At 37.2% G+C, this 277,993-nt stretch overlaps 2 protein-coding genes across 6 annotated transcripts; both read right to left on the bottom strand.

Moving 5' to 3' along the window:
- Window positions 1–63,142: 63,142 nt before the first annotated feature.
- Window positions 63,143–145,886, bottom strand: FRZB (frizzled related protein). The gene is made up of 8 exons (XM_089916599.1): window positions 107,526–145,886; window positions 107,150–107,291; window positions 102,093–102,891; window positions 95,099–95,146; window positions 78,507–78,572; window positions 74,127–74,331; window positions 73,716–73,779; window positions 63,143–70,419 (listed from the first exon to the last, which is right to left on the bottom strand). The coding sequence occupies exons 3-8, from the start codon at window positions 102,568–102,570 to the stop codon at window positions 70,303–70,305; spliced, it is 978 nt and encodes a 325-aa protein (XP_089772725.1). The 5' UTR covers window positions 102,571–102,891; window positions 107,150–107,291; window positions 107,526–145,886; the 3' UTR covers window positions 63,143–70,302.
- An 11,079-nt stretch (window positions 145,887–156,965) lies between these two features.
- Window positions 156,966–257,807, bottom strand: NCKAP1 (NCK associated protein 1). 5 transcript variants are annotated; one of them, XM_089916594.1, is made up of 31 exons: window positions 257,564–257,807; window positions 241,581–241,691; window positions 222,512–222,604; window positions 222,255–222,311; window positions 221,384–221,526; window positions 221,206–221,296; window positions 218,494–218,631; window positions 217,625–217,673; window positions 213,445–213,601; window positions 210,749–210,805; window positions 208,201–208,297; window positions 207,715–207,821; window positions 206,833–206,965; window positions 204,328–204,409; window positions 202,305–202,363; window positions 195,868–196,013; window positions 193,662–193,794; window positions 189,115–189,234; window positions 188,329–188,468; window positions 187,327–187,458; window positions 184,796–185,014; window positions 184,475–184,605; window positions 184,145–184,242; window positions 176,411–176,504; window positions 168,317–168,399; window positions 167,783–167,863; window positions 165,466–165,559; window positions 162,875–162,991; window positions 162,172–162,311; window positions 160,998–161,087; window positions 156,966–157,485 (listed from the first exon to the last, which is right to left on the bottom strand). In XM_089916594.1, exons 1-31 carry the CDS (start codon window positions 257,669–257,671, stop codon window positions 157,381–157,383), a joined length of 3,405 nt encoding a protein of 1,134 aa, XP_089772720.1. In that variant the 5' UTR covers window positions 257,672–257,807; the 3' UTR covers window positions 156,966–157,380. The 5 variants fall into 5 exon arrangements, with proteins under 5 accessions (XP_089772720.1, XP_089772719.1, XP_022422910.1 ...); XM_089916593.1 differs by lacking the exon at window positions 156,966–157,485 and adding an exon at window positions 159,042–159,963; XM_022567202.3 differs by lacking the exon at window positions 156,966–157,485 and adding an exon at window positions 159,042–159,963 and having other exon boundaries at window positions 162,172–162,281; window positions 257,564–257,755.
- Between the last annotated feature and the right edge of the window lie 20,186 nt (window positions 257,808–277,993).

The raw sequence follows: 277,993 nt of genomic DNA, 5'->3' as shown, positions 1-277,993 counted from the left end.
GTAATTAAAATAGATCAGTAGAAAAGATAAGTCCAACAGAAGGGTCCCAGCATGTGGAGAAACTTGGTCCATCAAGGGCTCCTGAGACAAACCATACACTTAACAGTACCTGAGATTGGTCCTCATGACCAGACACAGTAGGAAAGAGGAAAACCCAGAAATGTGTTCTTCATCAGTCTGCCCTCTGGTCTAACAAGTGATAGACAATTCTTCATTAAACTACTGCTATTCCAAACATCTTGAGAAGGTAAAATATTTTTTAAAAAATAATCAATAGGTTCCAGTACAAGATGACTCCCAAACTCACCTCCTCCCATGGACAAATTGAATATACAGCTGTATACAGAACAATTCCCTCTGAAAGAAATCTAGAATCTAGCTGAGCAACTCTTACACATCAGGTGAATGAGAAAAAACCCACACTGGAGTGGGTAGGAGAGGCTGAGACACTATCTCACCATAAACCCCACCTGGCACAATGACATGACCAAGAGGGAACTCAGGACTACCAGTTTCTCCCTGAGGATCAAAATGTTCAGACCCCACAGCTGGTGCTCCAACTTTTAAGACTTGGACCCAAGAGATGGGCCCCCAAAGCATGTAGCTTTGAAAGCCAGCAGGGCATGCCTCCCTGAGACCCACAAGGCTAGTGCAATCTGAGAAGCAGTTCCTTACAGGATTGTATGGACTCACCATGGCTAATCCCCCAAGGCCTAGCACAGAGGGAACATACTGAAACTGCCCAGTCTTTACATGGAACAGGCCTATTTGCTTATCTTAAATGCTTTAGCCTGAACAGCAGTCTTCTACTTTAACACACTCCTAGGGACTCACTACATTACTACTCTACAGAGACCATGGAGGCTGGCAGGCACCATCTTTGTGTGCCTCACACCAGATCACCAGCACCTCCAGAGAAGGAGTTTGTGCAAACATCTGGCACCCCAGCTATTATGGCTGCCACCCAGGGGACATCCCTTGAACACCTGGTTCTGGTGGCCAGCAATGCTTGTGGATCCCATAGGACTGTAGCAAACAAGCAGTTCCCCACAAGCCTCAGTGCAAAGAGAGCAGACAGAAATGCCATCTCCCAGTCATCCTCAGGAGGTGTATTTGCATACTTTAAAAGCTGCTGCCTGAGAATAGTTTCCATTCAGCCTGCATCTAAGTGTGGGACTGAGATCCATCCCCTTTGGGACACTGACAGGTCTTGGTACACTCTCCACTACTGAGAGCCACTAAGAACAAAGAAGTCTGCTTGGAAGATCACAAAGATGTGATAGCCAAGAGCTAGGGCATGGTTAAATGATAAGGTTCATCTACACAAGACCTTCAAAACTGGGAGAGCTGGTTTTACCTAATGTATAGAAACCAACACAGAGTCAAGGAAAATGAAGAAACAGAGGACTATGTTCCAAACAACTAGATAAAACCTCAGAAAAAGACCTTAATGAAATGGAGGTAGTGATTTATCTAATAAAGTTTCAAAATATAGTCATAAAGATGCTCACTGAGGTCAGGAGAATGATGCATGAACAAAGTGAGAATTTCAATGCAGAAAATATAAGAATGTAGCAAGTAAAAATTACAGAGCTGAAGAATACAATAACAACTGAAAAATTCAGTAGAGGGGCCAACAGTACACTAAATGAAGTAGAAAAAGGATCAGTGAAGTCAAAAGACAAAACAGTGGAATTCATCCAATCAGAGCAGTGAAAAGTGAAAGAATGAAAAAGAGTAAAGATAGCTTATAGGACACCATCAAGCAACCCAGTATTTGCATTACAGGGGTCCCAGAAAGGGCAGAAAAATTTGAAGAAATAATGGTTATGAGCTTCCCTAACCTGGGAAAAGACACAGACACCCAGATCCAGGAAGCTCAGAGTTCTAAATATGATGATCTAAAGAGACCCACACTAAGACAAGTTATAACTAAATTGCAAAAGACAGAATCTTTTTTTTTTTTTTGCGGTACGCGGGTGTCTCACTGCTGTGGCCTCTCCCATTGCGGAGCACAGGCTCTGGACGCGCAGGCTCAGCAGCCATGGCTCACAGGCCCAACCACTCCGTGGCATGTGGGATCTGCCCGCGCCGGGGCACGAACCCGTGTCCCCTGCATCGGCAGGTGGACTCTCGACCACTGTGCTACCAGGGAAGCCCAAAAGACAGAATCTTTAAAGCAGCAAGAAAAAAAAAAAAAAAACTTGTTTCATACAAGGGAACCCCCATAAGACTATAAGCAGATTTTTTTAGCAGAAACTTTGCAGGCCAGGAGGGAGTAGCATGGTGTATTCAACATGCTGAAAGAAACAAAAAACTGCCAACTAAGAATAGTCTACCTGGTAAAGCTGTCCTTCAGAATTGAAGAAGAGTTTTCCAGAAAAGCAAAGGTGAAAGACTTCATCACCACTAGACATGGCTTACAACAAATGTTAAAGGGGATTCTTTAAGCTGAACTGAAATGACACTAGTTAGTAACAGGAAAACATACGAAAATATAAATCTCACTGGTAGAGGTAAATATATAATTAGATTCAGAATACTCTAATGCTGGTGAGTTAATCACTTACAAATCTAGTTTCAAAGGTTAAAACACAAGTAACAAAAATAATGAATTACAATAATTTCTTAATGGATACACAAGAAAAACATGTAAATTGTAACATCAAATATATAAGGGGGAAGTAAAAGGGTAGAGTTTTTGTAGGTTACTGAAGTTAAATTGTTATAGCATAAAACAGACTGTTATATATAAAAGATTATCTATGTAAGTCTCATAGTAACCACAAAGCAAAAACCTACAGTAGAGTCACAAGAGATAAAGAGAAGAGAATCAAAGCATATCATTACAGATCATCAATTCACAGATGAAGGCAACAGAAAAGAAGAACAAAGGAACTACAAAATAGCCAGAAGACAATTAAGAGATGGTATTAGTAAGGCCTCACCAACCTATAATCTAAATGTAAATGAATTTAATCTCCAATCAAAACACATAGAATGGCTGGATGGATAAAAAAATTAAAAAAAAAAAAAAACCCAAACTGTATGCTACTGACAAGAGACTCACTCCAGCTTTAAGGACACAGATAGTCTCAAAGTGAAGGGATAGGAAAAGATTTCATGCAGATGGAAACCGAAAGAAAGCTGGGATAGCCATACTCATACCAGAGAAAATAGACTTTAGCACAAAGCAAGTAACAGTGACAGAGAAGATCATTATATAATAATGGTGTCAGTCCAACAAGAAAATGTAACATTTGTAAATATTTATGCACCCAACATAGGAGTACCTAAATATATAGAGTAATTATTAACAGATTTAAAGGGAAAAATTGACAGCAATACAATAATAGTAAAGGACTTCAATATCCCACTTTTATCAATGGATAGATCTTCCAGACAGAAGATCAATAGGAATCATCGGACTTTTAAACAACACATTTGGCCAGATGGACTTAACAAAAATTTACAGAACATTTCATCCAAAAGCAGAAAAATACACATTCTTTTCAAATGTACATGGAACATTATTCAGGATAGATCATATGTTAGGCCACAAAACAAGTCTTAATTTAAGAAGTTTGAAATCATATCAAGCATATCCTCTGACCACAATGGTGTGAAACTAGAACACAATTATAAAAGGAAGACTGGAAGATTTTCAGATATGCAGAGATTAAACAATATGCTTCTGAACAGCAAATGGGTCAAAGAAGAAATCAAAAGGGAAATCAAAAAATAACTTGAGACAAATGAAAATGGAAGTACAAAATACCAAAAGATATGGGATGCTGCATTTCTAAGAAGCAAACAGCAATAAAAAGCCTACCTCAAGAAACAAGAAAAGTGTCAAATAAACAGCCTAACTTTACTCCTAGAGGAACTAGAAAAGCAAGAGCAAACAAAGTCCAATGGTAGCAGAAGGAAGGAAATAAATATCAGAGCAGAAATAAATGAAACAGAGACTAAAAAGTAAACAGAAAAGATCAATGAAACTAAGAGATGGTTTCTTGGAAAGATAAAATTGACAAAACTTTAAATTGGATAAATGAGAAGAAATGGATAATTCCTAGAACATACAACCTACCAAGACTGAATTATAAAGAAAAAGAAAATCTGAACAGCCCCATTACTAGTAAGGAGGTTGAATTAGTAATCAGAAACTTTCCAACAAACAAAAGTCTAAGACCAGATGGCAACCTTTCTCAAACTCTTCCAAAAAATAGAAGAGGGAAATTTCCAAACTCTTTTTAGGAGGCAAGCATTACCCCAATACCAAGACCAGTCAAGGAAACTATAAGAAAGGAAAATTACAGGCCAATATCCCTAATGAACAATGATGCAAAAATCCTCAACAAATTATCATCAAACCTAATTCAAAAATACAGTAAAAGGATGAAACCCCATGATCAAGTGGGATTTATTCCAGAGGTGCAAGATGGTTCAACATCTGCAAATCATCTACTAATCGCATTTTAAAAATGGAAGATAAAAGTCATATGGTCATCTCAATATATGCTGGAAAGTCATTTGACAAAATTCAACATCTATTCATAATAAAAACTCTCAAGAAGTAGGTATTGAAGGAATGGTACCTCAGCATAATAAAGGCTGTGTGTGACAAGCTAACAGCATACTCAATGGTGAAAAGCTGCAAGTTTTTTCTCTAAGATCAAGAACATGATAAGGATGTCCACCCTTGCCGCTTTTATTTAGCATAGTACTGGAAGCCCTAGCCAGAGCAATTAGGCAAGAAAAAGAAATAAATGGCATCCAAATCTGAAGGGAAGAAGTAAAACAGTTTCTACTTGCAGATGACATGATATTATATATAGAAAACCCTGAAGACTCTACCAGAAAACTGTTAGAACTAATAAATTAGTAAAGTTGCAGGATACAAAATGAATACACAAAAATCAGTTGCATTTCTATAAACTAATAAACTGTCAGAGAAGTTAAAACAATTCCATTTACAGTTGCATCAAAAAGGATATCTAGGAATAAATTTAACCAAGGAGGTCAAAGACCTGTACACTAAAAACTATAAGACATTGATGAAAGAAATTGAAAAGACTCACATGAATGGAAAGACATTCCGTACTCATGGATTGGAAGAATACTGTTAAGATGTCCATACTACACAAAGCAATCTGTAGGTTCAATGTAACATCTATCAAAATTCCAATGGGGGACTACCCTGGTGGCACAGTGGTTAAGAATCCACCTGCCAATGCAGGGGACACAGGTTCGATCCCTGGTCTGGGAAGATCCCACATGCCGTGGAGCAACTAAGCCCATGCGCCACTACTACTCAGCCTGCACTCTAGAGCCCACGTGCCACAACTACCGAAGCCCACACGCCTAGAGCCCGTGCTCTGCAACAAGAGAAGCCACCACAATGAGAAGCCCGCACACTGCAACAAAGAGTAGCCCCTGCTTGCTGCAACTAGAGAAAGCCCGTGCACAGCAACAAAGGCCCAACACAGCCAAAAATTAATTTTAAAAAAATTCCAATGGCATTTTTCACAAAACTACCACAAACGATCTTAAAATTTGTACAGAACCACAAAAGACCCCCAAATAGCCAAAGCAATCTTGAGAAAGATTATATTTCAAAGTTACAGTAATCAAAATAGTATTACTCTATTCTTGAGTAAATTTAAATTTAGACTTACCCTAACTAGTCACTAACCTTTCTTTTCTTAGTTCTGCATTTTGTTTCTTTTACTTTGTATGTTGCTAAACAAGTGAAAAAAAAATGTTTAATGATTTATAAAAGTGATATGTGTATTTATATAATAAACTTTTCAGGCTTAGAATAGCAATGTTTCTAAACTGGGGTTACTGTTAGATCAACTGCATTGTGATTTTTAAAACTACCTCAGCAATTCATTCTCTCCCAAAAACAAGTCACCAAAGAACACAAGACTCAATAATATGACATGTCAAAAGGCCTTAATCTAAATCACTATATAAGGGGTTAGGAAAGCTAGTTTAATCTGTATTAACTATAATGATAAATTCAAAATGCAAAAAACATACCTATTTTACTACAGAGATTGTTACTTTTAGAATTCATTTTGTTGATGTGTTTTGCATAAACTTAGAAAAAGCCTAAATGAGAAATTTTTCTACTTCCTCCAATATTTACAATTATCTTCTCTTAGGATCAAAGCCATGGCTTTCTTATGTTCTGCTCTGTTTTCAGAACCTAGCACATGTATGTATAATATATACTCTAATTAACAACCAGCAGTATCGTTCTATATTGTTAAATTTGTTAAAATTAATTTGCCAGTAATTCAACTGTGATAAGAATTGTTGGCTAGAAGTTATACTCATATTTTTTTCTTTTTTATATTCTTTTATTGTTATTATTTTGAGGTGTACAACGTAGTGATTCGACATTTGTATACATCGTGGAGTGATCACGGTAAATTTAGTTACCATTGAACACATGTTTAATTGACAGTGCAACCAAGGGCATTGAATCAACAAATATCAAACTTAGCATGTCCAAAACTGAACTTATATTTCTCTTTCAAATGTGTTCTTCCTTAGAATTTACACTTTGTTAAGGCAGTTATTCTAAGAGTCCAACTAAAACTTTGGAGTCATCATAATTCCCTCTTCATTGTCCCTAAGCCATCAATCAGTCATTTCATCTACATAGTCTACATCTTCTTTATATCTAGATTCTGTGCTCTTCACAGATCTCTACTATATTATTTCAGCCCTTTATCATTTCTGACCTATTTTACAGCAATCCTTCAGTCTCTTTGCTTACATTTCAATATAATTTTAATTTTACTCTCTAGAAGTTATACTCATTTTATGCCCCAAAATTTGTAGCAGATGATCTATAAGTTTAATTAGCAGATTTTATAATGCTTAGAGGGTATCATAATAGATATGGAAATTTTTAGAAGTTAGTAATTTTTATTGTACACTTAAGGTAGCTTTACTTACCAAGAAAGCACCTATTCCTTTGAAAGGAACTTTCTCAAAGAATTTTTATGACTTCATAATTTCTTTTTTCTCCATTCAGTCCCTATGACAGACTTCCCCCGAAAGATCTTAATCAGAAATAACACCAAGCACCAGTAGGTGGCAGTGAAAAATAAGCAGAGACGTAGAAGGTATTTCATTACTCAGAAAATGCCGTTTCTACTTCAGTAGTAAATGAGAATTCACACAGCCCAGTTTGCCTTTGTTTTTCACCAAAAATCCTGAATATCAGGCACATACATTTGACTATGAGAAACTGCAGAGAAACTAACACTGTACTTTGCATCCAAAAGTTTATAATCTAGTATAGCAACTAAGACAAAGAAATACTCAAGCATGTGAATGATGCGAAAGAATAAATTTAAGTCAGTCATATAGGCATATACTACTGTAGACAAGTAAACATATATACATATATTGAGGCTCAGTGATTCCCATTCATGACAAATGCTGCCTAGATAACAGTGTACATGGATTACTTTTAAGAAATTAAAACATTAAACTGTACTAATAATATTTTAATTTTTTTATTCAAAGGCTCCCCAGGATATTTGGTGTTTTAATACTGCTTTAATTCATGAAATAAGAGGTTCAGTGTTTGGGTAAAAAGAGCTGAGCCCTGGTTTAAGAAATGTGTTTCCTGGATTCTAGTTTTGGTTCAACTACTTATTAACTCCAAGTTTGGACAAACCGCTTTATCTCTCTGTACCCTGATCAACTCCTTTGCTCAGTGGTAAAACTATCTCTTCTTTCTACTTCATCAGGTAGTTATGTAGACAAAATGAGATAACGTGTTTAAAATATATATATATATATATGTATATATGCAGGCAACAGAAATCAAGAAAGTGAGAAATTTTGTAGGACACATGACACAGTTTCTTTAAAAATATATAGCAAGAAAAAAATACAGACGGAAGGGTAATCTATAGATTTAAAGAGATATTAGAGAGAGGGGCTTTTGAGTTATATTAGCTAAAGGCAACGTATGGACTTTATTTAGATTTTGATTTGAACAAACAGACTGCAAAAAATTTTATGAAACAGTTGGGGATATTTAGAACACTGAGTGTATATTTGATATTAAACAAGTATTCAATGAAGGGGAATTGTTTTCAGGTATGTTAATGGTATCTACCAAATGAAATGTCTGGGATTTGCTTGAAAGTAATTCAGTGACTAGGATGTGGGGGAAAATGAAATAAAACATAACCAAAACAAGGGAAAAAGTAATAATCTAGGGGCTGGAAGTGGTTGTTAATGAAATAAGACTGTGATATCTTATTAACTATTGGAGCTGAATAAAATGGACAAATTAGGGTTTGGTATAGTATTCAACTTTTTCTTTTCAATTTGAAAATTTCCATAATAAAGTCTTTAAATAAGTTTAATTTTTAAAAAGCAACATATTGACTTTATAACGAAGATATTACCAAACTTTTATGCAGAACACCAAATGACAAATTTATAATCATCTCTTTGCCAGATATAAATCCGTTTGCTGAATTAGGAAAGGTAGGAAAATTACTACAGTATAAAGATGGAATTGGTTGGCACTAAGTAGGACTATTTTGGAAGGGAATATGTGCAATTCATTTTCCTATCATTCCTCCCTCCCAGCTTGGAATCTGAGAACCATTTCACTGTTTAGAGCCTTGTGTAATTGGCCCACGCTGTCAGAATGCTTGAAAATTATGATGCTGTTTCCTCACTCAGGTCATAAGACTGAATTCTCAGACAGAAGGAATTGACTAGAGATTGTCTAGTCGAACCAGACTAATAAAACTAAAGACTGATGATACACAGAAGTCTCACCATCTTCTGCAAGGGTGACCTGAGGGGCAGGGTACATCATCTCCCTAAAGTGACCTTCTCTGCTGTTCCTAAGGGCCGTTTCCTTGCCTGGCAGCGCCTAGCCCATGCCCTTGATGGATACCACAGCTTTGAATTGCCAGCCATCAGTGCCTGCTCCTCTCAGGGGTGCTCTTTCCTGAACTGAATCTCTCTTTCCGGCCCTGGATCAATTGATCTCTTTCTCTCTCTGCAGCCCAAAAGTTCGCTGTTATTCTCTCAGTACTGCTTCTATACAAAAACTTGTGTTTATGAGAAACTAGACTTTTTCCCTATAAACAGCACTTTAAGAGAGCTTTGTGCGTTGTGCAGCATCTATTCTAATAAGACGATTTCTGAACACCTTTGAATAATATTATTCATTTAAGAAACATGGTATACAGTAAATTGTTATATAATTAATGTATGAAATGGACTCACATGGATTCTAGTCTGTGATATATTCAATACAACCCCCGTCCCCTCAACTCCTTCCTTCTGTGTTCTAAGGCAGAACACAGGCTTCCCCTTGGCTTCGGATGTGCTTCCATAGTCCTCGGAGTCACAGTTTTTCTTACCCTTCACCTGTCGTCTTGAGTAGCGCCCACCATTCCTTCCGATGTTACATGAATTTAGTTCTCGAGGGAACCTAGGAGCAACTCTCAAGATTCTTTGCATGTCCCAGCCATGAGGTACACATGCACACAAATTGGGCCCAGAAACATTCTTAGGTAAGCCATCATGTGCCAGGTTGGAGGCACAAATTCAGTCCTACTGAGTCTAGTAGCTTTTGAAAAGGAGATTCCCTTGGTTTGAGAGGAGAAAGTTGGGAAGGACTCAAGCACCTACAGTTTTGCTCTAATGTTATTTTCAGATTTCACAACAGTCTATGACTAATTATTTTTAAAGACTATGAAGAGAAAGTTCTGCTCACATCAGAAGGTGAAAACTCCAATGGAAATAGTGGGGATAAAGGGGTCAGAATGAGTAGGATCTCTGCAACAGAGACCAGTGGTTTGGAAGTCTGTTTGAAGGAATTAGTGATAATGGTAATTTGATAATGATCACCTGTTTCCTCTTGCAATACAAAAGATTAAACTGGGGTGGTACTTAATAGGTAATACTAACATAGTAAAGTTCAATTTGAAACAAAATTATCTCCAAAAATCTCTTATGCATTGAAAAAAAATATTGGCTGGGATCAGCTAAGGAACAGATTCACCTAAGCACAGTCTTAGTGTTTCCTACAACTGCAGTCCTATATCCAAATCAGTTGCAGCCCCACTGGTCACATGAACACCAGAGGGGATGATCCATAGTCACGGTGTTACCACTTTCCGTATTCAGTCCAGCTCCAGCAAGAGACACATCACCCACTAGTTTTGGGGGCTTCTGCTTCTTAAGGCTCTAGAAATTGGGGAAGGAAATATCTGCTTTATCTACTGTTGACCTGGTGTTTTGATTTCCCAATAGTTTACAAGTTCTGCTGTTCAAGAAGTTCAGGCAAACCTATGAACTACTACCAAACAGTCTGTGAGTTAGAATAAAAATGTGCCTGTCAAAGCAACAGACTCTAGATTTATGTCTTTCTATGCAAGACCACTACTGAAGGCCTACCTGCTTGGTCTTGCCAATTGAAAAGTCAAAGAAATCTAATTTAGTCTAAATGGGTATAGGAATGAAGGTAGTCATTTGAGATTTAATAGGCAAAGATTATCTTAGGAGTTAGATGCCTCTTAGCTGAACTAATGATTAGTAGAAAACTAAGACATACTCTTTCACTATAATCTCAGGTGTAAGTGTAACAAATATTTTAAAGGGCCACTATTTAGTGAACATGAGAGAAAGCTAGAGTAAAAATAAGAAAGGATAAATAAGTATTAAAAGTTGAAAATTACCTAGAAAGTAAGGGTGGAGAGTTGAAATATTATCTCAGAAGGAAAAATGTTAGCAATGGGTAGTAGTTCTAAGCTCTCCACCTTTTAGAGATTGTTTAATGCTGCTATGAATATCTCTGACACTCTGCTTTCAGGATATTTACCTAGAAGTGGAATTTCTGGATCATACGGTAATTCTATTTTTAATTTTTTGAGGAATCCCATAATGTTTTCCATAGTGGCTGCACCATTTTACATTCCCATCAACAGTTCACAAGGGTTCGAATTTCTCTAACTCCTCACCAACCCTTGCTATTTCCTCTTTGATGATAGCCATCCTAATGAATGTGAGGTGATACCTTTTGGTTTTGATTTGCGCTTTGAGTTTTTTAATTATTACATTTTCCATACAAAAATATTTTGTGGAAGTTGGCTTATATTTTCATACTTCATTTCATAGTATTTTCCCACCTGGATTCATCCTTCAAACTCTGTCTTCCTCTATGAAGCTTTTGCTGACTTCTTTACTCCACATTGATTTCTAAATTTCTAAAATTATCTCACTCCCTACCACATAATTTAGCATTTGTTTATAAGATAGCATAAGCTTTTATTCAGCACTTTACTATTCTCCAATTATTCTATATGTTGTCTTCCAAAGTAGATTGTTAGATCTTCAGGAGCAAAAGAAATTTGTTTTTTACTTATGACCCTCAAGAGTCACTAACGTATTTTAGGGGGCTAAATGCTTGGTATTCATTTAGTTTGTATGACTTTCTACATGTGAAATTTGAGAAGTTTGTAAAGTTAAGTATTTTCGCCTTATAGAACTGAACAATACTTAGATGTGTTTAAATCTGCTATATAAAATGTCAAATGTATAAACAACAAGGTCCTATTGTATAGCACAGGGAACTATATTCAATATCCTGTAATAAACCATAATGGAAAAGTATATGAAAAAGAATACACACACACACAAACACAAATATATATCTGAACCACTTTGCTCTACACCGGAAACTAACACAACATGTAAATCAACTATACTTAGTAAAAAATAAAATAAAATGTCAAATGTAAAAGCCATTATCTAATGAAGCATGTTTTTCCCTTTTTTAAAAAATAAATTACAACAGTATAATCATGCCTTCTAGCACCAAGAATCGAATAACTTTAGTTGCTCAATATATCAATTACATAGTAACCTTAGCTGCTTAATATATCAGTTATATTGCCTGCTATGCTGAGTTGTTTTTTTACATTGCCTTTGCTTTATTCTCTATCTTATTTCTTCCAAGTAACTGTATCCCTTCTCCCCTTCTGTCCAACTATCCTTAGTCTTTCTCTCTTGTTCACTATTTAAATTTTATGACTTATTTTCAAGTAAATATTTTTTAATATTCTTCATTTGGAATAAAATATGTAATATATAAATTCAGTGGATAAATACCCACACACAGATCTACGCTACATGAAATGTGTTCCCTCAGATATGGGCCAATTCATCCATTATGGGATCAAGCCATAAAAATTGAATCCAAGCAGTAATTCTCAATTTAAAAAAAGAAAGTCTAGAGCCTCATTTTCAGTCCTCCTTAATCATAACTAGTTGGCAACAAACGTTGGCATTTCTTGGTGTGAATAAGCCTTAACATAAAAACTTCTCACAGTCTCAAGAGTTAGAATTTAAGGGAGAAATGTATTCAGGTGGCCATTTATACACAGTATTTTTAAATACCATTTTGGCCAAATGAATATCAAGTGGGTTGCTGTCAAGTGAAATTTTAAAAGCACACAAACATCTTGAACTTTAAAAGTTCAGCCCGGGGACTTCCCTGGTGGTCCAGTGGTAAAGAATCAGCCTTACAATGCAGGGGACGTGGGTTCCATCCCTGATCGGGGAACTAGGATCCCACATGCCGCGGGGCAGCTAAGCCCGCACACCACAACTACTGAGCTCACGTACCTCAACTAGAGAGCCCACGTGCCGCAAACTACAGAGCCCACATGCCCTGTAGCCTGCGTGCCGCAACTAGAGAAGAGAAAACCTGCATGACACAGCTAGAGAGAAGCCCACGCTCCACAACAAAAGATCCCGCATGCCACAACTAAGACCAGATGCAGCCAAAAATAAATAAATTTTTTTAAAATGGTGTGATGAATTGAGAGATTGGGATTGACATGTATACACTGATGTGTATAAAATGGGTGACTAATAAGAACCTGCTGTATAAAAAAATAAATAAAATTCAAAAATTCAAAAAAATTTCAGCCTGGCTAGACGTCATTATGTGTTCTGACACTAGGCAGGGGAAAATAGATTTGTCCATGATGATTATATAGCTATTAACAGAATATTGGCCCAAACTGCTCCAATTCCATGTCTCATCTTGAAGATACTCTTCAAACTGGCCCCTTCTTTGAAATTTTCCTTGACATGTGAAACCTGGCTCCATTAATGACTACTATATTCTGCCTCTCACTTCTTTTCTGATTAATAAATCCAGCATCCAGGCATACATATTATACACAGTGTTTTGAGACACTCAAATATAATGTGGATAAGACACTTCAAAAACAGGAATATAGTCATTATAAGATGCAATAAGACTTCTAGTCAGAATTTATAGAATCATGTTTTAATTAATTGCAACATGGGTATAAAATAGATGTTTAAAAGTCAAAATTGCATCTCACATTTCAACAATGGATGTTTAAAGTGTTTGTAAATTATATTTTGCATTTGACTAAGTACTGAAAATGTGAATTTTAAATTAAATTCTAAACAGTATTCTAGAGAATCAGAAAATTGGATTCTAAAACTCACTGTAAGTTTAGGCCTGTCCACTTGTCTGTTTTCTTGATCTAGACTGCATGAACCTTGAAGGCTAGGACTGTATCAGCAGTCAACACGTTTTTGGAGAATAAATGAATGAAAGAAAAAATAGCTTTGCAAGTCCACTTATAAGCAATTCTCACAAATGTATATAAACCATCAATGAAAAATTGTTCTTTAAAATCTATGCTGTGATCTTTCAGTTTTCATTAGAATTAACTGCATCAGTTGAAGTATGTGTTTTATTGAATTAACTAAGTTTACACTACTGTAGTTGGTTATCTTCGTGAGAGGGGTTTGAGGGTGTGGGAACAGGATATTTTGAAGTCCAAAAATAATGTAAAAGACATATTCTTTTTTTCCCCAAAAGTTTTTCATTAAAGCTGTTACCAACCCTGGTAGAATTGCTTGGTTTCTTTTACAGCTTCATGTTTGGTCCCTCAAATTAATGTCCAAAAAAAGTTCCATCCATGGATTTGGTGTTTAACATATCCCTTTTTTTTTTTTTTTTTTTTGCAGTACGCGGGCCTCTCACTGTTGTGGCCTCTCCCGTTGCGGAGCACAGGCTCCGGACGCGCAGGCTCAGCAGCCATGGCTCACGGGCCCAGCCGCTCCGCGGCATGTGGGATCTTCCCGGACCGGGGCACGAACCCGTGTCCCCTACATCGGTAGGCGGACTCTCAACCACTGCGCCACCAGGGAAACCCATATCCCATGATTTGAAAGAACAACTCTTTGCACCCCACAAACTACAGAGCTATTGACTTATACCAGTCCATCTGAAATGCAAGCCAGTTTCTTTCTTGATAAATTACAAGACTGTAATCTCAAAGTGAGTACATCTTAGGTTCAACTCTTCCACTAATGGAACACTGTGATCCTCTTTGTCATCCTTCCTTTGGCCTGCCTGAATAGGAATCATTTATGAGCTAGCTATATGAGTTCAACATAACCAATATCATTCAACAAAAATTTATTGAGCACTTATAAAGTAAAGGCTTTGTTCTAGGCATTTAAGATAACAAAGTAAATTTCTTCATCTCATGAAGATTTGATTCTCTCAGTGAAAGATTGACAATAAACACTTAGCATAAGTAAATGTTATAGTATGTTACAAGTATGTTATAGAATAGAGAAAAAGGTAGAACAAGGTAAGAGGGATTGAGAGTACAGGGGCAGCAGCAGGAGGGTTGCAGTATTAAATAAGGTAGGCAGGAAGAGTCTGCCTTTGAAGGAGACTATCTGTGGGTGGAGCATATCAGTAGTGAGAATAGCTAAAGAGCAGGCTCCAACACATGCTAGGCAAGTTCAAGGAATGGTAGGGAGGCTACTGTGGCCGGAGAGGAGTAAGCTACTGGAGAGTAGTAAGGTTTGAGGAGAAACTGAGAATTGGGAGCCAGACCATAGAGGGCCTTGCAAGTCATTATAAGCATTTTAACTTTTACTCAGCGTGAAACTGTTAAATTCCAGAACCAAACAGAAGGCCCTTAAAACTTCCAGACAAGAAACACACATACACGTACACAAAAACACACACACTAAGTTACCTACAGAAGAACAAGAATTAGACTGTAATTGGAACTCTGGATATGTTGGAAAACTGTGAAGGAAAGACTTTCAAGTTCTGAGAGGAAAATATTTTTAACCTAGGCTTCTATACACACCTACCCAGACACAAATAGCAGGCAGGTAATAAAGATATTTTCTCGGGAATTCCTTGGTTAGGACTCCATGCTTCAGGGAGTTCGATCCCTGGTCAGGGAACTAAGATCCCGTGAGTCATGTGGCATGGCCAAAAAGAAAAAAAAAGTTTCCTTAAAAAAAAAATAAATATTTTTTTCTCTTAGACAGTTAGCTGATGGTATGCCTCCACTAAATGAAGGCATTAAAAAAAATGCGTGAGATCCAAGAAACAATGGCTCTGACCCAAGAGAGCAATGAAGCTAAATCACAAGACAACTACTGAACAAGAAGATTAAAGGTGACCAGGTCAGATTGGAGCCAGAAAGTGAGGCCCTGGGAAAGAAATCTCTGAGGAGGGAGGGGGAAGTATAAGGGCACACTCATGTCTGGGAAAAACTAGAATATATAGGAAGTAATTGGTGGGGTGTAGAAATGAAGAATGCACTCAGACTCTCTTCTTTGAGTAATCATAGCATTAAAACTAGAGTAAGGGGACTTCGCTGGTGGCCAGTGGTTAAGAATCCGCCTGCCAGTGCAGGGGACTCCGGTTTGATCCCTGGTCCGGGAAGATCCCACATGCCGCGGAGCACCTGAGCCCGTGCACCACAACTACTGAGCCTGTGCTCTAGAGCCTGTGAGCCATGACTACTGAGCCCACGTGCCACAACTACTGAAGCCTGGGTGCCTAGAGCCCGTGCTCCGCAACAAGAAAAGCCACTGCAATGAGAAGTCCACGCACTGCAATGAAAAGTACACGCACTGCAATGAAGAGTAGACGCTGCTCACTGCAACTAGAGAAAGGCTGCACACAGCAACAAAGACCCAATGCAGCCAAAAATAAATAAATTAATAAATTTCTTTAAAAGAAAAGAAAAAACTAGAGTAAGAAATATAAGTCTAGCCCACCACTTGGCTTTTCAGTGTTTTTTTTTTTTAATAAATTTATTTATTTATTTTTGGCTGTGTTGGGTCTTCATTGCCGCATGCAAGCTTTCTCTAGTTGTGGCGAGCAGGGGCTACTCTTCGTTGCAGTGTGCGGGCTTCTCATTGCAGTGGCTTCTCTTGTTGCGGAGCATGGGCTCTAGACACATGGGCTTCAGTAGTTGCGGCACACAGGCTCAGTAGTTGTGGCTTGCGGGCTCTAGAGCACAGGCTCAGTAGTCGTGGTGCATAGGTTTAGCTGCTCCATGGCATGTGGGATCATCCCAGACCAGGACTTGAACCCATGTCCCCTGCATTGGCAGGTGGTTTCTTAACTACTGCACCACCGGGGAAGTCCAGTGAGCTAATTTTTTTAATAAAACATAGAAATAAAATTAATTAGTCATGAAAATGCAAATACTGTCATTGATTTTCAGATTAACAACACAAAAATAAATATACACTGATCCAAATAAAGGGAAGGGTAGGAGCACTAATGTCCTTATCTCCCAGAGTGAAGATAGACTCTGTAGTTCAGGGGTTGCAAACTCACATAGCCCAGTAGGCAAAGTAAATGAGGGCAGTTAGAACATGCCCTATCTAAATGGGGCAGCAGCAGCTCCTTAGGTCCAAAGGATTGTTTACATGAAGAAACAGAGACCCAGAGATTCCAATGTACCAAGAAAAGTCTGGATTTTTATGAAACATCTTTTAATGTTGACAACTACTTTAAAACATTAATAGGGCCAAACAATGCCAGATCCAGCCTAGGATTTCCAGCTTATGACATTGCTATAGCAGATGGACAAGAAAATGAAGGAAGGTGTTTGAGGGTACAGAGTTAACCAATGGAGAAGCTGAGCTGGCGCAGCAGCTTTAAAACATGGGAGGTCACTCTTGCCATTTCTATTTAACACAGTGTTGGAAGTCCTAGCCATAGTAATCAGAAAAAAAGGAAAAGAAATTAAAAGACTTCAGATTGGAAGGGAAGAAGTAAAACTGCCACTATTTGCAGATGCCATGATACTACATATAGAAAATTATAAAGTCTCCACCAAAAAACTATTAGACTTAATAAATGAATTTAGTAAAGTTTCAGGATACAAGATTAATATACAGAAATCTGTTGCATCTCTATGCACTAAAAATTAACTATCAGAGAATTCAAGAAAAAAATCACATTTACAATTATATCAAAAAGAATAAAATATCTGGGAATAAACTTAACCAAGGAGGTAAAATACATATATGCTGAAAACTGTATAATACTGATAAAGGAAATCAAAGAGGACTCAAAGAAATAGAAAGATGTTCTGTGCTCTTGGATTGGAAGAATTAATACTATTAAAATGGTATACTACTCAAAACAATTTGCAGATTTAATGCAATCTCTATCAAAATATGCAGGACATTTTTCACAGAAATAGAACAAATAATCCTAAACTTTACATGGAACTGCAAAAGACCCTGAATAGCCAAAGCAATCTTGAGAAAAAAGAAAGAAGCCGGAGGTATCATTCCCCAAGACTTCAGACTATGCTACAAACCTACAATCATCAAAACAGTATAGTACCAACACAAAAACAGACACATAGGTCAATGCAAGAAAATAGTGAGCCCAGAAATAAACACATGCACTTATGGTCAATCTATGACAACAGAGGCAAGAAGATACAATGGAGAATGGACAGTCATTTCAATAAGTGGTACTGGGAAAACTTGACAGCTACATGTAAAAGAATAAGAACATTTTCTCCACAATTTACAAAAGTAAACTCAAAATGAATTAAAGACCTAAACGTAAGACTGGAAACCATACAACTCATAGATGGAGACATAGGCAGAACACTCTTTGACATAAACTGTAGTAATATTTTTTTGGATGTCTTTTTAGGCAAAAGGCACAAAAGCAAAAGTAAACAAATGGGACCTAATCAAACTTAAAAGCTTCTGTACAGCAAAGGAAACCACTGACAAAACAAAAAGACAGCCTACTGAATGGGAGAAAATATTTGCAAATGATATGACTGATAAGGAGTTAATATCAAAAAATACATAAACAGGAGCCAGGAACCAAGATGGCGGAGTAGGACATGCTCTCGCCCCCTCTTGCAAGAACACCAGAATCACAATTAGCTGCTGGACAATCATTGACAGGAAGACACTGGAACTCACCAAAAAAGATACCCCACATCCAAAGACAAAGGAGAAGCCACAGTGAGACGGTAGGAGGGGGCGCAATCACAGTAAAATCAAATCCCATAACTGCTGGGTGGGTGACTCACAGACTGGAGAAAACTTATACCACAGAAGTCCACCCACTGGAGTGAAGGTTCTGAACCCCACGTCAGGCTTCTGAACCTGGGGGTCTGGCAATGGGAGGAGGAATTCCTAGAGAATCAGAATTTGAAGGCTAGCGGGATTTGATTGCAGGACTTTGACAGGACTGGGGGAAACAGAGACTCCACTCTTGGAGGACACACACAAAGTAGTGTGTGCATCGGGACCCAGGGGAAGGAGCAGTGACCCCAGGGGAGACTGAACCAGACCTACCTGCTAGTGTTGGAGCATCTCCTGCAGAGGCTGGGGGTGGCTGTGGCTCACCGTGAGGACAAGGAAATTGGCAGCAGAGGCTCTGGGAAGTACCCCTTGGCGTGAGCCCTCCCAGAGTCTGCCATTAGCCCATCAAAGAGCCCAGGTAGACTCCACTGTTGGGTTGCCTCAGGCCAAACAACCAACAGGGAGGGAACCCAGCCCCACCCATCAGCAGGCAAGCAGATTAAAGTTTTACTGAGCTCTACCCACCAGAGCAACAGCCAGCTCTACCTACCACCAGTCCCTCCCATCAGGAAACTTGCACAAGCCTCTTAGATAGCCTCACCCAGCAGAGGGTAGACAGCAGAAGCAAGAAGAACTACAATCCTGCAGTCTGTGGAACAAAAACCACATTCACAGAAAGATAGACAAGATGAAAAGGCAGAGGGCTATGTACCAGATGAAGGAACAAGATAAAATCCCAGAAAAGCAACCAAATGAAGTGGAGATAGGCAACCTTCCAGAAAAAGAATTCAGAATAATGACAGTGAAGATGTTCCAGGACCTCGAAAAAAGAATGGAAGCAAAGATGGAGAAGATGCAGGAAATGTTTAACAAAGACCTAGAAGAATTAAAGAACAAACAAACAAACAGAGATGAACAATACAATAACTGAAATGAAAACTACATTAGAAGCAATCAATAGCAGAATAACTGAGGCAGAAGAATGGATAAGTTACCTTGAAGACAGAATGGAATTCAGTGCTGCGGAACAGTTAAAGAAAACTAGAATGAAAAGAAATGAAGGCAGACTAAGAGACCTCTGGGACAACATTAAACGCAACAACATTCGCATTATAGGGGTCCCAGAAGGAGAAGAGAGACAGATAGGACATGAGAAAATATTTGAAGAGATTATAGTCGAAAACTTCCCTAACATGGGAAAGGAAAGAGCCACCCAAGTCCAGGAAGTGCAGAGTCCCATACAGAATAAACCCAAGGAGAAACAAACTGAGACACATAGTAATCAAATTGGCAAAAGTTAAAGACAAAGAAAATTATTGAAAGCAGCAAGGGAAAAACAACAAATAACATACAAGGGAACTCCCATAAGGTTAACAGCTGATTTCTCAGCAGAAACGCTACAAGCCAGAAGGGAGTGGCATGATATACTTAAAGTGATGAAAGGGAAGAACCTACAACCAAGATTACTCTACCTGGCAAGGATCTCATTCAGATTCAACGGAGAAATCAAAAGCTTTACAGACAAGCAAAAACTAAGAGAATTCAGCACCACCAAACCAGCTCTACAACAAATGCTAAAGGAACTTCTCTAAGTGGGAAACACAAGAGAAGAAAAGGACCTACAAAAACAAACCCAAAACAATTAAGAAAATGGTCACAGGAACATACATATCTATAATTACCTCAAATGTGAATGGATTAAATGCTCCAACAAAAAGACACAGGTTCGCTGAATGGATACAAAAACAAGACCCATATATATGCTGTCTACAAGAGACCCAGTTCAGACCTAGGGACACATACAGACTGAAAGTGAAGGTATGGAAAAAGATATTCCATGCAAATGGAAATCAAAAGAAAGCTGGAGTAGCAATACTCATATCAGATAAAACAGACTTTAAAATAAAGAATGTTACAAGAGACAAGGAAGGACACTACATAATGATCAAGGGATCCATCCAAGAAGAAGATATAACAATTATAAATATATATGCACCCAACATAGGCGCAGCTCAGTACATAAGGCAACTGCTAACAGCTATAAAAGAGGAAATTGACAGTAACACAATAATAGTGGGAGACTTTAACACCTCACTTACACAAATGGACAGATCATCCAAAATGAAAATAAACAAGGAGAAAGAAGCTTTAAATGACACAATAGTCCAGATAGATTTAATTGATATTTACAGGACATTCCATCCAAACACAGCAGATTACACTTTCTTCTCAAGTGCACATGGAACATTCTCCAGGATAGATCACATCTTGGGTCACAAATCAAGCCTCAGTATATTTAAGAAAATTGAAATCATATCAAGCATCTTTTCTGACCACAACGCTATGAGATTAGAAATGAATTACAGAGAAAAAAACGTAAAACACAAACACATGGAGGCTAAACAATACGTTACTAAATAACCAAGAGATCGCTGAAGAAATCCAAGAGGAAATCAAAAAATACCTAGAGACAAATGACAATGAAAACACGATGATCCAAAACCTATAGGATGCAGCAAAAGCAGTTCTAAGAGGGAAGTTTATAGCTATACAAGCCTACCTCAAGAAACAAGAAAAATCGCAAATAAACAATCTAACCTTACACCTAAAGGGAGAGAAAGAAGAACAAACAAAACCCAAAGTTAGCAGAAGGAAAGAAATCATAAAGATCAGAACAGTGAAGTAAGTCAGAAAGAGAAAGACAAATACCGTATGCTAACACATATATATGGAATTTAAGAAAAAAAAAGGTCATGAAGAACCTAGAGGTAAGACAGGAATAAAGACACAGACCTACTGGAGAACGGACTTGAGGATATGGGGAGGGGGAAGGGTGAGCTGTGATAAAGCGAGAGAGAGGCATGGACATATATACATTACCAAACGTAAGATAGATAGCTAGTGGGAAGCAGCCACATAGCACAGGGATATCAGCTCGGTGCTTTGTGACTGCCTGGAGGGGTGGGATAGGGAGGGTGGGAGGGAGGGAGATTCAAGAGGGAAGAGATATGGGAACATATGTATATGTATAACTGATTCACTTTGTTATAAAGCAGAAACTAACACACCATTGTAAAGCAATTATACCCCAATAAAGATGTTAAAAAAAAAGAAAGAAATGAAATAGAAACAAAAAAGAAATAGCAAAGATCAATAAAACTAAAAGCTTGTTCTTTGAGAAGATAAACAAAATTGCTAAACCAATTAGCCAGACTCATCAAGAAAAAGAGGGAGAGCACTCAAATCAATAAAATTAGAAATGAAAAAGGAGAAGTTACAACAGATACTGCAGAAATAAAGAGCACCCTAAGAGACTACTACAAGCAGCTCTGTGCCAATAAAATGGACAACCTGGAAGAAATGGACAAATTCTTAGAAAGGTATAACCTTCCAAGACTGAACCAGGAAGAAACAGAAAATATGAACAGACCAATCACAAGTAATGAAATTGAAACTGATTAAAAATCTTCCAACAGGGCTTCTCTGGTGGCGCAGTGGTTAACAATCCACCTGCCAATGCAGGGGACATGGGTTCAAGCCCTGGTCCGGGAAGACCCCACATGCCGTGGAGCAACTAAGCCTGTGTGCCACAACTACTGAGCCTGCACTCTAGAGCCTGCGAGCTACAACTACTGAGCCTGCATGCCACAGCTACTCGGCCTGCATGCCACAGCTACTCAGCCCGTGTGCCTAGAGCCCGTGCTCCACAACAAGAGAAGCCACCGCAATGAGAAGCCCGTGCACCGCAACGAAGAGCAGCCCCTGCTCACCGCCACTAGAGAAAGCCCGCGTGCAGCAACGAAGACCCAACACAGCCAAAAATAAACCAATAAATAAATTTTAAAAAAAAATCTTCCAACAAACAAAAGTCCACGACCAGATGGCTTCACAGGTGAATTCTATCAAACATTTAGAGAAGTGCTAACACCTATCCTTCTCAAACTCTTCAAAAAAATTGCAGTGGAAGGAACACTCCCAAACTCATTCTATGAGGCCACCATCACCCTGATACCAAAACCAGACAAAGATACTACAAAAAAAGAAAATTACAGACCAATATCACTGAGGAATATAGATGCAAATATCCTCAACAAAATACTAATAAACAGAATCCAACAACACAGTAAAAGGATCATACACCATAATCAAGTGGGATTTATCCCAGTGATGCAAGGATTCTTCAATATACGCAAATCAATCAATGTGATACACCCACCATATTAAAATACTGAAGAATAAAAACTATATGATCATCTCAATAGATGCAGAAAAACCTTCTGACAAAATTCAACACCCATTTATGACAAAAAACTCTCCAGAAAGTGGGCATAGAGGGAACCTACCTCAACATAATCAAGGTCTTATGTGACAAACCCACAGCAAACATCATTCTCAATGGTGAAAAACTGAAAACATTTCCTCTAAGATCAGGAACAAGACAAGGATGTCCACTCTCACCACTATTATTCTACATAGCTTTGGAAGTCCTAGCCATGGCAATCAGAGAAGAAAAAGAAACAAAATGATTACAAATTGGAAAAGAAGAAGTAAAACTGTCACTGTTTGCAGATGACATGAAACATGCTGCCAGAAAACTATAAGAGCTAATCAATGAATTTGGTAAAGTTGCAGGATACAAAATTAATGCACAGAAATCTCTTCCATTTCTATACACTAATGATGAAAAATCTGAAAGAGAAATTAAGGAAACACCCCCATTTACCATCGCAACAAAAAGAATAAAATACCTAGGAATAAACCTATCTAGGGAGACAGAAGAGCTGTATGCAGAAAACTATAAGACACTGATGAAAGAAATTAAAGATGATACAAAGAGATGGAGAGATATTCCATGCTCTTGGATTGGAAGAATAAATATTGTGAAAATGACTATACTACCCAAAGCAATCTACAGATTCAATGCAATCCCTATCAAATGACCAGTGGCATTTTTTATGGAACTAGAAAAAAAAATCTTAAAATTTGTATGGAAACACAAAAGACCTCGAATAGCCAAAGCAGTCTTGAGGGGAAAAAAAGGAGCTGGAGGAATCAGACTCCCTGACTTCAGACTATACTATAAAGCTACAGTAATCAAGACAATATGGTACTGGCACAAAAATAGAAACATAGATTAATGGAACAAGATACAAAGCCCAGAGATAAACCCATGCACCTACAGGGAACTAATCTATGACAAAGGAAGCAAGGATATACAGTGGAGAAAAGACAGTCTCTTTGATAAGTGGTGCTGGGTAAACTGGACAGCTACATGTAAAAGAATGAAATTAGAACACTCCCTAACACCATACACAAAAATAAACTCAAAATGGATTATAGACCTAAATGTAAGACCAGACACAATAAAACTCTTAGAGGAAAACATAGGAAGAACACACTTTGACATAAATCACAGCAAAATCTTTTTTGATCCACCTCCTAGAGTAATGGAAATAAAAACAAAAGTAAACAAATGGGAGCTAATGAAACTTAAAAGCTTTTGCACAGCAAAGGAAACCATAAACAAGACGAAAAGACAACCCTCAGAATGGGAGAAAGTATTTGCAAATGAATCAATGGACAAAGGATTAATCTCCAAAATATATAAACAACTCATGCAGCTCAATATTAAAAAAACCAACAGTCCAGTCCAAAAATGGGCAGAAGACCTAAGTAGACATTTCTCCAAAGACATACAGATGGCCAAGAAGCACATGAAAAGCTGCTCAACATCACTAATCATTAGAGAAATGAAAATCAAAACTACAGTGAGGTATCACCTCACACCAGTCAGAATGGGCATCATCAGAAAATCTACAAACATCATATGCTGGAGAGAGTATGGAGAAAAGGGAACCCTCTTGAACTGTTGGTGGGAATGTAAATTGATACAGCTACTATGGAGAACAGTATGGAGGTTCCTTAAAAAACTAAAAATAGAATTACCATATGATCCAGCAACCCCACTGCTGGGCATATACCCAGAGAAAACCATAATTCAAAAAGAGTCATGTACCACAGTGTTCATTGCAGCTCTATTTACAGTAGTCAGGACATGGAAGCAACCTAAGTGTCCATCGACAGATGAATGGATAAAGAAGATGTGGCACATATATACAATGTAATATTACTCAGCCAAAAAAAGAAACGAAATTGAGTTATTTGTAGTGAGGTGGATGGACCTAGAGTCTGTCATACAGAGTGAAGTAAGTCAGAAAGAGAAAAACAAATACACATATGCTAACACATATATATGGAATCTAAAAAAAAAAAAAAAATGGTTCTGAAGAACCTAGGGGCAGGACAGGAATAAAGACGCAGACATAGAGAATGGATCTGAGGACACGGGGAGGGGGAAGGTTAAGTTGGGACGAAGTGAGAGAGTGGCATTGACATATATACACTACCAAATGTAAAACAGATAGCTAGTGGGAAGCAGCTGCATAGCACAGGGAGATCAGCTCGGTGCTTTGTGACCACTTAGAGGGGTGGGATAGGGAGGGTGGGAGGGAGATGCAAGAGGGAGGGGATATGGGGATATATGTATATGTATAGCTGATTCACTTTGTTATAAAGCAGAAACTGGCACATCATTGTAAAACAATTATACTCCAATAAAGATGTTAAAAAAAATTGAATTTACATGCAGCCACTTTTCCAAAAAAAAAAAAAGAAATTAATGCAATTGGAGACCTACAAGAGGTGTGGTAAATGGGGTAGAAGGGATAGAAGAGAGAGCAACACTTCTCTAAATAAACCTTTTTTTAATTTTGGAACCATGTAATGTTCTACATATTCAAAAAATAAAATTAAGCCAACAAAGATGAGAGTAAAAACCCAAAATTGGAGGCAAACAAATATAAATGAACCCAACTATACTTCAAATGAACAACATAACCAGACTGGAAGGGAATGGGGGTGACTAACCCAAGGAATTTTTAAACCTGATTTGACCATATGCCTGCAGTCTAGGGGAAATGCAAATAAATCTTTAACTCTTTTTAACTGTTTTGTTTTCAGTAGTGATATGGGTGTAGTAATTCTTAAACAATTATTTGTATATTATAGGAATGAACAAATGAGTTAACATGTTAGTGTTGTTGAGAGCTGGGATTGTCACTATAGAAGAAGGGAGGATAAAATATGAAATAAGTGACGTCAAGGAAGAAGTCTGAGGGGATGGATTGAATTAGAGGAATAGGTAAATAGGTAGGTGGAGAGATGGACAGATAGATAGATGAGCTAGCTAGATTAGCTAGGGTAGATGAGCTAGATTAGTTAGATTAGCTAGCTAATCCTATTGGCTCATGAGAGCTAACTATGCATTTCTTCCCAGAGATGCACTCAGTGACTTCATAATGATAGCTTGAAATCATCTATAGTGGGGGTACTTACACCATGGAAATTGGCAAATGCTAAAAATCAGGGTTTCCCACCCCTCCCAGCCTTGCCCGTACTAGCTAGTTGTTAAATTTTTACAGTTCCTACATAGCCAGCTAGCTAGCTAGCTAGGTAGATTTCCCTGGTCAAGCAACTAAGATCTCACAAGCCAAGCAGCACGGCCAGAAAAAGGCGGGGGAGGGAGGGAGAGAGAGGTCAAGTGGGCTCTCTCTTACAGTAGCATGTGAACTGATAAATATAGGAGTGCTTAAATTATAAAATCAATACGTTGCAACAATACTAGTAAAGATTGGTCAGGGGCTTCCCTGGTGGCGCAGTGGTTGAGAATCCGCCTGCCGATGCAGGGGACACGGGTTCGTGACCCGGTCCGGGAAGATCCCACATGCCGCAGATCGGCTAGGCCCGTGAGCCATGGCCGCTGGTCCTGCGCGTCTGGAGCCTGTGCTCCGCAACGGGAGGGGCCACAACAGTGAGAGGCCCGCATACCGCCAAAAAAAAAAAAAAAAGATTGGTTCAGGACGTCATCATCAAGTGATACTAAATCCAGGAAGAAATTTGATGAGGAACAGGAACGTTTCCACAGTCTCAAAATCTCTCTCCACAAATTGCTTATTAGTTGAAAGAGGGGGAAAAGTAACTATGGGGAAGGAAGGCTGGGCCACACATTGACCGGGGGATTATATTACCAACATGGAGCAGAGAGATAAAGTGTGTCTCCAGATAAAGTGCTCTGAGAAGGAAATATGTTTATGTTATTCCAGTTGGGTGTGCACAGCCTAAATCTAGTAACAGGGAAACATCAGGCAAACCCAAATTGAGAAACATTCAAAAGTCTCAATATCAAGGAAAAATTTTGAAAAGACACTTCACCAAAAAAGATATACATATGACAAACACACCAAACATGCTCAACATCATTAGTCGTTAGGGAAATGCTTAAAACCACAATGAGACACTTCTACACATTTAGTAGAATCACCAAAATTTAAAAGGCTGACATTCGAAGTGTTTGCTAGAAATTGGAGGATCTGAAACTCTCCTACACTGCTACAGGAATACAAAATAGTACAACCACTTGAAAAGTTTGTCAGTTTCTTAAGAAATCAAACATGGGCCTACCATATAATCCACATATTTCCTTATAGGTCTATCTAGAAGGTAAATATGTCCATACAAGATTTGTACATGAATGTTCATAGCTTCATACGTAATTGCCAAAAACTGTCAACGACCCAAATGTCCATCAACAGGTGAATGAGTAAACAATCCATAGTGTATCCATACAAAGGAATACTTCAACAATAAAAAAGAATGGAATATTGATGGATGCATCAACATGGATGAATCTCAAAATAATTATGCTGAAAACAAAAGTACACACTTTATCATTCCACTTACATGACTCTCAAAATATAAACTAATCTAGTAATAGAAAGCAAATCAGTGGTTGTATGGGGAATGGAGGGAGATGGGGTGGCTGGAGAAATTACAAAGGGACATGCGGAAACTCGTATACATACTTCAAAACCTATCAAATTGCACAATTTATATACAGTTTACTGTGTGGCAATTTTATCTCAAAGTTTTTAAAAATTAAAAATGTAAAAATAAGTGTTAATGTTGTAAAAGACAGAGAAAGCCCAAGGAATCATTTCAAAATAAAGGAGATTAAGAGGAGTGACAAATCAATACTTGATCCTGAACCAAATCTTGCACTTACAGAGAACAAATGCTCTAAAGGACATTATTGAGACAATTGAAGAAGCTGCAATATGAACTATAGATAAAATACTGAGCCAGTGTTACGCTTCCTGAATTTGAGAGTTGTACTGTGGTTTTTTTAAAGAATATACAATTTGTACTTAGGAAATACATACTTAAGTTTCTAAGGGTAAAGGGTCATGATGTATTCAAACTACTCTCAAATGGTCAAAAAAATTAATCATATATCTATCCATATCTATCTCTATATATGTATATAGAGTGAGAGGATGATAAAGTAAATGTGGCAGACTATTTTAAAAAATTATAAATCTGGGTAAAATGTAAAAACAACAACAGAAAATTTAAGTGGTAGCCTTTGGTGAGTGAAACAGGAAAGGAGAGGGCTGCTGTAGAGGATGATTGCTTTTTTGGTTAAGATTCTTTATACTATTTTATTTTTAAAATTATGTTTATATTTTTATTACTTTGGTTTTATTTTTAAGTTTAAAAATTTTAGGAGTCCATTACTGAGATTTTTTTTTTAATCACTGAGGTATGTATTTGGTTATACCTGCTTTAAGAAGTCCATACTGAAATTGTCTGTGGGGAACTTTTTGATCTCCACAGAGTCATTTTGGCTCCATATATTTTGGGGGTGGTCAAGGCCCCAGACTCTATCCCATTGAATGTGGTCCTATGTAGACTGGGTGGCCCTCTATTCAAAGAGTCTCCTTGCATTTCCTCAGCTTTTACAAGAAAATCTGTCCTTCACCCAACTCAGTCAGCTGCTAAAAAAGTTCTGTACTTAACTAATAGCACAGAAAAGCTGCACTCCAGGTACTGGTCAGGAAATAACCTCAAACTCGCTACCACTCAAAGTTTTACAAAAGCTCAACTGAGGAATAATAATTATGGACAGCGGCCTGTGGAATCTACAGTCCATTCTTCCCTCTAAATAGCTTAAAATGTTTTCCTAAATTAAGCCAGACCAGCAGAGATCCACAAACCTGACCACATCTTCAGAAATCACCACCCTTGCAGAACTGCCTTTTACTGAACTTGGCTTTGGTGTTGGTTATACATTATGACACAGTGAAGAATGTAAAAAACAGACCTATGAAAACCTGACAGCCTAACTGGAGAATACTGTCCACTTCATCACATAGTGACTTCTTTGTGAGAATTTACAAGAGAATTTTCTTCCTGGTCTCCCAACTAGAAATAATTATGCTACTCCTGAGCAACTAGCTTGTTTTTTATCTCGTAAACACTGTGAATCCTGTAACTGATCGTTTTTCCTTCTTGATTTTGTTTGCCAAAAATCTTAGAGGTAAACTTGTGGTCTGCCTCTAGCAGGATGGCGGGACCTTACAATTTCTACTCTGTGCATTAATCTTATTTCCAGCTTCATTGTTGAATCAGTAAAGCATGATGGAGCCAGAGTGCTGAGCTTTGAGCCCCAGAGCTCTACCACTTACTATTTGTATGGTCTCAATCACTTCTCCATGCCTCAGTTACCTCATCTGTAAAATGATGAGAATAACAGCACTAAACTTGTAGTGATGTTGTCAAGATAAAATGAGTTCTTATATGCAAAGTGCTTAGAGCAGTGCCTACCTCTCCCCAGCACATGGTATATGTTTAGGCATTATTATTCTTATCTCACCTTGCCTATTCTCACTTTTCCATTATATTGATTTCCTCTTCACCAATTTTTAATGTAATCTTTTTTCTTATTGTGTATGTGCGTGTGTATATGTGTGTGTATGTGTGTGCGTGTGTATTTGTAAGCCACTTTAAATGGTTCCTGGACCAAGACTGGGTGTAAAAAAATAAAGAAGCAAACGAGCACAAAAATATCAAAATGTATAAAGCAGTTGAGAATAAGAAATAACCAATGTGAAAATTTGATTACGTTTTACAAAAATAAACTTCCACGATAGCCACAATATGGATTATCATCTAGATAGACTTTAATCTGGCACTTGCACCTTTCAGAAGCCACCAGAAGTCTGATCATGCTCTGATTTGCTCCTAATTACAATTTGTCATGATAGTGGGTTTCCGTGAGAAAAGGCTCACCCTTCATACCACATAACTGTTCAAAGTTTGCCATTAGGAAGCTACACGAAGCTCTTAATCAATAGACAAGCCTGCAGGAGAAGGATTTCTCTGCCTTATCCTTGATTCAGTGAGGGTCTAGGTCTCTAAAGAGGCATCCCTCTGATTGCTCCCCTAACAAGGCAAGGCCTTCTTTCCGTGTGTGTGTGTGTGTGTGTGTGTGTGTGTGTAAAGCATTTCTTTAGATAAAATGAAAGTCAGATACCTGACATAAAGAAAGATGTAGGACAGAAAAAGATGTTGTTTAAACGCACTGAAAGTTTTCACTTCTGATATTTAATATATTTCAGTTAAAATAAAATCCTGTTTTATTTCTTCACAATTTAAACCTACTACTGATGCACAGAATACAAAGTCTGTTTCTCATCCACTTTTCTTTTCTCGCTCTCTGTCTCTGATGACCGCTGTTGGGAGGGTTGGCCTTGGACATAGGGTCAGAGATCATCAAAAAGGACCCCTTGCTGGGCAGAAATACTTTCTTCAAACTATTAGCTGCAATGAATTAGAGCTTTGTTCCTTTGGCTAATTCACAGTAAGGCTTCTCCTATTATAATGAAAGTAACCCCTAGGAGATACGTTAAGCCTTCTCAACCACCTTGAGATAACACTATTGAATTTTAACTAAAAGCAAGTTTTAATAAAGGAAAGGAGCTAGTCAACAATTATTTACTCAGTACCCACTTTGGGCTCAACAGGCACTGGAGGCACACTAATACAGTATTCCCTCATGGAGCATCTTAATAAAGGGAGACCAGGAATAAACAATGTGCCAGGTAATAAGGTCAAAAAGAAATCAAAGCTGGAGAAAGGCATTATATGACGGGGGTTGGGTGGGGGCAGATGGAGGGATACTATTTAGCGGTCCAGGTGGTCCAGGAAGGCCTCACAGATGAGAGAAGAGATATCACAAAAGGCTTATGGTGAGGGGATGGATTATGACTAAGATGAGAAAGGAAAACCACCCAGAGAAGGCAGCAAAGGGTCCTGGAGTTACTTTGCTGGTTGCTGAACAGCAGTCAAGTTCTGAGTCCTAATCTTGGCTCTGCTGACTCCCTGCCCTGCCTCACCTCATCTTTCAGATGAGGGTAATAATGTTTGCCCTGTCTGTACCTTGGAGCTACTGATGTTTGAGTTAATGTTTAGAGAATATTTTGAGCCACAGAGGCAAGAAACATTAGGAAAGTACAAGGTACAATTATGTTGTTTTCCCTGTATTTTTCTCCTATTTCTTTCAACTCTGGCTGGGGTTTTTTTTTTTTAATTAAGACAAACAAACAAATAAACAGAGCTGGTGGTCTATTCCTCCCTCTGTGTGAGCCAACGTCATACGTCAGTTTATAAATTCTTCATCTATCAAGGGCAGTCCTGAAATCATCCTGTACACTCTAGGGTCAAAGTCAACAAGAAACTGAAAAAGAAAGTGTTCTTCCCTTTAAAGTAAACAAACTCTCTCAGCCAATCACTGCTAGACACAGTGTATAGGGGTTAACCCTTACTAGGAAGGCTCCCTTAGAGAATTTATTCTCAGAAAAGCAGAAGAGCAAAGGATGTCACGGAGTCCTTGAGGTAAGAAGGAGAGCTGTGTAAATAAAATCCCTGGTAGCAGCTTGTTCGTTTAATGTGTTGATTGTTCTAGAGAGGTGGACAGAACCCTGCAAGACATAATTTACTTTTTTGGGGTCTGTAAAATTCAATTAAACTCTTCTCAAAGCCCTCAGATTGTATTGTAACTTCCTTCCATTTTCTTTTACCTACAACAGTAGAATGGGGTAAACCTGGAGGAAACAGGATGATAGAGGGAGGAAAAAAATTAGGCAAATTTTGAGTCAAGTACTAAAATTGGGAGCAGCAAACATTCATGAAAATATTTGGGATTAAAGTCTTTAAATACTTAGAATGGGATTTTAAAAACAACTTATTATGGAAACACCAAACATTTACAAAAATAGAGAAAATAGTTTAATGAGCAGCTAATTGCAGTTTCACCAATTTTCAACTCATCAGTGTGTTTCATCTATGTCCCAACCCAATTCCCTGTGCCTCTGTGAATTATTTTTAAGTAACCCCAGATCGCTCCATCACTTCATTGGTAAATACAGTCAATTCTCATTTTTCTGGGTATCTACGTTCTATAAATTTATCAAACACTGAGTTAGCAAATACTGAACCACTGCTCATAGGGGAAAAACAGGGTTAGGTTCCTGCAAGCCTCTGGTCACCTTGTGGACAACTGGTCAATACATAGCCTTGTCTTTATGTGTGTCTGTTTAAAGACACATGATATAATATATAATGTTGATTTATTAACTTTGAACTCACAGTCAGCAATACCATAACTCATAACGGAAAGAGGTTTACCTAATGCATGGTTTTTCTCTGTAATGTACATCATAGCCTTCTTATAGTTAGGAACAATACACAGCACTTCAACACGATGCTTGGAGGCCATTTTAAACAGCAAAATAACCCAGAGGAAGCACAAAAATGTGATCACTAAGTAGATCATGAAGTCACTTGTTTACAGTACAAGGACTAAAACAAGAAGGCTGAGAGCCACCTTGTTCAACCTCAGCTGGGAATGTGTGCACTGGGCCACTCTAATTTTGTGCTGCTCTGCACGTGTCTGCAAATGACCATGAAAACATCACAAGTGTTGATTTAGGGGTTACAGATACATTTCAGTGAGTAGGTAAGTTCACAAATCCACAAATAATGAGGATCAATTATATTTTGACATGTATCTCATGTAAAGATTTCTTTTTATTAACATAACCACAATACCATTTTTTAACTTCATATTAGCAATAAAAATGGGTATTTTAAAACATTTGTCATTCATTAGTGACATTCAATGATGCCACTCATTCAATCATGACAATTAATATCACTCATTAATTCAAGCATTTATTAAGTGCCTACTGCATGCTTAATATTGGATGAGACAAAGATAGAGCAATAATTACCTAGTGTCCCATCTCAAATATTATAGTAATTTCAAATACATCACATCAAGGGTTTCTTTTAAATTTTCTAATGTATTTTTTAGGGCAAGATTCCCTGCCATGATGAGGCTCCATCCACTATAGTAATATAATATTATTAGGAAAGCATACTTTAATTCTTCACATCCTTAGCAAACCAGCCACTATACTGTTCACTTTTATACTTCTGCCTTTTGTATTGCTATATAAAAACCACACTAATGAAACTTTTTAGTTGTTTAATGTCTGCTTAGTAAATGTCCATTTGTAATGTGACTGAGATCCTGACTTACAATGGCAATTATAGTTTTCAAAGGCGGCAAAATACAAGAGTTCCAGCAACATGATTTATCCAGGATAATTACTTAAGATATGGCAGTAAAGTACTTTAAAATGTGAGGAAGTGGGGGCAATGAACTGAGAGTTTGGGGTTAGCAGATGCAAACTATTACATATAGACTGTATAAACAACAAGGTCCTACTGTATAGCACAGGGAATTACATTCAATATCCTGAGATAAACCATAATAGGAAAGAATACTAAAAAGAATGTATGTATGTGTATAACTGAGTCACTTTTCTGTACAGTGGAAATTAACACGTAAATCAACTATACTTCAATTAAAAATAAATTAAAAAAAGAAAAAAGAAAATATGAGGAAAGAAAGTTTTCTACTGACAATCTTGATGGCACTCCTCTTAAAGCACCCTGGATCCAATTTTTAGGTTATCAGTATATGAATGGCTAGATCTACAGACAATGGGAAACATGTTAACTGGTACACACACCAAGACTGTTTCTTTTTTTTTTTTTCTATTTTCAAATAAATTTCCTTTAAGCTTATTATTGCCAGAAACACCTTAACAGTATCATGGAACAATCATCCTTTTTTTTTTTTTCAGTATGCGGGCCTCTCACTGCTGTGGCCTCTCCCGTTGCGGAGCACAGGCTCCAGATGTGCAGGCTCAGTGGCCATGGCTCACGGGTCCAGCCGCTCCGCGGCACGTGGGATCTTCCCGGACCGGGGCACGAACCCGTGTCCCCTGCATCGGCAGGCGGACTCTCAACCACTGCACCACCAGGGAAGCCCCAATCATCCTTTTTTGATGTTTCAAGTATTGGAAACCAAAAACATTCCTTTCTAAACAGTGAAAATTAAAGTCCTCAATCTAAACTCTCAATTTTAAATAACAATGACTATTATAATGAAAAATGCATAATTTCAAGTAATTGCATTTGGCCTATTATTCCTATTTCGTCATAGGAAAACTGCGCTGTGGGACTGCCATATTTGAGCATGCTAGTGTTTTTGTGTTCTAGACTCAAAAGTACTAGAGACTTGAAAATTGAGCAAGCCAGGAAATTCATGTTCAGATGTGAATAATTCAAAAATAAAACAATAGTTATGATATTGCTAATAAAAGTTTAAGGGCTTCCCTGGTGGCGCAGTGGTTGAGAGTCCACCTGCCGATGCAGGGGACATGGGTTCGTGCCCCCGTCCGGGAAGATCCCACATGCCGCGGAGCAGCTGGGCCCGTGAGCCATGGCCGCTGAGCCTGTGCGTCCGGAGCCTGTGCTACACAATGGGAGAGGCCACACAGTGAGAGGCCCGCGTAGCGCAAAAGAAAGTTTAATAATATTTCCCCAGTATGAACAGTGGATTTTTCCTTGTATTCTTAGCTGCAATACGTATTTCAGAAGAACCATTTCAATTGGCTTAGGATACAATAAAATCTTAAGCCCCAGACTCACTCAAAGCTCTTAAATAGAAAGTTCTTGCTTTTAACCTTTATTCTAAAAAATTAAATGAGGTTAAGTCGTTTCCAGTCTGGCATGTAAGAAGCTTAGAAGTCACTTCTTCATCCTAACAATAAAGAAAAAGCTGAATAAACTGAAAAATCAACAATTCAGGGTCAGAAGTTGGGAATGAATGGGTGGAGCACAGAAGATTTTTATGCAGTGAAAATACTCTGTATGATATTGTAATGATGGGATGGATACATGTCATTATACATTTGTCCAAATCCATAAATGTACAACACCAAGAGTGAACCCTAATGTAAACTATGGTCTTTGGAGAATTATGATTTGTCGATGCAGGTCACCATTTATAACAAATATATCAGTTTGGTGGGGAATGTTGACAATGGGGGGAGTCTATATATATATAGGGGCAGGGAGTATATGGGAAATCTCTATATCCTCCTCTCAATTTTGCTATGAACCTAAAACTTCTCTTTAAAAATTATCTTTAAAAAAATCAACAACTCAGGGAATTCCCTCGCAGTCCAGTGGTTAGGACTCTGTGCTTTCACTGCCAAGGGTGTGGGTTCAATCCCTGGTTGGGGAACTAAGATCCTGCAAGCCATGTGGTGTGGCCAAAAAAAAAAAATCAACTCTTCTTAGATCCATAATGGAAGTGAATTCACAGGGTCAACCACTGTTTCCCCACCTCCAAATTGGAGAGACCAACAGGTGAATGAAGAGAATCAACAACTTACCAGAGCATAAACCTATAAACAAAACCTCCATGGGAACCCATGCAGGAGTATAATGGATGAATTGCTAGAGGCTAACTACGGACAAGTCAGAAAGAAAAACTCCTAGGGGATTCAGTCATTAGGGGCCCTCACACTCCTGTGTTTTACCTGCTGAAACTCTACCAAATTCTCACAGTGACTATCAGAGAAAAATCTCTTCATGCTTCCAGCAGGGGGAGGAATAAAGAACCATTTTGAAATATAGTAGAGCATCCTGTTCTTAACAAGACCTGCCCTCAGGAGAAACAATATAACCAGAGCCTAACCTGCTGAAGTTTTGTCAGAACCTAACTGACTTGGAGGAAGGGAAATAGCCAACTCCAACCACAAAAGGCAGAAAAAGAGCAGGAGACAAAAATAAGAACAAAGAACAAGAGCAACAAATGGAAAACAATAACAGTAGATATCAACCAACTATAACAATAAAACTTTTTGCCTTTTTTGTTTTTTTTCCAATTTTATTAAGAAATAATTGACATATCACTGTATAAGTTTAAGGCATGCAGCATGATGATTTGATATACATATATTGTGAAATGATTACAACAATAGTTTCAGTTAACATTGATCTTCTCATATATATACAAGGGAAAAAAAGAAGAAAAAATTAAAAAAATTTTTCTCCTTGTGGTGAGAACTCTTAGGATTTACTCTCTCAACTTTTCTGTATAACATACAGCAGTGTTAGCTGTAGTCACTTTGATGTCAATGGTCTAAATTCAACAATTAAAAGATACAGATTGTCAGAGTGGATCAAAAATTAAGACCCAACCATATGTTGTCTACAAGAAATCAAGGGTTTTTTTTCTTTTTGAGATAGTGATTTTATTTCCTTTGGATATATACCCAGAAGTGGGATTTCTGGGTCATATGGTAGTTCTATTTTTAATTTTTGGAGGAACCTCCATACTGTTTTTCCATAGTGACCACACCAATTTACATTCCCACCAACAGAGTACAGGGCTCCCTTTTTCTCCACATCTCCACCAACATCTGTTATGTTTTGACTTTTTTCTTTCAGTTTTATTGAGATATAATTGACATACCACACTGCATAATCTTAAGGTGTACAGCGTAATGACTTATAAAAAACCCACTTTAAATATAAAGTCTACATAGATCGAAAGTAAAGGGATGAAGAAAAATATATCATTCTAATACCAATCAAAATAAATCAGGAGTAGCTATATTAATTTTGGACAAAGCAGACTTCAGAGTAAGGAAAGTTATCAGGGATAAAGAAGGGCATTGCATAATGTTAAAGGGGTCAATTCTCCAATAAAATATGACAATCTTTCACATATATGCACCTAACAATGGAGCATCAAAATACATATGGCAAAAAAAATGGTAAAACTGGAAAGGGAAATAAACACATAAGCTATTGTAGTTGGAGACTTCAACACTCCCCCTATCAGAAATGGACAGATCCAGCAGGCAGAACATCAGTAAGAACATAGTTGGACTTAATACCACACATCAGTCAACTAGATATAATGAACGTCTATAGACTATTTCATCCAATAACAGCAGAATACACATTCTTCTCTAGCTCACATGGAACATTCATCAAGATAGAACACATTCTGGGCCATGACACACACTGTAACAAATTTAAAACAATAGAAATCACACAGTGTATGCTCTCAGACCACAAAAGAATTATACTAGAAATCAGTAACAGAAAAATAACTGGAAGATCCTTAAATATGTGGAGATTAAACAACACACTTCTAAATAACACATGGGTCAAAAAAGAAATCAAGAAAAAAGTTTTAATATTTTGAACTAAATGAAAATACAAACACAAATCATAAAAATTTGTGGGGTACTGTGAAAGCAGTACTTTGAAGGAAGTTTATAGCATTGAATGTATACAGAGTTGGCCCTTGAACAACACTGGTCTGAACTGCACTTATATGCAGATTTTTAAATTAATTTTTATTGGAATATAGTTGCTTTCCAATGTTGTGTTAGCCTCCACTGCACAACAAAATGAATCAGCCATACACATACAGATATCCCCTCCCTTTTGGACTTCCTTCCCATTTAGGTTATCCCAGTGCATTAGGTAGAGTTCCCTGTACTATACACTATGTTCCCATCTGTTGTCTATTTTATACATAGTATTAATATATGCATATTTTTAAATACATACTATGGTACTAAATGATCCACAGTTGGTTGAATCCATAGATGCAGAACTGCATGTAAGGAAAAGAAGGCCAACTATAAAATTATACCAGATTTTCAACTGCTTGGAGGGTTGGCGCCTCTAATCCCCCCATTGTTCAAGGGTCAACTGTGTTAGAAAAGATTATCTAAAAATCAATCACCTAAGATTCTGCCTTAGAAAACTAGAAAAAGAGCAAATTAAATCCAAAGTAAGCAGATGAAAATAATAAAAATTACAGCAGAAATCACTGAAAAAAGGAAATAGAGGGGAAAAAAAAAACAAAAACGTGTTCTTTAAAACAATCAGTAAAATCCCTAAGGACCTAGCAAGGCTAACTAAGAAAAAAAGAGAAGACACAAATTAATAATATCAGAAATAAAAGAGGGGACATTACTACAGATCCTGCAGATGTAGAAAGGTTAATAAAAGAATACTGTGTACAATTCTATGCCCACAAATTTGGTAACCTATATGAAGTGAACCATTCCTTGAAAGACACAATTTGACAAAACTTACAAAGAGAAAAGAGACAACCTGAATAAGCCTATACCTATTAAAGAAATTAATTCAATAATTAATAACCTTATAAAATAGAAAGCACCAGGCCCAGAGAGGTTCACTGGCAAATTCTATCAAACATTTAAGGAAGAAATTATACGATTTCTATACAATCTCTCTCAGAAAATAGAAGAGGAGAAAATCAACTAACTCATTCTTTGAAGCCAGTGTTACCATAATACAAAAACCAGACAAAAGCATTATAAGAAAAATACAGACCAACATTTCTCATGAACATAAATATAAAAGTCCTCAATAAAATATTAGAAAATCAAATTCAACAATGTGTAAGAAGAATTATATATTATAACCAAGTGTGATTTATCCCAGGTAGGTTGGTTCAACATTTAAAATCAAATAAGTAAAGGTAAAAAGTATAAGAGTGAAGAGTACAAAGTAGAAGTAAGAATTAAAAGGTGAAAGTAAAAGTGTAAAATAAGGTGAAAATTAAAAGGTGAAAGCAAAAGTTAAAGTGGAAAGAGTAAAAATAAAAAGTAAGAGTGAAAGGTTAGAAGTAAAAATAAAAAGTAAAAGGTGAAAATAAAAAGCGAAAGTAGAAGCAAGGTGAAAAGAAAGAGCGAGACGTTAAAAATAAAAGTGAAAAGTAGAAGTAAAATGTGAAAGTGGACGTTTAAAGTGAAAAGTGAAAGTAAAAAGGTAAAGGAGAAAATACAAGTGAAAAGTGAAAAATAAACGTTGAAAGCAAATGTTAAAAGTAAATGTGGACTCCCCTGGTGGTCTGGTGGTTAAGACTCCACCCTTCCACTGTAGTGGGTGCGGGTTCCATCCCTGGTCAGGGAAGTTCCACATGCCGGGAGGTGCAACAACAACAACAAAAAAAAGTGAAAGCAAAAAGTAAGAGCTCCTTAGAAGTAAAAAGCTACCTAGAAGTAAGTTAGAAGTAAAAAATGTGATCCATCACCTCAATAGGCTAAAGAAAAATCACATGATCATGTCAATAGATGCTGAAAAATAATTTTTTATATCCACATCCATAATGATAAAAATTCTCAGTAAGCTAAGAATAGAGGTGAACTTCCTCAATTTGATATATACATATACACAAAAAACCCTATGGCTAACATTACATTTAATGATGAGACATGAAGCTTTCCCACTAAGATCAGGAGTAAGGCAAGGATGTTCCCTCTCACCACTGCTTTTCAACATTGTAGTGGAAGTCCTAGCTAATGCAGTAAGAAAAGGATATAGAAGGCATACAGACTGGGAAGGGAGAAATAAAACTGTTTTTGTTCATAGGTGACATGATCATCTGTGTGGAAAATTCTAAGGAATCAACAATAACAAAAAATCCTTATAAGAAAACGCCTATAAACAATTATCATAAGGTTGCAGGATACAAAGTTAATACACAAAAGTCAATCACTTTCCTACACAGGTACACCTCATTTCATTGCACTTTGCAGATATCATATTTTTAAATTGAAAGTTTGTGGTATTAAAATACTTTATTGCTAAAGAAATGGCAATTTCTTTAGAATATTGCATAAACTTAGTTGATAAAGCAGCAACAGGGTTTGAGAGGATTGACTCCAATTTTGAAAGTTCTACTGTGTGTAAAAAGCTAACAGCACTGCATGTTACAGAGAAACCATTCATGAAAAAGGAAGAGTCAATCGATGCAGCAAACCTTACTCTTGTTTTCTTTTAAGAAATTTTCACAGCCACCCCAACCTTTAGCAACCACCACTCTAGTCAATCAACAGCCATCAACTCTGAGGCAAGATCCCCCACCAGCAAAAGGCTTACAACTCACTGAAGAGCTCAGCTGAGGGTTAGAATTTTTTTAGCAATAAAATATTTTTAGCTAAGGTATATGTACATTTTTTAAGATATGATGCTATTACACACTTAATAGAGTATAAGTATACAGTATACTACAGTATAGTATAAACATAACCCTTATATGCACTTGGAAACCAAACAACTCATGTGACTCACTTTATTGCATATTTACTTTATTGCAGTGGTCTGCAATTGAACCTGTAATATCTCTGAGGTATGCCTGTGTACCAGTAATGAACAAGTGGAATGTGAAATTAAAAAACACAACACCACTTACATTAGCACCATTCCAAATAAAATACTTATGTAGAATCTAACAAAATATGTATAAGACCTATAAGAAGAAAATGACAAAACTGAAAAACTACGAAACTGTAAAACTCTACTCTTTTCTACCTGTCCTGTCTACCTGTCCAACTTTACTTTCACTCTTTTTGATCCTTTCCACCTTCATTCTCACCCACATACTATACACTCTGACCATATGCAACTAATGCAACTGAAAGGTTGTACCATTTTTTATGTCTCTATGCCTTTGCACACACTATTCTAATAAGCTCTCACCAATAGTGACTGTTATTACCTATTATAAAGGACTATAGAAATATTAATATGCCCACTTCATGAAGAATAAAAATACAGAAGCTTAATTAATACAAGAAGTAAAGTATGTCAGAGTGATCTGAAGCACTCACAAAGGCAGGACCCTCTTCATCCTGAAACTGCTCTTGTCAGGGTCATCGATGGACTCTATCCTAAGGTCCCTTTTCTGCCCTCTATTCGCTTGACCTCTCGGTAGCACTGATCACTGTCCAGCTTCAACGACACTACATTCTCCTGGTCTTCCCCTTCCTCACTAGTCTGCCTAACTAATCTGCTTGCTTCTCTCCTACTTGACCTCTAAACATTAATGTAACCCAGGACTCCATTCTCAGCCCTCTTGTCCTCTGCTTTTCTCCACCTATGTTCACTTGTTGGACAATCTTATGTGTTCCCATGGTTTCAGATACCATCTGTCAATGACTCCCACATTTGGGTCACCAGCTCCTTCTCTTCTAGGCTCCAGATTCATTTATCCAATTGCCTATTTGACATTTTCTTTTGGAGATATTAAAAGCATTTCAAACTTTACATAATCAGAACAAAGCTTTCTGTCTACCCGCGCCCCTGCAAAAAATTTCTGTTCCTTCCATATCTTTTCATCTCAGTAAAATGGCCCCACAGTTGCTTATACCAAAAACCTAGGAATAGTCTTTAATGCCTTTGTTTGCCTCCCCTTCTATATCCAATTCATCAGGAAGTCTTATTGATACTACTTCCAAAATATATCCTGACTTCTCCTCCTTCAGCTCCCCTGGTACTATCCTATTTCCAAATTTTAGCATCTCCTGCCTAGATAGCCAAACAGCCTCCTAGCTGGACGCCATGTCTGTACTCTTGTTCTTCCACAATTTGTTATTCATAGAGTAGTAGAAGTGATCTTTACAAAGTGTAAATTAAATGTCACTCTCTGGCTGAAGAATCCCTCAATCACACCCCATTTCACTTAGAATAAAATGAAACCCTTCCCATGATCTACAACAATCTTGGTGATGTAACCCCTGCCAATTTCTCAAGCTCATCTGGCACTGCTCTCCCTCTTGCCCCCTACCCTCCAGCCACACTGGTCTTCTTTCTGTTCTATGAACTCCTCAAAATCATTCTCCACCTTTAGGCCTTTGCACTTTCTGTTCCCTCTACCTAGAATATTGTCCCCCAGCTATCTGTGTGATTGGCTCCCTCTTGTCATTTAAATCTCAATTTGAACATCACCTATAAAAGCCAGTTCTTGAAAATCTTGCTGCTCTTATTTACAACAAGTCTCGTTTAAGTGATTGTGTGTATGGTGATTCTATAAAATAAAACAGGGAACACCTGAGGAGGACACAGTTTTGGAGAAAATGAGTTCAATTCAGAACCTGTTGAGTTTGAGATAGAATGCCACCAGGCATTTGAATGGAAGGGAAAGAGAGATGATTGAACATGTAGTTACCAGTGCAGAGGGGGCAGCAGAAGGCATGACAATAGGTAGGTTTGCCTCAGGAAATTAGAAAAGTTATAAAAGGACTGGTGGTAGAACACTATGAAATGATACCCATTCATTGATGAATATAGGAAATGGTTCCAAAAGGGCCTAGGGGATAAGAAGGAATAAGAAAACTAGTGAAGAATGCGTACACAAGGCAAAGGAGAAAGAGGTTCCCGAAGAATGAAGTGATAAACTCCTATAAGAAATTGAAAGCGTAAATAAAACAAAAAGCGTTCAATGTTTTTGGAAATGATTGATCATTGATGGCCTGGGCTAGAGCGTCAAGCTGAACTGCAATAGGTGAGAGAGAAAGAGTGTAGGTGATGATACTCGCCTGCTTCTTTTATCAAATGTCTCCTTCACCAGACTTTAAGCCCCATGAGGGTAGAGCCCAATCTTTCCAGTATAGTCATGTTTTCTGGAACTCACTACAGTGTGAGGCACCATAGGATACACCGCTACCCTCAAAAGCACTTACTCAGTGAATGAATGAAAGGGAGCAGCTGGTGGAGGAGCAGGGATAAGGAGAAGAAAGGAGAGAGAAATGGAGAAAGGAAGGGAAAAGAGGGAAAGAGAAAGCCAAACAAGGAAAGATGCAGCAGTGGGGAGATGGAATCTAATTGTTTTCAAGATTAGAACATATTGAGCATATTTATATGTGGAGGCAAAAATAACCCAATAGGGAGAGTTTTCGGACACAGGAACGAGAAAGACAAATAGAAAGAGAAACCTCAGTGAGAGGGTAGGAGATGGGCTCAGAAACCAGAGGAAGGATGAATTTTATATTGATAATACAATGAAAATTAAGTTTCAGTAAGACCAGCAGAATGCCATTGATAAGTAAAGGGTGACTTTTAATTATTTCATTATACTAGTTTCCTACTGATTTAGTCATGCAATTATGAGAAATATCTATTATTTATATCTGATTTTAAATTCCTGATGAAATTCTTAATAACCCAGTTATCATTTATACTTGTTCCATCAGAATTTTAATTTTTAGAAAAACTTCCTACTTTAGCCATAAAACATATAAGACCAAGAATAAAGAACAAATATGCTTAATTTTCACATAAAATAAATGGTTGAATCTCAAATTAAAAAAAAATAATTGTTCTGACTTGCCAGTTTCAGAACCAATAGAGGGAGACAGAAGAAACTGAGAAATAAGGTTCGTTGTTTGTTACAAAAAAGATTCCAGTCTAAGTCTCATCTATTTTAGTCCATGTCTTTTCAGGAATGTAAACTTCTCCCCACCTCCAGAAAAAAAAAAAAAGGAAGAAAAGAAACTGAACAGTTACTAAACTCTACTTCAGCATTGTTCTAATATAGCCAAATTTCTTGTTTACCGAAATTGAACTGTCCTAACATTTGTCCTGTATGTTCCTACTTAAAGCTCTACTGATTTCTTTGTGCGTTCTAAAACCTTATTTTGGCCTCACCCCTAACCCAAGGAAACAAACCTGAGTTTTACTTAATTTGAATCTTAGTTAAAGACAGGCAAGAAATACAAATTTATTTTATGCTTTAAAAACTTGGTGCCTGGGGCTTCCCTGGTGGTACAGTGGTTAAGAATCCACCTGCCAATGCAGGGGACATGGGTTTGAGCACTGGTCTGGGAAGATCCCACATGCTGTGGAGCAACTAAGCCCGTGTGCCACAACTACTGAGCCTGCACTCTAGAGCCCGTGAGCCACAACTACTGAAGCCCGTGTGCCATAACTACTGAAGCCTGTGTGCATAGAGCTCGTGCTCTGCAACGAGAGAAGCCACCACAATGAGAAGCCCACACACCGCAACAAAGAGTAGCCCCCGCTTGTGGCAACTAGAGAAAGCCCGCGCACAGCAACGAAGGCCCAATGCAGCCAAAAATAAATAAATAAATAAATAAATAATTTTTTTTAAAGATAAAATAAAAACGTGGTGCCTAACTAGGATCTAACATCAGATTCTTCATCTCTGTTTCATAGGGTATTTATCAGGGCTGACCTCAGAGTTCCCCCTTTTGTAAGAAGATAGTGAGGCTCAGGAAGTCAGTGACTTGATCACATGCCACTAGTTATCAACAAAATTAGGACTATCTCAGGTGTTCTGACTCCTCGCACCCTTCATTTCCCACTACCTGTGGGTGCCCTTTTAAAGTACTTGCAAATACATGTGGCTAAAAAATTGTGTTTCCAAGGAATAGTGTATCCCATCTGGTTCTTCTAAAATAAATTTTGAATTCCATTTTTCCTTCATCTCAATCGCACCTACTTTCACTCATTCAGAAGGTGGCATCCTGTTTGTTGATAATCAGAGCCCGTGTTCCCATTTTGCCTTCTGGGCACCTCTTCAATCCCACCCCCAACCCCCCAAACACACACATAAATGAAGTGCAGGGGCCTTCACACTCCAGGATCTCTTTTGACCAATGGGAGCCACTGGATGCATTTTTCCACCTTTTGCTCCACACCCATAATAGCCCTGAACACAGTCTCTCCTAGACTCAAGCAAATTTCTTTTTCCTTAAGCTCCAGGAATAGTCTCTTGCATCTTTGAAACCATCGTTCCTTCTAATTCTTGTTTCTTTACAGAGTTGAAGTTAGGTTGCTGTGGTTCTCCTAGAGAGGAGAATGAAGAAGGGAAAAAAAGCAGGGAATGTAATGCTTATAAAAGCCTGACACGCGAGAGATGGGGCAGTGACCAGCTGTGACACAACAAAAAAACATCCTTTACTTACATTTCTCATCACACTGAAGGAAAAATAGAGACTCTGACAACACTTCTTTAAAATTTCCTTTAAATCCTTTTACATCCATTAGAACTTTCCCTGGTCTTCTCTCCTCAAACTTCTTTGGTAAAACTTCTCCGCCCAGCCGGACTTCAAAAGTTCAAACCCTCCCCCTCTTCAATTTTGATAACACTCTCATCTTAACTTTTTTTCTTAAAGTCCCTTCCCTCCACTTCCTGCCCTTTTGGCACTAACTCTGTGCCCCTTCTCCAAATCTCCCCCGTAAACAACAATAACAATTTCAGAAGTTTTCTAGGAGTGAAAGTACCTTAGGATACACAGAACGAGTCAGGATTCGTATTAGCGCAGTGGTTCTCAAAGTGTTGTCCCTGCGGCAGCATCAACGAGCACTGGAACTTGACAGAGACAGAAATGCTCAGGTCCCAACCGAAACCTACTTAGAAATGCCGGGGGTAGGGCCCAGCGAGCTCTTTTCACAAGCCCTCCAGGTGTTTCTGATGTGAGCTAAATTTTGAGCATATAATAGTCATCATGGTCACCTGGTTCTCATTCAACAAACACAATGAGTATAGATCAGAACCCCCATGGAGCATTTAAGACCAAACCCCTAGAGACCAGTCTCAATTGCACTATGATGGGGCCCAGAGTTTCTAGGTGATTTTACTGTTTGGCCAAGGTGCTGAAACATTGCAGTATCCTCAAATAAGAACTAACTAGGGAAACAATTTTTTACAGTTGTGGAGGGTTTCAGGAGTGGGGGAGAAAAGGGATGGTGCTGGTTTCCTGGTTTAAGTTCAAAATATTTAGCTATCTTTATAACTTTAATTCTAAAGTAGTCATTAACATAAGTATGCAGCAAGACTGCGTGTCCCATTTTTTAAATCTTGCTTCAATAAAATATATAAACGATCATTAGAATTTCTGAGCACATGTGATAGAACTGCTTAAAGTAAGTAAAACTATTCCGAGCATTGTGGACACCTAGATTGGCAACAGAGCACTTGTGGTTCATTGATGGCTGGCTGGGTGCCCTCCACCTTAACAAATTTAGCAACCCTTCAGGTCGGTGCCCTGGCCAACTGGCCTTCTCACACCCTCCTCTCAGCCCCCAATCCTTTGGAACACAACTACAATTCTGCTAATGTCTTCAAACAAAGGCATCATTTTATTCAGCTTTTATTAATAGCAGCAAGTGTTAGAGACTTTGTAGACTGAACCCCGTGGGGAAAAAGTTAGAGACCAGGTGTGGATTTAAGCATTATGCCACCTCATCAGTCCATTTTTCCACTTTCTTTTCATAAGGACCAAAATAGACAATGTAAAAAATACCAATTGCAATATTCCAAATGGAAATAAGACACTGCTTTGGGAGTTCACTAGTGAAGTTTATGTTTAGATAAAATAACAAAGAACCACACAAATCTCTACCTTTTCTGGCTTAATCTGCCTCCATTACTGCCAGCTGATTTGATTTGGGGATTTTTTTTTTTCTTTCAATTTAAGTAATCACCTGGCATGTAGCTAGAAATAGTATAAACTTTTTGTTTCAAGAAACTTAAAAGTTGACCCATGTATTCAATTTTTAGTATTTTTATCTTGGTTGCATGAATTACCCTGATTAGAAAATCAATTGCAACACAATTAGCCAAAAATCCCGTGTGTTATCTGGTTACCCCATGAACAATGGCCAAGCTGCAGTTCAGGGAAAATTACCAAAAACATGTGGTATTTATAGGGAATTTGAGCACCAGCTTGTCTCTATGCCCAACGACAATAAAACACTTTTAATATCTATTCTGTGCTTGCAGTAGGTTAAATGAGCATGAAGGAAATACATAAGACGAGCACTGTGTCTATCCTCCAAGAGAAAGCACATCTGTTCTTTTGCTCACGATAAACAGTGCTGGGAGTGGATACTCACTGCAGAAAGCTACCTGCTGAGAATTCCATAAAATCTTGAACCTTGTCTTTGAAGTTATTTGCAAAACTCAGGGAAAACAGAAGTTGGGAGAAACACCGTAGAGAGATGGAACTTGAACTCTCCCCCTGCAAACTACTGATGTGCAGAGCATGAAAGTAGCTGGGCAAGACATGGGCAAATTTGCATGAGGCGATTCCAGCCCCCTTCTGAGCTTCCAAGTGATTGACAACTGTCAGAGAACCCAGAAGGCCTTAACCAAAGAAAGGCCCACTGGCAGGAAATAAAAACACACTGTGGTAGTAGAGAGACCAGCCAGGGAGCATGGCCGCTGCAACTAGTGGATCACCAGAGGGAGAGAGAGCTTCTAGGCCATGGTGGTGGCAGATCCCAGTCCTCAACCTGCCCAGGCGAGGCGCCCTCTTGGCTGAGGTGGCCCCAAGGCAGGGATCGCCATTAGACCCGTAAAATTAAAGCAGCAAAGTCCGCTCCAGCCACGTTTCTGAGGCTCAGCCAAAGGGCCTGCAAACCCTAAGATGATGCTTTTTGGTTTCTTAGAATAGACCAAATGTACACAGAAACCTCCAAGATCGAGTGATTCCTCCTCCCCTTTGAGTCATTATTACTAATAAAATTCTAATTCTAAGGAACTACAAAAGAGTAAAACTTGGAATTTAAAATATGACGGGCTTTTAAAGAACCTCTGCTGAAGGTAGATAACACCGTCAGCCCCGGAAGGCGAAACATGACTTCTTCCTTAACGCTTAGCTGTTTTCCAAGGAGTCTGCTGATTCGACAGCTATATTGAGCCAAAGTTAAAACTGGACTTTCTCTGCTTAAAATTACATGATTTTTGAATACAGAAAAGATGATTATCTAAATCTTGGTAGAATTTAAGGGCCAAAAGCAGGATACAGAGGAGGCAATGCTGAAGTGAATCTTGGAAGACGTGTGTAAACTAGTCACATTATCAAAGGGCAGGATTGCTGGACCCAGAGAGGCAGCAAAATGTAAAACCCTGAAACTTCAGCAGAGAAAAGTAAAAATATTTTGTGGCCACAAAAAGACCTTTAAGATGCTGATTATATATTGTATCATAAAAATAAAACCTACAGATTGTAGTTCACAATGTGAAAAATACAAATATAGACAATTAAAAACTCACAAAAATAGGCAACACTTACAAACTTCACCAGTAGTCAGATAGCACGTTCAGTGTTTTCCAGGCATCATCTCACTTGAACGTTTAGTAGTCCTGTAGGGTAGGTAATGGTATTACTCTCCCTTTAGAGATGAAAAAGCTGAAATCTGACAGAGCTCACCCTCCTGACCATGACATGATTATATGGCCTCATCGTTATAAACTCCTCCAAGGATAACCAGTGTACTAAGATTCCCAAAGATGTTTATCACCAAAGCACATGTAGTATGAGAATTAATTTCTCGGCACAAGTTGTAAAAGTGAATGCTTGGGCTCTCAGATCCCTCTATTTTTCACCACTTTTTTCTGGTACTTTACAATTTTTGATGATTTTTTTGTGTGTGTGTGGTACGCGGGCCTCTCACTGTTGTGGCCCCTCCCGTTGCGGAGCACAGGCTCCGGACGCGCAGGCTCAGCGGCCATGGCTCACGGGCCCAGCCACTCTGCGGCATGTAGGATCTTCCCGGACCGGGGCACGAACCCGTGCACCCTGCATCGGCAGGCGGACTCTTAACCACTCTGCCACCAGGGAAGCCCAATTTTTGATGATTTAATGCATTATTTTTTCCTCTGCATCTTTCTCAAATCATTTTCAGACTGCCAACTATACTTTTTGAATCAGTATATTTGGCTTGACAGAAATGGGAACCAGAAAAAAAGATGTTTTGATGTTCTAGAATTTTTTTAACATTTTTTTTTAAAGCAACTGTAATCATTATACGGTAACTTTGAGTCCTGCTTTATTCATTTAAATTATAACATAAGAATTTCTTGCATTATTAAACACTCTTACAAAAACATTTGAATAGTTGATAGTATTCTCACAATTAACTAAATCATAGGCCTTTTAACCAATTCTGTCATGTGACAGACATAAAGCTACATTTGAAGTATAAAATTTACCTTAGCTCTAGAGATCTAGAAACTAATCAGAGGGTACTGCTGTCAGAGTTGGTACCTAAAAGACTATTGCAATCAGTAAATTATATAGCCTGTCACACTTGATCAATTTTTACCATATTAACAGTGATTACATGTTTCTCCTGTTTCACTGGGAAATCAAATCATTGACTACAGCTGGCAATATTTTATTTTACATGGAACACGGCAGCTGGAGGAACGCCAGGCTAGCCTTGAAGAGGGCTTTAATTGATGCAAACATTTAGGGGCAATGTCTTGTGCTGGCTGAATTTCTTTCTTTGCTAACCTTCTACTTGGTGTCTGAATATTTTCAGAAGTACACATAAGAGTTACATACCCTTCACCGAGGCCCAAGGAGAACCCAGGAGCCCAACAAGCTTTACCCCAAGAATACAAAACAACCCTCTGACCATCCAGGATACGTCATAGGTACTTCTTAACAGCGGTGTTTGGAAACTCATTTGATCCCCTCAGGTTTTACAGCTGTTTCAAATCAATAAGTAAGGACAATAACTTCAGAGAACATACTTTGAATACCAGTAATTCTTGCTGCAGGATTTTTATAAGCAAGAATGAAATAAAAATGAGAAGAGAAAAAGAGAAATAAAAACATTTCCTACCACTTTGGTTTATAAACTCTTCCTGACATGCACCATGTTTTACCTGAATCAGTTGATTAAACAAAGAAAGGTTTATGTGTGAGTGAGAGAGATGCAGATTTATCAATATCATGTTTATTCATTCAGGAATATTAACATGTAGTTGCAATTGTTTTGTTATTAGAAAGAAATATCAAACCCATTCTACCCACATAATCCACAAAATTTGAATCAACATGTTGTATAATTTATAATTTTTCCTAAAGTTGATTCATTTTCATTGGGCACTGTAAGAAAACGAAAAAAAAAAAAGATCATAGGAAACATTCTCTAGGACATATCCTTGATTTACTAAAAATAGAGACAGACACAAAGAACCCAGTCTTACTACAGCTGCTTTTTACTGCACACGACAAAGAATGCTGCTGTCTACAGTAAAGGCACACTTGAAGAAACAAAAATAGCCTTTAAAAAATTAAGTTATTACGGGTTTCCCTGGTGGTGCAGTGGTTGAGTCCGCCTGCCGATTCAGGGGACACGGGTTCGTGCCCCGGTGCGGGAGGATCCCACATGCCGCGGAGCGGCTGGGCCTGTGAGCAATGGCCGCTGAGCCTGCACGTCCGGAGCCTGTGCTCCGCGACGGGAGAAGCCACAACAGTGAGAGGCCCGCATACAGCAAAAAAAAAAAAAAAAAAAGTTATTACAATATGTCAGACTTGAATCTTTAAAACACAATTGAGGATCAACTGGAATCAGCTGATGAAAATATTTTTATTCTAATAAATAGCCATATACATTTACACACACACATACATATACACTTCTCACAAGTCTAGCCTTCTATGTTAATTTTAAAACTTTGATGTCAGCATTTTAATGCTTGTATATATTTTCACTATGTGCATGTCAACATAAGAATGATTGGAGGGGAAACACTGTCGCTCTCTGGAAAGAAGCTGAGGGTGGTCAGGAAGGCCTCTTTGAAGAGGAGTCACTTGAACAAAGATCTCAATGAAGTGAGGAGGCCAACCATGAGGAAATCTATGGAAGAATATTCCAGACAGGCAAAGCCTTTGCAACTGACATCTTCATCCCCATTTTACAGAGGAGAAAATTAATACTCAGAGAAGTTGAGTAACTCATTAATAAATGGCAAAATTGGAACTCAAAGCCATATCTTGGAAGACTAAATTTTATGCTCTTTTTGTATGACCACAAAACATTCATATTTTAAAATTTTCACCTGATGGAAGAATAACCCAATACCTATATGTGGACTTCGAATTTAAACATGTACTTTATTGAGAGGAGCTTCAAGATGGCGGAAGAGTAAGACGCGGTGATCACCTTCCTCTCCACAAATACATCAGAAATACATCTACATGTGGAACAGCTCCTATAGAACACCCACTGAACACTGGCAGAAGACCTCAGACCTCCCAAAAGGCAAGAAACTCCAAACGTACCTGGGTAGGGCAAAAGGAAAAAGAATAAACAGAGACAAAAGAATAGGGACAGGACCTGCACCAGTGGGAGAGAGCTGTGAAGGAGGAAATGTTTCCACACACTAGGAAGCCCCTTCGCGGGCAGAGACTGCGGGTGGCTGAGGGGGGAAGCTTCGGAGCCGCAGAGGAGAGCGCAGCAACAGGGGTGCTGAGGGCAAAGCAGAGATTCCCGCACAGAGGATCGGTGCCGACCAGTACTCAGCAGCCTGAGAGGCTTGTCTGCTCACCCGCCGGGGTGGGCGGGGGCTGGGAGCTGAGGCTTGGGCTTCGGTCGGATCCCAGGGAGAGGACTGGGGTTGGCGGCGTGAACACAGCCTGAAGGGGGCTAGTGTGCCGCGGCTAGCCAGGAGGGAGTCCGGGGAAAAGTCTGGAGCTGCAGAAGGGGCAAGAGACTTTTTCTTACCTCTATGTTTCCTGGTGCGCGAGGAGATTAACAGCACCACTTAAAGGAGCTCCAGAGACAGGCGCGACCCACGGCTATCAGCGCAGACCCCAGAGAAGGGCATGGGACGCTAAGGCTGCTGCCGCCGTCACCAAGAAGCCTGTGTGTGAGCACAGGTCACTCTCCACACCTCCCCTCCCAGGAGCCTGTGCAGCCCGCCACTGCCAGGGTCCCGTGATCCAGGGACAACTTCCCCGGGAGAACGCACGGCGCGCCTTAGGCTGGTGCAACATCATGCCGACCTCTGCCGCCGCAGGCTCGCCCCGCATTCCGTACCCCTCCCTCCCCCTGGCCTGAGTGAGCCAGAGCCCCCGAATCAGCTGCTCCTTTAACCCCGTACTGTCTGAGCAAAGAACAGACGCCCTCAGGTGACCTACACGCAGAGGCGGGGCCAAATCCAAAGCTGAACCCCAGAAGCTGTGTGAACAAAGAAGAGAAAGGGAAATTTCTTCCAGCAGCCTCAGGAGCAGCAAATTAAATCTCCACAATCAATTTGATGTACCCTGCATCTGTGGAATACCTGAATAGACAACGAATCATCCCAAATGGAGGAGGTGGACTTGGGGAGCAAAGATATATATTTTTTTTCCCTTTTTCTCTTTTTGTGAGTATGTATGTGTATGCTTCTGTGTGTGATTTTGTCTGTACAGCTTTGCTTTTACCATTTGTCCTAGGGTTCTGTCCTTTTGTTTTTTACTTAAAAATGTTTTTTCTTAATTATTATTAATATTATTATTTATTTATTTATTTTGCGGTACGCGGGCCTCTCAATGCTGTGGTCTCTCCCATTGCGGAGTACAGGCTCCGGATGCGCAGGCTTAGCAGCCATGGCTAACGGGCCCAGCTGCTCTGCGGCATGTGGGATCCTCCTGGACCAGGGCACGAACCCGAGTCCCCTGCATCAGCAGGCGGACTCTCAACCACTGTGCCACCAGGGAAGCCCCCTTAATAATTATTTTTTACTTTTTATTTTAATAACTTTTTAAAATTTAATTTTATTTTATTTTATCTCCTTCCTTTCTTTCTTCCTTCCCTCCTTCCTTCCTTCCTCCCTCCCTCCCTCCCTCCCTCCCTTTCTTTCTTTCTTTCTTTCTATTTTTTCTCCCTTTTATTCTGTGCCATGTGGATGAAAGGCTCTTGGTGCTCCATCCAGGCATCAGGGTTGTGCCTCTGAGGTGGGAGAGCCAACTTCAGGACACTGGTCCACAAGAGACCTCCCAGCTCCACGTAATATCAAACGGCTAAAATCTCCCAGAGATCTCTATCTCAATGCCAAGACCCAGCTTCACTCAACAACCAACAAGCTACAGTGCTGGAAACCCTATGCCAAACAACTAGCAAGACAGGAACACAGGCCCACCCATTAGCACAGAGGCTGCCTAAAATCATAAGGCCACAGACACCCCACAACACACCACCAGACATGTACCTGCCCACCAGAAAGACAAGATCCAGCTTCATCCACCAGAACACAGGCACTAGTCCCCTCCACCTGGAAGCCTACACAACCCACTGAACCAACTTTAGCCACTGGGGACAGACACCAAAAATAACAGGAACTACGAACCTGCAGCCTGCAAAAAGGAGACCCCAAACGCAGTAAGTTAAGCAAAATGAGAGGACAGAGAAACACACAGCAGATGAAGGAGCAAGGCAAAAACCCACCAGACCTAACAAATGATGAGGAAATAGGCAGTCTACCTGAAAAAGAATTCAGAATAATGATAGTAAAGATGATCCAAAATCTTGGAAATAGAATGGAGAAAATACAAGAAACGTTTAACAAGGACCTAAAAGAAATAAAGAGCAAACAAACAGAGATGAACAACACAATAAATGAAATTAAAAATTCTCTAGAAGGGCTCAATAGCAGACTAACTGAGGCAGAAAAACGGATAAGTGACGTGGAAGATAAAATAGTAGAAATAACTACTGCAGAGCAGAACAAAGAAAAAAGAATGAAAAGAACTGAGGACAGTCTCAGAGACCTCTGGGACAACATTAAACGCACCAACATTCGAATTGTAGGGGTCACAGAAAAGAGAAAAAGAAAGGGACTGAGAAAATATTTGAAGAAATTATAGTTGAAAACTTCCCGAATATGGGAAAGGAAATAGTTAATCAAGTCCAGGAAGCACAGAGAGTCCCATACAGGATAAATCTAAGGAGAAACACACCAAGACACATATTAATCAAACTATCAAAAATTAAATACAGAGAAAAAATATTAAAAGCAGCAAGGGAAAAACAACAAATAAAACACAGGGGAATCCCCATAAGGTTAACAGCTGATCTTTCAGCAGAAACTCTGCAAGCCAGAAGGGGGTAGCAGGACATATTTAAAGTGATGAAGGAGAAAAACCTACAAGATTACTCTACCCAGCAAGGATCTCATTCAGATTTGATGGAGAAATTAAAACCTTTACAGACAAGCAAAAGCTGAGAGAGTTCAGCACCACCAAACCAGCTTTACAAAAAATGCTAAAGGAACTTCTCTAGGCAGGAAACACAAGAGAAGGAAAAAACCTACAATAACAAACCCAAAACAATTAAGAAAATGGGAATAGGAACATACATATCAATAATTACCTTAAATGTAAATGGATTAAATGCTCCAACCAAAAGACATAGACTGGCTGAATGGATACAAAGACAAGACCCGTATATGTGCTGTCTACAAGGGACCCACTTCAGACCTAGGGACACATACAGATTGAAAGTGAGGGGATGGAAAAAGATATTCCATGCAAATGGAAATCAAAAGAAAGCTGAAGTAGCAATTCTCATATCAGACAAAATAGACTTTAAAATAAAGACTATTACAAGAGACAAAGAAGGACACTACACAATGATCAAGGGACCAACCCAAGAAGAAGATATAACAATTGTAAATATTTATGCACCCAACATAGGAGCACCTCAATACATAAGGCAAATACTAACAGCCATAAAAGGGGAAATCGACAGTAACACAATCATAGTAGAGGACTTTAACACCCCACTTTCACCAATGGACAGATCATCCAAAATGAAAATAAATAAGGAAACACAAGCTTTAAATGATACATTAAACAGGATGGACTTAATTGATATTTATAGGACATTCCATCCAAAAACAACAGAATACACATTCTTCTCAAGGGCTCATGGAACATTCTCCAGGATAGATCATATCTTGGGTCACAAATCAAGCCTTGGTAAATTTAAGAAAATAGAAATCGTATCAAGTATCTTTTCCAACCACAATGCTATGAGACTAGATATCAATTACAGGAAAAAAATCTGTAAAATATACAAGCACATGGAGGCTAAACAATACACTACTTAATAACGAAGAGATCACTGAAGAAATCAAAGAGGAGATCAAAAAATACCTAGACACAAATGACAATGGAGACACAACGAACCAAAACCTATGGGATGCAGCAAAAGCAGTTCTATGAGGGAAGTTTATAGAAATACAATCCTACCTTAAGAAACAAGAAACATCTCAAATAAACAACCTACCCTTACACCTAAAGCAATTAGAGAAAGAAGAACAAAAAACCCTCAAAGGTAGCAGAAGGAAAGAAAACATAAAGATAAATGAAAAAAAAACCCATAAAGATAAATGAAAAAGAAATGAAGGAAACGATAGCAAAGATCAATAAAACTAAAAGCTGGTTCTTTGAGAAGATAAACAAAATTGCTAAACCATTAGCCAGACTCATCAAGAAAAAAAGGGAGAAAACTCAAATCAATAGATTTAGAAATGAAAAAGAAGTAACAACTGACACTGCAGAAATACAAAGGATCATGAGAGATTACTACAAGCAACTGTATGCCAATAAAATGGACAACCTGGAAGAAATGGACAAATTCTTAGAAATGCACAACCTTCCAAGACTGAACCAGGAAGATATAGAAAATATGAACAGACCAAACACAAGCACTGAAATTGAAACTGTGATTAAAAATCTTCCAACAAACAAAAGTACAGGACCAGATGGCTTCACAGGCGAATTCTATCAAACATTTAGAGAAGAGCTAACACCTATCCTTCTCAAACTCTTCCAAAATATAGCAGAGGGAGAAATACTCCCAAAGTCATTCTATGAGGCCACCATCACCATGATACCAAAACCAGACAAAGATGTCACAAAGAAAGAAAACTACAGGCCAATATCGCTGATGAACATAAATGCAAAAATCCTCAACAAAATACTAGCAAACAGAATCCAACAGCACATTAAAAGGATCATACACCATGATCAAGTGGGGTTTATCCCAGGAATGCAAGGATAATTCAATATACACAAATCAATCAATGTGATACACCATATTAACAAATTGAAGGAGAAAAACCATATGATCATCTCAATCGATGCAGGGAAAGCTTTTGACAAAATTCAACACCCATTTATGATAAAAACCCTGCAGAAAGTTAGGCATAGAGGGAACTTTCCTCAACATAATAAAGGCCATATATGACAAACCCACAGCCAACATCGTCCTCAATGGTGAAAAACTGAAAGCATTTCCACTAAGATCAGGAACAAGACAAGGTTGCCCACTGTCACCACTATTATTCAACATAGTTTTGGAAGTTTTAGCCACAGCAATCAGAGAAGAAAAGGAAATAAAAGGAATCCAAATCAGAAAAGAAGTAAAGCTGTCACTGTTTGCAGATGACATGATACTATACATAGAGAATCCTAAAGATGGTACCAGAAAACTACTAGAGCTAATCAGTGAATTTGGTAAAGTAACAGGATACAAAATTAATGCACAGAAATCTCTAGCATTCCTATACACTAGTGATGAAAAATCTGAGAGTGAAATTAAGAAAACACTCCCATTTACCATCGCCACAAAAAGAATAAAATATCTAGGAATAAACCTACCTAAGGAGACAAAAGACCTGTATGCAGAAAATTATAAGACACTGATGAAAGAAATTAAAGATGATACACATAGATGGAGAGATATACCATGTTCTTGGATTGGAAGAATCAACATTGTGGAAATGACTACTACCCAAAGCAATCTACAGATTCAATGCAATCCCTATCAAACTACCACTGGCATTTTTCACAGAACTAGAACAAAAAATTTCACAATTTGTATGGAAACACAAAAGACCCCGAATAGCCAAAGCAATCTTGAAAAAGAAAAACGGAGCTGGAGGAATCAGGTTCCCTGACTTCAGACTATACTACAAAGCTACAGTAATCAAGATAGTATGGTACTGGCACAAAAACAGAAATATAAATCAATAGAACAGGATAGAAAGCCCAGAGATAAACCCACGCACATATGGTCACCTTATCTTTGATAAAGAAGGCAAGAATATACAGTGGAGAAAAGATAGCCTCTTCAATAAGTGGTGCTGGGAAAACTGGACAGGTACATGTAAAAGTATGAAATCAGGACACTCCCTAACACTACACACAAAAATAAACTCAAAATGGATTAAGGAACTAAATGTAAGGCCAGACACTATCAAATTCTTAGAGGAAAGCATAGGCAGAACACCTTATGACATAAATCACAGCAAGATCCTTTTTGACCCACCTCCTAGAGCAATGGAAATAAAAACAAAAATAAACAAATGGGAGCTAAAGAAACTTAAAAGCTTTTGCACAGCAACGGAAACCATAAACAAGACCAAAAGACAACCCTCAGAATAGGAGAAAATATTTGCAAACAAAGCAACTGACAAAGGATTAATCTCCAAAATTTACAAGCAGCTCATGCAGCTCAATATCAAAAAAACAAACAGCCCAATCCAACAATGGGCAGAAGACCTAAATAGACATCTCCCCAAAGAAGATATACAGATTGCCAACAAACATATGAAAGAATGCTCAACATCATTAATCATTAGAGAAATGCAAATCAAAACTACAATTAGTATCATCTCACACCAGTGAGAATGGCCATCATCAAAAAATCTACACACAATAAATGCTGGAGAGGGTGTGGAGAAAAGGATACCCTCTTGTATTGTTGGTGGGAATGTAAATTGTTACAGCCACTATGGAAAACAATATGGAGGTTCCTTAAAAAACTAAAAATAGAACTACCATACGACCCAGCAATCCCACTACTGGGCATATACCCTGAGAAAACCATAATTCAAAAAGAGTCATGTACCACAATGTTCATTGCAGCTCTATTTACAATAGCCAGGACATGGAAGCAACCTAAGTGTCCATTGACAGATGAATGGATAAAGAAGATGTGGCACATATATACAATGGAATATTACTTAGCCATAAAAAGAAACGAAATTGAGTTATTTGTCATGAGGTGGATGGACCTAGAGTCTGTCATACAGAGTGAAGTAAGCCAGAAAGAGAAAAACAAATACCGTATGCTAGCACATATATATGGAATCTATGAAAAAAAAAAAGTCATGAAGAATCTAGGGGCAAGACGGGAATAAAGACACAGACCTACTAGAGAATGGACTTGAGGATATGGGGAGGGGGAAGGGTAAGCTGTGACAAAGTGAGAGAGAGGCATGGACATATATACACCACCAAACGTAAAATAGATAGCTAGTGGGAAGCAGCCGCGTAGCACAGGGAGATCAGCTCGGTGCTTTGTGACCACCTAGAGCAGTGAGATAGGGAGGGTGGGAGGGAGGGAGATGCAAGAGGGAAGAGATATGGGGACATATGTATATGTATAACTGATTCACTTTTTTATAAAGCAGAAACTAACACACCATTGTAAAGCAATTATACTCCAATAAAGATGTTAAATTAAAAAAAATGATTGTAAATTACTTACTTTCAATTTTAAATGTAGTGGCTAAAATGTCTTTTAATGAGGAACAAATTTTAAACTGTTCTATTTTTAGCAGCTTTCAAGGTTTTACTTTCAGTATTTTCAAAATCTTACCTTTAAGAAAATGTTGACTGGCATTTTAAAATATGCCTACAGGTCCTATGAGCCATTTTTCATGGTCTCTCCTGGGTTATCCAGGTTAATAGGTAACCCTTGCTGTTACACACACTACACCATCAGGGAACAGCTTTAGGGGTAAAATAAGTCTCATAGGAATTTTTTTCCGGGATTATTTCAATAACACCTCAAACAGACATGTCTTAGGAGTTTAGAACAGTTTATAAATAACTTTAAGTAATAAAATATATGCCAAATTGTAACCTATTAGTAACAAGAGAATGACTTCACACAATTTTAAAAACCGGTAACTTCAGTTTATGTTACCATGCCACACCTACTTGCCAGCAAATGCAAACTGTATTTTATTAATTTATTTTTTACCTCAGCCTATAAGCCTGCAGTTCTGGCTTCCACGGGTGTCAAATGGAGCTGTTGTGTTCGTACAGTGTCTTTTGTACCATCACGTGTGGGAATTTAGTAACCTTTTCACCACCACAATTAGAAATAACAAAGAGGCAAGTATTCATTCAGTATAAATTCTGAGCATTAGCAGCTGGCCCAGGACTGGTAAAGTTATTAGAGTGTCTCATATCTGGTTCACTGTGTTTCCCCCTTGGTGAACTATGCGTTGAGGTAGGGTTCTCATGCTTGAGGCTAGGCAGCAGTTTATAGGGCAAAAGGCAACAGCACAATTTAACTTTTAGTTAAGTGTTTTTCCATAAATTGGGCCACACATTCTTACAAGCACCATTGCACACGGTTTGGTTCTGAGAAGATTTGCAAGCGCTTTGTGTCTTTTGTTAGTGCTGACATACAGTTTATCCTTGATTTAGCAGACTACAGTTACACAAGACTTTTCTTAATTGCTTTTCATGCACAGTTGGGAGAAACAGCAGGCAGCCTCTACGTGAAGGTTTTGTGACCCCGAAATGGTAGCTTGAAGGGCCTCCTTTCCTGTGTTTATTATTGACAATTCAATTAGCATGCCAAAGCAGCTGTGGGCTGCAGAAGGCGGAGTCAATGGAGTCGCACAACAACTAATTTTATTAATATGCAAAGCAGAGGGGCAAAATTGGCTGCGATGTATTTATGTCCTGTACTTACTGAAGAACACAACAGACAGGGGAAAGTCTAGCCAGTTTTCCCAGATTTAGATTAATCTTATGAAAAGTCACAAATTTAAGCTTATTTTCCCCCCCATTAGTGGCTGATGAAAGTTATCCATTTTCTCACTCTTCAAGCTTTAACAAAAACCATACTTGGCGACACTGAGATAAAAGACCTCATACTCATTCAGGGTGTTCTTTTAATAAAAAGTGATTTTTTTTAACTAAAGGCAGGCCAACAAGATAAGTTTCATTTAAGGGTAATTCATGGACAATGCATTCGACAATGATATTCAGGTAGCCATAAGCATACTGAATTGTTTAGTTGCTCATAGTAGTTCCAGTATAACTGGTGAGACAACCCAAACAGTGCCAACAGCTACATGTAGGTAGGTAAGCTGAGGGGACTCCAGGGGCAGAATGGGGGAAGCTCCTGGCGTGGAATCTGTCTCTGTAAGTGGATCTGGGGGCAGTTTCCAGACAGATGCTCCACGTTCTGCTGGTGCAGCCACTCTCTGGAAGCCACGTGGCACTGGTTCCCTGGGGTGCCTGGTAGAGCTCGGAGGTGACGGCTGCATCTCCAGGAATTTGGTATTGAGATTGGCTACAGCAGCAGGGTTGACCATCAGATCCTTGGCATGTCACAGCCAGAAGGAGGGAAGGGTCACTTCTCAGAGTTCACACTTGGTGGCATTGGCGTCCCAGATGCTAACACTTATTTTATTTTTTTATAAGCTGACACTTTTTATCCTTTATTTTATTTTTTGGCCATAGCACGTAGCTTGCAGGATCTTAGTTCCCCGACCAAGGATCGAACCCATGCCCCCTGCAATGGAAGTGCGGAGTCCTAACCAGTGGACTGCCACGGTATTCTCGTTAACACTTACTTCTAATACCTTAGTTTGACTTTGGACATCACTCTTTTTTTTTGTTTTTGTTTTTGCGGTACGCGGGCCTCTCACTGTTGTGGCCTCTCCCGTTGCGGAGCACAGGCTCCGGACGCGCAGGCTCAGTGGCCATGGCTCACGGGCCCAGCCGCTCCGCGGCATGTGGGATCTTCCCGGACCGGGGCACGAACCCGTGTCCCCTGCATCGGCAGGTGGACTCTCAACCACTGCGCCACCAGGGAAGCCCTGGACATCACTCTTGGCTGATGGCTACAGAGAGTCTGAGCTGGAGAAAAAGACCTCACAAGGAAACAGCTTAGGGTGACTGTTCTTCCTGCTGTTTGATTTATATACCAAAAATTCTGCAATGGGCAGAATTTGAAACTGCATTACTTTTCTTTCCAGCACTATCAGCAAGGTCTCCTGAATCATTCCATTCTAATCCTGTCATAGTTTAGCCTCTTTTCCTACCTTTCTCTAAAATGTTTTTATCATGCCATTTCTTTGTACTTCTTTAGGCTTAACACCCTAATGTAAGAAATCCCAGAAGTATTAATTTCACCCCAAACGTTCTTACGTTGGCTTTCCTGTGGTGTTCGTCATCTTCTGCTACCTTCCCCATGCCTACTTTTTTTTCCCCTGAGATTAGACTTCTCATCAAATACTACTAGGCTTCAAAATAAGTATTTCACAAATTGTGTGTGTGTGAGGGTAGTAGAGGGCAGAAATCCCACAAAGATAAGATATAAAAACTCCTAGATCACCAACTCTCATCAAAAAACAGAGAAGAATCTGAAGAAAGGGGTTCTGAAATAAAATGGAAACTCATTCATATAAAATCCACTCTTGGAAGATTTCGTATAGAGTTGAATGCTGAGTTGACTGACATTCTTCACATTGCACAATTAGAGATGTCAGTCCCTAAGAACCTTACTTTGCAGCCTAATGATCTCCTTCTTGCATTCCATGTTTATTTCAGTGCCTGTGTATTTTCTAAAAGCCTAATGAATTAATGTAATTGTTTAAGAATAATATAACTTTTATTGCTTTTGCAACTACTGATTATGTTTACTGGTCTATATTCCCTAAGGAAAAGGTAAGAATTTCTTGTAAGACAAGCATAGCAGTTACTTTCTCCTCCAGTATCTTCACTTATAGTTCTTTGAAATTGTCTCTAATGCTACAGACACCATCACACACAAATATGGATTTGCCAGGATCCTAAACGCTCAGATTGTGTTTAATTATAGTTGACACTTTAGAACTTTCAGTTACACGTGGAAGAAATTAGAGAACCAGATTAGCCAATGCTTCTCTTCTCTGCTTATTTGCAAAAATGTGTCTTTAACTCTAGGAAAACATCTCCTAATTGAAACGTCCTAAAGTCAAGGTCTTAATCCACAGGCAAACACAATGTTGGCTACATTTCATGTATGCTTTCAAAGCCTGATCTGTTCATTGATTGGAATGATTCAGTGGCAGTCATATAATTGTTTCCCACAGGCTACTAAGAAATGTAAACTAACTCAGATAACAAGGTTAAAGTCTGATTTATGAAGATGGTACACATGCTTCACATACCTAATTCATTCCTGCACACTCAAGTGGGATTAAATAATGCAGAATCATGTCTAACTCCGTAATCCTGCTCTTACATCACCTTCAAAGAAATGTCAGCGTTGACATATTTACACATATAAAGCCCTATCCATTATATTAATAAATGCCTTCCTAGATATTCCTAATACAACTTGTTGTGATGATTGCAACCTTCTGGCAGTAATTCTTCCCACCTCCAATATCTTTTTATTAGGTCATCTTTGACTTTTTTTTTTTTTTTGGCTGCGTTGGGTCTTCGTTGCTGCGTGCAGGCTTTCTCTACTCGTGGCGAGCGGGGACTACTCTTCGCTGCGGTGCACAGGCTTCTCATTGTGGTGGCTTCTCTTGTTGCGGAGCACGGGCTCTAGAGCACAGGCTCAGTAGTTGTGGCGCACGGGCTTAGTGGCTCCGCGGCATGTGGGATCTTCCCGGACCAGGGCTCGAACCCGTGTCCCCTGCATTGGCAGGCAGATTCTTAACCACTGCACCACCAGGGAAGCCCCATCTTTGACTCTTTTCTCTTCCCAGCTCCCTATATCCAACTCATCAGCTAGGATTTCAAAATCTAACATGTATCTTAAATCTGTCCAGTTCCCTCCATAACCACTACAACCACTGCTCTAATCCCAGCACCATCTCTCACCTGGAATATTGCCACAGTCTCCTTTCTCTAATCATGCTCCCAACCTCATATCAATTCTTACCGTCTGAGCAATCTTAAAAAACATAAATCTGATCATGTCATTTGCCTGCTTAGAATACTCCAATGGTTTTCCATATCACTTTGACACAAACCAAACTCCTTCATATGGCCACCATGGCCCTCTATGTTTGCCCCTGCTACCTTCCGCAACGTTCCCTCCTACCCTCTCTCTCTATTCCCCATTCTACTCCCAAGTGGCTGGGCAATTTCCAGCTTTGGGATTTTCAAATGGCCCTTCAACCCAACTGGACTACTACCCCCGCATCAAGCATGGCAGGCTCCTTCCTATCCTATTGGAATCAACTAAAATGTCTCTTCTTCAGAGAAACCTTCCCTAACCACTAAGAATGAATTCAGACTTTGTGAGCCCTGAAGCTTACACAATTTGGGAGAAACTTTTTTTATGGGAAAATTTTAAATCTTAAATTTGTAAATCTTATAAAAACACACCATCATGGGACCCCTGTGACTGGGACAAGAGAAGGGCCCTAAAGCTTAGCATCATAACCCTCACAGAGACTCTCACTCCATGACTACCATTGTCAAGCAGGTCCTTGCCATCCCCACCCCCACATCCACCCCATGGCCTCTATCAGTGCATCCCCTTTACCCTTCTTAGCACTTCTCACAATTTGTCACTTGTCTCATCTGCCCCCTGCATCAGACCATACCTTCCAGCAGGGCAGGTACCATGCAAAAACACCCACCACCAAACATCACATCAAAGTGCCACTGAATGAGTGGGTGACAAAGTGTCCTTTGAGATGAACAATGCTAGATAAATGTAAAGAACTATTTTACGATTTAAATTTGCATGTCATTAAAGCAGGCTGGTTTTCTGTCCCTCTGTCCCATGAGAAGAACCTGGCAGTCCAGCGGTTAGGACTCCGCACTTCCACTGCAGGGGGCACAGGTTTGATCCCTGGTTGGGGAACTAAGATCCCACATGCTGTATGGTGTGGCCAAAAAAAAAGGAATCTTACAGTATGACATAATGCCTGGTATGGAGGAAACACTTGCTATGTCCTCTCTATCTACTCCAAGCCTCAGGAATTTTTAAGCCCACCTAATTTCCAGAGACAAAAAATCAGTTGTCCAAGAGGGTGGGCCTGGTTTGGGTCAGGATCACCATCCTCTTTGTTTTGGGGGTAGAGTTCTGCATCAACATGACTCTGGCTGTGGTGACACTAGTCAGGGGCCAGGTGCCAGCATCCTCTGGCATCCTCTTCCCAGGCTCAGGCCTCTCCTCTTTGGATATGTTTGTGTACCCGTTGCCTCGTTACATTCACATTTTTGCGTGTTGGCCTGTCCTCATCACCGCAAGACGTTTCCCCAGTCTCCAGCCTGTGGCTCTGAGAAGGGCATCATGGAAACGGGCTGGAGTTTGTCTCCAAGGAGAGCTAACACCTGAATCCAGGTGTAGTTGGAGCTCACACACTCCTTCCTGAATTTGAAGGAGAAAAGTAGAACTTGAAATTTTTCTGACTTACTAAGATGATAGTCAACAAGTCTGAAATACTTTCCAACTTGGCTATTTAGTGTAAAGTATTAAACAAGTACTTAAAAAAAAAAAAGCATAGTTTTTATAATTGTAGCTAAATATTTCATGTATCTTGACATTTTCTTGCACTAAAACCTGCAATGTAACCTGCCAATAGCAGGAATAATTATTAAACCTTAGAATTATCTACCAATAGAAATCATTAAATGACTTCCAGCATACTCTTTTTGAATGGGAGAGATATAAATAAATCACTTTCTTAAATGGTTTAAATTTGGTTTTACCTGGACTAGACAAGGGTGAGTGGGGTTGCTCTCAGGTTTAGAATGCTACAAAAATCTTGTCTGCCTTCCACCAAAAATCTCTCAAAGTCTTCAAAAAAGAATAAGCTGCACAAATCCAGAAATGACCTTGAGGTTCTTCTGTATTTATATGAACAACCTGCATTTCATTTGTTGAGTGACTCAGGATCTATGCTATTCATTTATTTGTGGCAGGTTAAACAGTCAGCTGGAGTGTATATTTTATGGTTAAATTAACCTGAACTAGGTTAATTATGGTGACAATTGAACCTCAGTCCTATACCTTGCAGATTGGACCTTGGTGAGACCATATTCCACTCTAAGCTACAGTGTATCAAACACAAACTTCTGATTGGAAGCAGTTTCAGAATCAATTTACATTCAAATAAAAAGGCACTCCAGTGAGAGGCACATCAAGATGTTTAAATTATGGGGCATGTGGGGTTCATCAACCAAGGAAAGCCGCTGTAAATCAAGCTTATGGTGAATGGGTTAAACATACAAGGGGGTTTTAGTGCATGAGCAACACTTCCTAGTATCTTTTTCTAGTTTTAGCAACTTAAATGGAAATCTTAAGGAAATAGCAAGGAGTAAGTAAGGTTTTTACAAATGACAACTACCAACCATATTTATAGTTTTCCACTGGTCCTGTCATGCCAGCTTTAAAACTAAGGAATAACTAGCAGTAGGAACACATTTCAATATATACCAAACTAGAATGAATAGGAGGGAGGGCAAGAGAGAAATGAGGCCAGCAGTGTGAAGGGCTTTTAAAAAGAATTACCCTTTGTTCTTGCTTCTTTTGTAGATTCTACCATTTTGTATTATATGTGGATTTTCCTTGCTGGATTATCCTATTCCACGTCTTACCTTCATTTCCTAGCCCTGAGCCTTGCAACAAAATAGGTGTTTGTTGAATGGGTGCGCAGTAACCAAAGTGGCACTCTCTGTCTGGATATCTAAGCACTCATTCATGCAGGACATTATTCCTAAAGAATGTGCCTTTGCAGGAACAACAACAACAAAAATATTATTTGGTGGTCAAATGGATCCTATGAATAATTGTTTAAAGCAGGGAGACAAAACACCTCCCTTTCATAGCTCTCCCCTTTCAATCCCCTTTTCTTTACTCTAGGCACTCTGTGCTCTCGTGCAGCTTCTAGGGCCTCTTTTGGTCCTAGCTACTTAATTAATACTAAAGAAATGCTGACTTGATATGTTTCCCAAGCACTTGCATTTTAAGCAGATTCCTAAAGAGAACAATGTTCAACCCATAAATTGAATTTCTAATGGTAAAATTTTAGGCAAAGTCCCTTTTAAGCACAAATCTAACTTTTCTTAGTAGTTAATTTCTCTATGCTACCAAAACCACCTATTTCATTAAGTCCAACAAATGATAAAACAATTCAAACTAGTCTAGCATTTGACTAGATCCACAAAGATAGGCAAACTACAACCCAAAGGCTAAATCCAGCCTACCTCCTGTTTTTGTAAATACAGTTTTATTAGAACACCACCATGCTCACTCATGTATGTATTGTCGAGTTTGCTTTTGAGCCTCAGTGGCAGAGCTTGCAACAGAGACTGTGTGACCCACAAAGCCTTAAGTATTTACTATGCAATCCCTGGGTTAGGTTGTTCCCTTCTTCAGCTGGCTCTTAGGTTATCTTCTATTTTTCCAGTATGTACTAGTCCAAGCCCTTGTGAGTTATTCTTATTTCCAAGTTTCAGTAAAAGCTGCCTCTGTTTTGAGAACCCTCAGTGTGTAGCCTGGAATGCAGAGCCTGCACTTTTGAAACATAAACACTTTGTCTCGATATAATTTTAGTACTTCTGGAACTCCCTAGGAAATGAAAAACACCAAGAAGCTCCTCCGACAAAATTCAGCTCATACTGAGAACATGTATCTTTGCAAGAGGTCTCTTCTTGCTCACCTAAACCAGGAGCAAAAACCTTTTTTGGAGAGCCAAACTTTTTCCAATAACATTAAGAGAAAATTGTTTGACCTGCTTTGCTCCTTGATGTGAAATAATTTATTACTTATAATAGATAACAGTAAAGTATAAAAGTCTAATTCCACTTAAAAGTTGAAAGATTAAGCGAATTAATATGGAAGTTGACATCTCCATCGAGATGAACAGCATAAAGATATGAAGCTTTCTATAGTTTTATCATCCTCTATATTTAAAAGTGATTGGAGAAGTATTCCGGTTGATTTCCAAAATAAATCACATTTGAAATAACTTTGTATCAGTGATGTAAGAATTTGTAGAATTGAGTACTATGCTGTTTTTACAAAATCTTATCTTTTTCAAAATTGAATAAGTATTCATCTAGTCTCCTGATCATGTTGCTTTCTAAGCACATCTGCCTGGCTGGAGGAGGTAAACGAAGACGATTTCAATCATCTTTAACTTGAGGATGAATTGGGGGACTTCTTTTGAGTCTGGCATCATAAAGATGGAGGAGAGAGACCAGGACAGCAGGTAGGATCACTTGGAAGCTGCTTTTCTTCTCCCGTTAAGCACTTGTGAGAGAACTGTTTGAGAGCTGAGCACCCATAAAAGTATTCAAGAGTAAAAGGTGGAATGATTCTGACACTTATTAAGCACCTCCCATGCTCTAGGCACTGCCCAACAGGCTCCACCCAGCTCAGCTCACCTGATCTTAAAACTTGGAGTGTAGACTAAACAGCCAGTAAGTTGCAAAGTGAGAATTTGAATCCAGGTGCCTTAACAAAGCTCTTTTCAAGATGTGATAAGGGGACCATTTTGAATGATTGAATGTCTCTAAGGAAAAAGGAGTGAGGGCAGCTGTAGTTCCAGGTTGATGGCACTGCTGGGTGTTTACGTCAGGAAGCACTTAACTTTTTATGAGTAATTTCAAAGGTGAAGAACATATAACTTGGGGAATAAGATGGTCTGAGGCCCAGCTCTGCTACTTACATAACTCTGAAGTTCTAAATTCTTGATTTCTTCATCTGTAAAATGGAAATAACAATTCCTCCTTCACGGACTTTCAAGGATTACATGAGGTAATACACATGCCAAATGTTTTGCAGAGCACTCGAGCCACTGTTAGACATTATTATCCCTAAGAGGTAAATTATCAAAGGCATAACTATACTGTTTTTGGTAATATTAGTACAGCTGGCAACCATATTTTAAAATTCTATCGGTTGGATTTCAATAACAGTATTAGAAATCTCCGCTTTACCTCACTTTCACCCATGTTCTTGAAAGCTTGTATTATTAAAATATTAAAATTCAGTCTAAATAAACATCACTCTTGAAATATTTAATTTTTCATTTTACTTGTTGAAAGATAATAGCAAATAATTTCTTGCAGAAGACAATAAGTAGTGCTATTTACTTCACAGTGATTACAATTTTTGTATTTGCCTTCTTAATCTGTAACAGATGTGGAATGACATGGCTTTGTCTCACCCCACCTCCAATGCTCAGTGCAACATATGGCACTGAATCAGATTACACTCTGGACGTGACACAGTAAAATACTCACGTATCCATGAGGAGAATCCAAGTTTGCTGTTATTGTACTTTTTGCTAGTTTATTCAGCATGCGTCTAACATTTTTGGTGTTGTTATTTGGCTAGGAAAATTAAAATCCTGAAAGTGAACAAAATTTTCCAAAGAAATGTTAAATTAATTTTGTAGATCTCAAGTTACTGACAGGGAGGCATATATATTAAATTTTCAGTGGCTTTGAAAGTTAATACTTGTCAGAAAAGCCTGTAGAGGGGCATTAATGAGATGTATTTGTATTACGGCAATTACAGAGTAGAAATAATTTTGCAGTCTGGTTAGAAACATGACCATTAAGATAAAAAAAATCATGTCATCCTCCAAAATAGGCCTATACATAATTTATTAATGGAGATATTGCAACTATCAAACTGAAAAAGCAAATGTACTTTATTCAGGGACCTTATACCATTAGAAATTGTAGCTGACAAAGGCTCATACTGATGAGCAAAATGCAAGGTGGAAAAAAACACAGCTGAATCTAAAACTCTGGTCCTCTTTTGCTTATAAATATCACAACTGTATATGTATTGAACATAAATTGTCTCAAACCTCTACACAAATATTATTGCCCTCTCCCCAAAAGAAGAAACCTGCAGGAGCTTCAAACAGCTGTGGCTTTCATTGTACCTCAAAAGATTTTGCTACTTAAAATTCCTCTTACTATGGTTTGGAAGAGTTGATGACATTTTGTGGATTCGAGAAACCAATTCCTTTAAATCTCCTGCAGTCAGTTCTTGCCCTTCTTTCCTCATTAACATGAAAAAGGCATGAGAGAAACAGGAAGAGGCAGAAGTGCTAGTTTCCAGTCCTCCGTCCTTGAAGCTCAGGTTGAGGTCAGGACGAGAGATACTGAGGTGAAGTTCATCCACTGTGGGACTTCACTACTACCCCGTGACACCCAAACTCCCCTTTGTGGGCTACAACAGCAGCATCTGGAAAGAAATGACCCTGTCTTAGCCATCTGAGAGTAAAGCCCAAAGGGCAGATGGTGAAAATACCTGAAAGCAACCATATGGCAGCTCAAAGACTATGTGGTCCTGATGTAGGCAAAGGTGAGAACTCCTTCTTCTGGGATTGTGGAAATTGTTGGGGTTTGGGGGTCAGTCAGGAGGCAGGGATGTTCTCTTACTTCCAAAAGAGGGAATTTAGATCAATTGTTATTTACCATTTTAGGAAACTTTTGTTCAGGAATGAATTTCATTCTTGCATGTTTGTCCTTGTAGAAGGAAACAGCACCATTTGCTTCATAAGTGTTTCCTTTTCAGCATACCACAGCTTAGAAATTTGGTTCTATTAATACTAATATCAAATATGTAAATTTAAGAGAATGAGACTGTCAAGTGATGGGCACAGGCTCTAAAGAACCCCTGCTGGAGGAAGAAGTGAGAGCATCATTTGTTCCCCATGGTCCCTGGGGGACCCCACTGCAGCTTGGGTAATGAGAATGAGCATTTGTTTCAAAAGTCAGAATCACCTCTCTCCTGACCACCATCATTCCTTTTATTAAGCATATTTTACTGAGCATTAAACAGCACAAATCCAAATGATAAAGTGCAGGCCACTGCACAGGCCTGTAATTCAGTTCAGCTTGGGTGTGAGTGTATGGACACACACCCCACGCTAACACACACAGACACACCCACACCCAGAATCTTGCACATTTTACCATCCTGCAACTACAGCATTTTAGAGAGCCCCATATCTTTAAAAAAATAACACCCTGGTGCATATGCGTACACACTTTCTTTTCCTGGTCAAATGCAGCAAGTGAGATTTATTTTAAAAGAAGAAGAAAAAAAAGACTTACACCAATGAGGTTATCTAAAAGGAAGCAAATTAAACAGAGCCATACTGATAACAGCTGATGTCTGGTTATAATTCACTTCCCTAATGCTGATTAATATATTCACAAACAAATCGAATGTGTTGCCAAAAGAGAAACACTGCTGTTAACACCCCAACAGCTACTGGTTTCAGTTGTGCTTCCCGATCAGGCAAAATGCTCTTTCCCCAGCTCCTAACACTGTTTATTTTGCTTCCTGCCAATCTTGCAAATAATTCGTCTTGCGTGTCGTTTCCTCATAAATGCTTCCTGGTGCTTGATCACTTTGCCTGTGTGGCATTTGATTGCAAACTGCCATTTTACCTTTATAAACATTTAGAACTTTCTAAGCGTGAGGAGAATGCCCAAAAGGCATGCAAAAATGAGGCTGTAATTAGATCAGCAAAGTATGCCTTACAGCCTATCTAGCTTTCTGTGTATACCAGAAATCTCTCTTTGCATCCAATATTGCATTCCCAATCTGGGTGCAGAACAGTAAATTAACATTTACTCCAGCAAAGAGGCCCTGGTATCAACATGTTTAATTTATTATTATTGCAAACGACAGTTTTCCCATGATTAGTGAAATAGAATACATATAATATATTTAAGGATCTGCACCCAGACCACAAAAAAGGGGGGTAGGGATGGAGGGTAGGAGAAAAGCAGAAAATAAAAGAAAAAATAGAAGTAATATCAGTTACCACCTGCTTTTTGTGGTTAAAAAATAGAATATGACGTGCAATAGTGCAATTTTCCTTTGCTAGTCCAGCGACGCAAGTCTTAATAGGAAGTCCACTGAGGATTTTCTGCATTTCAGGATTTAGTTGCGTGCTTGCCGGGGGTTAGAGTTCCTACCAGACTTCTGACTCTGAGTGGAATCACTATGGCTAGAATCACTTTTATTCAGTCCAAGATGACGGAGCTTCATATCCCAGCGCTGTGAAATTTAAAACAGAAAACAGTCACAAGCACATATTACCAGGGTCATCACTTCTATTATTCTAACAACTGAGTAAGACTGCAAAATCAGATCTCAAAAGCATTTTACTACTTTTCCAAAAGTATAAAAATCTATATCCCAGGGTAACAATGAGATGGATGCTATGTAAACATAATTCTTTTATTTGAAAAAGCACAAAATTGGCCACTTGTATCAGTAATGCTTTCATATCAAATCTTTAACTTAAAATATCCAATAAACGGTGACACAAATATACATTGATATCTGTGGGTATTTCCTGAGGTAACATACACAAGTCTAGTACTTCATGGGTGACCAACAAATGGAAGATTTACATAGAGAATTTGAAGAAAGGGCTACTTTTTATTTTCCTCTCTTATGACTTGTAAAAACACAGTCTTTTAAACCTGTGTGATTTGAGTGGTGAAAAAAATGAAAATGGGGGGAGGGGGTAGAGTCCCTTAAAAATATTTCCTAAATAATATCTACCAAGTGCAACAAAACAGAACAAAGTTCTGCCCTTATTCTACGTTTTACAAAGCAGACATCACCAATGTTTCTGATAACTACAATCAAGCTTATTAATATTTCATATAAACAATTTCAATAATGTTTACATTATTGAATATAATAATTTAAAAGGAAGTTATATTATGGTATTACAGGTAGTAAATAAGAATAAGGGCTATAGCAGTACTTCTTAAACTTCAATGAATATATAAATAACTTGGAGATCTTGTTAAAGTTGCAGATCCTCATTCAGTGGGTCTGGGATGGGGCCCAAGATTTTCATACCTAACAGGCTCCCAGGTGATGCCCGTGTTGCTGGTCCAGGGACCACACTTTGAGCAGCAAGGAGCTAATGTCAGATGGCCCAAGTTCAAATTCTAACTCCGTCAGTTACCATTCGAAGATTCTTGGACTTACTAGCCCTTATCATTTACATATTAGAATTAATTCTAGCATCTCCTTAGTGTTCTGAAGATTCACAGATGAAAAACATATAAAATTCTTAGTAGATAACAAATTCTCTATTTTCAATTACTGAAATTACTGAAAGTAATTCTTCATTTTAGCACACTTAACTCCTCAATCTTATTGGATTTTCATATAAAAAAAAAAAAGTCTGAATTTCAGCTCCCCAAGGCAGGTCAAATATCTTGATTTGAACAACCTGCTATTACAGAAACTTAGGTTTAAAAAAAAAATTTGCATTGCAAAACCATAAAAAAAGTCTTTATTTAATTCTTGATCTATCCCTGAGCGCAAAAAAAAAAATCAGCTGAAAAGGACAACTTTTATTTTAAAAAAACCCAGTATCCTCCATAAAACTCTTTTTTACATCTTCAGAACTGACTGGAAAACTACAGTAAGGATCTCAGTAATTCTAGCCAAAAGAGGTTTCCCATTCATGGTCTTTAACCCTGAGTTCTGTATATGAATTAAAAATTGTTCAAGTTATTTCTTCCCTTCAGCATGTTTAAATCCAGACTGAAAATATAAATGAGTTCACAATAATAACTGTGAGCTCCCTGTAGAAAGCAATGGAAAATATCTTTGCCTTACTAAGATAAAGGACAAACACGCCATGTGTCCTGGGTCTTTACACGATGGTAATTGTTTTGGTACCAAAAGAGAAGCAGCAAGCCGTGTTATATGCTTTGCAGCAATTCCAACTGGTACAGGAATTTAGGACAAATTCCTGTTCTGCATTAGCAAGCAGAAAACGGAATTAAAAGGACAGTAAGAGATTCCAATACACTGAAGAAGAGCTACTTTTTAACAGACACCAAACAAATTGAAAAGAGATACAAATAGAGAATTCTCATGAGTCTGAACTTGAAATACATCTCACTTTTGACAAAATACAGGAGCAGAGGTGGGGGTGGGGCGGGGAGGGAGGGATAGCTTTCTGGAGGGTATTTTCTCCCTGCAAAATAATGCCCTCTACGTTTCTTGTAGGTCACTTAAACTGAAATGTGTCTGCTGTGTCAAGTGCCAGGTGTATAAGATAAACTGCCTGGGGGTGTTTAACTTACACTTGTAAATGTTTCCCAAGCCTTCAGACTCAGAGGGAAGAGGATATATTATGTTTGGTACAATTCCCACTCTCCCCTCCCCCCCTTTTTGCCCACTACACACACACACACACACACAGACACACACACACACACGCGCGCACCGTTTTTGATTCTTTGCCCTTCTGTGCCTACTACCCACATTCCTTTTGTTGAAACAGATTTGCTTAGTAAGAGGAAATGGAACCTTCTATAATAAGGTGATTTACTGTGATTTTTTTTAAAGTGCGTCACTTACAGAATCTAAGAGTCATTGGCTTAAAAATAAAGCTATGGGGCTTCCCTGGTGGCACAGTAGTTGAGAGTCCGCCTGCCCATGCAGGGGATGCGGGTTCGTTCCCCGGTCCGGGAAGATCCCACACGCCGCGGAGCGGCTGGGCCCGTGAGCCATGGCCACTGAGCCTGCGCGTCCGGAGCCTGTGCTCCGCAACGGGAGAGGCCACAACAGTGAGAGGCCCGCGTACCGCCAAAAAAAAAACAATAAAGCTATGTTTCTGCTCTAAGGACCTAATTTGGTCAGATCTCTTATATACAGATGAATGTGGCTGCACCTTGTACATAGGAACTGGTGTCTATGCATTGGGACAATATTGGCAGTTTTGTACCCAAGCTTTATTCTCCCCTTCTTCTCTGACTCACAGAACTGCAATTGTTCAAGGAACCAACATATTCAGCTAAAAAAACTACATTTTCTAGTTCTCTTGCAGCTAGGGATGGACAGGAGACCTAGTCCTAAGTAAAATTGCTAGGTAGGATGCTTGGAATCTATTTTTACCTCCCTTTTCTTTCTCCCTGAAATGTAGGTGTGATGTGGAGGTAGGGCAGCCAACCTGTGACGTCCAGCTAACCTTGAATATGGAAGCAATATCTTTTAAAATGACCGATCCGTAAGCTAGAGGGAGCCTGGAGCCCTAATGATAATGTGGAGCCACCAGAGCAGGGCTGGCCTAACTACAGCTAGACTTCCCATGGTGGGAAGTTAGACAGCTGTAGTTAGATCTCTGATACACACACAGAGAATTTGCTCCTTAAATGAAACAGACATTACAGACAAACTCAGTTCTTGGAATATTAAATATATATGTATCAGGTTTTAATATTTCTCATGAAGTTGAGGGCAGCTATTTTGTTTAAATGACTGTCTTTCTACTTTTATTTTCTGTTTATCATTTTGAACATAAAATTTAGGCTTACCTTAACTTTTTTACCAAGTCGATCCTTCCATTTCTCAGCAATAGAACCTTCCACCAACAGTAATCTATATTTTTAAAGAAGCAACCATTTTTGAAACATTAAAATATATAACTGGAAAGTACAAGGGATCATTGTCAGAAAGACTTACTGTTTATACTAGACTAGGACAGCCAAGTTTTAGAACAGTAATTCTAACTAATTGGGAGTCATGGACCCCTCTAAGAACAAACGAAGCTATGATCCCACTCCCCAGAAAAATGCACACCCACAAATTTCCCACATATACTTTTGTATCCAATACATGAAATTGAAGGACCCAACTAAAACTGATCTTTAATCCCTCAGAAGGTAGACAGATCCCGAAGTAAGAACCCAGGAGTCATTATTCTGAATCCTTAAGGAGCGAATTACCTGGAGCGTTCCTCATCTTCATAGCCCATGATGAGATACTCTTCATTGACGTTAAGTGGAGGACACAGGCAACCAGAGCTGGTGTAAAGGTTAACAGTGTCCCTTGGAATGTTTACCAGAGAAGCCTTTAAAATCTCCTTCACCTCCACTACTGCAGTCACATCATGGCACTTGATCTTCACTTCTTTAACTTTAGCCCGAATGACTGGGTAAAAGACAATAAAGCTGATGTGGTAATATGATACACAATAGGCACCCCATTCAAAAAAGACACATAGGCTTCTTTCTAGTCAATTCATATCCACTTAATGCTCAAAGAATAGAGAGGAAAAGTCAACCATATATTTTCACCTTAGACAGTAGTGAGTGACACACTACACAACACACCTGCCCCCTTAATGTTCAGCCCTGATCCCCTTTGCATGTAAGTTTATATTTGTGTGTATTTGCATGTAAGTTTATATTTGTGTGTATATAAGCATACATGTGTGCATGTATTTCATGGTGAGAAACCATTTAGATAATCAAAGATTGAATCTGGATGTAATTTTCCTTCAAAATTTCATTTTGGATGTGTGTATATGTATATGTGCAGTTTCAATTGTGCCAAGAAGAATTTAAACTATATTAATTTCACTCTATGTAAAGACCTAGTACTTAAATATTCTTTGTTGCTTTGTCAGCATTCTTCTATAGGGTCTATTAACAGATTTTCTAAAGAGTTGGGGTTTTCTTTAGCGTCATAAAGTTGTTCTGTTCTACGGTGTCCCCAAGCTTGTTCTTCCATCTTTCCACCTTCCTCATCTTAGCTCACTGTTCAGACATCTGCTCCTTTCTTCCTTTGTTTCAGTATAGATTATCTTTCATACCCTCCTTTAGGTATACTGCATTTTCTTTTTGAATAAAAACTGTCGCCACTCATGTGCTATGGAATGTGGTCTAATATGTCAATTGCATTAATTTACCTCTTTCAAGGGATATTCTAGCACCCAATTTATAAGACTCGGTTTGACTTCTCAATATAAAGACAAACTGCCTTAAAAATAATTCAGTTGCAAAGTCAAAGTATTTGACTCAGAATCTAGAAAGTACAGTTCTCCTTCTTTTCTGTATTTCTCTCCTTTGGAAGAGCCAAATTCTTTAGATTCCTACTTCTGGTAAATGAGCTTTTTACTTTTTTTTTCCTAAAGGGGGAGTTTGAAAAAGCCTAAGAAGAAGCAAAAATGTCAATTAGTAAGAAGCCAGTGGCTTTTGACCAGGCAGCCTCATTGCTCTAGTTCAATATCCATGGATGTTATACAGAGGAAAACACAACATATCCAAATGAATGTACTTTTTGAAAGGCTCTTAGGCATATATCTGTAAACTACTTTCATCTGAGTCCCTTCCCACATATTTTAGGGGTTTTGAACTACAAAGAAAAAAGTAATCCGTGAAAATATAAAGCCAGCTAATAAGCCATTGCCTCCCATCAATGCCCCAATTTCATACAGAAACTTATTCAATAACATTCCACCAGTACAAGACACATACAATAAAAATTAAGCTACTAATTCTAAAAACTTTGGGACAAAACCTCATTTTTGCTTCACAGGTATTTCAATCTTCAGAGAACTAGTTGCCTCAAGTATGAGAGCTTATATTAAGCAAAATGTAACTGCCCAGCTGTCCCTGCTTGGTGTGATTTGTGAGTGAAGGAGTCCCTTTTTATTAGTGTTCTACTCTTATTTTAACAAAAGATAAGATTGCCCTTTTTGAAATGTCATTTGGGAGAATCAGATGATAGATTCACAACCCCAGCTAGCAGACATTTTTGTGCGTCCTGGCTTATGTGAATGTGCTTCATAGCATTCATCAACTATCATAGATTAGTGAACTGTGCAAACCTTCTCAAACTAATGATTTATTTACCCGGTGTGTCTACTATTTTCATTAGAAATTTTTAGCACATGTACCCACTCCAAAATAAATATCTCTCTACAAGACTTACTTTATTATTCAAGCAATTTTGTTAAAGCTCAAGAGCTTTTAACTGAATTAATCTGAATGAAGCAGAGGTTTTATCTGAATTATCAAATGCTCCCACCCCCACTTTGTTTTCTCAGTAGACACATGTAGATATTTAAGAAAGACAAAAATCAACATATTTTGGAATTTAAAATGTATTTTCTTTGCAGAGTTTTTCCTTCTATTTAATCATTTCAGTGCCTGCCTTCCCCAAAGAATCTCTGAGTAAGCCTCAGACAAGTGAAAATCCTTAAACTATGGGCAATCTAGTTATTGTTTGGCTATGAGAAAGAAATTATCTTTTTTCCATTAACTGTGCTCTGTATCCCATTTTCGGTTGTAATTTTCACTCAGCTACCTCGTTGCTGATTTTCTCTTCCCCTGACTTGTACCCAGTAGTATTTTATCTTTTAACAAAAATAGCAGCACTAACCACTGCAGCACTAAGAAGGTTGGGTGTAGTAAAAATTAATAAGTAAAATAAATATAAATTCAACTAAAATTCCCCAATATAAAATTTCTATCATGCTTTTGTTTTTAATATAACCATACTTAAAAGTTCATATAGCATTTTTCAGTCTTACAAAGCTAATCTCCTAAAAATTAAGACTTCCTTTTTCTTGTGATAGTTCATATCACTTTGTAGAGGAGAGGGTCCTCAGATGAGCAGCCAGGTAAACATTTCAACCTTGGAAAGTGTGTCTACCATTGGCTAAGAGAAACTATAGATTCCTCTAAAGATGTTAGTAAACAAAAAATAAAAATTGATTCCGTTGAAGAAGAACTTGAGAAACTAGGTATATTTATTTTAAAGAGATTTAACTACACTGAATTTTTTACTTGATACCTTTCAATACACAGTATTCTCAAAGATATCAAAGATTACTCTTACAGAGATTTACCCATTTCTCTCCATCCAATTCCCAAAATTATAAAAGCAGGATAAGTGTGCCGTGTATGTCCTATATTCTTTAAAGTAGGGCATGTAAACTCAATAATAAAGCCCTCATTTTAATAATGTAGGTGCATTTAAAAATCTATTTAATTGCCATGTTTATTCATTTACTCAGCACCGACAGAGACAGTAACATGAACTTTATTAATCTCATAAATGCCACAGGGGGAAAATCATAATAAAATGCCTATGGAACACAGCAAATACTGATTTGTTCCTTATTTTATCAACTGGAAAACTCTATTAATTGACCCTTTGAAATATAGCGGTAATTGATATTTGTGACTCTGAAGCATCCCAGTACCCAAAAGTAATTCTGAATAATCAAAGGAAAGACAACTTAGGTTCAATAATCATTGATAAAATAAGGATAATAGAACGTCTCATGGCGCAGTTGAGAAAATCACATAAGACAGTGTATAGACACCGCCTAACACAGTACTTGGCACAGAGGCAGCAGGCTTTTTCCTCCTCCAGTTAAATTTGTCAGCTACATTTAGATTGGTAGCTCTTCAATTAATATTTTGTTTATCAGAATACCACATGTCTAGGCCAGTCTAGATAACAAAACATTTCCTTAATTGAATACTAACAACTTTTGTGTTACTTTCCAACTCTGCCAATGTTTTCCATGAGTTAGACTGAAGAAACCCAGTTTGATTCTTTTAACCACTCATAACACATTGAAGTGCTCCTCTGTTTACCCCACTTACTGTTCACCCCCGTAAATCACAACTGATGACCCATTGCAGCTCCAGATCCTCCCTGGCCCGTCAGAAAGGGAAGAGTCCTTCCCATCTGTTTTGAAATGTATCTCTGTGTACTTAACTGCATGGTTCTAAGATGCCAGCAATGCTGCCTGATACGCTTCAAAAAAATCAAGAATTTGTTGAGAATGGTCCCCTTATGAGACCGTTTAGTTGTTTGGAACAGGGAGAGTTTGCTCTTAAAAGTTGTCCTTGTTGGGGCTACCCTGGTGGTGCGGTGGTTAAGAACCCACCTGCTAGTGCAGGGGACACGGGTTTGAGCCCTGGTCCGGGAAGATCCCACATGCCGCGGAGCAACTAAGCCGGTGCACCACAATTACTGAGCCTGCGCTCTAGAGCCTGTGAGACACAACTACTGAGCCCGTGTGCCACAACTACTGAAGCTCACGCGCCTAGAGCTTGTGCTCCACGACAAGAGAAGCCACGACAACAAGAAGCCTGCGCACCCCACGGAGCCCCCACTCGGGGCAACCAGAGAAAGCCCACACACAGCAATGAAGACCCAATGCAGCCAAAAAAAAAATCAATTAAATAAATCAATTTAAAAAAAAGTTGTCCTTGTTTGTTTTTAAGCCTCATTCTTATTTACACACACATACACATCATTTCGTAACTCAGCAGTTTATAAATCAATCATGAAGTTATCCTTACCATAGTTGTAATTGTTTCGGAAATAGGTCTTCTGTGTAGCTCTGATAGGTTTACATTTGCAGCGTTCTAAAAAATATAACATTTTATCTATTATAAGCAAAACTTCAACGTCAGCTTTCTTTTGTTTATGCACATTTTTTTGGTAATATTAGATCCAAGTTCGGTAGCAAGGAGGCTCTTAGTAATTCTACGTGTCTGGTCTCTTTCTCCTGGAACTACATTCACGTTTATTCTAGATACATAGCCTCTTATTCAGTGTCAAATGCTCATAAGTTCCCATTCTCCAACAAACCACCCAGATCCTGAGGAAACACTTCATCACCATGCGGGAGGAGAGCATGACTCCAGAGTCCTGAAAGAGACATGCTTAGTGCTTGTGGCAGAAGAATCAATGCCAACTGAGAGGCAATTTATGCTTATGCTCAGGTAACTGGTTTACCCCTGTGCAAGATCACTTGCATTCACGGACATTTTACAGGTTACACAGCACCCCTCCAAATATTAGTTTCCGGATCTAAAAGCAACTCAGTGAGATAAGCAGGTATTGTTATAACCCAGTGAACTTATTGAAGAGGCATGAGTTCCTTCTTTTTTATTTAATTTTTACTTTTTAAATTTTTAACTGAAGTATAAATGAGTTACAATATTATACTTGTTTCAGGTGTACACCATAGTGATTATCATGACTACCTTCTACAGGCAGAATAACTGCTATTAAACTCAATGGTATTTTTATGTTTATTGGCAGAAAATACTAGATACATATTTCAAAATGAGAAGTTCTGTGCTTTTTAAATATTTGGTGAGTGGTGACCAGAACACATATTCTATGTGACATAATACAGGTGTATGTAATAAACGTAATTATCTCAAAATGTTTCATGTATTGGATAAATCATTTAACATCTTGGAGAGTGGATTACTATATTGTTTATAGATTACTATATTGTTTATAGATTACTTAGCTAAGAAATATACAATATATATACATCATACATCATAATATATATACATCATAGTAAATTCTTAGTCATTAAAGTCAATATAAAAATAGGAAATAAAACACAATTACCTTAGAAAGCATTTTAGTTTATGTAAAGATTTCTTTAAAATAGTACCCCTGAGAAAGATTCATTGAAGATGAAATGGTATGTGTTTCTTCTATTTTCACACAGAAAAAGGAAAAATGAACACATGAACCACAGAAAAGAAGCCAACAAAAAATTTTTGTTTAAAAAGTGTTTTATGTTAGCATGGAGACTAATAAAAGGCAGAAGCTTTCCTTGACCATTTGACATTGTGTTTTCTAATCAAAATAAATGTTATTTCCAGTTGAACTCACAGATAACATGCTTTGAAGTAGTAGTCCCAAGGGATGTAACACCTCACTACCCGATTTTCAATTCTAGAAATAAGCGTCTCTACTGGGGACAGGTGCTGGTCTCCAAAGCAGCAGCAGCAGCACTGTTGTTCTCACCCAGGAGAGAAGTGAGGATGTCCTCAGGGCTACACACAGCAATTCTCTTGTTCTGCAGATAATTTTTAACACTGTTTTTGTGGAAGAACAATCTCAGCCCAATAAACCATACGTAACATCAGTGCTGGTTGCTATTTTGAAGAAGACTCTTCAAAAAATAACTTTCTTATTAGCAAAACATTTGTATTCCCGTTTAAAACAGAATAGAAAGTTATCTAGTTCTATTGTTTTATTTTGTACCAAAATATTACACATTTTTAAAAGAGAGATATTCTTGAGATTGACATTATTTCTGAAGAAATATATGTTATGGTCTTTGACTTACAAGTTATCCTCACCCATATATAGATATGGATTTATGCTTTTCTACCTCTTTATATTTTTTTAATTAAAATTTTTTTTTTATTGGGGTATAGTTGTTTTACAATGTTGTGTTACTTTCTACTATACAGTGAAGTGGAGTTCCCTGTGCCATACAGCAGGTTCTTATTAGTTATCTATTTTATACATATTAGTGTATATATGTCAATCCCAATCTCCTAATTCAGTTATGCTTTTCTATCTCTTTAAAAATAGATATTTATTTATTTATTAATGAATAGATATTTATTCATTAAAAATAATGAATGTAGATAAATTATCTACATATTTGTAATTCTTCAGAAAATTGCACATGTTCTAATAAAAAATTCTTGGCAAAAATACACCAGCTGTTACTGGATTGCATCTAATATGTTGTTGTTACCATATAGCTTTGCTTGAAGCATAAAAAATGGATTCTAAAACACTTTCCAGGCAGAGATTTTTCAAAAAAACTATATCATAAAACAATTTAGGAAGATTTCAAGTAGGTGTTTCCACAACCATATGTACAACTACAGGGCTTCCCTGGTGGCGCAGTGGTTGAGAGTCCACCTGCTGATGCAGGGGACACGGGTTCGTGCCCTGGTCTGGGAAGATCCCACATGCCGCAGAGCGGCTGGGCCCGTGAGCCATGGCCACTGAGCCTGCGCGTCCGGAGCCTGTGCTCCGCAATGGGAGAGGCCACAGCAGTGAGAGGCCTGAGTACAGAAAAAAAAAAAAAAGCTTGAAACTCATATGTACAACTACATGTATTAGCTAGTCTCTTTCCTAATAGCTAACGACCTAAGTAATTATTTTCTTGGGACTAAATTTTGTTCCTCCTCAATGCACTTGTTTCTGCTGCTGGCCTCAGAGGTGGCAATGCCATACTATATGTTTGAAAACTTTCCTATGCTCCAAACCTTAGCTCTTGCTATCAGCAAATATCTGTCTGGTTGAAGTAACTAGTAGCTCAAAAAATAACAGAGTAATAAGGAGGAGTGGAATTTTATATCTACAAGGCTCAAATACAGAAGAACTTTCACTTACTTATGCTAACTCAACTCAAACATTCATATCTGAAGGTTTTCATGAAAAGTGTATTTTAGATCAACATATCTGGAAGATTATCCCTTTTCTAAAGTATTTCTACCCACATCTACATATATGTCTCCAAAAGCCCAAGAACTGGGAAATGGCCAAAAAAAAAAATCATAGAGGAATACACTGCATGCATTATTTACTACAATTTTTTGTACCAGCCACCCTAAATCAGACTGCAACAGCTTCTTTTCATTTTACTACCAATAGTTGATTTCTCAGACTTTTTATTGGGCCAGTAGCATTATCATCATATCTACTTTAATTCACCAATAATTTTGCCACTAGTGTCCCTCCCCCAGCTTGCCAATGGCACAGGTCTATTATTTTACTGAGCTTTGCACAAAAGACCACTAGATATTGACTTGCTTGCATTCCACCGTTAAGAAGAAAAACATGTAAAGGAACTGCCTTGGTGCTCTTATCTAAGGAAAAAATACGGCAAAATTTAAAGGAGTTGGCTGTGACACAGTAAAGAAGTGACAAGGAGTTCTTCTAGTGTGGGGAAAGTTTTAATATTAGCAATTCATTCACCTCGAAGTCTAGAATTAAATATAACCTGAATCACAGGATAACATGCAATCCTATATCTCACAAGCATCTGTGGAGCACAACCAGGAAATTGTCTTGGGCAGCTTTCCCTCATATTCTCTAGTTAGATTCTCTCAGCTACTCTTCTACAATCCAAGATCTCCTCCTCTGCTAATGAAACTGAAAACTGTTTATTATCCTAGTATGAACATGAGTTTACCACCCTAGAACACATAGGAGTTTGTGAAATTAACATGCCCAGTGCTGCACAGAACCTGGTCTGCAATTCAGGGGAGCTGCCCTATGGTGCACTGCAGTGCCTGAGCCAGGAACAGCTTCACTGTCTCAACACTGGGGCTTCTGAGAAACAGTTCCGAGTGGGAAGTCATCACATCCTTCTTTATTCATTTTTTTACACATAAAAAAAGAATCAGCTCATTTATTGAAAATACATAAAGACAATAGTCTTTTTTAAAGGGTTCCATAATTTTACAAGTCTAAAAATTATAAGTACCTGACAATTATGAAATTTGATACTCACCAGACCTTAACTATTTAAGGCAACCTTGTTTGAGTTCAAGCTTAAGTGTGATATGACTTTCTAACTAACCCTGACCTTTGTTTGAAATTGACTTCTGTTGGGTCTTCTCCAGAGCTGTAAGACTATAATTAACTTTGGCAGATTCCAAACCCCCTATAACCTTTCATGTACCATGACTTTGGAATACTACCATCTGTTAGTGAGTACTTTTCTGTTTTTTTTTAGGAAAAGGCCTTAGATCTGTGCTCAAGATTTATTTTCAAAAAGAAAATACAATTCTATTTGCATTACAATTTCTATTATAACTCTTTCAAGACGGACTCTAATCAGATCAGAGTTTAAATAATTTTAATTTGTACCAAATGAACTATATGTTTTACATTTGACCCTGAAAGCCCACTTGTCCACCTTCGCTCCATTTTAAGACACATAGGAGCAGACCACAACAATTTTTAAAACAGATGTAAAAAATAAAATGTTATGATCCTTAACTATGACTTCTTTACTGAGATCCAGATCTATATTTTCAATTGCCTATAAATGGTGTCCATGAGCCAGGCTTGAGTAATTTTAAACATATGTCAATGTCCATCACACCATAAAATTGTCTTTCTTCTATAGAAATAGCGTTTTCTGACTCTACAACCCTGGGATAGCTATGCTTCTCTAAATATAAGATGGAAAAGGAAAAGAGAACTAACATTTGTTGAAGCCTTTGAGTCACTTACATATTAATTCATTCATTCTACAAATAGTTATTGGGTGTCTGTTACATGCCAAACTCTGTGCCAGGCATGTAGGACACCTGATGAGCAATACAGACAATTCAGAATAGGGTACAGACATTGAACAAATAATTACACACGAAATAATTTATTTTCATATGTAATACATCCTATGAAAGAAAAGTACAATGTGCAGTGAGAACATACAATTTGATGACCTAAACTAGTCTGGTCTTCAAAGTCCTCTGAGGAAATGACATTAAAGCTTGAAACCTGAAAGATCAGCTGTAGCTATCTAGGCAGGAACTACATCTTTATACATAAGATAGTGAAGAAGAAGACCATAAAGGAGACTGAGAAGGCACATCCAAAGATGGGGAAGAAATACAGGAGAGTATAGAGTCAAAAAGCTGAAAGAAGATGGTGTTTCAAGAGAAAAGGAGAGCTCTCTTTGAGGAGAGCACCCTCAAAGTTCAGATGACTTAAGAGGGGGTCCATTAAATTCAGTTGGCAAGGGGACTTCCCTGGCAGCCCAGTGGTTAAGACTCCGCGCTTCCACTGCAGGGGGCGTGGGTTTGATCTTGGGGAACTAAGATTACGCATGCCGGGGGGCCAAAAAAAATTTTTAGTTGGCAAGGAAAACATGGGTGAAAGCCAGAGGGACACTCTATCCACTGCACAAGAAGAAAAAGGAGAGAGGGGTACTGATGTTGACAGCTTCTAAATCTGTTGCTGGGATGATGAGAGTTCCCTCCGTTGGCTTTTACTTTCTCACTGAAGGATGAAGCCATCAGCTGCAGGGAATGAGAGGCTAAGAGAAGCAGGGTATGGAAGAGTAAGGAGAGAAGAGAAAGTATAAAAGAGTTATTTTGGGCTTCCCGGGTGGCGCAGTGGTTGAGAGTCCGCCTGCCGATGCAGGGGACACGGGTTCGTGCCCCGGTGCAGGAGGATCCCGCATACCGCGGAGCGGCTGGGCTCCTGAGCTCAAGGCCGCTGAGCCTGAGCGTCCGGAGCCTGTGCTCCGCAACGGGAGAGGCCACAGCAGTGAGGGGCCCGCGTACCACAAACAAACAAAAAACCCGGTTATTTTATTGAGTGGAAAGGCAAACTTTCCAGAGAAACAAGGTAGGGTTGCTAAGCAATGTTAATCATGTATTTGAATTTTGTCTTGAACTTAAAGTAAAACCAGTCACCCTAGCCAAGTAATCTTCTCCAGCATCAGGAGTTGAGAATTTGCCAGGTGACTAAGGCAGAAGAAAAGATAGGCAAGGGAATTGAGGGTATTTTCAAGGGAGTGATTATTACAATAGACTATGAAATCTCAGGTAGAAAAGGAGGTTAGGGTTGAACAATAATAGTAAGCAGTATATGATGAATAGGTAGTCCCAGTGGAGTAACATTTTAGCAGTGATGATACTAAAGCAAATCTGCTGGAATGAAGAGATTGTAGGCAAAGAAGTGGATACTTGAAATTAAGATTACAGAGCTGGCATCACTGCTAGATGGCAAGGTACAGAATGTGCCCATGGAAGTGGATGGCTGGGGTAGAACAAACAGGTTAGTGAAGTGAAGGAGTCAATGCACTAGACGGATGATCTACTTTATCATCAAAGTCATCAAAATGGCAACAGGGATGGGTGCCATTATGGAACATGTACAGATAGAGCTTAGTGCAGGGTGGGCAATGTATCATTTGGCCTTCTGGAAGTCAGTTTCACTACCCTTCTAGAAAAAAAGAGATGGTGAAACATCCCTAGATTCCACCCCTAGGACCACCTTCCCTCTTCCCAAAATTACAAGTCATGAAATGGACACTGTATTGAAAATCTAGAGGATATTATTATTCCTGGTGCAGTAAAAAAAAAAAAAACAAAAAACAAAACAGAACCCTAATGTCCTGATCTCAATAATGAAGGAAAAATTTTAAAAAGAACAACAATGCATCTGTTACAGAATCAGGAACCATGTTGATCTGTACCACTAAGAAGATCTATACCACTGAGGCAGAGTCCAGGAAACACCATGGTTAAAAGGATGGACTTTTATTGTGAGACACAGCTGGGTTTGAATGTAGGCTCCATCTCTTACTATTTTTATAACTTTTAATATCTAAAAGGTGGTATCTTGCAGAATAACTGAGAGAATTAAATGAGATAATACACATAAAATACCTTTCACAGTACCTAGCACACCACGGACCATAAATGTCAGATTTATTTTTGTGCAAGATTCACTGGGAATCTTAATCCCTCATTTGTAAAGACCATTTAATGAGTAAGATAAGCAATATTTTCCCAAGGCTCCTTGCCACCTACAGAACTGCGGTGCCTACCAAAAGTAAGCAAAGTGATCAGAATTTTTTCAGTAGTGCCTGACTCTGCTATTTTGATTCAGGTACACCAAGCTAATTTCTTTCCTGATGTAGGAAGTCCATTTGAACTATTATGTACACATCTAAAATTTGAAGGATCAAACTTAGTGAGCCAAAATGATCATGTACGTGGCCATTCTAATAAACATTAGTGCTAAAGAGTATGGCAAAATTAAGGGCACATGAGTTTAAATCCCATCTCTGTCCCTTCCTACTTATGTGGCCTTGGGCAAGTTACAAAACCCATTTCTACACTAATGCTGGCTACCTCAGAGGGTTATTGTAAGAATTTAAAGAGTAATTCACATAAAGAATTTGGCACAGAGCCTGGTACTTAATCACTCATTGGATGTTAGCTAGTAGTAGTAGTAATATATAAGCAAACCAAAAAGATTGGAAGGAAGATACTTACGCAAATTCAAGAGCAGTTTATGAAACAGAAGAGATAATTTTCTAACAAAAAAATGATCTATAAGTTTGAGGATAAAAATTTGCTAAATTTTCTCCTAGAGATAGAAACTTAATTTAGATGATTACATTTAGTTTGGGAGGAACTGTATAAAAAGAATAGAATTTAGAAATCATATTGGTATTATGATCACACACAGGCATACTATTTCACAATAAAATGATACACAGAACTAAATGGGTAAATCTCAAAAGCATTATACAAAACGAAAAGCAGCCAGTCACAAAAGAGTATGTACTGTATGATTCCATGTCCATGAAGCTGAAGAACAAACATTAATTTACGGTAATAAAAATCAGACCTATGCTCACCTCATGGTGGGGTAGGTGATTGACTCGGCACAAGGGAATTCTCAGGGGTGATAGATATGTTCTTTATCTGGATCTGGGTGATAGCTACATAGGTATATACATTTGTCAAAAGTCAATGTGCCATATACTTAAGAATTGTGCATTTTACTGTAAGTACTATTGACATAAAAATTCATACTTACATGAATTCCTTTCATTTTTCCATAAAGTGTCATGACTTAGCAGCTGTTCATTACATGTTTAAAATAATATTTATTTCCTAAACATATACATTGGGCAAAAATATCATATTAGATTCTATTTTGGATTAGAGCAGTATGTGGAAAATGCAATGAAGTTGATTGGTGAACTCAGGTAATATAATCAGGCTTTAAAAAGCAAAACTAACATTTGCTTAATTTAGCTCAAAAAACAAACCTCGAACATTGTAATAAAGGTCTCAATTCACAGTAATTTGCACTTTGTAAAAGGGAATTGCTTAAGATTGAGGGAACTAACACTATATTAATGTGAAAAGGAAATTTAGTTTTATTCCTTTAGGATTTATGTCACTGGAAATTTTAAAATAAACTGTCTTTCAGAAGGTTTCTGGATCCACAATCATTCAGGATATACAAAATGTAGAGAACCAATGTGATATGTCTGTTTTCTCCTGTGAGATCTGAAGTGTTAGTTTTGTGATATATAAAAGAGGTCAATTAAGAGGGAATTCCCTGGCAGTCCAGTGGTGAGGACATTGCCGAGGGCCCTGGTTCAATCCCTAGTCAGGGAAATAAGATCCCCGCAAGCCACTCAGTATGGCTAAAAAAATAAAAAGGTCAATTAAGAGAAAAGCAAAGTGGGTCTTTCAGAACATCATGCATCCACTCAATGTCAACCACACAGAAAAGAGGTGGGAGAAAAGCGTAGTGCAGTCAACTCTTCACTCCCTCCCTGTTCTTGGCACCAAGTATGCCTGGTACAAGGGGTGGTGAATGGTGGGTGGATGGACTAATAATAAGTTTATTGGTAGATGGACTATGAAGTTTCAGTACTGGGGATCTGGGAAAACAATGGTGCCACATGCTAAAACAAAAGTTGCAAGGAGTAAATTTTTAATGAAAAGAAAATTATTAAATAATGTAGTATTTGAAGTACAAATAAGCTGCCCAGGTGGAAGTGTTTACTGGAGGAGAAATGTGGAAATCTACCTGCGAGAGTGATCAGAACTGTCACAAGAGTGATAATTAAGCCTATTTGGCTGAATGACTTCCAACAGGAAGAACTCGTAAGGAGAAGCAGAGGTCAAGCACAGAAACTTGGGGAATGCCCATGGCTGGCGGACAGGAGGAAAAGAACTAGGACAATTTGGGTAATAGCTCAGGGAGAAGAACACTTAGGAATAAGTATTAATCAAAAGTGTCCAGGGACTTCCTTGGTGGTGCAGTGGTTGAGAATCTGCCTGCCAATGCATGGGACACAGGTTCGATCCCTGGTCCGGGAAGATCCCACATGCCATGGAGCAACTAAGCCCATACGCCACAACTACTGAGCCTGCGCTCTAGAGCCCGTGAGCCACAACTACTGAAGCCTGCGTGCCCTAGATCCTATGCACGGCAACTACTGAGCCCACGCGCCGCAACTGCTGAAGCCCACACCCTCTAGGGCCCATGTGCCACAACTACTGAGCCCACGTACTGCAACTACTGAAGCCCTTGTTACCTAGAGCCTGTGTTCCGCAACAAGAGAAGCCACCGCAATGAGAAGCCTGTGCACCGCAATGAAGAGTAGCCCCAGCGCAACTAGAGAAAGCCTACTTGTAGCAACAAAGACCCAACACAGCCAAAAAAGAGAAGTGTCCAATACTGGAAAGCAGTGAAAAAAGCATATATTTGTAAGCTACTATATAATTACAAAATACGATTTTTATCTATCCTAATTTTATTTTCAAATAAAGGGTAGAAGTTGCCACAAGTGAAGTCAGCCTCTATAGTCAGTATACATTTGCACCAAAGGAAAAAAAAATTGGACTCCTTCCCAAAATTAGTAGGAAGCCAAAGGGGAGGAAATAAATTTGGAGAAGGAAAGAGAGAGAATGGGTCTATACTACCCAAGCTAGGCATTGGTCATCCCAATAAAAGGGGGGGGGGGGGCGTTGCCACGGCAGGCCTGGCAGGTGCAGGCAATCAAGAATCACGTTACTCAGCTGCTCAGAGGAATTTCTCAGAAGCACCTTGGAAAAAGGGTCAGGAAGGTGTTAGTGAAAACTGGGAGAGTACCCAACTTAACATCAGCAGATATTACTCATGTTTCCCTAATTTGAAAATATATCAGATATGGGACTTCCCTGGCAGTCCAGTGGTTAAGACTTCGCCTTCCAATGCAGGCTGTGCAGGTTCGATCCCTGGTCGGGGAGCTGGGATCCTATGTACCTCCTGGCCAGAAAACCAAAACGTAAAACAGAAGCAATATTGTAACAAATTCAATAAAGACTTTAAAAATGGTCCACATCAAAAAAAAAAATCTTAAAAAAAAATTTTTTTTAAAGAAAATATATCAGAATTCAGCAGTCAATATGATCTGATTTTATATTAAAAAAACAGACCCAGAATAACAGGTTAAATAATTTGGTCATGCTTACACAGTTAATTAGTGTCAGAATTTACTAACTATATCACCTCTTTGGGGAAATTTGTGTTTTTCAAATACAAAAGCTCATAAATTGGTCACCATCACCAAGTAGAAAACTGGGGCGGGGGGGGTGGGATTCTTTTTCAGAATTGTTTTAATAAACAACATATCTTTTCATTACACCACTTGAATACCTGCCTTAATTTTCTGTGTTGATTTGACAGACGAAGTGACTCAGCAGACTAGAACTAAAATTGTTTTTCTCCATATTCCGTGATATGGAAACTAGAGAGAATGTACACCTTATTATGATAGTGGATTTACAACAGCAAAACACACTCACAAACTGGAAGCTGCTCAGACAGTCACTATCTCCCAAAAGAGAAGACTGTTAGCCTTTGAGACAAAGGATAAATTAACTGGAGAGAAAGAATTTCATTTCCAGATTCCAGACAGAAACAGCTTGACACTTTTGAAAGAGGGGTTATGAGGGTTACAATGTTTTTGTGTCTTCCTCATTTCCTGCTTTATCATAATCGACCTCAGCTGTCACATTACTCCAAAGCACAAAATTTTGTGTGTGAACAAATTTTCTTTTCTTTTGGAACATGTGACTATGTCAGCGTGTTTCTTCACAAGCAAATGAGCTTGGTTTTGCCTCCCTGTTAATTTGTTTTCATCACTCCCATTATACCAGGGGACAGGAAAACATTTATAAAAGAGAAACAGTAAACACTGAACCCTGGGACACTGTATTCATTCTAGGTAGTTTTACACATTGAACTATCTTTGTGTATGAATGTATAGTGTCATTAATGTCTTCTCTCTTTCACACACTGAAGTGCTATATTATTCCAACCATAAGTTCTAGACAAATTGATAGCACATGCATGCGCTTGGCCTGAAATTTTGACTCACTAATTGTACTACACACTAATGAGGTTTTCTGTTTGTTTTCAGCAAATGTGAATAGCAGGAGTGATCCTTAAAATAGCACCACTACTGGACACCAGTGATTTCCAGCTAATTTTATGACACTATAAGAACACTCAATTACATTAAAAAGGTAACAACATAATTCTAAATAAATCATTTTAATTCACTTCTGTTTTTTAAAAGATAAATGTTTGTTTGGTGCACACTGCCTCATGTCAAATACTTGTCACTCTGATAAGATTCAGTGGAAATCAACAGTGAAAACTCTTCCAATCTAATGAAAATTGATGTTTCAAATTTATTTACAACTTACTAAAGATTCCACTTCCACCTATAAGACACCTTACAAGGCAGTACATACAGACCCAAACCAGTGCACATTACTATTTCCAGAAAGTAAGAAAGAAGTATACAGTAACTAATTGTAGTTGTAAAGTTCCTGCAGAAACAAATGCAGCATTAGTCATAGTAAAAAAACAAAACAAAACTAGAAACAGTGCAAATGTCCAGGAACATTAGAATGAATAAATGAAGTGTGGTATACTCACATGATAGAAAACTATATAGCAATGAAAATTTAGAAGTTCTGCTATACACAGCATAATGAAGAACAAAGGAAGCCCCACACACGCACACATGCACACGCACTATATATATATTAGGATTCCATTCATAAAAGTTGAAAATCAGGCAAAATTAATCTATGCTGTTAGAATTTCTGCTAGTGGTTACCTCTGGGAAAAAAGGTGGAAGTAGTGGTTTGGAAGAGGCACAAGGAAGTGTTTCTGGAGTGCTGGTAATGGTATACATCTTGATCTGTGCAGTGGTTACATACGAGTGTTTATTTTGTGAAAAGGCACTGGGCTGCATGCTTATGATTTGTGCCTTTTCTGCACATATGCCATACTTCACTTAAAGGTTTATTTTATGGAAAGATGGAGTAAGTAGACTCCATCATGTCTCTCCCACTGAACACAGTTATCAAACAGAACGCAAGATGTTGCTACTTAAGGACTCTGAAAAGTAAACAGTAGCAGGAAGTTTGAGGAGAAGCTCAGTACCATCAGACTGACAGTGGGTTCATCATTCTTTCCACCTCTGGTACCTCCCAGCCTGGTTTCAACACAGCCAGGAAGTAGTATCATGCAGAGTCCTCCAGGAAAAGCCCCCTGGTTCTGACTCAGGAAGTCAGAAATGGTCTCCTAACACTCCATTCTCTTCTATCCCCATCTCTGAAGCAATCGTGGGACAGTGGTGGCAGCAACAGCTGCTGCAAGGGAGGTCCTTGGAAGCCTAAAATGCCGATGGAGGGGAACCTTCCTTTCTGATGTGGTGTCAAGAGACTGGGACAAACCCCCATTGCTTTGTCCTCCACCACTTGGCCCCTGATACAGAAGAAGTCACAGGAAGTATATCACAGAGTGGGATAAATAAAGCTCCAGCTTTCTGGCCAAAGGACAATAAGGGGGAGCCCCCAAGGAACAGAAAAGTACTAAGGCAATCACAGAGAAGGAGGAGCTTGGGAAATGATCCCATAAAAATACTTATGAACTGCTGGGCTCACCCCTGGGTATATGTGAATCTGACACTAAACAGTATACTATAGACTTTGAAAACTCGACTATGGTATAAATCACAGCCCTGATCTCACACTGGCCACTGAGTAGTGTACACATGGGATAGATCTGAAAGGCACTGCAAATGCCTTTGGAAGTGGAACTGATATTGAAATCACAACCCACAGAAGACTACTCAGAATTTGCAGCCTAACCCAGTTAGGTAGACTGCTGCTAGAACAAAAATATCACCATTTCCCATAAGATTTTAAGGACCCAAAGTCTTAGAACATAATATTCAAAATGTCCAGGATCTAATAAAAAATTACTCTGCCCATGAAGAACCAGGAAAATCGCAATCTGTATGGGAAAAGACAATCAGATGACACAAATGTTGAAATTATCCACCTATGATTTTAAGGCAGTTTTATAAAAATTCCCCAAAAAGTAATGGTGAATACCCTTGAAATGAAGGGAAAGATAGAAAGTCTCAACAATGAAATTCAGGATATAATAAAGAACCAAGAGGAAATGTTAATTTTGAAAATTACAATAACGGAAATTTAAAAGTTCATTGGATGGGCTCAACAGCAGAATGGAGAGGACTAAGGCAGGAGTCAGTAAACTTGAAGACAGGCCGATAGAAACTATCCAATATAAAGAACAGAGGAAGGCTGGGAGGGAATGAGCAGAGCCTCTGGGACCTGTGGGAAATATCAAAAGGTCTAAAATTCATATCATCATCAACTCACAAGTAGAAGAGAATGTGGTATAAAATATTTTTTGAAGAAATAATTGCTGAAAGCTTCCCAAATTTGAGAAAAGGTATAAACTTATAGATACAAGAAGCTCAATTAACCCTAAACAGGATAAACCCAAAGAAATCAATGTCCAGACATACTGTAATCAAACCGCTAAAAGGTAAAGACAAGGAAAACACTATTGAAAGCAACCGGAGAAATCTGATGCATTACTTACAGGAGAACAACGATCTGAATGACAACCAATTTCCCATGAGAAACACTGAGGACAGAAGTAAATGAACTAACATTTCTTAAGGACTGAATGAACTGCCAACCCAGAATTCTATATCCAATGAAAATATCCTTCAGGAATGAATATGAGATAAAGACATTTTTAGATGAAGGAAAACTGATAGAATCTGCTGCCACCAGAACTGCTCTAAAAGAAGTATAAAGGAAGTTCTTCAGACACAAGGGAAATGATACTAGAACATCAGGGAAGAAGGAAGAAGAACAAATTATAAACATCTGTATAAATACAGTAGGCTATTTTTCTCCTCTTAAGCCGGTTAAAACATATTTAATGTTTGAAAGAAATATGAATGGTTCAAAGAGAATACTACATTGTCTCATGGAAACAGATATATATATATATATATATATATATATATATCAGACAGACACATACATGGCTGTGTCTGTGTGTGTGTGTACACATGTGCACATGAGAGAGAGAGAGAGAGAGAGAGAGAATGAGAGAGAGATACATTCAAATAACCCAAGAGAAAGCTAGGAAATTGGAAACAGGAATGAAAAAGAGAGGGAACAAACATAAAACAAATAAAATAGTGGCTCTGAATACAAAGATATTAATAATTACAGCAGATGTAAATGATCTAAATATACTAATCAAAAGACAAAGGTTGACAGAATGGATAGAAAACCAACACCAACAAAAAAACCAACTATATGATGTCTAGAAGAAATTTATTTAAAACATAATGATGTAGGTAAGTTAAAAGTAAAAGGATAGAAAAAGATACACCTTGCAAACACTAATCAAAAGAAAACTAGAGTAGCTATATTAACGTAAAACAAAATAGGCTTTAGAAAAAAGAAAATTACCAGAGATAAAGAGGAACACTGCATCATGAAAAGGGTCAATTCACCAATAAGACATAAAAATATTAAATGTGTACACACCAAATAATATCACCTTTGACTTCATGGAACAAAACTGACAGAACTGAAAAAAGAAACAGAAAAATCCACAATATTTGGAGACTTAAACATTTCTCTCTCAGTGACTGATAGATGTAGTAGATAGAAAACCAGCAAGAATATAAAAGAACTAAAAAAAAGTATCAATCAATGAATCTAATTGACATTTAAAGAACATTCCACCCAATAACACCAGAATATATATTTCCAAAGTGCACATGAAACATTCACCAGGATAGATCATATCCTGGGTCATGTAATAAATCTTAACAAATTTAAAAGATTAAAATCATACAGATTATATTCTTTGACCATAATGGAATTAGAATAAAAAATTATTAGCATAAAAAGAAAAGAAAAACCTCCAAACGGCACCAAATTTAACAACACAATCCTAAGTAAGGCATGAATCACAAAGGTAATCTCAAGGGAAATTATAAAACATTCTGAACTGAAGAAAAATCAAAATAAAACCTACCAAAATTTGCAGGATGCAACTAAAGCCATTCATAGATGCAGAGCACCTAGAACTCTTAAGTATTGCTAGTGCAAAATTGAACAGTCATTTTGGAAACAGTTTGGCAGTTTTTTATGAAGTTAGACATACCTCTATCATTTAGCCCAGTAATCATATTCCTAGATATTTACCCTAGAGAAATGAAAACTTACATTTACACAAAAACCTATACACAAATGTTTATAACAGCTTGGTCGATGATAGCCAAAAAGTGGAAACACCCTAAATATCCTTCAAGATGTAAATGGATAAACAAATGGTAATACATCCAAGTAATAAAATATTCAGCAGCAAACTGGAATGGACTATTGATACATGCAAAAACTTAGATGAGGGCTTCCCTGGTGGCACAGTGGTTAAGAATCTGCCTGCCAATGCAGGGGGCACGGGTTCGATCCCTGGTCTGGGAAGATCCCACATGCTGCGGAGCAACTAAGCCCTCAAGCCACAACTACTGAACCTGCGCTCTAGAGCCCGCGACCCACAACTACTGAGCCCACGTGCTACAACTACTGAAGGCTGTGTGCCTAGAGCCCGTGCTCCACAACAAGAGAAGCCACCGCAATGAGAAGCCCGCGCACCGCAACGAAGAGTAGCCCCACTTGCCGTAACTACAGAAAGCCCACGCGCAGCAACAAAGACCCAATGCAGCCAAAAATAAATAAATAAAAATTAAAAAAAAAAAACTTAGATGAATCTCAAAGGCATTTTGTGTGTGAAAGAAGCCAATGTCCAAAGTTTACATACTCTATCATCCCACATATGGCAATCTCAAAAAGACAAAAGTATAGCAATGAAGAACAGATCAGGGATTGCCAGTGGTTAAGGGTGGGAGAAGCTCAAGGGAACTGGGGTTTTCTTGTTTGTTTGTTTTGAGGTTGTGGAACTGTTACGTATACTGATTGTGGTGGTAGTTACACAAATCTAAATATGCATTAAAATTCATAGACCTATACACCAAAACAAAAGATCAAATTTTACCATGTTAATTTAAAAAATAAAATTAATACAAATAAATATTTTTATTTGTTTACTTTGCAAATATAAGACACAAACTTCCCCAAATAAGATTTGAATATCTAGGTAACATCAAGACTAATCTGACAACAAAAGAAAACCAGGAAGATAGTGATATACTCACCACTGCTTGCCCCTCTACAGTTTCCATTACTAGAATCCATAGGAAAATCTGAAAGGAGGTGATAGAATAAAGTAAGAATCATAACATGTTCATTATTATTTCAAGAATTCCCATATTAAAATCTAATTCAGTCACAAGTTGATTTGGGTAAGAACCCAGGTGTCTCAAGGAAATTGATTCTTGTTAGTGTTGTAAGGTTGACACTCTATCATTTGTAGGTCAAATAAGGACACAATGTATTCTTTCATGTGATTGACAGTTGATATACTCTTTTGAATCTTCATCAACTGTGCATACTATTTCAGTATTTAACAAACAAAGTTTCTGAGTTTCACAAAAACTTCCTGTAGCTTTAAAGCCCATGAATATATTAGGTATTCACCCAACACATTTCTTGATGGCTAAAAGAACTAAATACACCTCTTCAATAAACAGATGTATCACACTTCACTGGCATACATTTTAATTCTTAGTGCTTAAGGAAAGCATGCAGAAAGCATTCTTGTGCTCTGGGTTAACTGCACACTAAACAGTTCGTTTGCATAAAGGAAGCCTACCATCCAGGGGACTACTCAAGCCAGTGCAATTAACAGACACAGTAATAATTGGAATGTGCCATCAACTCTTTTCATGATCCCCAAATCCCAGAAAATGATAAAATGATAAATGGTAATGAAAACGGTAATTATGTAAAGTTCTTCTTTGTTCTAGTTTAGAAATCAGCCTCTAATGAATAACACTGAGTGCCCCAGCAAAGCACTATGCTGTACCTAATTATATGTTCTTACACTTCAACTCAGTACACTTACACGAGCATTTTACATTTGTATTAACACTTTATGTTAAATGAGTTTAATGCCTCTGTTTATCCTAATAGAAAATAATGTTCTTCCTCTGTCCTTTTTCTTCACAGGTCATATCATGAATAAATTAAACAAGGAGGGGTAATACCATTTTAGAACATAACACCCAAAATTACAACTAATGAATTACTTTCCCAGGCTTAGTAATCATTAGCTGGTATTTTAAAAGGTATATCCTAGGGAGTTTCCTGGTGGCCTAGCGGTTAGGATTCTGGGCTTTCACTGCTGTGGCTAGGGTTCAATCCCTGGTCGGGGAACTGAGATCCCGCAAGCCTGCAGTGTGGCCAAAAAAATTAATAAAAAATAAGAAAAAAAGCTATATCCTAGGAAAGATGGCAGTCACCAAATAAAAATATAGATAATTAGGCAACAAAGACTTGATTCTAAAATGTTTGGTTCCACTCAGGTCAGATACTATGAATTCTATTCTTGAATAAGTCTAATATTCATGTGATAATATGCATATGATTTATACAAAGATGATCTCTCCATAAATTAAAAAAGTATATTGATCCACATTTAAAATAATTGCTTAATGTGAAAAGGTTGAAATAAAACTGAAAGATAAAATTCTTCTCTTGGAAAAAGAAAACCCCTTTGAAGCAGCTGAACCTGGGAGCTTGGTTTTCTTCTTTTACTCTTATTCACAGGAAAATGTTTCTACACTTTTTTAAGTGCTTAGACATCAATTGTTAGAATTATAAGAGAGAAAACCAAAGTTTGCTGATCATAAATAATCCAAAAAAATGTTTTCAGAAAGTTAAACTTAGGAATTCTAACAAAATTATCCTAAATTAAAATAGTGGGTATTATTAGTAGGTTTTAATGCCCCAAGGATTTCAGGTAGGGGTCATAGAGGTTTCCAGGAGAAGAGTTTTAAAAAAGAGCTGGAGAAGGAAAGGAGGGTTTTCCAAATAGAGAATAGCACATGCAAAGGTCTGGGGTGAGAAACCACAGGACTCATCAAAGGACCTGCAAGTCTTCCAGTGGGGCTAATAGAGTGGTGTAAGCAGAGAGAAAGGAAACTAGAGAGGTAAGAAGGCATGAAATCATGAAGACTAGAGGCAGATATCAAAGGATTTTAAACAACAGATTTGTACTTCAGAAAGATCACCCTGTTGGAATAGGGAGGCATCATACTGGAGGTCAGCAAGCCAATTATCATTCTAGCTCCATAATGCATGGAAGAAATGGTGAGGCCAAAACAAAGAAAGTACCATTAGGGAAGAAGGGGAGGGAACTGGATTCAGAGTAGATCTAATAGCACTTGATACCTATTGAATGTGGGGGATAAAGAAAAGGGTGGAAGCAAAGCTGACTCCCAGGCCTGGAGTATGGGTGTGGCGGTGCCTCTTAACAATATAGAAAATACTAGAAGAGAATAGTCGTATGAAGGTAAGGAGATGATGAGTTCACTCTGGGGCCTGCAGAGACTGAGGGGCTCAGGGTTAGACAGGAGAGTCTGGAATGTATGTCTTCTGCTGTCTCAGAAGTGCAGAGAAGTACTTGTCTCTTATCTCTTGGAATCCATTGTCCAGGACTGTCTTCTATTCTCTTAGGCCATATATAAATGGGCTTTTGAAATGCAATGAAGAAAACTTGTTCCTTTAACTGAAATCTGATGGTTGAAAGACACAGATTCTCTGTACAGTTAGTATCACCTATTTCTTCATAAGAGAGGAAATATAGCTTAGAACAGGTCCTGTTGAATCTTCTTTCTATTAATAGCTTTATGGACTTGGTGCACTTAACTTCTCTAGATGCTTCAGCTTCCCTTTGTGCAGATAAGAGTAATAGTATTATACCTACCATGCAGTTATTATGAGAATTAAATAAATTAATATGCACTGCCCACTTAAAACAGCACCTGGAACATACTAGGTGTTGTTAGTTCTTATTCTGTGCCCGCCAATGATTCTTGTTCTGAGAATGACACGTCCTCTTCCCAATCACATTAATGTTGATTTACGATTTATCATTCACTTCACATGAATATTTCTTTTTGTTCTTCACAATCTCAATGTTAAAGTCAAATCACTTGCTCAAGGTACAACATTAATGGCAAATCTGGGATTCCAACTAAGGGCCCATAACTTTAAAACTGGTGGTCTTTAAACTGAGGATATATAGCCAATTCTTAATCATTTAAAACTCTGTATGGTGGTTCTTGGTCTCCTCTTTTGATACACCTAGTAGGAGGGGAAAGGACAAATATAACTTAGTCATTTTTGCTATTTATAGCAAACAACTATTTAGAATTTTGTGGGAACAAGATAAAAGTGAATTATTGAAATACAATTTGGAAACTACATAAGATTCCATTACCACTGATAATTGTGTTAGCTATAAATAGAATTTAATATCATCACATTCTAAAATACTCTTCTCTACCCCATCCAGAGTGCCTTTCGATATTTTACATTATGAAGAAGCTTTAGAATCATGTTTTCTCTCTAGTCTTAATCTAAAATGTCCATTTCTCCTTTCCATTCCATTTTCCTCCTCATATCACACTAAATAATTCTCCCTTCTTGGTATTTGGCCCCTCAAATATTTGTAGAACAGGGCTAAAGAAAAGGCTGCCTGTTCCCCAGAAAGTGGAGAAATGATTAAACAGCAGTGCATGCATGTGAAAGTTGGCACAGCTCTGCCAGGTGAGAGAGGGCTGGGAGAAATGTGCTGGGCAAGAGCTGGGGTGACAACAAAAAGCAGCAATGACTGAGGAGCGATTATAAAGCCCTTGGCATGGCAAACCAGGAGGCTGTATAAACACCAGTTAACTATCATACCATACATTTTCTTAAACACTCAACGTCTACATTTCTGAGATAAACTATTTGTAACTAACAGACATCCATCAGACTCATTCTTTATACCTATTGCTCCCAAAGGGATTTGTTCTTGAGCCTGAGGTCCAGGTCCATTTGTGTACAATGAAATACTAAGTTTATATTCAGGAGAAATAAGATCTGCTTTCCCAGTTAGTTCTCAGTGTGAAGCTTGTTTCCCAGAGTTGAACTGATAAAGATCTAGGCCGTATCTGCATTTACCAACAGACCATGTTTGTCCAAAAAAACAAACAAAAAATCAATTTGAATAACAATGATAATAATGGTAAAATAGCAACAGCAGCAATTTGTTGAAGACCTACTATGTACCAGATGTCCATGGGATGTAGGCAGTACGTCCCCATGTTACAGATTAGAAAACTTTGAATTGGAGAGGTTATATCATTTTCCTATAGTAACAGTTGGTATGAGGCCAGAGTCAAGATTCAATACCTACCTAGTCTGCCCCATTCCAAGCACATACCCTTTACTCACTATACAATATTAAAGATTTGACTAATGTCTTAATTAACTGGCTGAATGACTAAATTGAACTGAATTCTCAGATAAAGCAGGTGTACATGCAGTCTCAACTCTCTAGTAAATATAAAATGTGGAAAAAGAATAAACTTCATGTGAATTTCTTAGTAATAATCAGGAAGATACGATCTTTTCTTTATAAAAATATGTTTGCCCCTAATATTTCAAAACAAAAAGTAGTTTGAAGCAATATTTCATTTCAATAAGATTTTGCTTTGTAAAATGTCCTTAAACTTGTTGGTGGAGTCATAATGTACTACAGGGGAACAGATCTGAGTGAATGGTAGGATTTGAAAATCCTCTTGACATTGAAGGAAAGTAAAAGGTGGTTCCATTTTATTCAGGGAGACCTCATTTTTATATTCTGCTAGATTCTAGGCATAAGACATAGGAACTCTGTTTATACCTAGAGGAAGGAAAAAAAAAACCCTGCTTTGTGAACTACCATATCCCACTGAACCAAGGAGCATATTGCATCGTAAATTAAACTGGCCACATGTGGTAGTTCCTAAGTAATTCCAGGTGCCTGACAGTTTGACCCAGGATAGGGAGTGTAATTTTCAGCAAGCTGGCCTTGGAATCCACCATTCCATTCCCCTTCCCCACCTCCCCTTCAGCTCCCTCCTGCCACAGTCTCTGATTCACACTGAGGGTTATGGTAAAGGGAAAGGGAAGGGAGAACATCACTAAAATACAGTTCCAACTGCCACCTACCCCTACTTCTTTTTCTAGCAAGGATGCTGTCAGCAAAGCACATTATGGCATTTGAAAGCAGCTTAGCAATCGGGTTCCATGGACTGACAAATTGTTTCCATGCATGTCCTATTTGAGGGCTTCAATGAGGCAATTGTTCTACATTTGGTCTGATGATAGGCAACTTAAGGGACACTTAAGGAAACTGCTTTCCATTCATATTGACCATGGCTTTTGAGAGCCATTAACCTTGCCAAACCTCTCTCATTTGAGGTGCATCTCTAAGAGAAGTTTCAGAGCAAGAGGAAGAATGCATTTCAGTGTGAACCACGGCCACCTTATTCCTAGCCCTTGGCCTGAGAAGAGCACCAGCATTTAACTAATCTAAGCGTCTGGCAGACCAGGGCAGCAACTGAGCTCTCCCAGTGTCTGCACAGCCTGTAACGTTAATGAGTACAAAAGCTCAAGAGTGCTCTTTTAGACCAAAGATTAATAAGAAATACATTTCTTTTTGATTATTTTAAACAACCAGTTGTTGGTTCGTCATTAAAATCAAGACGACTATAGGGGTAGTCAAAGGTGATAAACTGAGGTGACCATCAAAAATCTCTGGAAATCTTTCTGTTCAGTTTGGTTTTGTACAAGTACTTTTCCCCTCCCCACTCACTGTATGTTAAGTGGGTCAATGTGCACAGAATGCAATTTTTCCAAATCAATTCCCGGACCACCAAGAACTATTTTACCTAGAAACGGACTAAGGACATGAGCTTAGGCTGAGCAAGTTGAGAGGCAGAAGAAAAAGTTGATGCCCCAGAAATGAACAGAGAAGGAGGTATAAAGACATCACATCTAAGGGCAGAGGTGATCTGGGGAGGGTGTGAAAGAGGACCAATCATAAAAGATTGGGTTTATATTTAAAGTATATGAAGGGTGAAATTTTCACGTTTTGGGTGATTGGTAGGAATGATTTTGAGTTAGAATTAAACAGACTATAATGAACTAGATTTAGCTGGGGTCTTAAGAGTTATGACTTCCCTAATTAGACCAAACACTAGTGAGAAAACAACTTGTGATCGATTCCATTTACTGTAGAACTGCAATAAAGTTTTACAGTAGGGAAAGATTGAAATGAACCGGTGGTTGATGCACACAGAGAAAGGGCATAAAATAAAGTATCAAAGACAAATTATTTGCATAGCTTAAGAGTGGGATAAGGGGTGAGATTAAAAATAACATTACATGAGTGTATGATGATAACACGCCTTAAATATAACTCCTTTCATCCATATGTCATTTACAAAATGACTTGAAGGCATGTGGGAATGTGAAAGGAGCCCAGCAATTTCACTCCGCCAGCTCTGTGGCTGCAGGAAGTCTCAGGAGCTAATTAGCAGTGGATGGCAATGTTTCCCAGCTATTTCAGTCTGGAATGGAAGAACAATTTATCTCATTGAAAGGAGGGGGAAATTTAAGGTGAAGGTAATTGCTCAAACTGGATGTTGCGCAAACACACACCACTAACATCTGCGGGTTGGAGTAAGGTTACTGGAATTATCTTGGCATTTTTAACGATTAGAAGAAAACAGTTCTTCAGTTCTCTGTTTTCACCATACAATCTTGACAAGTAGCTAAACACAAGGAATATAGAAAACTGATGACTGAGAATGCAAGAGAATCAGGCAAGAAAGTTAAGTGATTCTAAACAAATTAAGAAAGTAAGAAAAAAGCATCACTATAGGAGATGTGGTTACTTGGACACATAAAGAAGAAGCGAAGGGGCAGTGTTGAGTAGAAGTGTGATGGGAGCGGAGGGAACTGAGTGTTTTAGAAAGACAGATCGCCTATTGAAATAGAGTGCATCCGTTGGAAGGGTGATGAGGTGAGAGAAAAAAAGGCATGGTGCTCGACAGAGCAGTAATTAAGAGAGACATTAAGAGAAGTGATCCAAAGAGAAAAGACAGAAATCAGAGAGTAAAGGCGAGTAACAAGGACTCCAAGAAGTAAGCGGCTGGAGGACGCGCTTGGGCGGGGGGGAGGGGGCGCCGCAGGTTGTGCAGTGTCAGGACTCACCGGCTCCGTCTGCAGTGACGATGGCCTCGGGAGAGATGCACACGCCGCGGTCATAAACCGGCAGCTCCTCACAGGCCAGGCTTTCCGGCCACGAGTGGCGGTATTTGATGAGGATGGGCTCACAGCCCTGCCGGGCCCGCTCGCACACAGACTTGCAGGGCTTGATGGGCTCGTGCTGGAAGTCAATGGTGCAGATGGGCGCGTACATGGCGCAGAGGAAGAAGAGCAGATCCGGGCTGCAGTGGGTGCCCAGCAGACCTTCGAACTGCTCGATGGCCAGGATGGCGTTGGCCTGGGTGCTGTGGTGCAGGTGGTTGGGCATCTTGGTCATGTTCCAGGGCAGGGACTTGCACAGGGGGATGCGGACGGGCTCACAGGCTGCCGCCCGCGCTCCGGGCACGCGGAGCAGGCAGAGCGCAGCCAGGGCGAGCAGCCCGGCCCGCAGCAGCAGCATCCCTCCCGGGCTGCCGCAGACCATGATCCCGGCGGGACGGGGCAGGGTGCAGCAGTGCCGAGGACGCCAAGAGGCCCGCTCCGCCGTCTCCTCCTCCCCCCTGGAAGTGGACACAATGATCTGGGAGCTTCTCCTCCCCCGGCAATCTCACAGCTTCCTTGGATCAAATTCCCCCAATGGGGTACCACGAGCTTCGCCGAGCTCCAGCCGCCGCCGCCCCTGCCGCCCCTGCCGCTCCTGCCGCTCCTGCCGCTCCTGCAGCTCTGGCTGCTCTTTCCCGATGTCTAAGCCTTCTGGGGCCGCAGCATCTATTTATTCCTCGCTCCCTCTGGAAGAAGCATCGGACTTCGCAGATGAATCAGATGAGAGGAAAACAAGAGGAAGCGAGGGAGAAATAAAAACAAAAGTAGAATTCAGCTGAGGTAGTTGGAGCTCTGGGGTGTCACCTCCCCTGCATTACAAAAAGGTGCTAAAAGAAGCATGAAATTCTCCCAAGTGAGGAGGAGGACCAGAGGGGGGTTGGGGGAGGGGGGAACCAGAGGGCAAGGACTCCTAATGCGGGAGGACGGTGCAGGAAGAGTTTGCAAGTCTCGTAGGCTGAGCAGAAGGTCCAATTTTTGGTGTGAGCTGCGGCCAGTCAGCCGCAGGCAGGAGGGCACCAGCAGGAGGAGCCTCGACGGGAGGTCTGTGGCTCCGACCCTCTGCTCTTCACTTTCCTACCTACTGACCCGACAGGCAGCTCCGCCCCGGTGCAGTCCCAGCCCTCCAGCGCTCGCTCCCCTTCCCGGGAAGGGAGTGAGGGGTCCGGAGAGAGGTCTGTGGGTTGGAGGCGGAGGAAAGGGAAGCCTGGAGAAGCAGTGAGGATGCGAGAACCCAAGACAGAGCAGACTTGAGACGACCACCTCTTCCCTACCCACACACAGGGGAGCACCCCGTCAGCCCCCCACCCCCGGCTCCAAAGGAGAGCCCCCGGCCTCTCACTGAAGAGCCCACCCCAAATCCCCACGAAGGAGTGCCCCCAGTTCCCCACTTGGGAACCCACCCGAGCCCCACGCTCCCTGGAGATATTTCCTTTAAGCAAACTATAGCCTCACCTCTGTGATCACCGGCTCTGCAGAAAGTCAGACCTGAGGGGGGAAGACTTAAGCAACGTCACTCAATGTCCAAGTCGCAGGAAACAGGGACCCCTGCAGCGGTGTTGGAGCCTTATCAACCCAGAGCTCCTGACTACAGAGGTCTGCATTTTGAGTAACTAGGTGGAGGGAAATCGCCTTTCATACAAGGAGAAGAAACGCTATATAATTACAAATAGGCCACCAGAAGCAAGATATGGGTGGGTTTTTTGTTGTTGTTGATATTTTGTTTTTCCTTTGCCCTGCAGAATTAAAACTTTTGAGTTTTGCTTTTTAACCTTCGAATTGAAAATAGCTTTAAAGTACCTGGGCATTTTTTTTTTTCCGATTTTACTCACTAAAATAAAATGACATTTATTAACTCTTCTCACCAATAATTTCACCTAACACTTGAGAGATGTGTAGGAAAATTACACTACACTGGTAATGATAATGATGATAATGACAACAATAAAACCCTTTTCAACCAAATGAGCTCAATCTAGAAAAGAAAATGGAAAACAGATCCCCTCCTGGTCTGCTCCTTCCACTAATGAGCCGCCTCTTTTCCTCCCTCTCCCCCTTCCTCCCTTTTCAGGGCAAATTGTAAATGAATGACCTACAGAGGCACTCCTACTCTGCCCTTTCAATGGGAAATTACTGAGCAAAAGGATCGCAGAATGTCAGAAAACACAGCCTTCATTGAGAAGAGAAGGAAACAAACCCTAAAACAAAACAGGAAGTCACCTTTGCTCTGCATCAGTGAAACATTTCGCTGCTTTAATCCAGCCATTTATCACAGTCAATAATAAGCAGACAAAAGATGCTTCCACTTTAGAGCACCAAGTGAGATGGTTTCCATTCCCCAGCATTGACTTGACAGCACTTATAAAATGTCAGTGCTAACCTGAGTTTATGGAATTTTATCTCTAAAATGACCATAAACAGCCATTTGGGACTGCAGTAAATTATTTCAGAAGGAAGTTTGTTCCACTTAGGAGAAAAGAAAAAACAACAGATGGCAGGTAGGGAGTCATTTAAGTGAGTATACCAACTTTGCCTGGCCTACAATTATTTAGTGTCATTTAACAAAAGAAAGCCAAAAATTATATAAATGAATTAGATGAAAAATGATTTAGTAAGTAAAATTTAGGGAAAAAAACAAATATAAAAACAGTTAATAATAGAGCCTTTGGGGGGGCTCTGTAAAGAAAATGTAGGTGGAATTTTCAATAAACTAGAAGGAAGAAGTGAGGAGTAGATATAATAGATTGTTTGATAAATATATTTTCCTGTTCATCTTAAGTCTTAACAGCATGAGGGAAAAAAAATGAGCCAGTTGTTTTAATGTTTCTACAATTATCTGAAATAGAGTGTGTTTGCCTTCCCCTGCACATAAGTCAAATATCCCCTTTGTCTAACATGTATCCTCACAACTTTTCTATAATCCAAATTTCTCTTTATCAAAACCTAAAATAAATTTCAGAAGCCTTTTTGGGTTTCGGTTTTTTTTTAATTTATTTCTTTATTGAACTATAGTTGATTTACAATGTTGTGTTAGTTTCTGGTATACAGCAAAGTGATACCATCATATATATATATATTATTTTTCATATTCTTTTCCATTATGATTTATTACAGGATATTGAATATAGTTCCCAGTGCTATACAGTAGGACCTTGTTATTTATCCATGCTATATATAATAGTTTCCATCTGCTAATCCCAAACTCCCAATCCATCCCTCCCACAAGCCCCCTCCCCTTGGCAACCACAAGTCTGTTCACTATGTCTGTGAGTCTGTTTCTGTTTTGTAAATAAGTTCATTTGGGTCATATTTTAGATTCAACATACAAGTGATATCATACAGTATTTGTCTTTCTCTTTCTGACTTACTTCACTTAGTATGATAATACCTAGGTCTATCCATGTTGCTGCAAATGGCATTATTTCATTATTTTTTATGGCTGAGTAGTATTCCATTGTATATATGTACCACGTCTTCTTTATTCATTCATCTGTTGATGAACATTTAGGTCGCTTCCATGTCTTGGCTATTGTAAATAGTGCTGCTATAAACATAGGGGTTTGTGTATCTTTTCAAATTATAGGTTTTTTTCCATATATATATATATATATATATGACCAGGAGTGGGATTGCTGGATCATATGGTAACTCTATTTTTAGTTTTTTAAGTAACCTCCATACTGTTTTCCTAGTGGCTGCACCAGTTTACATTCCCACCAACAGTGTAGGAGGGTTCCCTTTTCTCCATACCCTCTCCAGCATTTGTTATTTGTAGACTTTTTAATAATGGCCATTCTGACCTGTGTGAGGTGGTACCTCATTGTAGTTTTTTTTTTTTGCGGTACACGGGCCTCTCACTGTTGTGGCCTCTCCCTTTGTGGAGCACAGGCTCCGGGGCACAGGCTCCGGAGGGAAGTCCCTCATTGTAGTTTTGATTTGTGTTTCTCTAATAGCTAGTGATGTTGAGCATCTTTTCATGTGCGTATTGGCCACCAGAAGCCTTTTTGAGTACCCTGCCTGGTTCTGATCATTTTTCTAGTTAGTTCCCCTTGAACATCATTCATTTTTGCAAATTATTCTTTAGCACTTGCCAATTGACTGCTTCAAAAAAAAAATCTTCATTATTTCATCTGGGTGGGCTGTGCCTTCCTAAATAGCATGTATGATTTTTTTTTTTTAAAGAAGAGACTTCATCTTCTATTTCTTTTGAAATAGTCATTTGAGAAATGTTGGCTGATGGAACTTGGAATGCAATATTTTAAATATTAAAATATACATATATTAAAGAGAAGTAAAATACAAACAGTAAATTATGACAGCCAAGTTTGAAAAGTAGGCTATACAATCATGAAGGAAACACAAATGAGATATGGCATTGTTTCCACTAGTAGATGAGCTGTACCCTCAAAACTGAGTGCCTGGGCTTCCCTGGTGGCACAGTGGTTGAGAGTCCGCCTGCCAATGCAGGGGACGCAGGTTCGTGCCCCGGTCCGGGAAGATCCCACATGCCGCGGAGCGGCTGGGCCCGTGAGCCATGGCCGCTGAGCCTGCGCGTCCGGAGCCTGTGCTCCGCAACGGGAGAGGCCACAACAGTTAGAGGCCCGTGTACCGCAAAAAAAAAAAAAAAAACAACTGAGTGCCTTCAAACAGGCCCACACTAGAGAAAATTAAGGGAAGGCTGAAACCGGGTGCCCCAGAGGAAATAGGTCATTGGTAATTTGTTTCTCTTATGTTCTATTCTACACCACTTTATTTAACCAGCGTTTAACTGACAGAACACTGATCTTCTTGTAAAACTGCACCTGGGCTACATGAAAGACAGATGATTGCTTTAGACATTTCTCCCTATCTGGTGAAGAAATTTCAAAGTCGATAATCGGTAGGCCACACAGAAGGGGCTGGAGAATTGGAGCTTTTAAATGATATTTTGATGGGCATAGCTACAGTGATCTTTTAGAACTCACCTAGTTGGGACTGTGGGTCAATTCTGGGCTCGACAGCTGCTTAGGAACTACACCCAGACCAAGTCATGGCCAATCAGTCTTCTTATAATGCCTCATGGCACCATGGTAAGTACCATTCCATTTAAGTTCCTGATAAGGGTTCCTGTGGAGACATCAAAAAAAGATCTTGCTAGAGGTTATCACTGTGAAATAGCCATATTTCCAAAATTTAAGTTTGAACAATTAAAAAAAGATCTTGCTAGAGGTTATCACTGTGAAATAGCCATATTTCCAAAATTTAAGTTTGAACAATTAAAAAAAATTTTGCAATGTCTTGTTTTGTCAATAATTTAAACATTAACATAATTTTCATTTGTTAAATACACTTTAAACTTACCCCAGCTGTGGTTTGTAAGACGGTCCACCTCTGTCCTATAAGGAAATATGCAGGGCTGACGTGTGAAGTAACTAACAACTAGGGCGGCTCAGACACTGACCAGTAAGAGCGACTGCAGCCAATCTCATTCTGCAACAAGTGAGCATCAGCCCTAAGTACCCGGGGAGCAGGGGGACTAGTGTTTATTGAATACCTACTATGTGTGAGGCACATAAACCACACCATGCTTTGCCAGAGGTATTGGTTACAAAGATGAAGAAACTGGGCTTCCCTGGTGGCGCAGTGGTTGAGAGTCCGCCTGCCGATGCATAGGACACGGGTTCGTGCCCTGGTCTGGGAAGATCCCACATGCCACGGAGCGGTTGGGCCTGTGAGCCATGGCCGCTGAGCCTGCACATCCGGAGCCTGTGCTCCGCAACGGGAGAGGCCACAACAGTGAGAGGCCCGCGTACTGCAAAAAAAAAGATGGAAAGATGAAGAAACTGAGGCTCAGAGAAATGAAGTCATTTCCCAAGGCTCTCACAGCTGGCTAAGGGCCTGTCAGAAGTGGGACTTGAATCCATGCTCTTTTCACAATTACAACAATCATACTTCTTCCTGGGCAGAAAGGAGCTGGGAAATGGGAGAAACAGGACTCTCTGTGATTCTGGGTCTCTGAACACGGCTACACTGGCGGTCAGCCTCTGGCTCTGCTACCCAGGAATAGAATGCAAAGCTTTGGCCTCCTTCCTGCTTCATGGCCTCTACCCAAGCTATTCTGCAGACCTAGTAATTCCTCTTTAGGAAGATCTCACGTTTCCAGTCTCCAAGCAATCCAACAAAAGCTTCCCACCTGTTAGCTACATCAGCATTAGGGCAGTGACTCTCAAATTGTAATGTGCAGCAGAGTCCCCTGCAGGGCTTCTGAAAACAAAGATTACTGGGCCTCATCCAGAGTTTCTAATGTAGTGGGTCTGGGGTAGGGCATGAGAATTTGCATTTCTAATGAGTTCCCAAGTGACGCTGATACTGCTCTCCAGGGACATTTGGAGTATCACCGTTTTGAACTAGATATTAAGCTCTGATTTACCTTTAGTAAACTCTTTACATGCTATAAAGATTTCATGATTTTATCTCCTGGTTATCTTCTCTTACTTGAAACAAAATTTCAGTAGAGCAGCCTAACAGCTAAAAGGGGTAGGAAAGAAGAGAGGACTAGTTGCCTCTGTTAGTTATTCAAATGTCATCCTCAGAGCCCCAGTGAGGCCTGACAATAAAATCAGCTGGCTCTCTGACCCTAATGTACTTTTCTAAAGGAAAACAGCACCACTCCACCCCCATTGTAACAAAAGAACAATAGATCCAGCTTCAAAGAAGTTCCAGAAAGAACCATAGTATCTTAGTAAAGACATGAACCTCAGCAATATAGCCCACCCACCTGTTCCCCCTCCCTCACCTCTCAGCCTTCCATATCTTAATTTGAAGAGAAAACTCGAGTTAAAATCGCTTATGTAGGGCTTCCCTGGTGGCGCAGTGGTTGAGAGTCTGCCTGCCGATGCAGGGGACAGGGGTTCGTGCCCCGGTCCGGGAAGATCCCACATGCCGCGGAGCGGCTGGGCCCGTGAGCCATGGCCGCTGAGCCTGCGCGTCCGGAGCCTGTGCTCCGCAACGGGAGAGGCCACAACAGTGAGAGGCCCGCGTACCGCAAAAAAAAAAAAAAAAAAAAAAAATCACTTATGTAAGGTCATGAAGTCAGTTAATGGTAGTTAAAGGTTCCCGGTTCAATATTCTTCCTATTTACACCATCCTTCTCTGTTGAAGGTGTATGTTTTTCATCCATTTGGAAACACCAATGTCTATATAAAGTTTATATGATAATTAAACATAATGGTATTCAGTTTACACAATCCCTTAAAATCTTGCAAACCTTCCAAACAGCTTAAAAGGATTTGGGAATCCAGAAGAGAAGGTATGGGACACATCCAAGGAAACCTCACCCTGTGGCACTTCCTGTGTCTAATGTCAATTGAAGCCTAGATGATCCTGGATTTCTTTCTAATCTCCCTTTGACAAGATTTAACTGCAGATGATTTCTAGAATACCCTTTCTATCATCTCACCCTAGAATAGACCTCCATGTTTTGCGGCATCTTTCATCTTATCATATGTGGGGAAGTCTTAATTTACTCCTCAGTTCCCCCTCTTATGGTGGCAGAGGAGAAGTCAAGTAACACACAGGTCATCCCAACCTGAGTTATGATGTAAACAACTGAGCAACTGACGGTGACCATCAAGGCCACATTAGAAAATGGCATTAAAATGATCCCCACAAGATTAGAAATCCTGCAAAAAAAAATCAATAAGAAGCAATAACCCAGGAATTCCCTGGCAGTCCAGTGGTTAGGACTCCTTGCTTTCACTGCCAAGGGCGTGGGTTCATTTCATGGTCAGATAACCCAGCTAGTCTTCTGTCATCTGTGATTTGTTAAATGTGAGTTACACATATCGTATTTAACCTGGAAGACGATTCGGTCTCTTCCATGGTTATATAAATAATGAGAACATGTATCTGCCAACTTGGCAACTATATCAATTACTAAAGCCAATGAATTTTTAAAATTTTTTTTCAGTTTTGAAGAGTAATAATACTCATCAGAATATCAGAAGTAGGTATTGAAAGATTTCTACATTCAAAGTGAGAGACTTCAGGGACCTCCCTGGCGGTCCTGTGGTTAAGATTCTGTGCTCCCAGTGCAGGGGACATGGGCTCAGTCCCTGGTTGGGGAACTAGGATCCTGCATGCCACACAGCACAGCCAAATAAATGAATAAATAAATACTTATCTGCTTTATCCCACAGCATACATACAACGCTCTTAGAATAAAAATAACAGCACAACCAGCAATATGATTACTGTAAACACTTAAAAAAAAAAGTGAGAGACTTCAAAATAAATTACCCAGTGTAAAGATCCTAAATCTTAACACGGATCCTCCTGGTGTTAACAGGACCTTTCCTGGGACTAGGCTTATTACCCTTATATCACTAATCAACTAATTTGCCCCGTGTGAGAATCCTGACCTGTTGAACTTCTTGCTAATCCAAGACCATTAATTACCCTGTGCCATTTTCCTCCATGATCCTTTCTAATTGAGGCCCTTGACCCTCAGGTTGGCCCTCAGCTATCTTACTCTTCCCATCACCTGTTAATAACTCCACCTTTAAAAAAAAAAAAAAATAACTCCACCTTTGACTAATACTCTTTCAGTCTTTCTCTCCATTCTTCCATCATAAATAACTGGATCATTATAGTGCAGCTCAGGCCAGAATCGTGGGAACCACCCAATGCTAACAACTTTAGTAACTCAGTAGTTGACTTAGTAGTTAGAGAATTTTCTAATTGAAGCCCTCAAAAGGTAAATGCAGATATTTTGCCTCTTTCTTGAGATATATTTAATCATATTTCACAGAAACAAGGTATTATTTCTTAGAATGTAGCAACATGAGGAGGCAAATGCCGATGTTGTTTTCCTTTTCCTGGGTTTTTGTTGTTGTTATTATCTGTCTGAAATCTGTCCCTTAGAAATCCATTTTTCCTTATTCCAACTTTGGCTCCTTTTTTCATACGTTTACTCACTAAGTTGGAAGCAGAAAGAGTTGGAATCCAGTCAGCACCAAAAAGTTATGTTTTGAATTTTGTGGACTATATATAATAATAATAAATATTTATATAGCATTTACTATGATTCACTATGTGCCAGGCACCATAAAAACATCTAATTCATTCAGTCATCACAACGACTTCATAACATGGTAACATTATTCTCACTTAGGAATGAGGAAGCTGAGCCACAGAGTAAATAAATAATTTCCCAAGACCCCACAACTTAATAAGAGGTCACATCAGGATTCAAATCCAGACAATCCAGCTGTAAGACCCGTGCTCTTCCTCTTGACCCTGCATTGCCTCCACATGAAAACTTACACTGTGCCTAATGGCACAGTGCTCATTAGGACAGTGAGGTGTGCTTTAATATAAGTACCTTACCTACTAAGTATCATGCCAATCCCCCAGATTTCTTTTATAACATCTGTAATGAGATATAATTTGCATAAATTATATAAACTTCATTCTTCTAAAGTATACAATCCAGTGGGTCTTAGATTATTCAGAGTTGGGCAACCACCATTACAACAGATTTTAGAACATTTTCATCATCCCCAAAAAGAAACCCATTCCAATTAGCAGTCACTCTCCATTTCCCCCAAGCCTTCTAGCCCTAGACAACCACTAATCTATCTTCTGTCTCTATAGTTTGCCTATTCTGGACTTACATATACCTTTTCATATAAATGCAATCATACAATATATGGTCATTGTGACTGGCTTTTTTCACCTTTCAAAATGTTTTTGGGTTCATCTATGTTGTAGTATATGTCAGTACTTCACTTTTTGTTGCTGAATAATATTCCGTTTTATGGATATACCACATTTGCTTATCCATTTACCAGTTGATGAACATTTCAGAAGTTTCCACTCTTTGGCTATTATAAATAATGCTGCTATGATGTTTCTGTACAAGTTTTTATGTGAACATATGTTTTCATTTCTCTTGGCTACATACCTAGGAGTGCACTTGCTGGATCACATGGTAACTCTACGTTTAACCTTTGGGGAACTGCCAAACTGTGTTCAAAGTGGCTACACCATCTTGTATTCTTACCAGCAACATATAAGCGTTTCCAGTTTCTCTACATCCTTCCCAACACTTAATATCATATATCTTTTTTATTACAGCCATCCTAGTGGCTGTGAAGTGGCATCTCATTGTGGTTTTGATGTGTATTTTCTTAATGACCAATGATGTTGAGCATATCTTCAAGTGCTTATTGGCTGTGTATTTGTATATCTTCTGTGGAGAAATCTCTCTTTGGATCCTTTGCACTTTTTAATTGGGTTGTTTGTCATTGTTGGTTTGGTTTGTTTGCTTTGTTTTATGTTGTTTTGATTTGTAAGAGTTTTTAATACAGTCTAGGTACAAGTTCCTTATCAGATATATAATTTGCAAATACCTTTTCTCCTTCTATGGTTTGTCTTCTTATTTTCTTAATTGTGTTCTTTGAAGCAGAAAAGTTTGTAATGTTGAAGTTCAATATTTCTTTTGCCTTTTGTGCTTTGAGCATCAAATCTAAGAAGGATTGGAGTAACCCAAGGTCACAAAGATTTACTCCTGTTTTCTTCTAAGAACTTTTAGCTCTTGTATTTTGGTCTATGGTCTATTTTGAGTTAGTTTTTATGCATGGTGTAAGGAAGAGGTCCAACTTCATTCTTTTGCATGTGGCTGTCTAGTTGTCTCAGCACTATTTATTGAAAAGATTATTCTTGCCCCATTTAATTGTCTTGGCATTCTTGTCAAATATCAGTTAAACATAAATGTAAAGGTTTATTCTGGACTCTCAATTCTATTCCATTGATTCCCTTGATATCTTGATTCATTCTGATGATAATTAGTGAAGATCTTAACGCCAAGATTGGTTTTGTCTTAGGAAATTTGTCTTGTAAAACCTGTCTCCTTTGAGGAATCTCTCAGAAATGATAAAGAAAGACAGGAAGATTATAATTTCCAACTCCTACTCTGAATGTATGACTGATCGATACAATATTATTAAACGAACACAAGAGTAAATAATTTATTTTTATTCAAACAGAGAGTCACAAAAATTATAATCATCCTCATCAGTTCACTCAGTCCCATGTAATTAATTTTTTTTTCATCTTGATCTTTTGTTAGCACTTTTATGAATTCATCAGTTTTCCATTAGAGTTCTGAAAATACTTATTCGTTCAGTTCAGCAGTATAGTTAGTTATCAGAAACCTGTACTTGTCGGTCTTTTCCATGAATTCCTTGAAGATGAAACCCTCTTATAGGAACATTTTTGCAAAAGCATCAGAGTACACCCAGAACTGTCTGTAAATGACAAAAGACTTAAAAATGACCACGGTTAAAGATTTGATGAAAGTTCATAATAATGCAATTGACAAGGAAATTTAGTTATTTCTAAGATATACATTTTAAAGTAATAACTAGACTTATAATTCTAGAATTATAATAGAATAATAGCTAGAATTATAACATTATATCAGAACATATAAGATTTTTAGAAATTTCATGTAATGTCTGAAACATTTATGTTAACATATTTCCATACAAATAACCCAAAGAAAGTTTGGTGTTAGTTGTTTTTTTTTTTGCTTGTTTGTTTTTTTATACTGCAGGTTCTTATTAGTCATCAATTTTATACACATCAGTGTATACATGTCAATCCCAATCGCCCAATTCAGCACACCACCATCCCCACCCCACCACAGTTTTTCCCCCTTGGCGTCCATACGTTTGTTCTCTACATCTGTGTCTCAACTTCTGCCCTGCAAACTGATTCATCTGTACCATTTTTCTAGGTTCCACATACATGCATTAAATACGATATTTGTATTTCTCTTTCTGACTTACTTCACTCTGTATGACAGTCTCTAGATCCATCCATGTCTCAACAAATGACCCAATTTCGTTCCTTTTTATGGCTGAGTAATATTCCATTGTATATATGTACCATGTCTTCTTTATCCATTCGTCTGTCGATGGGCATTTAGGTTGCTTCCATGACCTGGCTATTGTACATAGTGCTGCAATGAACATTGGGGTGCATGTGTCTTTTTGAATTATGGTTTTCTCTGGGTATATGTCCAGCAGTGGGATTGCTGGGCTGTATGATAGTTCTATTTTTCATTTTTTAAGGAACCTCCATACTGTTCTCCATAGTGGCTGTATCAATTTACATTCCCACCAACAGTGCAAGAGGGTTCCCTTTTCTCCACACCCTCTCCAGCATTCGTTGATTCTAGATTTTCCGATGATGCCCATTCTATCTGGAATGAGGTGATACCTCATTGTAGTTTTGATTTGCATTTCTCTAATAATTAGTGATGTTGAGCAGCTTTTCATATGCCTCTTGGCCATCTGTATGTCTTCTTTGGAGAAATGTCTATTTAGGTCTTCTGCCCATTTTTGGATTGGGTTGTTTGTTTCTTTAATATTGAGCTGCATGAGCTGTTTATATATTTTGGAGATTAATCCTTTGTCCATTGATTCGTTTGAAAATATTTTCTCGCATTCTGAGGGTTGTCTATTCATCTTGCTTATGGTTTCCTTTGCTGTGCAAAAGCTTTGAAGTTTCAGTAGGTCCCATTTGTTTATTTTTGTTTTTATTTCCTTTACTCTAGGAGGTGGATCAAAAAAGATCTTGCTGTGATTTATGTCAAAGAGTGTTCTCCCTATGTTTTCCTTTAAGAGTTTGATAGTGTCTGGTCTTACATTTAGGTCTCAAATCCATTTTGAGTTTATTTTTGTGTATGGTGTCAGGGAGTGTTCTGATTTCATTTTATTACATGTAGCTGTCCAGTTTTCCCAGCACTACTTATTGAAGAGACTGTCTTTTCTCCATTGTATATCTTTGCCTCCTTTGTCATAGATTAGTTGACCATAGGTGTGTGGGTTTACCTCTGGGCTTTCTACCTTGTTCCATTGATCTATGTTTCTGTTTTTGTGCCAGTACCATATTGTCTTGATTACTGTAGCTTTGTAGTATAGTCTGAAGTCAGGGAGTCTGATTCCGCCAGCTCCATTTTTTTCCCTCAAGACTCCTCTGGCTATTCGGGGTCTTTTGTGTCTCCATACAAATTTTAAGATGATTTGTTCTAGTTCCATAAAAAATGCCATTGGTAATTTGATAGGGATTGTATTGAATCTGTAGATTGCTTTGGGTAGTATAGTCATTTTCACAGTATTGATTCTTTCAATCCAAGAGCATGGTATATCTCTCCATCTGTTGGTATAATCTTTTTTATTTTATTTTTTTGTTGTTGTTGGTATAATCTTTAATTTCTTTCATCAGTGTCTTATACTTTTCTGCATACAGGTCTTTTGTCTCCCTAGGTAGGTTTATTCCTAGGTATTTTATTCCTTTTGTTGCAATGGTAAATGGGAGTGTTTTCATAATATCTCTTTCAGATTTTTCATCATTAGTATATAGGAATGCAAGAGATTTCTGTGCATTAATTTTGTATCCTGCAACTTTACCCAAGTCATTGACTAGCTCTAGTAGTTTTCTGGTGGCATTTTTAGGATTCTCTATGTATAGTATCATGTCATCTGCAGTGACAGTGTTACTTCTTCTTTTCCAATTTGTATTCCTTTTATTTCTTTTTCTTCTCTGATTGCTGTGGCTAGGACTTCCAAAACTATGTTGAATAACAGTGGTGAGAGTGGACATCCTTGTCTCATTCCTGATTGTAGAGGAAATGCTTTCAGTTTTTCACCACTGAGAATGATGTTTGCTGTGGGTTTGTCACATATGGCCTTGCTTATGTTGAGGTAGGTTCCCTCTATGCCTACTTTCTGAAGAGTTTTTATTATAAATGGGTGTTGAATTTTGTCAAAAGCTTTTTCTGCGTCTATTGAGATGATCATATGGTTTTTATACTTCAATTTGTTAATATGGTGTATCACATTGATTGATTTGCGTATATTGAAGAATCCTTGCATCTCTGGGATAAATACCACTTGATCATGGTGTATGATCCATTTAATGTGTTGTTGGATTCTGTTTGCTAGTATTTTGTTGAGGATTTTTGCATCTATATTCATCAGTGATATTGGTCTGTAATTTTCTTTTTTTGTAGTATCTTTCTCTGGTTTTGGTATCAGGGTCATGGTGGCCTCATAGAATGAGTTTGGGAGTGTTCCTTCTACTGCAATTTCTTGGAAGAGTTTGAGAAGGATGAGTGTTAGCTCTTCTCTAAATGTTTGATTGAATTCACCTGTGAAGCCATCTGGTGCTGGGCTTTTGTTTGTTGGAAGATTTTTAATCACAGTTTCAATTTCATTACTTGTGATTGATCTGTTCATATTTTCTGTTTCTTCCTGGTTCACTCTTGGAAGGTTATACCTTTCTAAGAATTTGTCCATTTCTTCCAGGTTGTCCATTTTATTGGCATAGAGTTGGTTGCAATAGTCTCTTAGGATGCATTGTATTTCTGCGGTGTCTGTTGTAACTTTTTTTCATTTCTAATTTTATTGATTTGAGTCCTCTCCCTCTTTTTCTTGATGAGTCTGGCTAATGGTTTATCAATTTTGTTTGTCTTCTCAAAGAACCAGCTTTTAGTTTTATTGATCTTTGCTATTGTTTTCTTTGTTTCTATTTCATTTATTTCTGCTCTGATCTTTATGATATCTTCCCTTCTGCTCACTTTGGGTTTTGTTTGTTCTTCTTTCTTTAGGTGTAAGGTTAGATTGTTTATTTGTGATTTTTCTTGTTTCTTGAGGGAGGCTTGTATAGCTATAAACTTCCCTCTTAGAACTGCTTCTGCTGTGTCCCATAGTGGATTGTCTTGTTTTTATTGTCATTTGTCTCTATGTATTTTTTGATTTCCTCTTTGATTTCTTCAGTGATCTCTTGGTTATTTAGTAACGTATTGTTTAGCTCCCATGTGTTTGTGTTTTCTATGTTTTTTTCCCTGTAATTCATTTCTAATCTCATAGCGTTGTGGTCAGAAAAGATGCTTGATATGATTTCAATTTTCTTAAATATACTGAGGCTTGATTTGTGACCCAAGATATGATCTATCCTGGAGAATGTTCCATGCGCAGTTGAGAAGAAAGTGTAATCTGCTGTTTTTGGATGGAATGTCCTATAAATATCAATTAAATCTATCTGGTCTATTGTGTCATTTAAAGCTTCTGTTTCTTTATTTATTTTCATTTTGGATGATCTGTCCATTGGTGTAAGTGAAGTGTTAAAGTCCTCCAGTATTATTGTGTTACTGTTGATTTCCTGTTTTAGAGCTGTTAGCCGTTGCCTTATGTATTGAGGTGCTCCTATGTTGGGTGCATATATATTTATAATTGTTATATCTTCTTCTTGGATTGATCCCTTGATCATTATGTAGTGTCCTTCCTTGTCTCTTGTAACATTCTTTATTTTAAAGTCTATTTTATCTGATATGAGTATAGCTACTCCAGCTTTCTTTTGATTTCCATTTGCATGGAATACCTTTTTCCATACCCTCACTTTCAGTCTGTATGTGTCCCTAGGTCTGAACTGGGTCTATTGTAGACAGCATATATATGGGTCTTGTTTTTGTATCCATTCATCAAGCCTGTGTCTTTTGGTTGGAGCATTTGATCCATTCACGTTTAAGGTAATTATAGATATGTATGTTCCTATGACCATTTTCTTAATTGTTTTGGGTTTGTTTTTGTAAGTTCTTTTCTTCTCTTGTGTTTCTCAGTTAGAGAAGTTCCTTTAGCATTTATTGTAGAGCTGGTTTGGTGGTGCTGAATTCTCTTAGTTTTTGCTTGTCTGTAAAGCTTTTGATTTCTCCATCAAATCTGAATGAGATCCTTGCCAGGTAGAGTAATCTTGGTTGTAGGTTCTTCCCTTTCATCACTTTAAGTATATCATGCCACTCCCTTCTGGCTTGTAGCGTTTCTGCTGAGAAATCAGCTGTTAACCTTATGGGAGTTCCCTTTTATGTTATTTGTTGTTTTCCCCTTGCTGCTTTCAATAATTTTTCTTTGTCTTTAATTTTTGCCAGTTGGATTACTATGTGTTTCGGCGTGTTTCTTCTTGGGTTTATCCTGTATGGGACTTGCTGCACTTCCTGGACTTGGGTGGCTATTTCCTTTCCCATGTTAGGGAAGTTTTCGACTATAATCTCTTCAAATATTTTCTCTGGTTCTTTCTATCTCTCTTCTCCTTCTGGGACCCCTATAATGCGAATGTTGTTGCATTTAATGTTGTCCCAGAGGTCTCTTAGGCTGTCCTCATTTCTTTCCATTCTTTTTCCTTTAGTCTGTTCCACAGCAGTGAATTCCACCATTCTGTCTTCAGGTCACTTATCCGTTCTTCTGCCTCAGTTATTCTGCTATTGATTCCTTCTAGTGTAGTTTTCATTTCAGTTATTGTATTGTTCATCTCAGTTTTTTGTTGTTTAATTCTTCTAGGTCTTTGTTTCACTACCATTATTGTGAATTCTTTTTCTGGAAGGTTGCCTATCTCTACTTCATTTAGTTGTTTTTCTGCGGTTTTATCTTGTTCCTTCATCTGGTATATAGCCCTCTGCCTTTTCATCTTGTCTATCTTTCTGTGAATGTGGTTTTTGTTTCACAGGCTGCAGGATTGTAATTCTTCTTGCTTCTGCTGTCTGCCCTCTGCTGGATGAGGCTATCTAAGAGGCTTGAAGGGAGGGACTGGTGGTGGGTATAGCTGACTGTTGCTCTGGTGGGCAGAGCTCAGTTAAACTTTAATCCACTTGACTGTTGATGGGTGGGGTGGGTTCCCTCCCTGTTGGTTGTCTGGCCTGAGGCAACCCAACAGTGTAGCCTACCTGGGCTCTTTGGTGGGGCTAATGACAGACTCTGTGAGGGCTCACGCCAAGGAGTACTTCCCAGAACTTCTGCTGCCAGTGTCCTTGTCCCCAAGGTGAAACAGAGCCACGCCCCTGCCTCTGCAGGAGACCCTCCAACACTAGCAGGTAGGTCTGATTCAGTCTCCCCTGGGGTCACTGATCCTTCCCTTGGGTCCCGACACGCACACTACTTTGTGTGTGCCCTCCAAGAGTGGAGTCTCTGTTTCTCCCAGTCCTGTGAAGTCCTGCAATGAAATCCTAGTACCTTCAAAGTCTGATTCTCTAGGAATTCCTCCTCCTGTTGCCGGACCCCCTGACTTGGGGCTCAGAACCTTCACTCCAGTGGGTGGATTTCTGTGGTATAAGTGTTCTCCAGTCTGTGAGTCACCCACCCACCAGTTATGGGATTTGATTTTACTGTGATTGCGCCCCTCCTACCGTCTCATTGTGGCTTCTCCTTTGTCTTTGGATGTGGGGTATCTTTTTGGTGAGTTCCAGTGTCTTCCTGTCGATGATTGTCCAGCAGCTAGTTGTGATTCTGGTGTTCTCGCAAGAGGGAGTGAGAGCATGTCCTTCTACTCTGCCATCTTGGTTCCTCCTCAAGAGTAAATAATTTCTTGAACCCAAAGGAAAAACATCTGGTCAAACCTGTTAATTACAATGACATTATGATACATGACAGTCTCTGGAATAATTCTAGTGGAGAATTTTGTCTTGTATCTCCAAATAAAACCTTGTATTTATTTATTTTTTTCATAAGAAATAAATTCCAAGACTATTCAGAAATGATTATAATTTATAAAAAATAATATTTGTTTTGATTCTGTTTATTACCTGCCAGTCTGATCATTATTAAAGGATTATTATTAAAGTATATTATTAAAAGGAAAAAGAAATGAGTCTCTCCAATTCCTTGATTGACCTAATGTGGTTCAAAATTTGATAGGACTTTGCACATAGATCACCTGGGAAGACCACGCCTTCCCCCCTAGTTACACGTCATGTCAAAGGTAACACATTGCATGGGAAGGAGTCCCAGAGAGAGAATTAGGGAATGATGTTATATAGAGTGACATCACTGAATTATTCCATCCGAAGTGGAAAGAGAGACAGGAACAGAAAATCAGCCATTCTTTCCCTTTGCCGATAAAGATAAAAACCTGACAAAGTTATGAAAACAACACCCATGAAGATCATATCAGGCCATTCAGATACTTTTAAGCATAGACTTTTTATAAATCCTTCATCTCCTCTCTTGATAGACATTCAGATTTTGACTTCTTACTAGTAATTGCCAAACAAAAACAATTTGAATTCTTTAAATATTTTGCAAGAGTGAGAAATAGCATCCCTTTTCTTAGATTTCCTTTCTTCCCAATTTTGAAACAAAAACCATTTAAATTTGTAAGACTGGAATGAAAAGAAGGAAGTCTTTAAGAGGACCTTTCAGTAGAGTGCCCATTGGAGTCCATTTATACTGTTTTATAAACAAATATTAATGTTTTTGATTATGATGATAGTGATGGTGATTAATACAATGACAACATAGCTATCAAGGTCTAGAATATTGTGCCTAATAGGACCAAAGTGAAAAGGATACAGAGGAAACAGTGAAACTTCTCTTTGGCGGAGTTGAGGTGGTGGAATATAATCTCTGAAGAGAGTTTAAAAGAATATTGTTATCCTGGAAAAGATCATTCATCCATTCATTCACTGAACACATACTGCTACCTTCTAGGTGCCAGTTTTAAGTTGTGGAGATGACACAACAAACAAAGTCTGAGCCATTTTAAAACTTACATTGTTATAAGTTTTCTCTACAAAATGGAAAGAACTGTATAATGGTTGGTCCTATATCTTAACTGAGAAAAGGCTAAGTTACAACATTATGTTACAGCAAAGAAGATTTACACTAGATCTGAAGGATGTTCTCCATTGAGGTTGATAAATTCCTGAAATTGGTCCCTTAAAAACTAAATTAGTGTAGAAAGAGAGAACATCTTTTTCTTCCAAGGGTTTAGATGATACCATGCTACAAGCACGGTCACAAACATCACTGTTTTCTTCAGATAGGCCCCAAACTTAAAGTGGAAGGAGGAGGCCCTGGGAGGTGAGGCTTTGAAAGAATTGGCAGGTGGAAAATGGTTAAGTTGGCATTTTTGATAGTACCTCTAAACTGCTCTTGAAAAACTGCTTACATTTCCCTAACATATTTTCAGCTCAGTATATATTTATTTAGTCACTTATCATATAATAAGAGCCTAAGTGTGTACATCTGAAATGATTCTTTTTCATGCAGGTGACATGTTTCATTTCACCAAATTATAGGTCCATATTTTCCTTTTATTTTTGCTTCTTCCCCACATCACCCACGGACATGCTTTTTGCAGAAGATTGCATTTCCTTTTCTAGGTATAAAAAAATTTTAACTAGAAGTATCTGTAAGACCACAATAGCCAGGGTGGTGCAGCCCTCAAGGGACCCTGTCACACTGCACCACATCAGCCACTCAGTGGGTGCTGCCTAGTGTTAAAAATATCATTTATGGTGAATGTTAGTTGGGGAACTTTGCAGTGCTTTACATCTGCTATGCATTTTGTTTCAGAGCTCACTTTTCTCTGAAGAATGTGGTCAAGCCAACAACACGCTAAGATTTTCCCTAAAGTATTTAAGAACAACCAAATAGAAAACCATAAAGTTGTAACACTTGATTCATAGTAAGATTTGACTAAGGCAATCAAGAAACTACCTTACTAGAAAAGAGTTCAATCACATTTAGAAAAGAAAAAAGTATCCAAATAGACAGCCAGTCCATTGTTTCTATCTAGCTATTGCTGCCTCCAGGGAAACACAAATTTGTAGATTCTCCTATGAATGAACTTATTCTATATTTTAACAAATGTAAGGTAGTCACACATTCCATGTTTTCAACCTCAGTAAAAATTTACATTTTCTTTCCTGACTATAGAGAATTAATATTTGCATCATTTCATATATAGATCTCAAAATATACAAAGTATATGTTTCCATTGTTGCATTTCTAAATAGGTATAAATAGTATATATCCCTAAGGCCATGATATATGATTGAAATAAATTATTAGGACAAAAAAATGTTTGATGGCTGCCCAGGAAGTCCCCCTCCCCCACCCCAGGCAGGGAAGGAGAACAAAGGAGAGAACAAAGGAAACGAAAAGAGGTGCAGCAAAAACAGGTTGGAAGGATGCTAGGGTTGAACTTAATGCTAGTGGGGAAACAAGAAGATAATTCCACAGGGAGGAGGAGATGTCCACTCCTCCCCAGGACTAAATACATGGGAGGAACCTGACTGGAAGAGCCACTTTTCTGGCCTGTGAAGTTGAGCGCAGAAAGCTGCTGGGCTTTTCCCTCTCCTTTGGAGATCTCTTGGAGATCTTCAAGCCCTCTTTGGTACCCACTGTGGTCACTTCTAGAGGTAGTGCAGCCACTGCAAGGAAGGCCTACGATGGCCCAGCACTCCTATGACTGGGTACTTAATTCTCACTCCTGGGGTCAAAAGTTAGCAAGTCCTGTTAGCCATATATCTAAAGCCACTTTCTCCAATCAACTTTGTTAGTAATCATATCCATCAGTTGGTCTGCTATAACTTTTCTTCTAACTGGAATTCTAATTTGGATTGGTAAGAAAGGTCTTTGTTTACTAAACCCTTCAAGGTTTACCAGGAGTCTAATTTCATCCCATTGGCCTCGGGGATGACTATGTCCCTGGGGTCTAGTTCCCTTATAATAGGGATAGTAATGAGACCTCTGTGCAGTGCCTCAGCACTACATCACCACAAAGGATACAATTTCAAAAAGACGATTTGATGCCAAAGTACTACTCTTATTAATAATATTGTTTATTTTTATAAAAACAATTACAAAGAACAAATAGGTCGCAGATGATAAGTATAAAGTAATATTTACCAGGACTTCAACTCTCACCATTTTAATTTTTCTCATGTGTGCCACGACCCCCAACCAATTTTCCTCTCATATTGCCTGTTCTTTGCCTATCTATAAACAAAAATGCCCTGGAGATTAAGTGCTACAGAAATATAAGATGGAACAGATGTTGTGCTGAATAACCCTTTCCCTGCCCCTTTGAGAATACCCAGGACTAAAGGTGCTTTTGACATACTGTATGTTTTTATAAGGCCAAAACTCTGTTACATCTTTTTACGATAAGAGTAGTGTTCGGGAATCTGATCTGTACTGTGGCTAAAGCCATAAAATATTATAAGATTCTGGGGTAAGATCCATGAAAACTGCTGAGCTTCTGTGTAAATCTGCTTGTAATTCAACATATAACCCACCAAGTTTATCATTTACTGTCACCAAGACTCCCCTGCTCCTTTTATTTGCAACTCCCCACTGATAAAAGTAATGAATTCCAAGCATATTCACATGGGTCTGTGAACTAAGACTCAACTCAAGACATAATGGTTACAAAATATTTATGCCTGAGAGGTAACAGTTCCTATACAGTTTCACTATTAATTAGTTTATAAAAAATGCACATCTGTTGAATCCTTAACTAATCTCCCCCAATTTCTTTTTTTTTTTTTAAAGAATGTCCACCCATAGATACTTATTTACTAGATAACAATAGCATGTAATTCCAAAGGGAGTGGTAAGTAGTGCTAAGATATTCCAAAATCTTTTATCATTTGGAAGGATACTTTGATTGTCTAATTATTAATATTAGACTGTGTTAGGTTAAATGTATCCTTTAAAGCATCTCAGGTAACCACTACAAAAATAGCAATAGGGCATATAACTTTCAAACTAATGAAGGGGAAAACACAAGAGAAGCAGAGATGAAAATGAAACTAAAAACCTCAAAATGGATCCCTGTACCTGAGACCAGACATGGTCTGAAATTGTTTACATTTGCAAACATTCCAGCGGATACATAACTCCTCCACCTTGCAACCTTCAAACCCCACTTTCTCACCAAACCCAAGATTCTTCTCTCTTCTCTCTCTCTCTCCCTCCCCTTCCCTTTCTCTCATTGTACATACACATACTTATATTTGTATACTTAATTCTTATGTTCTCTATTTATTTTTAGTTCAATCTTATGTCTACTTCTTAAGCCCTTAGATTGAATTTACATATTAATAAAGAAATTTGACTAATTAAGAATAAAGAGCCAGGTTGAATATAACTGAATTTTGACTTATCTGGTTGTTTGGTGGTGGTGTTAGGGTTTTTTGAACCTATTTTTCAATGATAAACCAGCTCTCAATTAAATTTATATAGCTTAAATTGTTCCATTATCTCCAAAGTATATGTTAATTGTTTCAATGATAATGATAATTTAGGGGAGAAGGAGGAAGGGGAAAAAAACAGGTCATTGAGACACGCAGAGAAACCATCCGGGGCTGGGAATCAGTTGCACTAGCAGATAGAGGGTAAGAAACTTCCCAGCCAATTTCATCAGCCATTTATCAATACCATCTCTTTTCCCTCTTTCCAGCTCTGATGAGATGGCTCTGATTTGACAAGTGAAGCACCATAAGGTTAGAATTAGATTCAGTGTCTCATTACTGTGGCCTCTAGAAAAGACAAGACAGTATCTACTTGTGAATAATGCCATCAACTATAGCTAAGAGCTGCCCAGAGCCTTGATCTCTGCAGCAAGACAGGAAGTCTTGAAATTGGATTAAACATGAACAAAATACAACTCTTTGGAAAGGCATTCCATTCTATTTTAAATAATAGAATTTTCAATGTGTAATTTATACAGCTCTTCAAACCAGCAACATATTTCAAATCTATTTGATTTAAAGTAAACTAATTAGAAAAACCTTAGACTTTCCATTACAGTTTGATTAATATGCCAATCTAAAATTGAAGCCTCTATAATAACTCATTTACATTAAACATTTTCTAGAAACCCATAAAATGTTACATTGGCTTGAAAATTCTCCTAGACTGCCATTTTGTTTCAAGACGGTGTATTGAACTACAAATGTAACTTACTTTGTGTATTTGATGGTAGATGCATGTTAGGCAGTCTGTTTCAGACAAACAGAAACTGTCAAATGGCCAAGCTTAAACAAAACCTTATTGCTACCATTTAAAGTTTCCTTAGTGTAACGTTTTGAAAATGTTCCAGAAATCTCAATTTAAAAAAAAGAAAAGAATGAGCTTTTGCCAAAGTCAGGGTCGCTGCATTTACCCACTCCTAAATGGACAATATAGGAGTTATGGCCCTAAGTTTTAAGAAAGCAAACAAAAAACATTTTAGATGAACTATGCCAAAAGTTCTGGAGCTCATTTATTCCCTTTTGTCTTTGTTGGGTGGCAAAGACATGAAGTGAACATTGAAATTTATGAAATGGTCACAGTGTTTATCTTTTTTTATTAGAGCAAATACAGCACTTAAAATACATTCTGAAGTTCAACGTGGTCTTTCCAAAAGAAGTCTTTCAGAAGAAAATCTGATGTTGTTAATCATGGAACAAAAATGCTCTGACTAGAAAAGTCTTGAAACCACCTATCCCACCAAATAAATGCCTTATGTATCTTTCCCACTCAGTGGAAAACATCCCTTGTTATTGGAATAAAATTATAAAACTAAATCAGGTTAGCACTAGGTTTTTCTGTAGGCCATTAACTTTCAGGGTGAGCATATGGGCAATCTCAGCCCTGTGAATGACTGCATCAAAAAGAACAGTTTGGGGCTTCCCTGGTGGCGCAGTGGTTGAGAGTCCGCCTGCTGATGCAGGGGACACGGGTTCGTGCCCCGGTCCGGGAAGATCCCACATGCCGCGGAACGGCTGGGCCCGTGAGCCATGGCTGCTGAGCCTGCGCGTCCGGAGCCTGTGCTCCGCAACGGGAGAGGCCACAACAGTGAGAGGCCCGCGTACCGCAAAAAAAAAAAAAAAAAAAAAAATTGTTGCATGAATTAATGAATGAGTGACTGTGAAGAATAGTCTTTACTGATGGTTATAGGAAGGAACAGCAACACTGAGAAGTTATTCATTATGACAACCTCACCTAATATGAAGACTAGCAAGGCACAATTGGTTTGAGTCCTACTTCCATCTCACACTAATATTTTGACCTTGTGTAAGTCAATGAACTTCTCTGACCCTCAGTATCCTGATCTGTAAAATGGGCATAATAGTTCCTTCTCATTCGACATCAAAAGGCAGTTTTAGGGTAAAATAAGATAATGTCTACAAAAAACATCCATGTCTCTGAAGAAACAAGTTGGAAAGGATAAGCAAGGTATACTTTCCCCTGGAGAGCAGAATTAAATGTGTGTGTAAGCAGAGGGAGGAGGAATTTAGCCACTTACTTCATGCCATGATGATAAAAAAGACGGGATAAGTGGTGTTTATGTTGTATTCCCATCATTTTTCAAATAAAATTTTTAATAAAAAAATTGTTTCCACAGTTCTTCAAGCACTCTTAGCAATGCTTCAGAAGTGAGTCTAGGGGAAGCAGCCTCCTAGGTCTGATTTGTTGGCATGGGTGGGGGACAGAGAACATTTCAGATGCTGTGGCCAGGACACAGGAGACCATGTCTCCTTTTTAGTGATAATATAAAAACAGATCTAGAAAACAAGCCCCAAATCTAAACACCTTCAGAAAAGAATATTCCACAGCCTCTCTCAATGATGCCTGAGTCTGCTTCCAAGATTTACATAGTCTGCATATCCTGGAATTATCTGCTCATCTCCAAGGACTCTTTACGTGCCTGTGCCTGTGGTTTCCTTTTTCCAACAGACTCCAGGGACCCAGCCACCATCCCTGACCTGTCTCTTGGTCCCATGCTCAATTTTCCTTACTGCTCCCAGGTATAAGCACTCCAGTTCATTTCACTTAAAATTGTAAAATGAATTTTGACAGGGAATGAGAGGAATGACAAAGACAGCCAACATCAGAAGTTACAAAGTTGGCAACTGCTAAGAGTCGTGCTCCCAGGTTTATGCTTGCCAACTTACTTCTGGAATAGAAGTGGAAGCCCCTAAGATTTTAGCCCTTCATTTTAATTTTTCTGGGGTTGGAGATTACCAAATTGGCTATTTCCCCCATCCATCATTAGAGGAGGCCACCAACTCTCTGTGTAATCTTGAGCAACTGTCTCAACCCTTCTCAGCCTCAGTTCCACCTCTGTCAAGTGGAATGATAACAGTGCTGGACCTCATGAGGTTGCTGTGAGGATTAAATGAGATAATATGTGTAAACAATTAGAACAGTGCCTGGCCTGATCAGTGTTAGCTGTTGTTACTATTATTAGTAGTATTAGTATTATCTGTGAAAGCATCTATCCCCATCCTAAAAATTCCCCACCCCTTTGTCAGGTGGGCACATTACCTATCCAAGCATCTCTCTTTTGCCGGTACCTGCTCTTCCTACATATAACCTGGACATTTCCCCCACCTTCCCCATTCTGAACTCATTACTTGTATTTTCTCATCAAAGGAAATAGCTAATTAATAATTGCTCATCCTTATCTGTGTAAGAGCTTATTATCTCTATAGAAGCTTAGGGAACTAACAACAGGTTTTTTCCATGTAATAACAGTTCCAGTGCTTGTCAATGAGGCGATTTCTGGCTTTGGATGAGTCAGCTCACCCAATGGTACACTTTGTGGCTAAGGAGGCCACCTTCATGATTTCTACAAAGGGTGTGTGGAGGGATTTGCACAACTAAATTGGAAATTCTCACTCTAAGACTTTCTGCTGTTTCTTTCTCCTGGACTGGAAAGGGTAAATGGGTCTGTGATCTGTGTCCCCTCTAGGTGGAGCCCAGGCTGGTCCCAGCTACCCTCCCTGGTTTGGGATTCCTGAAAAGTTAGGTCAGCTCAGCCCTTGCTGTGGACCTTTTAGTCACAAGTTAGCATGCTGGATGAAAATAACTGTTTATTTTAAATATGGGAAACAAAGAGAAAGTGATCTGTCTTTAGGAAAATAATGAGTTTGTTCATTTGACAAATATTTATGAAGTATCTGCTCAATTCTAGGCACTGTTCTAGGTCCTGAGTTTACAGTGATGAACAGATCAGACATAACAGCTGGCTCCGTGGCCCTCGGAATCCAGTGAAGCAATGCCATAATTAGAAAGTGTCTGGCAAAAGGCACAAACTTTCAGTTACAAAATGAGTAAATCATGGGGCTGTAGTGTACCGCATGGTACTATAGTTAATGATACTGTGTTGCATATTTGAAAGCTGATAAAACAAAGTTCTCATCACAAGAAAAAAATCTTGACTATGGTGACAGATGTTAACTAGACATTGTGGTGACCATTTTGTAATATATACAAATATCAAATTATTATGTTGTACACCTGAAGCTAATATAATGTTATATGTCAATTATACCTCAACCAAAAAAAAAAAAGAAAGTAAGCAGATATCTGATCCCCTTCCACTCCCAGACCTACTCTCTCCACAGTGAAAACTGAGTAAATTCATAGCAGGCCCTAGAATCCCACCACAACATACCTCTTTCCCTTCCTTCTTCCTTGTTTTCCTCCTTGTCTCCTTTCCTCCCTTCTTCCCTTCTTTCCATGTTCTCTCCTTGACTTTCCTCCTCATCAGTGCTGTTTTTTACTCTACCTTACTAAACACCACACTAATAACTCGCCACTCATTCTACTTTTTTTCCAGCCAGTTCTAAATGGAACAGACTTTTTCAGCTCTAGTGTAAATAACTGAGCTGATGAGCTCTGCCCAGGTAGGGTGTAGGTGGCAGGGGGTGGGGCTGCCCTTGCATCCTAGAGATGTTGGTCTTCAATAAACACTAAGAGATTACAGTTTATTAAGTTAAAAAATATCATTCATTTTCCTCCTTCCTTTCAAGGAAGGTGAAATACAGCAATATCTCGGGCGACATCAGGAAAAGCAGAATAGGTGTCAAATCCCTGGGTTTTGCAGAAGATAAAGATTGATCTTTGAGTTCTAAGAATTATGTAAATGTCCTCTTTCATATAAAACGTCCTAAGCTGTGTTAGGCCCGAGGTTGGTAGGGTACTTACAAGATTTTTAAAATGCCAAAGGCATCCAAAGCTGTCCAAAAATGGCTCAGCTGGACACAAGGATGAAAAGAGCAGCACCCCCACCCCGCCTCCTCAACACCCCTCTGGCCGCCTGCTGCTGCACATCGCATACAGATACACCCATCCACACAGACTCACACAACCAGACATGTGCACACACACTGCAAACCTTGTAGGCCACTTGTTCCCACACAGGTCTCTTTAGCACCTATACTGCTGGGAGCTGAGCCGCAGTGAGGCATTCACAGAATGCCCTCTGCTGGTGGGCTCAGCTGGGGCAGACTGGTGGTCTCTCTGCATAATCATCTTCACCTCTTCCGCTCCTTCTGTGAGAGAAGGATTCAATTAAAACTCTCCACGCTACCTTAAAAAAAATTGCTGGGGGCTTCCCTGGTGCCACAGTTGTTAAGAATCCGCACGGAACACGGGTTCGAGCCCTGGTCTGGGAAGATCCCAAGTGCCGCGGAGCAACGAAGCCCGTGTGTAACTACAGAGCCTACGCTCTAGAGCCCGCGAGCCACAACTACTGAGCCTGCATGCCACAACTACTGAAGCCCAAGCACCTACAGTCCATGCTCCACAGCAAGAGAAGCCACAGCAATAAGAAACCTGCACACTGCAAAGAAGAGTAGCCCCCGCTCGCCACAACTAGAGAAAGCCCGTGTGCAGCAACAAAGACCCAACGCAGCAAAAAAAAAAAAGAAAAAAAATTGGTGGCTCTTTTTAAAAATACTTTTCTTGAGCTTCTCTGGTGGCGCAGTGGTTAAGAATCCTCCTGCCAGGGCTTCCCTGGTGGCACAGTGGTTGAGAGTCCGCCTGCCGATGCAGGGGACACGGGTTCGTGCCCCGGTCCGGGAGGATCCCACGTGCCGCGGAGCGGCTGGGCCCGTGAGCCACGGCCACTGAGCCTGCGCATCTGGAGCTTGTGCTCCGCAATGGGAGAGGCCACGGCAGTGAGAGGCCAGCGTACGGCAAAAAAAAAAAAAATAAGAATCCTCCTGCCAATGCAGGGGACACGGGTTCGAGCCCTGGTCCGGGAAGATCCCACATGCCATGGAGCAACTAAGCCCATGTGCCACAACTACTGAGCCTGCGCTCTAGAGCATGCAAGCCACAAGTACTGAGTTCGTGTGCCACAACTACTGAAGCCCACACACCACAACAAGAGAAGCCACTGCAATGAGAAGCCCACGCACCACAACGGAGACCCAGTGCAGCCAAAAATAAATAAAAAATAAATTAAAAAACCACTTTTCTTCCTTGGAATTGAATATACTCAATATTGTTCCATCTATTCAATCAGCTATTGCTTTTTAAACAAAAGGTCTCACATATTTATTGCTGAACCAACCTATTAGTGCAGAAGCATAAAGAAAAAAAATTTTCCCAATAAAATAGGTCCAACTGGACCGGTAGTGGCAATTTTTCAGCTTGATAGGGTAAAATGCTAGTGACCTTTTTACAGTATAAATGTGAGTCTCGGATGTGCGATTCCTTATAGACACAGCCTGGTTCCTCGCCAGTGTCTCCTCTTGGAGCTGTACCTGACTGTATTGTGAATTTTCATTTGAAGTCTTTGGGGAATGAAATGACTCTGCTTTTGTTTCTTAACCAGAAATCACCTGATCCTGAAGGTCTTGTAGAAGACATGACAGGGAAAGGAGTCAACCGCACATACCACGATGGTGGAGAAAGGAGTCGATCAGTTATTATTTATTACATCCACTACATGAAAGTCTCTGGGTCAAATCAAAATGTGTCAGACACAATCTTGACATCAAAGACTATACACCCTTGTACAAAGATGAGAAACACTATTGGGTCAATAAATAAACCGGGTAGTTAGTAGGTATAAATTGTTTAAAGAAACGGGGATTAATCTGATCTCAGTATAAGATACATCTGGAACCTACCTTCCTAAATAAATTTATATGCTTAAAATATATAAGCAGTAGGGGAAAATGCTGCCAACATGTTTTATCTTAACAGCTAGCAGCAGAATTCTCCTTAGAAAGGAAACTCTCTCAGTTTAGGAAATGTTTTCATAAATGAATGCCAGAGCTAAAGGTCAGCAGCCGCCAAGACAACAAACAAATGTGGGTGGCAGAAGAAGGAGAAGAGATAAAGAAGGGAGAGGAGCGCCAGGCCACATAGCGGCAGGGCAGATAACAATAAGAGCGATAATGATAGTAAGAGTAGAAGGAATGGCTAACCACTTCATGCCAGGCATTGTTCTAAGTGTTTTTCATGGTTTACATTATTCAACCCTCACAACAATCCTATGACTTAGGTATTGCTATTTATCATCATTTTATAGAAACTAGAGCCCACTTTTAAAAAATGGCCAAGGTACTTTCAAAATCAAGAATAACCAATATTTAATTTGTAAGTTAACATGTCTGTAAAATAAATTCCTCTACCTGAAACTTCAGTCAAGTTTTCTACATACAAATAAATTTTTTGTGAGTACTTTTTGTGTATGTATGCAAAATAAAATCACTGGGTGACATGTCAGGGTCAAAGTGGCACAAAACATGGACACATTCATGGCATGGTGAGACAGTCCCTTAACAAATAATTTGGCAGAAGCAGGAGACGGGAGCCATAGGTGACCATGACCATAAGCTCCTCAGGAATTCATGGTTATTTGTTGGGAAAACACTGGATTTTCTGCAGTTAGTGGAACGGTATTCAACACTTAAGAGGGCAAAGTAACCCCCAGTAACACCTAGTGGAGACAACATACTTAATAAGAGTCCCAAATGATTGTTTATCTCACCTCCTAAAAAATGTTTATCTGTAGGCCAAGCTTGTGCTAAATGCTGGAGCTACGTTATCTCAGTTAATCCTAAGACACTGTGAGTTTTTAGGTCAGTCCAATAGCAAAGAGCTGGTGAGTAGTAGATTTGGATTTGAACCCAGGGCTTTCAGACCCCTGACCCAGTCCATTTAATATCACCAATTCCAGGACAGTATTCTCTTTTTACCACCTACAGCTGAAGGACGATGCCACAGGCTAAATGGTACTAAGGTTCCATTCCATTATATGTTTACCTGTTTTATATTAGAGAAACACGCAGGGATGTTCCATTGGAGATAAAGGGAGTCAATATAAAGAATCACAATTAGAAGCAGATTCCCTCTTTTTCCTTCACTGGACAAGGCTATGGAAACCTTGATAACCTAAAATAAAAGGAGAAGATAAAAGAGCAAGAAAAGATTGAAATATATACAAAAGGGGAAATGAAAGAAGGAAGTCAGAGATGAGTGTGAAAGAAGACAAAGTGAAGAGGTAGGTGCATATGTGAAAATGGCAGATGCTACACAGGGGCAGTAGTCTTGGGACACCTACCTCTACCCAGACCATGCCTACCTCTATCATTAAGTACTTTCTTCCCAAATTGCATTTTCATGTGTTTTCGTTGATATTCCACATGAATCCAATGCAGATTATCCCATTTTACACTAACTCCTAGAGTACATCTATCCTTAAGTATGCAGCATTGGTATTACACGTTTTATATAGCAGCCCCTTAGAGCTAGTTCCTCTTAGTTTGTGAAGATGCTCTTAAATACCATAGGTTAATATTTGAAAATGCAACAAAAACTAGGGTTGAATAAATTCTGACATATTGTAGACTTCGCAAAAACTTCTTTTTCAAATATTTTGTTTAGCAAAATGTATTTTCCAACCAGTATAATTTTCTTAAGTCAATGAGTGTTGTCAGAAAATTTAATCTATATTTAAAATTTATACTTTACTCACCAATTCTATTTAAAGGATATTTTGAAATCCAGGAATTTATTTTAGTTTCTTTTTACAAGTCTCTTGTTCTTTAGGAACTCTAAACACATTTTATTATTTTTTTTACATTTTTATTGGAGTATAATTGCTTTACAATGTTGTGTTAGTTGCTGCTGTATAAGAAAGTGAATCAGCTATATGTGTACATATGTCCCCATATCCCTCCCTCCTGCTCCTCCCTCCCACCCTCCCTATCCCACCCCTCTAGGTGGTCACAAAGCACAGAGCTGATCTCCCTTTTACGGATCTCTTTAAAACCTATTTTGTCCTGAAGTTGCCCTGAATTAAACTCTCACATATTAGAATTCATTTTGAAACTCTGAACTGAAAAAAATTTATTACTATTAAAAAAGGAACCATGCCACTCAACTAAAATAACAGTTCTTTGAATATATAGTTAAATGAAATTCTGGCAATATAGCTAAAAAAAAGAAATATAACTGGGAACTCTGCTGACCAGGAGTCTGTTCTTGGTCTTTGCTTGACCTAATCTGAGTTTCCTACTTCAGCCAAATATTGAACGTTTTTCACTAAACCAAGTATAACAACACTTTTCACTCCCCTGCCTAGTAGAGAATAAATTGTTAAGTGGATGTCTGCGTGAAACTTTGAGCTGTTCAGATAAAGAATACCCTATAAGAGTTTAAAGTAATGTTTGGTAATGAGGCAGGGAAGCAGGCCCTCTCAAACCCTGCAGGTGGAAGTAGAAACAGGAACAGACCATCTGGAAGACAGTGTTGTTGAATAGCAGAAGACTTACAATTTTGGCTCATAATTCTACTTCTGCGAATGTATCTTAATAAACAATAGGGGACTGGTAAAAGTATGGCACATGGAATACAATGCATTAAAACATTAAAAACGATTTAGTAGACTATACTGTAGTAGAAGAAAATGACATGGAAAAATGCATATGATATATGTTGTTTTAAAAAGTTATCAAACAGTGGGTACTGTATGATCTCAAGTAAGTGTATATAGATATAGATGCTGAAATAGATTAAGTAGATCAATAGATCAATAGATGTACGGGGTAGATGTAGATATAGATATAAATATAGAAATGCATATAGCTCTAGAATATATATATATGTATGTATGTATACATATCTATATTTATAGATATATCTAGATATACATCTTTTTTGTTTTGATTGTTTTTCAAAGAATGATTTCTTTTTTCAAGATTTACAAGAACTGTTATTTATTACCATGAGGTTCAAAGTATATACCTTTATAACTCATTAGTTTTCTCTTTTATACATAGTATCAATAGTGTATGTATGTCAATCTCAATCTCTATAGATAACTTTATACCTGTATCTAGATAAAATGTTAACAAAGATGGGATTTGGGGTGATTTAACATTTGTGTTTTTTCCTTGTCTGTATTTTTCCTGAATAAACATGTATTTTCTTCAGTAAATATGTTTCCTTCAATAAACAAGTATTACTTTATAACATGGAAAAATTATTTAAGTGGATGACACTAGAAGAAAAAATCATATATTAACCAATTAAAAGACTATATCAGGGCTTCCCTGGTGGCACAGTGGTTCAGAATCTGCCTGCTAATGCAGGGGACACGGGTTCGAGCCCTGGTCTGGGAGGATCCCACATGCCGCGGAGCAACTAGGCCCGTGAGCCACAACTACTGAGCCTGCGCGTCTGGAGCCTGTGCTCCGCAACAAGAGAGGCCGCGATAGTGAGAGGGCCTGCGCACCGCGATGAAGAGTGGCCCCCGCTTGCCACAACTAGAGAAAGCCCTCGCACAGAAACGAAGACCCAACACAGCAAAAATAAATTAATTAATTAATAAACTCCTACCCCCAACATCTAAAAAAAAAGACTATATCATACTCAAGGGAAAAAAATGCATATTTTTATGTGTTTACACCTTCTGAGCCCAAATTTATCAATGTAGTCTCATGCCCTTTAGGCTTTGTGGCAGGCAGAGCTGATCTGTGCTGTAGGGCCTGGTGACATGGGAACCAAGTCACAGCCGCCATCCCAGGCCTTGGGTTGAGAACACTTGCACTTACAGCTTTTGAACTCCTAGGACCTCCTGAGGCTGACTTTTCACACAAATTTGAGGGCAGTGAGCCTCCCATAATCTGAAACATGATAAAAGGGCATTTAATTGTTGCTTAATGTACTCTAAATTCATCTGGGAAACACCTTCAGATTTTTGAAGTGAAGATGAACCTAATTCCACACTGTACCTTTACACGGCAAGCAAAATGGTAGCTAACCTGTCAACCTAAGTACTGATGGCTGGGGAGTACAGGGAAAATTGTTTGTTTTAGCATCCAATTCCTTCTTCTTTTATCCATCTAAGACTGCCTCCCCAGTTTAATAACAAAGGAGGAAATGTGGTTAGCTCCACAAGGAAATACCACCTTAGAGTCGAGCAGTCCTAGTATAATATCCTCTCTGTAGAACGCCAGCTCTTAAGATGAAGGCGTTAAAGAAATAAATATGGAAATGTTATTTTTCAGCCATAGAAAATTGGGATTCAATCCGATGATGACAGAGGCCTAGGTGTTGCACACGTAAAATATAGGAATCATTAGTGAATCCATTTTTGCATTATTATTTAAGCTATGGTATACTCCAGAAAATAGCACATAGAGTAGAAATGAATATATCCTAAAAGATTCAGTGTAAAGGTCTCATGGAAGGAGATTCTTTTTTATTTTTTAATTTTCTTGAATGTGGTTTGTAGGTTTCCCCCCCTCTTTTATGGGGCCCTCCTTAATTTACTCCTAATGTATCTAGCCACGAGGTAGCACTTCTTCGACACTCAGGAGAAATGCATTTCACTTAAGTCTGAACCCTTTAGTTAATAGTCCTGCAGTTTCTGGACTTTGTAGTCTGTTCTCTGACTCACAAACATGCCTTGCTAGAATTGTAGCCACAATCACAATATTCAGAACAAGGACCATGAATGAAAACAGATGCAGATTGTTAAAAGGTTGAATCTGGGTTTCAATGCGTTTGATACTGAAATTCTGAATTTCCACTTGCCCGTCAATCCCTTTTCAGATGAATGCATCCTATGACAGAATTAGTCTTCTATTTGTATGAAGAAATGTCTCTTTTCCTTCAGAAAAAGTCTGGTTGCAGCGAGACTGATTACTACTACCACTATGAAACCTTACACTCGAGATACACAGAGCCCAGACACCTCAAGAATTCAAAGGAGTTAAACTGGAATCTTGCACAGTGTCGAGGTAAGGGATACACCTTACAAGTCTCATCTCAATTACATCCATTCTTGCTGAGGTTATAGGTTGGAGATGCAAAGTCAGATGGGAGTGGTGCTGCAGGTATCCTGGAACACCACCAAATTTGGATCTGAGGTGCATAGACTTACCTGAACAAAAAGTTTTGTTCAAACCCACATATATGGTGACTCCAACATAGGCTTTCCAAATGAACTGGACTCAAAAAAATACAATTGTTTCTCCTTTTCTTTCTTTTTTAAAGGTTGGTTTTCTGGTGACAGTAATTAAAGAATAACTATGTTGAACTTCTCTTCAATGGGCTAAAAGAAAGGGCGTGGGTATCATTCAGGTTCATAAATAATGCCTCCTTGAAAAAATATATTGAGCCAATAAACCATGTGCTTGACATAATTCCTAGTTTTTAAGTCACCTTTTTTCTTTCCAAACTAATAAAATGTAGTGTACTTTTTTGGTCTAATTTAAAAATTTAATTAATTAATTTTTGGCTGCGTTGGGTCTTCGTTGCTGCGTGCGGGCTTTCTCTAGCTGTGGCGAGCGGGGGCTACTCTTCGTTGCAGTGTGTGGCTTCTCATTGCAGTGGCTTCTCTTGTTGCGGAGCAGGCGCTCTAGGCACTGGTGCTTCAGTAGTTGTGGCTCGCAGGCTTAGCTGCTCTGTGGCATGTGGGATCTTCCCGGACCAGGGCTCGAAGCTGTGTCCCCTGCACTGGCAGGCAGATTCTTAACCATTGTGCCGCCAGGGAAGTCCTTGGTCTAATTTGCTCATGGGAAATGCCATTACATATAACCTTTCACGAACCCAGTGTCAAATGCCTCTTTGCTCTTCATTTCAATATCACAGCTGATGACGTGCTAGCTACAGTGCAGACACAAGCTACTATTACAAAGAGGTGGCAAATATACAAAACAGGTTATTATTCAGCAGAGGCTATTTAGCAATACATAACTTACAATGTAATTTACTTGTTTCCCCCACAGAGTTACATGACTATTGCAAATACCATAAACTATGTTCAATTCAGCCATCAAAGGAGGATTTATTGTATGTTTCCTGCTTCAGCTGAGATCTTATTATAGCTCCCACAGGTAGTCAAAACAAGAGAATTTTAACTTCCTTCAATAACTGCTCAAACTTGAATGTAGCTAATATAGAAGGAAATAAGAATGGGCTATAAGTCTATCGTATCCTCTGGGTGTTTGAGAATCTCTGGTTTGTATTTCTAAATTGATATGTAATCATTTTGTCTTTTTTTTTTTTTTTTTTGCCGGTACGCGGGCCTCTCACTGTTGTGGCCTCTCCCGCTGCAGAGCACAGGCTCCGGACGCGCCGGCTCAGCGGCCATGGCTCACGGGCCCAGCCGCTCCGCGGCACGTGGGATCTTCCCGGACCAAGGCACAAACCTGTGTCCCCTGCATCGTCAGGCGGACTCTCAACCACTGTGCCAGGGAAGCCCCATTTTGTCTTTTTAAAAAAATTAATTTTAAAAGTTTTTTCCTTAAGAAAAAATATCAACTAGCTTGTTAAATTTTACATAGTACATTGGACTATATCATCAAGGCCAGATTTCCTCAGCCACATTTTAGGCCCTTTCCTCAGCAATATACACTTGCTTCTTAAAAAATAATAAATAATAAAAATCATTTTCCCAAGCACCTCAGTCTAAAGTTACAGCTGTATCTGGTTACTCTTTGGATGGGAAATAGGCCGGTTGCTTTTCTTCTTGGTCCTCCAAGCCTTGCTCCTGAATCCTTTCCACACACATGACTCTTATTTCAAAGAGAAACCCCACTGGGAGGGTGGAAGACCTGACTGTGAGAGAAGGAAGTTATGCTAATTTCCCACCCCAAAGACGCCACTGGGCACTTCAAATACTTGCAGCTTAGGAGGGAAAAAAGGCTTCATTCTAGATCAATTCAAAGTTAGGTGATCACAACTGCAAGTTTTCAGGCTATGCCATCTCCTCCCCCACCTCTCACCAGTGCCTTCCTCAGCCCAAGAAACAGCGTTGCAGCCTGAGGAACAGAGCCAGGCAGAATGGGATGCAGTGTCCCCATGAGGGCCGGGCCCTGTGCTAATTGAAGACATGGACGGCTGTGTTGTTTCTGGCTGCACCACAGCCAGAACTTTATATTTGGAGGAACAAATGGCTCCCAAGTGTTCGGGCCACAACTTGTCTGTGTAGCTTCTCTGACGTTCAGGAGTACTTTGCCTCTCAAATATGAAAGATTCCAGAAAAGGGGAGGAGGGAGCTCTGGGAAAGGAAAGAATTTTTTAAAAATGTTTACTCATTTACCTTTGTTAGTTGAGGAGTTTCTAAAGGAGATATTGTTCAAGAAGAAATGGTACATATTAAAAGAAATCTTTCAAGAAGAAATACAGTCCAATGCAAGCATTCATGTAACAAATATTTTATATATGTCATATGGTGCAATTATTCTTAACCTTTTCCCTAGCCTCTTTGAAAATCTGATGAACAATATGAATTATTTCCCTAGGAAAAAGCATACACATATGGAAGTACAGAGCCTTTGTCACAAAGTCCCTGAAGTGGAGGCAGGAGTGATATTACCAAAACAGTGACGGAGAAAACCCTGCCCTCCATCCCCCAGTAAAGATCAGCAATTAGACAGCTCTCCATGAATAAGAACAACTCTGGAGAGCTCTCGAGTCCACTTAAGAATCTTCAGCAACACAGTGGAACAAAAATCTGAGAATAACCTCATGAGAAGAGAAGGAAGAAAGCTTCATTTTGCCTGCATTATCCCATTCCTCAAGCCAGCACTGCTCAGGGTCAAGAGAGAACTTCCCAGCTAGAAAGAGCTCCCCTAGCCAGGAAAGGAAGAGTGGATGGAGTGAGCAACCAGCTTCCCCAGCCTTTGGGGCACCATATGATGGTCCCATTACAGTTTCACCCCACCCAGAGACTGGCAAAGCTGACACACAGAGAGACAGAAACAAGGAAGAAAAGCAGGAGTTACCAATAACAGTCATGGTTTGTAGTGACTTGTGACTTGCTCTGCAGACAAATCCAGAAGATTTTGCCACTGAAGAAACGTGTTAACACCAGCACAGTTGCCAGAGACCCCCTGGGGATTTCACCAGCTTTTGCCCCACAGGTATTTGTATTTACTGACACCAGCCACCTGAATCCTTCTCTGCTACCTCCTTCTTCACCCATACCAGACCCCAGGAACTGTACTGGTGGCCAGCCCAGGCCTCTGTGGCTACATGAGTGCTAGATGCCAGCCTAGACCCCCACAGCTGACATCCACTTCCTAGTGTGTACTTGACATAGCCCCTCCAGGTGTGCATTTGCACGCCACTAGCCTTATACCTGTCACCAGTGTCCACTGCAGTGTGCACACCCAGGGGAAGACAATACAGCCACTGAAGAGCATGCTGACAGCCAAGGTCCCCATAACTGCCTGTGGGCTTGGATCAGGCCTTGTCTTCTGTCACTGTCTTGCACCACTGCACCATACTACCTGCAATTAAGGCCTCCAGCTGTGCACCTGCATACTCCTGGCCTGATCCCCATTACTGGCCTCCCCTGCAGTGCACACACAGAGGGAGACGATGCAGTCATAGGAGAGCACACCAACAGCCAGGGCCCCCACAGCTGCCTGTGAGCCCAAAACTGGCCCAGCCCTTGCTGCCTACCCCGGCCCCCACCACTGTGTATGTCTGCAGCTGATCCAAGCTACCACACAGGCACCTGCAGCAGGCCCCATAGCCCAGTGTATGTACACTACTGGCTCTAGCCACCATCATTGTCTGGCCTGGTCACTAGTTGCTGGACCTAGAGGCAGCACGTAAGGACCCCAACAGACCTTACAGCCACTGTAGACCCCCACAGTGCTCCCAAGGACCACACAGTTGTTGATGTCGTGGACCTCAGCAGCATGAGCCAAGGAGACATCATGCACCCCTGGACCCAGTGCCACCACATGTCCCCACACTTGGTACCTTCCTCCACTAGAACCAGGGTCACAGCACATTCCAGCATGTCCCAAACCACAGGTGAAAGTCTTTCCTTGCTGAGATCAGTCCATGAAGCCCAGAAGAGATGGCTAGTTATTTAAATGTAGAGGCATCTATGCAAGGCTACAAGGGATCATGAAGAATCAGGGAATCACGACTCTCCTGAAGGAATACAGTAAGCCATCAGTAATGATCCCCAAAGAAATGGAGATGCAGGAATTGCCCAACAAAGCGTTCAAAATAATTGTTCTAAAGATGCTCAGAGAACTACAAAGAACACAGATAAATAATTTAACAATATTAGGAACACAACAGAAAAACAAAATGAGAAGTTCAACAGAAAGATAGAAAACATAAAAATGAACCAAACAAATTTTGGAGCTGAAGAATACAGAGTGAACTGAAGAATTCAATAGAGAAATACATAACAAAGAAACCTCCAGAATGCTAAGAGCAAATTTCTCAGCACAGACCTGACAGACCAGGAGAGAATGAAATGATATATCCAAAGTACTAAAAGAAACAAACTGCCAATCAAGAATAATTTACCCAGAAAAACTGCCCTTCAGAAGTGAAGGTGAGACAGTTTCCCTAACAAACAAAAGCTGAGGGTGTTCTTCACCACTATACCTACTTTACAAGATATGCTGAAAGGAATTCTTCAAGCTGAAATGAAAGGATGATAATTAGTATCACGAAACATATGAAAATATATACCACACTGGTTAAATTTGGCATATAGTCACATTCAGAATACTCTAATACTGTAATATAGTGGTATGTTAACTACTTAACCTTAGTATAAAAGTTAAAGGACAAAAGTATTTTTTAAAAGCTATAGCTACAATAATTTCTTAATGGATACACAAAATAAAAAGATGTAAATTTTGACATCAAAAATATAAAAGGGGGAGTAAAAGGTAGAGTTTTTGTAGGTAATCGAAGTTAAATTGTTATCAATGTAAAGTAGATTGTTGTATGTATAAGATGCTTTATGTAAGCCTCATGATAGCCACAAAGCAAAAACCCACAGCAGATTCACAAAAGATAAAGAGAGGGGCGAGTTCCCTGGTGGCCTAGTGGTTAGGATTCTTGGCTTTCACTGCCGTGGCCTGGGTTAAATCCCTGGTCAGGGAACTGAGATCCTGCAAACCACATGGTGCAGCCAAAAGAAAAAAAAAAGAGAAGGGAATCAAAGCATACCCACTATGGAAAATAACTAATTTACAACAGAAGACAGCAAGAGAGAGGAAGAAAGGAACAAGGGAACTACAAAACAGGCAGAAAACAATTCATAAGGTAGCGTTAGTAAAGCCTTACTTACAATAATTAATCTAAAAGTAAATGGGTTGAACTCTCCAATCAAAAGACATGGAGTGGCTGGATGTATTAAAAACAATAAGACCTGACTATATGCTGCCTACAAGAGGTTCACTTCAGCTTTAAGGACACAGGAAGGCTCAAAGTGAAGGGATGAAAAAATATATTCCATGCAAGATAGAAACCAAAAGAGAAAGGGTAGCTATACTTGTATCAGACAAAATAGACTTTAAGCCAAAAATGGTAACAGGAGACAAATAAGGTCATTATATAATGATAAAGCAGTTGATTCATCAAAAAGATATAACAGTTATAAATATATATGCACCCAACACTGAGGCACTTATAGTAAGCAAATACTAACAGATGTAAAGGGAGAAATAGACAATACAGTAAGTCCCCCACATACGAACCTTCAAGTTGCGAACTTTCAAAGATTCGAACGTGCTTTTGCATGCCCAATCACATGTTAGTTCACGTGTCTGGCATATATTGTCACATGTGTGCATCCTCTAGAAGTGGTTGCGCAGGAAATGGCAAGGAGATTTTCTTTATTTGAGGAGGCACTGTTAGCTTTTGAGGCACAGGACCCGAATGCAGAATGGTACACAAAGGGTGCAGCAGCCATTCAGAACGCAATCTAGTGCTACCATGTCATCTATGATGAGAAAAGAAGGGCTACCACCCAGACATCACTGGATCCTTTTTTTAAGAGGGTAGATAGAATTGAATCCAGCAAGGAGCCAGAACCTGTGCCATCAACGTCAGGTGTGAGTAAAATTGCAGCTTGCCCTCCGTCTTCTATCGCTGACGATCCTTCGGCTCTACTATCTCCCACCTCCTTTCCCTCTTCCAGTCAGTAATGCTTCTTGCCTGCTCACTCGATGCCAGCCCCTGTATGCCAGCTGTTGTACTGTACTACTGTACTTTTCAAGGTACTGTACTGTAAGTTAAAAAATGTTTTATTTTTTGTTTGTTTTTTATGTATTACTTGTGTGAAAAGTATTATAAACCTATTACAGTACAGTACTATATAGCCGATTGTGTTAGTTGGGTACCTAGGCTAACTCTGACTTACAAACAAATTGGACTTACGAACGCATGCTCAGAACCAAACTCGTTTGTTTGTAGGGGACTTACTGTACAGTACTAGACTTCAAAACCCTATTTTCAACAATAGATCATCCAGACATAAAATTAACAAGGAAACGTGGGATTTGGCACATACTTCAAACCAAATGGGCCTAACAGACATATAGAAGAGATTCCATCCAACAGCAAAAGAATATATATTATTCTCAAGTGCACAGAAAGCATTCTCCAGGACAGATCATATGATAGGTCATGAAACAAGTCTTAGCAAATGTAAGAAGACTGAAATCTTACCAAGTATCTTTTCTAACCACAATGGTATGAAACTAGAAATCAGTAACAGGAGGAAAGCTGGAAATTTCACAAATAGCGGAAATTAAACAACACACTTCAGAACAACCAATGGGTCACAGAATTAATCAAAAGGGAAAAAATTATCTTGAAACAAATGAAAATGGAAACACAACAATATAAAAGTCATGGGATGCTGCAAAAGCAGTTCTAAGAGAGAAGTGTATAGTGATAAACACCTACACTAAGAAAAAAGATTTCAAATAACCAGCTTTATACCTAAAGAAACTAGAAAAAGAACAAACTAAGCTCAAAATTAGGAGAAGAAAGGAAATAACAAAGATCAGAGCAGAAATACATGAAATAGAGTCCAGAAAAACACTAGAAAAGATTAATGTAAATAAGAGCTAGTTTTTTGGAAAGATAAACAAAATAGACAAACCTTTAGCTAGACTAAGAAAAAAGAGAGAAGACACAAATAAGAGATTACTGTGAATAATTATATGCCAACAAATTGACTAACCTAGAAGAAATGGATACATTTTTAGAAACATACATCTACCAAGACTGAATTGTAAAAAAAAAGAAAATCTAAACAGACCCATAATCGCTAAGAAGATTGAACCAGTAGTCATACACCTCCCAATAAAGAAAAGCCTAGGACCAGATGGTTTCACTGTGAATTCTACCAAACATTTAAAGAAGGCTTAAGACCAAGCTTTCTCTCAAATTCTTCTAAAACATTGAAGAGGACGGGAGACTCCTAAACTCATTTTACAAGTCCAGCATTACTCTGACACCAAAGCCAGATAAGGATACTATAATAAAAGAAAACTACAGACCATATCCCCAATGAACGTAGATGCAAAAATCCTCAACAAAATACTAGCAAACCGAATTGAACACCACATTAAAAGGATCATACACCATGATCAAGCAGGATTTATCCCTTGGATGCAAGGATGGTTCACATATGAAAGTCAATAAATGTGATACACATTAATAGAATAAAAGATAAAAATCATATGATCATCTCAATAGATGCAGAAAAAGAATTTGACAAAATACTATAATCCTTTCACAATAAAAATGCTCAACGAATTGGGTACAGAAGGAAAATACCTCAACATAGTAAAGGCCATATGTAGCAAGCACACAGCTAACAGCAGACTCAGTGGTGAAAGGTTGAAAGCTTTTTCTCTAAAATCAAGAACAAGACAAGGATGCCCACTCTTGCAATAAATTTGACATAGATAGTACTGGAAGTGTTAGCCAGAGTAATCAGGCAAGAAAAAAAAGTAAAAAAAAAAAAAAATCCAAATTGGAAAGAAAAAAATTAAAATTGTCTCTGTTTGCTGATGTAGAAAATTCCAAAGACTCTACCAAAAAACTTCCAGAATTAATCAATGGATTCAGTACAATTGCAGGATACAAAATCAACACACAGAAATCAGCTGCATTTCTATTCACTAACAATGAAAAACAAAGAAAACAATATTATTCACAATAGAATCAAAACCAATAAAATACTTAGGAATAAATTTAACCAAGAAGGTGAAAGATCTGTACACTGAAAACCGTAAGACACTGATGAAATTAAAGAAAATGCAAATAAATGGAAAGATATCCTGTGTTTATGCATTGGAAGAATTAAAATTAACTTGTTCATAATACCCACGGTCATCTATAGATTCAATGCAATCCTTATTAAACTTCCAGTGGCATTTTTCACAGAAATAGAAAAACAATCCTAAAATTTGAATGGAACTACAAAATCAAATAGCCAAAGCACCAATTAAAAGAAGAAAAAAGCTGGAGGCATCACACTTCCTGATTTCAAACTATACTACAAAGCTATTATAATCAAAACAGTATGTACTAACATAAATTCCAATGGAACAGAAGAGCACAAAAATAAACCTATGTGTATATGGTCAGCTAATATTTGACAAGGGAGCCAAAAACACTCAATGAGGAAAAAATAGTCTCTTCAATAATGGTGCTGGGAAGACTGCATAACCACACACAGAATGGAACTGGACCCCTATCTTATGCCATTCACAAATACAAGAGACCTGAAACCATAAAAGGTCTGGAAGAAAACAAGGAGAAAACTCCTTGACATTGATCTTTGCAATGATTTTTTGGATATGATGCCTAATGCACAATCAACAAAAATAAAAATTAATAAGTGGGACTATATCAAGCTAAAAAGCTTCTGGGGCTTCCCTGGTGGTGCAGTGGTTGAGTCTGTCTGCCGATGCAGGGGACACGGGTTCGTGCCCCGGTCCAGGAAGATCCCATGTGTCACGGAGCGGCTAGGCCCGTGAGCCATGGCCGCTGAGCCTGCGCGTCCGGAGCCTGTGCTCTGCAACAGGAGAGGCCACAACAGTGAGAGGCCCGTGTACTGAAAAAAAAAAAAAAGCTTCTGCACAGCAAAAGAGACAGTCAACAAAATGAAAAAGCAATCTACAGAATGGGAGAAAATATTTGCAAATCTTATATCTGATACATGATTAATATCCAAAATATATAAAGAACTCATACAACTCAACAGCAAAAAAAAAAAAAAAAAAAAAAATCCAAAACAAAAAAACCCCCACACAATCCAATTAAAAATGAGCTAAGAAAATGACATTTTTCTAAAGAAGACAAATGGCCAACAGGTGCATGAAAAAGTGCTCTACTACTAATCATCAGGGAAATGCAAATCAAAACGACAATGACATACTACCTCATAGCTGTTAGAAGGGCTATTGTCAAAAAGATGAGGGAAACAAGTGTAGATGAGGATGTAGAAAAAAGGGAACCTTTGGGCACTGTTGTTGGGAATAGATATGGGCACAGCCACTATGGAACAGTATGAAGGTATCTTAAAAATTAAAAATAGAACTACCATATGATGAAGCAATCCCACTTCTGGGTATATATCCAAAGGAAATGAAAACAGGATCTGGAAGTGATATCTGCACTCCCATGTTCACTGCAGCATATTCACAATAGCCAAGATAGGGAAACAACTAAGTGTCCATCAACAGATAAATAGATAAGATGTGGTGTATATGTACAATGGAATATTATTCAGCCATGAGAAAGAAGAAAGTTCTGCCATTTGTGACAACATGGATGAAGCTTGAGGGCATTATGCTAAGTAAAACACGTCAGATAAAGAAAGACAAATACTGTACATCACTTACATGTGGAATCTAAAAAAGCCAAAGTCATAGACCCAGAGATTAGAATAGTGATTACCAGGCAATGGTGGGGGTGGGGGAAATGGGAGATGTTGATCAAATGGTACAAACTTCCAGTTATAAGATGAATAAATTCTGGGGATCAAATGATTATAGTTAATAATGCTGTATTACATACTTGAAAGTTGCTAAGAGAGTAGATCTTAAATGTTCTCGCCACAAAAAGGAAGTAGTAATTATGTGACATGATGGAGGTGTTAGCTAATGCTCTGGTGGTAATCATTTTGCAATATATATATTTGCAATATATAAGTGTATCAAACCAATACTTTGTACACCTTAAACTTACATGTTATATGTCAACTATACCTCAATAAAGCTGGGGGGAAAAGACTTTATTAAATTAAAAAAACATTTTAGGGGAAACCTTCCCTTATGTACTCTTTTATAACTGCCTTGACAAATTTGAGATGGTTATACTTTTTTCAATTTAAGTTTTTCATAATTGTATTAGAAAGCAATAACTGCTTTTGTACCCTTTCTGATAGCCCACTTGAGGATGACTTTTGCGTTATTTGTTTTTTTTTGCGGTACGCGGCCCCCCACGGCCTCTCTCGCTGCGGAACACAGGCCCCCGACGCGCAGGCTCAGCAGCCATGGCTCACTGGCCCAGCAGCTCCGCGGCACGCGGGATCCTCCCGGACCGGGGCACGAACCCGCGTCCCCTGCATCGGCAGGCGGACTCCCAACCATTGCGCCACCAGGGAAGACCCTTTTGCGTTATTTATTTTTCACAATAGACTTTTCATGTCTTTGAATTCTTTTAGCTGGAGTAGGAAATGCAAACAAATCAACAAATGCATTTAGCCCTTGAAAGTTGGAGTCCAGCTGAGTAGTTACAATATCAATTCCATCATGAACAATTCCTTTTACCTAAAAAACTGCTAAAACTCAGAGGGTGGCAGTATTATTTCTCAACATAGGACCAACTGGAAAAGAAAATGTAGACCCCTTTTAAATATCTCTGAATGTTGGCAAGCCTGGGGAATTTTTTGATATGAGAAAAATATGCATTTGCTTTTAAGGCAACATATTGCCTATTATGTATTAATCAACTGACTTCAACAAAGACTATCTTATCTGTTGCTAAAAATCGACCAACAGCCACTAGAGTGCTATCTTTGCCAGTGCCAAAAAGATTTCCAAATCTTTTCAGCTAAAAAGCCAGCAAAGATCAAAAAGAGGTTTCACATGAGCTCTCTATGTGCCAATGAGATACAAGTGCCATTTTTAGCACATTATAATAATCCTGTTGTACAGCATTCTTTTCCAATGACCTGTAAAAGTTATATATTTGAGAGAGGTACTTATTTTCAGCGTAAGAAAGTATGAATTAGGAAAGGTACATTTAATAAGTTCAATGATCTATTGCTACAAGTTAATACACTTTTTTTCCATTCTATGGAGTTACAAATTCCTGGCCAATTAGCCATAATAGAGATGAAACTTGACTGCTACAGTGCAACTTGACAAAATGATTTATTACTCCTTAGTCACTGGAATAAATATGTGCTAACATTTACAGCTTTTCACTTATTTTGTTATGAACGCCTTCCACCAAATTAGAATATGTGCACTAGCATAATATTGTAGCCAGAGAAAGGAAGAGAGAGAGAAAGGAAAGAAGGAAGGAAGGAAAGAAGGGAGGGAAGGAGGGAGGGAGGGAGGGACGGAGGGAGGGACGGAAGCCCAGCCCACGTTGAATTCTAGTTAAGTGCAATTTATTTTATTTGCTAATGATATCACACTAATCTTCTAATGCATTCACATATCGATAATCACAGAAGAAGGGAGCCCCCATTAGGAATATCTCTCCAAGATGAAGCTGTGAGTAGGGCAGGTCACCACAGACTAGTTAAACTGTAATTTTAGTTTTATCATTCTGCCCCTAGTATCTGGCACATAGAAGGTAAAGAACATTTGTTGAACCGCTGCTAGGATATGATATAATACATTGTTTCTTTTAATTTTAGAATTATGTGGCATTGAGAAGGAAAATGGAGAGAGATGAAATAATAGTTACTGAGGTTTGGGATTCTGGAAAGATATATAATGCTCCAAGGAGGAGTAGAATTAAAGCTGGAAATTTGTTTCTTTAATTTCCTGACTCAAGCATTACTTTAAAAATGAAAACTCTTATCAAATTAATCTTTGAAAAATCAATTAAAACAGCTAAAACAGAAAACGAGAGACTCTCAGAAACCCGTTGTCCACAATAACCATTGTTGACAATACTGCACATTTGAAAAGTGCCACAGTATTCTTTCTCTTTTCTGATTCTCTTTAGAACTTAAGCTATTTAGAATTACACGAAGGGCTCTATTAATTTCAAGATTGAAAAGGTAAGGAAACAAACCCCTCTAATAAACTTCTCCCTCAGAAAATATGCTGTGAGGAGGAAAAGGCTGACGGCTAGACAAATGTTACAGAAATCCGCTGGTAAAGATGCCCTTTGCTTCACGTTGGGAGCAAGTAGTTATGTCAGAGCATGTGGTGAGCACCTCTACCTGGGTGTTCCGCCCAAGAACACAGGTACTCTCACGGTGTCCTCCTTCTCACACGCAGAGAGTTAAACTCATTATTTTAACAGGGTTCACCCTGTGTACACTTTTTTAGGAATCTCTACCTCAATGGTACAATGAGGTTAATACATGAAGCAAAGCAAAATTCCTATGATAGATTTACATAGGGTGGCCTGAGGGATTCATAAGCTGTTCTTGAAACACTACACCTATCTTCCAACTGTCACAGGCTGTATAGAATCAATATGCAGCCTGCTTTTCTAGAAGCCTGAATGGCTTAGGGCTGAAGAGAATATAGTTGGGTTGTGTGGTCTATCTTTCAGACGGGAGTCATGGTATTGGTCAACTTGCCAGCAACCCTTGGACTTGGGCTTGGATATGACAGGAATAGCAGAACTCACTAGAGAGGTCATCAGCTGCTTCCTCTAATCACTTTCTGGGTGCCGTGACCTCCAGTGGCAGAGGCATTTATTCTTCAAGGGTGTTTGGCTGCCTTGGAAGCCTGTGAACCTGGTCGGTCCTCACTGTGTGATCAGCTGCCAGGGGAATTAATTGCCAGTGCAATGTTGAGAATAGATGTGAAGTTATACCGATAGGATAACATTTCAAGGTCTGCTAATCCTTGTGTCTAGTGACATGAGAAGACCATCAAACCTGCTTGAGTATGGGAGGTATTTCTGCAAAGGGATAAGATTACAATTAAGTGTCTCAAAGCTCCTGCCTCTTTTATGAAGCACAGACTCTAGCTAGAAGTAAGTCACCAGAATAAAAGGATCATTTCTCTATTTCAGAACAGTGACTTCAGCAGTCACTCTGTAATTTCTTTGGTGGTCCTTCTTCTTTGCCCTTGGCATTTCACTTAATTTCCAAATTAAAAAAATCATTTTCCTATAACATGTAACACCTTTTTGATCTCCCACCAATGTTCCCATCCTTATGCCTATTTATCGATATATAAGAAGCTCAGATCCCTCATCTTTTCCCCCAAATACTCCAGACATGTGAATCGCCTCATTAGGAGAAATCACAGAAACCACTTCTTTGTATCACCAATGAGCTACGTCCATTCCAGGGGCTAGAAACCCCAACCTACCTGTAACTAATAATGCCCTCCTCCTCCACAAGAACAAAGGGAAAAATAACCACTTGTTCCCATCATGAAGCAATGAGTATCATCAGCAATGGAGTTCTATAGTATCTGTCTAGCCATCAGTCTTTTCCACCTCACAGCATATTTTCTGAGGGCTGTGCAGGGCTGGGGGGATGACTAAACTGAAAGGTGAAATGAACACGGACCCTGACCTTAAGGCATTCCCAGACTTGAAGAAGACACAGACACGTAACAAATACACAGTGATTCAGTAAGTACTATAATAAAGCTACCTAAAAGGTTCAAAAGAAACAGAGGATGATGTGCTAAGAAAAAGGGAGGTGACGATTTGCCAGCCAGAATATAAAAGAACATTCTATTTCCAGAGGTAGGAAACATGAGGAAAAGTACAGAGGCTTCCAATGAGCAACTGTTGAAACTGTTCTGGATGTTGCAATGATATCTGAAAATACAAGCTTTACCTCTGTTGTATGTAGTATATAAAAATCAGTATAAAGTAATAGAGTACAGAGCAGTCTTTAAAAAAAAAACTTTCACATTTAAGACAACATAACGACTTTCAAACCAGAGCTAGAATATAGACTGACACGAAGATGGCCCATTCTCACGAATGTAAATTGTGATGTTACACTATTCATAAAAACATGATGGAACTCTCAGAAGGCAATTTTATAAGCAAAACCAAATAGCCGAATAATATCAGAAAAACCACCACCATTAACTGAATGCCTATGTGGCAGGCCCCAATCTCATTGATTTATATACATAATCTCCTTTACTTTAATTCTCACAATAGTCCTTGAGGTAGGTATTATCCCTATTCTACACTTAGGGAAACAAACTCAGAAGAGACAAGCAAATCATCCCTAAGTGACAGAGTTGGATTCAAATCCCAGATTAATTTGATGACATGGCATCATACCTCACATCCACCCCCGAAATCCTACCAAGAACCAGTGAAAGCTCATTATGATTAAGACTTTATGACTATGTAACTACACGCATATATGCAGCAGCACTGCACAGCACAAAGAGCACTATACCAAGAATCATGAAGATAGTATTCTAATCCCATAGTCTTTTTCTAAGTAACTTGATTTAATTACTTAACCCTTGAGTAAGGTGAAGTAGACAATTTCTAAGGCTCTATCCAGCTGTAAAACACTAAAACGCTCCTTTATTACAATCACTGCTGCATAATGGGTTTTTCATTTAAGTATTAGCCATTATCTTAAAAATAAGGTCATCTTTCAAAAACGCAGAATCATTTAATCAGTCATGTTTACAGAGCTCCCTACACTAAGTCTAATGCTAGGCCAAGTGTTGAATATTCCAAAGTAGGATCTCACTTCAACAGCTGGGTTAGCTTTGGGACTTCCCTGGTGGCACAGTGGTTAAGAATCTGCCTGCCAATGCAGGGGACAGAGTTTCAAGCCCTGGTCCAGGAAGATCCCACATGACGCGGAGCAACTAAGCCCGTGTGCCACAACTACTGAGCCTGCACTCTAGAGCGTGTGTGCCTAGAACCTGTGCTCCACAACAGAAGAAGCCACCGCAATGAGAAGCCCGTGTACCACAATGAAGAGCTGCCCCCACTCGCCACAATTAGAGAAAGCCCGCACGCAGCAATGAAGACCCAACGCAGCCCCCCCCCAAAAAAAAACAGCTGGGTTAGCTTCTCACTGTTATTTACCCAGGGAATGTTTTTCAGTGTTTTGGGAAAGAGCACAATACAGTAGTACTAATGGGCTAGAAATCCAACAGCTGTAGATTTTAATCTCAGTGCTGTCACTCAATAATTCTGTGACACTGGAGCAAGGGATTTAAGGCTGTAAAAGTTTCCCATTCACTTATGAAAATTGAAAAAAATAATCCTTACTAAGTAATTTGGTTTAAGAGATTAAATAAGGGACATGAAAATGCCTAGTATCAAGAGTGGCACAATATAAGCACTGAGTAAGGGTTATTCTTCTGCTCCTTGAGCTGCAGTTAAATTAGTGCAAAGCAGCTTTAAACACTACTGGATTAAAAAAAAAGCCCACATTCATATCTGAGACAAAGTACTGATAAAAGTACAGTTCTGGGCCAGATTTAAATCTTGACCCTGCTACTTCCTTGCAGTGTGAGTCTGAACAGCTTACTTACCTTCCCTGAGTTTCTGTTTCCACATTGGTAATGAGGATAACCATCAAACACAGTTATTGTGAGAATGAAATGAGCAATAGAGAATTAAATTAGATAAAACTTACCTTATACCACAGTGTCTAGTACCTAATGAATTCTCAATAAACATTAGTTCTCATTATTACTCTAGCCAACATTTTCAGTTTGGACAAACCCCCTATTAACAGTCAAGGTCTTCAAAAAGAGTCATGTACCAAAATGTTCATTGCAGCTCTATTTACAATAGCCTGGAGATGGAAACAAGCTAAGTGTCCCTCATCGAATGAATGAATGAAGAAGATGTGGCACATATATACAATGGAATATTACTCAGCCATAAAAAGAAACGAAATTGAGCTATTTGTAATGAGGTGGATAGACCTAGAGTCTGTCATACAGAGTGAAGTAAGTCAGAAAGGGAAAGACAAATACTGTATGCTAACACATATATATGGAATTTAAGAAAAAAAAATGTCATGAAGAACCTAGGGGTAAGACAGGAATAAAGACACAGACCTACTAGAGAATGGACTTGAGGATATGGGGAGGGGGAAGGGTAAGCTGTGACAAAGCGAGAGAGAGGCATGGACATACACTACCAAACGTAAAATAGATAGCTAGCGGGAAGCAGCCGCATAGCACAGGGAGATCAGCTCGGTGCTTTGTGACCACCTAGAGGGGTGGGATAGGGAGAGTGGGAGGGAGGGAGACGCAAGAGGGAAGAGATATGGGAACATATGTATATGTATAACTGATTCACTTTGTTATAAGCAGAAACTAACACACCATTGTAAAGCAATTATACTCCAATAAAGATGTAAAAAAAAAAAAAAAGTCAAGGTCAAATTTTCTCTTCATTGCCGCCTCAAGTTCTGCCAGCTGGGCCTTGCTTCATGCTGCATACAAGGATCCTTGTACGTTTTGGCTGAAGGTAAGAACTAGGAATGAACTGAAGCTCAGCTTCAGCCTGGGAACTTGTACATTATCTGCTCCTCAACTTCAGCCTTTGCAAGGTTTAACAGTTGAATGCCTACTTCAGATTGCTTTCTGGCACCCACAGCTTGTGTATAATCAATGACTATGTGATTACATAGGTTATGGTCATACCTAATTAGTATGGCATCTTGATTTATAATTAATCATTGAATATTCACTTTCAAATAAACATTTTAGATGTAACTTGGGAGTGAAAATCTCCCTATGTGCTTTACATGTTGAATTCTATCCACCAGTTTAAGTGTGAATGTGCCTTTAGAATGCAAGTATTTCTTACATGATGCTTGCTGTAAAGATTCTCCTTCTACTGCAGGGAAGATGCTGAAATTGGTGTGCATACAAGCAACTAAAAATGATATGCAACTTGAAATTCAGAAGCAATATTTTTATCTTGAGAGCCAGTCACATCACTCCAGTGCCAGATTTCTAGAACCAACATTTACTGACAATTGTTTTCTCAAGCAAATGTGTGATGCAGTAAATCCCTGCAAAAACATTAGAAAAAAAATAAACAAGGACAACATATCTTAGGTTTCTGAAAACTTTATCCAATTGTGCATAAAGTTTCAGTTTGTGAGAATACTTTAATAAAACTATCATCACCAGTGACCCCCAAAACTTTAAATCCAGGAGTTAAAGAGGAAATACCTTTGAACTTACTAATGGAGAAAAAGCAAATGATTTGATAGAAACTTCATCATGAGTTGGTCTCTGCTCTACACTTGAAAGTAACTACTTAATACCTTAAATAAGTAGTTTAACATGAGTGTGGGAGCAATTGAGCAGTTGAAAAAAGTGAGAAATTAATGATTCTGAACTACACTAAAAATTTAAAATATAATTGATGTAATAAAATTATAATTTTTGAATAAAATTAATTCATGTATTTTAGAACTTGTATACTATGATGGTACTTTTCAACTTAGGCCTTGGCCAAATATTAATTTCAAGAATCAACCACTGAGCATTTGGTCAATATGTGCACTATAAATGTGACTCAGCCATATACCACAGTTAAGACATGGCAGTCAGCAAGGCTGCATACCCTATCTCCAGCTCACCCACTTTCCAAGTTTGTGAACCTCATGTAAGAGGTTGACCAGAACCTACATCAAGACTTGTCCATCCATCTTACTTCCGAAGAGAAAGAAGTAGAAAGCTAAGGGTCAAGTGGGTGCACTTAATCAGAAATGAGATATGGCCCTCTATGGCTACGATCCTGACTTTAGATTGCTAATTTATCTTATTTTGTTATTTTCAGGTCAAAATGAAATGAAAACTTTTCTTGGAAATGAAACATTTCAGTTAGGCATGCTTGAAATGTTAACTACAGCAACGTGTATGGAAAGTTTGGTTCATACAAGGAAGAATGCAATTTTAATACATTTAAAGCAACTTTCCACTCTGAAAATAACACCAGAGCAGAGTCGATAAATATTTTTCCTTTTCATTCAACAGGACCAAATAACTCAAAAATCATTTCTCATTAAAGATTAAAACATTTAAAATTTCAAACCGATTCTTTTCCCCAAAGTCAGAAGTCATGGTATACCTTTAGAAAAAGAGGGCAAGTTGTCTATTTGGAAATTCAGGCCAAGACCATCAAATGAAATGATGCTTCATGCTCAAGTGGCTATAAAAGAGATGAAGAACAGATATAAGGAGTTACACTACTTTAAGGATTATTCATTCACAAGTCTTTACAAATAGCACAGCTGAAATCTCCTAAAGGTAAGTCACTGTAATAGAAGGGTGGGCATGATTTCATATAAATTAACTGGAATATTAAGGTTCACTGCCTTACAGAACTTGGGCTTGGTTTAGAAAACCTGATGGTGTGTAATAGACCTTACCATTCTCAGATCAATGCCACAGCACCAGTGAATTCAGTTCATTTCCTTCTTTACAACCAACCTACCTTGACTGGATCTGTGAACTCTTAATATACAATCAAAGAACAAAGGAAGACAGGCAAACCAGAAAAAGGAAAAGCGCTAGCTAGCCAAATGAGGCTCTGTCAAGTGCTCCTTCTGACAGAAATGCTAATTTGTGTACTTCTACTTCTCATATATGCCAAGTTTGTTTTTGTCTTCTGGGCCTTTACCTTCACTGTTCTATTTCTGGTTCCTTCTCATCCTTCATGTTTCTCTTACAGAGGCCTTCCCAGATGACACTTTCTAAAGTACTGCCCCCAAGCAACTCTCTCTTCCACTCCTCAGTTCATCATCCTGGATATTTCCCCATCACTATCAGAAGTTTGCTCCTTTACTGTCTACCATCATTAAAATGTGAACTTTAGTGTAAAGGGGAACCTTCTTTATTTTGCTCACCCTTATACCCAAGCATCTGTAAGTATTTGCTGAATCAATGAATGAACGGAAAAGAAGAAAATGATTAGTAAGAGTGACAATGACTATAACTTGAAGATCCAGAATGGCAGTCATGGGAAGCACGTGTGTCAAGTTCCATGGTTACCTCTGGAAAAGAGGATGGAAAAATTAAGAGATAAGCTGGAGAAACAAAAGGCATGAGAGTCTAGCAGAAAGGAAGGAACAACTCATTTTTAACTCCTGAGGTACTGTTTTAATAACTGGGGAAACACAAAGACTTGGTAGGGGTATTGCTAGCTTAAACTAAATTGATCTCACCCAGCCAACACTTGCACAACTGCATCTCACAGCTATCAGCACAGCACTGTGCCAATTATAACCCATAAAGCCAGGCTCTTGAGTTTTTTTTCTGGACCCAACCTTCTCTTGCCTCTAAGTTCCCAACTGTCTTTTCTCCTGAATAGATACCAGAGCCCTAGTCCTATGGCAGTGAACTTCTAATATTTTCCTATCGGGGGCGCGGGCGAGGGGGGGTAGTTTAAGAAACTGGCAACACTGGCACAACAGAATAAATAGCCGACTAAATTATGGCTTAAAACAGTACAAAGTTCACTCTAAGCTCCTGGAAGGCAGGGGGGCAAGATCTTACACATCTTTTTCATCTCCAACAGTTCAGACATCTGCTCTCAAACTGAACAGAGGACACTTTGTGACCAGAGATCCTGCATTAGTTCAATCTATTAAATAGGTAATGATTACAGTAAATAAAGATGGATTAATGACCGGTAGGGCAGTGATTTCCTTTCTTAATTACATTTAAAATAACATATTGTATAGATTTCTATTTCCTCTGTATATTTAATAGCAAAAAAGCCACTTTACCTAGGTTCCAAAACATTTTGTAAAATGGGAAAACTTTCCAGAAAATGAAGTCTGGGCTGGAATGAGTAATACAAATGTAATTTTAGCAAGCACATTAAAATATAAAGAGTTTTAAAAATTAACTTTAGAGGGTGTTATTTTACCTGGCTATTTTATTGCTAATTTAAAAGGTTAGTATTAATTACATCAATTTAAGGGGAAAATATTTTTTTCTTTTTTGAAAATTAGGTATACCAGGCTATTAGTACGAAAGGCAAGGAAAGCCTTACAACTTTTTACTTTCTGATTGGTAGATGTTTTTACTTGAGAAAGATAAAGTTTTCAAAATGACATCTCTGAGAAATGACGTTAAAATTGGTATATAGTTTCCTACATACAGTATCTAAACACACAAAGAGCAGCTTTTGGAATTAGCTTATTATGTCATTTACAACACCTATTTAATAGTATAAATTTACAATTAAGGAATTAGAGTTTGGTATAATTTCAATCTACTCTGTAGTTCATATATTTAAACTGGACATCTTTTCAGTCTTTAACAGGTATATACCCTTTTTATATCAATGCTGTTCTTAACTTGGATTTGGAAATAAACGTTTTCTACCTCTAAAAGTCAATTAAAATTCAGTAATCAAAGTAGCTGTATACTAACTTTAATTACTATGCACTGTTAGTATATTTTAATAGTCATATCACTATACTCAACATTGTATGGGGGTGTTTTCAATCCTAAATACATGCACTAAAAAATCTTATACATGCAAATGTGTTCAATTAGTATTTTAAGAGAAAATCTTTTGACCACTCCACTTGAAAACAACAAAAAGAATGAAAATGAATAATTCACTAAATAAAAACCAGTAAACATAAAAAAAGATATTCCACTTTACTAATAAGCAAATGTATGCAAATTAAAACAAGATTTATGTTTCATTTTTTAAGGAGGAAAAGATGCATCAACAATAGTAAAATTGGTATATAGTTTACTTATAGGAGGAAATTATCCTCACACAATTGCAGGACTAAAACTGATACAATCTTATTGGAGGGAAATTTAATAGGTATCAAAGTTTAAAATGTATATACCCTTCCACCAAGCAATTTTACCGGTGAGAAATTATCCTAAGGAGATAACAGTCCAAGTTCACTAAGATACAATATATTTGTAATACAAGAATACTTCATTTTATTGCGCTTCGCTGTACTACACTTCACAAATACTGCGTTTTTTGTATATTGAATGCTGGTAGCAACCCTGCATTATCAGATGATGGTTAGCATTATTTTAGCAATGAAACATTTTAAATTTAGGTATGTACATTTTTTAAGACATAATACTATTTCACAGTTAACGTACTACAGTGCAGGGTAAACATAACTTTTATATGTACCGGGAAACCAAAAAATTCGTGTGACTTGCTTTATTGTGGTATGCACTTTTATTGTAGTGGTCTGGAACTGAATCCACAATATCTCCAAGGTACGCCTGTAGTGAAAAAGAAGAAATCTGTCTAAATGTTCATCCAGATGAATCTTTTAAACTAGTTATGGTATATATGAAGGCTTTAAAAAGAATATAAATATCAAAGACCCTTTTCTACTTGAGTGAAATAAGTAGATTACAGGCAAGCATACATGGTATGATGACATCACTGTTGAGAAAATAAAAGCAGTATGTTGTAGTATAAATTCAGAAGAAAATAAGAAAGTTAAGAAAAACAAGATGTTAAAAATAGTAGTCAATTTACTTTTAACTTTATTTTAAAAAATGTTAAATTTATTTATTTTTTGGAGGTAGAAAGACTCTGCAAAAAGCAATCACACAGGACACCAGTCAGTCAGTCAGTTTGAATATATGAGAAAAAACTGGGGCAAGGTAAACTTCACACGACTATAAAAGAGCAATTTTTTTCTTGGCCCGAAGAGGGGTAAATTATGTCTTATGTACATCCTTATACCCTTCAACATATCACCCCAGTCAAAGTGTATATACTTAAATGCCTACTGTACCTCCTAGGATATCATTATCGACAAGTTATTACCACTCTAGGATCCTAATATTTCAAAGCAAACAGCACTTAATCTTAGTTTCAACTGTTACCTGTGTATTTACGCTATTTCAAGTTTAAAATATTCCATTTAAAAATTCCTTCCCTTTTAGAAAATCCTCATGGAACCACTGGAAATTTTCAACAGATAGTGACAACTATTCCCTGCTTTAAATACAGACTGGAGAAATCATACACAAAATAGAAATATGATAATCTTGTGGCACTTCAATTTCATCCCAGTATCTGAACAACAAAAAATTGTAACTAAGTTCACAGGAGCTTTCTTTTATCTTAACATGAGTTACCAGGGTGGATACATAAGAAGCTGTGAACAACAGAGGCTCTATAAGATATCCAGATACACAGCTGTTGAGAAACAGTCTTTACAATGCCAATCAAAGAGCAAAACATCTGGTTAGTTTTCAAACTAAATGAGCTGCTCTGCCCTCCGTGACAACTGCCAAGCAATAGGCCCTTTATGTCTTTCCCATTCATTACTGACTGATGCAGTAGTTCTCAACATTTTCACTAGTTCTATGATCATTCCATTTTTTCCCCCAATCTTTCAAATGTATCTGTCCGCTTGCTCACAGATAAAATTAGCAAGTTGATGGCACACAAGATTCATTTTTAGCTCTTAATTTAAAAAAAATGTTATGGAGGGACTTCCCTGGCGGTCCAGTGGTTGGGACTCCACACTTCCACTGCAGGGGGCGCGGGTTTGATCCCTGGTCAGAGAACTAAGATCTGGGGAGCGCACCCGCCCCCCCTCAAAAAAGCTATGGAATTTTATTTTCTAATTTTAATATTTTTTCTAGTGGAATGTTTTTCAAAACATTTAAACAAATCTTATAATAGGTGACCTGGTATCAACATGCTACTTAGACATTCCTAGAATAAATTAAAGTTTACTTTAAACTAAGTTTAAATGAAAACTTTCATATTACTGAGTAAATTTCTGAGGATCCCAAATTAAAGAAATCATTCAAAATGTGATACAGTCTAGTGTTTATTTTACGTTATGGCAGGTACACTTGAATTTCAAAAATTTAAAACATATAAAAAGTGGTTAGGGACTAACATTTGTATCAACAGTTGATAAATGTCTAAGATTGTTTATTATACAGCAGGGTTCAATGGTAGTGCTAATGCCAACAGGGCACCATGGAAATTAGTCTAAAAATTATCATTAGGCTTTATACAAGCAACAACATTTGCTGCTGTTTTAGAATTTTGGGACACAGCCTGCTTCTAATGCTAAGCAGTCCTTTAACATTTTTAATGTTATACAGTGTTATAGTAATTAGTTTGGCAAATGTTTCAAAATAAAGTAGAAATGTATTCATAACATCACAGAAATGCACATCCAGTTTTGTTTTCAATAAGAACCATAATAGGTACAGGTCAGAACTCTTCCCTATATGAAATAATTTACACACAGATGAATGCTATAATATCACTATCTAAAATAATCACTAAATACAATTCTTTTTCAGAAATAAACAAGCAAAGGTTTTTTTTTCATATCAAATATCAAAAACATAGAGAATGCATGTTTTTCAAACAAATGATACTCTAAAATTATTGAAATAATTTCAGTGAATGTGCAACCTAAATCAACCAAGTATACTGAAGTACAACGATATTAAGAAACCAATGATCAGAAAACACAACTGTATGAAAGAAATTTATAATCCACGAAACTGTTTCTCAGGCCTTAAGGTAAAATAGTTCCACAGTTTACAGGTAAAACCGAGGCAACAAAAATGCGTGCTTGTCTTCAATAAGTAGGTATTTTATGCAGAAGATGTAACACTTTGCTTGTAGACAGCATGGTATGCATTTCTCAGCAAGACATAAGGAAAACAAGATTCCAAAAGATCCATTGTCAGGAATGGGGATTCCTGCACAATCTGAAAAATCCCAAAAATGCATCAATTCAACTTATTTATAATGGCAACATTTACTGACAACTAGTAAAGCACAATTTTATATTGCCGTTATTGGGAACAGACATAAGTTTTCCTTTCACTTTAAAATCTGAAATGCGAATGTGCCACAGTATATGCTATCAAAACATTTTAAATCACTACTTTTCAACTGAATCAATTAATCAACAGGAAATACTGAGCACTTGCATTGCCCTCAACAATATATCACATTTAAAATGTGGTCCATATCATCAAGTCTAACTGGAACCCAACATTAAGCTAAAAAGCCAAATCAAACATGAGACCATCTATGATTAAGGGGAAAGCTGTTAAGTTCCAGAGAGTTCAAAAGAGTAGAAAAGTTAACATAGGCCAAAGTAATCAAGAAAGTCTATCTGAAAAAAGATTCGAGCTACGAGGTATGCCGAATCATTATTAGGATAGACACAGACCTCTGCAGATAAAGGAAATTATTCTAAGTGAGGAAAGAATCACATGGTAGAAACAAGCACAGGTGGTTTCATGCCAGTAAAGAGAAGGAACTGACGAGGCACAGAAAATTACAGGAAATGTTATTAGATGGGTGGGATGAAGTCAAAAATCAGAAAATTCGGAAAAGAGTTCAAACTGATACACTAGGAAAATATAAAGCCTGAGTGTTTCCCAATAGGTTGAAAAACTATTCATAAAAGAATACTCTACAGGTAATGGTGATCTTTTATTCTGTTGTTTTCTGATGTGATTACCATATGGTAAAGTACAAGCGATATCAGTCTATTTAGCAATTATTAGAAAATGTGTGGCTTGGGTGGAGTGAATATAAATGGTCAAAAAAATACATCACTGTTATAAAGCAGAAACTAACACACCATTGTAAAGCAATTATACTCCAATAAAGATGTTTAAAAAAAAATACATCAGCTCTTATTATAATTTAATGACTGAAGTATCAAGAAAAGACTATCAGGAAAGACTGGAACTTTTTTGTTGTTAGCAAAAATTAAAATAAGACTTACCATATCTAGCAGTAAATAAACAGATTCTCTGTTTCTTGTTGTTGTTTTATCTGTCTCCTGGCCAATTTTCAGTAGACTGGAGGATGCAAGCTTAAAAGTGTACATACATTTTAAATAAATTTTTTAAAATAAATGTTCACCACTTATTTTCAGTATGCTTCAACTTGCAACACATTTCAATCATAAGGTGAGCTTAGGCTCTTTACATTCAAGCAACAATTTAAGAGCTATTAAGGTATAAACAGATACAAAGGTAATAAATGTAATCAAATATTCTTATTGGTTTTTAAAACTGATTTTTTTCAGAACAAGTCTTTTTTAAAAAAACGATTTAAATTGCTTTTTCTCTTCCCAGTAACTGTATTAACTATATTTCTTAATTCCCAAATAAGAAGAAAATTTCACATTGAGTTTGAGTTAATAGGACCACAATGAGATTAAGACATTAAGTCTTAAATAAAGGAAATAAAGAAAATGAAAACAAAAATTTTAACTCTTAATACCGTTTTCTTTGAAATAGATGTTATTTTGTCCTCAAGTTAGTTTGCTACTACGTTTACTTTAAAAATAAAAAAAAAAATTTTTTAAAGCTAACAGGATTTATAACTTAAAAAGAAGCAAATATTCTAGTGTTCTTTATACCACACTGCATCTTTCTTTTAATTAAAATATGAAAAAGGTTAAGTTGATAAAGGGAAGGAAGAGCTACACTACCATAGAAACTAAAAGCTATACTTCATGAGGCTAGAGTTAGCACTACTACCCTCTTTTGGCAGTGAATAGTATTCTTACTTTTGAGTTTGATTCCATTAACAGTCTTTCTCCAAATAAATAGAAATAAGTAAAATACATCCTTTTAGAGGGATACATTCATCTTTTGCCTCAAGTTTTCTTTGTTTTGTTTTTTCCTCTTTCAAACTCTAGGCAAAATTCTAGGGCAGTCCAAACATCAGCTTAGAAAAAAAAGTCACATTGCAGAGCTCTAGAAATGAGAAGACTTCTAAGTCAAAGGAAAAAATGCTAAACTAACTGCTCCTTGACTTCAATGCCCTGTCTTTACTTATTCCTTATTCCAAAAATTAATTAATTAAGAGAATTTACTTTGTTACACTTCATAGTTACGATTTTTAATTTTCTCTAAAAATTGTCATGAGTTTTGTTTGATTATACACACCGCCAGAAATTCTTTAAGCCGATCTTCAATGCTTCCCTTGTGAATCGTAAACAAAGCTGCAGCGATCTGGTTGATGGCTTTGGCCAAGCAGTGTATGTTGTTGCAGTGCCCTGAGAAAGCGCAAACAGGGTTTGTGGTTTCTGTGTGACCCCAAAATATCAAATCTTTAATGACTTCATAATCTACATAAATAGTGGCATGATTAAAAACAGAGCTGAAGCATCATAACCTGCTTTGCTTGCTCTCCCTTCACTTTCATGAGAACTAGTGCTTTTAAGAACAGTGTAGAAGAGAACAACAAATAATTATATCTATATTAAACAGGCACATTTTCAAAAACCCCTAAAAGAAACCATGTATCAGTTTTATATTGTCTTGGAAACTTAAAAAATAAGTGCTTAGCTGCTTTACAAATATTTCCTCATTCAATCCTTAAAATAATCCTAAGAGTTGGATACTCCCTTCACCATCCCCTGCCACACACACATTCAGGCACCCGCAGGCTCACATATACACATTTCATATGTGTATACGAAACTGGGGCTTAGAAAAAGAAAAACTGACTATCCAAGGTTATACAACTAGTAAGTGGCAGAACTTAACCCACTTTTTATTATAAAAAAAAATCAATTACTTGAAAAGTACCTACTATGTCAAAACTCATAACTTTTCCAGTGCCAAAACAATTTTAAACCACTATTACCTTCTATAGCAGGGCTATACTGAGACATCACGTTACTGGCCAGTGTTGGCAAAGAAACTGCCACAAAGACCATGAGGAGGCAGGCAATTTTATATTCTTCTTCTGGACTTATGTTTTCTAAGGGATAAAAATTAAAAATAAAGTCAAGGTATTTCTGTCAAGATTAGTTAAGAGTTGATCATCTAAACCAGAAAAAGCATATTTTAATTCTTGTGTATTTTACTGAGTCTCTATAGAACTGATTACAATTTTGTTACAAGACATACAGAATGAATAGAAATAAAACACATTACTATTGGCTATTATCAAGTCCTTAGGCATATTTCAAGGACCTCTAATAAAACAATAAAGCAAAAAAAATATTTTTTAAACTGTAAGATTTAAAAATATTAGTCCTGTAACTAAATACAGTTTTAGCTACAAGACTAAAAATATGTTTAGAATTACTGGAATCCTAAAATTTCCTAATTGAAAACTAATAATAAATTACTTTATAGGAAAATTCTATGTTTCAGTATAGAAAGTTACGTCATAACTTACTCTGCAAAATCATCCAGAAAACTCTTAAGTTTTTTTCTAAAATAGATATAAGTGAAATGTACTATTAAAAAGAGATGAATGTGGAAAGTAGACTGGATTTCTAACTTCTCCATTTTAGAAGACAGGAGAAACCAGTCATAAATGAATACAACTAGTATTGTCCTAAGGTTTTAAATATTTATTGTAAAATAATTTATCTAAAATATTTATTGTATCCATATACTAAAACTGTGGGTTATCTAGGTACTTCACTTATCGGGTACCTGGGAACTTCTAGTCACCTTACTATTTATCAACACATATAACTAAGAATTGAACATAAGAAAAGAGCCAGAATATATTTTAAAAATCTGGCTGGTCATGACTATTCACAACAGCTAAAACATGGAAACAACCTAAATGTCCATCGACAGATAATACATAAAGAAGATGTGGTACATATATACAATGGAATACTACTCAGCCATAAAAAAGAATGAAATAATGCCACTTGCAGCAACACGGGTGTAACTAGAGGTTATTAAACTAAGTGAAGTCAGTCAGGAAGAGAAAGATAAATACCTTATGATATCATTTATATGTGGAATCTAAAATATGGCACAAATCAACCTATCCACAAAACAGAAATAGACTCACAGACATAGAAAACAGACTTCTGGTTGCCAAGGGGGAGGTGGGTGGAGGAGGGAAGGACTGGGAGTGTGGGATTAGCAGATGTGAACTATTATATACAGGATGGATGAACAACAAGGTCCTACTGTATAACACAGGGAACTATATTCAATGTCCTGTGATAAACCATATGGAAAAGAATATAAAAAAAAGAATGTCTGTATGTGTATAACTGAGTCATTTTGCTGTACAGCAGAGATTGGCACAACACTATAAATCAACTATATTTCAGGGGAAAAAAAATCTGGCTGATTATGAAAAATATAGCTGTGGCAAATCAAGTAAATATAGTAATTATCCATGTAACTATAATTAACATACTGCACGAATGATGAAACAAAAGTAATGTCAAATCAAAAAAGAACTGATGAACTCAGTCAAACACCATGTTACATCCAAGGAAGTAGGGGAAGGTATTTTAGTGCCAGAAGCAGATGAAATGTTTTTACTTTGTAGAAAAATCTAGAAATATCTAGAGAATTCTGTGTACCACATTTCAAAGGGCTGATTTTAAAATATTCTGAACGTTTAATATTACATAATAATGCACAGACTCTTTATGGTAAGTAGCTCTAGTCCAATTAATATAGGACACCCTTTTCTATTTTTCTATACATTTTATCTATTTGTTTGTTTGGCTGCACAGCAGCTTGCGGGATCTTAGTTTCCCAAGCAGGGATTGAACCCTGGCCCTGGCAGTGAAACAGCTGAGTCCTAACCACTAGACTGCCAGGGAATTCCCAAGACACCCTTTTCTAGATAACAATGCTTCTATCTATTAGACCATCTCCATCAGCACACAAATGCTATTATTTCCCCATGTGAAAAATATCCTTCTCTTGATTTTACTCTTGCCTCCTGCTACTATAATTTTACTTCTTTGCTCCCCTTTTTACAGTAAAACTCTGTGAGAGAGTTGTTTTATACTCATTATCTCTAATTTGTTTTCTCCTAAGCCGTCTTTAATGAGCCTTTTGCCTCTAAGACTTCACTGACATTGCTCTTGTCACACGTATTAATTCTACATAGCTGATCATTCCCTTTCCACTCTCCTCGAAGCGATTCTTTCCTGGTTTTTCTTCTCCTTCACAGATCCTTCCTTCTCAAATTTATCTTTTAGTAGTTCTTCCTCTTCTCCCTGAACTCAAACTTGAGAGTGTACCAGGACTCAGACTCTGATCCTCTTCATTTCTGCACACTAAATGGGCTTAATAACCTCATACAGTCTTATGACTTAAATATCTAATCTGTATGTACAACAAACAAAAAAAACCCTTGATATAAAGCAGGCAGTTGAACAAATAGATAAGTATCACAGCTATATCTGTGTTGTCCTGGTTATTTACTAAGACTACTACATAATTACTAGTGCATTTTACCTGATTTTTGTGAGGAAAGAGCTACCACCAAGGCAGGATCAATCTCACACGGTAATCCAGCAGCTGATGACAATTCATATACATTCATTGCAACCTAAAAAATACAAGAATTATAGAGTAAGAAATATTCTAACAAATTTCTGAGAAATCTCACTTTAGTAAGAAAAGGTATAGTGTTTAAATTAGAGTCTGCCTACAAGAACACTAGAGAATTTCAGAAACTTGGCTATAGAAGGAACTACAGCACAACTAACTACACTGAACAAGCTGATTTAGTATTTTGTGTGTGTGCACTGCTGATTATAACTTGACACTACTAAGCCAAACAAAACTTGTATGCTTTCTGTGGCAATTCCAACAGAATCATTCTAAAGCTATTATTTTTCTTGGAAGCATAAGTGTAAGATCAAGATCAAACCAACAGATATGAAAAAAAGAACAAAAGTGAATCAAAATTACTGGTCTTACGTTTTATGTCCATACTTGTCTAATTTAAAATTATAGTGGCTCAATGCCTAATCATATTGTATCTATAAATTCAGTAAATTACTTATTATAATAGATTTTTAAAGGAGTACTAATTTAAAACCTGATAAAGCAATTTCAAATGACTAATTTCTTTTGGTATCACATAAGGATTTCAAGGATACTCCGCTCAATAACTCAGTTAAAAACTACCTACATGGGACTTCCCTGGTGCCACAGTGGTTAAGAATTCACCTGCCAATGCAGGGGATACAGGTTCGATCCCTGGTCTGGGAAGATCCCACATGCCGCAGAGCAACTAAGCCGGTGTGCCACAACTACTGAAGCCCGTGCGCCTAGAGCCCGTGCTCCGCAATAAGAGAAGCCACTGCAATGAGAAGCTCGCGCAACGCAACGAAGAGTAGCCCCTGCTCGCCGCAATCAGAGAAAGCCCGCACACAGCAACGAAGACCCAACGCAGCCAAAACTTACAAAAAAACAAAACAAAACTACCTACATAATTGGTTAGCCCTGATATTACAACAACAAATGTTTACAATCTAGTATAAATTTAAGTGTTAAAACACAACTATAATACAGGGCAGAATATATTTAATTCTACAATGAACAAACAAAAAGTTCTCTGATAATACTAAAAAAAAAAAGAAAGAAGAGATGAAATGATCACTTGGGGATCCAGCAATATTTCTTAGAAGATGGCAATTGAATCAGGCATTAAAAGATGGCAGGATTTCAAAAGGCAAAAATAGAAGCAGCCAGGATTTTCAGGAAGAATAAGTTAGAGAACAAAGTAGAAAATGTGAGAATGCACACAACAAGATTTGGTCATCTTACAGGACCCAATGGAAGAGAGGGATAGAGTAAGGAAGTAAAGAGAGAGAGAGAAGGATGGAACAAGTAATGGAAGCTAAGCCTCAAAAATAAATTTGAGACTTGAACGCCATACAAAAAGTTTAGAAATTAACTTTTTCAAGTCAGAGCTTTTCAAAATATGCAAAACAGAAAATAATCTTTCCAAGAAACATTAAAGTTTAGAAAATATAGATATGATAGGTTACTTACTAGATGTGTAACCACTGGTAAATCTGCTGGGATTAAATCAGTGGCTGATTTAATAAATAAATGATCAATAAATGAATAAATTTACAAAACAAACAAAACCTGTGGACTCTGGTAAGGCTACCAACCTTTTTTATTTAAAACAGGATACTAATTTAAAAAATTATAGCCTATAATTAACATCCTTTTATAAGATTTTTTTAACATCAATTTTTAAAAACTGAAATTAGCTTTATTTAAAACAAAACAACTCTCATTTCACTGGCTTATCTTTTTTTTTTGGCAGTACGCGGGCCTCTCACTGTTGTGGCCTCTCCTGTTGCGGAGCACAGGCTCCGGACGCGCAGGCTCAGCGGCCATGGCTCACTGGCCCAGCCGCTCTGCAGCACATGGGATCTTCCCGGACCAGGGCACGAACCTGTGTCCCCTGCATCAGCAGGTGGACTCTCAACCACTGTGCCACCAGGGAAGCTCTGGCTTATCTTTTTCATTTTGCTTATGACCATGTATAAACAGCTATCAGTTTAAGGAAAAGGTGATTGATCTTAACTCATTTTACATTGCTATAGGTGATCAAGGAAGATTGACTTTCAAAATGCCTATATAGTATTTTGGTGCTGAGCTCTCTAAGATACATTTTCAAAGGCAAGCATGCTAACCCATCACTCTAAAATATAAACTTTATAGTAGCTTAGGATTTACTAAATTTTACTTCATATGTAAGTTAAATGTCATTTTAGAAACTGTAAAATCCAAATAGAAGTTTTATTACCTTCATATCAGTTTCCCTTGGAATGTGATCCTTGAAATCTTCAATTGAACTGACAAGAAAAGGAATGTGGTAGGACAAGACCTAGGCAGGAAAACAAATTAAGAATGTAGAATTATTTTTAAAAAGCAACCTCTAAACTTATGAGATATTACCATTCAATTACTTCTAGTTTGCATAAAAATTATTTTACTTTGTCTATTTTCAAGTGATTTTCTAAAGTACTACAATACACATAAACGGAATGTATTTGATGCCAAACCAAGTATAGTCAAAATGGAAAATGCTCTAATGAAGAAAAAAGTTGAAAAAGTAGCACAATATTCAGGCAAGTTATATCTCCTAAATTTCAATACCAAAACAAAAAATGAGTTTAAGTAACTATAATTTTTATATGCTTTATTTCATATAAACTATGAAAACTGGAATTTTAATTATATTACTGCCAACTATAAATTTTTAAAGTTACTTTTAAATTTCTGGGAAATTAAAAAGGATTATTTGGCTATAGGATATGTACTCGTAATGGTTTCTTACATCTCTAAGTGCTTCTTGTGCCAATGATCGGAAGGATAAAATTACACCAATTATTGTCATCCTCTTCAAGACACTGTCAACAGCTAAATTTGAAGGAAGGGGAGAAAAGAAGAGAGTGAATTGGATTCTTTCTTAACCATGGAGAAAACTCTTAGTCATAAAATCCCCATGATAAAAGGCACAATTAAAAACAATTTGATTACAACCAATGATTAAAGAGGCAAGGGTACTGAAAACTGATGTTAAAATTAGGAAATTATAGTTTACTTCCAGTGGAGTACACTCTGTTCTTTAAAATGGTTTAGATGGTTCATCAGAATCCTGAAACAATCATGCAAGTAGCCACCTGTATAATCCTATCACATTAATGGTAGTAATAGGAGGAAGGAGAGAGACTAGGGGAAAAAGAAGAAGCTGATCAGAGTGGATCCTCAAAAATCAACTGGCGGGACTTCCCTGGTGGTCCGGTGGTAGAGAATCCACCTTCCAATGCAGGGGATGAGGGTTCAATCCTTGGTTGGGGAACTAAGATCCCACACGCCTCCAGGCAACTAAGCCCATGCACCACAACTACTGAGTTCACACACCTCAATGAAAGAGCCCGCACGCCACAAACTACACAGCCCGCGTGCTCTGCAGACCACGTGCCACAACTACAGAGAAAAAAACCTGCATGCCACAACTAGAGAGAAGCCCACGTGACACAATGAGGAGCCAGTGCACCGCAACAAAAGATGCCGCATGGCTCAATGAAAATCCTGTGTGCCGCAACTAAGACCCGACACAGCCAAAAAAAAAAAGAGAAAATATCAACTGGCCCTGGAACTTGGAGATGCTAAATTAAGCAGTTGAGATCTAGAGAGTCCAGAAACAAAATGACTATTGAGATCATAAGCAGTAAGACCAGGTTTCTGAAGACTATGAATGGATCTGATCACTTACATTTTGGTTAGAGAACATTATTCTGAAATTTATTGCTATTATATTCAATATCAAAACTTGGTTAAATAAAATCAGGAGATATTAGAATTAGAAGGATCAATACCTTCATATTTTAAAAAACCAAAATTTATTGAATTACTCCCCATACACAAGTCATTGTACTATATAAGAAACAAATATAAACAAAATAATAATCTAGACCTTAATAACAGTCTAAATGGACTGTCAAGAAAACTAAAAAAATATGATCCTATTTATATGAGAGAAGGTATATATGTATATACATATATACACACACACATATTTGTATATACATAATAAATTTCTCGACAGACGTACAGAAAACTGTTAACTGTAGTTAAACCTTTGAGAAGTAGGACTGGAGAGAATTTTGTTTTGACTTTCTACCTCCTGTGTGGTTTGTTTAAACCTTTACCATAAGCATCTTTTATTAATACACATGGAAAGGCATAATAGAAGCCAAAATGTGATGAGAATTAAAAGTGTTAACAAAATCATGTAAGGCACAAATATGTTATAAATTCCACAGGAGCAAAGTCTTATTAATCTTTTTATCTATCTATAGCACTCAGTAGAGTGCTTAAGACCCACAAGACTAGAAGATGTTCAATAAAATGGTTATTCAAGAAATGAGACTAGAAAGTTGTTACTATCCAGATAAGGAGAGAAGAAATGAGGGTAAAAGAAAATATTTCTCTGAGAACATGTCATCCAATTTATGGGCATAATGGAGTGAGAACAAAAGGGCATTCCAGTCCAAAAAACAAGACAGCAAACCCAGAAAAAAGAATGCAGAGAATAAGGTGAACAATCAGAAAATAAGTAGTGTGATATAATCATATACTTCGATGTTACCCAGAATTTAATGAAGTTTGCAAAGACTATAGCTATAACCTCCTCTTGAATATGCACAATAACATTAAAAGTTCTGAGAAACTTCACATTAAGAAATCTTGTTTAACTTATTGTTTTAATAAATAAAATAAATGTGCTCAAGTCACATAGTCAGAAATTCCAAAAAACTAAAAATTAATTTCAGGTTGTCTCCCAATTCAGAGCTACTTTTTTTTTTTTGGCCGCACCACGTGCCTTGCAAGATCTTACTTCCCCAACCAGGGATTGAATCCGGGCCATGGCAGTGAAAGTACCTAACTATTGGACCTCCATGGAATTCCCCAGAGCTACTTTTAATAAATTATATTGCTTTCTCTTTTTTAGGGTATTTAAAAGAATGTGTTTGTTGACTATGAAAATCAAACTGCTACAAAAGTAAATCAATTTCTGTATATGGGATAAAGGCAGCACAAAGGTAAAGAAGAGATCAGAGACAAAAGAGAGTATTCTGGAAAACAGTTCAACTCAAAGCATAGCTTTCTCTATTCCCCTAAATAAGTCACTCTCAAGCAGATCTTTTCTTTTTCCAAATCACAAAAGATTTTGCTTCAAATCCACGAATAGAAGAGTTAAAGTAACAGTAAACATGCATTGAACACTGCAGTGGATTAGCTGCTTCTAACCAGATGACACAGTCAAAACGTTGTTTATTAGCATGAAATTAAGTAGGGTTAAGGCCAGCTGGGTGATCAAATGAGTATTTAAAAATTAAAGAAATGTGAAAAATAATAATAATAATAATAAAGTAAAACATACTAGAAAATATAAGTATATAGTATAACAATGAACAAAAGATTGCCAGCAAACACAAGAAAGGATGCTCAAAATCACTAATCATTAGAGAAATGCAAATCAAAACTACAATGAGGTATCACTTCACACCGGTCAGAATGGCCATCATCAAAAAGTCTACAAACAATAAATGCTGGAGAGGGTGTGGAGAAAAGGGAACCCTCTTGCACTGCTGGTGGGAATGTAAATTGATACAGCCACTATGGAGAACAGTATGGAGGTTCCTTAAAAAACTAAAAATAGAAAAAAAAAAAAAAAAAAAAACTAAAAATAGAACTACCATACACCCAGTGATCCCACTACTGGGCACATACCTTGAAAAAACCATAATTCAAAAAGAGTCATGTACCACAATGTTCACTGCAGCTCTATTTACAATAGCCAGGACATGTAAGCAACCTAAGAGTCCAATGACAGAAGAATAAAGAAGATATGGCATATATACACAATGGAATATTACTCAGCCATAAAAAGAAACAAAATTGCATTATTTGTAGTGAGGTGGATGGACCCAGAGTCTGTCAAACAGAGTGAAGTAAGTCAGAAAGAGAAAAACAAATACCGTAAGCTAACACATATATATGGAATCTAAAAAAAAAGAAAAAAAAATGGTTCTGAAGAACCTAGGGGCAGGACAGGAATAAAGACGCAGACGTAAAGAAGTAAAGCTGTCACTGTTTGCAGATGACATGATACTATACATAGAGAATCCTAAAGATGCTACCAGAAAACTAATAAGAGCTAATCAATGAATTTGATAAAGTAGCAGGATACAAAATTAATGCACAGAAATCTCTGGCATTCCTATATACTAATGATGAAAAATCTGAAAGTGAAATCAAGAAAACACTCCCATTTACCATTGCAACAAAAAGAATAAAATATCTAGGAATAAACCTACCTAAGGAGACAAAAGACCTGTATGCAGAAAATTATAAGACACTGATGAAAGAAATTAAAGATGATACAAATAGATGGAGAGATATACCATGTTCTTGGACTGGAAGAATCAACATTGTGAAAATGACTCTACTACCCAAAGCAATCTACAGATTCAATGCAATCCCTATCAAACTACCACTGGCATTTTTCACAGAACTAGAACAAAATATTTCAATTTGTATGGAAACACAAAAGGCCCCGAATAGCCAAAGCAATCTTGAGAACGAAAAAAGGAGCTGGAGGAATCAGGCTCCCTGAATTCAGACTATACTACAAAGCTACAGTAATCAAGACAGTATGGTACTGGCACAAAAACAGAAAGATAGATCAATGGAACAGGATAGAAAGCCCAGAGATAAACCCACGCACATATGGACACCTTATCTTTGATAAAGAAGGCAAGAATATACAGTGGAGAAAGGACAGCCTCTTCAATAAATGGTGCTGGGAAAACTGGACAGGTACATGTAAAAGTATGAGATTAGATCACTCCCTAACACCATACACAAAAATAAGCTCAAAATGGATTAAAGACCTAAATGTAAGGCCAGAAACTATCAAACTCTTAGAGGAAAACATAGGCAGAACACTCTGTGACATAAATCACAGCAAGATCCTTTCTGACCCACCTCCTAGAGTAATAGAAATAAAAACAAAAATAAACAAATGGGACCTAATGAAACTTCAAAGCTTTTGCACAGCAAAGGAAACCATAACCAAGACCAAAAGACGACCCCCAGAATGGGAGAAAATATTTGCAAATGAAGCAACTGACAAAGGATTAATCTCCAAAATTTACAAGCAGCTCATGCAGCTCAATAACAAAAAAACAAACAACCCAATCCAAAAATGGGCAGAAGACCTAAATAGACATTTCTCCAAAGAAGATATACAGAATGCCAACAAACACATGAAAGAATGCTCAACATCATTAATCATTAGAGAAATGCAAATCAAAACTACAATGAGATATCATCTCACACCAGTCAGAATGGCCATCATCAAAAAATCTAGAAACAATAAATGCTGGAGAGGCTGTGGAGAAAAGGGAACACCCTTGCGCTGCTGGTGGGAATGTGAATTGGTTCAGCCACTATGGAGAACAGTATGGAGGTTCCTTAAAAAACTACAAATAGAATTACCATATGACCCAGCAATCCTACTACTGGGCATATACCCTGAGAAAACCAAAATTCAAAAAGAGTCATGTACCAAAATGTTCATTGCAGCTCTATTTACAATAGCCCGGAGATGGAAACAACCTAAGCGCCCATCATCGGATGAATGGATAAAGAAGATGTGGCACATATATACAATGGAATATTACTCAGCCTTAAAAAGAAATGAAATTGAGCTATTTGTAATGAGATGGATAGACCTAGAGTCTGTCATACAGAGTGAAGTCAGTCAGAAAGAAAAAGACAAATACCGTATGCTAACACATATATATGGAATTTAAGGAAAAAAAAAATGTCATGAAGAACCTAGGGGTAAGACAGGAATAAAGACGCAGACCTACTGGAGAACGGACTTGAGGATATGGGGAGGGGGAAGGGTGAGCTTTGACAGGGTGAGAGAGAGTCATGGACATATACACACTAACATACGTAGTAAGGTAGACAGCTAGGGGGAAGCAGCCGCAGGGCACAGGGATATTAGCTCGGTGCTTTGTGACAGCCTGGAGGGGTGGGATAGGGAGAGTGGGAGGGAGGGAGTCACAAGAGGGAAGACATATGGGAACATATGTATATGTATAACTGACTCACTTTGTTATAAAGCAGAAACTAACACACCATTGTAAAGCAATTATACCCCAATAAAGATGTTTTTTTAAAAAAAAAAAGACGCAGACGTAGAGAATGGACTCGAGGACATGGAGAGGGGGAAAGGTAAGCTAGGAAGAAGTGAGAGAGTGGCATGGGCATATATACACTACCAAATGTAAAACAGATAGCTAGTGGGAAGCAGCCACAGAGCACAGGGAGATCAGCTCGGTGCTTTGCGACCACCTAGAGGGGTGGGATAGGGAGGGTGGGAAGGAGACACAAGAGGGAGGGTATATGGGGATATATATGTATGTATGTATAGCTGATTTACTTTGTTATAAAGCAGAAACTAACACACTATTGTAAAGCAATTATATTCCAATAAAGACATTAAAAAAAAACAATGAACAAAAGAGATCAGATAGGGATTTAAAAAATAATATCCTACTAAGATTTTTTTTTTTTAATTTTTAATTTTTGGCTGTGTTGGGTCTTCATTGCCGCGCATGGGCTTTTTCTAGTTGCGGTGCACAGGCTTCTCATTGCGGTGGCTTCTCTTGTTGCAGAGCATGGGCTCTAGGCACACAGGCTTCAGTAGTTGCAGCACGCGGGCTCGGCAGTTGCAGCACATGGGCTTCAGTAGTTGCGGCGTGCAGGCTCAGTAGTTGTGGTGCACGGGCTTAGTTGCTCCGCAGCATGTGGGATCTTCCTGGACCAGGGATCGAACCTGGGTTCCCTGTATTGGCAGGTGGATTCCGAAGTGCCACCAGGCAAGTCCCCTTACTAAGTATTTATTCACACTCCTCCTCCCTATAATGCTACCAAGTCAATCTTTCCTTTTTTTCATTTCATTTTTTAAAGTTCCACACAGTAAACTTGACTTTTCCCCCTTTCAGTGTACAGCTCTAGGAAAAATTTAACATGTGTAGATCTGTGTTACCACCATCACCACAGTGGTGACCAACTTCATCACCCCAAAAAACTCCTTTGCTGCCTTCCCTTTACAGTTTTGGCAACCACTGATCTGTTCTAAAAGGCAACCTGTAGCATAGTTTTGTTTTTTTTGTTTTTTTTTGTGGTACGCGGGCCTTTCACTGTTGTGGCCTCTCCCGTTGCGGAGCACAGGCTCCGGACCCGCAGGCTCAGCGGCCATGGCTCATGGGCCCAGCCACTCCACGGCATGTGGGATCCTCCCGGACCGGGGCACAAACCCGTGTTCCCTGCATCGGCAGGTGGACTCCCAACCACTGCGCCACCAGGGAGGCCCCTGTAGTATAGTCTTATATTAACTTTTATTAAATAATTTTGTATTTTTTTATTCATTTATTTTTTGGCTGCGTTGGGTCATTGTTGCTGCGTGTGGGCTTTCTCTATTCGCGGCGCACAGGCTCTAGGCGCACAGGCTTCAGTAGTTGTGGCACAAGGGCTCGGTAGTTGTGGCTCATGGGCTCTAGAGTGCAGGCTCAGTAGTTGTGGCACACAGACTTGCTCCACGTCATGTGGAATCTTCCCGGACCAGGGCTCAAACCCGTGTCCTCTGCATTGGCAGGCGGATTCCTAACCACTGTGCCACCAGGGAAGTCCCAAAGTTTCTATTTTTGAAAGCAGGATAAGATAGCCTAATAAAGTGATTCTCTAAATCATTTTATAGTTTTATAAAATTTGATATAGCTGCAAAACATTTAAAAGAAAAACATCAAAGGGGAAGTATATAAAATATATGCATCTTTAATTTACTTCAGGGTTATTTTTTACTTGGGAAAATAAACTCTCTGGTTTTCTCAAATACGGAGAATATTTTATTTAGGATTTCACTAAATTTTTAATGTTGTAAAGGCTTTTGAATGAATCAGTAAGAAGTATGACTTTAAAATAATTTTTAATTATAACTTTGAGTTCAAGGACAAAAATCAAATGAAATTAATTCAAGTACATCTAAAATAGGTACTTGGCTAAACATACTTTAATAAACACTTAAGATTCACTGCTATTTCACATATCTCCCACAAAGAATCAGTATCAAGAAGATTTTTTTTTAAGTTGTAGGCTCAGGTTTTCATACAATGAATACTAGTTAGCAATAAAAGGAACAAAGTACTGATTCACTTAACACAGAGGGGTGAATCTCAACAATATATACGAAAGAGTATATACTGTGTGATTCTGTTTATATGAAGTTTTGGAACAGGCAAGTTTAATCTACAGTGATAGAAATCAGATCAGTCACTGTCTAACGGTGTGAAACTGACTACAAAGAGTCATGAGAAGCTTTCTGAGGTGACTGGACTGCTCTACATCTTGACTGTGGTAATGGTTATGTGGATGTACACAACATTTGTCAAAATCCATCACACCGTTCACTTAAACGTGTGCATTTTACTTACATAAGCAATACCTCGATAAAGTTGATTTTCAGAAAATTACAGACTCTAAAGTTAAATCTCCTTCAGTCTAAATTAATATAGATTTATTGTATTTAATTTAATGGGTTCATGAACTACCTGATAATGATATCAAATATCTGACACATGGTACTAAGAGTATTGTAAAGAAAACAAAATATGAAACAGGTAAGCCATTCACTTAAAAGTTCCTTTGCAAAAATTTTCTAGTTCTCCTCATTACTGAAGAGTACTTTTCATAACTTACTATTTATATTTATAAAATTTGAGCAAAAGCTAAATACTGAGTGTCAAGGTGTTCTTAATGCTTATAAAAAGTATCATGATTTACTCACACGATAATCTTTTAAAGAGTGCAGCCATCTGGTCGGGTTTGTCAAAGCTGGTCCTCATTTGTGTTAGCACATCAACATTTTCCACCACAAGTTTCTAAAGAAAGGAAAGGGAAGATCCTAGGTCAGGCACAGACCTCCTTATGTTGATGAGATAAGAACATGCTTGGAAATTACAATCTAGCAAGTAGGAAAAATAATACATGAAATCTAGATGCTCTATGCTATGTTTCTGTTATTGTTTTCATAAAAGAATTTTAAAATTATTTACATAAAATTAATGTTTTCCTTCAGTTTGCAAATTCAAGAAGGGAGGAGTTCAGGAAAAAGCAATAAAGATAAGTAGTAGTATAAAGGATTATCTTCTGCTTAGACACAGAACAGCACCAATAATAAAAAGCAGACACTGAAGTGGATATAGAGAGCAATAAATTCCAACTAAAACAAAAAGAACTTGCTAAAGTTAAAGCTGGCTAAAGGTAGCCTAGAGTTCATCATTGGATATATATATAATCAGAGGGAGAAAAACTTGTAGGGGTATGGTACCACTTCACAGAGAACAGAGCAATGTTTCCCAGCACAAAAAGGAAATGTCAACTATGTACCTCCTCTTTCAGGGACCACTGAGAAAAGGGAAGAGAAGAGAGGGAAGAGAGTGAAGGATAGCTAATTAAGAAAAGTATAACTCATTAAACAATGCTTTTCTTAAAAGGAGTACTGGAAAAGTAATTTCATTTAAAAGTTATAACTCAAACAAATATAATTAATTTTATTCTGGCAGAGATAGTGGGTATATTTGGAAAGCCTGGATATCTCAATTCAGCAGGTCTGGGTGTGGAGATATATGTAGCAAGCATATTGTTGAAGCGCCATAGTGGTTGTGTTACAAGCCAAAGGCTGATGACAACTGATTTAAGGGGAGCATGAAAAACTCCATGGAAAATCTATAAAAGTAATTTTTCCCATACTAGTATGAATTTTGCTTATGTTCCACCTGAGATCATTTCTGTTTATGCTCTCATTCAGATGTTCAGCTCCAGTAACATTTATTTGCTAAATTCAACCTCTACAGTGTCTAATTAGACTACCTGCTCTCTCTGAGGCCTATTCAATACTTGTCCCATCAATCAGTATACACTCAAATATATGCCCAACCTTGACTGTGCTCACGCACCTTGAACATAATATCATGTATCAGTGAATCAAAGACAGCAATGAATATTAAATGCACCATTATCTAATGTGCCATTAAGAAAAAAACTCGAGATTCCCTGGTGGCGCAGTGGTTAAGAATCTGCCTGCCAATGCAGGGGACATGGTCTGGGAAGATCCCACATGCCGTGGAGCAACTAAGCCAGTGCACCACAACTACTGAGCCTGCACTCTAGAGCCCGCGAGCCACAACTACTGAGCCTGCGTGTCACAACTACTGAAGCCCGCGCGCTGCAACTACTGAAGCCCACGCACATAGAGCCTGTGCTCCGCAACAAGAGAAGCTACCGCAATGAGAAGCCCGCGCACCGCGATGAAGAGTAGCCCCCGCTCGCCGCAACTAGACAAAGCCCGCTCACAGCAACGAAGACCCAATGTAGCCAAAAATAAATAAATTAAATAAATGTAAAAAAAACCTCTACCAATTAAACTGACACAATGTTTTCTAATCATATGACTATAAGACATGTATAATTTCAGAAATGCTAATATAGGATAATTGTTTTAGAATCAATAAATTATTGTATACATTTAATAGTAAGATTCTGTAATCATTTTTAAGCTCCTCTACTAGGCAATTTACAAACAATCCCATTTACCCTGATCCAAATGAGGGAGGTGACAGTCCAATTTCACAACTGAGAAAACTAAGGCTCAGAGAAGTTAGATAGCTTGCCCAAAGTTATAGATATTAAACAGTGGAATTTGGAATTTAAATTCAGGTATGCCTGATTTTAAAATCCATGCTCTTAATCCCCAAAGAAATGGTTGGTAATCTTCAGTGTGCATCAGAATGATCTGGAGGACTTGTTGGGTTCTAGCTCCACAGGTTCTGATTTAGCAGATCTTAGGTAGAACCAAAACTTGTGCATTTTTATTAAGATCCAAGGCAAGGCTGCCACTGCTATCTGGGGACCATGGTTTAAGAACGATTACCCCGAATTATTTGTTTGCACATTACTCTTAAAAAAAAGTTAATGATGTCTCCTCTTAAAAGTATAGTTTATATAAATTTCTTTTCTCCCTCAATTGCACCCTGAGACAGAGCTTTCTATACATTTAAAGCCATTGATTAATATCTCTGACAAATGGCCCAAAAGCTGTAACTAGGAATTATAACTAAATGGTTTGGAACAAACTGAGACTAATCAAGTGAAAAGAATCAAGACTACTAAAAAAAATGTTGGTTTTCTGTTAGAAAGTGTTAAATTCTTGGCACAATTCATATTTAAATTTCTTACTTCATCCTTCTAGGACTCTGAAGAACTAGAAGAACTGAAAGAACTGGCAAGACTTGAAGAAGTTGACTCGATGGGCACAACTCCAAATGAAACACCCCAAGAATTTTAGTAGGAATGGAGACACTGGTTGTTTTCTTCTCCAGAAAGTAATAAACACGTTTTATCATTAGTACATGTGCATAGTGTTGACTGTGTCTGACACACGATTTACTCACAACCATTAAGTATAAAGAAGCTTTCCTTTTTTTTAGTTGGCCCACAAATTTACTCTGAAATAAAAAAGGTCCTCAGCTAAAACAGGAACTGAAACAATCAATTAAGGTAATCTTTAAGATAAAAAGAAGATGCAGCCACATAATATTTAGTTTATGTCAGTTTAGATTAAATATAAAAAATAAAAATAGAGAAAATTAAAAGCTAAGATGTTACAGAACTATCTTAAAAATATTATAATTCCCCCCAAAACACTGTATTCACTAATTTCATAAAGATTAAAATGCTATTTCGGCATCATCATGCTCTAATATGGAGAGTCTGAGTTACAATCTTTTCTGAGGGATATTTGACAATATCAGAAAAAAATCATCCACTTTCAGAAATTTGTCGTATAGAAATGTTCAAACAAGTATGTAGACTACATGCTGGCTAAATGTAGAGAACTCTATATGTATGTCTAAACTCTGCTTCTTCCAGAAATACACTGAAGTGATAGGAAAAAAATAAAAAGGCATAAATCTTTGGTAACAAAGGAGATAAAAGAAGAATGAGAGATGCCAACAAAATTCTAGAAGATGAAAACCGGAGCAAAGGATAAGTGGAGATGAGAAATTTGAGCAGTTAAGTTCCTGTAGGGGAGATACTATGCAGAAGGCACGCTAATGGAAGCCTCAGGGCCTAGGTAGGACTCAGAAATTGTAGGCAGTGGCATAGAAAGGAAGACTTGGGCTTGATAACAGGAGGGTTATTACATGTCTGTAAGGGGGAGGGGGTCGTTACACACCCAACTTCTCACTGTCTTAAGAAGTGATGCTGACAAGGAGGACTCTACATTCAGGAACATCAGGAAAAGAAGGTGGCCAGAGAGAAAGGGAGAACGACCTAAGAATCATGATAGCCAGCCAGATGTATTAGACCTCCTCCCTCCTCCCTCCCTTAATCTCCAATGGACTTCCACTCTTCAGCTGGAGGTACTGCATGTGAAAAATTATTTGCAGGAATCATCTGAATCCTAGGATGAAGATACCTTTCTCCAGAGAGGATTTTTATTAGCGTCTGCCAAGCACCTTGGGGCACTACTAATCTAGGACCACTTTTAATACACATTCAAGACTTGAGATTCAAAACAAAAAGAGTAACATAAACAGGGCTGAAAATCCTGGGGGGACGGGGGTGTGTGTGAATCATTTCCAGTTCACTGTTACCCTGAAGGTATAACTCTTTGGGGTATCTATGTAAAGAGGGTGAAAGGGAATTTAAGCAGAATTCCTTTCCACTCCCACTCTGGGCAGTCTTTGGGTTTTGATTATGGAGCCCCTTGCTCCACAAGACCACCAAGACTCAGCTGAATCTTAACAAATGTTACTTCTGGATCAGCGAATGTCCTCACATCAGCACAGTGGCTTCCAGTGCTTTCCTTGATTTTAGCCTAGAAATAAACACCTCACTGCCCTTTTAGCTCTTTTTTAGAAAATGTTTTCTTTATATACATATATATATGTATATATATACATTTCAAAAAAGTTGTCCTTAAGGGAAAAGTTGATCTAAATAACCTAGCCTACCAGTATTGGAAGCAGCAATCTGTATGTTATTTTACTTCTGTAATTTCATAAATTTGTATTCTAAGGAAAGTAATTTTATAGGACACTGAAAAATGCAAAGCAATTAGAATCAGCACTGGTAGACAAGTACTTTTGGAGATTTATCTCAATGAGATATAAAACACACTGAACAGTATAAAACACACTGAACTTGTCTATATGAAACACCATTATATTATGATCATAAGATTTCTTATGGAATAAATTATAAGAATACACATTGAAGTATGCCTCAGTACACAGAGGCTGAGAATACAAAGTCATAAATAACACCTCCAGTTCTTAATAATATACAAGTAGTTAAATTCAGAGGGACTTCCCTGGTGGCTCAGTGGTTAAGAATCCACCTGCCAATGCAAGGGACATGGGTTCGATCCCTGGTCGGGAAAGATCCCACATGCCACGGAGCAACTAAGCCCGCGAGCCACAGCTACTGAAGCCCACGTGCCTAGAGCCCATACTCCACAATAAGAGAAGCCACCACAGTGAGAAGCCTGTGCACTGCAACAAAGAGTAGCCCGTGCACTGCAACAAAGAGTAGCCTGCGCACTGCAATGAAGAGTAGCCCCCGCTCGCCACAACTAGAGAAAGCCCACGTGTAGCAACGAAGATCCAATGCAGCCAAAATAAATAAATTAATTAATTAAAAAAATAATAAATTCAGAGAAATCTGAATTACAATTTGGGATTATTAGGAAGGATCTCTAAGAAAACCACTGTAAAGCACTGTGCAATTCGAGAAAACTAAATCCTCAGGACTAGCTTTGTTTTGCAGAAATCTAAATGATAATGGGCACAATGCTAGAAATGTAAAGCTTTCATATTTACGGTTGACCACATGAAGAAGACGTCTGAAAAATACTCATCTAAATCAGGATTTAGTGTTTGAGCAGCAAAAAAATAAAAATAAAAAGCCCCTAAATACCAAAACATAATTATGTGATTTTCTAAAAGTCTTACAACTAACATTAAATCATTAATAAAATAGGCAAGTTTTTATGAAGGTAAAAAGAAAAGTTAAGGAAAATCACATAGATTACTAAAATCAAAAGTTTTAGAGAAAAAAATGTTTTAGTATCCTAAACCATCTTGGTTTTGGGGTATACTACATTTAATGAGAAACCCAAGCTAATTCACACCCATGTATCTCCAAAGATAATAAATCTAAGTTCTTACACAAAAAGTTTCTCTTGTCTAGCTTTTTAACTCAGGTTTAATATTACCAAATATTTGAAAAAGAATCCAGCCAAGAAATAACACTCGTGAGTCAGAAAACTCATATTATTAAAAAAGAAGTCAACACTATACTATTATGACATCAACTTTAAATTAAATTTTAATATCTGAGAAAGAAAATATGGTCATTCCAAGATACAAAAGAGAAATGTTAAAACATAAGCTCCTTCGATTTCTTTTAAAGAATAGGAACGTATTTGATAACACTGATACTTAAGGACATAGCTAAGACAGTTAAGTTTATAAAAGGATTACTGAAAGACTATGACAAAGTCTGAACTAAAAAAAATCCAGAAATAATGAACAATATCTAACAAGATAAATTATTAAAGGAACAAAAATAAAGGTCTAAAAAACGAAATCACACAAAATACAAGATGTAGAAAGCCTGGTTCAAGTCTGTATATGAAAACAAAAGGGGAGGGGGACAGGGGAAAGGAGGAAAGGAGAAGGAGGAAGGGGGAAGGGAAAAAAAGGTACCTGATTCCAAGTTGAAAACAGGATGGTATAGCTATGTAAAGTGCTGATGCTATCTTAAACTGTATCAGTAAGTATGGTGTCCAGGGTAAGTAGGTGCACCCTCACTACTCAGATCTCTAGCTGAAGTTTATTCTCAGTTCAGGGCACCAGCCTCTAAAAGTGACACCAATAAGACAGAATTTGTAACAGAAGAGAGTGAGACTAAATATGAATATACTTCACCTAGGGAAGAGAAAGGTAATACCAACAAAAGTTTCTAAATATGTGAAGGGTCATGTTGTTAGAGGCAGTCTCTACCTCTTGATGTAAGAATGAGGACCAATCAAAAATTACTACTTAGATATTAACATAACTAGAGATATGCAGTAATTGATAAGACTGCCTCATTTTCAAGAAGACCAAATCATCCACCCAGAAAAATGTATATTCCGGCATCAGGTAAGGGTGGGTTAGCTGACTACTAAGATCTCTTGCATTTCTCAAGACAGTGTAGTAGGGTACTAGTATAAACTCTGGAGCCAGACAGACTATATAGATTCAAATTAAAACTTTCACCACTTATTAGCATGTGAGCCTGGACAAGTTACTTAATCTTTCTTGGTCTTACTTTTCTAATTTGTAAAATAGGGACAATAGCAGTTTTAAGAATTTAAAGGAGTTAATAAAAAATATATAAAGAGCTTAGAAAAGTCCTAGAACAAAGTAAAGAGTAAGGAAAGCTACCTGTTTTTATTTTTGAATCCAACAGATATTTACCAAGCACTACTATGTGCTGGACACTAATTTAGCACCAAGGTTTTTTTTTTTTTTTAATTAATTAATTAACTAATTAATTAATTTTTGGCTGTGTTGGGTCTTCGTTTCTGTACGAGGGCTTTCTCTAGTTGTGGCAAGCAGGGGCCACTCCTCATTGTGGTGCGCGGGTCTCTCACTATCACGGCCTCTCTTGTTGCGGAGCACAGGCTCCAGACGCGCAGGCTCAGTAGCTGTGGCTCACGGGCCTAGTTGCTCCGTGGCATGTAGGATCGTCCCAGACCAGGGCTCGAACCCGTGTCCCCTGCATTGTCAGGTAGATTCGCAACCACTGCACCACCAGGGAAGCCCTAGCACCAAGGTTTTAAGAGAGTTTATAATTGAGTTTTTATTCTAGTGAGTGACATAAGATGCATGACATGAAAGGTCACAAGTAAAATACAAATAAAGCTGGATAAAAAGAATAAAAAGTAATGGTTGCGATTTTTAAAAGTGTGTTCAAGGAGGGATATTCTGATAATTGAAAATACATGAATGTTATGAGAAGACAAGCTGAGACAGTATCTTAGTGAAGAGTATTTTGAGATGACACAATAGCAAGTAGGCCAGCCAGGATGGAGGAGTGTAAAAGGTGAGAAAAAGTGGAAGGCCAGATCCTCTAGGGGCCTTGCAGCACTGTTAAGGATATCAGATACCTTGAATTCTCATAGATATGAATAGACTAGTTTTTATTATCACATCATAGTACTCAACCCACCACATTAAATGGCAAAGAAGCACTAAAAATACAAACAGTTCTAGAAGAATCTGCTTATTCAGTCTGAAATAAAAAATAGTTGGCAAAAGCTAAATTACTGGACCATAATTCTTCTATTATTTCATACAGAAAAGAACACAAGAAATTAAAGATGAGAAATTTGTTCCCTGAGGCTTCTAGGCTTGCTGCTCATATTCTTGAAATGTTTTAAAACTAAAATCAATAAAGACTATATTACCTTAAGTTCAGCAACTTGTGATGAAATATGCCACATAAGGCTTTCACTTAGGAACTTCATACCATATGGGCCTAGCAGTTCTGATAACGACCTCATTTCTGAAAGGAAATGGAATTTTATACTTTGACAGAGCAAATATTTTAAGAAGCAAATTACTAATGGAAAACCCGAAGAAAAGTCAGTAGAATAAATAAGAACACAAATGCAAAGCTAAGTCTAAGATACAATGTATGATTATCCATATAATTGAATAAAAATAGTCACAACAGAATCAAACCCAAAAGAATCAAGCTTTCTTCATTCTCTAAAACATGTCAGAGTATTATTCACCTGATATGTCAGAATATTCCTCTGCGTTAAATGTTAATTCATTTTCCGTAGGTAAGTTCACAAATGCTTTCATTGCAGGGAAATAAGCTATATGACCATTGCTGACTTGTCTTAACAAAGTTTCCAGATACCTAAGGCGAAAAGTAAATTTACAAATGGAGAAATTAATTCAAAATTTATTATGGTATACATTACCGCATATAATTTTAAAGTTGACTAATAACATGAATGAGCAATTATCCATTAAAAAAAAAAACTTTCAGAAGGCATTCATTACAAAGAAACTTTATATCACTCCAAATTTCTAAATATGTTCCTTACCAATTTGTGTACAGACTTGTAATGGTTGGCTCTCCATGACTGTCTAAATGTTGTGTTTGTTGAAGAAGCACATTATTAAATACTCTTGTAATATCAATTTGCACATAGTTTTCTATTGACTGGAGTACAGTCATGTATGCTCTTACACTTGTCAGAAGCTCTGATGGTTTTGCAATTTCCTGTGTGGCTTGATTATACATAGTCATTCCAACAATAGACCTGGGGGGGGGTAAAAAAATAATTAAAAAGTTCTAATTGTTGTATCTATATAAACAGGCCATTCAATCTACTGCTCTCTAATATTAAATAAGCAATGAAATTTTAAATACACTTTGTTACAAGTTCATGAAATTATTACTATGTTTATCTTCCAAAGAAACAACTTTAAAAAAGAGTATACACCTAAAAGGTATAATGAAATGGGAATGCAAGTGATTAAAAAAAATACTAACGGCATCAGTAATAAAAATTATTTGAGAATAAAGAGGTTTAAAAAATTCCTTTAACATGATATGCTGTCTCCAGCAAGTACAGTGGACTATTTAGTCCATAGCCTGAATTCCTTTGGCACTGTTATGTGCCAGTAGTTTTTTAGGCTTTATATATATTACCTACAATCTTCATATTTAATAACCCTACTATGCAGTTATCACCACCATTGCATAGAGGAGGAAAAAAAAAACAACTAAGGTGCAGAATTCAAGTAAACTGCTCAAGGTCACTTTGTTTGGAAGTGGTGGGTCTAGGATTTGACCCCACACCTGCCTGACTTAGGGCTACCTCTCAACAAAATGCATGACAATCAAAGCATGGCAACAACAAAAGCTTTATTGTACAATAATCACTCACACCACATAAAACACCGATCTGTTTGGTTTATATCCCAAGAAACTGTATAAGCCTAAAAGGAAACAAATGTTGAAAATGCTTTCCTAAACTATCTTTTCCCACATTAGCCACCTTCTTTAAAACTCCCTGAGCATTAGATTTACAAAGATCTTAGACTTGTATTTGTAAGGATGAATCCATAAAGACACCAGACAAACCCCATCACTAGTATCAGTCCCAGAAGAACAACTCAAGACAAAAACTGCTATCCTTGTACACAGCCCCTAAGTCCTAAGACTGTGCTCAAGTGATCAGCAAAAATCAACAAACTAATACTCACAAGCTATTTGTCCTGCCATAAAAATCTTTCCCAGGTAAACAAGTTTATATAGCCTTGCCTTGATCCTGATCACTAAGTAGATGTTTGGTAAAAAGAACATCTGCTTCTCCATGGATTAACGGACCAGACTGTTTACAGAAGGAAAACAAGGGAGTTGTAAACTGAACCCTACCTTCCACCCACCACTCCCTACCCCACCCAGTTGAGAGCAATAAATACCAGAAGGCATAATGTCCCTTTGGTCTAAATACTGGAGCAGTCTGGGTTTCACTTTCAGGATGCCTACCTTACTAAAGAAGAGCAAAAGATAGTCTTTGCTCAACACTGGACTCTTCTCAGCTGATGACTTAACACTCAATTTACTGCCTATTTAAATATTCTACTTTGTTCTATAATTGTCGAAGCTCTAAGCTTTATACCGTTTCATTACTACTCATAGTACTTAACAAACACAATGTTATGCATATGGCACAAACACTTGTTAGTGACTACAACCTTTTGCTAAAGTTTTTGAAAAATCTTTGGCAAAATTTTGTTTCATAAATTGCCTTAAGGCCTTCAAGAAAAACATGTTGAATCAATATTTTCTTTAATAAATAAGTGTGTAATTTTAGAAAAAGGCTGAAGCAATATTTACAAAATTAAAAGATTTCTGACTTGTTACATAAAATATCATTTCAAGAAACATATATATAACTTATAAAATTAGAATTGAGCGCCTCAAGAGTCTAGAATTCTACTGGCATAACAGCATACGTTGGAATTCACAAGACTTAAGTGTTCACCTAGTCCTGAGGTTTTCACACATTTGACTGTGATCCACTATAAGATATGTATCTAGCATCACAACACAGTACACACATACATAAACAGTTTCATGAAGCAGTATTTCTACTTACTACATGCAATGCACTGATTTTTTTCCTATTTCTTCTTCCTTCTTTACTTCCCTCCCTCTTCTTTCTTCCTTTAAATATTGACTACAACCTTCTAAACTGATTTCATGATCCTACTGGGTTGCCACCTGTCCGCTGAAGTACACTGATTTGCTCTAATCTTCTCCCTTTTTCTTACAAGGAAGTTAAGACTCACAGAGATTAACTGGCTTGTCCAGTGTTACAACTAGTTAATAAATATGGGATAAGAATCTGGATAATTTAAGTAATTCCCAGTTCACTATTCTTTATACTTCCCAGTTCATTATTTTTTATACTACAGTTTCTACTAATTTATATATTATTTATATACCATTTCTACTAATGCTTTCCCTCATAAAAGTAAACATTGCAAAGATATGAAGAATAAATATAACAAACTCATTAACTAAACCAACAAACAAAAACAGTTTTATACTCTTTCTTACTTAGTAAAGCGGATTTCCAGATGAGAAGTCAAATATTCTCGTGGGGTAAAGGTATGTTCCCAAACCACCATGTTTGGTACATAATTTATAGAGAAACACAACTCAGAAAGTGCAGTGTGCAATTTATCAAGGCTGAAAAAATATTATTAAACAGTAAATTAAAAAAATTGTTTTAGCATTTCATCACAGCAACACAAAATTAATTTTATAAACATATCAGACTTTATTTGGGAATAATAACTGCAAAATCGATTTTTTCTCTCTTAAGATCTGAACTGACAAGTTCTAAATCTCTAAGGGTATCACTAACCTTTGAGAGCAATTTTCTAAAGACAGCATCATTCATTTGTTTCTTCATTCAGATGATGACTATACTGACTTAATATACAAGAAAGAGCTTATTCTGCACTCATAAAGAATTATTTCCAACTCCTGCTGTATTTTCTGTTCTGGAGGAAGAAAGCTGTCTACAAAATGGCCAATAGCTTGCTCAACACAGGAAGCAAGGAAGTAGGAAATTTACTTTAAACAAAAAATATTCACCTATTATTGCTCATCTATACCTCCCCTACAAACAAACAAACAGCACTGAATGCTATCTAGTCTAATATACCCATTAAAAAAAAAGGACATCAAGTATTTTCTAATATATGACAAGATGCCAAAATAGTGTCAGACATCTGACTTTAAATAAACTGAAAATTATAGACTGCTTATAGTATACCCCCCCAAATTTTTAGACAGATTCTTGGCCTTCAATATTCAACATATAAAGACAAATGACATCTATTACATGTATTTTCTTCAAAAATCCAAAATATGTATTTTGAGATAAAATAAGCACTTACTGGCTAATCAAGTTCACAAAGGTCAAAAAAATTAACAACTGGGAAATGAAGAATTTACAATTACCAGCATTTCCTCAGTACTAATGCCATACAAAAAATGAAAAAAAACTCCTCTACCTGTAACAAAAAGATACAATAATAGTGGATGGCTTACTTGGTCACTACCAGCCTGTTTTTCCTCATGCTCTCAACTCCTGGTTTTTCCCTTTCAGGTTCCCCTTTCTTACCAGTCTGTTTTTTTGACTTCTTGTTCACTGCTTGACTGATGGTTTTGGCACAATGCTTGGGCAGCAACTAAATTTAAAAAGAAATGAAATCATACAAACCAATTACTTTGAAAACATTAACTACTGAAACAAACCTTAGCTAAATCCAGACTATGTGGCAAATATCATGCTAGCACTAAGAAGAGAGGTAATAGGTGAGATGTAGAGTTTACCTAGCCAGCTTGGAGAGCCCACTCAGCTTGGTGAAAAACAGAAACAGGTAAATCTTGTGTGAAGAAACACTTCATAGAGGTAGTTATATCAAAGCTACAGTTAAAGGACAAGTTAAAAAATACCAGGCAAATGAGGAATAAGAAAGAACATTTTACTGAAAGGAAAATGGCCTATGAAGACCAAGACTATGATAGGACATGATGTGTTCAGAATCTAGTTAGAATGACTAGGTAGTGGAGTATAAAGTACAGGCTAGAGTGGTTTGAGCTACCTTAGGAAGGGACTTGAATGCCAAGCTAGAAGCTTAATTTTAAACTGTAATCCTAAGGACAGAGGGAATTTTTTAAAAACCTAATAAATGGAGTTTCACAACATGAGGTAATGAGATTTACTGATAGTGTAAGAATAAAATTAAAAAATGGAAAAGAACTAGCTAAGAGATCATTTTCTTGCCTTCCTACACAATTTTCCTATCTGTAAGGGAACATTTAAATTATCACCTGGTCACTAAGAGTACACTGTTCCGTGCAAATATCAGTGATGAGATTTCTAGCTTGTTTGGCCATTTCATCGAGGAACATATTACATAAGGAAAGACTGCGATCTCCAATATGATGTCTCTGTTAAAGCAAAATAGTAACAACAACAATAATAAAAATTATAAGAAAGTAGTTTGAATTAAAACACTTTTTAAATAAACATGGAAAATAAGGTTCAAGTCTATTCTACAATAAGGAGTGAGGATGGGAGATGTTATGGATTTCTTTTATCTCTTTTAACAACTAACCTACCGTACTGTATTTGCACACAACCGACATAAAATAAGTACCTGGTGATTATACAATTATGATTGCAAGGAATCTGAAAGGATCAGTGTCTTCCTTAACATGAAAAACTATTAATTTTCAAATTCCAATGTCCTATATCCAGTTCTTAAATACTAAAATATCAAACACACAATACGAAAGATCAGACTTAAGAGTTATGTTTTCTGATCTTATCTGATTATATACAAAAATCTTGAAAACACAGAATTTTGTAGTGTATAAACAGAAAAGAAATGTTAAAATATTTAAATAAAATCATTAGATATCAACTCAGTAAAACAAACAAACGCACAAGGCATTCAACTCTCTAAAATCAAACTCCCCATCCCAGAAGAGAAAAAAAAGGCTGACCACAAATGCATTTTCTGAACACAACAGTGGAAAAAAGAACATTATATCTAATGTTTGGGAGATTATATACGTATATGTAGATACATACACTCACTCAAATCAATCTATCTCTAGCTACAGAATTCTGTATCATTTTAGTTTTGGTGGGTGTTGCAATAGTTTAATGGGTTTTTCTTATCAATGGTAACTGGAATGTTGAGTATATAATGCTGTACAACTTTGCACTATACATTTGCAATACTTACAAAGAGACAGCTTTTTAAAAAAATTTTATTGGAGTATAGTTGATTTAAAATGTTGTGTTAGTTTCTGGAGACAGATTTATAAGTTCTCCTTCCCTGATCTTCCATAATTATATAACAAACATATGCAGACATTACAAACATTATTTCTATGCTGAAATAAATATAATATAAAAGAATATAAAAATACTTAAACATGTAAAATAACTGTTCCTAGATGTACCATGCTACCTTATAATGTATTTTAAATGCCCTTTAAAACTTGAATAGGAAGCAAAACCTAAAGGGATCTACAGACCAGATACAATTAAATAATGGTTCACTTTATTTAAGGAAAAATTTCAAATTATAAACATTTGCATTTTATTTAACCAAATTCTGACTTCTGAAAGATAAAACATATCCCTTGCTATCCCTTCTTCCTGAAAAAAAGAACTCTGAACTAGCATTGCTTCAAACTTACTAGACTAACTTATTTAAAATACAGATCTGATTTCACTACTTCTCTTCAATGGCTCAAAAATGCTAAGACTGGAAGGAAAACAACTAAGATTTCTTAACTCTGGCTCTGTGCTGAGAACAGAGGATAATGGCAGAAGCAAAGAGACCACTTAGGAGACAATAACAATCAACCAGGCAAAAGATGATGTGGCTTGTTCAAGGGTGAGAAGAGGCAGGAGTTTGAATATATATATATACACATATATAAAGGCAGAGCCCAAAACAGAAAGGCTTCAAGTTGGGGTGGATGTGGAAAATCAATAATTCTATTCTGGACATGTTACACTTCAGATGGCTAAAAATACCTAAGTTGCAGCAGGATATAGAGAAAATCTAACTCGAAGGGAAAGGTGTGGGCTGCAGATATAGATTTAGGAGACATTAGCATATGGAAGATTTTTAAACAATGAAACTGGAAACTGGAAAAGATGAGTGAACTACTCTACTGGATGGTACAGTTATAGCAACACGATAATTAGTTTCTCATTAGTACTGGCTACCATTATCTGGGAATCCTGCTGACCCAGGAGGGTGTGAATTTCAAATCTAGTTCAAAAGGTACCATCTTTCTTCAAATTCACTGTAAGTACTACAGCTTAAACTAAAGCCTCAGCATTAAGAAGTTGTTCTAGAGGCCTTTTCTATAACCTTTCTGATCTAAATGAGATGAATGGCTAAAACTAAAATTACAAAGCAAGACTGCACTGAGAACTATTAACTGTGCACACCAACTTACTCTATCCTCACCCTTAGGTGAATTCCCTCATCACCCTTAAGTGAATTCCCTCAATGTTCCCAGAGTGCCCCATGTATATTTCTACCACAACACAGATCATCAGATCACGGATTTGTCTAGAGTAAAGACTGTGTCTTTGCATCCTTTCAATCACAGGTTTAAGAAGGCATAGCTGGAATATAACAGGCTTTAACAAGTTAGCTAAATGAAAAACAGAATAGTACCACTTACTAGCTATATGAATATAGGGAGAAAAAAACCATCAGTCCACCAGAAATTATCAGTAGTTCTGACTATGCTGTTACTTTGTTGTAATAATCAAATGCAACAAAAGATGAGAAATGCTGTATAAATTTTATGGTTCTACATAAATATAAACACACTATTAATTACCTGTTGTAATTATTTGGTAAGAATTGAGTCTTACCCCATTAAGGAACCATAACTTTACCAACAAAATGAGGTAGAAACGTTAAAATAAATGATACAGGTTAGATGATGATAGATAAAATAATGATGAAAGTGCTATGAAAATATGGTTAAGGAGAGACAAATTTTAACTGGAGAAATGCTGAAAATCTTTTTGGAGGAGGTGAATTTAAGCTGATCACTGAAGAAAAAGTAAGAGTACGACAGGTAGAGGTGTAGTGAAATGAATCTTATGTATGAGGAAAAAGCCTCTAAGATACCAAAAAGTAGACTAGTAAATGAGTACAGTTTACCTAAGGTGGGATAGTTACAGTAGGGAGTGGAAAGTAGAAGACTGTGAGTATATAGTGGATAAACAAAATGTGATATATACATACAATGGATTATTATCATTCATAAGATGAAAGTTCTGATATATCTATAACACAGATGAGCCTTGAAACAGTATGTTAAATGAAACAGGCCAGACACAAAGGGACAAACATTGTATGATTCCACTTATATGAACTCTCTAGAAGAGGCAAATTCATAGAAAGCAGACTGGAGTATACCATTCCAATGGAATGCTGAAGGATGGGGAGTTATTGCTTAAGGGTATACAGAGTCTCTGGTTGGGGTGATGAAAGTTTTAGAAATGAACAGTGGTGAGGTTGCACAACACTGTAAAGGTAATTAATGTCACTGAACTATACATTTTAAAATACTTAAAATTACATTTTTATGTTTATATATATATATTTTTTTTTCTTAAAGACATAAAAGAAAAAAAAAGAATGGGGGTAGAGATCAAATTGTTGAGGATTTTAAATGCCTAAGAAATTTTTACTTTCTCCATATGCAATGGTTCTTTAAGAAGGAAAGAGGCACTCTGGTGGCATTGTGTTAGTCTTTAAGGCAGATATTGAAGGAAGAAAAATTATTTAGCAGTACAGATGAAAAACATTGAAAAGCTGAACTACAATATACCATACAAATAAAATGAAGAGGACTTGATGGGTATTTAATGGGAAGGATGATGGTGAGGAAAAACTGACAATATATCTTAGGTGTCACGATTGGGGGAAAAAATCTTTTAATTGTAAAAAATCTACAAATCTTTTAAAATTGGTGGTATTATATCCTCACAGGTATTAATCCTAAAAGCACTCCCTAATAAACTTCCTGCAGGCTAATTTCTGTCTGAGTCTGCTTCCAATGGAATGCTGAAAAACAATCTACAACAGATACTACCTAATGCTTAAAGATAATAATAATGCTGCTATTTGTAAGTTTTTTTTTGACAAGTTCTGCAGCTCTAAGTAAAGGGATTCAACACTAAGTTAAATTATTTTTTAAAATACTATTTAATTTTAATATATATTCTTACCATACTCACAAAGTGATATTTCTTCTTGAAAGATTAGAAGAAATACTGAGTACATTTTTGATAGATACTTGGTATCTGTAAAACTTGAGTAGTTCAATTACTCAGTAACTGTGTGTGCCTGTATGTGAATATATTACAAATACCAGCAAATCTGGATTTTGCTTACTGTATCTATTATATTGACGAGTCAGTGAAATTCCTCTTTGAAATGTTTATGTTTAGTCAGTAATCTCTCCAATTTTCAAGTCTTTTCAATGAGCGTTTCAGAGGAAAACTAAGCATTCAAAAATCAATCACTACATAACTTTACCATAAATATTAATACCTGACTCACTATTTTAATAAAGGTAATTCCAAGTGACTTTATATGTTCTTACAAACATGTATGTATATTTATCTGATTATTCAGATATATATTATGTCTATATCATATATCTATTCAAGCATTCTTCTGATTCTGCACAGAGATGCATTAAGTGGGCAGCTAGATTAGATAATTAGGACTTTGTGAGTCTTTGTGAACATTCGGTCAGCTTTATGTTTGGAGTAGTTTTTTCTGCATACCATATAAATCACAATACTACTCTGAAATTACCTCTTCTGGACACAGTTCATGTGTGCAACTCATAAAATGAGTGCAAAGTAGTGGGAATGCAATTGAGTATCTTGACTGAGAGGGTAACTCCAAACATTGTTGAAACATCTTCTCAAAAGCACGACTATAAAAACTATAAGGAAACAAAAATTAGAATCACAATTTTTATAGTTAAAATTAAAATTTTATGACCCAGTACCTTATATTTAATTTAATTTGATTCAAGTGAGTAAAAATTACCAACTGTAGCATTTATTCTCTTAGGAAAAGAAAAGTTATTTTTCCAAAGAGTTATCTCTTACACACCAATAATCATTTCAGAGTAATAAAAATATTATTTATATAACATTAACACATTTTTAAGTAAAAAAATTAAAGAGAAGATAAACCATATCTATGGCATATGAATATATGACATTCAAATCTTACATCATCAAATTTTACCAAAGCTAAGTCACTATCAATTTTAAGAAACACCATTATTTTATGTACCACTAAGAAAGAAAAACATTGTCAATTAAACAATGACACACCATCAATTTTAAATTACTTTCGGATTTAAGAGGTGTTAAATCTAAAAGAATGTGAGGTGATAAAATATAGTACATCTTGGAATAATGAAGACAAACAGAAGTCATAAACATGTCTTTATCTTGGATATGACAAAGTAAGAATGTGGTTAAGAGAAAATATGGATAAAAATTAATTAAATGACTGAAAACTTGAAAATTTTAAACATTATTCAAAGTGCCTTTATTTCCAAGAAAGAGAATAGGAATTTCTGATTGCTGTATCCTTCTTTTGCAGGAAGCTTTCTGTAGCTCAAAAACACCTAAACGTAAAATGTTCCATTTTCTTTCCAAGGTAGCCTTTGGGTCAGACAATAGGATAGGGTTCCAAATAATCCTTAAAATTCTTACAAACTTGTTATGTGATAACTGTGTTTCGTGAGTTGCATTAAGAGATCCCTATGTCTTCCCCACCTGGCGATTTGGATTTCTTCTGTAACACTGCTAATTAAAGCCATACTACAAACTGCAAAAATCAGTGTAGACTGGTTTTTTCCCCCAAAAATAAAAGCAACGAGACACTTTTCATAATGATCTCTATTCAGTACAAAGAAACTACTATCACTATCCACTGAGACTAGCTCAGCATTTTAGAATTAAAGGGATCTACTAGACTATTCCCATCAGCTTCCCTAAAGGAAAAAAGGTCAGGAAGCAGAAACAGAGTTGTTATTGTACAGCTCTGGTGTAAGAATACTTAAGTTTGAGTCCTGACACCACTATTAATTTTATTACAATCAAGCTCACTTATTCATTTAGATATTTATTAAGTACCTACTATATTAGACATTAAGGAAACAAAAACATGACCTTCTTCAAGAACCATATTATGGGGCTTCCCTGGTGGCGCAGTGGTTAAGAATCCGCCTGCCAATGCTGCGGACACGGGTTCGAGCCCTGGGGTCTGGGAGGATCCCACATGCTGTGGAGCAACTAAGCCCATGCGCCACAACTACTGAGCCCGTGTGTCACAACTACTGAAGCCCGCGCACCTAGAGCACATGCTCCGCAACAAGAGAAGCCACCGCAATGGAAAGCCCACGCACCATAACGAAGAGTAGCCCCTGCTCGCCCCAACTAGAGAAAGCCCACGCACAGCAACAAAGACCCAATGCAGCCAAAAATAAATAAATAAATTTTAAAAAGAACCATATTATGTGGGGGAGAAAAAGAGTTGTAAAGTACTAAGTATAACAAAAGAGCTATATGATAGAAGCAAAGGAGAGTGGAGCACAATGGAGGGAATAGTCACCACATCATCATAATATTAATGTCTAACTTAATACTGCAGAGTGAAATTATGTGCTATTTAATTTCCAATGTTTGCTCTATTTAACCCTGACCCAAAACTTTTTTCCTTTAGTCTAATGACACAATCTGAAGTGACTGTTTTCACCTCCTCAAAGAAAGTGTAAAAAATAAATTCACATCAGTAAGAGTTGCTCTTATAGAGAAAAATAGATATAAAATCCCAACTTGGTAAACTTCATTTTATTGGCAAGTTGTCCACTATTCCATTTATTCTTAAGAGTCTATTACTGAACTGTATTAAGCACCACACTAACATAAATAATCAAGAAATATACCTTTGCATAATAAAAATTTCAAATTCTGATTTAAAGAAAATTACAACATACCAAAATATGGAGAGATCTGATGTTTCCACCAACATTTCCACCAGGGAATCTACCATTTTTGTGTGAAAAATTATTGTATTCATCATCTTTCCAAGTTCTCTGTGATCTGAAAGACTAAGTGAAGCCTTAGAGACACTAGTATATGCCTGTAAAAGTAAAGCAAAAAACAAAAGTAGTTTAGGTAATGACTTTAGGTATAGACCAAGTCTACAGGGGGGAAAGAAAAAAGAAAAACACCCACTACTGAAAAATACTTAAAGTTTATTATGAGCAACATCACCTTTTAAAAATTGTCTACAGTGGCCCAAACTTGAAATTCCTATCAAGAATTTCTTTAAATAAACTGAAATACTGTCCATAAAACAGAATCTAATACATGGGTCATTCATCTTGAATGCCCAAAATAAGTGAAGTTACAACATCAAAAGTATAAAACAATGAATTGTCACAGTGTCCCTACCAAAAGAGGTTTTCAATCTATTTCAAGAGAAAACATATATAGGAAACAATAAGATGAAAGTAGGTATTGCACATATTGATTCAGGGAGGTTTTAGATTATACTGAATCATTAAAAACTGGATAACATAACACATTGTATTAACTGATGGAGTCCAGAAAACCACTGTGAAGATGGTAAAATTAGTGTAGGCTGACCAAAAAGGCAATAGGTCTTAACCGAAACCATCAGGATAGGTGGTGAGGGAAAGAAATTCCACTAAAGAGGTACCAACTCACAGAAAGCGAAACCTGCCCACAGATGGTGGACATTTCAGAAGGGTGGAGAACAAGAATAGGAGGGGTGCCTACAGAACAAAACACTGCTCACTATGGCTGTGGTTAGAGTGCAAAGAAGAGAAAGGAAATGGTAAAAGAAGAGATTCAACCAGATCCTGCAGACCCTTGAAAATCATGTTAAAGAATTTAAACTTTTTGGTGAACCACCGAAGGTTCTGTGTGATAGCTAATTATTGTTTAGAAAGATTATTCTTTGTGGAAGGGGAAACAGAGAGGGGTGGGCAGAAAGGGAACTGGAGGCAGAGATCTGTTAGGATGAAGTGGTGGCAATAATCCAGACAGGATTATGCTATGGTCTAGGGTCGTACAATTCAAAAGTGTTTAATCTGGGAATGACTAGATGTGAGAGGCAACAGAGAATTATGGATGATGGCCAGGGTTCTGGCTTTAGGGAGACATTCCTTCATAAATCTCATATGTGTGCCTACACACCCTGCTGGATATGCCAAAAACGCAAGGCCCAGACCACTCACTATCCAGGCCATTTCTGGGGGTTATATTTGCATCTACCAAGCTTGAGAAATAAAGAAATGTGTCCCTCTGGAACAAAGAGCAAGTATGCTTACTGTTGATGACAAAACAGAGGGTTCCTCAAACTCAGTTCTCCTTAGCTGCAAGACATGACCAATGCATAGCATTCATCTGGGTCTCTCTGTACTACCCACATGAGACACGGAAGCAAGGGAAAAATGATGTATATATACTGATGTTCATGCCACTTCCTGTGCAGTGAATTAAGTCCTTTGTCTCTGATCCAAGACCCCCATGTCTTCTGCTAGTACCCATGAAATATTAAGAGACTAAATAATTATTGCTTTTTAAGTAGGATAAAAATCAAACCTCAGCTTCTACAATGGGAAATCTCAGCTTCTACATGGAGGAAATTACCATTCACTGAGGCAGGCACATCACAAAGCAGAGTTTTATATTTGTTGTTTGTGTCTGCCAGTAAAGGGGAGAGAATGAGGAATATGATGGCAGTACTCTAATGGCAAGATATATTCTGGACATTCATCACAAACTAAGTCTAACGGAAGTTTAATTTACCTTTCATCAGATTTAAAGTATAAAGAGAAACCAGTAGTGGCCATGAGTTCAATAAAGACTTCCATTAACTGAGCCTCATTTTAAAAATTCTGAATTAAAATATCACTGTGAAAATAAATTCAGATGAAACAGATGGTGACAAAATGAGATAATTTGATTTAAAACACTCATTTGAAATGCCTGACAACAATGGAAGAAGAAACATACATTACTAAAAAAGAATTGGTTTAAATAAAGTCTAAGATTTGAACAACCCAAGTAAATTAGAAGGCAGAAGAGAAGAAGCTAAATGAAAGAGTGACTGAAGATGCTTAAGGGACTAATGAGACACAGTGGAATGAGATGCCTTAGGAAGCAGAAAAAAATGGCAGAGAATACATGTAGAGAAGGAGAACTCTTCTTTTAAGACTACAAAGACTCCAGTGAAGGCACAAAGCATATTATAACATTCCCCCAAATGCTTATCCTTCTAGCCCTGCTCTACTCAAGAAGTGATATCTATAGAGCTCAGGACATCTCTCTCTGGCCATATGCTTATACCTAATAACTCTTGTCCTTCTACCAAATCACTGATCAAACGCAGATCATTCATATCTTTTGTGAAGATACTGATATTTTCCTTCTTGTAGTAATACTTAACACTAAAAAGTTTCTTTACTTGCCCTTTCCTGTGTAAGCTATTTTCCTATTCAAATTCTACCTATCTTTCAAAGTCTGGGTTAAAACGTTGCTTTCTCTATAAAGCCATTACTAGCAATTCCAACTTGAAAAAACCTTTCTCCTTCCTAAGAAAACTATAATTAATTGTTAATCATACTCTGTTGGTGGCATAATTCAACTTAAGCTTTTAGATTTTTAAACTGCTGTTTAATTTTTCATGTTTTATGCCTTGTCTTCATAGCCAGGTTTATAAAATACCCAAAAGAGGATTTGTACTCTGCTACAGATTATATAATACTACTGTCAATATTTTATATCCTGCATCCTATGGTCTAGTCTGTAGTCTTAGAACCCTCATTGTTGACCTGCTCTTAATAATCTCTGCAAACCTCCTAGATTCTGGACACTGCCACCCACCTCGCACTTCTGCCCCCTTTTCCTAGTTAAGACTTCTCTGGCTCAGTTTTATGTCCCATTATTTCTTCCTTGGTATGTTCTGACCTATTATCACTAAAAAATAAGAACCTACTATGCAATAGAAAGGGGTTGAGTGACTGTATGTCACAATCCTGGTTAAGAGCAATGTTATGGGTTAAATTATGTCCTCCAAAATTATAATCCCTAATACCATAGAATGTAAAGAGTCTTTATAGAGGTAATCAAGTTAAAATGAGGTCATTAAAGTGGACCCTAATCCAATATGATCAGCGTCCTTATAAAAAGAAGAAATTTGGGCTTCCCTGGTGCCGCAGTGGTTGAGAGTCCACCTGCCAATGCAGGGGACACGGGTTCGTGCCCCAGTCCGGGAAGGTCCCACATGCCGTGGAGCGGCTAGGCCCGTGGGCCATGGCCGCTGAGCCTGCGCGTCTGGAGCCTGTGCGCCGCAACGGGAGAGGCCACAACAGTGAGAGAACCGCGTACCGCAAAAAAAAAAAAAAAAAAAAAAAAAGAAGAAATTTGGATACACAGATAAACAAAGGAAGACTATGTGAAGAGAGATAGCAATGTCATTACAGTGTTGCATTTATAAGCTAAGTAAAATTTAAAAATCTCACAGAGGGATATATCAATTCTATATCTCTAATGCTCACTCAGATGCTTTATATTCTGCTGTATGACTGCACTAGACAAAGGTAAAATTCTCAAGTAAATTTTTCAAATGAATAAGTTTAAGAATCCTGGAAGTATTTAATAAGGGTAGATATGAACTGCATCTAAATCTCTAAAATTCTCTGAACCTAAATGTTGGTTTAGGCACTCCCACAAACTAAGAGTAAGAGGCTGAAAGCAGTTCAAACTTTGTGACAATGACTTTAAAAATTTTTGATGTATATATCCTTTGGCAGAGTAATTCCACTTCTATTTTCATTCATTTTATAAGCACTGCTTATGTATTGTTTCAGAGTTTTTTTGTTTTTTGGTTTTTTTTTTGCGGTACATGGGCCTCTCACTGTTGTGGCCTCTCCCGTTGCGGAGCACAGGCTCCGGACGCACAGGCTCAGTGGCCATGGCTCACGGGCCCAGCCGCTCCACGGCATGTGGGATCTTCCCGGACCGGGGCACGAACCCGCGTCCCCTGCATCAGCAGGCGGACTCTCAACCACTGCGCCACCAGGGAAGCCCCAGAGCATTTTTTAAAACAAGAAAATGTTAATTTCTAAACTTTATTTTTAACTGGAAGAAAATAACCTATAATATATACACATTAAACATTTGGGGATGGTGGTATCTCAAGCATTCTTTCCCTGATCTCCCACTAACCAGCTCTGTAATCTCAGGCAAGTTACTTAAAACTGTGGCTTAATTTATAAAATCTTAATTTCTAAAAATATGCTGTTGTAGAACACAGATCAAGAGACAGAGAAGTGTCTATATATTTTGACACTGGAAGGAAAGAACCTAACAAAAGCAAAAGCACCTCAGGGAACTAAGCAGACTGCCAGAAAACTATGCTCTTTCTATGAGTGCTTCCTGAGACTCTATTCATCTAAAAATCTCTTCCTCAAACACATGGTGCTTATATTTTCACTTTTAATTAAAACACTTTAAAATTTTTTTATGTTGCAGAACAGTATACAGTATAACCCCATTTATAGGTTTGAACATCTAAAAGGATACTGCATAGGCCAATTATTAAAAGTTAATATTTCTGGGGAATGAAACTGGGAAAAGTGTGAATTTTCCTTTTCTACTTTATCTCTGGATACTTTGACTTTTTATAATGAGAACATATTATTATTATTTTTAAATATACAGTTATTGAAAATACCATGCCAGTTTCCCCATAATTACGAAATATTTAAGGGGCAATTAAATTCTATCATTAAATTTACAGTACATACAAAAATTTCAGGCTCGAATTTTAAAAAGTCCTTAAAAACTATTTATGTGATGGTTATATTTTGAATAAAAACTTTTTAAGTCTAATATTTATTTCTGCATTTCAGAAAAATGAAGCTTTTAGCACTAGATCAGGGGATGGTAAACTATGGTCTGTGAGCCAGCTGCCTGCTTTTATAAATAGTTTTATTGAAACACTACTATGCCCATTTGTTTACGTATTAAATAAAGCTGCTCTCACACTACAATGGCAGAGTAGTTATAACAAAGACTACGTGGCCCAAAAACCTAGTTATGTAAAAAATATGATACTGTAATCAAAACTTTTATACTGGTATAAGTGAGAAATATATTTATCCAAATTTAACAACTAATACAAATTGTGTCTTCTATATATACAACTCAATAGCAAAAAACCAAAACAAATCAATTAAAAAAGTGCAGAGGATCTGAATAGGTCTTTTCCCAAAGAAGACATACAGATGGCCAACAGGTACATAAAAAGATGCTCAATATTACTAATCATCAACTCACACCTGTTACAATGGTTATTATCAAAAAGACAATAAATAACAAGTGTTGGTGAGGATGTGGAGAAAAGGAAATCCATGTGCATCATTGGTGGGAATGGGAACGGGTGCAGCCATTATGGAAAACAGTATGGAGGTTCCTGAAAAATTGAAAATAGAACTAACTTATGATCTAGCAATTCCATGTCTGGGTATTTACCTGAAGAAAATGAGAACACTAATGCAAAAAGATATCTACACCCCTGTGTTCACTGAAGCATCATTTACAATATCCACAACATGGAAACAACCTAAGTGTCCACTGATGGATGAATGGATAAAAAAAGTTGTGGGACACACACACACACACACACACACACACACACAGGAATATTATTCAGCCATGAAAAAGGCAGGAAATCCTGCTATTTGTGACAACATGGATGGACCTTGAAGGCATTGTGCTAAGTGAAAGAAGTCAGACAGAGAAAGACAAATACCATATGATCTCACTTATATGTGGAATATAAAATAACAAAAAAACAAAACAAAATGAACAAAAGAAAAAACCAAACTTGCAGGTACAGACAACAGATTGGTGGTTGCCAGAGGCAGGGAGTCAGGGGTAGGTGAAATGGGTGAAGGTAGTCAAAAGATATAAACTTCCAGTTACAAAATAAGTAAGTCCTGGGTATGTAATGTACAGGATGGTGGCTATAGTTAATAACACTGTATTATATATTTGAAAGTTGCTAGGAGAGTAAATCCTAAAAGTTCTCATCACAAGAAAAAATAAACTTTGTAACTACATGTGGTAACGGATATTAACTAGACTTACTGCGATCATTTCAAAATATACTTATATATTGAATCATTATGTTGTATACCTGAAACTAACAGAACGTTTCATGTTAATTATACCTCAATAAAAAAAAGTTTCTTTCATGAAGTAGACTATGTTAGTTATACAAAAGGAGTCTTTTCAATAGGTATATAATAATGAATATTTTTTTCATATTGTTATGTTTTCATGTTAACTAAGGTATTCAATAACAAAACAGAATGACAATGAAAATTATTCTTACCTGTAATCTAAACCAATCTAATCTCATTCCTCTGAAATCAAATACTTCCCCGTCTTCAACTACAATAATAGAAAAAAGATTACAAACCAAATTAATGTAATTAAGTTGTGATTAATATAATTTGTAATAATGTAATTATACAAACCTATAATCACATTTTAAAATTTAAGAGCTAAGACAATTCCACTTCTGGACATATATACAAAAGAATAAAGCAAGGTCTTGAAGATATGTGTACACTAATGTTTACAGCAGCATTATTCACAACAGTCAAAAGGTGGAAGTACCAATAAGTCCATCAACAGGGGCTTCCCTGGTGGCGCAGTGGTTGAGAATCTGCCTGTTAATGCAGGGGACACGGGTTCGCACCCTGGTCTGGGAGGATCCCACATGCCGCGGAGCAACTAGGCCCATGAGCCACAACTGCTGAGCCTGCGCATCTGGAGCCTGTGCTCCACAACGAGAGAGGCCACGATAGTGAGAGGCCCACGCACCGTGATGAGGAGTGGCCCCCGCTTGCCACAACTAGAGAAAGCCCTCGCACAGAAACGAAGACCCAACACAGCAAAAATAAATAAATTAATTAATAAACTCCTACCCCCAACATCTTAAAAAAAAAAAAAGTCCATCAACAGATGAATGGATAAACAAAATGTGATATAAACACACAATGGCACATTATTTAGCCTTAAAAAGGGAATAAATTCTGCCACATACTACAACATGGATCAAATGTTGAGGACATTATGCTAAGTAAAATAAGTTAGTGACAAAAAAGACAAATACTGTACAATTCAGTTATGTGAAGTATCTAGAATAGTCGAACTCATAGAAACATAAAGTAGAATAGTGGATCCAGGGGCTGGAGGGAAAGGAAAATGGGGAATTGTTATTTTTTAGAGTTTTAGTTTTACAAGATGAAAGGTTCTGAATATTTATTGCACAACTATGTGAGTATACTTAACACTACTGAACTGTACGCTTAAAAATGATAAGATAGTAAATTTCATATTATGTTTATTTTGCAATTTAAAAATAATTTAATAGGTAAGAGTGAAATAATTCTCATATCCTATAAAGATGATAAAGGAGGCAGTTATGCTAAGAGAAGTGTAAAGTACAGACTTCTCTCCTAAACCCTGTGACTCTCAGTTTGCTTACATGTCAATTTAAAGGACCTAAAATAGAGCATGAGGAACCCTGCAAATAGAAACTTTGGATAGCATGCTGAAGTCCCACAAAATAACTTTATATAAACCAAACACAACCAGGCAAGGTTACAGTAGATTCATTACTTAAGTGTGATAACTATAAAGGTTAATAAAACTAAATAAATTTATTACTCAGAAATTTTCAAGGTTTCTGATACCTTTTACTTAAAGATTATAAAACTAGAACATCATATCAGTCTACTGGAATAGAGTATTCAACTAATGGAGAGGCAGTCTATTATATGACATCAACTTTTGAGATGGACAGACCTGAACTTAAGATCCTACTGTAGTAGTTAACATCTGTTAGAGTGTGGGCAAACCATGTTAAATAATTGGGAGGTTAACCCTCAAACCTTAAGTTTCCAAATCTGTCAAATAAAAGTAGTAACAGCTTTTTAACACTGATGAGTATTAAATAGGATAATACATATAAAGTGCCTGCCCAGATTAATCATTTTATTAATGGTATCCATTATTGTCATAGGTAATGCTTGGACCAAATATACACTTTGTTACGATGTGGAGTGCTCATTTTTCTTTATTATTTTTTTATATTACAAAATGCTTTTTTCCCCCTGCTGAATAATAAGAAATGTTAAGCTATACTTCTTATGATTTTATAATCATCACACATCCATTTTGGAAACCTTTGCTTCAGAATGAACAAAGTTAAAACAAAAGAGAACAGGTTAAATATGTCCCAAAATAAGATAAGTAATTCTGTAAAAACTAACTGCTAAATCCTCTCCTTAATAATCTAATTTGAAACCTGATTACAAGAAAATGTTTTTATTTAAAAGACTTATTACCTTGTTTTACACTTAGAGAAGTCATAGTGTTCACAAAAGAGGACATGATGATTGATTCATCTTCAGGGCAAACAGAAAGATTCTGAAAATCAAAAAATAATGATAAAAACATCTAGCTGGGAAAAAAACTCATAGGTCCATCAACTGGTAGATGGATACACAAACTTGCATATCCATAGTATGGAATATTTTTCTGCAATAAACATTCCTTTCTGGAATGGAAGGTTGATACACACAATAACATGGATGAATCTCAGAAACATTATGCTAATTGAAAGAAATGAAAAACAAGAAATTATATCATGACAATTTCATTTATAGGAAAAACTTTTTTACAAGGCAAAAGGTGACAAAGAGCAGACAAGGGTTGCTGGGGGTCTAGAGAGGGAATCAACTACAAAGGTGCAGAAGAAAACTTTTAGTGTTGGAAATGCTCTACATCTTGACTGGTGATGTTACATGAATGTATACAGTTGCCCAAATTCAAACAGTACACTAAAAATGGATGATTTTTATCATATATAAATTTTACCTCAACAAAATTACGGCCAAAAAAAAAATCCCTCTCAAACTGGCTAAAAAAAGTGAATATTTGATAACTGCATGTAAAGTAGATGCTAAATGATTAACTTTTTAAAAAGTGGATGCTTAGCTCACAAAAAGCATAAATAATTTTCAAAACATTAAGACTTATACAACAATGTAAATGTACACAAGGTCCTATACTATACACTGAAAAATGGTTAAAATGGTAACTTTTATGTTATGTATATTTTACCACAATTTAAAAAAATTTAATACCTATTACAATGAACTATTTTAACAGGTTAATCTTAGTTCTAAATTTAAATCCTAACAAATGGTTAAAAACACTATGCATATACTTTACAACAGAAGTGGGTGGTAAAAAGCATAGACATTTGAGTTAAGACTTGAGTTCAAATAGTGGCTCTATTACTCATGAACTGTGCAATACTGATCAAGTTACATAAGGTCTTTTTTCTTCACTATACCTACCGTCACAAAGTTGTTGTACAGAAGTAATATACTATCAATAAATTTGCCAATTATTAATATTAGTATTATTATTGCTGCTGCTACTACTATTACTATAATCCCAGAAAAAATAAAAAATTAATTTTCTCAGTATTGTTAAAATCCAATTTATATAAAAGACACCAGAAGACATGGAGTGACTTAAAAATTCTAACACTTTAACATAAATCTGTAAAATGTATTAATAAATATCCAACTAGTCATAGTAAGTTTCAAAATGCCATGAAACCAAGAGTCTGGTTTACTTTTTTAGATTGTGATAGCACAGTAGACTTTGGTTTATCTGGTAAGTAATAACTATTCCAAAAAAAACTGCAGCAAAGCAATAACACTCTAAGCATAAAATCAGCTTTTCTATCCCCCCTTTTAATAGACATTATTAAAGGAAGCATATGAGCTCCATCTAGTGGATAAAAGAAATAAACTAGTTTAGGATAGTAAACTATAAACTGTATATAATCCAGGGTAAACAATTACATGAACAATTTTTTTTAATTTGCATTTTTAGGTAGGTTTGAAAGAAAATTCGGATATCAAAGTATGGTTATTTACGTGGAAAACGACTAGTTTTAGAGTAGTCTTAATATAAAGATAATTCGTGATGCTCTTCCTCTGTACCATATGTTAGCTTATAGTAGTTTATAGACATCTGATTTTTAAAAATGAAAACACTGAAATATTATTTTCCTTACAGTCAATTTATTTGGCATAAAAATAAATCTATATTAAGATTAAAAAGACTGAATCAAGAAATTATGGAAAGCAAAAAAATGAAAAAAGCTAAGACTAAAAATCAACAGAAGAAAATCCAAACTGAAAATAAAATTAGGACATTTTATTAAACTACGACATCTAGATGAATTTTTTTTTACTCACCGTTCTCTAACACACTATGCAAAAAGATTTATCTTCTGTTTTCTTCTAATACTTAATTATCAATTATAATGTCTCCATGAACTCTTCTTGATCTCCATAGCCACTGCCCAAGTTCAGGCTCTCAACAGCTCTCACTCAGCCTACTACAGTAATTTTTCTTCTGATCTCTCTGCATCCTCACTTGGCCCCCAGCAATCTATCACCAACACTGAGTCAGGGTGATCTTCCTAAGTATTAAATCTGATTTATGACTAACCTCCTCCTTTGCAAGACCCTCTATAATTTGGTTACTGTACCTCTCTACCCCCAAGATAAAGAATTATTCCCTGCATGTGTTCACTATGAGTTTTATACACACGTAAGCATAATGCCCATCACACTGAACTACAACAAAATGTTTTTGCCCCTCTAGATGATGATCCCCTTAACAAAATATGACCACGACTTACTTACATTTGTATCTTCACCACTTGGCAAAAGATTACTTTGGTAAATGTTTACTGAGCAAATAAATCAGTTATTAGAGAGGAGGGAAATAAGGAACAAAAGGGAGAATATGACATAATTTTTTACCTGCACAAGTTCATTGAGGACAACAGCATCAAAGCCAGAAAGGTACTGCACGTAATACCTCTGCATTACAGGTCCGTATTTCCTTACATGTGCTCTAAGCTCTTCCATGTAAAATATTAATTCAGCAATGTGCCTTTTTAAAAAAATTCAAGAAAAATATTTCAAAAATTAAATTCACTGTTATCAAGGAAAATATGAAATGCCTTTGATATTGCTACATTAAGTTTCTTCCTTAGAAAAAGCATTGTTAAATATTTAATGTCAACTAATTTCTTTTTATACTATTTCATATAAATAAAGAAATCATGGAAAGCAAAAAAAAAAGCTAAGAATAAAAGACTGATAAAGGAAAATACAAAATAAAAATAAAATGAGGACATCTCATAAATACATCATTAAAAAATCATAAATGAAAGAAGATTACAGTATTAGGGAGAAGTAAGATTTTTCTGTATGCTCTTATTTCTCTGATTCATTTACCTAACTTGTATTGAGGGACCGTGGACTAAAATGAGAGAAAGATATTACAAATGACACAGTTGCAACTCCATTAGGATTCTTATTCAAATTTTTGTGTAGTACATAATTTTGAAACATGAATTCCATAAGAAATACTATACTATAGCAAGAAAACAAACAAGAATTCTATGACCACCTAGAGTAGTAAAGAGAAAACATTTAAAGCCCTAATTCTAAGCTAAAGTTGACTTTGCATTGTAATTCATATCACCTAACGATATATTATAAATATTCCCTCCATTACGACAAATATGAAAAGCCTTAAAAAAAGTTTTTAAAAATAATGTTACTTTAGTCCCCAAATTCCATAGCCCATAAATCAAAATATACAAAAATTATACTTTTTAAATGTTGCTAACTTACTTATCTATAAAGTCATCTGCACTCTTCTTTGGCATGTTATCTGCATGACGAAGTAGCCAGATAATTTCATCACGGGCAAAGGATAATGCCATAAAAACAAAAAGTGCCTGATAGATATTAAAAAAATAATAATAACATTATTTACTCTCATGCAAAGATTAAAAACAAAACGTATTCATAATCTTTCTCCAAGTGAAAAGTCATTAGCAAAACTGATAATACCAACTTTAAAAGACAGAAATGAGAAAACAGAGGAAAACTTCAATGTATCAGGGAAAGCATGCACATAAGCAAGATGTGAGGAAGATGCAGGAAGGTCTGATTTACGAGTGCCAAGTCAGCAAATCCACTCTCAGCTAAATATAAAATCCACTTATGTAGTCCCTGACTCAAAGTTTAGTAAAATTTCACAGAGAGAAGAAAAAAATTTTTTAAATTTTAATATGACACACTGATTGTAGTTGAAATAAGGATTAAATCAATTACCTTGGGACCTAGCAAGCCAGGTTGATCAGAGAGGACAGTAGCCAATTCTTTCAGTGCAGACCTTAAAAACTTGCGTCTTTCTCTGTGCATTGAACCGCTATAGGGAAAGACACCCACCATTACAGTTTATCTGTTTCTAGTAAACTTATTATTGGCAATTAAATAACATCATTTCAGGGTCAACTTCCAAAGTTTTCTTAGGAAACAGAAGCCCTTACAAATATCTTCTATGTGTTTGTCATTAAGTGACTTTCCAATCTCATCTTTATCCCTGCCTTTCTTGTGCTGTTTTTAACCATGCTTATTTTCTTCTCTCTAGCTATCAAAAATCCTACCCAAACTTCAAGACCAATCCTTCAAGAAGTATTTCCCAATATACAGATGTCTATTTCTGAATAATTTCTGCCAGTTTAGTACCATATAGACTAGCACTCTATAAACTATACTGTGAAATCCTCAAAAGTATTCACTGTTCTATTGTATAGACTTGTCACCCCCACATAGAATCAATAAATATAACTTAATAAATATCTGATAATCTATATCCTCCTTTATTAAGTATATTCCTATTAAATATATAAAACTGACTAAATAGGGGCCTCCCTGGTGGTGCAGTGGTTGAGAGTCCGCCTGCCAATGCAGGGGACACGGGTTCGTGCCCCGGTCCGGGAAGATCCCACATGCTGCAGAGCGGCTGGGCCCGTGAACCATGGCCGCTGAGCCTGCATGTCCTGAGCCTGTGCTCCACAACGGGAGAGGCCATAACAGTGAGAGGCCCGCGTACCGCAAAAAAACCCAAACAAAACAACAAAAAAGAAACTGACTAAATAAAAGCTATATTCAATAAGGTACTGGGATGAAATCTATTTGGTGCTACTGTTCAAAAACAGAAAGATGAGGAAAGGATAATCATAAATATTCATGTACTAGGTATCTTAAAAATAAAATACAATTTAGAAAAATTTATTCTCACACATTAACAAGGAAAAAAAAATCACAGAATATTCTATAAATTCCAACTCCTCATACTATTCAAAACATACACCATTCCAAAAAAGTTTTAAAATTTAGATAGTTGCAAAAAATAAACGGCCACACACACACCACACACACACCATATGCCAAAAAACTAAGTATTGATAGAAGAAATATGCAACACCAGAAATTAAGCTGTGACACAACAGATTAATTTTAGAAGACATATTAAAACCCAATCTTTGCCTATGTGACCTTAGGTTCCATCTCTCTAAGCTTCAGCCTCTCATCTATAAAGCAGGGATGATGACACCTGACTCAAAAAAATACATCTTTCATGATGCCTAATCTATAGTACCTTTACAATGTCAGTATAATTCTAATGACAAGCTCTCTTTTAACTGACAATAATAAACACATCTGGTGTAATATCTAAGAAGAAAGCGGGCAAATGTTTTGATTATTTTGCTACACAGGGTCGCTGCAAGGAATATTAACATCGAGAGAAAATATGGAGTACTATGGCACGTGTTAATGAAGGATAAGAATTACTACTCCTCACTATTTATACCTGTTTTATATAATAAATAAAGGGAATAAAAATGCCTTACTTTTAAAAGATCTTTATAAAAGATAGCTGAGACACCATATATCTGCCTAGGGTCTAACACATGAATAAGTCATAATCATATGTATTTCTGTAGGTCAGGAAAGAAATTCTAACACATTCCAAAGTATGTTATTTGTACTAGAGAATCATTTTATAATAATATAAGTACTTTATTCAAGTGAAAAAATGCACAGGAAATAATATACTACAGTTAGCAATGAATAAAGATGATTTAAATTCCCAATATCCATTTTACAGCCTAAACCTAAATTCTAAAACTTCTTGTGGTTTTATATTTTTACCTGTGACAATGGTGCTTATCTTTCTCTGCCTTATAGAAATACTGATGGATCAGATAATGTTATCTCTACATTACCTAGACTTACTGGAGAAACTATTCTATACAAGTATATCATACATAACAATTAAATGAAATATCAAATTATTCATGAGAAAATTGAAAAGTTGTTCAAACATCTTAAATACACTAATTTATATATTTACTAATAAAAAATATTTACTAAAATTTGGGAAAGGTATGGGATTAACATACTTTGAAAAGTAAATATCATTTGGGAGAGTGTAAAGATATGTCCATTTTCATGAAGTATCATAAAAATCATCATAACTTGCAAAGTATTGGCACCAAAGCATAGTGGCAATAAGAGAACTGAATGATACCAAAATAAAGTCCTCTGTATAGTATTCCTTAGAGCATTTTTAAAAACAATTCAAAAATACTTAAAATCTGTCTGCATTAGCACCAATACAGAGACGTTGGTGTTAATACACTGTACTCTGGTACAGATACAGAGGTTATAAACTTATTCCTCATTGGCTGAAAGTCCTTCACTTCTACGACCATATCTTACACACCATTAGTCTGCACTCACTTCAACAAAATAATGCTTTAAGAAAGGAATTCTTGATTAAAAGTTCCACAGGTAAGTTAGAACTACTTACGCATGTGACACAGCTGCCTCTTTGCATTCTCTTATGTCATTAATACGCTTATTATAGCTATGAGCAAAAAGAAAAAAAAGGAAATATGTTAATCTTAATTTGGTCAATAACAGTAAAAATAAGTTAGTCAAATACTAGTCAATTAAAAATGTCTTATTATCAACAAGAAAAACTGGCCTTCAAACTGGAAATACATGGAAGAAGTCTATCCACATCCTTTTCTAGCACCTTAAGTATCCAATCAACTATTCTTAGAAAAATAAATCTCATATTATATTAAAATCCAGTAATAAAATTAAAATTTACCACGTAGATTTTTATTTTATTAAATACACTTCCTTAAACCCCCAATAGAGACATTAAAATTATACTTCTAATATAATTAGCAGCGATTTCCAAAACTTGGAAGTGCTGACAAAGCTATTACTTCTGGCTTTTTATCACTTGACTTTTTATGCTATCTCGTAAGCATAAAAAAATTTCTCAAAGGACACATACTAGTGATCAGTACTAGTGACTGTTTGGGAATACGGCTTTTGTGGTGGAGAAAACTGGGGCAGGAAAGCATTTGACTACTTTAAATCATTTTAAGGAACAGAATTATGGGTGATTTTTACTCACCATTTTTAAAAAAACACTTTTTTTTCTGAATTAAAAACATTTAAATAAAAGAAACTGAACATCAACATCAAACAGTTTAAAGGTACCATCTAAAAAATAAACGCTAATAAATATATGTTAATTTCCTTACTACTAAACGCAAAAACTCAAAATTCCTAAAATGTTAAAGAAAAATTATCTTCCTGACAACCTGGCTAAAACCACTTAGACCAAGAACTTCAACTTCTAAATTAAGTACGCTAAGATTTTTGTGTTCTTTAGGGAAATGTCTAAAATACACTAATTCTGTAATCGCTGACCTGTATAAATAATGAGCTTTTATACTTGTGGTCTGACTTGTAATTACTATAATAATTCACATTTTAAGTTGGATCAATCACTCACGATTTAATAAAAAATTAAAGCTTTTCAACTTTAAATACAGAGATTCTTAAATGGTAAATTTAACAAAAATTTGCGTAACAAGGGAATTCCCGGGCAGTCCAGTGGTTAGGATGCAGGGCTTTCACTGCTGTGGGCCCAGGTTCAATCCCTGGTCAGGGAACTAAGATCTTGCAAGCCATGTGGCATGGACAAAAAAAAAGGCGTAACAAAAAGACAATCAGTTTCATGATGCCATTAAACTTATCTGTACCATATGTACCATATGCTCACTCGATATATGGAGGCTGTCTGGTTCTAAATGTTTACATATATTTAAATATAATTCCACAGACAGGATGTCAGTATGCTAAGACATCACATAAGTTTCAGGATTTTTGAACTGAATCAATCAGAAAATGACAAAGCCCACAACGACACAGGATATTTCCAGGTGCTCCATCCTATATAATAAAAGGTGAACTAAGAGTTGAAAATTACAGAGGGTACTGTTTCTCGTACTATGACTGAGAGACTACCTGCATGAGAATATCAGAATCACTTATGGTGACAAAATCAAAACAGCGGTCACTTGAGAAGGCTAGAGGGAGAGGGATCAGGGGTGGCAGTACTGATCAGAAAGAGGCACAAGAGAATTTTCTGGGGATAACGGAAATATTCTGTATCTTCATCTAAGTGGTCACCAAGAGTATTCATATGCAAACTTGTTGAGCTGTACACCTAAAATTTATGCATTCTTCTGTTTGTAAATTTACCTCAATAAACTACTGGGGGGGGAAGGGCAGATTTCTTTAATCTCTCTAAGATACAGATAAAGGAGATACAGAAGGTTAGAGGTGATGCCCAGGAACCTGGATTTTAATTTGCATCCCAGGGTACTTCACATGCACACTAAAATTTGAGATAGTATAGTGGCTTAAACTGTCAGTACTAGACATAGCTTTACGTTTTAATAACTAATAGATTTTTTAAAATCTCAATTTCTTTAGGACATTACTGAATTGGATATGAAACAAATGTAGGTAAATTTCACTTCTATGAAGCTGCTGACAAACCCAACACAATTATTTAATATTTTCAGGTTCGGGGGACCCCCAGGATATTTTAGATGCTCCTAATTTCAAAACATTTTAAAACCAAGCCTGAATTCAACAAATGCAGGCATTAAAAATTCCAAGAAAACAAATTTGAGGATCATTTGTGTTACAGGGAATGAATCACTTAGAATACTTCCTTATTATAAGGAAACATGATTTCCTTTTTGCAGTGTCTGACTTCTGTACTTGTTATAATTAATTTAATGAAGTGTTTTTGATTCATATACTTTTCTAAATGCAAGATATTCTAAAATACACTTGTAAAATAGCACTTCTAAAAATTTGAACTCTTAAAATGTACATTGTGCCTTTAGTAATATTTATGTCTAAAACCATATTACAATATGCAAAACAGTACATATCTTCTTTCTCCTAGAATGTACATTTTGAAAGGGCAGGAACACTAGATTTTTTAACCTGTGAAATTACCTGTAAAAAATATCAGGATCACTGCTAAAAACAACTTGGTGTGACTGGTAAGTTGGTATAGGCTATATCTTCTTGCGTAATATGATCCTTCTCTATCCCCAAAACTTTAATAGATATTCCACTCACTACTCTTCTCCAAAAAAGACAAAAAAATTGAAAATGCCATACCCTCGTATGTTTACGAATAAGTCTTCCGCAGCTTTGTGAATGTGGAAAACTTCATCCCGAAAGAGAGAGAGGCAAGAGCTACTTTGAAGAGCTAGCTTCCAAAGGTTCAGTGCTGTTGCATCAGTATTTAGGATCCCATGGCACAAAATAAATCCAACTTTAAACAAATGAAAAAGAAGTGCAAATATAAAAGTATTCCAAAGTTAGATTATTTCAGTTACAGGGTAGCTTTTTAAAAGTAAAGAAACATTAACAAATCACTAAACTGAGGCTTTTAAGTGACAGTTAATAATACATATACATACAAGATACCAGCAATATTTCTCTTTTTCAATTATAATTTTCTGTACTCTGCAAAACCAGTGCTTTGAACCTACACTGATGAAATGGGAAAAAATGTCACTTCTGGGTTGAGAAGGAAGCGGTTTTAAAAAATGAGTAAAAGATACTTTAAGCCAGAGATCAGAAGCTACCAGTTCACACATAATACAGTAATCATTACAGTTCTTACAAAAACTGAAAAAGCTAATCTACTCTTCTAAATCTCCAGAAGAAATTAAATAGCATCTCACATTTTCATAGCAAATTATAGTTACTAAATAAGCCCTTTGACATGATTATCCTATAGTGTAGAAAGAACCAGTGGTATCCTTTTCTTATAATTGAAGAAATGAAGGTCAATGACTTGACTAAAGTTATACTAATAAAGTATTAGAGCTAGACTTTGCCTCAAGCAGTTACCATTAAAGTCCAATATTCTTTCAATATATTACGCTGCTCCCTATCATATGAATTTTGAGTATCTTTTACCTTCTGTCATCTAATTTAGAAATCCTACACAAATGTGTAATGCTGCATGTTTGTTGATGTCCTCCCTAGCGCTCTATTCTAGGCCATAGAACCTCATCTTTCATTCTTTCAACATTACTGAGTGCGTATTATAAACTAGGTACCGTACCGGCCAGTTACAAATTCAATCCTGTTTTCTGAGATTTCCCTCTGATTCTCAATAGTCACTCCCATCTTTAAACTCCTGAATCGTTAACATTTAACTTGCCATTTGTCTTTTATTCTTAGCTCAACCTTCCTTTTAAAGGGTCACTATATAAGCAAGCTAACTCTTAAGCATATATTGAGGAGTCATACATACAGAAGTACATTGGGGCTTCCCTGGTGGCGCAGTGGTTGAGAGTCCACCTGCCGATGCAGGGGACACAGGTTTGTGCCCCGGTCCGGGAAAATCCCACATGCCGCGGAGCGGCTGGGCCCGTGAGCCATGGCCGCTGAGCCTGCGCGTCCGGAGCCTGTGCTCCGCAACGGGAGAGGCCACAACAGTGAGAGGCCCGCGTACCGCAAAAGCAAAAACAAAAACAAAAGTACATTGAACTTCCTGAAATATATTAAGATGTTTTTCATACAACAGGGCCCCTAAATGCAAGCCTAATTATTTGATCTAGTACGTAACCAAAGAAATAGAACATACTGTATGAAAATTTTAAAAATCCTTGAGAAGTTTTGTAAAAATTTTTGCCTCGTGTACTGACATTTTTTTAAAAATAAATTTATTTATTTATTTATTTTTGGCTGCATTGGGTCTTCATTGCTGTGCACGGGCATTCTCTAGTTGCAGTGAGTGGGGGGGCTACTCTTCGTTGTGGTGTGTGGGCTTCTCACTGCAGTGGCTTCTCTTATTGCGGAGCATGGACTCTAGGCACACAGGCTTCAGTAGTTGCGGCACGCGGGCTCTAGAGAGCAGGCTCAGTAGTTGTGGCGCACGGGCTTAGTTGCTCCGTGGCATGTGGGATCTTCCCAGACCAGGGCTCGAAACCATGTCCCCTGCATTAGCAGGCAGATTCTTTTTTTTTTTTTTTTTTTAGCAGGCGGATTCTTAACCACTGTGCTACCAGGGAAGTCCCATGTACTGACATTTTATACTCTAATCCCCTTAGTACAATGAAATTTCACTTAGTGCCTTGTACCTCAATGTATACTTAGATTCACAAGATTGCTGCTGATAATAAAATTTCTCTGAGAATATTATCAGTTTCATTATGGGTTACTGTATATTTTACTTTTTTAAGATATGAGTCACATTATACATTAAGATATATTCATTTGTTTATAAGATCAATAAAAGGTAAATTAATTTAAAATAGCCCAAGATTAGGAAGACAATTTATTAACTGAAGCACACATTAACCTCCTTTCCCCACTAAGGTCCCAATAAAAGGACAGGAAAAAAAAATTTTTTAAGCCATAAAAATATTAGAAAACAAGACAGAAGACCAATACTAGACAAGAAAGTTGGAGAAAATCTTTGAAGAAAGAAAGACTGTACTATCAATTTAAAAAGAGGTCTTTCCCAAGGAGTCCTCTTAGTGTAATTAATAGAGTAAGAACGGACCCTGAAAAGAATATCAGGATAAGTTATGGTGCAACTGCATTCAAAAGAGCAGGGTCCTCAACATTCCAGACCCTCAACAATGCTTGGTCCTAGGCTATAATCTAGACCAGTGACTCTGAAACTTTAGCTTTCTAGCAGGATCACTGGGAAGGCATATTAAATCACAGGTTGCTGGGATCCATTCAGAGTTTCTCATTCAGTAGGTCTAGGGTAGAGATCAGTATTCTGCATATCTAACAAGTTCCTAGGTGATACTGCTAGCCTTTGAACTAATCTAGAGCAAAGCTCTAAAGAAAGTAGACCATCTTCTATAGAAAGTCCTAGAGTGGGAATTGATGTCAAAAAGAGAAGTGCACATTTTGACCTATTTCTATTAATTCTACTCAAGGCTCAAATAAATGAAAGCAGCAAAACTGAGTAAACATTCCTTACTTTGGGCAATTGTGGTTATCCCAAATCTGTTTGCCTTTTCCATGCCCAGGTATCCTCCCCTTACGGGAGTCTGTCTTCTGACTCACATCCCTGGCTCATTACACAAAGCCTGCATTCAGCATTCCCTTTTAAGGTAAAGACTGCGGGGAAACAGTCCTATTTAATGCTTGAGGTCACTCATGCCACCTAACTCTACTAATCACACTAGTTCTTTATCCACACATCCATAAACATAAAACAGTCAAGGATCACCATACTTTTGAGCAAAATCAATACTCTGAAAGTTGTGTTTTTAAATCAACAAAGCACGAAAACCTTAACTACCATTATAAAAGAAAATATAAACATCCAAATCTGATCAACATAAAAATTATAATTAATAAAAATGGCTAAGGGCAGGGGGTGTGTGCTAAATTCTTCCTCTTTCATACTAATAACAGTGCTACTCAAACTGCCAGTGCATACTGAGATTAAGTAGAGAACTGAGAGTATTTAGAAACTTTCATTTAGAAAACTTTTCATTGACAGCAATTTATAAGTAGAAACCTAATAACAATCAAATTGTTAGATTAAATTGAATCTAATAATTAAAATGTGGGCTTTTATTTTGTCTTTGCTTATTACTTTATCTGATAATTCCAGTAATTCAGTTCCACTGTATTTTATAAAAGTATCAATCTAAAAATCACTAAAAAAGAAAAACTGGTCCTTCACCAGTTTTAGAAACAGTATAATAAAAAGTCATCAAATAGTACCTAAATGTTAATAAATTAAGAAACAAGAACTATAAGAACTAAAAAGCACAAATTGCTCAAAATTATTCCCCTCTGCCAGTGGACCTGGGGTAGTAGAAAAAATTATAGCAATTCTCATTTATATTATATCTGTGTGTCTATTTCTCCCATAGTTTGTGAACGTCCTAGGAGTGCAAACAAGTAATTTTATCTCCCATGCAAACATATGAGTCATCTATTACATATACTAAAGTAAATTAAGACCAAAAACTTTAACTGAATAAATGCAATATGAAGAAAATCATTAAAAATAAAATAAAAATTTAGTTTGGATGGTCGTGTTGAGAGGAAATATAATGTAGACCATCAGCCTTGGATTTAGTGTGGGTTCTCTGTCTTTGTCACTTACTAGCTGTGTGGACGAAACTTTAGATTCCTCATCTATAAAATAGACCATCTACCCTAACAGGGTGAGTATAAGGACTGAATGAGGTAATGTACATAGAAGTCTTAGTACAGTGCTTGGCACAAAAGTAATACATGTTACCTGTTATTTTTCTCTAAAACTTAAACCTGAGGGGGTAATCAAAAACTAACCAATTTTACTTACAGATAATCCATTTTTCCATGGCATCCAAAGAGAGATATTCGCAAGGCATCTTAAAAAGAGAAAATATAAATTTGTGGCTTAAAGAAATTCTTAAAAAAATATTCTGTACTGAGTCACTCCTCCTCTTCCTCCTGAGAAGTCTGACTACTCAACTCTTGGTTCAAATACCACCACAACATATTTGAAAAGTTGGATGAAAGTTTTATAACCTATATTTATACTTGCAGTCCATAAAGGACAATGAAAGCTGTGCCTCTTTCACATTTACACACCCTGAAACTTTTCTTTAAAAAATACTGTTGCTAAATTGTTTTCAATCTGGTAAATGACTACTTCCAAATTTCCCAAGTCTATTGCAGTTTGCAGTATTCCAAAGGATAAAATTTTAGTCAAGTTAAAGAAAAGATTTATGTACCTCAATGTTCACTGTCTCACCCAAATCAGTAATTATGTGTGTGTATTCTCCATATGCGTAACATCTATGTTCAAATACACAGAAAAAAGCTTGAAAAGAAATGTAACAGAATACAACAGCGATTTTCTCTAGTTGGTGAGATTTGGGATGATTTTTGTTTTCTTCTTTATAATTTTCTGAATCTTCCAAATTTTCTACCATAATAAGGCTAAGCAAATTTTTAAACCTTAAAAGAAAATACTCGTACTACTAATTTTACTAACTTAGCATCAGAATCTAGAAATACAAAAACTAAATGGTATGATTTAAATACTGAGCATTTTACAATAAATAAACTTCACTGACAGGCTAATACTTATTAGAAGAAAAACTGCAATAGCACTGCTTAACTGATATTTTTTTTAAAAAATCAACTTTACTATTTTCATTCAAAAAAGAAAATACAGAACCATACAGTGTCAGACTGTGCAGGGTTAAGCATTGTACTGGGTGCACTGATGAGACTCAATAATTGAGCATTTCTCCACTGGTCAGCTGAAAGATTCCTTCGTGGATACACCATCTGAAGAGAAATCAGTGCATCTGAAAGAGACTAATTAAATAGAAAAAAAGAAAGTTGAGGAATAAAATGGTTTTTTTTTCAATTTCCATTTAAATTCCAGCTACAACTGCTGTGTGTTTCTAACTGTATCATCGTAAAACAACAAGAGCGTAATTACAACTACGCTCCATATAATATTTGAGGTGGGTTCCAGTTATCCTCCTCTAGATTTTTTTTTTTTTAACTTCATGAAGCTACATAGATTCTGCATTCCTCAGCAAAAGCTTAGCTCAAGAAATCATGTTACTTTCTTCAGGTGAAAATGTTTGGCAATCTTGAGATCTTTATTTCAAAAAGGGTAGAGAGTCTAGGGTAATCATTTTGTGCATCACTTTCTACTCAATAGCTCTCACTGAAAGGAAAAGACATTAAGGTTACATGACTAAGTGTTAATAGAGCTCAACATGTTTCATATTTCTTCAAAGAATGCCTTCTAAAAATAACCCACTGTACTTTATCTTAATAAATTACTTAACTTCTATTTGCCATTTGGTCTATTAATTACAGCTTTACTATCTAGGTATTTAATTTTTCATCTCATCTGATTCTTGCTTGCTTTTAACTATTCTTTGCTATTCACTCCTCCTTCCTAAAAATTCTGTACGAGTGGTTCTTTAATCTGGCTGCACATAAATTGCCAGGGAAGTCTGTTCAGAAAAAGAGAATCCAGGGCTCTGCCTGAACCAGAACCTCTGGGAGTAAAGCCCAGGAATCTATTCTTATCACACTCCACCAAGTGATTCAGAATAGCTTTTTAAATTAAATTAATTGAATTTTAACAAATCCTAGCAAATACATGATGGTCTTTCTATCAAAACCCTGAGATATCACAGAACATCGGAAAAATCAAGATTAGGAAAAAACTGGTCTAATCCAAATGGACAATTCTCCTCAAGTAATTATTAATTGTCTAATATAAGCTAATGGCTATGGAGAACTTAGAGATCCAACAGCCTTTAAAAGAAATTTTCATCAACTAACTGGGAAAAGAACCAAATTTGAAGTGGCTAACTAAAAACAAGGCCATACATGATTGGCAAGAAGTTAGAAACAGATCCAGAGAAAAAATAGGAAAGGAGTAGGGAAGACACTTCTAGGTGAGGAAAAAGGACTATCAAAATCAGAGAGACAGACAACAATGATCTGCTCAGCACTTTGAGGAATCCTGGCACTTTCATCTACAATGCTGATTTTTACTTCAAAACTAATGTCATCTACTAGCCTCTTTCAAACTAATGATTCAACTAACTCCAAGACATTAAACGTACATAAATTTGTAGATATAATACAGCTATGCAAAGAAATTAAACTGGAAATGCATCTTCATAAATTTTCATGGGAGTAAGAAAACTGAAGGAAAATTCTTGCTGTCAACTGTATGTCAAAAAAAAAAGCATAGATTCATACAAAATACTGTATTACTAAGAAGTCTAACTCCGGGCTTCCCTGGTGGCACCATGGTTAAGAATCCTCCTGCCAAGGCAGGGGACATGGGTTCCAGCCCTGGTACAGGAAGATCCCACATGCCGTGGAACAACTAAGCCCGTGTACCACAACTACTGAGCCTGCGCTCTAGAGCCCGCAAGCCACAACTAGTGAGCCCATGTGTCACAACTACTGAAGCCTGCGTGCCTAGAGCTTGTGCTCCGCAACGAGAAGCCACTGCAATGAGAAGCCCATGCACCGCAATGAAGAGTAGCCCCCACTCGCCGCAACTAGAGAAAGCCCGCGCACAGCAACAAAGACCCAACGCAGCCAAAAATAAAATAAATAAATTAAAAAAAAAATTCTAACTCTCATCATTCAAAGAGAACAATGGGCCAAGATTCTAATATCCTGGGTTTTAGCTCTAGTTTTGCCACTATTGCTACCAAATGGCTTACTTCATCATATCACTTCTCCAGCCTCAATTTCCTTATCTATAAATAATGAGGATACCTGTAAATTTCCTTGATGTGCTTAGGAACTAGCCCTCCCTCAGAGAAGCCATAAAGGCAAGACTCTAAACCAAAACTACTTCATTAAGAACTAGTTTTTTAATATACCATAAAAGACAGACATGCCAAATTATCACAAAACTCCTGTAGTATTTCTCTCATTAAGAGGCTATATTATAATAATATAGCTAAAATTTATTAAATACTATGTACCTAAATACTCTTTACAAAGTAACTCATTTAATACTGCACTTTTACAGGTAAGAAAACTGAGGTACACTGAAGTTGGTTAAGTAACTTGCCCAATATTACACTGTAATTGGCAGAGTTGGGATTAGAACCCAAGCAATCTGATACAAATATAGACATTCTCAAATACTAAACTTCACTATCTCTATACACTATACTGAACCTAAAAACTACAATGGATCAATATATTCCTGAATCTCTATTCACTATTCTGAATCTAATTAATGAGTTCTCTGGTTCACAATTAGATAAAACCATGCATAACTATTATTCACATCTCATTATAATTTTCTTTCTTAAAAGTAGTTTATCACTCTAACTATCCACCCTTAAGCTATATCATATGCCTATTGAAGCACACCTAAAAACCAGCTCTTACCTTGCTATGGGGTACAAATTCTTCCATCATCTTCTTTAAAGGGTTTTCATAATCCACAATCATCTGACCAAGACGTGGGTATTCTCGGTCACTTAAAACAGACATATCAAATATCACTGAGTTGTAAGCCATAAAATTAATTGGGAATTTCACACAGATTTTTATAATGCAGGTTTACCTTGCTCCATGGGTCATTTCATGCGCATAGTTGTATAATCCAATGATTGCCTTCCTTTCTTCAATTCGAGACAGCAGTATCATTAGTGTTGTATACGTTATGATCAAATCTAAGTAGTTCTTCGTTAAATCAAAGTTTACAGTCTAGGGGAAAAAAACCATTAAGTTCAACTCCTTCCTATTTCACAAACTTTTAAGCACACACACAAAAATCTTCATGGCAGCTACTGAAAGCTAATAATTTTCTATAGTTACTTGTTTTACCCCCATTTCTGAAATTCTATCTAATTCCTTTCACCAAAAACATGCTTATAATTTTGGAGTTATAGATAATAGTTTTGTGCTTGTGACAAAATTTTATGGATGAAACAGAGTCTGTGATCACCCTATTCAAACTGCTAACAGTTTAAAAGAATAACCAAAACCAAAAAAATAATAAACATGAAAGCAAATCTCACTAAGCAAGAAAAAAGGAGTATTAAATAAATAAATAGGTTCACCATTAAGTCAGTGGAGACATTTTTCACTTTGACTTCCTATATCTAGAAATTGACTTATCAAGAAAGAGTTTTATCAAGTATGCTTTTTATAGAGAAAAGGATTACTTGTGTAACCTTTTAAAATTGGGCCTATTAAAATACTAAAATTAACAACTATTTCCGAATATGTACAAGATTTATATTCAATGACAATCAAATAAACAAGTGAAAATACAGTATAACTCCTTACCTTAAAAAATACAAGCCAAATTAACAATGCTGAAACTTTATATACTAATCATTTACATTTTCTCTAAAGAAAAGCATTTGATCCCCTTAGTTCTACTAGAAACAGACAGAAGAATTGGAAATTTTTCTGAAAATAATACTTACAATATCAAAGAAGACTTGGCAAACATCAATAGTATTCAGCAATTCACAAACATGGTCCTGAAAATAAAAGTTTATTTAAACCTTTTACCTATATGAATACTACTAAATTCAGAAAACACACACAAATAAAATGTATTTTGAATTTTTGTTCTAGAAGAATTCTAATTTTATTATCTACAAGTGACAGAACAATTTATATGATTAACAAATATCAATCTATCTCTGAAATGTTAAATTTTATACATTAAAATACATACCTTAAATTCCATAACATCTACAAATGTAAAGTAATATAATGCCAGATTTTTCAGAATCTCTGATTTTTCTTTCTGTAGTTGTGCAAGCTGTTGCTGTGAAAACAAAATTAGAATGCATTGTTTACTGAGAACAAAATTATTTAGTTTTACTACAAACTATCTTCTTTTATGATTGCTAAATGGAAGCACAAGCTTTTAGGACAATATTTCTAGATGATTAAGGCTCTTTTAAAAAACCAAAATACTTGAGACAGCAACTGCTAATAGTGACCAGCAACTGACATTGTGAGGCTATAAAACGAATCAAAGCAGATTAGTACCAAACTGCACTACTATTAAGGAAAATTGGAAAGTGTTAGGAAAATTATCAAATGAACTCTTTAAAAAAACTAAAAACAACTCATAAGCATGACCACATTACTAGAAGTGGGAGAAAAGAAGGTGAAAAACATTATAACTTACACTACAAAAAACAATATGCTTTATAAATTTGGAACTTACCAAAAAGAACATCCAGGCAAAGCCACGTTACGCATGCAAAATAAAATGTAGATACAAACATAAAATACAGTAACGGTTCCCTGACCAGATCCACAAAACACAATAATACATTAAAGAAAAGCAAAAACCAAAACAACAAAAAAGATATGAGAAAGAAGCAAAACCAGAGTTAAGACACTGGTAAACATAAGAAGAAGAAAAATGTGAATACAAAAGACAAATATTATTTCAATCAACTGTATTATTAAATTTACAAAAGTCCTAAGTTTTCTCTTTAAAACAACTATTAATATAATTTCTGAAAGAATCCAGCCATATTTAACATCATATATCATAAGTCTGCCAGAATTCCGGAAAAACATCTAGAACCTATCTGATACTCTGAATGTAGTCTACAGAATAGAAACTTCCACATCTTCCACTTCTGTTAGACGAGCAGAATCTCAGGCCCACCTCAAACCTACCAAATCAGAATCTGCCATTTAACAAGATACCCAGGTGATCTGAATGCACATTTAATATAAAATAATTCACCTAGAACATGAGAAAACCAGAAAATATGAGAAAGTGCTTCAAAATATCAAACTTGCTATCAAAGCCCATACAGTTTTGAGGCCCTCAATCAGTTCTTAAACTTACACCTACACAGGAGTGTTGGGGGAGAGGTGCCTCTACACATAATTGTATTGAACCATTATGATAGGTCAGAAAATTTATAATAGTGAGCATAGCATCAGGAGATTAAAAAAACTATTAAAAGACTATTTAAAAAACAGCAAGCACAGGGGTTTCCCTGGTGGCGCAGTGGTTGAGAGTCCGCCTGCCGATGCAGGGGACGCAGGTTCGTGCCCCGGTCTGGGAAGATCCCACATGCCGCAGAAGGGCTGGGCCCGTGAGCCATGGCCGCTAAGCCTGCGCGTCCGGAGCCTGTGCTCCGCAATGGGAGAGGCCACAACAGTGAGAGGCCCACGTACAGCAAAAAACAAAACAAAACAAAACAAAAAACAGCAAGCACAGCATTCTGGTAGACCCAACTATTATAAAGTGCCCTAGACACGGCAGTCCCTGAGGACATGTAAAAAAGTGTAAACGAAGTATCTCTACTTCCCCTATATGCCAGGCAAACTGAGATATATACTTATAGTGATGTATGTAACCGTTCTAGCTTTATCTGTGGTAGTAGTTGACTCTATTTTGAACAATATATGTTTCAAAACAATTCTGTTTATAAGCACACTTTTAATCATTACCACTCACAACATCAAGCAGACACCTTTTTAAATGATTCTGTTTCCTCAGATTATACTACCTTTACCTTGTTCAATAACATTAAACATTTACAATGGACGTCTTAATCCTTTCCCCTACTTTTCAGTACTTTAAATTTGAACTTTGCAAGGTAACAGGTGAAAGTAAACTCATAATATAATAGGATAAAAAGCAAAAGTATAATTTGGTTGCTACTGGGTTAATTATTAATAGTGCCTCCTTTCAATTTCAGTGTCCTAGTTTGGACAAAAAATGACACAGTCACCATCTTATTATGGGCCTTAAGGATCTTTTATACAAATTCTCATTTTGCATATTAAGAAGCTAATGCTCACAGAACTTAAAAGAATCTTCCCAAGGTTATATAACTACTTAATATGACAAGGCCAGGATTAAAAATTTCATATCCATGCTCCTGATAAAGTGTTCTTTCTACCATTCCACATGGCCCCAATCTTCCTTTTTAATAGTAAAATCTCATTATGGTCTCAATTTCTCATTCAATTTTATTTCCCCCCAAATTGTATGTAACTAGCCTCTACACTGGCTAAAACAAATTTACTGAACTAAAGGATATCTAAATTCAAAATAACTACTCAAGTTTTTAAGACCCTACATAATTTGGTCCTAATTTACCTTTCCAATCTAAATTTCCCCTACATCCATTCACACACTATACACAGTAGCCAAAACAAACTATTCACTATTTTCTACACACATCTCATGTTTTCTTTACTGTTTTCTCTCTTGAGATGTCCAAATTCCACCACTCACGTATGTCCAAATCCTACTACTCCTAAACTACTCAATTTAAATGTTGACTTTCAAGAAAACATCCCTGATTGAACTTTTTCCCTCAATGCAAATAACATCTCCCTACTCTAAATGTGTATAATTTCTAATAATATCACTTTCTACCTTATATCAGTTACCTGCAACACTATGAGACAGTGTATCAAACTCCACAGCCCATATCAAACAGCTCTGCACATAAGAAGTACACAATATAAACATCTATCAGATGAGTGATTAGGACAATTTTAAAAAACCTTTATATGTCAGCGTCAGATGACATGTTTTAGCAAGTGACACCCACCTCTTACTGTGAAATCACGGCTAAATGACTTAACCTCTCAGAGTCTAATACCCCCATTATCAAAATGGGAGCTGATGTGGGCAGTTTAGCCAAGATAATATACATGAGAACACTTTACAGTGCCTGGCACCCAGAAGCTGCTCATTAAATATTAAGTGAATAACAGAAGATGCTCACAGACCACTTCTCCAAAATAAGCAAGAATAAAGCTGTTTTAAATAATCCCAATACTACTCATAGTACTTCTAATAAGACCTGATATTTAACTGAGCATGCTCTCTGCCAGGCAGTGTTCCAAATAACATACAAGTATTTCACAAAATCCCCTCAATGTCTCTACATATAGTTACAATTATGTTCCCTATTTAATGAAAATAAATTCCATAAAGCTCTGCATGAAAGTTCAACTATAACAACAAAGAATAAAAGTGTCTACAACTCCTGGGCTTCAACTGAAAAAAAATGCTCCTATTTTCGTTTTTAAGGTGAGGTAGAGCAGACACTATCAAAAAGTATTTAACTTCTAGGTTCAACATCCAGAACAAGTTGTTTTCCCATTATCTCTTTGTTTTATAGTAAATAAAAAGTAGGAAATGGTTTAAGAATATAGATCAGTAATAGATTGTTTGATGCTACAGAACAGAACATTAGAAAAGTACAATTTTGAGAAATGATTCTATCAATATTCGCTAACACTTTAAAAGCATATAATGGATACACGGGTTAACTATATGAGCAAAATATCTGTACAATGCTTTCATTAAAGCTTCTGACTGTGGAACATTATTCTTAAAATTTAAGTAAAATGTGTAGAAACAAAATAAACAGGATAAATAGCCATGCAGATCACAAAATAAGATCATATCTTTGCAATGAAAAATCTTGGTAATTAATCTTTGTACAATTAAGAAGCATTTTCTACACAAAATATAAGTATCTAAAAAACTGATTGAAATTTAGTATTTACTAGCTTTCATTCTTTCAAAGAAAAGATACTAGCAAATTACAATAAGGAACCAATGACTAAGAGAGCTAATTCAGATTTTCAACATAAAGGAAAGTGACTGAAGTCCTTTATTCACCCATTTCAAATATTCTTTCATCATCGAAACTGCTTATGCATAATAAATTATTTTTCTTGACCTAAACTATGCTAGTATTTTGTTCCTCTTAAAAAACAACCAAGTACAGAAGTTTGGTTCAGGGAAGGCTTTGTTCAATTTCTTAGTATGATATTCTAAATCAGGCTTTTCTTTCTTTTTTATTTAATTTTATTATTATTTATTTTGGGGGGGCTAAGTTGGGTCTTCATTGCTGCATGCAGGCTTTCCCTAGTTGCAGTGAGCAGGGGCTACTCTTTGTTGCGGTGCACGGGCTTCTCATTGTGGTGGCTTCTCTTGTTGCAGAGCATGGGCTCTAGGCCCGGGGGCTTCAGTAGTTGCAGTGTAAGGGCTCAGTACTTGTGGCTTGCATGCTCTAGAGCGCAGGCTCAGTAGTTGTGGCACATGGGCTTAGTTGCTCCATGGCATGTGGGATCCTCCCGGACCAGGGCTTGAACCCGTGTCCCCTGCATTGGCAGGCGGATTCCCAACCACTGTGCCACCAGGGAAGTCCCTAAACCAGGCTTTTTAAAATAAGAGTGCTGAGAGGCTATTTGTGTAAACCTCTTTTTTTTTTTTTTTTTTTTTGTGGTACGCGGGCCTCTCGCTGTTGTGGCCTCTCCTGTTGCGGAGCACAGGCTCCGGATGCGCAGGCTCAGCAGCCATGGCTCACGGGCCTAGCCGCTCCGCGGCATGTGGGATCTTTCCAGACCGGGGCACGAACCCATGTCCCCTGCATCGACAGGCGGACTCTCAACCACTGCGCCACCAGGGAAGCCCATAAACCTCTTTTAAGGAACTGTCCAGCCACCACTCTACTCATCAACACTCATGTGGACTACTAACTATAGTATAGAAGCCTCCTAACTGATCTCTGTACTTCTGCTCTTGCCTCTTCAGTCTTCTCCATATAGTGGCAGGAGAGTGGACATTATAAGGTAACACACTACCCTGAAGAGATGATTCCAATGAAGGTTATACAAGATATTAACACTGGATGAAGAGTATACGTGAACTCACTGTGTTATTTTTGTTTTAGTCTAATATTATTTCAAAATAAAGGGTTTTTTAAAAAAATTTTTAGTAAGTTTCCCATCACACTTAAAATACAAAGTCTCTTACCAATGTCTCAGAATAAAATCTAAATAGGACCCCTGCCTGTCTCTACAACTTCATCTCCCCTCATGCTCCTCCAGCCTCTCACAGTAGTTGTCATACTGGTCTGCGTGCTATGTTCATCAAATAAATTCACCAAGGTTGGTCCCACCTCTGAGCCTTTGCACTTGCTCTTTATCATGTCTGGTATGCTCTTCTCTACTTCTTCACATAGCTCAATCCTTCACTTCACTTCTCTTCAGAGAAGCCATTGTTGTGCACTTACCTAAAATAGTCTTCTCACCCACGTTACTCTCTTACTCCTCATCCTGCTTTCTATTTCTTCCTACCACTTATCTCCAAATAAAGGTACGTATTTATTCACTTTAGTTGTTTGTTGTCTAACATCCTAACTTGAATTGAGATTCCACAGAGGAAAGGAGGTTTGTATTATTTCATGCTATTGTATCCAAGGTCTAGAATACTAGCACACAGTAGATGCACTTTAAATGAATAAATAAATGATCTTCAAGTTTCTCAACATAAGTCATAGAATCAACTTTTAAATTGTACTAATTATCAATGAATGCAATATCAGGTATCAATTCATGTCTCAAATGAGTTTATGTATCCTAACACGGAGTGGTAATTTAATCCCTTGAATAAATCCCTGTTGGATAAAATACTTCATTATGTCCTTACAGGATAAGAAATGAGAAACATTTAAAGAGAATGACATATTCATATCAAATATAAGCAAATCTCCTAAGATTATATGAAAATCCAAATTAACACAAAGATTAGTCATTTTAAAAAAGGTTCATGGGACCTTGTTGAACTTTCATTTTATTATATACAAATGATTCTGTTGGCATTCAATATTTCATAAATGCATTTTTCTGAGCAAAAGGTAGTAAATAAATTTTAGGGAAAGTTATCCTAACACTTGCCTAGTAAATAAGCATTACTGAATGTTTAATATTTGTTACTAAACTAAATCCTCACCACAACTTTGCAAGGTTCATTTTTTAAATTGTGGTAAAACATAACAAAGTCTACCAATATAGCCATATTTTATAAGTGTGCAGTTCACACGTACAAATATATCTGCATTGCTGTGCAACCATCACCCCACCTATCTCCAGAATTTTTTTCATCTTCCCAATCATGGTATATTTTTATCCTCATTTTCCAGATACAGAAACAGACTAGAAAAGGGTTAAGATGTTAATCCAGGTCAATCAGATTTCAAAGTTCAAAACACCTCTTCAATACACTTTAAAATTCAAGTTGCCAAACCATGACAAAAGTAGTATAGGGATAAGCAAAGCTAAGGCTATTTTCTTCTCAGAAAATACTTCTATTTAATTGTAGCTTCATCAATCTCACAGATTGAAGCTTCTAAGAACTCTAATTCAACCTCTTCATTTTATATACTAAAGTGATCTTTTTCAAGTTTATATTGCTGTCATCTGTTTAAATTAATTCTGAAAAGCAAAGAGTTTTGTTTTTTAAAGAACAGAAAGGCAAAAAAAATTAAAGGTTTTATGCGTGCCTCTTTGCAATAGGACTTTACTGTTTCTCTCATCAAGAGATGTAGTTTATTTTTCCACCCTTACAATCCCAGCTGGCCTTGTGACTTGCTTTGACCAAGAGAAAGCAGCGAAAATGATACTCTTAACTTACAAGGCCTTGTAACTTCACATTTTGTTCTTTTTTGGAACACTGTCCTAAAGTGTCATGTGTGAGAAAGCTAACATATCCCACAGAAAGGAAGGTTCCACATCCTCTATCCCAACAGGACCCATGCCCCAACCACCCACCAGATGAACGCAGCTGTGACCTAAGGCTGGTGAGACCAGCAGAGGAACTGCCCAATCAACCCCAGAATATGAAATGAGTTGTTGTTGTTTTAAGTCCATTAAGATTTGGGGTGGTCTGTTAGGCAGCACTCGGTAACTGAAACAAAGATCAATAAAAGAAATTAAAATAATCTCTGTTTCACCACCTGAGCACATTAACTTGCACCAGGAAAAATCTTAGAAGTTTAAGATTTCTGGTCACAAGATGGTTAAATTAATGCAAACTGATGAAACTAATTTTATCATTAGTACTAGAAAAGCACTAAATATATGCCCCAGTATAGTGTGGTCGGTCAGATCTAACATCTTTGTATGAAAGATATCACACTGTATTAACGAAAATACAATTTACCTCATATAATGGTACCATTTTCCATTATGAATGAAAATGTAAATGAAGCTAGCCCCTTTACACTCAATTTTAATAATATTTTTAAAAAGTCTTTCAGATATGTGATTAGCTTGCTTTCACAACCTGGGTACAGAGAAATAAGTCAGGCTTTTCTTACTGATTAGATATCATAACTGTAATCAATTATACTGAGCTAATTATGTCAAGATGGCCTCAGGCGCTACTGACATGTGCAAGGTAACATGCCAACATTAAACAGTCCTTGCTGGCTATACTTTTTACTTTTTAAAGTTTTTATTTCTCTTCCTATCAATTACCATTTGCTCCTGATGAGAATACCCTTTAAGGTACAATGCATTAGAAAATATACGTGTTAACAATTTTACCTAAGCAAACTCAACAAGCTTGGGCACAGTGAGAACCAAAAAGCTTATTTCTGAATAAACTTCATTTTTTATAAACTACCATTTCTGGTTGCTCAAAATCATTTGTTTTTTACAGGTTTACTGAGGTATAATTTATATACCATAAAATTCATCCATCAGAAGTGAACAATTAAATAATTTTAGTAAATCTACAGTTGTGCAACCACCAACCCTACCCAGTTTTAGAACATTTCCATTAACCCAGAAAGTTCCCTTGTGCCTATTTACAGTTAATTCCATTCTTACCCGCATCCCTAATAATTACTGATCTGCTTTCTGCCTCGATAAATTTGCTTTTTCCAGACACTCTCTATAAAATGAAATCAAATAATATATAAGCTTTCTACATCTAGCTTCTTTCATTTAGCCTAATGTTTCTGGAGTTCATCCATGCTATAACATGTATTGGTAGCTTGTTTCTTTTAATTGCTAAATAGTACTCCATTAACTGCATATACTACCAATTTACTTTATTCATCAGTTGATGGGCACCTGAATTATTTCCAGTTTTAAGCTCTTATGAACAATGAATGCTGCTATAAACGTATCTATATGTGGACATGTAATGTACTTCCATTTTTCTTGAGCAGATTCCTACAAGTGGTATTGCTTCCTAGTTCCCAGATGTGATTCAGAGAGGCTTGTGATATGAAAAGTAACCTCTAAAAAGAGACAAGTTACTGTAATAATATTATTATTCATTTAGTTAACAATTATTTAGTTAACAATTATATTATTCATTTAGTCAACAAATACCCCAACATGATATTATATTGTCAGACACTGTTGGAAGAGCTGGGGATAAAACTATGAATAAAATGATGACCCTGCCCCTAAATGAGCATACAATCTAGTGAGGACTGTATATCTAGATATACAGGTAATTCTCACTTTTTTTAGATAACTATCCAGTTTTAGAATCTGGTTACACCACACTAACTTCTAAGTGTAAGGTTCAAGGATGGTGAAAAACTACAATGATTAATTCCCACCTTCCCTTCAAGACAAAGACCCTCACCAATTTGTAATAACATGAAAGAGCTTTATAAAAACAACAACAACAACAACAAAAAAACCCCACACACAAAATAGTATGAGAAAGACCATAGCAAGAAAGGTCAGAGCTTCTAAGGGTGGTGAAGATGAGAAACAAGATGGGGAAAATTAAAGGAGGGCCTAAAACTCAGAGAGCACTCAGGGATTATTTTTGTTAATTGATTACATACTAACAGAGAGTGGTGGCTCATATTAAATTGCCTCAATCAGTAGGCCTGTAAAGAGGAATAAAGTTTATGCTTAGGCCGTCTTGACTTCTTTCTGGCCTTTTTGGACATCTGTTGTTCTTGAGAGATTTGGAGATAAGGTGAAGTGGCATCAGTGGAAGAATACTTCCCACTTGATATCTCTAATACCCTCTTAATACCCTACCTTCATCAATTCTTTGAGCTCGGAGGGAGCTCCTATTCATTCACCCTACTATCTTTTTATTGAAATACAACCTCTCATGTTCGGTTTCCTCTTTTGGCCCATCATTATATTACTCCCTTGTAATATAATGGTCCTTCATTATATTACTCCCTTGTCCCTCTATCATAATTACCTGATAAAACCCACAGCAGGAGAAAGCCTATGTCTATGCTGACTCCATCTCAACCTGAATTCACAATCATTAAATATAACTGAGTAGCAACATTATGCCATTTTCACCATCAATTCACTCTCACACTCTCCTCAGTGATTATTCCACTCCTTCTCCTCTCTCTCAATAATTCCTCTTCAACTTGATTCTCAGCTTAATGCTAGCCTGAGCCCTAGGCTTATATATACAATTGGCTACTCAACATCTCCACTCAGACTTCTAGTAGGTCTCTCAAACTTAACATATCTAATATCAAGCTACTGAGTACTATCCCTTCTATACTCCCACCCCAAACCAGTTCCTCTTGCTTCTTCACTCCAGTAAATCTTGATATTTCCTCAACCCAAAAACCTTGGGGTCTTACATTTCTCACTGTCTTATATACCCCATACCCAATACATTGGCAAATACCATAGGCTCTGTCTTCAAAACATCCAAAATCTGAACAATTTTTCACCTGTACCACCCTAGACCAAGCGACTATCAGCTCTCCTCTCAATGACTGCAAATTTCCTAACCAGTTTGTTTTTACTTCTGTTCCCCTGCAGACTATTTCTCAACCCAGCAACCACAGTGATCATAGGTATATCATTTCATTCCTCTACCACTCTTATCCAATAACATCTCAACTCAAGAGTAATTAGCCAAAGTCCTTACTATGTCCTAGAAAGCCGTATCTCATCTGCCGACCCCTTCAATCACTGTCCTCATCTCCTACCACTATCTCCCAGCCCCTTTCCCCAATCACTCTGGTCTATTCATAATGGCCTACTTCCTGTTCCATGAACAAGACAGGCACACTCCCCCGAGCCTTTGCCACTGCTGTTCCCTCAGCACAGAAGGCTCCTCCCCCAGCTCACCTCACTCCCTCCTATCTTTAAATCTTTTGCTATATTGCCTCCTCCTCAGTAAGGCTTTCCCCAGGTCAAGTAAATTGGCATCTTCCCACTATCACTTTGTTCTTTTTAGAACTCAACTCTATGTGGCACTGTGTTTTTTCGTTTGTTTGGGTTTTTTTTTTGGTCTATCTCTGACCAGCAGAATGTAAGCTCTACAAAGCCCAGTGACTTGTTTATTTACTGCTGGATTCCCTCTCCCAGAACAGGACTCAGCTAATAGAAGGCACCCAGTAAATGTTTTAAATAAATAAATGAATAATAGAGAGGACTATGAGAACATACACAAGCAGCACTTAACCTAATTTGAAAGAGTTAGTAAAAGCTTCTCTGGAATGGTGACATCTAAGGATAGACCTGAAAGACAAGTAGAAATTATCCTAGTGAAAGAATATGGGAGAGAAAGATTGTTCTAGATAGTAAAAACAGCATAAACAAAAGACCCAGAGGCAAGAGAAAGAATGGCCATTTGTGCCATGAAAGTGTACACTCTCCCAAAATAAAATATTTCTTTAAAAAATAAAGCAATTAAATCTATTTCCCCATTTTCTACATTCTATCCTACACCAGACAATGAGGACTAACACAGTATACTATCCTATATGTTCTTGGCCAAAGACCATTACTGTACGTATTTAAAACATTTTTAGCCAAGATGAGTGAGTACTAGGAAGAACAAAAGAAAATAAGTATTTTACAACATCTGTTATTCATTCCCTTATAGTTTCTTTTGCTGTCTTCAATTTTGGATCTTGGCAAATAACTTCTGATTTGACAACAGGTAAAACCGGACTGGCCGTGAAAAACAATAAGATACCATGTCAAAGGTACTCAAAGGATAGCAGGTTAAAAGTGGCTAAAGGCCCCTTCAAACAAATGACCAAGAAAACAAAAGCTAAAGATCAACAGGTGATCAGGTACTGGTAACATCCTTTGCTATTATGAAGGAAATCATTATCACCATTGCAGCCAAAGGGATTGGCTAACAACGTTTGGAAGATAGCTGAAAAACTGGCAAGATACAACTTCAGGAAATTTGAAGAAAATGGATAAATGATTGCAAATGGCAGGAATGCATCTCCTTGGGGACTATGCTATGAAACCCCAGTATAATGCTCATTGGCCATTTCATTTGCAGAAAAACTGACAGCATCCTTGAGCTAAAGAAGGTATTACTGCAGTTTAGTATGATTAGAATATAGAGTGGGCAAGATTCACAACATAAGGTGATTTTAAAACAGATGTGTTTTGGGATCATAAGAACCACCCTTGGGAACATGACAAAAGCTGAAAAATACATTCACACAAGAACTCTGTACACAATTTCAGGGGATTTCCAAACTCTATGAAACTCAGTGTGAAAGTTCAGGTAAAAACCATTACACTCAGGACAATAAAGAGAAATATGTCCCAGGATGAGAGCTATGCAGCAGGCTTATGCAAATTATCCAGAGGGAAGTTAGAAGACAGAGGATTATAGGAAAGTGGGCTCCAGAAAAAAAAAAGCTTACAGAAAGGTGGTATGATTATTAGACTGGATAAATTTTAAAATTCTATAAAGGCACTTAACTAATTCAAGAAAGTCAATATATCTATGTAACAAATTTAACTGTGAAATATTCTGGAAGAGAATCCATTTCACTTTGATAATAAATATATTATGTATATAAAAATACATATAATGTAAACATATTATATATTTGGACTTACAAGAATAAGTACAAAGTGTGATAATGGAGTGCAGCAATGCAAACCGAACACTCAGGTCTTTATTAATTTTAATTTTTAGAATCAGCATATAATTCAATCTCAGAACACTTTATGATTACAGAACCAAAGGAAAGCATTAACAATTTTGACAACATGAAAGTATAAATGACCAAGGGTAAGGGTACAAATATAAAGAACTATATACTATTTAAAGTTTAAAAAGGAAGTAACCAATGATCCAAAAATGTTAACAAAAAAACTATCAAACATCAGGAAGAGGGGAGAGGGTAAATGAGGGGAGGAAACCTAATGAGCTAAATCTTCATATTTTGTAGCAAAGAATTAATAGATCCTGTCTAAAGTTGGCAAATGAATATATAAAAGAATCAGCATATTCCTTATAGTTCTGGAGGTAACCTCCAGATACACTAAAAGCAGAAGTTCCCCCTGAGAAATATGACCAGGGTGGGAGAGAGTGGGGTAGGATTACATACACTCGCTTTTCATCCTTAATTCTTCTAGACTATTCAATTCATTATCATGTATTCATGTTAGCATGGTAAAAATTAAAAATAAAAATAAAAAGATTTAAACGTTTAGGTAGGTCATTAGGGCTGATGCAATTCCCTGCCATCACTTGACCTATTTCAAATACTTTTCAAATATATTAAAGCAAGGCTTAGTTGTTTCTTCTAATGAGGGGTTCATTCTTATATTTACTTTCTTTATTCAAGGCAGAATTAAAGACTATTACATGTAGAAGAGATATTAACTAAATGTTGAAGATACATTTTTAAAAGAATATTGACACAAGTTAGTCCTCACTGTATTAAAATTCTTTGAATTTTGGTAAAGTTTAATTGGTCAAAACCAATATTTCTTTAAGTTGCCATTAGGATACACACACATACTTCTTCACAAAAGTACATCATGAAAACTCTGTTACAGGGCTTCCCTGGTGGCGCAGTGGTTGAGAGTCCGCCTGCCAATGCAGGGGACACGGGTTCGTGCCCCGATCTGGGAAGATCCCACATGCCGCGGAGCGGTTGGGCCCGTGAGCCATGGCCACTGAGCCTGCGCGTCCGGAGCCTGTGCTCCGCAACGGGAGGCCACAACGGTGAGAGGCCCGCGTACCGCAAAAAACAAAACAAAACTCTGTTATAGGGCTTCACTGGTGGTGCAGTGGTTAAGAATCCACCTGCCAATGCAGGAGACACAGGTTCAAGCCCTGGTCCGGGAAGATCCCACATGCTGAGAAGCAACTAAGCCCACACGCCACAACTACTGAGGCCGCGTGCCTAGAGCCCGTGCTCTGCAACAAGAGAAGCCACTGCAATGAGAAGCCCACACACTGCAATTAAGAGTAACCCCCACTTGCCACAACTAGAGAAAGCCCACGCGCAGCAACGAAGACCCAATGCAGCCAAAAATACATAAATAAAATAAAATAAATTTATATAAAAAAAAGTTAAAGGGGTTTCCAAAGGTTCCAGTTTAGGTAACCAAGTGAATGGTGATGGCTCAAAACAGAGAACACAGAAGAGAAACAAAATGGAGGATAATCATGTATTCAACACTGGATACAATGTTTGATATTTAGCTTGTGGAGCTGTCCAGAGGGTAACTACAGATAGTATATTACTAGATAGTATACTATCTAGTATATTACTTAGTTGATAGTATATTACTTAGTTGAAGCCATGGAAGTAAAATGTTTTCATACATATATACTGCAGGGTGTGAAAAGAAAGGTCATTTGGAAATACCCACATTGAAAGAGCTGCTAGAAGAAAAGCCAGTAAAGTAGACCAAAAAGTCAGAGAAGTAATATAAATAACAGCTTCCATTTTTCAAAAGCAATTTGTTACACAAATCTGCTAAGTGCTTTAGGAGATATTAAACTGCTTAAGACTGGAATTATCACCATTTATTTATTTTTAATCTATTTTAAATTAAATTTAATTAATTAATCAATTTATTTATTTAATTTCTGGCAGTGCTGGGTCTTCGTTGCTGCGCGCGGGCTTTCTCTAGTTGCGGCAAGCAGGGGCTACTCTTCGTTGCAGTGCGCAGGCTTCTCATTGCGGTGGCTTCTCTTGTTGCAGAGCACAGGCTCTAGGCGCACGGGCTTCAGTAGTTGTGGCTCACAGGCTCTGGAGCGCAAGGTCAGTCATTCTGGCGCATGGGCTTAGTTGCTCTGCAGCATATGGGATCTTCTTGTACCAGGACTCGAACCCATGTCCCCTGCATTGGCAGGCGGATTCTTAACCACTGTCCACCAGGAAAGTCCCTATCACCACTTTAGAGATAAGCACAAAGAGACCTTAAGATGTTGAATGATCTGTCCAATATTATTCAGCTAAGTGGAAAGACCAAAATTCAAATTCTGGTTTGTTGTCCATCCTCTTAACCAGTATACTACCATCATAATGGAAGCCATGATAAAACAAGTAATGCCCATTTAGAGACTAGGAACGGGTAAGTTTTCTTACCCTTTCTTTCTGACTCCTGACTAAACCACAGTGCATGTGTCAAGAGCCTCCCCATCCCCATCCCCAATACCACCACCCCACCCCCAGAACACATTTATGTTTTCAGGAAGCTGGGACTCCACTAAAAATAAAAAGTACAGTTATTTTTATAGCTAATAACATAATGAAGTTTTTTTAAAAAGTGTTGGTAAGTTTGAATCCTGACATAGTTCTAAGACAATGTTTGAATAAATGAAAATTAGCTAAATTAAATCATATCAGTTAGGTTCATTCACTCATCATTATTTAGTGCCTCTTATCTGCCAAGCACTAGGGATAAAATGGTGTCTAAAAACAGACTCTAATGCTGTATCTCTGAACAAACCTTACTGCAATGACGACACCTTTAGAGTTGCTTTATTTTGTCTTGCCTTGAGTGACATTTGTAAGCTACTTAAATAAAAAATATAATTACATAGTATTTGTAATACTGTGCTCCTTGAAAGAGGAAATAAACAATATCTATAACACAAAATGTTCCTCTAAGTCTGAAAGCTTAACTTCAAATTATTTCAATAATGGCCTGTATCTAAGTCCAGAATCCCTATATTATTATTGTGCCACTCTACTCACAATGTCTTCATTCTTAGGGCATTAAGATCTAATTTAACATATACAGGACAGTAATTTATATCATTTCCCCCTTAATTTGGGAATCAAGTCCAAAATTTTGTACTAAAATGGACAATAAAGAGGAAAATCCCATAATGACACTTTTGTGCCAGGTACTTTTACTGCGTAGGAAGAAAGGGGAAGGGAGATTAAGTTTTTTAACTTTCAGAAAAAAAAATTTCTTAAGAAAAGTTTTAACATACACCTGAATATTAGCTTTTAGGATTTCTTGGGCAAAACAATTTTTACCTGTTGATAAAATAAGGAGTTTCTACTATTTTCTCCATCCAGGGAAATAACAGATTTCCCTCTATATGCTCATAAGAAACCTATGAGAAACAAATCATAAATCCATTTGACAGTTACACTTTCAAAATAATGGAAGATATCATGTTATAGGCAAATTAGATAATCTCTCAACTCAGAAACGCTTTCCTTAATCTAAACTAAATAAGAAAGTCTATAAAGTCTATTAAAATATATAGCCTGGCACATATTAGACACTCAGTTAAGTGTCTGTTATAATTATAAAACTGGATGGCTTTTATTCATATGAATTTTACTTAATCAACCTGCTTTGAAGCGTATAGGGCATTTAGTTCAACACCATGACCCAGGAAAAAAGCAGAATCACATTCCTTGGTACAGACTCTCCCTAAGTCCAGAATTGGGGGGGAAAGTTTGTAAGTTTATAACTGGTCACAAAAGGGCCTAAGCAAGACAGTAAAAGTGACTTGACAGAGTGCAACATCATCACTTATTGAAGCCATGTTAGGAACCAATTCTGCTATTAGTCGGCACTGCCTTCCTTCATTGTATACTAGATATCTATGTGCTCCCAGCTTCTACTGGATTTCAAAGTATAGGAGCTGGAAGCAGGAGCAGTTACTAAAGAAACAATCAAAACTCAACAATTTTTTGGCTACAAAATAAGACTGGCTTTTTTTTTTTTGCGGCACGCGGGCCTCTCACTGTTGTGGCCTCTCCCGCTGCGGAGCACAGGCTCCGGACGCGCAGGCTCAGCGGCCATGGCTCACGGGCCCAGCCGCTCTGCGGCATGTAGGATCTTCCCAGACTGGGGCACGAACCCGTGTCCCCTCCATCGGCAGGCGGACTCTCAACCACTGCACCACCAGGGAAGCCCAAGACTGGCTTTTTTGTAAGGATCTATTTTAGAAACTTGAAAGCAAAAATTTTGCTGAATTTTTCACTGAAAAAATCTTAATTTTCGTGACTGCCTTTTCTGAAATTGGGGACAAGTGGTGCTTGTATAACATAAATCAAAACATAAAAGTGCTAACCAGTAATCTTCTTGATCCCTGAGATAAACTAAGCATGTTCTGAAGCACATATTTATACAATGGCCCAAAGAATAAGAAAAGAGTAAGGAATAAGAAAGAAAAAAACCAACTGTGATATCAATACTATTTCTTCAGTGTGCTTTAGTAGCCAGAAATCTGCAAGCTCCTATCAATACGAGATGCTACTGTCATTCCCTGTCCTTAAGCTTCTATTAACTATTTCTCTAGAATTAAATATAACAATAAAACTAAACTCCTCACTTCTCATTTCCTAACCTAAACTGGCTAGGAACTTCTCAAAGGATTTTAGCAGGCCCAAATCAAAATAAGATCACAAAACTTCACAAATACTCAAAAACTACACAGTGCTTCAGCAGGTTAAAAAAAAAAAGAATAGCATTACATAGAATAGTTGTAAAGACCATATGACAGAACTCAGGCTTCGCAAACAAAACCACCAGAGTACATTCTACAAGTAGTCATAACATTCAACAACGTTGTATAATTGATTTTATAGGTTAAACATAGAATTATCACATGACCCAGCAATTCCACTCCTAGGTATATATCCAAGAGAAATAAAAAACATATGTCCACATAACTTTTACACAAATATTCATAGCAGCATTATTCATAATAGTCAAGCAGAAACAACTCAAGCATCCATCAACTGATGAACGGATAAATAAAATGTGATATACCCACACAATGGAATATTTTTTGGCAATAAAAAGAAATGAAGTACTGATACATGCTACAACTTGAATAGACTGAAAACATTACACTAAGTGAAAGAAGCCAGTCAAAAAAGACATGTTATTTGACTCTATATAAAATCTCCAGGATAGGCAGGCATACAGAAAGCAGATTCATGTTTGCCTAGGGTTGGGGGCAGGGGAGGGTGGATGTTGGCAGGATGCTACTGGGTCTGGACATTCTTAGGGGGATGATGAAAATGTTCTAAAATTGATTGTGGCATTGGAAGCACAACTGTGTGGAGATACTAAAACCCACTGAATTGTATACTTTAAATGGGTGAACTGCATGCTATGTAAATCATATTGCAATAAAGCTGTTATTTAAAAAATCAATTTTGTACGGCAAAAGTTAAAAAGGTAAGTAAAAGTATTAAAAAACAAACAAGCAAAAAAAACCCCCCAACAGCATTATTGTAAACAGCTTGCCCAGCAAATCAAGAACAAAGATTCTCTATTTATTCTTTAACAAAAAATTTTACTGTTATGAAACAGTGAATATATATTTAATCAGATCTTGCTAATTTTCTAAGAAAATGCTCATTCTCACACAGAAATTTACATATATATGTATATAAATTAAACTGAAAAGATTCTCTGAAGAGCTCATATCACAGAGATTTTGAGCCATGAAAAAGAGAAGTGTATATGAAATTAAACGTAAGACAGATTTTATTATAAAATCTCTTTAATTTAGAGTACATAATCTCTCAGATGAGTTAGCTAATTAATGTCAATAACTAAAAAAGAGTTCTCCACACAAATAACAGTGTTCTTAAGGATGTGTGCTTTGAATCACTCACTTGTAATCAGGAACTAATTGTGATACCTTAATATACCAATGATAAAACACAATCTTCTGTGAAACAAAGAAAGACTTCTATTAACCCATACTCACAAAAAACATAAAAACTTTTTAAAATTAATTCTTTAAAAGCACTTTATCAGATGTATTTTGTTAATTGTGACTGGTATTTTTCCTCTACATTAAAATATTTTTAAGTGAAAGATGAATCAACAGGCTAATACAAATCTTCAATGAACATACATGATTTGAGGAAACCAAAAGATGACAAAATATTTCTTAAGCAGAGCTTCTTAAAAGTAGGGAAATCACATGTAAGAGGAAATTTCTAGACTAAGTTTGTACATTAAGAAAAAGAGATAGCAAGAATTATAACATAAGACTATCAAAGAAAAAAATAAAGGAAAAAGAGAAGACATGCAGAAAGACTCCAAGTCAACAAAATTTAAATGAAAAGGCCACAGCAAGGTGAAAAATAACTCCAATTTCCTAAAATTAGTTATTCATAGCAGTTATTATAAGTAATTACCAAAAGATATGTGAACATACTGGGAAGACTAAACATTTCAATAGAGTACTTTATGAAAAATTTTCCCATCAGAGAAAAGTAATATGGGGTAATAAAGATCCTAACACCATCAGCTTGTTATACTATTTTTCAAAAATGTTTTTCTCAATTATAAAAAAAACTAGAGAAACAAATACATTTTAAAGCTAAACACAGCTAATTACTAAAAACAATACAAGCCCTATGAAGACATTTTCTAACTTCAAGACAAAGTTAAGTCTATGACTATAAGAAAACACTCCCCAACTAGTCATGCAAATATTTGAAATACACATGTATCTATTACCTTACTCTTTGTTGCAATTTGAAAGGTAATAAGTGTATATAAGAAATTAAGATCATATGTTTTCTATAATAAAATGGCAATGTAGCTCAGTCATTTTTTTTTCCAGTTTAGAGATAAGAATATTATCTCTAAAAGCCCTTAATCAATGTATGCAATTTGTATGTCTAAATATAAAGTAGATAAATAACAGCTACTTCAAGCATTATACTGACCACTTCCACTACAGATGGCTAAAATCAAGTAATATAAAAATTTAAATGACTTACATTGTTGTTGCGGGTTTCTACAGCAGGGAATTTTCTGACTATGAATTTCACAGCAGATTCCAGGTTTTTGTCAATAAGGTAGGATGGTTTTGCCTTGGGGTCTCCACAAGCCTATAAAACAACAGTAATAAAAGTGAAATGCATCCTTCTTCTAAAACCAAGGAATAATAGCAAATCTGTAATCAAATTAAGGAGATATTTGTTTTTGGTGAGCAGGTGACAAAATGAATAGGCAAAGTGCAGGGATTGTCACAGCTGAAATATGCAATGGGAGACAGTACAGAGATGTTCTTCTACTGAAAAAAATGCATGGAAAGTTTCAAAGCAGTTAGCGCAGAACAGCAGTGAAGGAAAAAGCTCAAACCTAAAAAAAAAGAAAAAGAAAAAGAAATTCTTGGTTTGAGGTAGGATTGTATTCATTTGAAGCTATTAAAATATTACAAAATTAAATATTCAGTAGAGTACTGGAAATGTTTCTTTCTACGTGTTATATAATAAAAGCTTATGTTTAAATGTCTCTTCCAAAATGTTTTCCTCATTCACTTTAAACATTTTAATACAAGAGCCCTAGTTCAAAAGAACTGGAAGCTGCTAAAATTGTCTTTACAGCACTAAAGCTGTGTTGCCTGTTCCTCCGAACATCTGAGTTACAACATTGGTTTCCATCATACCAGCAGCACTTCAAACAATGAAATCTACACCTATTCTATGTCTCTTAAACACAGAACAAATGGAAATGTTTACATTTTGACCACATCAGCAGTACAACATTCTCTCTAGTAAACTGTAAATCATTGTACAAATGTAAGGTATTATTATTAGAAAGAACTTTTTATCTGAACTATGAGCAATACAGAATAATCTTCAATACTGTTCAGTTTCATTCTGTGACATTTAATTAACTGCTTTCTAGTGAGATGCTATTTCTTAGGGAATTACTAAAATTATAACATTCTTACTTAACTTCTTTTTATTGCATTTTAAAGAGGATGTGTCCTTTGAAAAGTTAACTATTATGTGTGAAGAAATAGTTTTGCAATTTAATGTTTTTTCATCATTCACTATGGCTATGTTGTGGATTGCAGAAAGAGAAGTTATGAAACATGAAACTGATCTGAAAGCGGGCAAGCGGGCAGAGGGAAGGTGAAAAGCTTTGCAAACCTTCCAAACTTGTCCTTGCTGGGGAAGCATTGTAATAAAAAGAGAGAAAATTACTTGTAAACAATGATTGTCAAACTATGACACACGTTTCAGTAGAGAACTTATGCACTGCAGACTACGAATAACAAAACAAGATGAGAACTATATGGTGCTATAATTTTAAAGGTATTTTAAGTAGCAAGTTTTAGTATACAATAGATTTATAGAGTTTATATTATTTATATATATTTAAATACTACTGTGTAGGTGTACAACCATGTCACTTTCTTGGTGCTCTTTCTAAATCAACTTAAAATAATACTAGAAGGAAAAATAAAGACTACATGCAACTATAAAAACAGGAACAAAACCATCAGTGAAATTTTACATACCTTAAAAAGAAACGGTAGCCAAGAATAAAAATAAATCGTTATTGGATGACTTTTGCACTTCAGCTCAAATTAAAACTATTTTTCAAATATCAACTAACTCCTTTCCAAGCCAAAGTATAAAAATCAATGCAAACATTCCTATATTTTCCAAATGGAAATAGGAATGCAATAAGAATTATCTTAATTCTCAAACATAATTAGATAAGAAATTTAGAACTTTCTAATCCTTAACCACACCAATAAGAGGCTATTTTGTAAATTCCATTTCAACATCATAAATATTAAAATATATCTGACTTTTCCTTAGAGTAGACTATCATTTGCTTAAAATATTATTTCTCATAAATTAATCTTCCAATTAATCTACTTCCCCCCAAAATATTATACTATAAAGAATAACTAAGAACCACATAACTAAGAATTTGTCCCAATAGAAATAGTTACATATTAGCATTTCCTTATATCAATGATAAAATGAAAAGCAAGTTTCATAAACATGCCTGAGGCAGTGAAGAATCCCAAAGTGATTCCAAATTCTTTTTAAATGCTATGTATTATCTTTCATACTCTAATTACTTAAAAATTCAGTTATCCATCCTAACAATATTAGTGCAATCAACAAATGAAAATATGATAGACTATCATACCCATTTCCAATGATCACAATTTAAGAATTTAATCAAGTAATTAAACATATATCTATATATGAATGGCTCTTCCTTATTACACTGAAAACATAAAGAATGGAATTTCATGGAAAAATAAATGGTTATATAGTCTTTCCTTGGAATTAATTTATCTTTTTCCACACTACTCAGTGAGCCATAACTAAACAAACTACACTGGGAGGCAGTATGCCATAAAGATTAAGAATACAGACTCTGGAATAAGACCGGCTGAATTTCAATTTTCATCACTTACTATCCATCGAACCTTGACTATATTACATAACATCTCCTAATCTCAGTTTCTTCACGTGTAAATGGGGAAATCAGTACTTACCTCATAGAGTTAATTATGAGGATTAAAAGACAAGATAGATAAGCTACGTACAGTATTTAGCAAAAGGACTGGCACATAGTGCTCTAAAAATGTTAACTGTTGTTAATAATAGCTATAATTATAATTACCTAAGTAAAAGTCTCATATGAATAGTAACCACAGAATAGTCTTTATCAGAGTATACAGAACTAGTAATAATGACTACAACTCCTTCCCCCAATCACTTATTTCTTTATTTACTCCAAGTCTAAACATACTAAATTTGCTTTACTTATAGAAAAAGATTAGCCTAGTAGTTAAAAACATGGATATAGGCTGTCCATGTTCAAATCCTGGCTCCTAACTGTAATATAACCAAGTGATTTTCTGTGCCTCAGGTTCTTCATCTGTTAATTAGGTGATAATAATTACAATGTACCCAAAAAGGTTTTAAGCCCATTACATGAGTGTCTGTATGTGTGTACATGAGCAGAATTCTTAAAGGTATCTGGTATACCACAAGCACTCAAAAAAGGCCAATAAAAAATATAAGGTTAATAGACACTATACAGAAGTACTAGGCACATTTTATTTTTTTCTGAAATCAACCTACTTGATTTATTAACACCCATACAGACACTTGCAAATACTCTGGCCAAAAAAAGTGCAAGAAAAAAATAAAACCCAACTAAAAGTACCTAGGTAATAACAGTATCCTCAGTTTATGGGTTAGAATACTGAGGCTTAGGTTAAGCAACTTGCCCAAGGTCATCTAGGTAAGTACATCTTGGCAAAGAGCCATACTGAATAATTTAGTTAAGAAGAATGTCCTACTATACTGAAAGAGTACAGCAAAATTCCAACTAACCAGATGTCTTGTTTTATAAAGATTAATCTTCTTTCCCACTCTAACTCAAAAATTTCATTTTGATGACATTGAGGACAAAGGAATCATAAGATAACAACTTATATTTTAAGAACACAGCCTGCACTTGATACACCTAAAACCCTATCTTACTGCAATAACAATATTACACAAAATTAATCTTTCATTCTTAAAAGTAACGCCCTTTGAAATAGCAGATTTAAGAAAATGATATAGACTACTATATTTAGTTATCAATTCATTTTAGACTAATACATTCCAGAAACGCTACCAAAAAGATTGAATCAAAAGGTTTAATAAATTACCAATTCAATTAAATTAAACTCTTGAGTACTTCTAACCTGCAAACTGCCGCCCCTGCTCCCCACCCCCAAAAAAAGAAAAGGTGAGTAGAGGGCAAAACTGTGTCTAAACCCCTGAATCTTAATGGCCCTACAATAAAAGGTTTTTTGCATAATTGGCTAAAAGGGCTATTTCACCAGACAAAAAGTAAACTATATCTGAACTACACAATTTTTTTAAAAAGCACCACACTAAAACCTTATGTTTTACTTTATCTTGACTCAGCATGATTTCATAATGCATAAAATACTATAATTTAAAATCCCAGAAGATCTAAAGCAAATTCAAAATTTATATACTTAAATTTCCAGTTTTCAGAATTGGAACTTTATTTCCCATGAATATTCTAATTATCTTTAAATTCAACAAAGTTAAGACTAATGTGGCAGATAAAATTACACAAGTGTTAAAGGAAATACTGTTAAACATAATAATTAACAACTCTTGTCTCTAAGTGGATCACAACCCATATGACCTTAGGCAAGTTGCTTAACCTAAGCCTCAGTACTCTAACCCATAAACTGAGGATACTATTATTACCTACTTCATAGGGTAGACTGTTCAGATTTTTAAAAGACAAAATGCACATAAAGTGCTTATTTCAGGTGCCTGGCACACAAGTACTTATAACTTTTAAACAATTCTATTTTTTTAAGTAAAACTTTTCAAAACACCTGGATATCTATAGTGAGTTCCCGATTATCAAAATAAGATTTTCCATGTAACCAATTCAATGTCAGTATTGTCAATTCAGTATTTCCTAATTCGTTTTTTCACAAAACACAAATATAACGTTATTACCCAAAATAAAGAACAAAGATGTTTCAGAGAACCACATAATATTCTATTAGGGGCACAAAATAAACATCTTTGATTAAAAACCTCAAGATCAGACTTTATGTAATTTTAAATATGACTTTAAAACAAATCTTTCTGCCAATCTACCACCAAAATTCCTTCCCAAGGCCTTTCCTCAAATTGTCTCAATATAGATTACGTACCACAGCTTAACTTCATATGGTTAATGTTACATGTTTTTTCAAAAACTGCCTTACCACAATGTTAAAAAAATATATAGATAGAAATAGTCCTCTCTCTATTCATAAGAGATTAAGCAACAATCATTAAAAAGGAAAACAATAAAGACACAAGAGTAGAGAGTAAAAGGAACATTTACTGGGCAGCTGTTGCGTGCAAAACGCCTTGGTTTATAGAAATTATCTAAACCATCACTCAACAGAGGGGAAAGGAGCATCTGAAATTCAGTGACTTGCTCAGGGTTTTACAGTTACTCTGAGTACCCAAAGATTCCAAAACACTAAAAACACTTATTTAAAAACATATGCTCCAACTTTCCTGGTGGCACAGTGGTTAAGAATCCGCCTGCCAATGCAGGGGACACGGGTTCAAGCCCTGGTCCAGGAAGATCCCACATGCCGCAGAGCAACTAAGCCCATGCGCCACAACTAATGAGCCCACGCGCCACAACTACTGAAGCCACGCACCTAGAGCCCGTGCTCCGCAACAAGGGAAGCCACCACAACGAGAAGCCCACGCACCGCAACGAAGAGCAGTCCCTGCTCGCCGCAACTAGAGAAAGCCCATGCACAGCAACGAAGACCCAACATGGCCAAAAAATAAAATAAATTTAAATAATAATAATAATATAAATAAATAAAAACATATGCTCCCATGGGCTTCCCTCGTGGCACAGTGGTTAAGGATCTGCCTGCCAATGCAGGGGACACAGGTTCGAGCCCTGGTCCAGGAAGATCCCACATGCTGCAGAGCAACTAAGCCCGTGCACCACAACTACTGAGCCTGCATGCCGCAACTACTGAAGCCCACGTGCTGCAACTGCTGAGCCCGCGTGCTGCAACTACTGAAGCCTGCGTGCCTAGAGCCCGTGCTCCGCAACAAGAGAAGTCACTGCAATGAGAAGCCTGCGCAGAGCAATGAAGAGTAATCCCTGCTTGCCACAACAAGAGAAAGCCCACGTGCAGTAACAAAGACCCAACACGGCCAAAGATATAGATATATAAATAAATAATTTTTTAAAAAAATAAATAAAAATAAAAACATATGCTCCCAGCTCAATATCAAAAACACAAAACCCAATCAAAAAATGGGCAGAAGATCGAAATAGACATTTCTCCAAAGAAGACATACAGATGGCCAAAAAGCACAGGAAAAGATGCTGTACATCACTAATTATTAGAGAAATGCAAATCAAAACTACAATGAGGTATCACCTCACACCGGTCAGAATGGCCATCATCAAAAAATCTACAAACAATAAATGCTAGAGAGGGTGTGGAGAAAAGGGAACCCTCCTACACTGTTGGTGGGAATGTCAATTGGTACATACACTATGGAGAACAGTATGGAGGTTCCTTAAAAAACTAAAAACAGAGCTACCATACGATCTAGCAATCCCACTCCTGCACATATATCCGGAGAAAACCATAATTCAAAAAGATACATGCACCGCAATGTTCACTGCAGCACTACTCACCACAGCCAGAACATAGAAGCAACCTAAGTGTCCATCAACAGAGGAATGGATAAAGAAGTGGTACATATATACGATGGAATATTACTCAGTCATAAAAAAGAACAAAATAATGCCATTTGCAGTGACATGGATGGACCCAGAGACTGTCACACTGAGTGAAGTGAGACAAAGATATGATATCAAAGATATATCGCTTATATGTGGAATCTAAAAAAATGGTACAAATGAACCTCTTTACAAAACAGAAAGTCACAGATGTAGAAAACAAAGTTATGGTTACCAAGGGGGAAAGGAGGGAGGGATAAATTGGGAGACTGGGATTGACATATACACACTACTATATAAAAAATAAATAACTAAAAAGAACCTACTGTATAGCACAGGGAACTTTACTCAATACTCTGTAATAACCTATATGGGAAAAGAATCTAAAAAAGAGTGGATATATGTGTATGTAAAACTGATTCACTTTGCTCTACAGCAGAAACTAACACAATATTGGAAATCAACTATACTCCAATAAAATTAATTAAAAATACATAAATTTAAAAAATAAAAATATATGCTCCCAAAAATGTATACAAAAATAGTTCCAGGGCTTCCCTGGTGGCGCAGTGGTTGAGAGTCCGCCTGCCGATGCAGGGGACACGGGTTCGTGCCCCGGTCTGGGAAGATCCCACGTGCCGCGGAGCAGCTAGGCCCGTGAGCCATGGCCGCTGAGCCTGCGTGTCCGGAGCCTGTACTCCGCAACGGGAGAGGCAACAGCAGTGAGAGGCCCGCGTACGGCAAAAAAAAAAAAAAAAAAGTTCCATTCTTTCAATACCTCAGCTGCTCAAAACTTTTATTGGAGTAATCACTATTAAAGGAAAATTCCGATGATTTCAATAAGTTTTATTTTTTAATTTCTGGTCTAACTCAGCAATAAAACACATTCCTTTGCCAAAATACTACAGAACAAAACGATTTCTTTTAATATAATAACTTAATTGAAAAGACCATGAACAAAATCCCAGGGATCAGAGTGAGAATGCTATTTTTGAGAGCATAGGAAAGAAATTAGCCTCATCTGAATCATATCAGGAAAGAGGAGAAAAATACAAAATGTGACCAATTTATGCTAGAAAGAGGAATTTAACTTTTTACTCAATAAACAAGAAATAATAAACCTGTTTTAAAGCAGGCTTTGCAAAATTGAAGGCATAAAGGAACAAAGATTCTCCCTTGAGTCTTCAGCAAATTGAAATTAATGCCTAGAGGAAAAATGGACCCAATAAGATCATGGACCATAAAAGGAACTTGTGTATAATTCTTTTATTTTCTAATTTTAAAAATAATGAAATACGGTGTGAAATTTTCCAGTAAGTATTGGAAAATCTATCAAGACCAAAACAAGCTTCAAATTCTATTATTACTGATTAATTTTCCATTTTTTCCCCTCATTCGTATCACCTATATTTTGCCCAACCAATCTGCTTTCAATTTCCCCCTTGAGCTGGGGTAGGTGAAAAAAAAAAAAAGGAAGGAAAAAGAAGTAACCCACTTCTACAGTTTGGATTAAGAAGCTTGATAGGAAAGTATACTGAAATTATTAGAAATGCTTTAGAATTAATGTAATTTTATACATTACCTCTTAATTAGAGTCAACAGTAGCAGATTTAAAGGTATATAAATTATGATTACTGTTTCCTAAGCACAGGTTCTGGGAAAACCATAAACTTAAGAAATATTTCAATGCATTATATATTTCAAAATTCACTGTTAAACATTTTAATGACTCAAATAAAAGTTACTAATTACCATTCAATTCTCAAGATGTCTATGTCCTTGTTCTCAAACATTTTTCAGCTTCTCATATACAGAAACATTTCAGTTTATAAACAAAGGCATTCTGTTATAGTTTTTTAAAAGTGTTATATCTGTCCACATTTTTACTACTCTAAAGAAGTTGCTCTTTAAAGGACTGCTGAGAAACATACTTCTGAAGTACAAATAGTTATTTTGTATTAGCAGTAAGTAGATATCAAACTATAATATCAGACAGTAAAAAGGAATAATTAAGAAATGTTTCCTAAAGGTGGTCTTGAGCTGGGTTAATAGAAAAAAAATGAACACTTAGTAAATGTCCACTATGTTTCAAGCCCCAGAAGTAGAACTAATAGCTAACATTTATTCACATCTTACTCTTGTGCCAGGCACTACACTAGCACTTTATGTGAATTAACTCATTTAATTCTCAACCTTATAAGGCTAATTAAAGAGTATTCCACAAATGTGGGAAAACTGGAATATCTATCTAAGATTGCAAGAATTAGAATCAATAAGACTAATATGGCTTAGAAAACCAAAAACTATAACTTGAAGCATAAGAGAAGCTGAGAGCAAATAAGTACCCTATAGATGGTTTTGCTAGCATAGGGTCTACGTGTAGCTTAGCATTACAGAAATTTAGTTATCCCCCAAAAACAAAATTACATCATTATAGCGAACGATTATCAGAAAAAGAAATCAGAAGTATTAAGAAGTTACACTTTACTTATTTTAGTGGTTCTTAACATCAAAACCACTTCAGGGGCTTTTTCTTATTCAGTAGGTTTGGGTCATGACCCAGATATATGTATTTTTAAAAACCTTCTAAAATGATTATATTGTGTATACCTGACTAAGACTGGTCCCCTCAATTTCTAAATAAAGAAACCCTAATTCAGAAAGACTAAACAACTTGTCCAAAGTTAAAAAAAAAAAAAAGGATCAGAGCTTTACCTAGAATCTAGCCCTCTCAACCCACAGAATATGCTACAAGTATGGGAAAATAACAGAGAAGTTTAGAGGCTATATGCCAGCAAGAAGGACATTAGATATTACTAGGGGATTTTATAACTTTATATTTTGTATCTTTATATACTCCACTGAAAAAATGCCTGAAATCTTGAATAATGACTGGCTGGCTACTCCTTGTCACTGCCCAGCTAAAGTTTCTATTCATACTTCAAAACCAAGCACAAAAGTCACAAACTCTTGTTCCCATCTCTCCCAGACAGGAATCTTTAACTCCCTTTTCAAGACACCCACAACCACACTTAAACACTGCATTTTAGTTAGTTATCTATACATCTCTCTCACCCACTACAATATGAACTTCTTGGCATTGGAAACTGTATCTTAATTTATCTGTTTCCCTAGTGTCCAGGAAGACATTCAATAAATGAAGAGTAAATGAATGAATGAAAAGGAAACTCCCAGTTTTTGGTACTGACTAAAAGAATAGTTCATGTGACTTATAAAATAGTTTTAAAGACACAGGTTTATTACGGTCAAATATCTAAAATAATCAACTGTGCAATAAGAAAGTTTTTCCAGTACAGGCTCTTTTACTTAAAACAAGAGATTCCTTTGAAACCTTTAACCCATTATATATTTCAAAATTCATTATTAAAAATGTTAAAGATTCAAATAAAAGTTACTAATTACCATTCAATTCTCAAGAAGGTGTTTACGTCGCTGCAAGTGGAATTGAACAACATAGACAAACTAACAATTCAAGAGCTTATTAACTTATTTAAGTAAAACATTTCAGTACAACAGTATGTGACGAAATGATTAAGTAGGAGATTCTCTCATCACTGTCAGATTAAGTAAATCAAAATCTAATAATTACAGTACTGCAAATTCCTAATAGGATCAAAGTTAAGATTTTACTACATTTACTAATAAAGCCAATATTAAAAACAGTCAACAGAAAAACATGCCTTGGGAATAGAAAAGAATACTGCTATTTTTGTAAACTCCAAGACAGAAAGAAACACACTTACTGGTTACACTTTCTTAATTGCATTTCTTATAATTCATGCAGGGTTTTTCAATGAAAAAACTGTTACCGTTTGACTTCAGAAATCAAAATGTAAAATGAAAAAGTATATTTAAAATCTCAAAATTAAAGATAGAATATCTTCAATGAGGAAATGATTGTATGCGTCCTTAAAATTAAGGAAGATAAATGCTATTTCACTGTTTCTTTGAGTTTACACCTTCCTTCCTGCTTTATATATATTCTACCCCCAGTTTAAAGCAAAATTTCCTGTTAGTTTTCTTAGTATTACTTGTATGGTCAGTCCTTTCAGTTTGTATATTTTAATATGTCATGAACTAAATATTAGAAATAATCACAAAGGAAAAATGCATATAATATGAAATGTAAATACAAAATACATGTCCTCAAAAATGCTAATAAACTGAATTTTAAATTTCCTAATTCTAAACTATTTCTCATTTTAATACATTACAAAGCTAAACAGAAGTCTTTAATAATCACTGGTATACTGATAATTATGATCTCAATGATCTTTTCATAACAAATCCGTACAAAGTTCATACAAAAGTAGTCTAAGAGGAAAATTATTTCTGTAATATAACTGCATATTTCTTTAAGGTTATTGTGTGTTCAAAATCTAATTATGTCTACCACGAAAATTTCACTAATGACTATAAATCTAATGGCAAAAATAAATTAAGAGCTCAGACTTAGGGGTTAAGAAAGAAAGGTGCCAATCCAATTCTTATTTTTTAAAGTAAGAATTGGGCAAATTTAATTCTCCAAATTCAATTGCTTTATCTATAGAATAGGTACCTACATCACAGATCTATGAAGAAAAAAAATTTTTTTTAATTTAGCATATAATAGTCTCAATAAATAGCAGCTAGCATTACTTTTATTACACATTATTTTTGTTGAACAATAGAGATAAAACTATTTAGTTCTAACACATAAAATGTACATTTACTGAACGTGATCTGAAATTATTGTTAGAATTTTACTTAACAGTAACACTGCTAGTAAATTATCAAAGAATACAAATTAAATTTTTAATCATCCTAACCAGTTAAGGACAAGAATTTTCAACACTGACACACTTTCTCATCTGGCTCCACTCATTTTTAACACATTGGATGTAGCTAGCTAAATATGTCCATTCCTGTAATTTTCTTAAAATATAAGTATACTAGCAATAGATTAAGAACCCTAATTTCATTGATATATAAACTGTACCATGCTGCTTCCTCAATTTTATTTTTGGAAAGAACCTAACTGAATCATAATACAAAATGTGCATGCACATATGTCAGCATTTGTACAGAAAATTGTTTAACTATATACAGCTTATTTTTAAAAGTGGGAGATGAGCAGGCAGAGAATTTTTGAAGTTATGTTTGAGTTTTTGACAATAAATATGTATTCCTTTTATAATCATTAAAAAAATTAATATTTAAGTTAGCTAACAATTCCACAAAGGAAACAGAAGATGGATAATCTACCCCTGCCACTTAAAAAAATAATTTTTTTCCTATGCAATTTTTCAGTGACCTTAATCTCCTCAGCCTACCATCCAGCATAACAAGAAACAGAATTATCAAATCTTCATTTTTTACAAGCAGCTTCCTTGAAAGTTACAGATGTAGTAGGATTTGTTTATGTAAATATATATATTATTTAAATACAGATTTATGAAGAGACTGTTTTCTTCTTAACACGTCTAAGGATCTTGATAATGAAATCTCCCTGGGGAAAAAAATCTTATGCATACTAACAATGTTTATTAGTCTACAACTTGCCAGAATCCCAATCTTTGGAACATGCTTCTGCTCCTGATCAACCAACACAGAAAATAAGGCCCTAAATGAAGAGAAACGTAACACTGAAAGGGAAGACTAAATCTGATTCCCCTCGCTTTACCTCGACTGCATCCTTCACATACATTTTTTTTTTCCTCCATTAGATAAGCAGATACCAGCTAAAGACTTGCAATTTTACACTGCTATTCTATTAATTTCTTTCCTCATGAAATAAATTCATCCAAAATCACGGGGAGAAGACTGTGGGAAAAAAAGTACTCCTCAAATAAAGAAGTAAAAGTACATTGAAACCTGCAAAAATACACCATTAAAAAGAAGTTTGCAATAGTTGAGTAGGTCTTTTCTCCTTTTCTATCCTTTAAAATTGAAGCAATAATTTAACAAGATGAAAAATATGAAAGTATTAACTGATACCTTTTGTTATCTGTTGTTATCAAGTTCATGTTGGTGATGGTGTAGGAAAAAATAGAAAAAACAAGAAAGAGTAAACAAGAAAAAAACATTTTTAAGGTTAGCTAAAATGTCTTCTGTTGGAATTTCGGCATATGTGTTTGCTAAGCAGTAGTAAATTATTTCAGAGAAACAAATGTTGCCCCAAAAAGTTACTGAGACTCCTAAACAAATACTATCTTAGATTCAGAGACGTTTTAAACTGTTTTCACATTGTTATTATCTTTTATCTTCACAAAAACAATTCTGTAAAGTAGGCAGAGCACACATTACCATCCCTGTATTAAGGAAAACTAAACTGAGCTCAGTTCCTGTTTAAAATAGGCCTTAATGTCTACTTGAAAGATAACATAATCAGAGCTGGAACAGACTTTAGTGTTCCTTTCACAGTTAATTTTCCCCCATTTTACAGATGAGGAAAAATGAAGCTCAGGGAAGTCAAGACACCTACCCAGTATTACAAATCTCTCAGAGACAGACTGAAACATTGGAAGGCAGGTCTCCTAACTTCTGGCCCAGTACACTTTATTTCCACCACCACACTGCCTGCCATGCCATAGTAGCAGATATAAAAGTAGCCTGAAAATGTTAAAAATCACTATATAAGTGAGTAGCATTATTAGGTCCAGAAAAGGGAAGACATATTTTTAATTTAAAAAAGATTAAGGAATCATGCAATAAATAAATTTAAATGTGAAACTATCTACCACCTTCACCTCTTTTCCATAAAATCCTCCTTTATGTGTTCTTACATCCCTGATTAGACTACAAACTCCTTAAAATTTTCATAACCTGTACATATAAGGATCTCAAAAATTTTTCAATTGATGAAATTTTATTTAAAAAAGCAAAACATTTTCCAGAAACCATGTTACATTCCCCTAATAAGCATTAAAGCCTATTACTCTTGATTACAGTAACTTAAAAAGTTATTTTGCTTAGGTCACTGAAGTATTTTTCACTGTGTATGCTCACTAAAATATTGCCATTGCAGACTTTCAATTGAAACAGAGCAATCAGATCTGAAAGACAATCTAATGCACACATGCATTAATAAAAATGTGATAATTGACTGGCAGGCACGTATTATGCGGTAGAAGTTTTTTTTGAGGTATAAGAGATAGAGATTGAAAAGATTATGTGGTTTATACTGTCATAAAAATGTAAACAGCAGGAACCTTATAAACACATGGTAAACAGATCTCACTCACTTTTTTGGCAAGGTTTTTGAACAAATGTTTCAATCCTAGCCAGCCAGGAAGCTATGCCAGCCTTTACAGACAACTCCATACAGGGCAAAAGATTCAAAATCCATCTGATGTATGTGTATGCAAAATCACACAAGGAGAGCAGAGCAAAAGCTATTACTATTAAAACTAGAGCAAGATTATACACATATTCATATATATGTTGCATATATATAAAATATACTATACATAATGTATTCATCCTTTTCAACAAGTCCTAACTGAAGGCCTCATGGACCAGGTAGGACCCTAAGTACCAGTAATTCAAAAATAAGTAACACTGTCCCCACCCAGAGAGAACTCACAATCAAGCAAGGTAGAAAAATATTTCTCAAGAAATTATAAATGCGTTAAGTGCTGAAATATAACATTTCAATAATTCAAAATATTAGCCACTTGGATATAATGATCACATTCAACTCATTTTAAATTTTACTAGTTTAATAATACAAGAGCCTGGAGTTTCTCAAAACAGGAAGTGAAAAAAAATATGCTTTTGAGAAAAGGCAGTGAACTGGAATTATAAGCATTCAAATGCTTAGAATTTAGTCAAACCTTATTTTATTTACGAAGATGAAATATGTAAAGTTTGATTGTATTTATGCCATAAAAATGTTCAATGAATGCTTTAAAAAAAGGTATTTTGCCCAAATACCCAAATCACTTTTGATGTTACTCTCACTTCCTCTTCTGGAAACCATCATAACCATTTCCTTTAACCACAATACCACATGTCTAGAAACTTTTAGTAATGTTTGACTTGCTCGTTTTTTGCACAAAGGGCATATAGGAACCAATTTCCAAGTTTGTTAAGGAGCATAATTTCACAAAAAAGTTCTGGTCAATGCAACCTATAAGTAATACTATCTAAAATTAAATTATTCCTAATTTACATAAATTTACAACCAAGGCTCATTGGTAAATGCAGAGGGCTTCTTTATAATGACCCTGAGCTCCTGCCACATAAAATGTAACAAAGTGAACAGGCATGTTGCAGTTACTATCCCGATTGCACTGCGTTTAAAGTCAACCAATCCTCACGTCCAGGCAAGCGACTGGAACATAGCTATCTTTACACAAAATTTACCACTATTAAGCCAGGACAGTTTTTTCTCCTTTAGAATTCAGTGTCTACATCAAATTGTTCAAATAAGTCAGTTTTACACTGAACCCCATGTATGAATTTTTTTAAAATATTCTTTCTTCAGGAGTCCTAATTCACAAGGGCTACAACTCTACTGCTATGATTAAACTAAAAAGAAACCTTCAGGATGCAATAAAAAGCCAACAAAAATAATTACGAAGATATAACATCAAATACACATTGGAAACTGTTAGGATCTAGATTGTCACAAAAAATCTTAACTTTCTCTTTATCGAATTATTTAAAACTTTAACTTTGTCTTAAAAGAAAGAGGATTTTGGTCTTTCTTTCCTAAGATAAATTAATATTTGTTCTATCTTTACATCTATTTTTCTTAACTCCAACTCAGCCCCTCATTCCTTAATCTGCTGAAGCCACGTAAAGACTTTCAATGGGCCTATTAGCTAGATCTACTCAAATTATCAGAATACGCTATAAAATCAGCAGTAATAGCAACATATTCACAGTTTTTATTTTGTATAGACGCCGAACTTTAAGAAATGATGTTTTGGTATTATCAAACATGGTTGGAAAAACTAAGATGAGGAGGAGTAAAGAGAGAAGGGAGAGAAGGTTGTTATTCCTGTTCTAGTGACTCACAACCCAGAAGTATTTCAGGAGAAAACTGGTTCCACCCTCACTTCCCCCTCCTCTCCACCTTCAAAATGAAATAATTCCAAATCGTCAACACGCTCTCTAATGGCTTTTATTTGGCAATCTAAAATAAAATGGCAAAAGTGGAGGGGATGCGGGGTTCATCCTGATTAGCCATTCCCTTCCCACATTCCCACACTTAACAAACCCAAAACAGAAAACAACTGCTTCCATCTCCGCCAGGTTCCTACCATCCGACCTCAGTTATTGAACACCCAAGTTTTCCTATCCCCCTTTTAGACTCTCGCCCACCCACCCTCCTCTCTTTCCCGTAGAGCCCGTTCCGGGAGCCGGGGCGCCGAGGAGGGGGCGAGAGCGGCGGCGGCGCCCCTCACCCCGCGCCGGGCCGGCCGGATCTGGCCGCTGGGAGCGGAGAAATGGCTCCTCTCCGCCCCTGGCCGGCCCGCGAGCCAGCAGAAGAGGCGCCGGAACTCCGCATTAGGCCGCGGCGCATCCCGGCGACCCTGGCCGGGCCTGCAGCCGTGAGGCGGTGATTTCTGTCCCGGGAGCCGCCCGCCGCCCCCACCGCCCGGGCCTCCCCAGCTCTCCATCCCTCCTCAGCCCACCCGCCGCCCCCGCCGCGGCCTCGCCGGCCCGTGCGCACCTTCTTGATGTTGTAGAGGCGGGTGAGCATGCCGACGCCCCGGTCGTTGAGGATGGTGAGCTTCTCCGCCAGCTTCTGCTGACTGGGCTGCAGCACGGAGCGCGACATGGTGGTGGTGGTGGTGGTGGTGCCGCCGCCAGGGCCGCCGGCCGCCTCGCGCCCAGTCACCGGACCGCGGCCTCCGCAGCTACCTCTGTCGGGCCTCCTCCCCTCCCGCCCGCGACCTCCGCCTCAGGGGAGCGCGCCCATGGCCCTCGCGCCTTTAACCCGCGCCGGTGACAGAGCGAGCCTTGGCGGACGCCTCGGGGTCCCTTTCCCCTCAGCAGCCCGCGCCCCGGCAACCTCCTGCCTTCCGCCCGCCGCCCTTCCGTCCCCACCCCCGGCGCTCTCCGCCCCAGCCCCCACCGCGCCGCCTTCCCGGGCTCCTCCACTAGGTGTGGCGGCGGCGGCGTCGTCTCCGGCGGCTGAGAACGAGGCCGCTTCCCGCAGCCCGGGACGAGCGCTCGGTCACCTGATCGGCCGCGCCGGCGCCCCCGCGAGGCCGGACAGAGAACTGCGCCTGGGGGCCCTCGCCCTCCCCGCCCGGCTCCGCTGCTACCGCCGCTCGGGACGCGGCCTCGGCCCCACACCCGTCTCGACCCGGCCTGGCCCGCCCACTGCCCCTGATCCCGGCAGGGGAGTCTAAGCCGGAACCTGATGAGGTCACGTTTCTCTGTTCGCCACACACCCCTCTCCTTCAAGTTCCCAAAAGTTGCCTTTCCACACCACCTCCCTAAAGAAACCACCAGAAGCCCGCGGGGAGGAGTGGGGCGGGGGCAGGGCGGGTGTTTTTCTGGCGAGTTTCTCCCGAGAGTGGGCTGGTGGCTCCATGCGCTTCTCCCTCCCACTGCTTGACAGACGTTCCCGGCTGAACACAGCAGATGTGCTCTGCGAGGCGGGCCTCGCCTCTCTTTCCCTCCCCATCCCATCCTGACTCTCCTGCCTCAAGGCAGTTCGTGAGAGAGGAGGTCGGAAGTGAGGGCAGCTCAAGTTCCTGAGATAATCAGAATCTGGAATTTGTCGACGAGGATCACCCTTCCGGAGAAGACGCCAATAGAAGAGGCCCTGGCACGTGGGAGGCAGAAATAAATGTTTGTTCAATGAATGAAGGAACGGTCCCATTTTTTTTTCTGGCCTCCACCCCAAATCCCACCCCTTCTTGAGAGCATTCTACTTTTCCATCTCTCTTTTCTTTTTTCCTGATCAATTTCCTCCCAGTCACACCCGAAGGCTACTCCCTCTGGTCAAATATATTAGATGTGGTTCCAAAAGTGAGCAAAATTAAGGATTTATGTCATTGACTGGGGTGAGGAATTCCAGCAAAGAGGAGTCAAGCTGTTCTGATGGGGTTTTTTGCCCTAATTTCCTCTGATATATTAATCTTTTATATTATATTCATTAATTTTAAGTGAATGACAAAATATTCTGCCACCTTCAATAAACGATATTGTAAGAGTAAATATCATTTCATTGATCAAAACACTTTAGGGAAAGGAAATTTTGACGAATATCTTTTGAAACATTTTTTTAAGCTAGTATACGTACAGTTCCTACAGAAATCTTCGTTTTAATATGCCAAGGAGAGAAAGGCAGTAGACGGACTGAATTTGATTTAAGAAGCTTTAAATAGAGTCCTAAGTCCACCAAAAAGTCCTACCTGCCTTTGTGCTTGGAATCCTATACACAGAACTTAACTTGAATGAAGGTTTTTAATGCAAACACCTCAGAGAGATCACCTATTGAGCTATTATTAATCATTAGCACGTTGGGGAGATTTAATTTATCTGGTTACATTCCAACCTGATAGTTTAAATATTAATTTAGAGGAGGTAAGAGTCTGGAGCCTGAGATAGTGAGAGCAGGCCTGGGAAGGAGAGGTCCAGGGAGGGGCTTGGAGAGTAAAGATGTGCTCTTTTCAGGGACCACAGACAAATTTAACCAGAGGCAGGATTACAGAATCACACCAAAGAAAGGTTATATCATTTTCTACTTTTTCAAAACTCCTGTATAGAGAGAACAAGAAAATGGTGCCATATTAAAATTTGAACACAACTATCACTCAAGAAAAGCCACTGTCATGCTTCCATATGAACTTGAACATTTGTAGCTGCTTATAACTCAGAGTACCCAATAGAGGGAGAACTCTGTGGATTCTAGTCTCATTATTGAATTTTTATTATAAACAACTTTTAGACATATTGGCCCTAGATTGAATGGAACATGTCTATTCGAGTAAAAGGTATTAGGTCTAGATGAAGTATTCACAATTCTTGCATTTCTCTACATTTTCCATCAAAAAGCATTTTGTTATTAAGAGCCAACCCTTTGGAAGTTTGACTGTATGTGTAGTATAAACTATACTGTCAGTGCTAAGGTAATAATCATATATTTTGCCATGCATGTATGATTTTATGGCAAGTGTAATTAGTATGTGTCATTTTATATTTCCTCTCAGTTTTCATACCATGTGAATCAGTCTATAAAGTTATTAAAAGAATTGCCCCTCTTGTAGATTTTTTTCCTGCTATAGTTTTCTGGAAAAGCATAACATTTTAAGAGTGATTAGGAAAGTTAAAAAAAGACATTAGGAAAGTAAGTTTTAAAAAGCATGATTGGGCTTCCCTGGTGGTGCAGTGGGTGAGAGTCTGCCTACTGATGCAGGGGACACGGGTTCGTGCCCGAGTCCGGGAAGATCCCACGTGCCTAGGAGTGGCTGGGCCCGTGAGCCATGGCCGCTGAGCCTGTGCGTCCGGAGCCTGTGCTCCGCAACGGGAGAGGCACAACAGTGAGAGGCCCGCAAAAAAAATAAAAATAAAAAGCATGATTGAAGATTTTATTTCCCTCATCATATCAAGCACGCTCTTCACAGTTCCTTTGGTACTAAAGATTTTCAAATAGTTTCTCTTCAGTTAAGAGATTTCCACTGTTTGTCTCAGAACATAAGCCTTCAGAGAGATTTAGAAAGTAGAAGACAGCTTCATATTTGTAGTAATCATAGAAAGTTAGCTAGCATAGACCAGTATACCTTAAAAAATGTGAATTTTACTGTACATAAAGTATATCTTAATAAATCTGACTAAAAGTTATATATCTATGTTTGAAAATTTATTTTTTTATTGAGAGAAGTATAATGGTACCCACTCTAAGGAAAGTAAACATTTGAAAATCCTAATTGGAAAACGTTCAATCATTCATAGTAACAATCCTGGATGGATTTAAAGAATATTTTTCTATTCTATATAATAATCAAACTTATGTGTTTGATTGAACAATAAATACTTAAATTGTGCAAAGTGCTGTTGTTCTAGGAGGAGATATAAAGCTGTATAAGATATAGATTTTAATCTCCTTGAGCTCACATTCTCAGTGAGAATAGAAATATATATAAGGCCTGAGATACAGGCCTACAAGGGAAACCTAGGGAGAAGAGTTCCAACCTGAAGTTCCTGAAGTTCCTAAGAGTTATTCTAAAACTTACATTTGGGCTTTGAATGAGAAGTAAGTCTTGGACTTAAAAAAAGGGTTTATAGAAAAAGGGTTTCCCTGGTGGCGTAGTGGTTGAGAGTCCACCTGCCGATGCAAGAGACACGGGTTCGTGCCCCAGTCCGGGAAGATCCCACATGCCGCGGAGCAGCTAGGCCCGTGCGCCATGGCCGCTGAGCCTGCGCGTCCGGAGCCTGTTGCTCCGCAACGGGAGAGGCCACAGCAGTGAAAGGACCGCGTACCGAAAAAAAAAAAAAAACTTAGAGAAAAGGACACTCTAAGCAGAAGGTGCAACTTTAATAAATGCAAAATGATTTTTAAAAAGTGCAGGAAAATAATAGGAATGCTCATTACGTACATGAAAGAAATAATGGGAAATAAAGCTGGAGGTAGAACAGAAAATATGTAGGCCTATGATTGCTAAAGCAGGAGAAAAAAATTCAATGGAGAAGAAGAAATATCCAAAAAAATGGGAGAACTAAAGGTAACTCTTGGGAATTTGAGGTTAATAAAGAAAATTTGAAATAGTTGCTGACTGTGACAAGGATTCCTAATTATCCTTCAGTATATTTCTCTTTCTTCCTTAGAATAAAGACTACATCTCCCAGTCTCCCTTGCAGCCTAGTATGGTCATATGACTAATGTTCTGGCCATTAGGATGTAAGCTTTCAGGAACCTTCCTTAAGAGACTGCTATGATCTCTTTTTGCCAGTCTTCCCTTCTTACTTCGTTCTTCCACATGAAACAAGGATGCAATGACCACTATCTTAGGCCATGAAGACAATGGCCACTCACTAAGGATGGCAGAACATAGAAATAGAAGGTACAAGTGGGCTTCTTAGAGCAGAACTACCATACTAAACCTGCCCTTTCTACATCTGGATTTTGTTTGAAAGAGAAAGTTTTATTTAAGCTTCTTTTATCTGGGACTTCTTTAAAAAATTACTCACAGCCCAACCTTATACTAAATGATAACAGTTTTTGAGGTCAACATTATAGTATCACTATTAGGAATAAAACAAGGACTAATAATCAGATTTAATATTGACTAAGTGTTTTTGTACTGTGTCAGGTGCTACTATTTGAGTTACATTTTCTCATCACCTCTCTCAACAATACTTTGAGCTATTATTATCCTCATTTTATAGGTGAGGAAACTGAAATACAGATAGTTTTTTTGTTTTTAACTACTGAAGGTCACACTCATAGAAAGTGATAAATCTGGTACTAGATTCTTTATCAGTCTAACTCCAAAGTTCATGCATATTCTTAACCACTGTGATGTAACTGACAACAAGTTGGATGGCATAAATTTGGCATGCATCAGTGAACATGATTCTGTAGTTTCTGCTAGAGTTCCTTAACTCTGCCCAGACCTTCATAAACAGTCTCTTCATTAAAGTTTCTTCAGTTAACAGCTAGACTCTGCCATATTTTTCCCAGATTGGTATACCAGTCTTTTAGGTGGTTTTCTTTAGCTTTGCCTCCTCCAGAAACTAGAATGGGAATTATTTCTGTAACACTTTTTGCTAATCATGAAGTATATTTCAGTTTGCCTTTTTAAATCACCCAGCCTTCTGTTCCTTCCCTATTGAAGACAAAAAGAAAGAAAAATTGAGGAAGAGCTTCTTCCTGGGTTCTTAGGGTAAAGCCCTTTGATTAGGATATCTCCTGACAAAGTTAATGTTCCACTTATTTTTTTTCCTCTTTCTCTCCACTAATTCTTAAAGACAAATGCAACATTTTTCCTCACATCAGACTTCAAACCAGGTAGCTATGTATGACTAGAAAAGTATGATGAAATTTCTCTGAGAAATAGCCTAGAAATATCATAGTAGACATATATTGGTTTTGTCTGTCTTCCATCCCTTCCTATTGTGAAACTGCTACCTTCTGACAAAATTGAGTGCAGAAAGCAAAAAATGAGTCAGGCTGTGGGGAAAACGATCGGGCATATGTAAACAAGAAATTAATGGAGTGTTGCAAGGAATTTTTACTTTTTAAATTGTTTTAAAGACTGCATGGACTTCCCTGGTGGTGCAGTGGTTAAGAATCCACCTGCCAATGCAGGGGACACGGGTTTGATCCCTGGTCTGGGAAGATCCCACATGCCGCAGAGCAACTAAGCCCATGAGCCACAACTACTGATTCTGCACTCTAGAGCCCCTGAGCCACAGCTACTGAGTCCACGTGCCACAACTACTGAAGCCTGCGCAACTAGAGCCCGTGCTCAGCAACAAGAGAAGCCACTGCAGTGAGAAGCCCACACACCGCAACGGAGAGTAGCCCCCACTCGCGGCAACTAGAGAAAGCCCACGCACAGAAATGAAGACCCAATGCAGCCAAAAATAAATGAATAAATAAATAAATAAAGACTGCATATATTTGGACCATACCAAAGACAGAGGAACCGACTTTGGGTGAAGAACTGTGGAAAAGGACAATAGGAGATTTCACTGTGGTTTAACTGTGGTCATAAAAAGGATAGACAGTAAGATATATGCTAAATCCATACTTAAACTTCTGTTCTCCTACATATCCAAAGACCACAGGGTATGAAAATTTACTCAACTAAAAATGATTAAGAAAATGAATAGGGAAAAGATGGAGCAACAGTATCCCAGTATCTGTAGTAAATGAATAAGGAGTTAAGGCTTAGCCAGAGATTGCAACTTGGTATTGCAAAGGAGTAACCAAGACAGGTCTAAATGAAACGTAAGATGTCTCCAGTAGTCAGCAGAAGACATGCCAGAAATAGAACTGATCCAAAAAGTTCAAAAAGAAAACAATGAAAAATTCATTACAGCCTTGATCTTGACCATTCACATCCAATGAAATTAATCTTACAGCCTGCCAGATCTTGATAATGCACTTCACACATGTTTATTTGCTTCTGTTCTGCAAACTGAAGATAGATTTATCTATCCTTTTAAATTCACTCAAAGAACTTCAGTTTTTTCTGTGGAAAAACTCTAATGTAATGAACAATTTCAGTTTATGATTGGTTTTAAACTTTCTTGGTTCTTTTCTCAGTACAAAGGACTTGTGAGTTTTGGGGTCTTTTTAAAGAAATTTATTGTGCTTAGACTTATACCTAAACAGTAGATGACGTATCAGTGTATACATACACTTATTGGTTGATCTTTGGAGTTTGATCTTAAGCATTTTTAAAATATTAGAATGCTACATGTAAAATTGGCAAAAACAATGGTAGAACAAAACTTGAATTAGAATACAGGCTAAACCTACGATGATAACCAACTTCCAGCTGAACATAAAATCCATTTATATTTTACATTTAGTCTACCTTAAAGATGAACAGTTTTTCAAAAATTGGGAAGGATATTGAACATACTGAACTGGACCTCCAAGGAGAGCTCTAGACTAGAGATGTAAATTTAGGATCATCAGAATGTGGGTGGTATTTGGAATCATGGCAATAGATGAGATCACTTTTGGAGAGAGTATTTTTTTTGTGTGTGTGTGTGTGTGTGGTACGCAGGCCTCTCACTGTTGTGGCCTCTCCCGTTGCAGAGCACAGGCTCCGGACGCGCAGGCTCAGCGGCCATGGCTCACGGGCCCAGCTGCTCCGCGGCATGTGGGATCTTCCCGGACCGGGGCACAAACCCGTGTCCCCTGCATCGGCAGGCGGACTCTCAACCACTGCGCCACCAGGGAAGCCCACAGGAGAGAGTATTTTAAAAAGGAAACTAGGGCCTAGTCCAAAGCCCTGAAGAACTCTGAATTTTAGGAATCAGATACAAGAAGAGTAGTCAGCAACTAAGACTGAACAGGAGTGTGAAGGGAACCAGAGACTAGGGCAATAGCTGGAGGGGTCAAGGGAGGGTTCTTCATCTATTTTCAGTAGTAGTTGTCAGATTATCCTGTAGAGAGGGAGAGAATTATAACTCAGTACAGAGAGAAAGCATAATCAAAGGTACAGAAGCCTTGACAGAACAGGAAGGAAAGAGATGAAGGGGAAGCTGATGATAAACAGCCAAACTAATGTTGACCAGGTGTTTCAGGAAAAGACAGGATAATGATACTAGCTAACATTTGTTGAGTACTTGCAATGTGTCATGCTCTGTTCCAAGTGTCTTACATGTATTAATGTGTTTTTATCTTCATAACAAACTCTGAAATAGGAACACTATATCATTCCTATTAAAAAGATGAGGAAGTTGCACCTAAGGTCACAACTGGTAAGGGGAGGAGCTCAGGCTATTAACCACTTGATGTGTACACTGATGTAGGTCAATAGAATTGGTTTGTGGAAGATCAGAAAGTTTTCTCATATCTTGTATTTTCTCAATAAATTAGAAATAGTTCATCAGCCTAAACAGGAGGTCATGTGTCAGAAATTGTTGAATGTTCATTTGAGTTTGATGTCATATATTTAAATGTCTAACAGAAAAAAGCCTAGGCTCTGGGGTCAGACTGACAGGGTCTGAATCCTGGTTTTGCCACTTACAGTCGACCTTGGATATGTGACCAAAGCACTCTAAACCTCAGATTTTCACCTTAAATGGAAATGATTGTACTTACCTCACTGGATTGTTGGAGGAATGTATGGGATAATTTTTAGGACTGTACCTTGTGTATTTCAGTGAGTGTAAATATTTGTTGTTACTACTATTATGGTGATTCTTATTACTGCCTCAGTCTGCCCAGTTGTGTGATTTTCCACATTGGTACATGGCACAAAAGAGATGGAGGGTTGTAGATTTTTCTTTTTTTAGTTGAGTGCCATGGAGAGAGAGAGTGGCAAAGGAGTTGAGAGTAGTGGTTAGGGAAAAATATAGCTAACTCTGTATTTTAGCACTTAACCAAAAAAATTTTAAAACCTACCTAATTATATTAACATTGCTTTGCTTGACAAATTCTATTTCAAAGTAATAATTTTTGAAAATGACATTTTCTCTATTTCATGTTAGACACACAGCATAATCATTAAGCTTCTAAGTGTTGATTATGTGCAAATGTTAGGGACATTAAATAATTTCTTATTATAAAATATACATTATGCTAAAATATTATAAACGCATTATAAGATGATTTCCCTCCATTAAAACATCACTGAAGTCTAAATGTTTACAATAAGCCAAGTGTTCACTGATACTTACATTCAACTTTCTATTCCCACTTAAATTCAAATCCAGTGTTACTTAACCACCATCATACGAAACTGCTACTGTTTCTCTGCTTTAAAACTATGAACATTCACTGTCCCACCCAGATTATTTGCATGTTACATTTTTACCATTTCTTCCATTATTTCTAATTAGTTCAACTGGTTACTCTTTTCCCAACAAAACTTTAGAATCAGAATTTATTCAAATTTTCCACAATTACTTTGTGTATTTCTCCCATTCCCAATGGTCTTTATTTGTGCTGTATTTGAAATGATAGGATGAACAGTTAACTTTCAGTTTGTGAAGAGAGGAAAGCCATGTTTCCCAGCTAGTATCAAATTTTTTACTTATTTCATATCATAGATTCCACATTTACAATATTAGAAGCATGTTAAAACAAATTTTAGGGCTTCCCTGGTGGCGCAGTGGTTGAGAGTCCACCTGCTGATGCAGGGGACACGGGTTCGTGGCCCGGTCCGGGAAGATCCCACATGCCAAGAGCGGCTGGGCCCATGAGCAATGGCCGCTGAGCCTGCGTGTCTGGAGCCTGTGCTCCGCAACGGGAGAGGCCACAACAGTGAGAGGACCGCATACCGGAAAAAAAAAAAAAAAAACCCACAAACTTTAGCATATACGTATAAATAATTTCTTGTGTCAGCTTTTAATTATAGAATGGTTTGATATTTGTAAGTCGACTTAAATAGAAAATATTTATGTTATCTAATATATTAGATTTAAAAATGGTAGTCATTCTGTTATGTAATAGATTAGCTAAAAATGCAACCACTAGTTTACAAACTACAGTACTTCCAAACACCAGAAGGGAAGGTTGGTAGTCAATCAGTTCTGGAAATAACAAAGTTAGCCTAGCTCACGCTCTTCTTTTAAGAGAGGGTGTGATAGACTTAAAGCTCATGAATTGAATCAGAAGAAAGGAATGAAGCGAACAACTCATCTTTACTCATTTCCCCCAAGGAGCTGAAGCAGAAACAAAAGCAAAGCTGCAATCATTTTTTCCTTACATGTTGGTCTTTATAGGCCAAATTAATTCTTGGTTCTAACTAAGGTTCCTAATTAGCTTTGGCTCATGGACCTTATATAAGTCTAGTAAAACTAGGCATCCTATCCATAAAAATATACAAAATTTTAGTGCAATTTTAAAGAGTTCATTGTCTCACTAAAGCCAATATAAAGACCCATGGACACAAGATTCAGAACCATTCTGGATTGTAATGCATCCATCCAAAAAGGTACAGTAAGAGCAATTGTATGCCCAAAGTAATCATGTGTTAAATGTCCAGGTTTAACCTGACATAAATGTTGAAAAACAAATTTTTAGACCATCATCCAAAGATGCAAAAAGTATCTCTTTCCTGATCAGTTCAATGCATTAAAACCGACTCTATGGAAATCTTTCCACAGAAGTGATAGGGTAGACTTTGTAATCTACATGCTATCAGGGCAAAATATCCCACCATAGTTAGATTACTCAAGTTCCCTCTTTATCTACCTCCGTCTGGCTGCCAGACCTTTGTCACCTCCAACAGAAGGTAGGAAGGAGAACCGAAAGCACGCAACCCAAGTTGTTTTATTTTCAATTGAATACCTTGACTAAACAGTTTAGTGCAAAGGAAACTGCTATTTAGCACTAAATTTTTGAATTACATGCAAGTTATCATTTGCCTACGTAGCCCTTTCTCTTTCTGCTATGTATAATTCAGGGTTGGCTGCCTCCTTAATGAAACATACAGTACTTTAAAGGGATTCTATGGCTTCTGCACATTACATAAGCCATAGTTAGTCTGCCTCAGGATGACTGCAGAAAAACTGTAAATTTAGTCTCAGAAGTCTGGTGCTAAAGCAGAGCCAGCCAGCTTTTCAGCTTTCAAAGCTGCTTTCTATAAAGCAGCACATTTGGAAATCTGTTGCTGGTACACTCTATTCATACTGGACTTATAACAAGTAAAACTTAACATGAAGAAGAAAGGGACATAGGATATATGAAAGGATCACAAAAATGCAAAAAGCAATAAATTCTAAGAAAATCCAGTATTGGTTAGGTTTTCAAATACCTAGACATTTATATGTCTTTGAATGTTGACAAGGTGCTCTTGTTAGTGAAATGTCCCCTCTCTTGACCTCGATGCCTGGTGGCAACTTCCCCCTTTACACTGTACGATATGACCTAAGTTTCATACTGCTATTGCTTTTTCAGGTAGGCAAAAAGTAAATATATAGTAAATACCACCACCATCATTTAACATTAAATAACTGTTTGACACAAAACAGTGGACTTGACTACAATTATCAGAGTTAGGTGAGGTGGCTTAAATTCTTTATGGAATGAGATCATGTGACAAAGATAATAAAAAAACTAAGATTGGGCTTCCATGGTGGTGCAGTGGTTGAGAGTCCGCCTGCCGATGCAGGGGACGTGGGTTCATGCCCCTGTCCGGGAAGATCCCACGTGCCGCGGAGCAGCTAGGCCTGTGAGCCATGGCGGCTGTGCTCCGCAGCGGGAGAGGCCACAACAATGAGAGGTCCGCGTACTGCAAAAAAAAAACAAAAACAAAAAACTAAGATTAAGGGTTTTTTTTTTCTTCCCTCCATGGGAGACAGATTAATTTATGTGAAAGATTTCTTCTTCTTTTATGTCTCTTTTATTTCAAGAGGTGTTCCTACCTTTAGTGGGAAGATTTTTTTATTTTAACCTTTTGTTACAAATTGTTTCAAACATAAAAAGAATAAAGAGTATAATGACCTCTCATGTACTCATTACTCAGCTTTGACACTTACCCAAACTTGACTGTAAAGGGTTTTAATATGTCTGTAATCAAAACTAGAATTCTTTTATTTATGCAATAAATAATATATAATTAGAATATAAATAATATAAATGATAAATAATTAGAAACTCTTGGAAGAGATCATTTTGAATTATTTTATAAAGACAGCTATTGTTCCTTCAGAAAGGAACTGGACTTATTAACAGAATTCTTAACAGAAGTTAATTTTATTTTCATGGTGCTTGATGGTAATTTTTAGAAACATTTTTAAAAGAGGAGACTGTAAGAATAAATATCAAAGTGACATGCTTAGCAATAGCCAAACCAAGTGGTCAAACTTATTAAGATCAGTTAAATACATATCTCTCTATCAAACTGAAGCTAAGCTAATAGCATGTGATACACCACTGTGTAAGTTGGGCTTCCTAAATCTTGATTTCTTCGAGAAGCAAATGAAGAATGCAGTCAGTGCATTCATTGTGCTGAGTCACTGGATTGAAAGAGAGAAAGATAAACCACCTACTGAACAATCACATTTTTTTCTTCTAGGTGATTCACAATTCTTTGAAGACTGGCAGGCATGAAGCCACCAGGCATTGTGCTACCTGTCCTGTCTACAGTAATACTCACCCAGTGCTTGTTTCGTATATTTTGCTCTCAGGCAACTTTGATTATGGGAATTTGATTATGTAAAAAGCTCTCTGACTGGTATGTAGGTGTAAACAGAAACAATTTTTAAAAGATTAGATAATTTTCAGAATCATAGTGTTTTATTTATTAAAACCTTTTTCAGCTAGTATTAAACATTTACTAGATATTTGCACTAATTGACAAGAAAAATTACAAAATCATTTTGATTGATTCTGTCTGAGAATAGTTTATCCTTTTTTTATTTTCAAAGAATCATAGAAGAGCATTTTTGCTGGCAGTATTGGCTATAGCTTTGGAATATTTAACTTATTATATTGATAAGCTTGATTAATATACTCTTCATTTAATTTTTGTTTATTAAATTTTAAACTAAGCCTAAGATCCATTGTAAGAAAAAAAGCTGTAATAAAATAGAGAAATATTAGTCTTTATAATTTTGTATTGTTTGTGATATCAAGTGCCTTTTTCTCTCTATAACATACAAAAGTCCAAACTGTATTTTCTTCATGAATTTACAATGTGGGAAAAAAAGGAGTCCCTAAAATTTAGAGCAGCAAGACTCCATGCTTTGGAAAAGAAGAAAAACTAAGTTTAAAATGAAACTGCTTTTGTAGTGAAAAGAGCACTTTCACACAGCGCTGTAACCCCTTTGAAGATTAATTTGGGCATATGTATAAAGAACATTCAAAATACCCATGCCTTCTAAATATGAATACATACTAATATATTCAGCTCCTGAAATATTCATAAGGAAAAAAATCCTAAATAAAAAAAATTCTGCACAAGGATATTTTTATAATAAAATAGATGAGACACAACCTAAATTCTCATGGTAAGGAGTAGTTACAGGAGTTATAGAACATCCACACCAAGAAAATTCTAAGCAATTCCATGTCAATGAAAGAAAACATGGGTATCCATGTCTTAACCAAGACCTGTTGTATATCTCCTGCTAGCTGGGGCTTTTGATAAAAGTTCTTGGTCTTCTATTAGCTTTTGAGAACTAAAATGTATGTCTTTATAGGTAGAGTAGGCCCTATACCGAAACCAAGTACATCACCAACTTGATGTGATATGAGTAACACAATAAGCTCTTGGTACTCAAGGTATTATAGTGATACTTTTCCTCAGCTCAGATTCTACAGCAGAAGGGAGAAAGTGAGTGAAATACTAAACTATCTTTCAGTCCCCTTTAAAGGTCGTAATCCAAGATTAAGTTATTCAGACAAATAGGCCTTCAAATAAGGGAACCTGAAACCTTGGTAGTCTAACAAGGGGTCAGGACCAGGCAGGCACAGCAGCTTTAAGAGCCACTTGGACTTTGGACAATGGCTGATAGAGTTGGACTTTTGAAGCCTAAAATCCACTAACCTCTGGGGACCAAAATGAAGTTTGCACTCTGGATTCTTTGTATCTTCTGTGGTTAACCAATGCCAAAACCATCCCTTTCATAGACTGAAAAGGCAATTGTCAAAACTCTCCCTTTCATAGGCATTCCATGGTGTTGCTCTACCCTTTTAAAATCCCCATCATCCTTTAATTTAGCCCAAAAATGTAGCTGCACTGACCACAAAGAGCTGCTTTTAAAATGTACTTATGTCAAAAGGTAAATGCAAATTCTCCAGTCCCTCTTTTTCCTTTGTGAAGCATGGATTAGGTCAGGAGGCAGCTTCATACTGAGGGTAAGGGGAAAAATGACAGTGATACTCATAGTGGTCTGGCCACGTTGTGGTATAAGGAGTCTGTCTTCCCTGATAAGAAGAAGAAGTTTCCCTTTGCTAAAGAGTCAGCATTCAAGAATGCTGTAGGAGTAGATGTGGAACTCCAAAGGCAGGAAGCAATTTAAAAGGAATTTACCTGTAGAGTTGGGCTTAAAGTAAGGCCTGCTCTCAAAGGAAATGTATGGTGCCATAATTCTGCCTAAAGCTGCTTGAATAATGGTTTAGGACACCTGCCTCCTCCCTCTTCCTCTAAATCTTGGAGCATAGAGAATTTAATGTCACTGGAGGTTGTGATGGGAGGGAAAGTAGTAGAGATACCAAAACCCAGGGAGTCAGCTTTCCATTTCCCTGGAACTGAAAAGGGTTGGGTAGAACCAACTCCTGCTTTCTACCGTTCTCTCCATTGGCACAGGCTCTGGCCCAGCCCATCTGAGGATCATCATGACTCTTCCAATTCCTTGGAGGGCTTTGACTCTGAAACTCCATCAGAGGAGATGTGGAGGTGTGAGTGCAAAATGAGTATATTTAAAGCTACAGAAGTTGTTTTCCCCCATGTAAGAACCCCTTTCAATCTGTCCTCATTTTAGAAAGTTAAGATATTCTAATGCAAAGAAAATGTAGCCAATTTTCATAGGAAAAGCAAGACTGAAATATTTAGGATTTGTAGGAATGGCAATCCAGTCATTATGGTAGTTTAAAAACTCTCCTTTATCTAACCTAGTAAGGGGAAAAGATCGCCTGACTTAGGTTTCAATTATTTTTATTTCCTGAGCTCATGTGCTCATAATGGTTCAAATTGAGTAGAGATATCAGAAAATCATAAAATTTGGGAGCTAAATAGACCTGGGAGATCAGTTCTTCCTTTTCATTTTACAGCACAGAAATTTCAGAAAGGATAAATGGCTCAAATGTAGGAAGCCAAAAAGTTGCAAGAGAAGCAGTAAGTATAGATAATCCATAAAATGAAAATCAGACCAAATGAAATCTTGAGTAACTTCCTGGCAGAAAGAATAACTTCCCGGCAGAAACTGTCATTACATTTAAACATATTTTCTCTGCAGTTTTGGGTATATGTTTGTTGTCTCTCTTTTTGTTGGTTAGAAATGGAACAAAGTTTTCCAAAATTATTTTTTGCTGCTACGATGGAAATCTACAAAAATGGGTAATAGACTATTTAGGGACCATTGTTCAGAAGTGCATTTGTCTTAGAAATGGTTACCATGGAGATGAGCACATGTTGTATGACTCTATAGCTTTCCAGTTAGAGTCTTCTATGCTACTAAGACATAAATAGTCATATATACACATAGATGCACATGAGCCCAGGCACACACGCACACTGAAGTTACATTGTTCCTCTCTTTTTGTAATATAATAATAATAAAATTCCATGCAGTGCTGATCTCTAGTGATGGAAGAACCTGTAAATTCTAGACATTTTAAAAAGTAATATTGTATAATGATATAAAAATTACTTTTTAAGAACATTGTAGTCTAAACCAAGCTTAAAAACTAATAACATATATAACTTGTAAAATAAACAGTGTGAATATACTTCTTAGATGTCACTGCTCTTTCAAGTGGAAATATAAAAATAAGAACATTAAAAAAAACCCAGAGTATATTACAGAAAGTTTCCTGAGTTACTTTCCCAAAGCTTTCAAAAATACTAGGCAAAATTATTTGCCTAGTGATTTTCTGTCTCCATCTTGTTGGCTATGTCATTTCTTTTTTTTTTCTTTTGTTTCCTTTCCTTTTTTTGCCTTTTCTTTTCCTTCTATATATATATATATATATATATTTATTTATTTATTTAAATTATTTATTTATTTATTTTTGGCTGCGTTGGGTTTTCGTTGTTGCACGCAGGCTTTCTCTAGTTGTGGTGAGCAGGGGCTACTCTTTGTTGTGGTGTGCGGGCTTCTCATTGTGGTGGCTTCTCTTGTTGCACAGCACAGGCTCTAGGCACGTGGGCTTCAGTAATTGTGGCACGCAGGCTCAGTAGTTGTAGCTCGCGGGCTCTAGAGCACAGGCTCAGCAGTTGTGGCACATGGACTTAGTTGCTCTGTCGCATGTGGGATCTTCCCGGACCAGGGCTTGAACCCATGTCCCCTGTATTGGCAGGCAGATTCTCAACCACTGTGCCACCAGGGAAGCCCAATAAATATATTTTTTAAGATGCTTAAATTCCTGAGAGACTGACCACTTTCAGGGGATTACAAAGGCATATGTTTTGATTAAAAGTTTTTTATTTTACTTTTTTGTTTATTTTTTTAGTGGACATTTTCAAATTTTCAAACACCCCCCCCATGTACCCATCACCCAGCTTCAATACCTGTAACCATTAGGCCAGTTCTGTTGGTTACCTGCCTTCCCCCATCATTTTAAATCTAATCCAAAACATCATGATAGAGATTATTTTGAATAATTACAGTAGCCAATAAAAAACCTTTTTTTCCTCCATAATTTGGATTTTTTTCTACTTTTCTTGGAAATTTCAAAGGTTTCATTGTGTATAGGGTGCAACATGAAGCACTAAATTCAGTAGTGTAATAATGACTAGAGCTAGAATAATAACAATAATAATCTTGTTTCCTCAACCATTCAAGGAATTTAATACACTGATGATTTAGCCATATTTAGCTTTGAAGCTACACAGCATCATTTGTGTTTCTTTTCTTATAACAGAGCTAATTTTTTTCAAGGCTAATTAGTGCATATGTATTTAGAAGTATATTTAAAGGAAGCCATGCACCTTGACTTGTTTTATAGAAACATAAAAAATGTACATCAAATAAACAAAATCAGTATATGTTTTTGCTTTTTTCCCCCAAGACAGCTATTTTAACATATTTGATTTGTAAACAAATACTCTATAATTGCTAAAAAGTACCAAAAAAATACAACTATAAAACAGCACATCATCCTTCACAGTCTTTTCATAAAAATAGTCATGTAAAGCTTCTTAATGTTTTTTTAAAAAATGCTGCCATTTTCCAACTGAAGCATCATGTAGTTTTACAGCTGGGATAAATTCTTCAGCTGAAAAGCAAAAAAATCAAAAACCGATATCAGCAAAAAAGTTGTAATATAATCTTTATTCCCTGACTTTCACTTTAGTGCTCTTCTCACACTGCTTTCTTGAATTTCAGTACTGAAAGATTTGTGGAATTTGTATTTTCCCCTCAAATTCATCAATTGAATATGCTTTATTGTTCATGTTAAATACTTATTTATAATGTATTATTTTAAATCCAAATCTTTAAAAATCTAAAGTCTTTACATCTTGACCTTTTAAACCAAAAAGTAACAGGACTTAACTATCATAGAATGAGATACCTCTCCAAGATGAGAAAAAAATCCTTTCACTCTATGTAGTCTCATCCTAAAGTAATTAATATAGTTTTGAATACACATTGTTTACAAAGAATGAGCGCTTTCTCCTATATGTATAGGTGTAGTAATTCTAGTTTCTATTCATCATCATAGAATATCTATAGGGATATTCCCAGAGAAATATTTATTCTTTTTTTTAATATAAATTTATTGATTGATTTTTGGCTGTATTGGGTCTTCGTTGCTGCACGCGGGCTAATTGATTAACGGTGAGCAGGGGCTACTCTTGGTTGCGGTGCTCAGGCTTCTCATTGCGGCGGCTTCTCTTCTTGTGGAGCACGGACTCTACGCGCATGGGCTTCACTAGTTGTGGCACCTGGGCTCAGTAGTTGTAGCACGTGGGCTTAGTTGCTCTGCGGAATGTGGGATCATCCTGGATCAGGGCTTGAACCTGTGTCCCCTGCATTGGCAGGCGGATTCTTAACCACTGCGCCACCAGGGAAGTCCCCAGAGAAATATTCTTTAGGAGCATTTCTAGGGGAAAAAATGTTATGTGGAACTCCTGACTCGATTGAGAGAGGATTGAAGATAAAAATATGACACGTCATTTTGCTTTGGACCAATTCGTCATCCAGCTAAATGTTGACACTAAGATACATTTTGAGGGGAAGTACTATGGCTTTCTAATTCATCCATCTAAAAATCCAGGAAAATAGATGGTTTCCTTAATCAACTGGATCATGTGACGCAAGATCCAAATGTTTTATAAACTTCTTGACCATTTTTCCGTTGTTGGCTTATTCCAGTGCTTTAGACAACATATTCAGTTAGCTTTACCACTGATCATGTTTTTTTGGTTGACATAAAATTACTTATTTCATTTTATTTTATTTATTTACTTTTTTGGCCACGCTATGTGGCTTGTGGGATCTTAGTTCCCCTACCAGGGATCAAACCCAGCCCTGGCAGTGAAAGCTCTAAGTCCTAACCACTGGACCACCAGGGAGTTCTCAAAGTTACTTCTTTTAAATTTCAAGATACACTCTTGTGTATTTTTTATTTTTGTAAATATTTATTTATTTTATTGTTTATTTCTTTAGGATGCTCTGGGTCTTAGTTGCAGCACACGGGCTCTTAGTTGTGGCATGCAGGCGGAATCTAGCTCCCCAACCAGAGATGGAACCCGGGCCCCCTACATTGGAAGCGCAGAGTCTCACCCACTGGACCACCAGGGAAGTCCCTTTAGTATTTTAAATGTTCTAGGATTTTATTAACTTAGTTGACATGATCCATATTATTCCTGATTTAAAATAATTTGGTCATGTTTCTTCTCAGTTTTTTATCATTTTAAATAAAATACCACATATATTTTATTTTTTCCCTTTTTTATAATTAATGTAGTTAAAGATGTTTAAAGAAGAATAACTTCCTGACAGAAAGTAAGGAGGTCAACATTCCTTGAGGTTACACCCTGGAATGGAATTTTCTGTCATTGACAATCTAGCACTTTCTGAATATGACCTCTGTCTGCCCCCACTTCCAATCTATTAAATCCCTTTAATCTCTCTAATTGGACAGCTGTCCCTACCACTTTATTGAGGCTCTTCTATGTAAAATCATCAGTTGATTTCATTTTATTGTGTCAAGTTATCTCTTCTTGGTTCTGTATCCTGACTTCTCTGTAATTTTTATACAATTTGTTTTTTTAAAACTCTATTTAGCCTTTGATTATATGGCCCAGGTTTTCTACAGGCTCCTATAGCTTCTCCTTATGTGTTTTTTTTTTCATGTTTCACTTGCTTTTTTGGTCCCCAAGATTTGTCCCCCATGATGTTGTCCTTGGCTGGGCTTTCTCCTAAACTGACTCCTTTGAGAAATTCATTTCTTCTCTTTAAGCCATCACCTCTACATGAATGATCTCAACTCAACTCAGATATTCTGGCTTCACTCACTCACTCACTCATCCATCTGTGAAATATTTATTAAATTCTTACATTGTGGCAGGCACTAAGTAAATAAATTGTGTTCCTCAACACTGTAAAAATACAACTCATAACCCTCTAGAGAGGTTATGAGACTAACTAGAAACTGTGACTAGCTAGAAGACTAGCTAGAAACTGTGAAGTTATTTTTGATGAACCTCTTTCTTCAATTCCTATATTCATTCTTTCATTAACTTTCATTTATTTTTTAAAAGTACCTTTTGAGCGATCAGTTTTTCTTACGGGCTTCAACATAATCCAAGTTGCCATGTCCCTTATACCTTGGTTATTATCTTTGCTTCCTAATTGGTCCCCTATTTTCTTCAGCTTGTACAGTAATATTTCTTACTGCATCACTCTTACTGTTCATAAACATTACAAGCCCAAACATCTCCACCTGGTTTTTGAGGCTTACATAATCTAGACCTAGCATACCGTGTAAATTGTATTCCCAAGAAGCACTTTTCTTAAACAGCCAGAAAGTTTCCCCCCAGACATGTATTATTTTCGCTTCTATGTTTTTGCTAATATTGGTTTTCTTATTCTGTGATTTATTTTTTTCTCTGTTGATGTTTTTCCCCTCCCAAATGGAACTATAAGCTCTTAGAAATCAGGATCTATTTTTAATTGTTATTGAATTTTATCTATTCCAAAATGCACATTTTTTCACACTATTAACTTCCCTGAAGTCAAGATGCATCTTAATTAACATCAATGATGTCAAACATTGTAACAATGTAATTGGCAGTACTTCCTTTTTCCTGGTGTTACATAAAATAATGGTGTGTCTTATAATCAATGGTATCTTAAATTTAATGAAATACCATCTTTTGGTAACTTCACAGCCGTTGGTGAAGTATTAAGCTCATTGCAGATACTCCATAAATGGTTGTTGGTTAATTTAGCTCCTGGTTATATGGTTTTGAACCACAGACGTGGCTGCAATAAAGATAACCTGCATATCCAGCATGTTACTAATTTCAAAAATGAAAGCAAAAATAGTTTCTTTTTTTGGAGTGGAGGTAGAAAATATAAAAAGGAATTAGACAAGTGTGTGGCACCTACTTTTTAAAAAATGTATATCACAAAAGATTGAACTTTGAATTTCTGAATTATATCCTAAGCTCTTTTGCTCCAGACTTTGGAAAAGACCTCACGTGTTTTGGGCTATATGAGATCCTTAAATATCACCACAGACATATAAATAATTAATATTTGGAAGGAAATACAGAAAGTTCCTGCTTCTGTTTTGTTGCTTCTTTTGTATTATTACTATAACCATGCATATATAAGCAAACTA

Source organism: Delphinapterus leucas, chromosome 8 (genome assembly GCF_059928025.1).
Source record: "Delphinapterus leucas isolate spDelLeu-1000000601 "Yukka" chromosome 8, BTC_Dleu_Yukka2, whole genome shotgun sequence".
NCBI classification, from domain to species: domain Eukaryota; kingdom Metazoa; phylum Chordata; class Mammalia; order Artiodactyla; family Monodontidae; genus Delphinapterus; species Delphinapterus leucas.
The sequence above is the reverse complement of the archived record's forward strand: the minus strand, read 5'-3'. Positions and strand labels throughout refer to the sequence as shown.

Bases quoted from the DNA above. Each gene is read 5' to 3' on its own strand.
- NCKAP1 (XM_089916593.1), bottom strand. From the start codon at position 257,671: ATGTCGCGCTCCGTGCTGCAGCCCAGTCAGCAGAAGCTGGCGGAGAAG. The intron at 221,297-221,383 runs GTAAACCTGCAT...GTCTGTTTTAAG, and splicing joins GAAATGACCCATGGAGCAAG to TGACCGAGAATACCCACGTC. The intron at 159,964-160,997 runs GTAAGTCTTATT...GGGATTTTTCAG, and splicing joins TTTATTTACTGCTAGATATG to ATTGTGCAGGAATCCCCATT.
- FRZB (XM_089916599.1), bottom strand. From the start codon at position 102,570: ATGGTCTGCGGCAGCCCGGGAGGGATGCTGCTGCTGCGGGCCGGGCTG. The intron at 74,332-78,506 runs GTAAGGATAACT...TCTTTTACCCAG, and splicing joins CCGAAACAATTACAACTATG to TCATTCGGGCTAAAGTTAAA. The intron at 70,420-73,715 runs GTAAGCCTAAAT...TAAATTTCACAG, and splicing joins GACTTGGTAAAAAAGTTAAG to CGCTGGGATATGAAGCTCCG.